Here is a 288,358-nt window from a genome sequence, read left to right on the forward strand (position 1 = left end):
GGCCCACTCTAACAGTATAGTTCCTGTATTGTAGAGAGCGAATTGCCAGCACTTTTGCTCTTGGCACTAGACAACTGTCTACACAGTTACTATTGCACTCATGTCGAAATTATTTTTTACAAAGTGTGTAGGCACCCCTTTGCGCGCCTGTTTTACATCCTTGCCGTGTGTTTCCATACAGTTAACTTTGGGACCGGGGAACACCCCATTAGATATTAAATCACTCCCCATCTCTGACTTTAACATTAATAGTTGATTGGGGGCCTGGCCTTTCACCAACACGGGGTAGATGCTCTCATTCCAGTTCGTGAAATCCATCCTTGGGCCAATGCGCACCCCATTTTCCAAATCATTCAATAAATCCCCGGTTTTAACTTTTAACAACAGAAAATCTGTGTCCCCATAGGAAACTTGAACCTCCCCCTCCCTTGGCAGTTGCACCTTACACACATTGTAAAAGAACGACAACATGAGTTTCTTGGAAATTTCAAGTACTGAACTCCCCCTCGCAATATTCTTATTCAGGAAAACATTGATCTTTTTTCTGTGTAGCAGAGTCATATTCGGGTCTATGCTCGTGAATGTTGTAAAGTTGGGGTCGGCGATAATTCGTGCAAATTCTTTGGGGCAAGTTACAACGTAAAAAGGTGATCTGTTTCGCACGCTTTCACACATTTTCCCAAAAGCTGAATTTAAAACAACTTTATACATTTCCTTTTGAACTTTACTTTTTGTCTGTGAGCGTTTACTGAAAAAGGTGTCAATAAACTTTTTCAAGTAGGGCTTCTGATCAAATCGCAGGGCCATTTATAATTGCCACACGGTAAACTATAGTGAGACATCGCCAAGGGGTACAATGATCTCATGTCAGGAAAAATAGCATTGGATTTAACACCATCAACAGAGTTCTGCCCAATTGAATCCATTAATAGGATGCGATCCCCGTGAAAAACATACCCCCCTTATAGAAATTTCAACAAAAAAGGTGCTGATCCACATGAGTGATCAGATCTATTTCCTCCCTACTAATTCTTAAAATTAAGTCCATGATAAGTTGTAGTGTTGAAAAATAATAGTCAATGCCTAGCCCGGATTCTGAATAAATCTGGTCTATATTTTTGGAGACAATGTCCAAAAGAGTTAGTACATAACCGGCCAAGTATATTCTACAATAATCCCAACTATTTTTACAACCTAACCTAACCCATTACCTTTTGGCAAATTCGTAGTCCTAGACAGTGCATTCACTACCTGTAAGCGAATTACAGAAGGCTTGAATTGAAGGAATATTTTGCTCACTTAACCGTGTACTAGACCTGTATTAATCGTACGCATAATTGACTACACAGTTCAGCGAGTCATTCACTTCACTGTCTGGAATTCGTTGTTTGAGCATAGAGAAAATATCGAAATGGTCACTTTTCTGCGCTTGAATTAGTTGACTCAGAGCCTTGGGGAAAATACTATATGAATCTAAAAAACGGATTTTATTCCAGCACTTATGCTCATTATCCACTGCCTGCCATTTGAATTATAAAAGCAATAGCTTCTCAGCAGATTTGGGGATAATAGTATAGGTAAATGAGTTATTTACCCATGGACTATCTGTCCTTCCTCCCTCCCTGTGCATACGTGGCAAAGCCAGTAAAATAAAGTTCAAATCATAATTTGAATTGTGAATGAAAACCGATATAAAAAACTGCTGGCTTACATTCACATTGCACGATTGGTGTCTTGACTTACTTGACTTAAGGCTCCTGCCGAGGGTTCGGCGTAGAGAACGACGAGACTAGGCGCCTCCAGGTTGACCTATCGCTTGCCAGGATCGCAGCTTCTTCAACCGGGATGTGGGCTTGGGTGAGGAATTCATTGGCTTTGTCTTTCCACCTAGTGGGTGGGCGGCCTCCGGGTCGTTTCTATCCGTGTAGGGTGGGGTCGAAGTCAAAAACGACCCGTGCTGGGGCGTCGCGTGGCATTCAAAGGAGGTGGCTGTACCACCAAACAGTGCGCTGGGCGAGCTGCGTCGAAAAAGGAGTTTTAGCCGTACGTGATAGGAGAGTCTGGTTGCTAACAAAGTCAGTCCAGTGAAGTCTTTCGATTCTTCGGAAATGTTTCGTCTGAGCGACATCGACGGCGCTGAGGATAGATTCGGCAGATGGCCATTTCTCCGCTCCATACAGCAAGACAGTACTGACTGACGCATTGTAGATGCGCATTTTGGTAAAGCGGCTTATGTTTGGCTTCCGCCAGATGCTGCTAAGCCTCCCAACAAGTGCTGAAGCGTTGGAAATTCGAGATTTAAGCTCTTTTGTGATCAAGCCATCATTCGACAGAATAGATCCCAGGTAAGTGAAGTCTTCAACCACATCTACTCGGTTGCTTCCGATGTTTACTTCCTTTACAGTAGAACGGGACGGGGGGGGCTCAAGGAGCATAACTTTGGTTTTCTGCCAGTTGATCTTCAGTTCAACTTTCGAGGCTTCTTCTGAAAGCACCTGGAGAGCTTTGGTCATCTTTTCGACGGTGCTCGCAACTAGCGAGCAACTCTGCGCAACTATGTCGTCGGTGAAGTCAGCATCAGAGAGTACCCGGTCTCCAAACTGAAGACCGAACTGAAGGCGATTCGTCGTGCTGGCCATAAAATGGTCTATGATGCAGTTGAAGAACTCGGGAGCGGCAGTGCAACCTTGTCGGACGCCAGTCTTCACCGAGAATGTGAAACTGCGTCTTTTATTGACTTACACACAGCTCTCCGTATCGTCATACAGCTTTTCAAAAAGTGAGCAATATTTATTGGGTAGACCCGTAGTTCTTAGTATCAGCCAAAGTGAACGGCGATCAACAGAATCGAAGGCAGCCTTAAAGTCCATGAACGCGATGTACACTTTTTGGTGGAACTCTCGCGTCTTCTCGATCAACTGGCGCATAGTAAACATTTGCTCCGTCGTCGACCTGCCGGGCATGAATCCGGCTTGCTGGACTCTTCTCTTTCTATGCAAAAAGGTGGAACACATGTCCAGGAGTGACATGGCGAAGAGTTTACCAGGAACGGAGAGAAGGGTGATCCCACAATAGTTGGAGCAGATTTGACGGCTGCCCTTACGTTTCCAGAGCGACAATATGATGCCAGAATGCCAGTCATTCGGTATGCTTTCCGTCATCCATACAGCTGAGAAGATTCACCACAGAAGCTGAGAAGCTGAGAAGAAGCCACACCACAAAAATTACTATCCCCTGAAGATATTTCCTGCCACAAGTGATAATGGTCCCTGACTTTCCCCGTCCCTCCCCTAGTCTTTTTCCCCCTAGCCCCTTTCCCGTTTGAGAAATACCCACTATCTAATGATACTATCAGCAGAGGATGGCCAGGCGATCCTCTGCTGATAGTATCATTGGATAGTGTGTGTTTCTCAAACGGGAAATAGCCCCATTTGCAGTAACAATTAATTAAGTCAATGCTTTGATCATGAAATCACTCTCATCCAACGTCTCGACTATTTCAAGAAATTGAATAGTGTAAATTATATCTCGTTGGGGCATGGACAAAAGAAACTGCGATAGTTGGATGTTATTCTATACGATTTGGAAATTGTGAATCATTCACATCCATAAACTTGGCTTCACAGTCGAAACTTATTTTATCGCTTTGCATAAGCGTATTCTGGAAATTTTTAAATCGTAAAATTGCTCGGTCACTTGAAACTGTTTCAACTGATTGGTAGCCGTGTCTTTTGTAATGTTTCATGTGATTTTGTAACTTTAATTCACTATGAAATCTAGACAGGCACATTGGGCAATAATAACATGCCCCCATCATCTTTACCCCCTCCCAGAACTCTACTAATATCCTTAATGGGATTGAAATGGCCAATTGGGTTCACTAGGCGGTGTGTACAACAACCAAACCCAGTGTTTTACCGATTCAATAGATGGTGCTCTTACAGGGAATATCACACCCTTTTTATGAGAACGCACACCCTCTTCAAATTCCGTTTCGTACTTTAGCACAGTAACGCCGATATTTAAATGGGCGTTGGCCCGTTCAAAAATATCTATCGCCCTGAGTGCTGCAGGAAATTTGTCTGCTAGACAAGAGAAATCTACTGGGGGAAAATCAGACCCTTCTTTCCGATGCACGGCCCAGTTGTCCAAATTTCTCACTTTAGCATCACCTTTCAGAGGTTTGAAGGTTAAAAAGCCGATATGAGAAAAGCGTACATAAAACATTTTTGGCCTGTTTTAAAACAGATTCGTTGGACACCCTTGCATCCTTCTAAATCGGAACTATATTTTAAAACTATAGCCCTCTCCTCATGTCCCCCTCTTAAAATAAAATCTTTTTTAAATTTACATATATTTACACTTAAATTTTCAACAAATAAAACTACGGAACCCCTCCCTTCTCATTATGATTTTCCAAATGAGTGACAACATTGTCGACCCATTGCATAAATACACTCTCGTTATTTTCCAAATGAGGATACACCACCAGCATTTCGGTGTGTACATAGTGGTCATACACCTCTCCATGACCCTCATTAAAAAAAATATTTTTAAAACAATTGAGGCTTTAATTCTGTCCCGACCCCCCACAGCTAAATCCGGTTTTCTAAAAGTGCACAAATTTTCTTTACATATTCATGAATAATATAAATGGGTGTATTAAATGGATCGCCAAATTTTGCAGTGAAAACGTCTATTGTATTCAGAATTGAATTTGTTTGCTGAAATTCCGGTAGCGACGAGAATTGTGTATCATTACCCCCTCCACGGTTATATCATCATCATCCAAACCCTCCCCCCTTGTATATCATCATCACTACCTAAACCCTCTCCACCTTGTATATCATCACTAACTAGACCCTCTCCCCTCCCTTGTATGTCACTACCTAAACCGCCTCCCAACTTTGTTCCACAATAGGGCTGGTGTGTGTACTAAAATCCCCCAGTTTGCTTAACATAGCCTCTTTGTTAGGGCTATGTAAATCCATCCAAGCCATTTCATTTTCATGATCGATTAAATTTGATTGAACAGGGACAATAGTCATTAAATCTGAGGGGGAAGGATTCTCATTTAACCCACGAGTAAAATTATCTAAAATGTGAATAGTATTCGGGCTTAACCAAGGTAAATAACCCTCTGAAGTAACAGCACTGCCTTGTTCAACTGTACTAGCGTCACCATCTAAATAATTACTATTAACATTGAAATAATGTCCCAATAAACTATCTGTCCACTCCGAGTCATAGATATTAATGTTAGCAGGTATATCATCTAAATTAATACTACCTTCATAACACTCCCACCCTTGAATATCACGAAACTTCATTGGCGCTTCAATTTGGGTCATTTCATCAATGTGACTTGTGTCTTCAGATGGGGGAGATGGTAGTGCGTATGGTACCAATGTAACCTATTAAGAAACAGCTACTTAATTTCAACGTGTATAAAACACCCTATTTTTTTAAGAAAGTCGAAAATAGGATTAATAGCGACTATATTTTCTAATCGTTTGAAACATGTGCTTAAAAAATACACACTTAGTAGTAGTAGTAGTAGTTGTAGCAGAATCAGTAGTAATGCCGCTACCTGTGTGCGCATAGTGCCATTTGGCTAGTTTTTCAGCTTTGTAATCGCGTATATTTCAAAAACGGACATGAGGTACTTATTTCTATACCTATAACAATAGTGAAACTACTTTTTCAGTTTAAAAATTGAATTTTAATACACATAAATTTGTAATATTCATTATACTTTCTTAGTTCTCTTAGCGGGACTTTTACTACTGCGCTGGTCATACCAAAATAATGAATATCCCACCATAGTTTCATCTTAACCATGCAACGTGCTTAATAGCAGCACTATTTAGCATTATAATAGCCATAAATGTGCTATAAAGGCAGCTAATGCGCCACTTACACACACACGCACACAATAAAATAGTGAAGATCATAACATGTAACATAGTTAATAGCAGCACAGTTTAACATATAATAGTCTTAAACTTGCAATGCTCATAGTTTTCTTAGCGAATTATCTAGTAGAAAGAAAAATAATAAAAGCAGCTTTGCGCTGTCTATAATGAAAATGACATTCTAGTTTCATCTTAATTTACTGAAAATGGAAAACAAATATCATATGAAAATATTTATCATAAGCACCACCATTTACCATCTCACAATTCATAGGATTTACTGTAGAAAATTTGACTGGAATAAAAAAAAATCTTTTTTCTGAGAAACCTTTCCTATTTCCCATCTCACAATTCATAGGATTTACTGTAGAAAATATGACGGGAATAAGCAGTATCTTTTTCAGCGAAACCTCTGCTATTCTAATTCATAAGGATTTTGCAAAGCCCCCTCCCAGAAAGTTCCCATTTCTCTTAAATATTTCCTTATGACATCCTCCCATCCCAACCGGGGACGATCTTTTTTTCGTTTGACCCTAGACGGTTGGATGACAAGGACAATCTTTGGCAATCTGACATCCTTCATCCACAGAACGTACACTAGCCATCTCCACCTTTCCCTCATTATGGTCCTAGAAAGCGGTTTTGAAACCTATTTTTGTAAAGCCTTCTATTTGAGTATTTAAATAAATAAAATTGAAAAAGTAAAATTCTTTTTTATGTAATAAATAAAATTTAAATAGTGTAAGTTTTATTTTTATTTCGATGCTGTAATAACTAGAAAAGAGAATATTTGTAATATAATTTGCTTTCAGTGAAGATTCAATGATACCGTAGGCTTAACACTTTTTCCAATTACGGAAGGTGGTGAATTTGTCGTGAAAGTTTTTGGGAAGAAAACAAGATTAAATAAATATTTGATATATAATGATATCAGCTGCTGAAAAACACAAACTTTCAAAATTTTATTTTACTGTAATGTAATTTTTCTTTTCAATGGTATAATAAGTATGTAAGAAAAATATTTGTAATGTAATTAATTCTCAGTAAAGCGCCAATTGCGCACTAGGTTTTGGATTTTTACAGAGAGGGGAGGAGACAGTACCCTTAATTTTATGTGTGGAATATTTTTTTCAAACTTGATTCACATATTTAATTAAAGCATTATTCGTTTTAAGATTCACATATGTACGCTTCTCCTCCGTCCCAATCTATTCAAAGCCTCACCCTTTACCCCCTACCAGAAAGCTCCCCTTTCTCTTAAATATTGCCTTATGAATCCTCCCATTCCAACTGGGGACAACCTGTTTTTTGTTTGACTCTAGACGGTTGGCCGACAAGGATAATCTTTGGAAATCTGACATCCTTTGTCTGCAGAACGTACCCTAGCCATCTCAACCTTTCTCTCATTATGGTTCTAGAAAGTGGTATTTTGAACCCCAATTTTTATAAAACCTACTGTTTGAGATACTGACAGTCCGTTAGGAGCTCAAAACAATCCGTTGGCAGTTTCCTGAGAAATATCTCGCAAATCTTTATCCATTTTTTTTTAACGTACGCGCTTCAAAACCTTACTTGACCACTATCATCAATGTAGCTTCCAATATTAGAATCTTGGTTCGCACACTTATCTTCCTATCCTTTCAGACCTTTTTTTTCAACTGTGAAGAAAAACTCACTGGACCTTGGCTATTCTACTTCTAAGTTCTTCACTGCACCTACCGTCTTTACTAATAACGCAACTCAGATAAGTGAAGCTTTCCGAGGCCTATCAAAATGAATTATATAAATGGTGATAGAACGCAACTCTGCTTAGCCCAAAATTCGTACTTATTCATTATTCTGAAAACAACTTAGTTGGTTCAATTTATAGATATGGAGTTGAAACAATTGAGACGCTTGGGAGATAGATAGCATATATATCCTCCTGACTACCGGCATAGATATAGGTATTGAAGACGCGTGATTTTTACACCACATGTGTTAAAAAAATCGCTGATTTCAAAAATGAACTTAAAAATTTTTTCACTCCCCTCCCCTCTCCAAAATCTGTTGTCCACCCCCGTGGACATCGGTTCCCAACGGAGTAAATCAGAGAGATAAGTCGACTATATAACACTTTTATTTTCATCGAGAAAAAGAAACAGGAAATTTATTTTCCATGGTTGTTTACTGGTGAAAAAAGTAAAGCAGTTTCTGTCACCAACAAGACATAGAAACACTTTGCATTCAGCACACAACTACCTTGTCTTCATTGAGCAACCAGGAAGGCGGCACCTTTTCGCGTCCTTTAGGTCGTGGTATTCGGGTAAGTGAATGGCCCCTCTAACTCTCTCAGGCGGCAATGGTCGGCGCTTTTTGAAATCACCAGCCGACGCTACTTCACAATCGTCATTTTCCTCGACATACTGCTCCGGTTTCGGCCGACAGAGAAGGTGCTCTGCAACGTGAAAACGATATAAGATGAGCTTGTTCAAGCTTGGCCTGCTATTTTCTTCATGAGCCTGCATCTCGACGAAAGCATTTGAGCATGCAGCATCAATAAAATGATGAAGTAATCTTGCGGTCCATTTACTAGTTATGGAAGTGAATCGGTAATAACTGATCATACAGTCAGCCATGTGCGCTTCGCCGATGTACCTATTGTAGTCGGCTACAGACCTTGGGCACGAGATTGTGATCTGCTGCCCCTGACTTTTGTCCCATCTTTCCGCTGTTGTCTCTTCTTCTACTGCCCTGCAATTCGAGCCTAGTGTCACAATTCTTGTATCAAACCATTCCGTGATGGCTAGCTTGCGATCTTCTCGCACAAACGCAACGCTCGACCCTCTCCCGTTCTTCTTCATTTCTTTCTCTGGCTTCAGAGGTATGGTCTCTTGCAGATCTTTTTCGCATGACTGTGCCAGTTGTATTTATCTGCATTTCGCACAGAAGGTCGAGTAGTTTTGTTGAGTTGAAAAATCGATCAAAGTAGGGGCTAGATCCGGGTGGGAGAGTTTGAGATAGCCTGAGTACGATTCCAGCTGCAAGGCCATGGCATCGCATATTTTCAGGAAGCGTAGTAGCACCCTGATAAATCTCGAAGTCAAGTATGAGGCCTTTCGGATTAGCCAAGACAAAGTTTTTGAGGCCGACGGGATTTGGCTTATTGGGTACATACTGCCTCAACGACGTTTTGCCATAAAATGGGATCATCTGCTCATCAATTGAACAATTTTTGTCCCTCGGGAAAGAAAGGCAAACGGTACGGAAAAGGTCGATAATTGACTGAACTCTCCACAACTGATTGTTCTTCTTAATGTCGTCGGAAATTTCTTCATCTACAACAAATTTCAGATTGCTTCTTAGAGTGAAGAAACGGTTTTTCCCAATATTTTCTGCTATCTGGTTTACACGGTACTGCGCCTTCCAGTACATTTCGATTTGAGGATATTTGAGATTGCCAATTAATATTAAAGCTCCCAAAAATGTCTTAAGTTCGTCAGCAGTGACATTCAAGTTCTTGTGGAATTTTTTTTTATAGGTGTAGTTTGTGGCATGTGCCGTCTCATCGAAAAAAGACTGGGGGAAGTACTGTGTGAAAAACTCTTCCGGTTTCCAATCAGAATGATCAGTAAAGATAACTTCATCTCTTACTGGACCCAAGTGAATCTCAAATCTCATGCTTTCCCTCCATTTCATCAATTTTGGTCGTTTCATAGGTCACTGTGATATTCGAGCCCGCTCGGCTAGAGGTATGTCATCTTCAAAATCAGACTCCAGTTCAGATACTTCCTCGTCGATGATACTTTCGTCGCCTGGAAGGAAGGCGCTGTTCGGATCTTCATCTTCACTTGTATCTTCAAGTTCTATATCGTGGGGCTCAAAGAGGTCATCATCACTTTCATCTGCAGAAAGGTCCTCAAAATCACTAGCGTCGATGATTGCCAGGGCATCAGACACGGTAACTACAAGAGAAAACATGGTTTTCAACTTTTGAAGGTGACCATAAGTGAAGGTTAAGAAAAGACATTAAAATAGGAAGTTCTTCTGTTCTGAGAGATAAGAGATAAGAGATATTTATTTAAAAAAAATCGCTATCACAAGCCCACAAAGGGCCGAATTCGGAGTTTGGAGTCAACAACAAATAAATGGTTACCCTGCAAATGCAAAGAACAACAACGAAATAGAGAAAACCATAATGAACATCATTTAAAAGTCAATAATTAAAACTTTAAAAAGTCAATTAAAAAATTAAAAAAAAAAACAAAAATTGGTCTAAACTTACTTAGAGCGAGACATAAATGCATTAAAAACTGGTCAAACTAAACTTAGCACAAAAAATCAATGCATTTAAATTAAAAGGGATACTAAGAAAGTGTCAGCAATTAAACTACAGTAAATCAATAAAAGAGTTAAAGACAATAAAAGCTGGTCAAGAAAGGGGGGCGAGCAAAAGAGCGCAAGAACCTGGGCAGTACCATCAGCTAATAAACAACAAAAGAGGGCAAAAAAGAAACTATTGAGGCATTTTATTCATTTTCTCTGTAATGAAGGGGATAAAAGTTCTTTCGCATCTGGAATTAACGCAGCGAATGGGGGACAAAGCAGGGATGGGCTCAGAAACAGCTCGAGGCGGCTGTATTCTGGATGGGGAGTGACGTTTGGGGAAAATACTTGCCGTCCGAGGGTTTGTTATGGCATTTTTTGCAAAACGGAGGCACAACGAAACCCTCCTTTGCTCCAGGGTTTTCAGACTAGCTTTTTTTAGGAGCAGAGAGTAAGGCACCTTGCCTTCTTTGAAAATTATTCGCAAGGCCCTTTTTTGAATTGATTCGATTTTTTCCGATTCTTCGCGACTCTTATCTTTCTTCCGATTCTTTGCGACTTCCGATTCTTCCGATTCTGTCGACTCTTATCTTTCTAACTTCAAAATGCTTGATTGAGAACCGATGTCCACGGGGGTGGAAATTGAACTATAGTCCCAAACTAGTAGATGTTGTAATGGATATAGGTGAAAAAATCTCTCCCAAAAAGAAGTTTTAACCCTTCTAAGGAAGCTTATTTTTTCCAGGCTCCACCTTTCATTCCAAGACCAATTAGGAATTTTCTTACCTCTTGTCCTCCTGCTCTTCTTCGATTTTGAACTTTCCTCCATTTCTTTAGTGCAAAAACCACTCTTCCACTACCAATAACAAGCTGAAAAAAATCACAGATGGCAAGCCAGGTACGCTGGTTCCAACTGTAGTGCGTAGATGACGTTCCAACCAATAACTATCGCGCTAAAAAAAATTAACTGTATGTCCACCCAGAGGGACAAGGGTAGTCAGGAGGATATATAATTTCTGCTGTATATTTGCACGTTAAAGGGGGTTGTGGGTTAAGTTCAACAATCAATTCTATTCCCGCCCCCTCCCTTTCCTACAGAAAATAAATTGTATGTATTAGTAACTAGTCACATATTCTCAAACCTTTCTTGATCTGTTTTTTTCCCAGGGTTTCAAATTTTTATTTTATAACTAAGATTTGCAACTAATTTTAAAGCTTTAAAAGTTGTTTACAAATGAATAGTTTTCTTCACATACACTATATGCTTCCATCGTGCTATTAATACCCGAACGGGTTGGATTAGCAACCTTGCCTAAAGTGTATTTCGTAAAAGGTATGCTTTGCCAAATTGACCTCGTTTGAACATTTTATTCTGTCTGTTGAAGGAAAAACATGAAATTAAGTCTAAATAAACTATATTATAAAAAGCGAAACTATATAAAAAATAAAAGTAAATCTTTTTTTAACGAGGAATATGAGAAATGATTTGTATCTCAATCAGGGACATTTTTTTAGATAACTCACTCATAAGATAAGTAAGTATATTTAGATAGATAATGGAACTACTATAATTATATTTTATTTATATATGATTACCCCCCTCCACATCCCTGTCAATCAACAAAGGGTTAGCGTCCCTGAAATATGAGTGGCTACTTAACTTTCGGTAAATTAAATGTAAATAATAGTACCAGTATGATCATTTTTATTTTATATATAATCAAAACTTTGCCTCCCTCTCAATCAATAATTGATTACTGGCCTCCTACCCCTCTGAATTGGGTGATAGTGAATCTAAATTTAATAATATTATGACTAGCTTAGGCAAAGAGAGTCACTGGTGACTGGTAAACGTCTTTGAGCATAATATAGTCTTTGTGCGGGGGGGGGGGGTAACCTGACTGTTTAGGTCATGGAAAGTTGTAAATAGCAACATTCTAAATAACGATATTTGACAAGGGAAGGAGGGGGGGGGGTGTTTTGTCCTGGGACATGTTTTGTAATCTTAAAGTCTATACCTATTGATTATAATAACTAAGTAATTTGTAAATGTGTTTCCATAAAACATATGTGTGATAAAAGTTATCTTTCCGACCCTATTAATTAACATAATGCAAAAAATAAAACATTACTCACCTCTTTTTTAGAATCGCAACACTTTCCTTTTCTCAGACATTTTATTTACTTAGTTTATTAAATCTACACTATTCAAAGTGATTCTGCCAATAGCTCTCACTTTATACAGAGTATTTTAAAAGGCTATGGGGTTTTTCTCCTATTTGACCTCCAATTCTAAAATCAATAATAACAATAAGGGTTGTCCCCAAGTCATGTTGACAAATCAGTTAAGTAATTATATTTTTCCCCAAGGTCTTCCCATGTTGAGAAACTAGTTAGGTTTTCCCAAAATCTTAAACTGTCCACAAACATGTTATATAACTACTGTTTTTCCCAAGGTCTCCCCTCTAAATACATTTCTGGGTTTTCCCCCCTGATCAAGAACTTGAGACTCAGGGACTATGTACTCTCTACCAAAGGCATATAGCGGCAAGGTAAATATAACCTCGCTCCCTACTAATATTGGGGATCTGGTACCTTAATGATAATCTAGCCCTTTTTTATTTAATTAGAGGAGGATGATGTTTCTTGGAGTGAATATGAACAGAAGACATGGGAGCCTTGACAATGACCTTATCATGGAAATAGTTTGTGTTACTTCTAACAGAAAACTTGGTAGCGTTAAGAGAAAATTGTTACTTCTAAGAGAAATTTGTTATCTTTGAGGATAACTTGTTGGTATTAGATTTTGTTTACTATTAACAAAAAGCTGTTACCTCCATGAGAAATTTGATCGTATTAAATAAAAATTTGTTAGTATTAAGGAAAAAAGTTGTTACTTCAAAGAGAAAATTTACTAGTGTTAAGAAAAAATTGTCACCTCTAACAGAAAACTTGGTAGCAATAACAGAAAATTGTTACTTCTAAGAGGAATTTCTTATCTTTGACGGAAAACTAGGTGGTATTAGAAAAAATTTGTTACTATTAATAAAAAGTGGTTACCACCATGAGAAATTGGATCATATTAAGTTAAAATTTATTCGTATTAAGGAAAAAAGTTGTTACTTCGAAGAGAAAATTTGTTAGTGTTGAGAAAAAGTTGCTAGTTCTAACAGAAAACTTGTCAGCATAGCCAGAAAATTGTTACTTCTAAGAGAAATTTGTTAAACTTGCTGCTATTACAAAAAAAACTGTTACTATTAAGAAAAGCTGTTACCCCCATGAGCTGCTTTTCAGCAGCTGATATCATTATATATCAAATATTTAGTTTAATCTTATTTTCTTCCCAAAACCATTCACAGCAAATTTAGTTTTACTATAAGCAAGAAAATAGTAAATGTCTCCTTCCGTAATTGTAAAAATGTAAAGCCTACCGCGTCATTGGCGAATTATATTACAAATATTCTCTTTTCCAGTTATTACAGCATTGAAATGAAAATAAAAATTACACTATTCAAATTTTGTTTATTACAAAAAAAGAATTTTACTTTTTCAATTTTATCTATTTAAATATAAATAAACTTTTAGCCTCCTTATAGCATATTAAATGTGTTCAATAGGTTGTAGCAATTAGATGTTTTTCCTTGTTCTATAAAATATTGCATTCATATCCCTACTGAAATAGTGATTTTAGCTTATTTTGGCACTGCAGGCGTGGGCGGTTCTAACAGATGACAAGCTGAACATGATTCATCTTCCATAATTTTCTTACTTCTGTTCTGAATTTTTCCATTTTTTTCTGTTTCATAGAAGTAAAACAAAATTCTCTCAAATTCTAAATTTTTCAATAGTAGAGAAAAAAAGGGTTCTCTCCAATTCTTAATTTTTCCACAGAAGAGGAAAAATCTCAACTTCTGTTCTGAATTGAATAAATGTAAATATAAAATAAAAATTTGTCATTTCTTCCATAGTTTTCTTACTTCTGTTCTGAATTTTTCCCTTTTTTTTGTATCATAGAAGTATTTCTCTTAAATTCTAAATTTTTCCATAGTAGAGAAAAAAAAGGGTTCTCTCCAATTTTTAATTTTTCCACAGAAGAGGAAGAATCTCGACTTCTATTCTGAATCGTTCCTTAGGTTATATTTTATCTACACGTCGAAACTGTTACCTGTGTAAAAATAATTGTAAATATTAAATGAAAATTTGTCCTTTCTTCCATAATTTTCTTACTTCTGTTCTGAATTTTTATATTTTTTTTGTTTCATAGAAGGAAAACAAAATTCTCTTAAATTCTAAATTTTTCCATAGTAGAGAAAAAAATGGTTCTCTCCAATTCTTAATTTTTCCACAGAAGAGGAAAAATCTCAACTTCTATTCTTAATCGCTCCTTAGGTTATATTTTATCTACACGTCTGAACTGTTACCTGTGTAAAAACAATATAGTAATAGACAATGAAATTGCAAACAAAATAAAAATGTTCTAATCTTTCAATGTCATATTCTCATTGTTCTTGACAGCAAATACATAAAAATTTTTATTACACAACTGCTGCCATCTATTCTATTATACTTATAGATGGCTGCATAATTGACTGTTCTCCCATCTATTCTGCTTCATTTATAGATGACAGCAAATATGATTTTTTTTAGATAGGTCACTATGTTAACGGATTTTAAGTTAGGTTCGTTTGGGTTCAGTAAGAGTGTGCACAGTCTCACTGAACCCAAACGTAAAAGTATTTTTAAAAGTAAGGCTATCGGGTGGTGGTGGCCAATCATAGGGTCTAATTTTTATATCATATTTGCAATCTTTTCTCGGGATAATATTTGTATTTTTTAGAATACAGTCGACGAGATCCCCTTCATACGCGCTCTCGAATTTACAGTAGGGGAGGATTTTGTCCAAAAATCACTTGTTCTATTCATATCAATGTAGAGAGGGTCGGAGACAGTGGCCATGAATGTCACATAGAAATCTTTGGGCATTGTTAAGGTTTTCAACTGCAACCCAAGAATCAAAATCAGAATTGTATCCTAGGCAACGAACAAGCAACTGTCTCTTGCCCCTGCAAGTACAGCTCTTTAATATCTTTTCAATTTGATAAATTTAACTACTGTTTCTAACTCTTTGTAGTTCATATTCATAAAAACCGCGAGGATCTCATCTTCTTTGGTGTCTCGCAGCCGTTATGTCCTGGGCTTAGTGTCTAGTATTTTGGACACTTTAAAAAGTTCAGTGCTCCATAAATAATTCCCCTTTTCAAAAATATTGGTGGTTCTATTAATTCGAACAATATCACCAACATTGAATTTTTTCTTCACATTTTTTGTTATTGTTTTTTCACTGGAATATTGCTTTAGAAAAGTATCAAATGTATTTTCACTGCAATGAACTTCCTGAGGGCTAACACCGGACAGCGATTGATGTGGTCGTTGGATATATATTTGCATGATTTTACCTAAATCATGAATAAAAGCAGCAGTATTTTTCAGCGTGCAATATCTCAAATTTAATAGACCAATCGTTCTTATCAATCGTTCAGACAATGCTCTCTTTGATCGCAATGGAATGGCATATGTATAGCGACTAAAGACACTGATTGCCACTAGAATATATTTGTAGGTTTTATTCTGACGTCGTTGTATCACTTCACGAGTTAAAAGATCTATTTGCATTATATGCAGTGGGGAAAAGGCCTTAGTTTGTCGATACTGTTTGCCGCGAAACCTGCAATTCCAATGCGGTATGTAACTTGGTTCATATTCTTGATACTCTATTGCATTTTTTAGTATGCTGTCATCTACTTCAGAGATAAATTCAAAGAGCGTTGTGGGGGAGCTTAGACTTCCCACTTCACTAATATTTTCATAGACATGTTTTAAAACTTCATCCATTTTGAACGCAAACACGTAGTGTAATGTCCACTGCCCTTTTGTACACTGGAGGGTGGTGCTTGTGACGGTGAATTGATATCAATACGTCTTTGCTTTTGTCTAACCGTCATCATTGGTGTTATAAAATCATTGCTGCTGCTGCTGCTGCTGCTGCTGCTGCTCCTGCTGCTGCTGCTGCTGCTGCTAGGAGTGCTAGTATTTTCTAAGATTTATTTAAAATTTTCTTCTTCTTTTTTTTAAATGGTGGTGGTTTTGTTAGAGGACTGGCACCTCTACTATATTCTCTTAATTTCTTTAGAATTTGCTTATTGCCAATAAGACTTTTGGGGAAGTTTGATGCATTTAGAAAGGTGTATAGATTATTGTCAAATGATAAAAGTCCATTACGATTTGTAACCATATCACTTGTTAAATCAAGTAGATTATAACTTTTTCCCTGAATTATAATTCGTTTCCCAGTGCTATCGACTTGAACTTGATAATCGTCATCACCACTACCACTTTCCAACATGGGATGTGTTAATACTCTTTTACTTTGCTCTCGATAGGTCACTGGAAATAGGTTTCCAATTGATGTTACTACGGAATTCATTTCCTTCTCCTTTGTGTGTGCTAAAGCTGCTGCAGAATCTTGAGGAGATGTTTCCTGTGTGGGGGGGGGATCTGTGACGGTAACGGCGGGTCTCTCACGAAAAGGTCTATGTTTGTCAACACGACGCAGCATCTTGAAGTAAAACTAGGTTTTCTATCATCGGCAATATTTTCATCATTAATGAATTTGCTTGGATTGTCTTCAAAGTTTTCAACTGCTGAAAGGACAAGTTCTATTGGAGTCAATTTAAAGGGTTTAGTTTCAATTTATAGGGTTGAGAAAACTGTTAACAAGTCCTGCGATTACTGGTAGTAAAAGTGTAAAAAAGCTACCGCCCGCTTGAAGGAGACGTTTTCTTTTAAAATTTTTTCCTTTGTTTTTGCAAACCAAGGCACGTAGAGTGGAACGATGCTGCTTTGTCTGTTGTCTAACAGCTTCTGGTAAGTGTACTTTGCCCTCAGTTAAATTTAAACAAAGTTCAGATATTAGATTATTAAATTCTTTGTCAACACCATGTTTGAGTATGGCCTTCCTGAGTGGGGGTTTTGAAGTGCATAGAACAGAAAATCATGTTGACAAATCAGTTAAGTAATTAGATTTTTCCCCAAGGTCTTCCCATGTTGAGAAACTAGTTAGGTTTTCCCAAAATCTTAAACTGTCCACAAACATGTTATATAACTACTGTTTTTCCCAAGGTCTCCCCTCTAAATACATTTCTGGGTTTTCCCCCGTGATCTTGAACTTGAGACTCAGGGACTATGTACTCTCTACCAAAGGCATATAGCGGCAAGGTAAATATAACCTCGCTCCCTTTTAATATTGGGGATCTGGTACCTTAATGATAATCCAGCCCTTTTTTATTTAATTAGAGGAGGATGATGTTTCTTGGAGTGAATATGAACAGAAGACATGGGAGCCTTGACAATGACCTTATCATGGAAATAGTTTGTGTTACTTCTAACAGAAAACTTGGTAGCGTTAAGAGAAAATTGTTACTTCTAAGAGAAATTTGTTATCTTTGAGGATAACTTGTTGGTATTAGATTTTGTTTACTATTAACAAAAAGCTGTTACCTCCATGAGAAATCTGGCCGTTTTAAGTAAAAATTGGTTATCATTAAGGAAAAAAGTTGTTACTTCAAGGAGAAAATTTACTAGTTTTAAGAAAAAATTGTCACCTCTAACAGAAAACTTGGTAGCATTAACAGAAAATTGTTACTTCTAAGAGGAATTTCTTATCTTTGACGGAAAACTAGGTGGTATTAGAAAAAAATTTGTTACTATTAATAAAAAGTGGTTACCACCACGAGAAATTGGATCATATTAAGTTAAAATTTATTTGTATTAAGGAAAAAAGTTGGTACTTCGAAGAGAAAATTGTTTAGTGTTGAGAAAAAGTTGCTAGTTCTAACAGAAAACTTGTCAGCATAGCCAGAAAATTGTTACTTCTAAGAGAAATTTGTTAAACTTGCTGCTATTTCAAAGAAACTGTTACTATTAAGAAAAAGTTATTACCACAATGAGAAATTTTATAGTATTAAGTAAAACTTTGTTAGTATCGCGAAAAAAGTTGTTATTTTGAAGTGAAAAGTTGCTAGTGTTAAGAAAAAGTTGCTATTTCTAACAGAAAACTCGGTAGCAATAACAGAAAATTGTTACTTCTAAGACAAATTTGTTATCCTTGATGGAAAACTTGTTACTATTAGAAAAACTTTGTACTATTAAGGAAAAAAGTTTTTACGTCGAAGAGAAATTTTTTTAGTGTCAAGAAAAAACTTACTTTTTCTAACAAGAGTCTTGTTAACAAAGCCAGAAAATTGTAAAATTGTTACTTCTAAGACAAATTTGTTATCTTTCATGGAAAACTTGCTGGTATTAGAAAAAAGTTGTTACTATTAAGAAAAAACCTATTAACTCATGAGAAATTTGATAATATTAAGAAAAGGTTTGTTAGTATTAAAGAAAAAGTTGTTACTTCTAAGAGAAAATCTGTTAGTGTTAAGATAAACTTGCTACTTCTAACAGAAACCTTATTAGCATTAAGAGAAAATTATTACTTCTAAGAGACATTTTTATCTTTGGTGGAAAACTTGCTGCTATTAGAAGAATTTTTGTTACTATTAAGAAAAAACCTGTTACCTCCATGAGAAATTTCAAAATATTAAGTAAAACTTTTCAGTATTAAAGAAAAACTTGTTACTTCGAAGAGAAAATTTGCTAGTGTTAAGAGGAACTTGTTACTTCTTACAGAAAACTTGGTAGTATTAAAAGAAGATTGTTACTTCTAGCAGACATTTGTTATCTTTGACTAAAAACTTGCTGCTATTCTCGCTTGGAACACTAACAGGGGCAACACTGAGAAGACAAACCATGACATAACTCTGCAAAAATAAGCAAAGTCACATGTTTCAAAGGGAAAAAAACTTCTAAATTGCACTTTGAAGACATCAATTGAGGTCACACAGGCAAGATAAGGTACAACACTACAAAAACATCTTGATTCGTAGGTTTCATACGAGAAACTTCCAAAATACACTCTGAAACATCAATTGAGGTAACACTGACAGAATAAACCACGATACAACAGTATACAAACATTCTGAGTCATACGGTTCAAACGATAAACTCCAAGATGCGCTTCGAAACATCAATTGAAGTAACACTGATAAGTCAAACCCGACACAACACTAGAATAATATCTTGAGTGATACGTTTCAAACGAACAAATTCAAAAATATCTTGAATCATTTGTTTCAAATGAGAAAACCTTCCAAAATGCAATTTGAAACATCAAGAGAGGTAACAGTGCCATGATAAACCATGAAACAACACTATAAAAACATCTTGAGTCACACGTTTCCTATGAAAAAAGATGCATTTTGAAACATCAAGAGAGGTAACACTGATAAGATGTAGCACGACACAAAATTATAAATAAATCATGAGTCATACGATTCGAACGAGAAAGCTTCCAAATGCACTTTGAAGCATCAACGGAGGTAACAGTGATACGAAAAACCACGACACAAAACTATAAAAATAACCTACGTCTAATAAAGTCATACGTCTCACTCAAGGCTAAAAACCCCAGGAAAATAGTGAGCAATATGTAAAAATAATAAAATATTGAAAATAATATCTTAAATTTCTCAAACGTCAGGCCATAAGCCCTAAAAAATTTTTAATATATGAAATAAATGTTAAAATATTGAAGATAATTGCTTAAATCCTTAAAAGCTTGTATATCCAGCGTCAAAGTTTCCCCGCAGTGCGCCGGACGCGTAATGCCATGGTGCCAGGATGTTTTTTGTAGAGCATCATGAATGAGATGGCTTGCGAAAAACAAGAATCAATGGGTTGAAGCATAATTTTTAACAAGACATGTCCGAAAAGAAGTCTTAGGAATGATGAATGGGGTCTCAGAGTATGCCACAGAGCAGTAATAGTGTGGCATTTTGACGTTAAATGCTTGGAGTAACACGTTCTAGCTTAAATGCTTGGAGTCAAGTTCCCAATGTTCAAAATTAAAAACAGTGTTTAATTTAGATGGATGAGCTTATATTCGGTGGGAAAAGTTGAAAATGTCCTAGAGGGGAGATAATTGGGTTATCCTACGTGGATGCCGAAGGGGCAGGCACGTAAGCTGTGATGGTGTGCAGTGCCCTATGGAGCTTCATGAATGGCTTAGCTTGCAAAAACTTGAATCACCGATTGAAGCATAATTTTTAACAAGAAATGTCTGAAAAATGTCTTAGGAATGATGAATAGGTTTTCAAAGGGTGCCAAAGAGAAGTAATATTGTGGTATTGTGGCGTGAACTGCTTGGAGTAACACGTTCTAGCAATGAAATGTCGAATTCCCGCTGTTCAAAAATGAAAAGTGTTTAATTTAGATTCATGAGTTTCTTTTCGGTGATAAAGTTGAAAGTGTCCTAGAGGGTGGGAGTGAGTGGGTGATCGCCCGTGGATGCCGGAGGGGCATGCGCGTAAAGCTGTGATGGTGTGGAGTCCTTTGTGGAGCATCAAGAATGGCTTGGCTTGCAAAAACTTGAAACACCAGATTGAAGCATAATTCTTAACAAGAAATGTCTGAAAACGCCTTAGGAATGTTGACGTGATGTCAGAGGGTGCCACAGAGCAATAGTAGTGGGATAGTTTGGCGTGAATTGGTTGGAGTATCACGCTCTAGCAAAAAAATGGTGACTTCTCTCTGTTCAAAAATATATTGTTTAATTAGATTCACCAGCCTATTTTCAGAGTGAAACGGTTGAAAATGTCTGTCTAAAACGGTTGAAATGGATGGGGAGGTGCGTAATGCCACGGTGGTGTGAGTTGCCATATGTATAGGGTTGGGATGGGTTTGGAAAACTTGAATCATCGGATTGAGGTATATCTTTTAACATAAAATGTTTCAAAAATGTCTTAGGAATGATTTTAGGGGAGTGTGGGGGCAGTCAAATAATGGTACTGTGGCATGGATTGCCTGGACTAACACGTTCTAGCAATGAAAGGTCTAGTTCCCGCTGTTCAAACATAAAAAAACAGTTTTTTATTTAGATTCATCAGCTTCTTTTTGGTAGCAAAAGTTAAAAATGTCCTAGAGGGGGGATGAGCGGGTGATTCCACGTGGATGTCGGGGGCAGGCGCTTAAAGCTGTGATGGTGTGTAGGGTTCTGTGGAGTATGATGAATGGCTTGAAACTTAATTCACCGGATTTAAGCATAATGTTTAACTTGAAATGTCTGAAAAATGTCTTAGGAATGATGAAGGGGGGTGTCAGAGGGTGCTGCAGAGCAGTTATAGTTTGATAATGTGGTGTAAATTGCCATGGGGGTATCATGTTGAGGATGGACTGCTAAAACATAAATTAATGGATTTAAAAGCATGGAATAATGAGAGTGCCAGAGGTTACCGTATGCCATCCATATTTTGCCAGGAAGGCATGCATTGCCTTTGACTAGCACAGTCTAGAGCTTAAAGATAAGGTAGCAAATATTAAAAGAATTTTTTCAGTAGAGGGTGACTTAAATCTAACATCCCAGTCAAAGAAACGATGCAGTTTCGTTAAAAAACTTTTAATTTAGCATAAATTTAACTCTAATATCAACGTGCTCTCTGGAAATGATTGCTAGGGCGGAGGGTGGGGGCGTATTGTTAGGACATTGTGAAATATTCATAAGTTTAACTCAAAGAAAACGGGATATTTTCCTTAAAAGCTATTAATATGACTAGGAAATGATTGCTAGGGGGAGGGTGGGGTGTTTTTGTCACAATGGTGTGAAATCTTACATCCCACTCAAAGAAACGATGGATTTTCGTTAAGAAGTTAATAATAGGGCTTAAATTTGCATCTAATATCAACCATACCCCCGGTATAGCAAACTAGGATCGCCAACTTTCTATGGTAAACGGTTCTTTTTGCATATATTTCGATAAGGCTTTTCTCACCTTTTTTTTGTTTGTCGTGTTTTTTTACTGTTTTTTTATGTTTTTTTTTATATTGTTTGTAAATTTGTTTGAAATAAAAAAATTTTATTTACAAAGTATATGTTTTTAAGATTTATTGTTTAGCACAACTAAGGAGTTTATATAATTTAAGCATGCATTTTCCTTTTATCGCTATAAATACATTAATAACAATCAACAATATTATTTAGTATAAACCCCTAAAAAGCGTTACTTAATGGAGAGGTGTGATTTCCGGTAAAAAATGTTTCCCGACTGCGTGCCAATTATCCGTGCCAATTATACAGATGCACGAAACATCTCATTCTAGAAAGTGAAACATAGGAATTTCTCTCACACGCAATAGATTAATTTCGGAATGTAATGAGTAGGACAAAATACTGGGACTAGCTGGCCAGTTCTTACGGTTGGAGCGCTTTCCCATTGGAAGGAAATTGACCTTTTGAATCCTAGTGAGGACAAAGAACTAAAAGAAAAAAAATGATTTGAAAGAAAGAAAAAAATAAAATGCTAAAGAAGTATTATGTGACAGGTATGTGTGTGCTGTCATTATTTAACTTACGTGCCGACATTGCGTAAGATGCACTGACCTTACATAAAGTGTGTGGGAAAAAATGCGTTGTATATTTCACATGAAAAAAAATAAAATGTCAAAAAGTACAACGTGACAGTGATGTTTGCACAATCATTAAGTGACATCACACGTTAAGTTACAAATAGGGATTCCCAATGGGTCCTGACGCAAGGTTGCATAAAATTATGTCATCCATATTAGACCTGACCGTTTAAAACGGGGTAAGTTGTGTGACGTCATTGGAGTCCAGAGGGGCGATGTCATGGGAGGTCTTTCAGCTGGAAACGGGGCTGCGTTTAAAATCCCATGTTAATTTTCCTATTGCTGTTATTAAAATCCCATGTAAATTTTCCAATGGATGTTGCAGAAATCCTATGTTAATTTCCCTGTTATTGCTACTTGTCTACCTGGGCGTGTCAGGGGAAGTCTGCCAGCCGACCGCATTGCACAGGTGCGAGAGATTAGGAGATTCACATGTAATGGGCCGCTTGAAATTCCATGTTAATTTCCTATGGATGTTGCGGAAATCTTATATTAATTTCCCTATTATTCCTGCTGGTCTATTATCCCGACCATACTCCAATTGGTAATACTAAAGCACCTGGGAATCTTTCCAGGGTGAGAATCTTGCCAGGGCATGACGTGATGTCACAGAGCTGTTGTGACGTAACAGGGCTGCGTTTAAATCTCATGTTAATTTTGCTATGTTTCGGTGATTTATTGTCCATTATGTCTAGAGTTCATTCTCACGAGACAAGGGGTAGTGCGGACCTCTATGTACCTAGAGGTATTTCTTCCCGTTCATGTTTTTCTGTTTTTTATAGAGGTACGCGGAAATGAATAGTTTAAATAGTGATATTAAGATTATTGGAGACCCCAATATATTTAGAAAAACCATTAAGGGACTGGTTTTTGGCTGATAATGAGTTTTGAGTGATTGATTGATTTATTTTGTTTTGTTGATATGATGTTCCCGGAGGAAGTACAATATATGATATTATTTTGCATTTATTTTTGAGTCTAGTGGTATTTGTGGTGTCGGTGGACAAGTGGTCTTAGTGGTCTTAGTTCGGTGGATAGTGGAAGTAGCAATTAGTTTTGTGTATATGTCTTTTTTCAATAAATCCTTCTCTCTCTTCTTATGGCTGTCAAAGAAATCCGATGTTAATTATCCTATGGATGTTGCTGAAATCCTATATTAATTTCCCTATTATTGCTACTTGTCTTTTATCCCGACCACACTCCGATTATTCATACTGAAACACATGGGACTCTTGCCAGCTGGAAACAGGGCTGTCGTGACGTTAGAGCGCTCCCAGGTAATAGCCTAATACCTACATATGTTACAAGTTAAAAAAAGTGTCCGGATCGGGATTCAAAGGTGGTGGGCTGTCGTTGGATCTTAAATGCCCCCACTACTATTGAAAAGAGCTGGAATAAGTACAGAGTATTGTTTCACATTTATCCGAAAAGTGATGGAGTTGCGAAGCTGGCTATTTAACCGCAACCACATGGACTTATTGTCATACCTATTCCATAAGAGGCCGCAAAGAAAAGGATTTATTTCACTTTTCAACACTTTTCTCTTTTATGACATCTCCAAATCACAGTATTTAAATGGTCGACCAGAGCAGGGCTCTTGTCAAAGAAACCAGGGAAATAATATTTATCACCGCTTGTCCGATATTTCAGCTTAGACTTGACCCACGACAATTTTCCAGAAGTAAAATAATTATATAAGAAATCGACACCATTTGAGTGGTCTTTTTCAGAACTAAGGTTTTTCATTAAGGATACCAACTGTGGCAGGGGGATTAAAAACACTCATAAGCAAATGAAATTCAATTTGAGGACGAAAGAGGATTATTGTGGTTATTCTCTTTTATAGAAACCTAGAAAAAAGAAAGATTTTGCAAAGTAAAGACAAAGAAAACTAAAATATTAGATAAATAAATAAAAAGGTTCTTTATATACAGAAACAGGATTTTAGGTCACAATTTCAGTTTTGGCTGGAATTCCAGTTTTTGGTACAAATTCTCTTCCTTCTTGAGCAGTAGCCTTTGAAAAACATAATGTCTTAGCTCAGGGTGCCCAACGCGTCTTTTTGGTGTGATGACTATCATCATTGACCACCGATTTTTGATGATTTTCTTGGTGAAAAACTGGTGAATTCTGGCAATTTTCTTGGTAAAAAACTGGTGATTATTATTTCGTTGTGGCGGCAAGCATGAACGGCAGGGTTGCCACCGTCAGTAGGATTTTACTAGATCTAGTCAAAAAAAAATCTAGTAAATTTAGAGGATCTAGTAAATGTCCCGAAATCTAGTAAAAACTATTAACAAGTTTATAGTAAACAAAACTTTTTTTTTATTTTCCCTGAATTCAGGGAGAAAAATTACCGTAAACATATGACAATTTACAATGTTTGCTTGTCTGTTTTACAATTTTGCTTGTCTGTCTGAGAGACCGACAAGATTGATGATCAGGAATCTATTGGAATCAAAACAAAAGCCAACCACCAAAGGTGATTAGGTGAATCTCCTCAGTTTGAAAATTTTTATTGACAAAAAAGGAGCATGTTGAGAGAAATTAAAAGTAAGTATATATATATATATATATATATATATATATATATATATATATATATATATATATATATATATATATATATATATATATATATATATATATATATATATATATATATATATATATATATATATATATATATATATATATATATATATATATATATATATATATATATATATATATATATATATATATATATATATATATATATATATATATATATATATATATATATATATATATATATATATATATATATATATATATATATATATATATATATATATATATATATATATATATATATATATATATATATATATATAAATATATATATATATATAAATATAATATATATATATATATATATATATATATATATATATATATATATATATATATATATATATATATATATATATATATATATATATATATATATATATATATTTTTGAGCATTTAGTAAAAACAGATGCGGTCTAGTAAATTTTTCCTCCCCTATTTAGTAAATTCTTCCAGGTTAAGGCGGCAACCCTGATGAGTGGTAATAGTGGCAAAAAAGTGATCTATTTCAAAAGACAGAAGCGTGTATGAGTATTATCATTTTACTTTTTAGCACAAAGGTAGGCTAGTGTCTTGGTTAGATCTAGTATCTCCATGCTCACAACCAACTAGCATAAATACTGGTAAAATTCTACTTTTGGCTAGCCTATCTTGGAAAGGGGTTAGGCTAGGAAAATGAAACTTTCAGGGATGGGTCTACAGGCTAAAGTATGTCCTGGGAAGGTATTTTGAGGTACCTACTTCCACTGCTTCTCCTTGTAGAGGATCCTGACCTTTGATAACCTTTAAAAATCTGTGTGTTATTAAAGTGAAACCTTGCAAAATAGATCTTCTGCTTAAATGAAGTAGCCAACAACAAAGTTGTTTTCAGCTTCAACACTTTGCTCAATTCCAATTTATAAGGTTTTAAAGATAGGTATGCTAATACATTTTCTAAATTTTGAGAAAAAAATGGTCAATATCTACCAAATCATATTTTTGAGTTAGGACTAAAGTGAATAGGGCCTACACCATTCAATGCCTTTTTTTATGCTGATTACAAATATAGGTAAAATTCTACTTTAGTTACTTTTGGCTATCTTGGAAAGGAGTGGGGTTAGGAAAATGAAACTTTCAGGGATGGATGTACATGCTAAGGTTTGTCCCGGGAAGGTACTTTGAAGTACCCACCTCCACTCATCCCCCCCCCTCGATCTAATGGTAAATTACTGCACATTACTATTTGTTTTTAACTCATATTTCATCCTATATTACTATCATAAATATAAATCACTGCGTCCCTTACACAACTTCTGCTTTTAACCTTGTTCATTAAAATATATTCCAACATCCTATTTAAATCATAAGACATTTAATTTTCAACAAATGCTGACTTTCTTTATGGTATATGAAACCCGGTTAGTTGTGATGTCACACTTGCCTTATCAGACACCCTTACCCTTAAGGGTAGCAGGCACATGCCAAACAACTCTGTTGATAAGACCATTTAAACTGTATTAATTAGGGAAAGGATTTCACAAGAGAGATCAGTAAAAATAACCTAATCCTTTTTAGAGGACAAATTATGTCATAGGAAGATGTTTCGGAAGCATTAATAGATAGAGTGCTAAAAACATCAGAATCGACTTCAGAGGACACGTTATATCACGGGAAGAGGTTTTTAAAATCCCCCTTCCCCCCAAACTCAAAATTTCCAAAATTTTACTTTAGAAGCTTTTAAATATTTCTAAAGCACTAATAGATAGAGCGCTACAAGTTTCAGAATTGACTTCAGAGGACACGTTATATCACGGGACGAGGGTTTTAAAATCCCCCTTCCCCCTAACTCAAAATTTTCCAAAATTTTATTTTAAAAGCTTTTTAAATATTTCTAAAGCACTAATAGATAGAGTGCTAAAAACATCAGAATCGACTTCAGAGGACACGTTATATCACGGGAAGTGGTTTTGAAAATCTCCCTTCCTCCCAAACTCAAAATTTTCCAAAATTCTACTTTTGAAGCTTTTTATATATTTCTAAAGCTCTAAGACATAGAGTGCTACAATCTTCAGAATCTACTTCAGATGTCACGTTATATCACGGGAAGAGGGATTTAAAATCCCCCTCCCCCCAAAACTCAAAATTTTACAAAATTTTACTTTATAAGCTTTTTTAAATATATCTAAATCACTAATAGATAGAGCGCTACAAGATTCAGAATCGACTTCAGAGGACACGTTATATCACGGGACGAGGTTTTTAAAATCCCCCTTCCTCCCAAACTCAAAATTTTCCAAAATTCTACTTTAGAAGCTTTTTAAATATTTCTAAAGCGCTAAGAGATAGAGTTCTACAAAATTCAGAATCAACTTCAGAGGACACGTTATATCACGGGAAGAGGTTTTTAAAACCCCCCTTCTTCCCAAACTCAAAATTTTCTAAAATTCTACTTTAGGAGCTTTTTAAATATTTCTAAAGCGCTAAAACATAGAGTGCTACGGGAAGAGGTTTTGAAAATCCTCCTTCAAGGAGGATTTTCAAAGCACTCTATGGGAAGAGGTTTTGAAAATCCTCCTTCCCCCAAACTCAAAATTTTCCAAAATTCTACTTTAGAAGTTTTTTTAAATATTTCTAAAGCGCTAAGACATAGAGCGCTAGAAATATCGGAATCAACTTCAGAGGAAAAATTATTTGATGGGAAGATGTTTTTGAAATCCCCCTTCCCCCAAACTCAAAATTTTCCAAAACTTTACTTTCGAAGCTTTTTTAAATAGTTCTAAAGCGCTAAGACATAGAGTGCTAAAAACATCAGAATCGACTTCAGAGGACACGTTATATCACGGGAAGTGGTTTTTTAAATCCCCCTACCACCCAATCTCAAAATTTTTAAAAATTATACTTTAGAAGCTTTTTAAATATTTCTAAAGCGCTAAGACATAGAGTGCTAAAAACATCAGAATCAACTTCAGAGGACACTTTATATCACGGGAAGAGGTTTTTAAAATCCCCCTTCCCCCCAATCTCAAAATTTTCTAAAATTCTACTTTAGAATCTTTTTTAAATAGGATGAACTCACTCCGCGAGACCGAAATAAACCTATCAGACTTTAATTAAGATTTCAAATTTTTTTCTGTTTCGATTAGTTATTACTCTCACGTCCCCCGTAACAAACCTATTTCCAAAATTCTATGTTATACTAGGTCTCAAACGATATCTATATTGAATCTATATAGATCTAAAAACATGATACTCACCTTCAGAGGACACCTTATATCACGGGAAGAGGTTTTGAAAATCCCCCTTCCACCCTAACTCAAAATTTTCCAAAAATATACTTTAGAAGATTTTAAAATATTTCTAACGCACTAATAGATAGAGTGCTAAAAACATCAGAATCGACGAGGATATTTACATCTGTTAAGAAGCAACTATTTCAAATGCAGGAAAAACCCATACTAAGTTGACCTATCTTTCCAATATATTCATAACCCAATTCACTGTTATCTTTGTTCAACTATTCCCGGCGTTTAACAATGAAACAATTAATTAAAGCCGCAATAGATATTACGAGTTACAGCTTCAGTCTGTAAATGACAATTATTGAGATATGTCTTGCAATTTTTGTGAAATAAATTTCTGTGGTGGTATCGTTCAATTTTTTACTGTTGAGGCAGTCTTAGAGTTGTATTATAACCATGGCATGTTATTGAGAAGCAGGAATTGCGATATTTGTGGCCAGATTTGCGTAAAATATAGAAAATTGTTCCGTTGCCAGAAGTCTAGGCTTATACCTATCCGAGGTGGCCATGAATATTCTCAGGTTAAGTGTACTTTTTCAAAATCGATCTATGACAAAACATGGATGGCTCGTTCACACCTTTCTGAGCTAGAAAATTTCCGTTTTTTGAGGATTTGGCTTCAAATACCGCCTCCAAGGGAGGATTTCATGATCAACAATGTTACTTGTTGTAAACAAACCTTTGTGGATTGGAGCCAGTTCTGCAGAGAGGTTTGTATGTACATATGTCATTCAAACTTTGCTCCTTTGGGAGGAGAAGGAGTCATTGTTGATATAGATGAAGCCCATTTTGGGAAGCTTAAAAATAATCGTGGTCAGATTGTCAAGGGTAAATGTGTATTTGGTGGAATAGAGCGAGGAACTGGTAATTCATTCATGGTTTCTGTGCCAGATAGAAGTAGTGCCGTATTGTTGGGAATTATCCAAAAGCGAATCCTGCCAGGGACAACAATTATCAGTGACTGTTGGAGGGCCTAAGATGGCCTGGCTAGCCAGGTCTATCAGCATTTACATGTCAACCACAGCATAAATTTTGTTGACCCTGCAACATGTGCTCACACACAAACCATCGAAAGACATTGGCGTAACGTTCAAGACAATATAACCCAGATATGGAAGAAGAGAAGAACATATGGAAAGATATATGGCAGAGCACTATTTAAAAAAAAAATATTAAATCTACTTGAGAAAGCACCATTTCATTAAACATATATTAGAGCATTATAACCCCAACTAATTTGTTTTTTATGGGTATTATTTACTAATAAATGTTTAAAACTTTGTAACAGGAAATTTGGCAATTTACAGTATCTAACCCCATTTGTTCTTAAAGCAATTCAAATGTTTTTGTCCAAATAGTTTAGTGTAGCAATCTTCATTCTGGAAGTTACGAGACGTTATTAAGGTGTCAATAGGGAGGGGGAGAGAGGGGGCAGAAGTAAATATTTGACTATATATTATTCGGTACTTGTGCATTATAAATAATCAACCAATATACACTAAATAAGTTAAGTTTGGTTACTGGTAATTAAATAAAATAAAATATGATTAAAATATAATAGTTTATAAAAAACTTTGGGATATATATTTTCTCCGGAGGGGGTGGGGGGTAAATCAGAGCATATATTAAATACGTAACCTAACCCAGGTACCTTTTTCCCTCCCTAAACCAAAAAAAAACACAGTTTAAATATTGTAAACGCAATAAGAAATCACGCTTTGCGATCCATTTGTCTAACAAATACCCGTTTGTCTGGTTTCCTTGTACAGTCTATAGTGGTGGGCTATTTATAATGCACAAGTACCGAATAATCTATATTCGTTTTTATTATTTTTTTGGAAACCCCTTAACATTTTGAGTTGGGTAACCACATCAAACATATTCAAATAGTTTAATCCTATAATGTTGAAAAATTTTGCTTTTCTTTTTTACATCCGCAATTTAAAATATGTAAAAAATGTTTGAACTTATATAGAAATTTTCTTTCGAGAGTGCAAAGGTTAAAGGTTAGTTGAAAGGAGATTTGATAGCGGGGGGGGGGGGGGGGGGGGGGCGGTGGAAAACAGAATGGTCGCAGTGTCCCTGCTTCTACTAATCTAAGCTGACCATTTTGTTGCAATGTTTTGCACTAGAATCATACTCTAAAATCTGGTTGATAAATTGCATGTGTAGCAAATTTGTCTGAGTTTCGTAAAAGGGGAAACAACCCCTAAAAGTAAAAGATTTTAATAAAACTCATACCATCAAATTTGTGGTTCTTGGCGAATACCCGCCGGAAAATCCCCCCGGAAAATACCTCCCCGCAGAAAATACCCCCCTCCCCACGAGAAATACCCTCACGGAAAATCCCCCCTCCCCCCCACAAAATACCCCCGTGGACAATAAGGCTTTTCACATTTAAATTTATAAACCAGAGTTTAGTGTATGGAGGGGGAATGGGGTGTATGGTTGGGGGGATTTCTAAAACTTTGAGTAACCTTTAAAAATTTGTGAGTTATAGCAACGGAACCTTGCAAAATAGATCTTCTGTTTAAATGAAGTACAACAAAATTGTTTTCAGCTTCAAAATTTTTCTCAATCCCAACTTATAAGGTTTTAAATATATGCAAATACATTTCCTAAATTTTGGAAATAAAACATTGATATGGCTTAAGATTCTACTCAAATAACTGAAATTGCATTTTCAGAACTATAGCCAGAGAAAAAGAAACTGATAACTGAAAATTAAGGTAAAATGTTGTTTTGTCAAAATTTCAATGGGTAATGGGTATTTCAAAAACATCTTCCAATGACATAAAAAACATCTTCCCGTAACATAAATTGTCCTCTAAAGTTGATTCTGATGTTTGTAGCGCTCTATGTCTTAGCGCTTTAGAAATATTTAAAAAGCTCCTAAAGTAGAATTTTAGAAAATTTTGAGTTTGGGAAGAAGGGGGGTTTTTAAAACCTCTTCCCGTGATATAACGTGTCCTCTGAAGTCGATTCTGATGTTTTTAGTACTCTATGTCTTAGCGCTTTAGAAATATTTAAAAAGCTTCTAAAGTAGAATTTTTGAAAATTTTGCGTTTGGGTTGAAGGGGGTTTTTAAAAACCTCTTCCTGAGATATAGCGTGTCCTCTGAAGTCGATTCTGATATTTTTAGCGCTCAAGTTGTCGTGATTTATGAATAATATTACAACAATAGAAAGTAAAATTTTGTAAATTTTTGAGTTAGGGGAGAAGGGGGATTTTAAAACCCTATTCCAGTGAAATAACGTGTCCTCTGAAGTTGATTCTGATGTTTTTAGTGCTCTATGTCTTAGAGCTTTAGAAATATTTAAAAAAGCTTCAAAAGTATAATTTTGGAAAATTTTGAGTTTGGGAGGAAGGGGGATTTTCAAAACAACTTCCGGTGATATAACGTGTCCTCTGAAGTCAATTCTGATGTTTTTAGCACTCTATTTATTGTAGCTTTAGAAATATATAAAAAGCTAATAAATAATAAATTTTGAAAATTTTGAGTTTTGGAGGAAGTTGGATTTTAAAAACCACTTCCCGTTATATAACGTGTCCTCTGAAGTCGATTCTGATGTTTTTAGCACTCTATGTCTTATCGCTTTAGAACTATTGAAAAAAGCTTCGAAAGTATAGTTTTTGAAAATTTTGAGTTTGGGGGAAGGGGGATTTCAAAAACATCTTCCCGTGATATAAGGTGTCCTCTGAAGTTTATTCTGATTTTGTTATCACTCTATCTATTAAAGCTTTAGAAATATTGCTAAATCTTATAAAGGATAATTTTGGTAAATTTTGTGGTACGGGGGACGGGCGATTCAAAAAACATCTTGACGTTACATAATGTGTCCTCTGAAGTCAATTCTGATATTTGTAGTGCTCTATCTATTAGTGCTTTAGAAATATTTAAAAAAGCTTCTAAAGTAAAATTTTGGAAATTTTTGAGTTTGGGGGGAAGGGGGATTTTAAAAACCTCTTCCCGTGATATAAGGTGTCCTCTGAAGTAGATTCTGATGTTTTTAGCACTCTATCTATTAAAGCTTTAGAAATATTTAGAAAGCTTCTAAAGTAGAATTTTGGAAAATTTTGAGTTAGGGGGGAAGGGGGATTCCTAAAACATCTTCCCGTAACATAATTTGTCCTCTGAAGTCAATTCTGAAATTTGTAGTGCTCTATCTATTAGTGCTTTAGAAATATTTAAAAAAGCTTCTAAAGTAAAATTTTAGAAATTTTTGAGTTTGGGGGGAAGGGGGATTTTAAAAACCTCTTCCCGTGATATAACGTGTCCTCTGAAGTCGATTCTGATGTTTTTAGCACTCTATGTCTTAGCGCTTTAGAAATATTTAAAAATCTACTAAAGAAGAATTTTTGAAAATGTTGAGATTGGGGGGAAGGGGGATTCTAAAAACCTCTTCCCGTGATATAACGTGTCCTCTGAAGTAGAGTCTCATGTTTTTAGCACTCACTTTCTTTGAGATTTATAAATATTTAAAAATCTCCAAAAGAAGAATTTTCGAAAATGTTGAGATTGGGGGGAAGGGGGATTTAAAAAACAGCTTCCCGTGATATAAAGTGTCCTCTGACGTCGATTCTGATGTTTTTAGCACTCTATGTCTTAGCGCTTTAGAAATATTTAAAAAGCTTCTAAAGTAAAATTTTTGAAATTTTTGAGATTGGGTGGAAGGGGGATTTTAAAAACCTCTTCCCGTGATATAACGTGTCCTCTGAAGTCGATTCTGATGTTTTTAGCCCTCTATCTCTTAGCGCTTTAGAAATATTTAAAAATGCTTCGAAAGTTAAATTTTGTAAAATTTTGAGTTTGGGGGGAAGGGGGATTTTAAAAACCTCTTCCCATAACATAATTTGTCCTCTGAAGTCGATTACAATGTTTGTAGCGCTCTATGTCTTAGCGCTTTAGAAATATTTAAAAAACCTTCGAAAGTAGAATTTTGGAAAATTTTGAGTTTGGGGAGAAGGAGGATTTTCAAAACCTCTTCCCTTAGAGTGCTTTGAAAATCCTCCTTGAAGGAGGATTTTAAAAACCTCTTCCCGTAGCACTCTATGTTTTAGCGCTTTAGAAATATTTAAAAAGCTCCTAAAGTAGAATTTTAGAAAATTTTGAGTTTGGGGAGAAGGGGGGTTTAAAAGCCTCTTCCCGTGATATAACGTGTCCTCTGAAGTCGATTCTGATTTTTTTAGTACTCTATGTCTTAGCGCTTTAGAAATATTTAAAAAAGCTTCTAAAGTAGAATTTTGGAAAATTTTGAGTTTGGGGGGAAGGGGGATTTTAAAACCCTCTTCCCGTGATATAACGTGTCGTCATTAATCTATTGAAACTAAAATGGTATAAAAACATTGATACAAAAATAGTAAGTTATAAAAACCACCCCACCATAAAAAAAAAATAAAAAGCTATTCACCATCTTTAACAAAAATATGATATTTAATATTTTCTGCATATTTCTTTTGCCTTTGCACTTCTGACCACTATTGCAAGTGAGTTAAGCTTTATATTATAAAAAAAATGGTCTTGAACCATCTTTTGGGGTCATCCACTCTTTGTGACAATTTCTATAGGTCAAACCATTTAGTATGTAGCCTAACTTTGCAGGGGCAGATCCAGGATTTTTTAGGGGGGGGGGGGCAGAAAATAGGTTGATCCAATAAAAAAAGATTTAGGGGGCACAAAATAGGTTGATCTGATAAACTTGCATTAGGAGCAAGTTTAATTAACACAAACATGAGTTAATTAAGTATTACACTACTTTAAACTAAGCTAGGGGGGGGGGGGCATGCCCCCCTGGGTCTGCCACTGTAACTTTGTGGTATTGCTTAGTAACTATGATAGTAATGAAGAGTAGGAAATGAGGATAAAGATACAACTTCTATATTTGTAAAATGTATATTAAACATTAAATACTAGTTCTTTTAGGTGTGTATCAAGAAAAACAGAATGAAGAGATAGAAATACATAGAAGATATTGAAAACGAGGGTTTTAAGTATAGGCAATAAAGCATTAACTAATCACTGTTTCTTTTTAAAAGTAGTATTTTAATAAACAGCATCAACTTTGAAAAAATCTCAATTTATTAATCAAAATTTTACTTTTCATAACAATGTGGTTTATCTTTCCACTTTTTCAAGTTCAATATATTGTGCTTGAATTCCAGAATTCACAATTTTATAATAAAAAGTCTATTTCTCTATTTACACTTTTGCCATATCTATTTATTACAGAGTCAATGTCTACTTCAATATTTTGGTGAACTTTTATGATGGCTAGTCCAGTCAGTCTATAGTCTTGTCAGTTTAGAGCTCTTCGTTAGTATTTCCTCTTCTATTCATCCTAAAATATTCGAATAAAGACCAAAATCATCTAAAAAATATGAACTCTAATAAATATGCATGTACAGGGTTTGTCTGGAAAGTAATAGGACTGATTTTCTTCTGCTGCCACTGTACTTTGGAGGATGTGCACACCAGCTGGATTTGGTAGAGGGCATTACTAGCTAACAAATGAGCCACTGGTCAGTTGTCTACAAGCACCTGGAGAGTCAGGACAGGCATTTTTTGCATGATGTGTTTCTGTGAGGGGTGCAAGCCAAAAATGCAACATTGGTTAGAGCAGTGGTATGTGATTCAATTCTGAGTGAAACTTGATAAATCTGTGACAGAGACATTTGGTATGATCAAGCATGCTTACCTAGATGTTGCTTTAGCAAGAAGTATTGTGTTCTGGTGGTACCAGGCCTTTTTTGAGGGTCAGGAAGAGGTTGCCAATGAAGACTGTGCCAGAAGACCTTTGATTTCAACAAACACTGACAATGTGACTTGTGTGTGCAAACTTTTGTACTCAGCCATTCATTAAGTATTTGTTCAATTGTCCAAATGTTAAATTTACCAAAATCTGTCATTCATGGCAATATGACAGTACATTTGAACATGTGCAAGGTGTGTGCAAAGATGGTCCCAAAAGTACTCACTGATGACCAGAAATTGTGGCAAGTGGAAGTGTACCAAGAAAAGTTGAACATGTGTGAAAGTTACCCTCATTTTTGAATAACATAACCGCAGGTGACAAGTCCTGGATCTTTGAGAATGATCCCAAGACAAAGAGGCAATCTTCCTGGATGCACATGTTGGTGTCTCCTTGTCCAAAATAGGCAAGAATGAGCAAATCCAAAATGAAAACTATGCTCATTGTCTTTCTGACATCAGAAGCATCATCCACCATGAATTCGTTTCTCCTGGACAAATGGTCAACACCAAGTTTTATGCGGAAGTGCTCAAAAGACTCAGTCAAAGGGTCAATTGGGTCCAACAAGACATCACAGCCAACTGGAAATTGTACCCTGGCAATGCCCTGACTCACACCACCTTTCTTGTGAACAGCTACTTGACCAAGGCCAGCATCCCAATGCTTCTACAGCCCAGATGTGGCCCTCCTAGACTTTGTTTTGTTTCCTCGCCTGAAAAGGCCAATGACAGGCAAGCATTTTGCGGCGACAGAGAGGATCCAAGGAGCATGCACTGCAGCTCTCAATGCTATTCTAAAGAATGCATACTGTGATGCCATCACAGCCAACTGGAAATTGTACCCTGGCAATGCCCTGACTCACACCACCTTTCTTGTGAACAGATACTTGACCAAGACCAGCACCCCAATGCTTCTGCAGCCACTCTACAGCCCAGGTGTGACCCTCCTGGACTTTGTTTTTGCTCCCTTGCCTTAAAAGGCCAATGAAAGGCAAGCATTTTGAGGCAACAGAGAGGATCCAAGCAGCATGCACTGCAGCTCTCAATGCTATTCTGAAAAAATGCATACTGTGATGCCTTCAATGCTGGGAAATTGTGCTGGCAGCGCTGCATTGATTCAGAAGGAGCCTATTTTGAAAGTTTTTAAAGAATTGTAAAGATAGGCTCAATAAATGTTATTAAATTGACTCAGTCCTATTACTTTCTGGACAAACCCTGTATTTATGTGCTTCAAACTAAGTATATGATTCAAATTACTCCTTAAAAAGCAAATACGCCTAATAATGTGTTTGTTATTTTTGTATTTGATAGGTATAGATTAGTGATTAAAACTCTCAGGGTTTCAAGCTGTCATAGATTTTTAATTAATTTTTTTTTTTAATCTGGAGATTTTCAGATATTCAATTCAAACGTTTAAATCTTGATATATCTGTTGAGCACAAAAATGAAAAAATTTGATTCAGACTTAGCATTAAGTAAGAGGATTGTCCTGTAAAAATTTTAATTTATAAACAACTAATCGTGGAAATATGATTGAATGGCATGTATCAAAACGAGTATAAAAATTCTCAGCGGTATATATAGGAGTTTATAAAATTTTATAGACAAATGTATGCAACTCCTATACAAAAACATATTTTCTGACTGGTTGGTATTGAGAAGGTGAGAAATTCTGAAGTAACATTGTAGTTGCATTCTGTTTTGGTGGTTAACTCAAGTTGTGTGAATTTCCACTTTTTATCAACATTTTATTAATAAATATTTGAAAAAAAATCAAAGCCATACCACTGATTCAAACTAAGAACTCAGAGACCCATATATACCAACTAGATAAAAAAAAAAAAAAAAAAAACAACACATAATTATTTGCCTTCTTTTATAAACAATTTTTCGAAAATCTGTTCTTCTTAAGTGATTATTCTAACCTTTGAAGGAGTTTTGTTACTCATATACTTAGTTTTAAGTCTATACTTATAGGAACCTTTATTAAAGTTCTAAAGACATTGGCCTTTATTTTAATGTTTTAGGATGAACAGAGGAGGTGACATGTCATATGATGCAGAGCTTTAATTAGATGAAAATAGGCACCATTTGCTCACCAAAATCCAAAACTTAAATTAATAATTTTTACACTTCTCATACATTTACTTTCTATAATACAAATCCCCTAAAAAACACCAATGTTGTAAAACCACCCCGTTTTGCATAAAAAGCAAACACAAAAAACCAAAACAGACAGCCAAAAAAAGTAATGATATCAATTATTTTGCTTCAGTGCCATAGCAAGACTCGAAAACAAATTTTTGACAGTAAAAAAACTAAGTTAGGATTTTAAATTTCCCCACCTTATTATTCCAAAATGAAGATTTTCGCCTCCCAGTTGGCTTTCGTGGTAATATGGACAGATTCCCTTGATTAAATACTTTTGCAGCAGGCATCATTAGTAAAAGCTAACAGAGACTGCAAAAAGTCACGAAAACCTTGTTTCAAACTTGTTTGTAAAAAGAAACAGTCTTAATAATTAAAAATTATTAAAATCCAATTAAAAAAAAATAGCTTGTCCCAAACCAGACCAAGCAGTCCCAACCGCAAATCCGCCACTACACCAGGGGAGGGGGCGCGCGCCCCCTGGATCCACCGCTGGACCCACCCTCCCTGTATTGGCTCTGGCTATACACAAAACTAACCAAGAAGTGACTAAGTGCTTGCTTTATAATATGCAGCAAGTATCAATACATCATATTTCCTTGTTTATTTCTTATTTTTGTCTGTTTTGAATCAGTTTTTCATCAATTATGATGTTAGCTGTTTGTATAGATCAGGGTTATATGACACGACTGTGGGAGGAGGGGTGCAGGCTAGATTGTCAAACACTCAAACAAAACCATAAAAATGGACATAAAAATAGCAATCTAAAATGTCTCTTTTTGTTATAGCATGTCTCCTTCTGCACAGCTGTTATCCTAAAACTTTACCAATGCTTACTTTGGCTATATCATTCATAAACACATAAACCCTAAAAATGTTTTAGAGTAGTTTCCACAGTTTTATAGTGTTTCCTTCTGGAGAGGGGGAATGCTCAACTGATACCCATAATACTCCTTGTTTGAAGTAGAATTGGTAAATATTTCACTGTTCATATTATTGACTTACAAATAAAGTGAACATACCAATCAATGCCTTTTTTATGTTCTTTCCAAATATAATAATCACTTTTGCTGCAAATGAATTATACCCCCACCCTTATATATATATATATATATATATATATATATATATATATATATATATATATATATATATATATATATATATATATATATATATATATATATATATATATATATATATATATATATATATATATATATATATATATATATATATATATATATATATATATATATATATATATATATATATATATATATATATATATATATATATATATATATAGTATATATTTGCACATTAGGGGTGGGAGTAAAGTCTAAACTTACCCCTCATTTGCATCAGAAACACACTTTACCCCCAGCCTAATGTGCTATATATATACCCTGAATTAGTATATATAGGGGTTGGGGTAACATTCATTTGCAGCAAAAGTAATTATTATATTTGGAAAGAGCATAAAAAAGGTATTGAGTGGTATGATCTCTTTATTTGTAAGTCAACAATTTAAAGAATGATCTTGACAATGATAAACTCAAATTAAGCATACCCAGAATCAGTTTCATGCTATTCTCTTTTTTTTAAAATATAACCCCTATCAATAATTACCTTTGTATATCAAATTTAAATCCCGTTAAACTGCCTGGTGTGCAGTTGAACAATAACCTCAAACGGAACTCTCACATTTCAATCCAAAACCTTAAAATAATTTATTGTTCTTATATAAGACCCTGTCTGGAATATGCTTGTCCTGTCTGGCACCCTGGGTTGACCAAACACCAATGTTCTAAAATTGAAAGTATTCAAAAAAGAGCAATAAAAATTATTCTGGGGACGGCCTATACTTCATACGATGAAGGTTTGGCTAGACTTGAACTTATTACATTGGAATCACTATGTCACATCCTTACCATGAACTTTGGTCACAAGTGCCTTAGTTCTGACTATCATCGACGTTTTGTCCCTCCCTTTAAAGAAAATCGCCAACCCTTCCTAATACTAGACTCAATGCTCATAGAGCTCCAAATACCCAACTGGACCTGTATCCCCAAATGATGACCATGAGGTACAAAAACTTTTTGTCCCCTATTTTGTTTCCAAGAAAAGATGGGGCTGATGAAAACAAACAATGGACCACATATATTTTTTTTTTTTTTATATTTCTTCTTGAAGTCTATCAGTAGAGGATGCAGAACAGATTGGATAATAACTATGTATGAATACTGCAACAATATCTGATCTTCAGCAAAGAAGAAAGGTAGGCACAACCTAGATGGTCTGTATTTAGTTCTGATAAGAACATAGTTTTGAGTTCTGATTATCACTTAGTTTGTACATATTTCTGCTAGTCTGTATTTGTTCAATAGCCCTATCAGAGGCAACGCTGTAGCGTTGTCTATAGTAAAGGCCATACGGCTCCAATGTTTTATTATTTATTGTTTATTATTGTTTTTTTTCCCCAGAGGCACTTCATATGGAAGGGGTTGTCGTAGAAACTTCAAAGGGGGATCATTCGATTGGAAATCGAGAGTTCTTGTGTCCTTTTTAATAGTCGAAAATGATTGGAGGGCGACTAGCCCCCCCCCCCACGCCCACAATTCCCCCACAAACATCCAATCGAAATTTTGAGATAGCCAGTTTGTTCAGCATAGTTGATTTCCAGAGAGAAAATATATTTTTGAGGGGGACACTCCCCCACAACCCTAAGAGAAAGGATTTTAAACTACACCCTGCGGGCAAACCAGGCTTTTATAGAATGCGTTATCGTAGAAAATTCAAAAAAGGCTCAATCGGTTAGAAATTAAAAGAGCTGGTGCCCTTTTTAATAATCGAAAATGATTGGAGTGTAACTAGCCCCTCCCCCCCCAGGCCCATCATTTCCCCAAACACATCCAATCAAAATTTTGAGATAGCCATTTTGTTCAGCGTAGTTGATTTCCAGATAGAAAATATATTTTTGAGGAGGGCACTCCCCCACAACCCTCGGGGCAAGGGTTTCAAGTTATCCCTGGGGCCATATAAGGTTTTTATAGAAGGTGTTGTCGTAGAAACTTCAAAAAAGACTCATTTGATTCGAAATTGAAAGATCTAGTGCCTTTTTTAATAGTTGAAAGTGATTGGAGGGCAACTATCCCCCCCCCACGCCCATTATTTCCCCAAACCCATACAATGAAAATATTAATAACGCCAATTTGTTAAGCGTTGTAGCTTTCCAAATTGACAATATGTTCTTTAGGTGGACTCCCCGCCAAGGCCCTCAGGGCAAAAGTCATATGTTATACCCTGCGGCCATCTAAGGTTTTCATAGAAGACGCTGTCGTAGAAACTTCAAAACAGGCTCATTCGATTGGAAATCGAGAGTTCTAAGGCCTTTTTTAATAGTCGAAAATGATTGGAGGGCAACTAGCCCCCCCCCCTAAGCCCCTCTTTCCCCCAAACCCATCCATTCAAAATTTTGAGATAACCATTTTACTCAGCGTAGTTGATTTTCAGAAAGAAAATATATTTTTGAGGAGGACACTCCCCCACAACCCTCAGAGCAAGGGGTTTAAGTTATGCCCTGGGCCCATATCAGGTTTTATAGAAGCTGTTGTCGTATAAACTTCAAAACAGGCTCATTCGATTGGAAATTAAAGAGCTAGTGCCCTTTTTAATTGTAAAAAGTGATTGGGCTGTAACTAGCCCCCACGCCCACCAGTTCCCCAAACATATCCAATAAAAATGTTCACATCGCCATTTTGTTCAGCATAGTTGATATCAACCGAGAACCAAAAATCTCAAGGTCGACCATCCCCCACCACCTACAGGGAAAGGGTTTTAAGATGAGCGCTGGGGGCTTAGAAGGTTTTAATAGGAGGTATTGCCGGAGGAACTTAAAAACATGCTCATTAGAGTTGAAATTCAAGGGCTAGTGCCCTTTTTAATAGTCGAAAATGATTGGAGGGCAACTCCCCCCCCCCCCCCCACTCCCATCATTTCCCCAAACACATATAGTAAAAATTTTGAGATAGCCATTTTGTTCAGCGTAGTTGATTTCCAGATAGAAAATATATTTTGAAGAGGATACTCCCCCACAACCCTCAGGGCAAGGGTTTTAAGTTATGCCCTGGAACATATAAGGTTTTTATAGAAGGCGTTGTCGTAGAAACTATAAAGCAGGTTCATTCGATTGGAAATTAAAGAGCTAGTGCCCTTTTTAATAGTCGAAAGTGATTGGAGTGTAACTAGCCCCCCCCCCCCCACGCCCATCATTTCCCCACACACAACCAATCAAAATTTTCAGATAGACATATCGTCCAGCGTAGTTGATTTTCAGATAGAAAATTTATTTTTTAGGAGGATACTCCCCCATAATCCTCAAAGCACTAATTTTAAGTTATACCCTGGGGGCAAATAAGATTTTTATAGAAGAAGTTGTCGTAGAAACTTTAAAACAGGCTCATTCGATTGGAAATTAAAGGGATAGTGCCCTTTTTAAAAGTTGAAAATAATTGGAGGGCAACTAGCCCCCCCCACGCCCATCATTCCCCCAAAAACATTCCAATCAAAATTTTGATATAGCCATTTTGTTCAGCGTAGTTGATTTCCAGATAGAAAATATGTTTTTGAGGAGAACACTCGCCCACAACCCTCAGGGCAAGGGTTTCAAGTTATGCCCTGGGGACATATAAGGTTTTTATAGAAGGCGTTGTCGTAGAAACTTCAAAACAGGCTCATTTGATTGGAAATTGAAGGGCAAGTGCCCTTTTTAATCGTTAAAAGTGATTGGAGTACAACTAGGCCCCCCCCCCCCCACGCCCATCATTCCCCCAAACACATTCAGTCAAAATTTTGTGATAGCCATTTTATTTAGCGTAGTTGATTTCCAGCTAGAAAATATATTTTGAGAAGGAAACTCCCCCACAACCCTTAGGGCAAGCGTTTTATGTTATGTCCCTGGTGCCTCTAAGGTTTTTATAGAAAGCGCTATTGTAGAAAATTCGAAAAAGGCTCAATCGACTGGAAATTAAAGAGCTAGTGCCCTTTTTAATAGTCGAAATTGACTGGAGTGTAACTAGGCCCCCACCCCCCCCCCCACGCCGATCATTTCCCCAAACACATCCAATCAAAATTTTGTTCAGCGTAGTTGATTTCCAGACAGAAAATGAATTTTTGAGGTGGAAACTCCTCAACAACCCCCAGGGCACGGGTTTGAAGTTATGCCTTGGGGAAATAAGTTTTTTATAGACGGTGTTGTCGTAGAAACTTCAATAGATGCTCAATTAATTGGAAATTCAAAGGGCTAGTGCCCTTTTTAATAGTCGAAAGTGATTGGAGTGCAACTAGCCCCCTCCCCCCGACGCCCATCATTTCCCCAAACACATCCCATCAAAATTTTGGAGACATCCATTTTATCAAAAATAGTCTTAATGTTTGAGAAGGTATCCTTTAAGAGAGACAACTCCCCCACATTCCTAGGTACGCGAGCGGTACATAGAGGCTTCCCCAGATCCTTTTTATTATATTTGAGGGAAGAGATGTTTGTCCACACTTTAGAGCTGTCTTACTTAATTGAAAATTGAAAGTTCTTGTTGACTATTTAAGATACCAAAGAGATTGGATGCCCACTAGCCCCCCCTCCTCGAAGCCCTACATGCATCAGATAAAAATTTTGAGAAAGACATTTTGTTAAAATAGTTCAAAGTTCTGATAACAAAAAAACTCCCGTGTCGACACAGCCCACCAGGGCCCGGGGGTAGGCGTTTTAAGTTATGCCCGGGGGCATAACTTATTAAGGGGGGCTTATAACTTATGGGAATGGGTTTTGTATGGGAAGAACAAATAGGAAATCTATTATAATTATCAAACTTTAATGTTGAATTATATACTCTATGGTAAGTGTACAAGTACTTTGGAACACCAATTCTTATTTAGTTCAATTCTAAACAGTGATGATGCTTTTGTGTCTGCAAGTGAAATGGTTTAAACCCCCTGGTTGAAGCTATTTTTCAATCTATGTATTAGTGTCAGTTGGTTTCCACAAGTTATGCAAGCTATCTATTGTTCATATATAAGGTTTTTATCATATAAGGTTTTTATATATAAGGTTTTATATAAGGTTTTATATAAACCTTATATATAAGGTTTTTATCAAAGAGGTAATCGTATAGACTTTGAAAAAAGCCTCATTCGATTTAAATTGAAAGTTCTAGATCTGTTTTTTTAAGTCAAGAATAATCGGACAGTAAGGACCCCCCCCCCCTTCCATGCCATAAAACCTGAAACTTTTTGCAATCCAAAACGAACAAAAATTAATTAAAAAAAAACTTTCCGAAATATATTCTTTTAAAAGAAAAGTAAAGGCCTTTTTAAACTTATACTCAGTATATACGAATAACTGTTAAAATTCAAACTCAAAACGACTAGAAATTTCTATTAAAGAATAAATGAAACCCAAAACGAACAAAAATTAAAAAAACAATCATAGCAAAAAACATACAACAAGTAATAATATAAATGAACAAATAGATCTTAAAGCGAGTAGTGCTTAGATTGAATATGAAAATCAAGCTTAAAACGAAAACTAATGTTTTGCTATAAAAGTATAAATGAAACTTAAAACGAACAGAAATTAAATAAACAATCAATGCGAACAAACATACAATGTATATTAATGTAAATGAATAAATAGATCTTAAAACGAGTGAAACTTAAAAAGAATATGCAAGTCAAGTTTGAATCGAATAAAAGTAACTACAAACAAGAGTTTGGGTATCGCCTCACTGCAGGCCTAAAACCTAATGCGTCATTAGCGCTTTACTGAAAACGAATTATGAGCTTTTAGCAATTAATATCATTATGCATCAAATATTCAGTTTAATTTGTTAGTTCTTTTCAAGATTGGTCAAGACAAATATAGTTTCACTACAACAAAATTTGGATACTCCCCCTTCTTTAACTGTAAAAACCTAAAGCCGTCTGCGTCATTGGTGCTTCACTGAAAACGAATTACTCGTATATTACAAATTTATTATTTTCCAGTTCTTACAGAATTGAAAATGAAAATAAAAATTACAATTAAAAAAAATCTTGAACTGATGGATCTTTCAACAATTAATATCATCATATATCTAATATTCAATTTGATTTTGTTTATACTTTCCAAGACTGTTCAAGACTCATATAGTTTTGCCATTTTCTTTAACTCTGTCATTTTTTCCAGCTAATCGTGTTAGTTTGTTGTGAAAACATTCTATGGCTTCTAGACATTTCTATTTCAGCAAAAAACTGCACCTCAAACTTTATGGAACATGTATTTTCTTGCATGAAACACAAAAATATAATAAAATCTTAAGTTTTAGAGTGTTCCACCACTCGCAAGCAAGTGCCATTGGTATTTTTGAATCTACATGGTCAATTTAGGGGGTGGAGAGTAAGCTAATTCTCATAGCAGCCCCATTCCGTCGTGGTATGATTCACATTTTCAACACCTGGCGTCCGGACTATCATATAATCTACCAAGCATACAACTACCACAAATCAGTATCAATAAATAAATGAAACCCAAAACAAACAAAAATTAAAATAAATATTAGAGTCAAGCTCAAATCGAGCATAAATTGATATGAGTAGGGTTCAAAACCTCTATGCTTTCTAAAAGCCAGAAAATAATTTTTACTTCACTGAAAAAAAATTCAAATGAGTTAACTGAAAAAAAATGTGCATTGTCAATTTAATATACATATGCTGATATTTATTCCCTAAAATCTTAAATTTTTGATTTCTTAAAGTTACAAAAGTGAAAACATTTCAAAGAATTGTTTTCTGTAAAGCGCCAATGACGCAGTAGGTTTTAGGCTTCTGCAGTGAGGCGATACCCAAACTCTTGTTTGTAGTTATTTTTATTTGATTCAAACTTGATTTGCATATTCTTTTTAAGTTTCACTCGTTTTAAGATTTATTTATTCATTTACATTAATATATATTGTATGTTTGTTCGCATTGATTGTATATTTAATTTCTGTTCGTTTTAAGTTTGATTTTCATATTCAATCTAAGCATTACTCGCTTTAAGATCTATTTATTCATTTATATTATCACTTGTTGTATGTTTTTGCTATGATTGCTTATTTAATTTCTGTTCGTTTTGGGTTTCATTTATTCTTTAATAGTAATTTCTGGTCGTTTTGAGTTTGAATTTTAACGGGTATTTGTATCAACTGAGCTTAAGTTTAAAATGGCCTTTACTTTTATTTGAAAAACTTATTTTTCGGAAAGTTTTTTTTTAATTAATTGAACAAAAGGTTGTGTCACTTTATTGATTGTTGTATTGCTAGATGATCAGATGCAGATAAAGTGAGTGTAACAAATGTTTGATTGGGCTTTCTTGTAAACACGAAAAGCTTTTTCTTGTATCCTTTTACAATCCAATGTGGCAAGAAAGGAGATAATTTACGCAAAGGGAAAACCTAATAATTGTAAAACTACTAAAGAAAAATTGTGGAAAATCTTGGTTTTCAGATATAAATAAACCTAAGATGGATCCAAGGGGCAAATATATTTTCCTTTTGATGCTGCAGGATTAGTGAAAATTTTACCAGCCCAGGGTTTTACAAAAGTTAAACATGGTTATAAAATTCTTTGTTTTTCGTATTTTGGTTACCATTGGGCCGAGTTGCTCCATACTGACAGTTTATTACCCCGAACTGTTGAGTTTTTTTTAGTTTTCGTCGATGTTTTGAAAAATAGAAGCACACTGTTATAAATACATATAATTTTCAATGAAACGGAAATGATGCAGTAGGTTTTTCGAACTATTACAGTTAAGGGAGGGAAAAGGGACAGTGGGACAGTAGCGAAACTCTTGTTTGTAGTAGTTTTTATTTGTTTAAGTTTGACATGAGTATTCAATTTAATTTTACTTGTTTTAAGATTTATTTATTCATCTATATCAGTATTTGTTATTTTCATATTTGAACTGATCTTTTAATTTATTGAGTGTGAATTATTATCGGAGTTATTTCTGCTAATCTTGAATTTAATATCACTCTTTACTTTTCTTTTAAAAACTCCTTTTTTCATTATTCTTTTTTCATTGAGTAAAACATTGAGTAAAATCAAAGTTCGCTTTTATATGTTGCAGAGAAGCGTAAATTCTTACTATTTTTAATAACGAAATACAACTTCAATTCATATATATCTTATGAAAATATTGCACGCCTTGAAAGTGGTGTACAGCTTTGTGGTTCGTACGAGGCGTACGTGCAATAGGTCGCAGATTAAAGGGTAGTCTAGCAATCCAGACATGGTGGCTGCACAGGCGTCGGTGAAGTTGTGGCTAGAAATTTGGCACAAACATGAGAAGTCAGGATGTGGAATAGTAAGCCAAATTAGAATTCTTACTAAACACAAGTTTAATAAAGTGCTTGACGCCAATGTACATAGCCAAAGAACCTAAGCCCGTCTCTAATTTATAGTAGAATGCTTATTTCACTTCAGAGTTCAAAGCGCCTGATGTAATTTATTGTCGAATTATGAATAATAGTTAGATTCTATGTTCTTTGATTAGTTTGATTATTTTTCAGCTTCACCGTCTCTTATTTGTCAAGCTGTTAAAAAATAAAAAAAAGTATATTCCAAAAGTTTGCCATAGCATTTGTGAGTTACATCTCTCTTTGGGAGGAGATGTTCTTCCGCCCAATTGTCCCTTTGTTCCACATGTTTTTGTTTACAAGTTACATTCCTGAGTTGTTTTAATGTGGCTTTGGTCTTTCTGATATTAAAAAAAGGGGAACCTGTAGAACAGCCTTCTTCATATATATTCCAGTAAAACTATGAAAAAAAAAGTCCAAACCTCGGCATTTGAGCAACAGAAATGGTTTTGGCACAAAATTTTCAGTAAATTCGCTTAATAACCTATAAAATTGTTCAAAATCGCCTGTGTAGAAATACCCCCTTTTTTCAGAAAAAAAGGGGGGGGGGGTCTTGAATTTCAATTTTTGCAATAATTTTTGGATTGAAAGGTTGTTCCTATTTATCCAAGTCCGGGGAGATTGAAAATGACATCGGAATCGAAAAATCCCCTTATCGAGTACCTCATGTTTGCCCTAAGCGAGGTCAAAAAAGGTAAAAACACTATTTGTGGTGATTTAATCTGAACAGCATTTCACTGAAATTTTATCTTCGCAAAATCGAACTTAAACTGACGATGCCTCTCTTTTATTCTAAACCCGATTTTGTCGATAGTCCCCCGTTCACAACCACCCCCTCTTCCCGAATTTATATTCAGCGCGCAGTGGCCGCTACCTTAACTTCAAACCCCGCACAAATATAGATTGTGCCATCTAGTGTCATCTGAAAAGCAGGTTATAAACTAAGATTAATATGCTTGCTGGTAAGAGTCGATTCTGAAAATGCTTAGACGCATTTCATCTCGCATTTGCTGACGCTATTTTTAACGGTTTCGCAAGTCGGTCAACCATCAAAGATCATGCCCATCAGAATCGAAAAAGGAAAAGAGTGCCCTACCATCATTTTCACTTCTACCGCGAAGTTTACTTGGAAGAAAGAAGACTTTCTCTCCAACTCAGACAATAAGTTGAATATCATAAAGATGATAGCTGGTAAACTTGTGGAAGCCAAGTGACAAGTACAATAAGCCAAAGATGATGCAGACGTTTTAATAGCAAAAACCGCACTCGGTTCAATTTTTAAAGTGGAGATCTGCTTGATTAGAAATAATACAAAATTGTTTGTCTTGCTGATGCAGTATACAAAACCCAAGCAAGCACTCCTTTATTTCTAGACTGGATTTTTAGGATGGAGTTCTACCTACTCTGCACATCTATTACTTGAAGAGGAAGCTACCATCAGGGGTTACAAAGTCACAGTTGGTTGACCATGTCTTTTCAGGATGTGACACTACTTCGCGATTTCACGGCGTTTGCAAAGCTTCAGTGCTTAACACCACAGCTGATGCCAGGTTTTTTGAAGCTTGTCAGATCTTTTACTGCTCTCCAGTAAACAGGTAAGAACTGATTGCGGCAGGTGACAAGGCTTCTCTACCCTTATACAGAGCTAGATTCGACGAATCCTTACCTGAAATCTGATCCAGTATGCTCATATTAAAAGTAGACAATGTGACTGGTTTTGTCCTCCCCGAATGCTGACCGCCCATGCCTGCAGCTGCAAAATACCAGTACCTGCGTTTTTGTTTTTTTTCAAGCGACAGCTCTAATAACTGAAGACTGGGGCCTAGAAACTTTCGTTAAACGGTTGTATATTCATTATGACTGATATACCCCCTGCTACTAAAAGGCTTTTCAAACTGATTCATTGCAGCTGTAAAGGTGACTGTGATAGTCTGTGACGCACTTGCAAAAGGTGTAACTTTTTAGAGCAACACTATAGTTTGTAGCTAGTGCCATAGAACAAGCTGCTTCAACGTTTCTTTGACCATTATGATCTCAATGATCAATGTGACTAACCCAAGTTTTGTGCTTTATTCAATAGCGCTTTAGTCAAAATGAAGCTTTGACTGTTTCAGAGTCATAATAATCGAAAAAGAAATTGTGATTGAAGTGTTCCTGTTTTTCTTTTCTTTTTTTTTTGCTTTAGTTTTTGCTTTTCATTCTTTTATTTTACAGTAATAACCGAATTTGTCAAACCCAGGAACGAAGTTAAAAATGACAGTCTTCCGATGTTCTCGTCGCATCCCATGGAAATGGGGTACTAGATGATGGGATATTTAAATTTGTGATGTCATTTTCAGTCTCCTGAGACTTATGATGAAGGAAACGACCTTTCAACCAACTAAAAACTGCACAAATCAAGTTTTTGATTTATCAGCATCTCTGACCTCGATTAGGGTGGAAATGGGGTATTAAATGATGGAATTTTCTAATTCTGACGTCATTTTTGGTCTCTCTGGACTCGAATTAATAGGAAATAACCGCTCAATCCAGAAAATATTTTAGATTCAAAATTTGAGATCAAATTTCATTCTTTTCCGTGAAAAAAGGGATATTTTTGCACGAACGAGGTCGAGCGATTAAGCTAATTTTTTTCAAGATTTTGGCATGAAAAGCATCTCTGTTGCTCAAATGCTGAGTCAAAATCATATTTGTTTTGTAAATATAGTTCTTGAGCTCCATCGTTCACGAAAGCCTTTGATTCTATAGCAGTATAATGTCAGGGGAGCTTTTGATTTCGTAATTTATGCACAGATTTTAGGTATGATGTGGGATCGAGTTGCGCGCTCTTCTGTTGTTCGGTCGTTGTTCGTATTACTCTTCGGTTATGGGGCAGCTAGGTGTCTAACTAGAATTGTTGCTACTAATTTATCTCTAATTTTAGAGGAAATTAGAATTGTGCCGGAATTAAATAAATCCCAACTATAATCCATATTGAAGTGTCAATAATTCAGTACAGGTTAGTGACTCTTTGGCAACAGCTTTAGCTAAAAGATTGGATTCCTTTGATTTCACGATCCTGTATACAAATTTATCACTTAATTTAGTCTTGGAACATCTAAGCGATTTAAGGTAATTTAAGGATAAAGATTTCAAAAATATTTACCCATCCTATTTAATTATGGAACCTTGTTATGGTACAGGTCAAAAAGATTACTTTTATATTCAAATACTATTATTTCTGATAATGATAAATTAGTTTTAAAATATATAATAATGTTGAGGATTTCGATTTTAAAGTAGGCTAATTAATTTCCCTTCCTAGAAAATAATATACATTCAAACATCAAATACTCAGTCTTTTACTCACAATTATTTAGGTATGCAAGAATATGCAGTAATTATACGAATTTAAGGAAACAGATGTTAAATTTTAAGCCACAAACTGATCTCGAGAGGTTTTTCCGTGAATAAAATAACTTGGCAATTCAAAATATTTAGTTTTCAATATTACGAACATTTAAGTAAATACGCAAAAAGTTATCAAATAATATTAATTTTTTTTTTCTTCTCTTTGTTTCTCTGATTTGGGTTCTTTTATGCGTATGGTAAATTGTATCCACGCCATCTTGTAGGGCTGTTAAATTATAATAGTTACCAACAACCAATAAAGTAATTCATCTTCTAACCCACCTGAGGTTTCTTGAACATAGGACTGTTCTAAAAAGTTTTGTGAGAATTCACTAGTTTTTACCTAACTAGGATACACTAATCTCCTTTTGTTTGTGTTTTTTGATGATTTCATTAATATGCATGTATTTCACAAGATTCACCTATCACAGGGATACAATTAAGAATTTATCGTAGGTGCGCCACTATGCCTGGGTCAGGTATTTAATGCGCCGAAACCCATAAAGGAGAATTGCCCACTTTGATCTAATTTATCACTTTGATTAGGCTTTTTTTCTTTTATTTCAGTCAGAAGAGACTGCTATAATTAGTTTTAGCCCTGGTGTGACCAACGAGTGTATATTTCTCTGAAGAGCCTTGATTGATGGTGATCACTTCGGAATAACTGGTTAGATGTCAGGTATTTTTATTTTGAGTTTACGATGGTTTATATTTATTAACTACGATGTTGCATGTCCATCGATCTTTCTTTCTGGTTGATTGTGTTTGGTAGTACTGTTTGTCCTAGGTGATTGGATGGGTGAGTAGGGTCAAGGCCTCGTTCAAGTGCTTGTCTTTCTGAAACACTAAACTCTTCTTCTTCTGTTTCACAGCAGGCGGGCTTTTCAGTCGATACTATTTAGCCCTTTTCCTTTTGCTTCACTCTGTGGGCTACAGAGCTACTGGCGTGGTTGTCTCTTATTTGTTAGATATTCTCAGATATCTTTCAGTAGATCTTTTGACTCAAGGAGTTCAAATATAAGGTGATAAATGTCGATTTTTATGATCTGTGTGCAGGTATAGATGGCTAGGCTCTTGGCTGATAGTGAGTTTTTTTGTTGTTTGAAGCGATTTGACTGTTTAAAATGCAAGGTATGTTGTGCAGACATCAGCATTTTACATTCAAATAGACAGTGGTCAATTGTTTCATTATTCATATTACAATACATGTAGAGATGGAACAGGGGAAATGAACCACTTTAATTGGGAAACTAGTACGAGAATGCAAGAAAATTTAGTCTATTTGTTCCAGAACGAATTCTATGATAAATTTTAAAAAATACTTATTGGGAAAGGGGGAAAAGATAGGATTATTTTTATTAAACATACTATCTGATAGTCTCCATCGATATATATCTCTAATGGGGATTAGTCTCCCTCTTGGCTGGTCGATATTTATAGCATTTTTTGCTATTTCATCAACCTGATGATTACCACTTATACCAGAGTGGCTAGGAATATACTGAAGATAAGCTCTTATGCCACTTGAAGCAAGATTATCTATAATGCTAAGGGAATGATAAGTGTCAATATCTAACTTATACTGAGGAGCTGAAGACATCAACTCAAGGCTTCATAAAGAGTCGGAAAAAACTATAATTTTTATTTGAATTGCAATCAGAGGTTGGTTTTCCTTAATGTGTTCTAATGCCATGATTATAGCATTTAACTCTGCAGACATTATAGATACATTATTATACAATCTCTCACCCATTGCAATTTTCAGGTGAGGAAGGAAAGCACCACTTGCTACCTTTTCATTCATTTTGGACCCATCAACAAAGATTTGGAAATGGTTTTTATAAGTAATTGTATTAAGTTCAGCAAATTTTTTCTAGGACGAAAGCGATGGGGGTTAAATCTTTAGTCCACTTTGAGAAATCAGTATTTATTATGGGGATTGACCAATTCCATGGAGGGGATTTGGGGAAAGTAGGTGCAATAGACTTTGCGGGTACAGGGAACTTCTTCTGAATATTGGCATACTCATCTGCAATGCCTCTATACATGGCTGGATTTCTTAACCAATTATGTAGAGTGTGTAAGCTATTTGATTCAATTTTTGTAAGATGTTTTATCAAGAGAAAGCTACGTCTCTCCCTTATTGTTGTTAATCCACTCTCCATAAGCAGAAACTTGGTGCTTGTGGGTTTCCTAAGACCAAATATGAGACGTATTATATCATTTTGTATTGTTTCAATTTTTGCATCTTGGTCTTTGCACATGCACCATAGACGATGAGCCCATAGTCAATATGGGATCTTATATGTGGTTTATAAAACTGGAGTAAGGTTTTCTCCTTACAGCCCCAGGGTGTGGAAGGAAGTCTTTTTAATATACTTGTTTTTCTATAGCATTTTTTTATTGTGTTTGAACTGTGGAGATTGAAGTTAAGTTGCTGGTCAAGCATAAGACCTAGGTAGTTAATATGACAATCTTCTGGAATAGATGTTCCATTTAGAGTTAGTCTTGTATTAACATGGTTTCGCTTTCGGTGAAATTGGATTATTTTTGACTTTGTACGTGCAATGGGTAAATCTGAATGTTGATAAAATTTTCAAATTCGAAAATTGACTTTTGCGGCTTTGACTGTGCAATCTCAAAGGTGTTGCCAGATGACCATAGTACCAGATGATCAGCATATTGTAGATTCGTGGGGGGGAGATTCATGTCCCAGAAATATATGTCAAAGAGGAGGCAGCTCAGGACTGCTCCCTGAGGAAGGCCTTTGGTTATTGTCTTTTGAGGTGATGAGGCTGAACCTATACAAACAATGGAACTTCGCAGTTCTATGAACGATTTTATAAAATATACTAGCTTGGGGGGTAGTCCAAGGTTTGAAGTTTATTTAAGAGGATTTGGTGGTTCACATTGTCATATGCCCCTTCAAAATCTAGGAAAGCTGCGACTAGGACATTATTTTTTGAGAATGATTCATTTATTGCATTTGTTAATAATATGAAAGCATCTGTTGAGTAATGGTGTTTCCTGAAACCAGTTTGAGTGTGAGGGATCATATTATTTTTTTCAACAAACCAGAGGAGTCGATAATAGATCATTTTCTCCATTATTTTCCCCATCACAGGAGCAATCATTATGGGCCTTTAAGACTCATGGTTATTTTTGGGTTTATTATTTTTTAGGATTGGTAGGAGGGACGAACATTTCCAAATATTGGGGAACGTAGATGAAGCCAAAGCATGATTATAACAATTTAGAAGTTCCTGTTTGTATGAAGCGGTCAGATTCTTTATCCATGTAGGGTGTATATTGTCATAGCTGCCGCTAGTCTTGGTCCTAATATGATGTATTGCATTATTCATTTCCTGGATTGAAAATGGACTGGTTATATACTCGGATCCTGGGCGAGGTTGGTAACTAGGGTTCATAGAAATTGGGGATGTTTTGCTGCAATTGTGTAATGTTATCTTATTAACAAAAAGAGTGGCAAATAGCTTAGCTTTTTCATTATCATTGTCATAATGGGTATTATTATGTATAAGCTCATACAGGAGTGGGTTGGGGGAAGTCTTTTCCCCACAGATGTGGCTTACAACTTTATGTATAATTGGCTCATGTGTTTCTCTGAGAGATTATTGACAAAATTATTCCAGTAGTTATACTTAGCATTTATTATAGTCCCTTTTAGATTAGATTCTGTTTGTAATTTTTGTAAATAAGTAGTAAGTGATGGTTTTTTAGTAATGTTCTCCTAGCATGCCTTGTTTGCTCTCTATTTAACTTGTCACTCATTGGCTGATACTTCTTTACCAACGTGTTTAGGAAATCTTTTCCTTTGTGTTGTCAATTGGATAGCATGATGAGCTATATTTGCGAGTAAAGAGGCCAAGATTTTAGCTTGTGTGTCTGCTGTAGCGTTTGACATGCATGAATGTTTGGTTAAACTTGTAATTTCATCATTTAGCTTATTTTGGAACATAGCCAATTTGCTTTAGTGTTGATATATTTGGAGGTATGTGATAGAGTTTCAGCAGGTTTATTTAGAGAGCAAACTATGGAAAAGTGGTCAGTACATTGACTATAAATTTTATTTATATGAATTTTATTCAAAATATTTAATGACACAATATGTAGGTCCATTGTAGAGAAACTGCCACTTTTGGGGTTGAAATATGTATTCAGGTTTGGAGGGGTAGCGACAGCTAAATCAATATTATTTGAAATTAAACGCTCAATGAACTTACCAGCTTTATTTGCTGGTTTATTTCCCAACAAAAGGCTGTGGGCATTAAAGTCTCCACAAATAATTATGTTTTTCAACATATTATGAATATTCATATAACTGAAGAAATCCATGGCATCTGTAGTTTGGCCATTAGGGTTGTAAAAGCTTATTATGTAATTTTTTGTATTATTCAGCCAAACACTGATACCAATTGCATCAATATCATTTACAAAATCATGAAAGTTGATGCCACAGAATTGTAGATTATTATTAATTAATAAAGCTACTCCACCTCCTTTTCTCTCTGATGATCTATCCTTTCTCAGGATAGTAAATCCCAGAGACTTAATTTGTTGATTTTGGGTTAAATGAGTTTCCTGGAGGCAAGCAATTTCAATGGAATTATTATTCATAAAAGATATTAGTTCATTTAGCTTATTTTCTGTAAGTGATCTTACGTTCCACTGGAGTATTGATGTGTTGTGTTGTTGATTTAATTTTCATATGACTGTATATCTATGTTCAGCTTTGTTAATAGTAGAGCAAGATCTTTTTTTTTGCTTGAATGAGCATATGATTAGGGATGTAGATTTTTGCCAATTCAGCAATGATTTTTTTTTTCTGTTGTTGTTGTATATTCATGGTCTGAACTACATTGCAGTTTAGAATGAATAAGTATATATTTGGGGTTGGTATGTTTGGTTGTGCATCCAGTTTGTCAATTAAGGGTTCAATTCAGGGTAGTGTTTCTGGTTTGTTTCTTGTTGTGAGGGGGTACCAGGCCGACCTAATCTCACTAGGCAAGGAGGCTAGCTGCCTTAATGATTCCTTTTGATAGAGATGTAAGCTGGAGGGCTTAAAGGATGGTGTTTTGTAAGGGGTACTTGATGCATTGGGAGTTTTGTTTGATTTCAATATAGGTTCTATTTGGTGTGATTGGGAAGTATTTGCTTCCATAGCTGCAAAAGGGTATGGAATGGCCTTCTCTGTTGCTATTTGGAGTGCAAGGGCTCTTGTCTTATCTGCAGGGGGTTGTGACTTATTGGTGGATTCGTATGAGCCTTCAAAATTGGCACATGTAGGCTGATTGTTGTTGTAAGTTTTCAACTCTTTTGAATGGGAGCCTTTACAATTACTTCAGTCTAAGAGAATTTCATTGCATTTATTTGTTGTGTGTTCCAGTTTTAGAAACTTCTGACACCGGATAGGCTTTTGCTTCGATTCCTTGTGTGGTTCGGTTTGCCCAAATGGGAATAACTTTTCTGGGATATTAATTTTTTCCATCAGTGTAAAAAAGAAAGATTCAATTGTTTTTAGTCAATTTGGGTTGGGTTTGCCCAGTTGGAGGACATATTCAACAGGGACTGCATTACCAGTCCTATCTGAGAGCCCTGCTTTTAAATCCTGCATTAGTATTTCTAGGGGAACATTATAAACTACTATTATTGTTGGGGATTGTTTTGGGTTCCATTTAGATGAATTAATTGGGGTATTCAGAAGAGATTTTAGATTAAGTATTATATCTGCTGATTTCTGATCTTGGACAGCTATTATCAAAGATCCATCACGGTGAATGTTAAGAGAAAACATTAATTTTGACATTTTGAAAATTGCAACCCTTATTGTAGTAATCTTTGTTATTTCAAAGGGGGTTATTAGGAGTAATTTTGAGGTAAATTTCTAAGTTTTTGGGTAGGAGAATCTTGGACAGGGGGAGGGGAAATACTTTTGATTGAGGACGTTTTTTTCCTTTTTTTGGAGCTACGAGAAAGGAACACTTGAAACCCAATATAATCTATGGTAACAATAGCTCCAACACTGATCATTGTCCTATTCTCAGAATTTGAGCTTTCATGTGAGCTTTGTGATAGAGAGCTTGACCAGCCAAGATGGGGCATAAATGGATCAATTTCATTAGTATTTAGGGTGGGATCCGGAGTTTTTTTTTTTTAGGGGGAGTTCTTTGCATTGCCTATTGAAATAAGCTTTAATCTAAGCACGAAAGGATAATGCTATGATACAAGACCGTCTGCACTCCTGGGGGGAAAACTTCGCCGTCCACAAAATAAACACCACAGTATGGCCCTGAGGATGATTTTGAGCACGATTGGTTCGGTACAGCTACTGATAAATCGAGACAATTACTCACAAGAAATTTATTTTTAAATTTCTTAAAGTGTTGCTGGTACACTAAAGTAGTGTTACACTAAAGTAGGATAACAGTTTTTATTTCTTCTTCTTCTTCACCGAATTACTTTTAGGATCGTGGTACCTTAAAACTTAAGAACCTTAAGGTTCGTGTTCTTTTGAAAGAGGGTGACTCAAGTGAGGATGTTTCTTTACGTAAAGGAATTAAGCAAGGTGTTATAGCTTCCCTGACATTTTGCATTAATAGTATCCAATGAGGAACAGGAAGTCGTACATTTTCAAACACACTGGTGCGTCACTTCTGGGTTTTGCAACTGATTTTTGAATATGTCTTGGTGAAGGTCGTTCTTAGAAAATAGTTTTTGCTGACTGTAATTAATTTAACCAGATATTGGTCTGCGATTAAATGTAAATAAATCAGCTGTTTTTTTGTTTGTTTATTGATCTGGCGTGGTTTCTATAGTAAGGCTAGTTGAAATTAGTGCAACACAATCAAATTAGGCACCTTGTCCTACCGATTGATTTTATTTTTCGAGAAACGCTAAATTTGCTTCTTGACCATGCTTAAAAAACACGATCGCGTAAGCTGGAGTCTTTGCAAACCAGAGAAATCCAAGCCGAAGCATATGGTTCATCTTTTTAATGTGACTGCCTTCTTTCGTATGTTGTGTCTGTCTCGCTTTTTGAAGATATTGAATGCCCAGCATCAGAAAGATATCAGGACAGTATTTTTGTTTTTTAAATAAATACAGTATCCGCTAAATGGGCCATCTTTTTTTTAGAAATAACCAAATTGTTGCAAAATATGGTGTTGTTGAGCCTTCTGATGAAGTTTGGGAGGCTATTTTGACCTCTGAGAAAAATTAGGGTTTTGGTTCCACGAGTGTGTTCAATTTGTAGTGTTGGTAGTAATTGTTTTTCTATGTATTGTATTATTATAATCCAGTATTTTTATTACACTTATTTCTTTTTATTTGGGTTCTGTCTTTTCTTGTAGGTTATGAGATGGATTATTAATAAAATTCATTCATTCATTCATTAATGATTTTGGCTTGATTGTACCAATCATCCTGTGGAAAAAATGTCCGGTTCTGATTTTGAAGCTTGCTTGTGTCCTTGAGCATATATAATGTACTTGCATTGTGGTATGGGTTTTATTAATTTGGTTTTGAAAGTGAATATGGCCAATTTAGTAATGAATTGATTCTTATTTCCAGGGATTATCCTTCAGATCGTACAAAACTGAGTCAATAAAATTGTTTGAAACAAAAAAGCGCTATGTTTCATTATGTGCGTCTTTTAACCTCTCTAGGTAAAGGACTTCGACGTCTTGACATCAGCGACTCCTTTTTCAACATTTGTTTGAAATATATCCTTATAGATTATACGAAAAAAGATGATCGAACTTTTTAAGTAAGTAAGTAAGTAAATTTATTGCCCGAAAATTCACTTGGAATTAAAATCAGAATCAGAATCATTTATTAACATAAAAGCTTTCGTAGTCAGGGTTTAAATCCCGACTAAATCGCGCTATTATTTACAAAGTAAACAAAGACACAAAAAAAATTAATACACATGTCACTTATTGTAGACAGAAACATAAAAAGGCACAAACGAATTGCTGAAGCGATTAGTGCGACACTTGGGCTGGGCTAGCTTTGTTGCTTTTGATCTTGTAGTTACTTTTTTTGTGAGCATTGAGGGTAATATATTTCTGTGTTTATCACTTGTCAGAAGAAACTGGCCAAATTTACAGATAAGTTGAAAACGGCGGTCGTGGAGTGACGGCAAATTTAGTTGAGACAGTGCTGATTCGTAATCGGTGTACTGACCAGACAGTATGGCCTTCACCGCTCTTTTCTGGACTGATTCGAGTACTTCGCTCATATAGGCAGTGTTCTGAACCTGTGGACCCCATACAGGGCACGCATACTCTAATATTGGGCGAATATATGTCAGGTAGGCTGTTTTCAATTGCGGCACTGAAAAACCAAATCTTCGCATCAGTAAAAGGGTACGCATGGCACAGTTCGCCTTTTTCACTACCTCTTGGACGTGGAGGCTAAACGAACAGTCAACGCTGAACGTAACACCGGGAATAACTGCCGACGATACGCTTTGGTATGGTGGAGGGGGGCACTGAAAATCCCTTTTGAGAGGGTTAAATCGAAGAATTTTGGTTTTCGTTTCGTTGATTCGGAGGCTGTTTTCAGAACACTGGTCTCTAAAGTTATCGATAAATGATTCACTGAACTGGGGAACGGTTTGAGACTTCACAATGAGGTATTTTAAGAGGGTGGAAAGGTCATCTACGAATTTGAACCGTTCGTCAAAATCGGCAAGGACGAAGTTGATCACTGCCAAGAACAACAATGCAGCGAGTTTAGTGCCTTGTGGCGCACCACACTTAAGCTCAGACCATTCCGAATCAGTATCACCCGGGTAGAGACCATATACACTCTGTAGTCGGTCGCGTAAGAAATCTATTATTAATAAGAGAATATTTCTGCAAGCTCCCATAACCTTCAGATTGTTCACTGCAGTATAATGGCGTATCAAGTCGAAGGCTTTTCTATAGTCGGCTAGGAGGAGATCTACAAGTGTGCATCCTTGGTCAAGCCATTCAACAATAAGGTGATACAGACGCACAAGATAAACAGTTGTACTACTACCTTTCAAGCACTCGTATTGGTATGGATCAAGAGAGCCCTGGACTTGTGACATAAGTTCACGATATATAAATGATTCCGCTACCTTAGAGAGGTTCGGAACTATCGAAATTGGGCGGAGTTGGTCGCAATATTTTGGGTTTTTCACTTTTGGAATGACGCGCACATAAGCTCTCTTCCAAACATTGGGGAACACTTGTTCGCGAAAACACTGGTTAATAATAGAGCTGAGTGGCTTTGCAAGAAAGATGGAGAACTCGCGTAACAACTTGACAGTGAGTTTACCAGGGTAAGACACACAGTTTATTTTCAGTTTCTGAAGTTCCTTAAAGACGGCATATTCAGATACTTCACATATCTCATCAGTCCCGGTGTCAGCAATGATACTCTCAATTTCTGAGTTTGTGATTGATGGGTATGTGGTGCATATGCCGGTGAAAAAATTGTTCACTTCAGTAGCTGATGTCAGTGTGCCGTAATCTTTGAGTAGTCTCAGGTCCTTTGGCGTTGATTTCCCTGCAAGGGTTTTGACCGAAAAGTGCCATTTGTGAGGGTCAGTGTGCAGTAATGGCGTTATTTTCTCTTTTACATACTGTCTTTGGGCTAGTCGGTTTAACTTCACAATTATGTTACGCAAACTGGCTGCAGCCGCTTGATCTCCAGCTTTGTGGAGACTACAGCGAGTTTTTATCTTCTGCTTGAGTTCGCAGGTGATCCATGGTTTGTCAGTGTCACAAACTGTAATAACTTTTATTGGAAAAAATCATGGAACTTTTCCAACAGAAGGCTGTTCAGTTTGCTGACTTTGACATTAATATCGGCCTCTGCACAAATGTCCTCAAAATCGTAAGTACCAATCCAGCGACCGAATTGAGCTATTGAAGACATTGTGATGGGTCGAATTGTGGTTTTTGTTTGTTTCGGTCGTGGGATACTTGCTTGTGCTTCCCAGAAAATTATAAAATGGTCAGAATTCTGAAGGGGACCTAGATATCGGGGAGCGTTATAAAGATCTGCCAAGTTCGTAAAGATCATGTCAAGAGTACTGCCACTTTGGTGAGTCGGAATGTTCACTACTTGTTTCATATCCAAAACGCTTGAGACCCACTGACGACTGGTCTGATTGAAATCGCCAGCAATCACAAACGCAGGGGAAGTGTACTTGTGGCGCATTCTGTCGACGAACACTTGTATGTGCTCAATAAGTTATTTTCTGTTCCCAGCGCTGTCTGGATAGTACACTGACGCAACTAATAAACAGGAGAATCTTCGTGACAGATGCGCCGGTCTGCACTCCACCCACACAATCTCATGGCTCAAATCATTGGAACTGCTTAACAGTTTTGATGGTAGGTCGTCACGTATATAAAGTCCTACGCCACCTCCGCGACGGTCAATGCCTTGGTCACGTCGAGTGTTGAGGTAGTTTCTGTAACCTTTAATCCGTGCAGTTTCCTCAGTAATGTCCCAACACTCGCTGATAATTGCAATGGGTACTTTATTTTGCTTAATTAACACCTCCAGCTCGTCCATTTTATTGTTCAAAGATCGAGCGTTACACATTAGCATATTCGTAAGTTTGTATTTTGCTGAGAATCGCTCCGGACGCAAATTTGGAGGAGTAGGTTCCGAAGCACTGCAGTTAACATTCTCTATAAGCCAGGGAACAAGTAGGGGTGGAGTATCGTGAGGAGGAGCGCAACGGATTACGACTAGGTTACTCGTCCTCGTCGGCCGGTCCTTTGTCTTTCTCCTGCGGGAGATATGCACCGGGATTCTCATTTGGCGTTTCCTTTTCCCTCCTCGTTTGCCACGGTGGGTTCGCTTATTCAAGCAGTCCGATAAGCGAGAGCACTCTGGTGGCTCTAAGTAGCGAGCTATCTCAGTGCGCACTGGTGGTTTCTTTAAGAGTCCAAATAGCCACAAGTTACAAAAGGTAGATGGTGCCACTGATAAATCTGGTGATTGAATCTTCATTAGGGCCGGTTTTTCGTATTTAATTTGCATGATGATTGCACTAAACAAAGTCAGGAACAGCAAGTCTTAGGTTACTTTCACTATCACAGCAGGAATCCCGATAAAAATAGCACTGGACTAGCTAAACTAAGAAGTCGGAGGCAGCTTTTTCAAAGCGCTCTCATCGCCATCTACATCAAGGAAACATCAGGGAAACCTCAGGAGCAAGAGATCACCGGGAGCAAGGGAAGCGTCGAGACCTGCTCGCCTGTTCCCTGCAATTTAAGGCTAATTAACCGGCAGGTACCAATACGGCACTTTCGGCAGGTTCTCTCCCCTCTTCTGCTTGATCCCAAGCGATCCACGCAGTCCACAGGACTTCACTAAATCAGAAGAAACATAAACATATACACACGCTGATTTTAACCTTTTTTTTCGCCCGAAAACCAAACTCACAAACAAGAATGGCAACGCTGCGCGCCCAAAAATCACGTAATCAGCGCGTGCGCACCAATAGACACACCTGGTTCCTAGTATATGGCTCCTCTTAACTGGAAAAAAAAATATTCACTTACTTGGAAAGTCACAATTATAAATCTGGTTTCAAAAAATATCCCAAAAAAATATCCAAATCTTATTCAAAACTAGTGAAATGACAGAATATATTTTCCTTAGTTATTACACCCATGGTTGCCAGTCCAGCGAAGTATAACAAAGGCAAAAGAAAAGAAAAGTCACACTAGGGAACATCACCAAACATATTTGATGTACATTAGCAAAACTACTGGGACAGGATGGCTAGCAACGGGTTCGCTCTTCCCTTAGCGTTTTTCAAAAAATTCTCGGCGACACGGTTAACACAGACTGTTGGATCGGATGCACCATAATTACGCATGATATAGGAGTTACTCCTCCATGGTGGAAGCCTCAGAAGGAACTTCGTGAATCGAAAAAACAGAACTTTTATTTTTGCCCACTGAGGGGACGACGGGTATTTTCAAAAAGGTGCTATATACAGTACATGTGAAAGGGCAATGGCATTATACAGCGACGCAAGATATTTACGGCAGAACCAATGTCTATTACCAATAATTGACCCATACAAGATCTGGATTTTCACTTATACGTGGCGTATAAGCAGCGTCCTAGTGGAGTGGAGGCTTCGAACGATTGGTAAACCAAAGTAAGTAATGCTCTCAGATGGTTTCACAACTGAATCGCCCAGTGGATTTCTTCTTCGCACTGCTCTGCATTGAAAAACAAGATGGCAGATTTCGACACATTAAACGACAAACCTACGTTATTGCATTCCCTATTCAACACATCAAAATTCTTCTATAGTCGATCAGCGGACCTGTTCAAATTAAGCAAGTCGTCAGCATAAGTCATCAAAGAAGCATCTGTCCCTTTTGAAACTCAAGAAGTAGCTACTTGGGCTTGTTCCGGTAGAATACTATTGGTGTACCAACTGGTAGACACTACTGAACCTTGCCTGACTCCTTTATGGACCGGTACAACAGCGTATTCCACCGGATTTGAGGGCATTTTGATTTGCGCTCTAAGGTTATTGTACATATAATATAATACTCTGACAAAGCAAAATTTAGCTCTTGTTTATACGCTTCTAGGAGGATTTGCGCGTGCACCGACGAGTAAAAAGTCCGGCTCACATCAAAAGAGCCAATAACTAGTGGATCACCCGTTGCCTCAGAATCAGACAAAATAGCAGTAAGGGTGAACAGAGCATCAGCGCAACCGAGCCCCACCATAAAACCAAACTGGTGGTTTGGCATTTGGCAACAGTGTCTAACGTTTGACAATATAAGCATTTCTAGAAGCTTGCATAAAACTGGCGACACAGTAATTGGGCGATACGAGGAGCATAGGTTAGCTGGCTTCCCTTTTTTCTGGATGGGCGTAAGTTGCCCTGTACAGAAAACATAAGGTACAAAACCGACTACGAATATTATCTGGTACACCAATGTTAACATTTCATACAAAAGACGAGTACCATTCACAAGGTGAATTGCACACAAATTGTCAGCTCCACATGATTTTTCTTTTTCAGCCTATAGGTATTTGCAGTTACATCCGAAACAGATACGGTAAAGTCCGGAAAACTCGATTTTTATAGCACAGATTCAAGTTGTTCGGTATACGGTCTAGCTACACTGGGATTCGGGGCACTAAGATCGTTCGTAAAGTAAGCTTGCCAGTCATTTGAATCATTAGGCATGGACTTAGGCGTGTTTGGGCGATCTTTCATGCGGTCTTTCCATAAACGACTTGGATCATTAATTACTCTCTTTGTATAGTCATTTTTCACATTCTTGCGGTGCTGCTTGAGAGCTTTCTCAAATTTACGTTTTGTGTTTACACGAAAACAATTCAACACACCGAATTTAGGACGGCCACTTTCCCTCCACACTGAGAACCAGAACTGAGCATTCTGATATTTTTTCACTAGCTCTTGATTCTTTGAGAACCCCCGAACTTCAGTACCTTTACGAATTTTCCTAATGGGAATAGTATCATTTTCTGCGGTTAGTAGTGCGTGGGTGATTTCAGCACAGAAGGTATTAACCTGTATTTTAGTTTCCTGGATATTCCTGTGTACGTTGGCTTGTAGTAGACTAAATGGCACGCTGATCTTCTGAAGCGTCGTGTCCAGCACTGTCCGATAAAGCGGGAAGTCGAACTTTGACCAATCTTTTATTTCATACCACTGAGAAGTACTTTTGACCTTTGGGATACACACATTAACACATGCTTCAATTGGGATGTGGTCGGTGGAATGACTTCCCGTTAGTACGCTCACTGTTTGGTGACTTTTTGCCACTCACGTTTGGTGTGCATGCCACGTGGTCTATAATGGAGACTGAACCACAAGTATGTACAAATGTGAAATCTTTGTCTTTTGGGAGCACACGATACCGACTTTCAAGTGCACTCAGGATCAGCTGGGACCCAGGAGACGAGTCGTCGACTAGATTACAGTTGTAGTATCATATTATAACGCTTTCCAGTTTGGACAACATAGTAGTCTTGAGGCACTTTGCCAGAGCTCGCACTGCTTTCGAGAATCGGTTATCCGATTCTTCGTCGCTGTAGTTTGTAGGAAGGTAGACATTGACAATCCCCAGATTCCCAACCCTTATAGCCATAAAGTTTTCAGCTGCATGAAGACTCTCAGAATCAACGACAGAACTACATACGATCGCTAGTCCACCAGAGGGCCTCCCGAGTTGACGAGACTTGGCTGATAAAAAATAAAATGTATGATTGTCCGAAAACTTGAGTAGGCTGAGGCTAGCATTTGTCACTAAATGTTCTTGGATGTAAAAAATATCGCTACGCCAACATAGTTCTTCAATTACAGGGATTCTGTAAGACACACCTCCATTCATATTCCAAGACACAATCTTAGTATTCTGTTCATTCATCGGAGCGTTTTTGTTTTCCGATTTGCTTTTTCAACTCAGGGCATTGCAATGACTGACATGTATGTTTTGTCGATTTACATGTTGCACATCCAATTGGTTCCGTGCATGGGGTACTAGCATTCGACTTATGGCCTTGGACACCACAACGTGGACAAATCTGGGGAGCGGAGCACGCCGCTCAAACGTGACCAAATTTCTGGCAATTAAAGCACCGTTTTGGGAGGTGCACAAATTCTTCCATCGGAAAATGTTCAAAATCTAGTTTTGTTGGGCTTTTCATAGCTAGATCTACATGATAATGGGAGGAAAAATACAACTAATAGGTTTGACTAGCACCACACCGCTCTGCCCTTTCACAACCTGAAACACAGGCTTTCACCGTGTCAGCATTACATGCAGTTGCGATGTTTTTGATCACGCCAATAAAAACTGGGGATTTCACCTTAGCTTCTACAGTTTGTGATTTCCGGTTGATAGAATAAGCAATGCTGTCTGCCCTGTCCTTCGTTTTAACAACAAGCCGGCATTCAGATCGGTTTCTATTCAATTCAACGTCATCGACCGATTGGTCTTCTCCGCACGTGCTCGTAAGAAATTGTTTTCGTTCTTCTGGCGTGTTAGTGGGGGGTGAGTTCTTCAGAACTACGGAATAAAGTAGTGGAGAATGTCTATCTGGGGTGGGATTAGGTTGCCTTCCGTTACTTACAGAGTTGCCGGGCGGCCATAGGAGTGGAACTTGATTGTAACGCTCGAGAAAACCCGAGAACTGCCGTCGCATTTCATTCACCGACGATATAACAGATGCACCTACTTCTGCTCCACTGGCCGGTGCTTCTTGCAGATCAAATATAATGCACTAGGGGAGTTCTATCTGTTTTTACCGCACCTTTCAAGTAGCTTAGCAATATCCACTAAATTATTCTTATCTTGCACGCATTTCGTAAATCGATCACCGGTTTTGGCCTCCTTTGTCAACAATTCTTTTGCCTTTAAAATCGAGTCTATCAAAAAATTGCACAGCTCGTTTTAAAAACATCTTCCTTCTTTATTCCGACAGCTATTGATCGCGATATATAGTTCAACACGGCATTTAGCATTATAGTTTCTCCCATGCTTGAAACCGGTTTAACCCCAATAAACAAGGGAAGTGTCAGCCCTCGTTCAACCTGATTCCCGCAGTTTAAGGGAGATTTCCGGCAGGTACAACGGCACTTGCCACGGGTTTACTGCCTTTCTTCTGCTTGTCAATTAGGGTTACATAAAAAACAGCTTGGCACACTATATATATTAATGTTCAGAAATTAGGTCGGTAGATCAGTTGACACACATGAAGGTTAATACAAATATGTCAGGATTATACGTCACTAATCCCTATTGCGAAATTTTTGTTTTCTTCACTACAACTTATTGAATTATTAATGTCCATATAATATCCAATTTTGATGTTGACACTTTGAATTCTGGAAACCTAATGAGCTTCCGATTATGTTGAGGCTTCTCAAAGTTGTCAACATTTCTTGAACAATAAACGTATAAGAAAAAATTATTTTTCCTTTTCAGATACATTATCATCAAAGATGTCCGATCAGGAGCTCCGGTCTATGGTCTTAGCATTTCGGGTGTCGGAGCTTAATATGCTATTAAGTTTTGCGGGTAAAACTAGTGCCGGAAGAAAACAGGATCTGCAGCAAAGATCCCTTGATTTAATAAAGGTGAAAAATCCAGCAATCAATGCTAAAATAAAAGAACTTTATACAACACGAAGGAACTTCGAAACTTCAACTTTAGAAGGACAAAACGCCTATAGTAAAACTCAATCGCACGGTGGTCAATCTGCAGCCAGTCAATTTCTAACTCAGACTGACGTAAAACTAAAAAAGCTTCCCTTTTATGATGTCCTGGCTGAGCTGATCAAACCAAGTGGTCTTATTCCGTCTTCTGTCGATTGTTTTCAAGAAGGGCTGATTCAATTCCGTCTCACACCCCAACAAGCTTCTGAAATTGTTTCAAATCGAGATTTAAGAAAAAGTGATTCGTATCCTGTTCAAATACAAATTCGATTTGCATTATTTGAAACCACAAGTGAACAAGATGACTGTTTTCCAAGCAATGTTAGTGTAAAAGTGAATGGAAAAGCAGTTCAACTTCCAAACCCAATTCCAACTAATAAGCCTGGTGTGGAGCCAAAGCGCCCACCAAGGCCTGTTGATATTTCACCATACTGTAACTTATCTCCCATTGGATCTAATTCTATTGCTGTTTCTTGGGCTCCAGAAATCTATAAAAATTATGTTGTAGCTGCTTATGTTGTCAGAAAGTTAAGCTCGCAAGATCTTTTGCAAAGAATGCAAAAAAAAGGTACATGGCCTATAGACTATACAAAGGGTCTTATAAAGGATAAATTAAAGGTAACTTTTGAGATATTTTCGCTGATTAATTTATTCCTTTGTTATACTTTTTTAGCTTGAGCTCGAAATTTTTCTCAATATCAAAGTAACTCCTTTTATTTCCGAACCTACGGTTGAACTAACACTGAAGGTCTAAGAAAAAAAAATAGCATGTCTAATTTTTATTGGGGAAAGCTAGCTACGCCCATGCCTCAGATTGTGATACGGGAAAGATCAGTTAAAAGTAAATATTTCTTCTTAGAATTGGATTCTTGTCGTTATAGAGAGAATATTTGCTCTTCGGTTTTTAAATTCTTGGGTGGAAGCTTCTAGTGCAGAACCCTTCCATCTCCTTTGATTGAGCCCTTGAAAGCCAGTGAAGTGATGTTTCAGTGGAATTCTGAGGTCTTATTCATTTGCTGCTTTTATTAACTCTCAAAAAACCAACAAAGAGAAAAATCTCTAAAAAAAAAACAAACAAACGAGACTGTGGCCAGTGGATAGAAAAGTAAAAAAACATAAAAAAAAAAACGCGTATTTTTCGCATTTATAAAAACAAGGCGTCTTCAGCACGAAATACAAAAAAAAAAACAAAAAACAAGATAAAACTAAAAACCAATAAAACCACCACCAAAAAAAACAAAACAAAAATGTACACTCGGCGCAAACTAATCCACGTAGGGAAAAGATGCTAAAATAGAGTTACTTCAGTGAGGACACCAGAGTAACTGAGGAAAAATAAAAAAACTGTAAATTACTTTAATTATTCAGTTGCGAAATAATCCTTTTGTTAGCTATTACTGAAGCAAATCATTTTGGTCTAACAGGTAAAATAGTCCCCTGATGATTATTTAAAATCTTTACTCCCTTATTGACAATTGATTCACTCTTTAGAAGGTTATCATAAATTGGGTCAATATTTAAATTACCCGTGTCCCTATTTATGGAAAGGTTAGCAAACATATATTTTTTAATTTCTATGGCTTCCCTGGCCCATTGGGTGTACCCCTTATCATTAGAAATAGCCAAGGCTTCATCAAATTTTACAAAATGGTCTGGTTGAAGCCAAATATGCTCTGCTAAAGCTGAAACGAAAGTTTCTGGAGGCTTGCTTAATTGTAGGGTTTTTTCTATTGAATTACGGTGTTCAATAAACCTTTCAACAAATTGTTGGTGAGTCCTACCAATATAGAACTTCCCACAAGAACACGGAATTTTATACACCCCACTTACTAAATTTCCCCGAGTTAAATCCTTACCAGAACTAAAAAAACTACTCATTGGCCTCAGCGATTGGAAACATGTATCAATACCAAATTTACGTAAAACCCGTGAAAGTTTCTCCCCCAAACCAGGTACATATGGTAATGAAATAAAGATTTTTGATACAACTAAATCTAAAGACTGAGAAACCTCAATAACCCTACTACTATGTTTGGCCCGTCTATTTTCAATTATTTTATCAATGAACTTAATTGGATAACTATTACAAAATAAAATATCCCTCAAGTATAACAATTCTGAATCCAGAAATTCCTGGGAACAGATTTTAAAGGCTCTATCCACTAGTGAAATTACAACCCCCTTTTCACCGACATAGGGTGGCAAGAATGAAAATTTAAATACCTATCATTGTGCGTAGGTTTTCTGTAAATCGAGAAAAGTAAATGGAAATCCCTTTTAATTAATAAAATATCCAGAAAAGGTAATTTATTATTATCCTCAAATTCAACTGTAAATTTAATATTATTATCAAAACTATTTAAATGCTTACAAAAAAGGTCTAAGGAGTCCAACCCATGTTTCCAAACGCAGACCACATCATCCATGAACCTACCCCAGAAGCAAGGGGAGATTCTAAAACTGTTTATAGCGGAGGTTTCAATGGAATCTATGAATAGATTTGCCAATAAAGGAGAAAGAGAAGCCCCCATAGGTAAACCAAAAATTTGTCTATAAAACTCCCCTCGAAAACCAAAATAAAAATAAAATTCATTTACCAGCATAATTAGTTTCATAATGACATTAATATCCAAACTGGCTAACGTCACATCCTGTATTAAATCAAAGGGTTTTTCTAATTTACTTTTTAAAATATCCTAGCACTTTTTTAAATCACAATTTGAATACATGGACACAACATCAAAACTACAAAGAATTGAACTCTCCTCCAACGTGAAATTGCTCAATTTATGATTAAGATCAGTCGAATTTTTTAAATATGATTTTTGTGTTACCAAAAGTGGACGTAAAGCTACCGACAACCATTTTCCTAATTTTGAAACAGGTGACAGAAAAGTTGACACAATAGGATGGACGGGGGTTCCATTCTTATAAATCTTAGGTAGACCATAGATCTTGGGTGTTGAACAACCCCTCGGATAATATTTGTTATAAAACTTTGGGGTAAAGTGAAAATTATTTTTCATTGACTCTAATTCCTTTCTTGTTGATTTTATATATTTATCTGTAGGATCAAAATCAAGTTTTTTGTGTGTAATAGTGTCCAAAATAATGGATTTCATTTGATTATTATAATCTTCAGTGTTCATAATTACGATGGTGTTTCCCTTATCGGCCCTGGTGATAGTAAGGAATTTATCCTTTTTCAAATCAGAAAGGATTTTAATGTAATTTTTTTTGTGAAATGTCTTTACCAATTACGTTCATATTAAAGGTGTTTAGTTTTCTTACGATCTCAGCTCTGAGTTCTTGAGGAGTATCAACCTTATCTATAGAAGCCATAATTCCTGATTCCACCTTTGAAATTATTTTTGAATAGGAGACTGGTGTTGGAAAACAGAACTTTGAACCTTTCAACAAAACGGCTTCCTGTTGAATATTAAGAGGCTTAGAAGACAAATTCTTAATTGCTGGACCCAGACAATGACGAGGATAAAAAACATCTGAATCTTTGAAATTCTCAAACAAAAGTTTATTAAACTTGTCAACCAAACGCACCTTGGACAAATGAAAATCAGGGCGAAAATATCTAATGGCCTCTACATGAAGGCTTATAAAAATATAATATGGAATGCGTTGTCATATTTAGTTTTAAACTTAATTTATGTCATGAGACTTATGAACTCATGACTGTTTTTGTCACATAATAACGTGGTATCTAGCTCATCGCCTTAATTTATTTTTTTATTTTGTTTCATTTTCTGTCACATTATGTGTACATATTTTAATTTATTTAGTACTCAGTGATTCCTTCCTGCAATTTTGTAAGAAAATTTGTTGATTTAATAGATTTGCATGTTTTGTAACTAAAGACAAATAATAATTGACAGAAGCGGATTATTGTTTCCCTTACTATTTACGAATGAAAGATCTTAAGCCAAACCGGCCAGCCATGACAAAAAACCAACAAAGAGAAAAATCTCTAAAAAAAAAAACAAAAACACGAGATTGTGGCCAGTGTAGCTAAAAGTAAAACAACAGAAAAAAAAAAACGCGTATATTTCGCCTTTATACAAAAAAGGCGTCTTCAGCACGAAAGACACAAAAAAAAAAAAAAAAAAAAGATAAAACTAAAAACCAAAAAAACCACAACAAAAATAAAAACAAAAAAATGTACAAACGGCGCAAACAAATCCACGTAGGGAAAAGATTCTAATATAGAGTTACTTCAGTGAGGACACCAGAGTAACTGAGGAAAAATAAAAAAAACTGTAAATTACGTTAATTATTCAGTTGCGAAATAATAATTTTGTTAGCTATTACTGAATCAAATAGTTTTGGTCTAACAGGTAAAATAGTCCCCTGGTGATTATTTAAAATCTTTACTCCCTTATTGACAATTGATTCACTCTTTAGAAGGTTATCATAAATTGGGTCAATATTTAAATTACCCGTGTCCCTATTTATGGAAAGGTTAGCAAACATATGTTTTTTAATTTCTATGGCTTCCCTGGCCCATTGGGTGTACCCCTTATCATTAGAAATAGCCAAGGCTTCATCAAATTTTACAAAATGGTCTGGTTGAAGCCAAATATGCTCTGCTAAAGCTGAAACGAAAGTTTCTGGAGGCTTGCTTAATTGTAGGGTTTTTTCTATTGAATTACGGTGTTCAATAAACCTTTCAACAAATTGTTGGTGAGTCCTACCAATATAGAACTTCCCACAAGAACACGGAATTTTATACACCCCACTTACTAAATTTCCCCGAGTTAAATCCTTACCAGAACTAAAAAAACTACCCATTGGCCTCAGCGATTGGAAACATGTATCAATACCAAATTTACGTAAAACCCGTGAAAGTTTCTCCCCCAAACCAGGTACATATGGTAATGAAATGAAGCTTTTTGATACAACTAAATCTAAAGACTGAGAAACCTCAATAACCCTACTACTATGTTTGGCCCGTCTATTTTCAATTATTTTATCAATGAACTTAATTGGATAACTTATTCGGCACCCAAGATCTATGGTCTACCTAAGATTCATAACAAATATTATCCTAGGGGTTGTTCGGCACCCAAGATCTATGGTCTACCTAAGATTCATAACAAATATTATCCTAGGGGTTGTTCGGCACCCAAGATCTATGGTCTACCTAAGATTCATAACAAATATTATCCTAGGGGTTGTTCGGCACCCAAGATCTATGGTCTACCTAAGATTCATAACAAATATTATCCTAGGGGTTGTTCGGCACCCAAGATCTATGGTCTACCTAAGATTCATAACAAATATTATCCTAGGGGTTGTTCGGCACCCAAGATCTATGGTCTACCTAAGATTCATAAGACTGGATCCCCCCTCCGCCCCATTGTGTCAACTTGTCTGTCACCTGTTTCAAAATTAGGAAAATGGTTGTCGGTAGCTTTACGTCCACTTTTGGTAACACAAAAATCATATTTAAAAAATTCGACTGATCTTACTAATAAATTGCGCAAGGTCACGCTGGAGGAAACTTCAATTCTTTGCAGTTTTGATGTTGTGTCCATGTATTCAAATTGTGATTTAAAAAGATGCGAGGATATTTCTAAAAGTAAATTAGAAAAACACTCTAATTTAGTACAGATTGTGAGGTTAGCCAGTCTGGATATTGAAGTCATTATGAGACTAATTATTCTGGTAAATGAATTTTCTTTTTATTTTGGTTTTCGAGGGGAGTTTTATAGACAAATTTTTGGTTTACCTATGGGGGCTTCTCTTTCTCCTTTATTGGCAAATCTATTCATAGATGCCATTGAAACCTCCGCTATAAATAGTTTTAGAATCTCCCCTTGCTTCTGGGGTAGGTTCATGGATGATGTGGTGTGCGTTTGGAAACATGGGTTGGACTCCTTAGACCTTTTTTGTAAGCATTTAAATAGTTTTGATAATAATATTAAATTTACAGTTGAATTTGAGGATAATAATAAATTACCTTTTCTGGATATTTTATTAATTAAAAGGGATTTCCATTTACTTTCCTCGATTTACAGAAAACCTACGCACAATGATAGGTATTTAAATTTTCATTCTTGCCACCCTATGTCGGTGAAAAGGGGGGTTGTAATTTCACTAGTGGATAGAGCCTTTAAAATCTGTTCCCAGGAATTTCTGGATTCAGAATTATTATACTTGAGGGATATTTTATTTTTTAATAGTTATAAAATTAAGTTCATTGATAAAATAATTGAAAATAGACGGACCAAACATAGTAGTAGGGTTATTGAGGTTTCTCAGTCTTTAGATTTAGTTGTATCAAAAAGCTTCATTTCATTACCATATGTACCTGGTTTGGGGGAGAAACGTTCACGGGTTTTACGTAAATTTGGTATTGATACATGTTTCCAATCGCTTAGGCCAATGGGTAGTTGTTTTAGCTCTGGTAAGGATTTAACTCGGGGAAATTGAGTAAGTGGGGTGTATAAAATTCCATGTTCTTGTGGGAAGTTCTATATTGGTAGGGCTCACCAACAATTTGTTGAAAGGCTTATTGAACACCGAAATTCAATAGAAAAAACCCTACAATTAAGCAAGCCTCCAGAAACTTTCGTTTCAGCTTTAGCAGAGCATATTTGGCTTCAACCAGACCATTTTGTAAAATTTGATGAAGCCTTGGCTATTTCTAATGATAAGGGGTACACCCAATGGGCCAGGGAAGCCATAGAAATTAAAAAACATATGTTTGCTAACCTTTCCATAAATAGGGACACGGGTAATTTAAATATTGACCCAATTTATGATAACCTTCTAAAGAGTGAATCAATTGTCAATAAGGGAGTAAAGATTTTAAATAATCACCAGGGGACTATTTTACCTGTTAGACCAAAACGATTTGCTTCAGTAATAGCTAACAAAAGGATTATTTCGCAACTGAATAATTAAAGTAATTTACAGTTTTTTTATTTTTCTTCAGTTACTCTGGTGTCCTCACTGAAGTAACTCAATATTAGCATCTTTTCCCTACGTGGATCAGTTTGCACCGATTGTACATTTTTTTTGTGTTTTTTTGGTGGTGGTTTTATTGGTGTTTAGTTTTATCTTGTTTTTTTTTTTTTTTTTGTGTATTTAGTGCTGAAGACGCCTTGTTTGTATACAGTCGAAATATCCGCGTTGTTTTGTTTCTGTTGTTTTTCTTTTATCTCCACTGGCCACAGTCTCGTTTGTTTGTTTTTTTTTATAGATTTTTCTATTTGTTTGGTTTTTTTTGTAATTGCTTGCCGGTTAGGCTTAATATATTTAATTCGTCAAATGTACGGGCAACAATTATCCGCTTATGTCAATTATTATTTGTCTTTAGTTAAAAAACATGCAAATCTATTAAATCAACAAATTTTCTTAAAAAATTGCAAGAAGGAATCAGTGAATCCGAAATCTTTTAAAATAGGTACCCATTTTGGAACTGAAAATGAAACAAAATTAAAAAATAAATTAAGCCTAATAGCTTTAAATCACGTAATTTATGGAAAAATACAGAGACGTTTTCAACTGTCTAAGGACTTAAATTCTGTTGGAAATTTTTTAAGAAATAACCTTCCATCTGATATTTTTATAAGAATTAAGGAAATGGCCATTAGATCTTTTCGCCATGATTTTCATTTGTCCAAGGTTCGTTTGGTTGACAAGTTTAATAAACTTTTGATTGAGAATTTCCAAGATTCAGATGTTTTTTATCCTCGTCATTGTCTGGGTCCAGCAATTAAGAATTTGTCTTCTAAGCCTCTTAATATTCAACAGGAAGCCGTTTTGTTGAAAGGTTCAAAGTTCTGTTTTCCAACACCAGTCTCCTATTCAAAAATAATTTCAAAGGTGGAATCAGGAATTATGGCTTCTATAGATAAGGTTGATACTCCTCAAGAACTCAGAGCTGAGATCGTAAGAAAACTAAACACCTTTAATATGAACTTCATTGGTAAAGACATTTTACAAAAAAATGACATTAAAATCCTTTCTGATTTGAAAAAGGATAAATTCTTTACTATCACCAGAGCCGATAAGCGAAACACGATCGTAATTATGAACACTGAAGATTATAATAATCAAATGAAATCCATTATTTTGAACACTATTACATACAAAAAACTTGATTTTGATCCTACAGATAAATATGTAAAATCAACAAGAAAGGAATTAGAGTTAATGAAAAATAATTTTCACATTACCCCACAGTTTTATAACAAATATTATCCTAGGGGTTGTTCGGCACCCAAGATCTATGGTCTACCTAAGATTCATAAGACTGGATCCCCCCTCCGCCCTATTGTGTCAACTTTTCTGTCAACTGTTTCAAAATTAGGAAAATGGTTGTCGGTAGCTTTACGTCCACTTTTGGTAACACAAAAATCATATTTAAAAAATTCGATTGATCTTACTAATAAATTGCGAAATTTCATGTTGGAGGAGAGTTCAATTCTGTGCAGTTTTGATGTTGTGTCCATGTATTCAAATTGTGATTTAAAAAGGTGCGAGGATATTTTAAAAAGTAAATTAGAAAAACAATTTGATTTAATACAGGATGTGACGTTAGCCAGTTTGGATATTGATGTCATTATGAAACTAATTATGCTGATAAATGAATTTTCTTTTTATTTTGGTTTTCGAGGGGAGTTTTATAGACAAATTTTTGGTTTACCTATGGGGGCTTCTCTTTCTCCTTTATTGGCAAATCTATTCATAGATGCCATTGAAACCTCCGCTATAAACAGTTTTAGAATCTCCCCTTGCTTCTGGGGTAGGTTCATGGACGATGTGGTCTACGTTTGGAAACATGGGTTGGACTCCTTAGACCTTTTTTGTAAGCATTTAAATAGTTTTGATAATAATATTAAATTTACAGTTGAATTTGAGGATAATAATACATTACCTTTTCTGGATATTTTATTAACTAAATGGGATCTCCATTTACTTTTCTCGATTTACAGAAAACCTACGCACAATGATAGGTATTTAAATTTTCATTCTTGCCACCCTTTGTCGGTGAAAAGGGGGGTTGTAATTTAACTAGTGGATAGAGTCTTTAGAATTTGTTCCCAGGAGTTTCTGGATTCAGAATTGTTATACTTGAGGGATATTTTATTTTGTAATAGTTATCCAATTAAGTTCATTGATAAAATAATTGAAAATAGACGGATCAAACATAGTAGTAGGGTTATTGAGGTTTCTCAGTCTTTAGATTTAGTTGTATCAAAAACCTTCATTTCATTACCATATGTACCTGGTTTGGGGGAGAAACTTTCACGGGTTTTACGTAAATTTGGTATTGATACATGTTTCCAATCGCTGAGGCCAATGAGTAGTTTTTTTAGTTCTGGTAAGGATTTAACTCGGGGAAATTTAGTAAGTGGGGTGTATAAAATTCCGTGTTCTTGTGGGAAGTTCTATATTGGTAGGACTCACCAACAATTTGTTGAAAGGTTTATTGAACACCGTAATTCAATAGAAAAAACCCTACAATTAAGCAAGCCTCCAGAAACTTTCGTTTCAGCTTTAGCAGAGCATATTTGGCTTCAACCAGACCATTTTGTAAAATTTGATGAAGCCTTGGCTATTTCTAATGATAAGGGGTACACCCAATGGGCCAGGGAAGCCATAGAAATTAAAAAACATATGTTTGCTAACCTTTCCATAAATAGGGACACGGGTAATTTAAATATTGACCCAATTTATGATAACCTTCTAAAGAGTGAATCAATTGTCAATAAGGGAGTAAAGATTTTAAATAATCACCAGGGGACTATTTTACCTGTTAGACCAAAACGATTTGCTTCAGTAATAGCTAACAAAAGGATTATTTCGCAACTGAATAATTAAAGTAATTTACAGTTTTTTTATTTTTCCTCAGTTACTCTGGTGTCCTCACGGAAGTAACTCTATTTTAGCATCTTTTCCCTACGTGGATTAGTTTGCGCCGATTGTACATTTTTGTTGTTTTTTTTTGGTGGTGGTTTTATTGGTTTTTAGTTTTATCTTGTTTTTTTTTTTTTTTTTTTTTTCTTTCGTTCTTAAGAAGCCTTTTTTGTATACATGCGAAATATACGCGTTTTTTTGTTTATGTTTTTTTACTTTTATCTCCACTGGCCACAGTGTCGTTTGTTTGTTTTTTTTTTTAGAGATTTTTCTCTTTGTTGGTTTTTTGTCATGGCTGGCCAGTTCGGCTTAATATCTTTAATTCGTCAATTTTACGGGCAACAATAAGCCGCTTCTGTCAATTATTATTTTTCTTTAGTTAAAAAACATGCAAATATATTAAATCAACAAATTTTCTTAAAAAATTGCAAGAAGGAATCAGTGATTCCGAAATGTTTTAAGATATGTACCCATTTTGGAACTGAAAATGAAACAAAATTAATAAATAAATTAAGCCTAATAGCTTTAAATCTCGTAATTTATGAACAAAAACAGAGACGTTTTCAACTGTCTAAGGACTTAAATTCTGTTTAAAACTTTTTAAGAAATAACCATACATCTGACATTTTTATACGAATTAATGAAATGGCCATTATATATTTTCGCCATGATTTTCATTTGTCCAAGGTTCGTTTGGTTGACAAGTTTAATAAACTTTTGTTTGAGAATTTCCAAGATTCAGGTGTTTTTTATCCTCGTCATTGTCTTGGTCCAGCAATTAAGAATTTGTCTTCTAAGCCTCTTAATATTCAAAAGGAAGCCGTTTTGTTGAAAGGTTCAAAGTTCTGTTTTCCAACACCAGTCTCCCATTCAAAAATAATTTCAAAGGTGGAATCAGGAATTATGGCTTCTATAGATAAAGTTGATACTCCTCAAGAACTCAGAGCTGAGATCGTAAGAAAACTAAACACCTTTAATATGAACTTCATTGGTAAAGACGTTTTACAAAAAAATTACATTAAAATCCTTTCTGATTTGAAAAAGGATAAATTCCTTACTATCAACAGGGCCGATAAGGGAAACACGATCGTAATTATGAACACTGAAGAGTATAATAATCAAATGAAATCCATTATTTTGAACACTATTACATACAAAAAACTTGATTTTGATCCTACAGATAAATATGTAAAATCAACAAGAAAGAATTTAGAGTTAATGAAAAATAATTTTCACATTACCCCACAGTTTTATAACAAATATTATCCTAGGGGTTGTTCGGCACCCAAGATCTATGGTCTACCTAAGATTCATAAGACTGGATCCCCCCTCCGCCCTATTGTGTCAACTTTTCTGTCACCTGTTTCAAAATTAGGAAACTGGTTGTCGGTAGCTTTACGTCCACTTGTGGTAACACAAAAATCATATTTAAAAAATTCGACTGATCTTACTAATAAATTGCGCAAGTTCACGTTGGAGGAGAGTTCAATTCTTTGCAGTTTTGATGTTGTGTCCATGTATTCAAATTGTGATTTAAAAAGGTGCGAGGATATTTTAAAAAGTAAATTTGAAAAACACTTTGATTTAATACATGATGTGACGTTAGCCAGTTTGGATATTGATGTCATTATGAAACTAATTATGCTGGTAAATGAATTTTCTTTTTATTTTGGTTTTCAAGGGGAGTTTTATAGACAAATTTTTGGTTTACCTATGGGGGCTTCTCTCTCTCCTTTATTGGCAAATCTATTCATAGATGCCATTGAAACCTCAGCTATAAACAGTTTTAGAATCTCCCCTTGCTTCTGGGGTAGGTTCATGGATGATGTGGTCTGCGTTTGGAAACATGGGTTGGACTCCTTAGACCTTTTTTGTAAGCATTTAAATAGTTTTGATAATAATATTAAATTTACAGTTGAATTTGAGGATAATAATAAATTACCTTTTCTGGATATTTTATTAATTAAAAGGGATTTCCATTTACTTTTCTCGATTTACAGAAAACCTACGCACAATGATAGGTATTTAAATTTTCATTCTTGCCACCCTATGTCGGTGAAAAGGGGGTTGTAATTTCACTAGTGGATAGAGCCTTTAAAATCTGTTCCCAGGAATTTCTGGATTCAGAATTGTTATACTTGAGGGATATTTTATTTTGTAATAGTTATCCAATTAAGTTCATTGATAAAATAATTGAAAATAGACGGGCCAAACATAGTAGTAGGGTTATTGAGGTTTCTCAGTCTTTAGATTTAGTTGAATCAAAAACCTTCATTTCATTACCATATGTACCTGGTTTGGGGGAGAAACTTTCACGGGTTTTACGTAAATTTGGTATTGATACATGTTTCCAATCGCTGAGGCCAATGAGTAGTTTTTTTAGTTCTGGTAAGGATTTAACTCGGGGAAATTTAGTAAGTGGGGTGTATAAAATTCCGTGTTCTTGTGGGAAGTTCTATATTGGTAGGACTCACCAACAATTTGTTGAAAGGTTTATTGAACACCGTAATTCAATAGAAAAAACCCTACAATTAAGCAAGCCTCCAGAAACTTTCGTTTCAGCTTTAGCAGAGCATATTTGGCTTCAACCAGACCATTTTGTAAAATTTGATGAAGCCTTGGCTATTTCTAATGATAAGGGGTACACCCAATGGGCCAGGGAAGCCATAGAAATTAAAAAAACATATGTTTGCTAACCTTTCCATAAATAGGGACACGGGTAATTTAAATATTGACCCAATTTATGATAACCTTCTAAAGAGTGAATCAATTGTCAATAAGGGAGTAAAGATTTTAAATAATCACCAGGGGACTATTTTACCTGTTAGACCAAAACGATTTGCTTCAGTAATAGCTAACAAAAGGATTATTTCGCAACTGAATAATTAAAGTAATTTACAGTTTTTTTTTATTTTTCCTCAGTTACTCTGGTGTCCTCACTGAAGTAACTCTATATTAGCATCTTTTCCCTACGTGGATTAGTTTGCGCCGATTGTACATTTTTGTTTTGTTTTTTTTGGTGGTGGTTTTATTGGTTTTTAGTTTTATCTTGTTTTTTTTTTTTTTTTGTGTCTTTAGTGCTGAATACGCCTTGTTTGTATAAAGGCGAAATATCCGCGTTGTTTTGTTTCTGTTGTTTTCCTTTTATATACACTGGCCACAGTCTCGTTTGTTTGTTTTTTTTTAGAGATTTTTCTATTTGTTTGTTTTTTGTAATGGCTGGCCGGTTCGGCTTAAGATATTTCATTTATTAACTCTCAATTAAGCACAATAGGTTATTTTTAAGTTTCACAGCTTAAAGTTAGACTATTGTCCCATCTATATCCGTAGAAGCTTTTCAAAATGAAAAAGTGTCATTTTTGGTAGCTGATTATTTAAAGCGTTTCTTATTGACGATTACACTGTAAAATTAGTTTTTATTAAAGGTCCAATTTGAAGTAATATTTTTACTAATATTAGACACTGGCACCTAGCCCTTGTAGGTGTTATCTTGAATATTAGCAAATTTAGTAAAATTTGTGGTTCGAGTTGGTCTGTTACTATTTGTAGATGACACTAGTTTTGTTAAATGAGTTGTTAGGTATAACTAAAAGTGGTCATTCATGGGACTTCAGGGGTTCGGCGCTCCCCTCCCCCAAATACTTTTTTTTTAATTTTTCGGTAATTCTTATTCAAATTATCAATTTTGAAATTATTCCCCCCCCCCCCAAGAAAAAAAAACTCTTTCGTTCGTGCCTGGCTTACTTTAATTTATAGGTGGATGAGTTTGACATTTTAATAACATTAAATAGGCTAATAGTAATTATTGAGTACCGTGTTTCGTTTGTAATTTCATTTCTTTGTGAGTTTAGTGGAATTCTACTCTACTTATTATATTTGTCTTAACAAATCTAGTCATTAGTAAGAGCTATTTAATCCTTAGGATCTATAATTACGTCCATAGGCTGCAAGTGAACAAGTTAGGTAGGTCTGCTTAGAGTAGGGTTACACGTGACTATGAAAAGAATCTTCAATATTTTTGAGATATCTTAGAAAGTATTTAGGGCTGATGTTTTAAATAAAGTAAGATGGATCTGAAGTTTCATCCTCTGTTGTCTGTAGGTGACTGAATACTGCATCGAGCTTTCTCTAAGCTATACCCTAGATCGTAAATGAAAAAGGCATCTTGTCAGTCAACACACTAGCTTTGAAATGGGGCGACGTCCCTCTCATGTATTATTTTTTTCACCACTTCATATGGAAGGGGTGGTCGTAAAACTTGGAAAAGGACTCGTTAGAACAGAAATTTAAAGTTCTAGTGTGCTTTTTACAGATTAAAATTGTATGGAGTTCACCAGCTCCCCTCCTTGCCTTTTTTGGCCCCTGGTCACCCAAAAACACCCTACAGCGTATTTTGATAAATCAAGATTTATCAAAATGCATTCTTTACAAAATTGTTGAAAAATCCAATTAATACATATGTACGTCTGACATGGCCTACATAGCCCCAGGAGCAGGAGCTATAAATTATGCAAATTATACATAATTATAATAGTTTTTATAGGCCTTGTAGGATAAAGGCGAGCGTGTTTGATCTCCGCTGTATGATTGGCTTGAAACTGTCAGGTATCGTTCCCTGGATCAAGAGGACCTGAAATTTTGTTGGAGATGGAGGGAGGACCAAGGTGTTTTGAATATAAATGTTTTTACTTTTATAACTTTAATAAATCAAATAATATTAACATTTTGATTACTGAATATCAGTATATGTATATTAAACTGAAAATGCACATTCATTTTTTTTTTCAGTAAAAGGGTAAATTATGTTCTGGCTTTGAGAAAGCATAAGGATATTGATCCCTTCTTATGTTAATTTCTGCTCGTTTTGAGTTTGACTCGGTTATTTATTGTAATTTCTGTTCGTTTTGGGTTTTATGTATTTATTGATGCTGATTATGGTAGTTTCACGCTTGGTAGATTATTTGATGTTATTTTTATCATTTTTGGTTTAATGGAGTTCTTTACTTTTCTTTGAAAAACTTATTTTGTGGAAAAAGTTTTTTTAATTAATTTCTGTTCGTTTTATTTAATAATACTTTAAATCTTTTCGTTTTTTAAAGACTGTATAGTTTGGCCTGCTATTTATATGCTGGAGAATTTTTTTTTGTAAATTTTAACAACATACACCCTTTTAAAAATCCGGACACAAATAATAGTGTTTAATTTCGTTTCATACCTCCTCTAGTTGACCTGAAATAGAAAACTTGAAACCATTCGCAAAAAAATATGTTTACTTTCTTTGATAGTTTGGGTACACTTACGCTATTTTGATTTGGTTAAATTTTAAGAGCAGAAGTAGCCCCGAAAATTTGAACATAATGCCCTCAGTCGTTCTTGGGATAGGGGAGAGAGGGGTGAAACCGTACATTTTGAGGATTTTGACCCCTAAAAAGTGTATTTCTAAAGATACGAACTTCCTTTTTACATGAATAGATAGCTCAATTATTCACTTTTCTTGGTGATTTTTTTCAATGAAATTCATCAAGTTGTTTCTGGGTGAGACCCACAAATGTGTCACCTATTCAATTGTCCAAAATCACCTCAAACAGGGGCTGACTTTGAAAACACATGGGGATTTTCTGTAAATTAATTAATTAATACTTGTGATTCTTGATTCAGATATTATTAACAGTTGATTCAGATAACATACAAGTTAAATGTTACATTAAATTTATTTTATGGGAAATTGAGCCAAATCACAGCCAAAAACAATAGCTTTGGCTGTTTGCCCAGTTCTTCCTGCTGATGCCGGTGCGGGAAGCTTCATAATAATGTCTTGAAAGTCAGTTTTTGCACAATCCTGACATTCAGGGAAGATGAACTTCCTACCAGACTTGCGCAGGTAGTTTATTTTTGCTACCCTGCCACTTATTTTTTCAATTTCACCAACATAATAAACAGCAGAGTTTTGCTTTTTTCCAACAATAAACCTCATAAGCACAAAATTTCCACAAGATAATTCTTCATCTGTCTCAAACTCACTGATACTTCCACAATGTAAAGACTCGTCATTGAGCTGTATATCTATGTCTGAAATGCTGTCTCTAGTTTTGTCTGCAATGAGTGAAACCTTTGACTTTTTTGGCGACCTTTTCTTTTTCTTAGCAAGCCTTAGCTCAGTCTCTGCTTCTAGTGCTCTTTTTTCTGGCGTTTCTGTCAGAATTCTACTTTTGCCTTTTTTACGGTTTTTGCACCGCCACACTTGCATCTTTGCCTGTGAATATGGTCTGATGCTTTCAGGAGTTACTGCCGTAGGCAAGTTTGACTGCTGTTGACCCATCATGACAGGAGATGAATCACAAAATAAACTAGGGTGAGGATCATCCATATTGGAAGTTTCTGGGGCATTCTGTTCAGCTGGATCTGGGTGGTTTGTCACCTCAGCTGGCAGAAAATCAACTTCTGTGAACACATTTGGATTTAAAGGCCAAATTCCTGCCTTCTCAAAACCAGCTGTGATGTTTTGAGGATTCAGCTTTTCCAGAAAGGGATACTTGCACAATTTTGCTATTTCATGTATTGAAATTCTCTGACCAGGGTTTAATTGCATCCAATTGTCAAATGACTCCCTGATTGCATGCTTCAATGGTGCATACACTGAAAGATCAAGGGGTTGGAGACGATGGGAGCAATGGGGAGGAAAGGTTAGGAGGTGGATGCCATTATCTTTACAGAAGGAAACTAATTCTACTGAAATATGGCTTTCATGATTGTCAAACAAGAATAAAACAGGGTTATTTTTGCTGGGTTTGACCTCTTTTAAAAAGTGTTCCATGGAACAAAGGAAATTGTCCAAAGTCATCCATCCACTGCGATGGGCTAAGCCAATGCATCCTGGTGGTCCATCTCGATACATCCTCTCTGGAGCTTTGACTTGGAAAAACAAACACTGGTAGAATTGTCTGACCAATTGCAGATACAAAGCATAGCATTGTGGTATTTTCCCCTCTTTCTGCTGACACAGTCTGTGCCACCTGTTTTGCTCTCCTTTTAGCAATCACCTTTGGGGCCTGAACAACTGTAGTACTTCTGTTTCATCACAGTTCCAAATTCGACCAGGAGGAAAATGATACTTGCAATATAACTCCTGAAGATTTCTAAAGAAGACAACAATTACAACGGCATTAAAGCCGGCAGCACGAGCCTGGCTTGTATTTTCGGATTTTCTGATAGACAAACTGGCGTTCCGCTTGATGAAACCTCTTAGCCAATCCACTCCTGCTCTCTCATTCAATTTCCAGCTTGATGGGAATTTTATCTTCAATGTTATTGCCCATCGGTAGGCTAACTTTCTTGTTGCATAGGGAGTCGGCCCATGGTTAAGTAGTGAGCATTTTTCGAGGTATGCAGCAAGCTCTTTCTCTTGTTTGGAAGTAAGAACAAACTTAGTGCTCTCCTGAACAATGTCATTGTCAAAATTCCTACCACTAGCACCACTCTGCTCGAGAATTTGCATTTTTGCCTTGTATCGTTTCACGGCATCCGCAAGGGTACTCTTCTTCAGGGAAAATTCTTCTGCGGTTGCTCGGAAAGACAACTTCCTATGAATAAATTAAATAACAGCATGCCTGACTAATTCTGGATCAGGAGGACCACTCCCTTTCGAATGTAGGTGCGAACCATCTGTAAAAGAAAATTATAATCGTCAGAACCTCAAGAGAATAACATGGGAATTAACGCAGGTCACGCCATGCTTTGAGGCATAGAATGGAAAGATGCCTGCATGCAGCGTAATGTTTAGGTTTACATTAGAATACAAAACATTAAACAAAAAAACTTTAAAAAACCACATCAATCATTTATTTATATTCATTTTAATTATGTTTCTACAAGTTGAACAAGCATTTCGGGGGGTTTCAAACCCTCTACCCCCTTGGATACAGCCTTAGACGCTACTGTTTATCTTTCTGATATAAGTAGGCATTGAATAAATGTTTATTGTTCAACATAATAGTAAATCATTTAATAATAAGTATTTTTTTTAAATATGATGGGTGAAAATGAATTGAACTGATCTGCATAGCTGTGAAGATGTACTGTAAATCTAAGCTTATATAAATCTCACATTACTCTATTTGAATGATTACTGTCTAATTATAAGTTCCAATCACATATATTATAAAACTAAACATTATAATATATAAGACAATAATCCATTGAATGTATACAATTCAGAGTATGTATTTTAAACAAGAAGGGGTGGGGGGGGTAAGGTTTATTGGTACACCTGTTAAAAAGTATTGAAGAATATTCGATTAAGATTAGCTTGAATATTTTTGCCATAAACAGTGACATGCCGAGACTATTTTAAACGCATAGACAGTCAAAAGTACACCTTAATTTTGGATAGAAATTAAAGGCTAAGCTTAGCCAAATCATAGAAAATGCTGTCCAATCTTGAACATGGGATCTTAAAGTTGGAACAAAGTATCTAAATAATAGGCAGACTTGATCTTGGACAACTTTGATTCAAGACAAAGATTGTTACACAGAGTAGTTGTGTTTAAATAGGCTAGGCTGTAAGACAAGGGATAACTTTTGTCTAAGTGTAAATGTTGAAAACAAAGTTTGATAGTCAAAGCAAATCACTTCAGTTTCTCTATAGGACGACAGGAATACAGTCAATTTCACCAATATTCTGCTTCCAGCTACATATAGTTCTATTTTCCAACTTGTAAAAGACTTCCGTCAGTACAGGGCGAAACCGGACACCACGAAAAGTGTCCGGAATCGTCCCCAAAAAAGTGTCCGGAGTTACCCCATGTTGACGCCATTTTGAAATATTTTCTTTTGTAGATAACAGCCTGATATTTACTGATGAAAATTACCATGCAAATAGCAGGGGTATACCTTGTCTGATCCTACTAACTCACGGCTCAAGAGCTACAATAACTTAGAAAATATATGACAAATACTACATATGTCAGGATTTCCAGCAAGCACATAAAAACTTCCTTACCTCTTTTCTCGGTTGTCTCTTTTCTCAAAAATTTAAAACTTGCGGCAAATGAGCGTTACATGAAGGGCATCTAGCGGGAATTTTTTGAAAGGATTAGCTCAAAAACTTTAGACGACAGGTCAAACGTACGGAGTCGCCCCCGTGCGGTATCGCCCCTCTCTCCCCTACTGTTGAGATGCCATATTAGGAATTAGCATTAACATAGTGCATTTTGATTTAATCTTAAGGCAACATTTAGCTTTTAAACATAATGGGCAAATGGGAGGGTGTGCGTGGGAGGGGGATTAGTTGCCCTCCAATCACTTTCGACTATTAAAAAGTGCATCAGCCTTTTCTGTTTTCAATCCAATGAGCCCTTTTCAAAGTTCCTACGACAACTCCTTCAATACGAAGTACCCTGGTCTAAACAATAAAAAAAAAAAAAATACATTATACCCACATCGATCTTTACTATAAAAATGTCAATCTTTTCAATCACTTTCGACAATTAAAAAGGGCACTGGGCCTTTCGATTTCCAATCAAATGAGCCCTTTTTGAGTTTCTACGACAACGCTTTCAATAAACACCTTATATGCCCCCAGGGCATAAATTAAAACCCTTACCATAAGGGCTGTGAGGGTGGTTGTCATTCTCTAAGACATAATTTCCAGAACTTTGAACTATGTTAAACAAAATGGCTATTTCAAAATTTTGATTGGATATGTTTGGGGAAAAGGTGAGTGTGAAAGGGGCGTTAATTGCTCTCTAATCACTTTCAATTATTACAAAAGGTACTAGCTCTCTCAGTTTTTATTCAGTTGTGCACATTTTAAGTTTCTACAACAAAGCTTTCAATAAAAAAAACTTTATTCGCACCCAGGGCATAACTTACAACCTTTTCCCTGGGGGCTCCGGGGGGTTTGTCATCCTTAAATACATAATTTCAAGAACTTTCAACTACGTTGAACAAAATGGCTGTCTCTAAACTTTGATTGAATGTGTTTGGGGAAATGGTGGGTGTGAGAGGGGGGCTAATTGCTCTCCACTCACTTTCGACTATTAAAAAGGGCAATTTCAATTTCCAATCAAATGAGCCCTTTTTGAAATTTCTACAACAACTTTCTATATAAACCTTATATGCCCCCAGGGCATAACTTATAACCCTTGTACTGAGGGCTCTGAGGAGGTTATCATTTTAAATGACCTGATTTCCAGAACTTTCAACTACGTTGAACAAAATGGATATCTCAAAATTTTGATTGGATGCGTTTGGGGAAATGGTGGGCTTGAGAGGGGGGTTAGTTGCTCTTCAATCACTTTCGACCATTAAAAATGTCACTAGCCCTTTCAATTTCCAATTGAATGAGCCCTTTTTGAAGTTTCTACGACAACGCTTTCTATAAATATCTTATATAATTTAATATGCCCCTAGGGCATAACTTACAACCCTTGCCTTGAGGGCTGTGGGGGGGGGATTGTCATCCTTAAAGACCTAATTTCCAAAAATATCAACTACGTTGAACAAAATTGCTATCTAAAATTTTTTGATTGGATGTGTTTGGAGAAAGGTGGGCGTGAGAAGGGGGTTAGTCGCCCTCAAATCACTTTCGACTATTAAAAAGGGCACTAGCCCTTTGAATATCCAATCAAATGAGCCCTTTTTCATGTTTCTACGACAAAGCTTTCAATAAAAACATTATATGCCCCAAGGACATAACTTATAACCCTTGCCCTGGAGACTGTGGGGGGAGTGTCCTGTTCAAAGGTGTAATTTCCAGAGCTATCAACTGCGTGGAACAAAATGGCTGTCTCAAAATTTTGATTGGATGTGTTTGGGGGAAATGGTGGGCGTGGAAAGGATGTTAGTTGCCTTTCAATCACTTTCGACTATTAAAAAGTGCACTAGCCATTTCAATTTCCAATCGAATGAACCCTTTTTGAATTTTCTACGACAACGCTTTCTATAAAAACCTTATATGCCCCCAGGGCATAAATTACAACCCTTACCCTAAGGGCTGTGAGGGTGGTTGTCATCTTCAAAGACCTAATTTCCAGAACTTTTAACTACGTAAACAAAATGGCTATCTCAAAATATTGATTGGATGAGTTAGGGAAAATGGTTGGCGTGAGAGGTGGGTTATTGGCCTTTCAATCACTTTCAATCATGAAAACGGGCACTATCCATTTCAAAGTCCGATCGAATGAGCCTTTTTTGAAGTTTTTGCAACGACGTTTTCTATAAAAACCTAAAATACTCCCAAGGCATGACTTGCATCCCTTGCCCTGAGGGCTGTGGAGAGTGTCCTCCTCAAAAACATAATTTCTATCTGGAAATCAACTACACTGAATAAACTGGTTGTCTGAAAATGTTAATGGGATATGTTAGGGGAAATAGTGGGCGTGTAAGGGATGATAGGTTCAGTCCGATGATTGTTTAGTATTGAAAAGAGAACACACAGCTCACAATTTCCAATTGAAGGAGCCCATTTTGAAGTTTCCACGATACCTCCTTCGATACGAAGTGCCCTGGTCTAAAAGAAAAAAAAAATTAATAATACATTGTGCCAACATCGTTCTTATATGCCCTCAGGGCATAACTTAAAACCCTTGCCCTGAGGGTTGTGGGGAAGTGTCCTCCTCAAAAACATAATTTCTATCTGGAAATCAACTACGCTGAACAAAATGCCCTGGTATGGAAGAAGAAAACAAAAAATAAATAATACATTGTGCCAACATCATTCTTTATTTAGGCAGCGCGATGATGAAACTATGATGAAACTTAATAGTGTAAGTCATTGTGCGAAGAGAACCCTAATGTTCGAAATAAGTTAGCTGGGAAGCTCGGGTCCCTATAGATGGGGCTAAAAAATGGCCAAAAACATTTTTCCCTAATTGGCTTGAAACTTATATCCTTAACTGTTTGGGCCAAGGAAGTCCAAATGCACAAAATACAATGTAGCTTTGTCTAAAAATTGGGGTGGAAAAAGGGCAAAATAAATTTTGTCTGAACAGTTTGAAACTTACACCCGCAAGTTTGTGGCCGAGGAGACCCTAATATACGAAAAAAACAGGATGGGAGAATGGGATCCCCTAAAAGGGATAAGATTCTCTTCCCATCGCCTTGAAAGCTATACCCGTAAGTCCTTTAACCAGGGGAACCCTAATGCCCGGGAAATTGAAAGATATTGGTTTGCCCATGAACAGGACCTGAAAACGGGAAAAAAAAGAAAATTTCCTACCGTTTTGGAATCTCCATCCGTAACTCCCAGTTTCAAGGTAACCCTAATTTATATTGTTATCAGTAGTAATAAGGAGTACTATTTCTGACGGAGCCATAGGAGAATCACTATGGCTGAAGGTTATACAGACATCACCATTACACAGACAAATTTTTAGAATGATGGCAAAATAATAGGCATTCTTTCAAGATTGGAGTCAAATGCGTGTTTAGATTTTAATCCCGTGTAAAAGCGAATTCTCGACTAATTTCTAAGACAGTATGTTTTTCTTCCGCTAACTAAATTTCAATAAACATTTTCTTTGCCAGTTTTTTTTTTTTTTTTACCCTAACTAGTTTTCTAACACAATTTTTTTTTCAGCTAACTGGATTTTAGTAAACTATCTCTTCACTAAATTTTTCTTTTGCCAATTAAATTTTAATATGCTTTGTTTTTTTTCTTCGTCCGGCTTTTTCTTCTGCTAATTAAATTTTAACATTTTTTTTGTCGTAACTAATATTTTAATGTTGTATTTTTTTCAGCTTACTAAATTTTAATAATTTTTTTTCTTCAGTAAGTTTTTTATGCTAACTAGTTTTCTAACATAACATTCTTTTTTTCTTTTTGTAACAAATATTAAACATATTTTTATTTTCTAACTAAATTTTAATGAGCATCTCTTCTACACCTAGTTTTTTTGCACCTGTTTATAAAATACTGTTATAGATTTTCATGTTAACACATGAAAATGCCTGTAAACAGACACTTGGTTTGTTCCTAAAATTCCAGTCAAGAAAGAAAAATAGTTTCCATGCATGTATGTTTTTATTAAACCGTATATTCATATACATTTTCTTTACTACTACAATTTGTTCTTAGGGCAGTAAAATACATTTCATTCAAAACAATAATGACAACAAAGTGAATATACATTTTGTTTATTTAACAAACATCTTTCTGTATCAAAAGTACAATAATCAATAAATGAATCTTTTAAATCCAACAGTTCTCATAATAGCCAGAACGAAAACAATACATATTCACAAACCGAATATTTACACAACAATTAAAAAAAAAAAAAAAAATTGCACTTTTAAAGCACACTATAGAACATCTGGATTGGATCTTTTTAAAAATGGTGTCAATTGGCAGACCCCCCCCATGCCGGAAGCAGTGGATTTTAAACCCTCCATCCGAGAGTTGTGTGGTGAAAAGACCCCCTCTCCCCCTGGGTCGGCTTTTGTGGTGCCCTTCCCCTCCAAAGTGGAATAGATTAGTCTATTTTGCTGACACAGATGTCCTCTAAATTTTACGGATTCATCTCGATCGGAAATTAAATAGTGACCAAGAGGGAATACTTTTACCCCTTCTCTACCAACTTACACCTTGTCTATTCTGGCACTTTTTTCAGTTTTGACACTGTAATTTTTATAAAATTCAATGAGCAGTTTGCCATTAATTTTGCACGAGGAATGGTGCAACTTTTCACGCACTCACGACATCCACTCATGTTGATTTTTTTATTAACGTAGCGAGTGGGCCACCCTTACACGTTTTTTGTATTTCCTAATTGTTTTGTATAAAGGTGACTTTGGGGATCTCAAACACACCTTTGGAAATAAAATCACTCTCAGTCTCTGATTTGAAGTCCGGAGCTGATTTGATTCTGATTTAAGCTAATTTGGATTCCTTCGTTGCTCTAGTTCCGAACAGACCTTTCCGCCCTAGGTTTTAAAATTCATCCAAGAGGTAACGACGTCACCGATGGCTAAATCTTCCATTAAAATATTGGTTTTAACTTTTAACAGAAGAGAATCCGTGACCTAATTGTAGCTGTCCCTCTCCAGGCCACTGAACTTCAGCGACGCTATAGAAAACATCAACATGAATTTCTTGGATGTCTTAAGGATTGAACTAACCTTGGTGTTAAAAACGACATTAATTTTTTTTTTTTCAATGTAAAATTTTATATTTCTCTGATTTTCAAAAAAAGGAGAAAGACCCCCTAGAAGTCATAGAATTTTCGTGACCTAATTGTAGCTGTCCCTCTCCAGGCCACTGAACTTCAGCGACGCTATAGAAAACATCAACATGAATTTCTTGGATGTCTTAAGGATTGAACTAACCTTGGTGTTAAAAACGACATTAATTTTTTTTTTTTTTTCAATGTAAAATTTGATATTTCTCTGATTTTCAAAAAAAGGAGAAAGACCCCCTAGAAGTCAAAGAATTTTCATGAAAATCACACCATCAGAGTCATCGTATCAAAGAACCCTACTGTAGAGGTTTCAAACTCCTATCTGAAAAAATATGGAATTTTGTAATTTTTGCCAGAAGAAAGATCACGGATGCTTGTTTATTTACTTTTTTCAGGGGTGATCGTATCGACCCAGTGGGCCTAGAACGTCGGGAGAGGGCTTATTCTAACGGAAATGAAAAGTTTAAGTGCCCGTTATAAGTGACCCAAAAATTAGAGGGCAACTAGGCCTCCTCCCTCGCCACTTTTTTCCCAAAATCGTCCGATCAAAATTTTGAGATAGCTATTTTGTTCCGTATAGTTAAAAGGCCCAATAACTATGTCCGGAGATAAAATGACCCCCCACAGCCCCTGAGGGAAGGTCTTTCTCATTGTTTGTCCAATTTGCCCATTGCTTACGTATAGTATGCATATATATTGGGAAGTATGCATACATTTTTAGGATGGGGAGGGGAGGACGAATTTTCTGCTGAGGGGATTTTGCGCTGGGAGAATTCTCCATGGAAAGGGAAGTTTCCAGGGGTTGAACTTTTCGGGGGAATTTTACACTGGGGAATCTGCCAGAATTCCTATACGAAATTTCTTTATATGTTTTGCTTTCTCTTTAGCGATTCAATTTTACGCGTGGAGATGTTAAGGGTAATTGTCCGGGGTAATTTTCTCCAGAATTGAATTGTCCAAAAGATATTTTCGTAAGGAGGGGGTTTTTTCCGTGGAGGTAGAGCCAGATATCATAGCGTTATTTAAAAAACGAGCAGAAATTAAATTAAAAAAAAATAATTTTGACTGAAGTATGGAACAAAATTAAAACTTAAAACGAACAGGGATGCATACATATTTGAGGGGGGTTGCCCCCTCCTCAACGCCTTGCTCTTTGCGCTAAAGTTTAAATTTTTTCCTAATTCTTTAAAAACGACTCCTGAAACACAAGGGTCGTTTAATTAGAACAATAAGTAACTTTTTTTAAATGGCCGAAAAACTTTAGCATGAGTAGCGAGGTGTTGAGGAGGGGGCAATCGCCCTCATACATACTCGTATATGTAATAATTTCTGTTCGTTTTAAGTTTTAATGTTGCTCCTTACTTTCAGTTGAAAAAACTTTTTTTTTTGTTTAATTACGAACATATTCGCACATTTTCTTGAAAGCAGAGTTTAAAATTAGTTCAAATATTTACCTATAGGCATTCAAAAGTGCTAAGAGTTTTTTTTTTGTTTTTTAATCTAGCTAGTTTTATAAATCTTTCAAAATTATTCTTTTACATAAGATTGACTTTTACATAAAATTTTAGTTGTATTTCCATACAATTAAATGTGTGGCCGGTTGATCCTAGAAGTGCTTCTTTTGAGTAGGCCATTGTGTTTCTAAGCTAGGACAGAGGATAAAAGGGAAAAAAGAGGGTCCAACCGTGTAGAGACACCAATATATGTTTCAGCTACGGTTTTCCGAATGAGTGGGTTCTTTTGACCAATCTGGAGGGGGAGTAGTTACTAGAATTATCGTGGAATATATTTGTTCTTTTTCTAGGTGGACCGTGATTCTGAAATAGCCTTGACATCTCTTCGTGTTTCAGTAAACTGTCCCTTAGGGAAGGTCAGAATGGCCATTCCATGTCGACCAACGACCTGTTCTCACCTTCAATGTTTCGATGCATCTTCGTTTTTACAAATGAATGAAAGGAAGCCCACTTGGGTGTGCCCTGTTTGTGACAAAGCCATTCTCTACGACAGTCTTATCATTGATGGTTATTTTACTATGGTGCTAGACTCTAGACTCTTGCCGAGTGACTGTACCGAGGTGGAAATGAAAATTGATGGCTCTTGGGAACCAAAAATAATTTGTGGTAAGTACATGAAGGCAATGTCAGTCATGAAAATGATTGATGTTAAAGAATTGTATTTATTTTTAAGCTTTTGCGCCATATAAAAAAAGGAAAAATTCATAGGTAGAATAGGCCTACTAAAACTGGTAGTAAAACATACATATTAACAAAGTGACTACGTTTGAATTTACGACTACGTTTGAATTTTTTTTATTGCCGTGAAACTCTATTTCTACAAACTGGAACAAAAAGTTAATTGGACTAATATGTGGACAAAGAAACTAAACAAGGGGGTGACATCTCTTGTCTAATGCAGTAAAATGGTCGAATATCTCGTCCTCGTTGAACCAATTCGCCTCATCTTTATTGCAGGCTATGACAAGTGCATTGTAAAGCCTTTTGTTACCATAGGTCTTGTGTAAATATACCTCTGTATGTTTCATGGTGCTGAACAATTGCGTTTGTCACAGAAATCAACAGAAGAGGAAGAATCATATCAATAATTTGAATAAGTTTGCTGAAGGAACTTGGCGGCTTTGAAATCTCGGACTCAACTTCGGAAATATTGTATAGGTGGATCGGTATCGATTCAACAAGTGAATTCGCCACTGCGGCTTGCAAAGGTAGGGCTATATTGTCGATCCCAAACTTTGGGGAGAAACTACACAAATTTTGTATTTTCTCTTTTGAAAGGCAATCCGGTGATTCTGGACTCAGCGCAGACAAAACTTTTATAAAGGTCTATGTTTTCTATGAAGGGCGCATCAACTTTGCTTATAAATGGATCAGTTGAAGAATAGAGAAGACTAACTTTGTCATCGCTGCAGTCAACGCTCCATCTCCCTTTGGAGGAGAAAACAAAGTAATCCATAAGGCTTTAAAAAGGTTTATCTCGTCTTGGTCCGTGAAAAATATTTACAGACAAAACCCAGTCAAAATTTGTCTGTTTGACAGTCCTGCAGGCGTTTCGTAGTTACTTGTATAAGCTGAAAAGTTTTCAAGTAGTCAATCTTTGAATTCTATAGCTCGCACAAAGCTTAAAGGTTCTGGCAAAGCAGTTGTTCTATCACAACCAAGCAACACAGAAATGGCATATTAAAAATTCGATCCCTTAAACCCTTGGGCTCAGCTGTAATTTCTGAATTGGTTCACTGCTGAGGAAGCAGATCAAGAAGCTTAGTGATTGGTTTCATTCCTAGTTTTATCTTGTAAACAGACTTATACCAGTAAGTTCATCTTGTGTCTTCTAGTCTCTAACTCGCGAGCCACCAGACCAAGTTCTGTTTAGCTCTTATAAATAACTCGTGGCGCGTAGAACTTCGGGTTAAAAAGACGCTAAGTGACTGCACCACTCCAAAAATTCAATAACTTGTTGGTTTCTCTTGATTGTTTGGATGAGGACCTAATTCAGCTTATAGGAGCCGCAACGGACGTAGACCGTTTGTAATAATAATAATTTATTTGTTCCCTCTGTATGCAAAAATGCACACAAGAAGAGTAAAATGAAAAAAGAAAAAACAAGACAAGAGCTACATATAGATAACAATAATATTCTCACTCAGCAAAAATGTGAAGCAAAAAGGAAAAAAAATAATTTCTCTCATAATAGAAAACAAACCCTAATTGACTTAATGCATATTTTAAAATACTATAATTCACAATACTCACACTTAAAAGATACATAATGCAAGATAACTCTAACTTGTTCCAATTGTACCGTTCAAAGGCAGGATAACAACATGGCCTCAGACAGACAAAAATAAACTCATATATAAAACCAACAGAAACTATTACCAATAATAAACGAAACAAAATGAACTCTAAAAAAAAACGAAACAAAATGCAAAATCAGGCAGTGCATGCTACTGCCTGATTTTGGCCTGTACTCCTTGAATGTACCACTTATTATCACTGACTAGCATTGACTAGCGACTGAAGAACAGACCCAGATGTCACTTCATTAAAGTTGTGCCATGCTACTATGCTGTCTTTGTGGTGGGTACTGAAACGGATCGGCCCCAATTTAGTTTGTTCCGAAGAAACAAACATGACTGGGTATCTAGCTTTTCCCTATGGTAGACTCCAAGTGGTTTGAAGCAGTCTAAATGATTCCGTAAGCAAATTCACTCAGGCGCTGGACAGGCCACTCATTTAGAAAATTTAGACAGGTTAGTTCCTATTGGGCACGCAAGTTATTTTATTCATCCCCACTCTTCTCACCGCTTCACCTATATGAAAGCTTCTGGTCGTTTGATAAAAAAAAGTTTTAGTGACGAATCCAGTAGAAGTCGAAATCGAGTGAAAATAAGGTAAAATTTGTGGATTACATTCCCTTCCCCCAACAAATAGAGTGAAATGAAGGCAGCAAGAGCTATAAGCTCATATGAAAATCGTTTTCCAATCAGCTGTGATGTTGATTGAAGGAGGAGGAATAGTCAAAGAGGGGGAGGGATAAAACTTATCCCCCCTAGTGGAAACTTGAGGGACTAAGTTTGAAGTTGTTTGTGACTCTTGATCTTTACCGCTTGGTGATATGTTTCAGTATATTACTGAAACCCCGTCAACAAAATTTGTCGCTTTAATAAACATTTTCCTCTTACAATTACTCTTAGGTCTCTAGTCTATTACAAACTAATGCATCTATGTACAATACATCCCGTTTTTTAGTAGCCAACAAATTAGAAGTGAGAATTTAAAATATGTATGTTTTGGCACCAAATAGTCAGTTTTTAGTACATTAAAGTCAAAACTAGCAATGCATTGCTACTTTTAGCTTTTTAGAAGTTTTTTTTCACATGCATTGGAGTTTATTTAATCTTTTCGCAGGATTCATTGGAGTCTATTTAGTCTATTTATTTGATTTTTCTAATCTAATTAATTTTGATTTTTGTATTTTACATATTTGTAGCTCTCCATCAGCTTTTAGATTTTAGTCGTAAAATAACCCCGTGAACAACATTTGTTGCTTTAATAAATGTTTTCAACATGGGACTATAAAAGTCTAGCGTAAAGAATGGGCGTTAGAAGGTTTTAGCCCACTGTATATTCAGAAATAATACTAATCCCACCAAAGGCTCCTTGGCGTGTAATGTAGGGGGAATACATACGAGCCGCTTACTCAGAAAAAAAAATCAGGTCACTTACTTACAGAAAGAAGACAGAAAAATATGTAAAGTGCAAAAGTTAAAATTAAGTTGATAAATTAAATAAATAAATTAAATAGACTCCAATGAATTCTGCAAAGAAGTCAAAAATTTTAAAAAAAATTTTCGAACGACCTGCACGAGCGGCACCTTTGAGCGGATTCGGGCATCATATTAGTGCAGAAGTAGTGCATTTGCTAAAGCTGATGAACATAGTTTTGAACATAAAGCAGATTGTATAAGAGAGATGGGCCACGGGTGTGTTCGTTTAAATACTTTGGAACTTAAACGGATAAACGACCAAAATAGACTTACAGACTTACAAACCAGAATATACTTATCTGGTTAGTTGTCTGTTTATTTAAAACTTGTCTGTTTACCAGTAGAACTTAAGACTTATAATACCTGACCAGGTGTAGAAAAAGAAAGTTCCAATGCTGCCAGTAGCAGAATTCCAAATGCTGCCAACACTTTAGCAGCAGAACTTGTGTTTTTGACACCTTTGCTTTGAGCAAAAAGTGTTTTTATACTTAAAATTTGCAGAAAAGTAACAAATGTAACTTGCAGTTAGAAATATCAATAGTTTTCTGAATCACAATTAACAATGTTATCTAATTCAGTAGTAAGCCATATACTAGCCATAAATAGCTTCATCCATAATTGTCTATGTACCATTTTACCAAAAGCATTGTATAATATTTACTCTGGTCTGCTAGTGGAGTATAGTACTCAAAATCTGAAGTATACTGTATATAGCTTACTGCTGTTACTTTATGGATAGAGTTGTACACTCCAATGCTGATGGTATAATAAAAATATTGCATACCCAACTGCATGCTTGATACTCATTGATCACTCTACTACAACTATAAAAAGGACCATTTGATTTTCTGGGAGAACAATATCGATTGGCAGCCTGGCAATCAGATGCATTATAAAGCTGCGATATTAGTTTTGCCCTAATCTAATCCCTAAAATAAACAGAGAATTGCTGCTACATTGTAGTGTGGCTGTTTTAGACTACTAATCTTCCACGTTCCAGCTTTCCCATTACCTACTTTAACTGTATGTACACCTTGATAGCTACCAGTCCTTCTAAGATTCTTTCAACTAAAAAATAAATAGTTTTGAGAGAATTTGGCTATTTGGGCAAGATTTGAATTATTATCCGCGGTCAGTTCAAGAGAAGTAGAGTAAGTAAAAATTTGTTCACAAGGACGAAGTATAAAAACGACTTAAAAGGAAATTTCCTCTCACATTGCGACATTTAAACGCAATGAGCTTTTAGTTTGAACAAGTTTTAAAAAGCAGTAGCGTGAGAAGAGATACATCTCTTCTTGCAGAAGAGAAGAGATACGCACATCTCACGAGAAGAGATATTTCAGAAGAGATACCTCACCTGGTAAAAAAAAGAATATAAAAAACGAAAAGAGCTCTTTTTGTTTTGTAGTTGCTCTTTTTTAGAGTATTGGTTCCTGTTGGGTCGAGTTACTTACAGTTCTTTACCAAATACCTCCCTTCGGAAAATACTCTCCGGAAAATGCCCCCACCCCGGTGAAAAATGTTTACTTTCATAATAACACCGCAGACCAGAAATATTCCCAGTAATCAAAAGGGATTAAATATCAATTTCACGTTTTTGATGCGTTTTTTAAAAAAAATTCTACCCCCCCCCCCCCCTCCTTAAAGAAATCCTCCCAAACAAAAGTCCTGGATGCAGCCTCGGGATTATGATTGAATTTCTACCTCCATCCTTCCCTCGTCTTTCCCTTATGCATTTATCTGAAGGCTCAATGAGAGTTGGGAAGTTTTGGCATTGAAATACACCCTTTGAGGTATCTCGGTCCCTCTCTAACTAGGCGAAATATTTTTAAGGTCTAAATAAATTTCACTGTGTTATGTAAAATCCTTGTTGTTTTACAGTTCCAAACATTTCCATTCAGTGGCTTTAAACCTCTACAATGCGGTTTTCTGATTGTTTTGTAGTTAGGAAGGGAGGGAGATGCTTCAAAGGGTGCAGTTTAATTCACCCTTTTAAAATTTTGAAGTTTAAAGTACATTTTAAAGTTTTTGACCTCCTGCAAAAAAAAACCCTAATAAAAGTCATGGATATGGCCCTGGGGGATTATATATCAATTTCTACAATCCCCTTAGTCTGTCTCTAACTACAAAATAATCAGAGAACCCCATTGTAGAAGTTTAAAGCCCTTATATGAAAATGCTTGGAATTATAAAACAACAGGGAATCTATCTAAGTCAATGAAATTTGTTTGGATCTTAAAAATAATTCGGCCAGCTAGGGAGGGAGGGAGATAACTCAAAGGGAGAATCTTAATATCTTAATGCCTAAATATTTACTCTCAGAAAGCCTTCAGATAAATACAAAATTATTTCTAAGGAAGAGACAAGGATAGGGTGGAGGTAGAAATGGATTTATTACCCCCAGGCCGTATGCAGGACGTTTTTTAGGGGGGAGGGGGACATAAAAAACTTAAAAAATGCATCACAAATGTGAAGTTGATATTTAATGCCTCTTGATTTCTGGGAATATTTATAGGGTTGTTATTATGAAAGAGAGGAGTACCTTTTGACCCCAACCTGAACAGAGTTTATTGCATATAGGAGGGGGAATGCCCTTTCCGCATTCCCGCCTGTGCCTTGCGGTCGTATAAACTTCGGCAAGTTGTCGCAATCACATTCACATGCAGTCATATGCACAAATATTAACAGTCGCAATGCCAAGTAGCCTTAGTCGCAGTTAGAGTCCCAAGTTGTGATATTTGCTAGTATTCCCAGTCACAAGTAGTAAGATAAGATAAAATTTGATTCATCCAGCAAAATAAAAAATAGCGCAAATATTTGCATTGGCAAATACAAGTCACAACCACTCTCACAAGTATACGCAGTTCCGTTCACAACTTGTCATAGTCAAAGTCACAAGTAGCCACACTTGCAAGTAGTCGCAAGTGGTCATTGTCGCAATTGCGACTGGATGTCATTTGAACAAGTAGGATCTTAGCTTTAATAGTACAAGCTGTAACGGTATTTGCAGTCACAGTCGTAATTGCAGAAGTAGCAGCAGTACTAATAGTAGTAGTCATAGTAGCAAGCAGGAGCAGTTGCAGTCGCGATTTATCTCATTTGTAGTTGCAAGTTGTCGCAGTCCCGTTCGCAGGTAGTCATAGTCGCTGTCACAAGTAACGATCAACCTGGAACCCAACCATCTTGGGTTGTACATTGAAAAATTGCTTGATAATATTACTGTTTGCTTCATTGCTTTATTTGATGTTTACCCTGCTTTCGAGTCTTTTTTCTGTCAGTTGAGTTTCCTGTTATTTTAACGCTTTATAATTTTACCATATGCCTTTCCAGTCAATGATTCAAAATTTATTTCTTCTCGAGAGTCAATGTTTCAGTGGAAAATTTATGGGTTATCCCCGTCTATTTATCTTATCATGCATGCAGGAGCGTTATTACTCTTTGCGGTTGAGGGAGGAGATGTTTTATCACGAAATATTTATAGAGCTTTTAGAAAACCGAAGGATATTAAAAGAATTTTAGAGATATAGTACATATTTTTCATAGAAATTAATGTTATTATTGTTTGTTTTTTTCTGCTGCACTAATAAAAAAATTAAAATTCTAAGAATAAAGTATATTTCCGTCAGTTTTCCCGCTTGGGTTTAAGCATTTAAGGAGAACCGATGATCAAAGTCGTATTGTGATGAAGCATAAAAAGTTGAAAAATCACTAAAGTCATGGGGTAAATTTCCTCTCGCCCTTCCCCCCAAATGAAAGACCTTCCTTTAAGGTGAACAAAAGGAAAGCAAATTATTCAATTGATTTATGACATGATTCAGAACAGATGATTCATTCATATATTTTTTATATTGTTTGGTTGCTTGCGTTCGATCGAGTGGGCTAAAAGACTTCAAAAGAATTAACGACCATGTCCAGTATGGCACGCAAATATGGGTCTGTAGCAAGGGTTGAATCTAACGTCAAACATCCTAATATTTTTATACAAAAAAAAGGGCTAAGTAATATAGGAGTATTCACTAGATATTTCGTTCTGTCTATTTTTTACAGTATCCAGATCTTTATTGTCAATAGTACTTTTCTTTTCTGCGTTGAATAGTAACATGCTGACATTAGCTATCTTCTATGTCTTTTTATGTCCCTCATTTAAAGTTCAAAATTAGTGAGATAATTTAACAAACTTACCTTAGAGAGACACACTCTTTTAGGAAAGCCGAATATTGGATCAACAGCAACAAACAGAGAAATATTTGATTTAGAGGATGTTGAAGAGGTTTCAGTAGTAAAAGCAGCACCAGCAACCACTGTTGGGATTGAGGTTAAGACTAAACATGTTGAAGAAGTAATTCTAATTGATTCTGATAGTGATGAGACAGCAACGCTTACCAGCAGTGGCATCTCAGTCAACCACGGTGCCAATCGACCAACTACTCCAGCACTAACACTGCCCCCCGAGTCGTCCTTGGTGCCACCGTCCTCCCCGGATATTATTGTGTTGGATTGAATGGTTATGTTTTTATCTGAATATTATTTGGTAACTATAATCCTTGACATCAAATGTAAACAAGGCTCATTTTTTTAAAGTCGTAATACTAAATGGAGTGGGCGATCGCCTCTAGAAATATTGTGGGCGCCTCTCAGGAATGGCAAGGGCGGTCATTTGGCTTCATCAGATCTAGTCAGTTGTAAAACTGACTGCTTGAATTTTCGGGTGACCAAAATCCAAGAACGGCAGTAGAATAGATTTTAGCTCAATCTGGCTAACTGAGACATCCCATATTTTTTCATATTGCTGGAATTGAAAAGCTACACATCTGCTTGGAAAATGTAATCCTAAATGAAGAGAATATAGAAAAGTTTTTTTCTACGTCAAATAGACGATTAATAGAATCTTGCTTATTTTAATGAGTTTCATTTATTATTTCGCTTCTTTTATAAAAGTCTTGTCATAGGTAATCGTTTGAAAAGTAAATATTTGTAAGAATGCTTCATATAATCAGGAAAAGCTTTGACTGAAGTTTAAGGAATGAAGCGAATCTATTTGGTCTTAACTTAAAGAAGATGAAAGTACATTATTCCCGGTTATAAGCGTTTACCACCCCCACCCCCCTCCACCCCGGCGATTACCCCCCTGAAAATACCCTCCCCGAAAATACCCCTCTCCCCCGTGGAAAATAAGGCTTTCCAAATTTGAGAATTTTATTTGAGTTTTATTTTTTTAATTTCCGTAGTGGGAAGGAATTTTGGTAATTTTGGTACTAACCGGTTTCTTCGTTAGTTTTTTTTTTCAGCTTAGCACGAGACAAGACTAAGACAAGTGACAGAATATATGGGAAATATATAATTTGGGCTATATATTTGCACATCGGGGAGGGGGGGGGGGGGTAAACGCCCGCCATCATTATTCCCAACATCCAGACGCATCACATTGGGCCCATTTTGACAAAATAATTGCTAATATCTTTTTTATGTGTGGATCATCAAATTTTTTTTTTATCAGGAAACCTGAAAAAAGAAAGAAATGAGAGTGCCATCAAGATGCTTTCCTCTTGCAGTAGTATTAGCGCAATAACATCACAAATGTAAAAACAAACAATAAATCAGGAGCACAACGAAAGCTAAGCTTGTGAGGTTCTTCTAATTAATAAAGACAACTAGAATTAGAAAAGTAATAATAAATAGAATAGAATAAACCAAATGTTTTGTTTGAATTATTTTTAAGATTGAAAATTAGGTTAGAAGTAATGTCTCGAGTTTAAATTATATACAGTCGGAGGCAAACTAAATTACATTTCATGACACAGAACAACGTCTTTTTTTTCTTTTTTTTTATGGTAACGACTAAAGTTTGATAAATTAAACAAGATCTATTCCGAATGTATACTTATCTAGCAGCTTCATACTTAAAGACAGATTTAAATCGACCAAAACGAACTAAATTCATTATGCTTAAAATAAAGCTTATTCCATAGCTTAGATGCTCTATACATAACTTCAAAAACCCTCCTATTTGAAACCAGCTGAAAAACTTCGAATATCATTCCGTTAGCGAGTATCTTGATGATAAATACCAGTCCTCGTCAAATTACATCTGTTCATACAATCTGGAAGGCAACCATTACAACTATTGTAAATTAATTTTTTTTTAATTCTGTCTTAATATATTGGACTGTTCCCAAAACGAATCCAAGCCTGCCAAGTTTTATCGACCAATTTCAATAACACGATTACTTTCTAGAGTAGTTACGAGCAGGTGCGCCTTAAAATCTCCCTCCCCAGGTTTTGAAAAGTAACCCCCCCCCCCCTACGTTTTTGTGAATTGATACCACTGCTGAGAGGTTAATCGTCTGAAAAATCCAAAATGATTTTAACTTTAATAATGTTTGTTCCTCCACAGAGAACGGTCGGTGAAAAATAAAGAGGAGTTATCGCACTTAGTTTTAAAAAAAAGCTGTCCCCTTTGGCTGATGTTCTCAAGCATGGGCGCCCATAGGCTGGATTTTAGGGGGGGGGCTTACCTGGTCTAATCGGCACTTCCAGTGCTGTATAATTGAAATCTCAAGACAAAATATCATAGGCAGCGCGACAGCGCTGCCTAAGTAAAGAGCAATGTGGGCACAATATATTGTTTTTTTTTTAGACCAGGGCACTTCTTATGGAAAGAAGTGTCATAGGAACTTCAAAAAGAGGTCATGGAGGGCAGCCAGCTCCCCCTCCCCCCCATCAATCACTTCCCCAAACACACCCAATCAAAATTTTAAGATAACCATTTTGTTCAGCGTAGTTTAAAAATCTGGAAATTATGACTTTGAGAATGACACCCCCCCCCCACATCCCTCAGAGGTTGTAAGTTATAACCTGGGGGATATAAGGGGTTTATAGAAAGGATGGTCGTATAAACCTCAGAGGGAGCTCATTTGATTGGTAATCAGAAGTTCTACTGGCGTTTTAAACAATCAAAAGTGATTGGAGGTCAACCAGCCCCCTCCCCCCCCGTACACCAATCATATCCTCTAACACATTTAATCATAATTTTTGGGATGGCCATTTTGTTCAGTGTAGTTGAAAGTTTTCCAGAAAATATGTCTTTGAGGATAACCACTTGCCCTTGCCCCCCCCCTTATTAGCACCCATATTTAGGGATATTGGGCATGTCAACCCCCCACGATTATCAAGTTGGCACATTATGATATAAGTATAAATGCCGTTTTAAAAATAGACCAAAAGGTATTGCGTTTGTGGTTACCAACAAAATATTTGAGCAATATATTAAAAACGACTGGGGGTATTAAATTAAAACTGTCGGGGTGACTACTATTACTACTTCTGCTCTTACATTTCAGATAAATAAATAGATTGTAAGTTTATCTAGGTTGTCAAAGAGCATAGATAGGATATTTAGGGAACGGTATTAAGTTTTAGTTTTTCAGGTCAACTTGGAGGTATAAAATAAAATTAAAAAAATGCTATTCGTCTCAGGATTAAAAATTGTTGAAAACGTTTCGTCCAACACATAAATAGCAATCCAAACTATGGATTCGTTATAAAAAAAAAGATATAATTTTTTTTCATGAAAATGACTATCAATAAAAAACGAACAGAAATTAATTTAAAAAAAACATTTTTAACAAAACAATTTTGTCAAGAAAAATTGAAGAGTTCCATTAAGCCAGAAATGGGCAGAAATGAAGTCAAGTAATCACCCAAGCGTAAAACTACCACAAATCACTATCAATAAATAAATGAAACTCAAAATGGACAGAAATTAGAAAAAATAGCCGAGTTAAACTCAAAACGAGCAAACATTAACATTAGTAGGGCTGATAAACCCCATGCCTTCTCAAGATTAAATAAAAAAACAAGCTTTTTTAACTGAAAGTAAGGATCGACATTAAAACTTAAAACGAACAGAAATTATTCCGGTATATGATAGGGGCTGTCCCCTCCTCAACACCTCGCTCTTTACGCTAAAGTTTTTATTGTTTAAAAAAATAGAGTTGTGGGAAAGTCAAACTTTAGCGTAAAGAGCGAGGCGTTGAGGAGGGGACAGCCTCTTTCATATACGGAATAATTTCTGTTCATTTTAAGCTTTAACGTCGGTCCTTACTTTCAGTTAAAAAAACTTGTTTTTTTAATTTAATTTTTGAACGTTTTGGAATAAATGCAGATTTTGATTTTGACTCACCGTACATGAATAATTAAAACCAAATTTGCATATTAATTTTGCTTTTATTTGGCTAAATGGCTTTCTCTAACGTTGTTTAATTTTATTTAAGAACGTTTTTATTAGTAATAAATATACGTAACTTACGAATTAACTGACGTAACGAATTTCTATATTCATATATTTTTAAGACGTATGTTAGGGGGTTCGCCCCCTAGTCAATACCTCGCTCTTTATGCTAAGGTTCGAATTTTGTTCCAAGTCTTTAAAAATGACCCTTAATCACAAAGGCCGTTAATTAGAATAAATAGCTCTTATGAAAGTACTAAAAAATCTTTGGCTTAAAGAGCGAGGTACTGACTAGTGGGCCACCACAATTATATACGTGATATTTTCTTTTCGTTTTAAGTTTTGATGTTGCTCCTTACTTTCAGTTGAAGAACTTGTTTTTTTTAGTTTAATTTCTGATCTTTTTTTGTAATAATGCTTGGAAATCCGGCGCCCCCTTCATAGCAATGTCCCTTCAGCCACGAAAACTTCCTCCGTGTAAAGATCCTCCCTCATAACCCCCGACCCATCCCCCCCACTACCAGAAAAAATCCCCCTGAAAACGTCTGTATACTTCCCAATAACCAATACTATATGTTAACATTGGGTAAAGTTTCATAACTTTCAGCCCTCCCCCCGGGGACTTTGGGGGATCAAGTCATCATAAAAGACATGGTTATCATATTTTCGACCATGTTGAACAAAATGGCTATCTAAAAGTTTTGATCGGGTGATTTTGGGGAAAAAATGAGCGTGGGAGGGGGCCTAGGTGCCCTCCATTTTTTTGGTCACTTAAAAAGGGCACTAGAACTTTTAATTTCCGTTCCAATGAGCCCTCCTATGATATTCTAGGACAGCTGGGTCGATACGATCACCCCTGGGAAAAAAAACAAATAAAAACAAACAAACAAATAAACAGGCATACGTGATCTTTCTTCTGGCAAAAAATACAAAATTCGACATTTTTCCAGACAAGAGCTTGAAACCTCTACAGTAGGGTTCTCTGATACGCTGAATCTGATGGTGTGATTTTCATTAAGGTTCTATAACTTTTAGGGGTCTTTCCCCTTTTTTCGAAAATTAGCCAAATTTTCTCAGGCGCGTAACTTTTGATGGGTAGGACTAAACTTGATGAAACTTATATATTTGAAATCAGCATTAAAATCTGATTCTTTTCATGTATCTATTGGTATCAAAATCCCTTTTTTAGAGTTTCGGTTACTGTCGCTCCTTACTTACAGTTCGTTACTACGAACTGTTTGACTAGAACATAATTTGTGGTTTACTGAAAACAAAATATTTTTAAATGTTTTCACTTTTTTGCTTAAATAAGTTAAGAACTTTTTTTACTCACTTTTTTTACTCTTTTTATTTTAAGGAATAAATATCAGTATATGTATATTAAACTTAAAATCCACGGTCATTTTTTCTTGAGAAGGCATGGGGGCTATCATCCCTATTATTGTTAATTTTTGCTCGTTTTGAGCTCTATACAGCTATTTATTATAATTTCTGTTTGTTTTGAGTTTCATTTAGTTGTTGATAGTGATTTGTGGTAGTTTTACGCTTGGAAGATTATTTGACTTTTTTTGTCCAGTTTTTGCTTAATAGAGCTCTTTACTTTTCTTTGAAAACATATTCTGTGGAAAATGTTTTTAAATTAATAAAAATATATGACACCGTCATTCAACCAGGGGGGGGCTGGCGCCCCATTGACCCCCCCCCCTCCCCTCATGGGGTCCATTATCTCAAGGGTTTGCCCCAGGGAGCAGCTAGGGCCTAATATTATTGTGTCTTCCTATCAATGATTTACCCCTTTTTTTTTTGCAGTTTACTATTTAGATGTTTGTAAATGACGTGAACCTGCACTTACCAGACACCAAGCGTATGTGAGACATATGCGACATAATTATTCGATTTCCTCCGTCGGTAGTGCAGTCTAGAGCCCCAATTCTTCCAAGATCGTTGTTTTTCGTTACAATCGGAGTTTTGAGTCTGATTATTCCTTCTTTATATTCAATCTAGTGTTTCCACGGAGTGAAAGTGCGTAACCTTGATTTTTACTTCGGTGTTCGTTTGAAATTCGAATTTTGTTTGTCCTCTTTTGGAGTATCGCACATCGGTATAGCTTCCAACTAAGACGGTTAACGAAGTTAGAATTGAAATAATTCAGTGAAGGGTTACAAAGATGATTCCGTATCCTATAGCCCTTTTCTACTCTCAAAGAATTACCAGGCTTCAAGCACCTTTCCTTCATTTCCGTAGACGATGCACTGATCTAATTAGTTTATTGCAGATTATTAATTATCTTAATGAGGTTGATTCTAGCTCTATATTCTGTATTAGTCACTATCGTTTAACACTTCCATTGCTGTATAATTGAAATCTCAAGACAAAATATCTTAGGCAGCGCAACAGCGCTGACTAAGTAGAGAACAATGTGGGCACAATATATTGTTTTGTTTTTTAGACCAGGGCACTTCTTATAGTAAGGAATGTCATAGGAACTTCAAAAAAAGCTCATGGAGGGCAACCAGCTCGCCCTCCCCCACGTCAATCACTTCCCCAAACACATGCAATCAAAATTTTGAGAAAGCCATTTTGTTCAGCGTAGTTTAAAGGTCCGGAAATTATGACTTTAAGAATGACAATCCCCCCCCCCACATTCCTCAGAGCAAGGGTTGTAAGTTATGCCCTGGAGGTCTATAAAAGGCTTATAGAAAGGATGGTCGTATAAACCTTAGAGGGGGCTCATTTGATTGGTAATCAGAAGCTCTACTGGCCTTTTTAACAGTCAAAAGTTATTGGAGGTCAACCAGCCCCCCCCCCCGTACACCAATCATTTCCCCGCACACATTCAATCATAATTTTTTAGATAGCCATTTTGTTCAGTATAGTTGAAAGTTACAGAAATTATGTCTTTGAGGATAACCACTTGACCTTGCCCCCCCTCTTATGGGCACCCATGTTTAGGGATATTGGGCATGTCAAAAGTAGTGTGCATGTATAAGATTTGACGAAAGGTTGTATAATACGAACATACAGTCTATATTATGGACCTATAAAACGACCAAACACGTTATATTTTGGAACTAGATATTCAGGGACGAGATTGTATAAAGCGACCAAACAGGTTTCTGTGCCAATACCCATTTTACTGGACCAATCAGAGACAACGAATGCAGAGGGTACTCCATATATGGTAACTGGATTATCATAGCTATAGTAATCGGATTCAATATATGGAGTGATTTTCATTGTAGGTCATATTATTAAGAAAACTGAATTCAGAGAGAGAGCAGTTTATTTTTGTAGTCTATTATTTGACACGATATTAGCAAAGAAAATGAGTGGTATGTTCAAACTATTGGAGCTTTATGCTGGAGCAGGTAGCAGGAATAATACAAAGGCGAGAGTACCAAACCTGGCAGTGGAAATTATACGAGGATGTAAACTAAGCCTTGAATGGGATGATAGGTATGCAAGATATGGGATATCTATGAGCAAATTTAAATTGGAGGAGCAATTATGCTTTGCAGCGAAATTAAATATAGTGCATATAAATAGACTTAAAGCTGCTTTAGATACACTAGTGAAATATATCAAGGAGAATAAATTGTTTCTAAATCGAAGATATTTTTTCTATAGTAGGTTAGCGTGTATTTTTAAAGTAGAAAAAGAATCCTGGCTAGTGTAAAGTTGGTTATGAGAGTGTTAGGAGTGTAAAAAATGGATAGATTTGGGAAACAGCAAATTATAGGGAATCTTGTGTTTATGGAAAAACGTTTGATTCTAGATGATGATTTTCCGGAGTTATCTCTTCAAAGGAAGATATTTTCTCAGGGAATGCTTTTCGATATAATGAAAAGTGATGCTCCATCATTAGACTATTGCATGAACCTTTTACCTCGTGGTCATAAGGCATTTACACAATTTATTGACATATTAATCACGACGAGACAAAATGATATCGTGGACTTGCTTTTAATCACACACTAGCTCTGAAATTTAAAACGATGATTTTTCATCAGAAAGATGTTGTTCGAAGAGCATTTACTCCTCTCTCTCTCTCTCTATCCCTTTCAATTTGTTGATCGTAGCTTAGTTTCATTTCGGCAGTGAGAGTGTCAACACATGATAAAAATGTTCCATACATGTCCACTATGCATGTATACACTGGGCAGCTAGTCATCATGTGAGAATTGTACAATGATTGATGAGTATGATGAAAAGTGTAGATTATGCAACCCAGGTAAATTGCATAGAGGATATGCCGTACAAATTAAAGGTTGTAATTCATGTCTTGAACAGATGTGTGACTCTCACCCTAGAGGACACCTATGCTCTAATTGTCTTTGTGACAAATTTAATCAGTGGAAGAATACATATCCAGGTATGATTGGAAAGAACCCTAAACGTGATTTTAGTTTATGACTAAGAGACTGGTATCTTCGTGGCTTTAAATTGTTTTGGGAGGAGGAACCAGGTCTACGAATCAATTGTAGGAATAACAAAAGAATTTGGTTTCTACGTCATCGTGGTGAAGACAATGGCTACTATTATTATAAGCCTACTGATTTTTATTTGGCTGTTACAGAATTTGATTCACCACTTGAGGACACTGTATATGACATTGCTTCAAATAAGCAAATTGAAACCCACGAATTTTACAAAATGAATGAACATATCATTGACTATACAAAGAGACATGATAAGAGTGAAGTTACATTATACTGTACAAAATATGACCCTTACATTGCAGGACATCAGGATCAGTATACAGTGAACTCAGATGATCTATCCGCATTAGTTGTTCTCGACAAATACCTATACGTAGTAGAAGAAAAAATCTAAAGAGTAGAAAAGTCGTTTTTATCATGTATAAACATTGTTTTTTATTCATAAACAATTTTACGTACATTTTTAAAAAATTTTATTAGTAGGGCACTATAATCAATATTAAAGACGTTTGAAAGTATATTTTCCACTAGGAAGTCGTTCAGTCGAAGAAAGTCAACATAAATGTTGAGAAATTGCTTGTAGATACAGCCATGACATCTGAACATGAAAAAGAGTTGTGCATGAAAGCCACAAGTCTTAGTAGTTAAATCCTGTACTCTCCTTTGATTTTGAGTAATAGTTTTCCCACTGCTCTCAATAAAGCTGTTGATGTGTGGAGTGTAAAATTTATATGATAGGCCAAGAGGATCAAAAAATTCGATGTTCTTCGCTGTTTGAAAGATGCATAGCCAATGACCTGTCTTCAAACTCGATGGACTGCTATTAACAATGATTAGGGTATTGTTAACAATTTTTTCAATAAAGTCGCATGGTATGCAATAGGTCTTATATTGGGACATGTATAAATCCATATTAAATACGCTGATTATTTGGTATTTGTTCATGGTGCAAGGTCTAGTAGAACACTGCCGTCGGGTGTGATTTCCCAATAGGTTTCAAATTGACTCAGTTATATTAATGTAATACTTTCAGTCAAAGCATCGGCAAATGTGCACTCTAAACGTACATTTCCCGCTCGTACTATGCTCATATCTTGAGTGCCAGACAAGTCCAAAATAATTACACCATGATTTTTTGAAAACATTGAATCGGTTATTCCATTTTCAAATAGTTGTGAATCATGATCTAGGGACTGCATGGTCAACTCATACAAAGTTTTATAGGAATTTTTATCAAATGATAAAGTGTAGAGTGGAATTCCATTCACTTTGCACATAAGGCTAGATAGACCAAAAAAATAAAAATCATGGGGGGATGCAGTACAGGATCCAACGGCACTAGCACTCTTCACAAAGGCCAAAGCGAGTTTTGATGGGATTTCTCCATTGATAAATGATGAATCAGTATAACTGCAAGCACCACTGGCCATATGACGCTGATGGGTGATCGTATGGGGAACAAAAAGTTTAATATTGTTACCATTGGCTCTTAGCTTTTCCACTGCCAATGCAAAAGAGCTCATAATCTGTTGTTTTTGAACATAAAGAATTGCTGAAGTAATAATGACATTTCAAACAGGTGATGTAGTAAGTCTTTTTCTCAAAATGATATTCGATGGAGCTAATTGTAACTTTATGTCAATCTTGACACTAGGAGGCAACCATTGGGATATATTAAATATCTCATGATTTAATTTTTCAACTAGATGATACTCCTGGGTCACTGCAGCAGTTAACTCACCGTCAGTATCAACACCTGATCTATATTCATAGCCCAGTGCCTGACCTCTCAACTCCTTATATGCCTTTGGAGTCATCATTATAAATTGTATGTAGCTTGCATAGTTGAATAATTTATTGCCAGTGCTCCCCAACGTTACATTAATGAATACATTAAATCGTTTGAATAAGTTGCGTAGAATACGGTTTTCATATGATGGGCCAGTGCCAGCACTAGAAACTGCATTTTCAGAGTTTTTATCAACCATGACATTTAAATCAGTAAAATTTGATCATAAATCAATAAAATAGTCTTTGATAACTAGCACGTGAAAGTGTATATTTCACAACAGGGTTCGCTGAAGATGGGCTTTTTCTTAGTATCCTTGACACTGACATCAACATTTTTAGCATTGAATAGATTCAATGAGGAGCTGATTGATGGATGCGATTCTTTGTGGGATAGATAGGTCATCTTAAAAGAAGGAATCCTTCTTTGATATAACAATCTTTTTCTTCTTCTTCTTTATAATGGTTTTCTTCCTTTTATTCCTCAAAGTCGTTGTTGATGTCCTTTGCTTCCCGCCAGCGTAGAGACTGATGAGTGAATGATGACCACGCACCCTTTTTAATCCCTTCCCATTATGCTGAGATTTTAATTGTTCGCCAACGGCTCTTGCTGAAGATCTAATATTTTCTTTAATATTCTCGTTGAAATTTTTACCCGATCCCCAGTCCTGTGGTGTAGAGGAAGCAAAATTTGATGTAGCAGGTTTCTGGCAAGGGGTAGTGCAGGTAAATACAGTCTAAATAGCGAGCAATCATGAATGGTGCCGAACCTTGCGGTAAATCTTAAGTAAAAGGGCTGCTTATGACCTATGTAATATGGACTCAGAACACTTGAAAAAGTATCGATGTTAGGGGAGATAAATTGGTTTCTCCAATTACTCATCTTGAACAAAAGTTGGTTAAAAACTACAAGTTATCACAGTCAAGCTTTTATATATTGGTATAGGGTCACCCAATTCACTTTTTAGTGTTAACTGACAGAGTTCCAAATACGAAGTGTTTACAGGAACATACTGAAGATGCTTTATATTATAGTGAGGAACATGTTCATGGGTTATTTTTCGTTCAAGAACACGTAGGAGAGGGACATTTGAATTACCAACTCTGGATGTTTCAACAGGAGAAGCCAGATGGGTAGTCAGCAAAAATAACATCTGTGCTTCCGGCACTTTTACCGTTGATTATATTAAGTTTAAAGCCAAGAACATTCCTTAGATTGTTATTGAAAATAACCTTTTTACTGGTAATAGGTAAACTAATGCAGATCTTCTCCTCTTTCTTTGGAGTGTTAAAAGAAAAGGCTCCTTTTTTATCAGTAGAAACTGTTTAATTAACTAATCAACATAAATCATTCATACAACTGAGTTACTTCTATGGTAATTCAACATATGGATAATCCAACCAATTGATCTTTTGAATTTTATGTTGTTGACTAACGGCTGGTGGCCAATCATGGGGTCTAATTTTCATATCACATATGCGATCTGTTCTCTGGATATCATAGGTATTTTTGAGAATACAGTCGACAAGAGCCACTTCATATGCACCATCGAATTTGAGAGTGGGAGAGAGTTTTGTCGGAAAATCACTTATTCTAAACAAGTAACAGTAGAAGGGGTCGTAGGCGTTGGACATAAATGTTACATAAAAATCATTGGGCATTGTTAATGTCTTGGACACCGATACAAGAATCAAAATCAGAGTTGTATCCTAGCCAACGAACAAGTATCTGTTTCTTTTTTCCTGTGAGTACGGCTCTTTAATATCTTTTTAATTTGATAAATTTTATTATTATTTTTAATTTTTTGTAGTTCATAGTCATAAACCGCCGAGAATCTCTTCATCATTTTTATCTCGTAGACGATATATTATGGGTTAAGTGTCTAGGATTTTTGCCGCTTTAATAAGTTCAGTGGACCACAAGTAATTGCCCTTTTCAAAAACATTAGTTGTTCTATTAATTCGAACAGTATCACCAACATTGAATTGTTTCTTTACAATCATTTTATTGGAATATTGTTTAAGGAAAGTATCAAATGTATCATGATCAGAATGATGAACTTCCGTTGGGGTTGAGTTGGACAATGATCGATGGGGTCGTTGATTATAAATCAACATGATTTTATCGAAATCATAAATTAAAGCAGCCGTATTTTTAAATGTACAATATCTTGAAATTAAACGTCGAATAATTCATATTAATTGTTCGGCCCATGCTGCCTTTACAGGACTGTTCCTATGGTGGAGCATTGTATTATATTTCATTAGTGCTTTATCGATATGTGAATTAACAAATTCACTACCCCGATCCGTTTTAAATTTTTTTTATACGAATCCTGTCCATGAATACTTTCTATTGCCCGAGCAGCTTCATAATATCTCTAGATCTGCAGTTAAATGTCATATGCACAGTGACAAAAAGCAGTGATTGCAAGTAGAATGTATTTGAACGGTTGATTTTGGCATCTCTGAATTCCAGAAAGAGTTAGTACATCTGTCAACATTATGTACAACGGTAAAAAGGTTTCCTTTTTCGGATAGCGAATTGCATAAAACCTGTGATGTCGATGCAGTCCGTTGCTCGTCTCATTTTTGGAAGTCTTGTACACTTTTAGTGTCAACGCCCTTGAGTTCCATAAGAGTTGTTTGGGAGCTAGAACGTTTCCCCTGAGCAGTTATCTTTCTCAATCCTTTAAGATCTTCTACCATTTTTAACGCAAGCACGTAGCGTAACATATGCTACCTTGGTTCGCACTAGCGGGTGGTAATGATGATGTCGAGTTAAAACCGTTACGTAGTCGTCTTTTCCTACCTGCCAGCCGTGTGCTCCTCCTCATCGTCAAATTGATGTTTCCACTAGGTGTGTATGTATTTTCCAAGATTGATTTAAAATCTTCATCTTCTTCTTCTTGTTTTAATGTTGATGATGATGACGATGGACTATATTCATTTAATTTTTTTAAAATTTCCCAATTGCTAATAAGACTTTTGGGGAAGTTGAATGTATTTAGAAAGTTTTATAGATGACTGTAAAATGATAAAAGTCCTTTACGATTTGTAACCATATCATGGATTAAATCAAGTAGATTATAACTCTTCCCTTGAATTATAATTCGTTTCCCATTGCTATCAACTTGAATATGATCTTGACCACTTTCCATGAGAAATGTCATGAGTCATTTACTTTGTTCGCGATATGAGTGGGGCATTAGATTTCCAATTTTCGATGCAATTGAATCCAAGTCCTCCTTCTTTTGTGGTGTTCCAGCAGAATCTCGTGAAGATGATTACTTTTCTGGGTCAAAACCAGAAGCAGTAAGCTTTCACCAACATGACTTGTGTTTTTTCACTTGGTAAAGCGCATTTTGAGGTGAAAGTAGTTTTTTTATCATTACTAATATTCTTATTGTCAATGAATTTACTTGGATTGTTCTCAAAGTGTTCGACGGGTGAGAGAGCGAGTTCTATTGGAGTCAATTTATAGGGTTTAGCCATCTAGAGAACACTGTTTACAAGTCCTGCAATTATTGGTAGTAAAAGTGTAAAAAAGCTACCACCCGCTTGAAGAAAATGTTTCCTTTCATAATTTTTTCCTTTCTTTTTACAAGCCAAGACACGTACAATGAAACGATGTAGCTTTGCCTGCTGCTTAACTACTTCTGGCAGTTGAACATTGCCCTCGGTTAAATTTAAGCAAAGTTCAGATATTAGATTAATGAAATCGTTGTCAATACCATGTTTGAGTATGGCTTTCCTAAGTGGGGCCTTAGGAGTGGTTAGAACTGAAAATAAATGTCTGTTTTTATGTAATTTCTTTAGTGTCATGATGGCTACTATTAGCCTTTTTTACTGCACATGAGGTGATATACTATAATTGCCCTTTCAAAAATATCTGCTTCTACACTCAAGTCCTTAGGCGTATTTTGATTAAGACCGAGTAAGATTTAACTATAGAGTTTTTGTTATCCCTGATTGCATAGTGACAGTAAACAATTGGGGGGATCGGGATATATTTGTTTATTGAGAGCTATTAGAGAACTAAAATCACTAATAACTCTGCAGATGATATAGTAGGTACAGTTTAAAGCAAGTGTTCTCATACATTTGTTCTAATCAAAGAGATTGTGTAGAACTAGAGTAACGGACATACGTTCATGATGTGAGCGAATAGTAAATAATTGTAGCATTTGCTGGGACCATTGTTCAATGGATTCAGCTAAATCATCAATAATCACCCAAGATTTTGGTTCAATAATATCGAAAACATCAAGTCCCTGTATGAATTGTATATGCACCACCCCTGAAGTAGCAATAGCTTTTATTTTATCGTATGACTCCCGCCAAACACTGTAGCAATAGTAGATTTTTTTCAGCTTTTCCATAAACATTTTATCACAATGTTTTATTATTTCAGTTAAGAGTGTCTTTTTGTCTGACATTGACGGACCACACAGAAACGATCTGAATGGTGTTTTAAATTTTTACATATTGCTGTTCACTTCAACAGCTCACCTACAACTAACTGTAAACTATAGATGTCTTATGACTAAAATTTCCCTATTACAACTCCATTCAAGAATAATAAGAAGAAGAAAAACAAAACCAATAAAGAATCATGTTTTTTTATTTTTAACATAAAAGCAGCACTTTACAAATAAAAAAAAATAGGAAAAAAAGCACTTTATATTTCATAACCACACTTAATTGAGATTTCTTAAATTTATTTACAAAAACAACATTTATTTGAAATAGGCACTAAAAAACACTTTTATTAAACAATAAATACACTTAAAATAATATCACATTTTTTTTCATTTTCAAAAAATTACAATACATTTAATAAACAAAATTTTGAATTTGAAATGGGGTCCCCCCAGGGGCGGCCACTGCGGCGGCTGAAGGCCGAGGTGGCCGAACCGGAAAGTGCGGGGGGCCGCTGCGGCGGGCCGGGGGCCAGGCCGGGAACATTAAATTACGAAGAAATAACTCTGCCTTGCATAAGCACACACATTGAACATTTATAAATTTTGATAAAAAAGAAAAAAAATATGTTTCCCAAAAACCCCCCACCCACCCTGTATTATGGATGAATTTAAGTTAATTTATTCAGACCGAGTTGTTTTCTTTACTCTATGCAATCAACTCGATCGGAAATCATGTATTGTCCGTGTGGAAGTACCTTCACACCATCCTCAAGTACATAAACTTTCTCTGATATGGCGGACATGGCGTTTTTCAATTCAATTCAATTCAATTTATTCGAATAAAAACATAACACAAACATTAATAACAATAAAGATCCTAGAAGATAACTTGTTAAGGACCAAGAGAAAGAAAAAATTAAAGTAACACTGAAAGAGAGAAAAAAAAAATTGAAGAATAAAACATGGCTAATTAGAACAAATTTGTTAAAAATGGAAATATTAAATTATACCATCAAGTTTTGTTACATTTTTATACAACTTGCAGAAACTTGCGGCTAGTTTAACACTGGAGGGAATTTTGTTCCATTGAATAATAGATTTGTAAATGGGAGATTGCTGGGCAGCACTAGAAACGCATTTAGGAATTTTAAAGGCTCTATTGGATGAACGGAGACAATGGGCTTCCGAATTATTAATATTATAATAGGTTAGGAGTTGAGGTGGAAGATTATTGTGGAAAGCAGAGTAAGCAAGCGATAAATTTAGTTTTTGTATGATTTGATCAAGTGGAGCTATGCCAAAATCTGAATACAAATCACGAGTTGGATATAGACGGGGAAGCCGAAAAACTGCTTTAATGGCGCGGTTTTGGGCAAATTTGAGTTTTTTAATGAAGGACCGTTTTGTATTTCCCCAAACTGATCCGCAATAAGAAAGGTAAGGAAAAATAAAGGAATAATAGAGGGTAACTAGGATGTCAGGAGGAAGAAAATAATTCACACGGTTAATCATAGCTACTTGTCTCAAAATTATTGCTGTTATGTAAGAAATATGATTAGAGAATGACAAGCATGAGTCAATAAATACACCAAGAAACTTGGCAACCTCCACTTGTGGGATGATGTCGGAGGAGTACCTGAGACCAAGAGCAGGTTGAATAACGTCTTTGTTGTAGGGGGTTCTGAATAACACTATTTGACTTTTTTTGCTATTAATGGTCATGTTATTCGTAAGGCACCACGCCTGGCCTCTGTTCAGAAGGACTTGGGCAGAGGTTACTGCCAATGGTAGATTGGTGCCAGTGATGAAGAAGTTGCTGTCATCAGCAAATAATACAGGATACACTGAAGGGCCCAGGTCTATAACAAGATCATTGATATACAGGAGAAATAAAATAGGGCCTAGAACGGAGCCTTACGGGACACCCCTCCAAACAGGTAAGGGATGAGAGGATACTCCACCTAGGCTCACACTCTGTACCCTTCCAGATAGATAAGAATCAAACCAAGAGAGGGGAACACCACGAATACCGTAACTATTTAATATACTTATTAAAATACTATGATCGACCATGTCAAAGGCCTTAGAAAAATCCAAAAATAAGCCCAATACAGTTTTTTTAAGGTCGAGTTGTGAGCGTATGAACTGTGTGGCGTCAATGAGAGCATGAGAAGTTGAGAATTTCGGCCTAAAGCCATATTGGTGAGGAGAAATCAAGGAAACGGAATGCTGACTGTCAAACAGAAAGGGAGACAGACGTCTGAAGATGATTCTCTCGAGCACTTTGGATATAACAGGAAGAATTGAGATTGGACGATAATTACCTATCTCAGTTGGATCGCCCTTTTTAAGAACTGGAATAACAATGGCTGACTTTAGTAAATCAGGGAAAACTCCGTGGGTTAAAGAAAGGTTGGCAATATGCTTGATGGGCTCGTAGACAAAAGGAGATATGGTCTTCAGGAGCTTATTACTTAATTCAAGACAGTCAGGAGTAAAACTATTAGGGAGAGACCCGATGATTTGAAGTACCTCATTGCTATCAGTTGGGCAGAAAAACATGGATCTAAAATTGAAGCAAGGGAATACAGCCTATGAGGAGGAGCGGGAGTCAGTATGAGGAACATTCAAAAAATAATTATTAAATGCATCAGGTGCATGTAAAGGGTCAATTAATCTACCATTTGTGTCTTTAAGGCGAATAGGTATAGACTTTGATTTTCTATTTTTTGAAAGTATATCATTAATGGTGGACCATATCTTTTTCAGATTTCCTTTGCAATTGAGAATTTTTGTATAATAATAATTTTTCTTCACTTCACGGATGAGTTTAGTGTATAAGTTTTTATAATGTTTATAATTAGATAGGTCAATATCACTACGGGTCTTACAGGCTAACTTATATAATTTGTTTTTACGATATGAGGAGACAATGAGGCTATGTGACATCCAGGGGCAAATAGGGATATTTTTTCGGTTAGGTTTACGAATAGGAAAAGTTGAATGGATAATCTCACTTAGCCTTTGCGCAAAACCATTTGTGGCAGAATTTACCTCGTGACAATTTAAGACATCGGACCAGTCAGTGGTTCTTAGGCAATCGATGAAATGGTTTATATTTGCAGAACTGTAGTTTCGAGTTGGTGTTGGGATATTAATTCTAGACCGTAGAGGTAGTGGTTGCGAAGGTAGAGACAAGTAAATAGGAAAATGGTCTGACAGATTCGAAAATATTATATTTGAGGACAGGTCATTTCCCAGGGAAGTGGATACAAAAACGTTATCAAATAATGTTGAAGTCGATCACACAGGATCGACTCTACTGGGGAGATAAATTGTGGGTAGAAGACCACTTGCTGTTACCGATTCAAAAAAAGTGTCAGATTCAATATTTTTACCAACATTAAGTAGGTTGCAATTAAAGTCCCCAAGAAGTATTGCCTTTTTATGGGGTATGTTAATAAAATTAGAAAAATCATCAAACAGATTACAATAACATGAGGTCGGAAATGGAGGAGGTTTATAAAATAAGGAGAGTATATAGGAATTTTGGCCGATAACTATGTTAACAATTATTGAATAAATACATCTGAGATTTAGTTGTGTAGAGGAAATAGATTCTCACTCTTATAGCCTTGTAAAATTTACATTCGAACGGATGTAAAGTGAGATACCACCAGAACACTTTGTCAATCTCCTGGGCATATGGATTATTTGGTAACCAGGGAGTAAAAAATCACTAGTGTCATCATTATCGGAAAGCCATGTCTCTGTTAATCCTATTACATCGAAAGGGCAGACACCATTAATTGAAATTAAATCTTTAAACTTGAGCCACTTATCCCGGGTGCTTCTGATGTTGAAACAAAGAACATTAAGGGAATTATTATTTACTAGTTTTGGCTTCACATTAGTAGCAAAATCGAAAATATCAAGGTATTTACAACTAGCATTTGTTAAGGTACCAGGGGGGCTGCTGATAGGGTTGGCATGCTGATTATCATCTATATCGGGATAATTAAAAACAATGTTATTGGAAAGGGATAAATTAGTTAAAAACGAAAAGTCACACATTAAATAGTCGTCAGGTGTTCTGATTGTGACTCAATCAGCCTATGTTGGCTTAAAACACTCTCAATTTGAATTTCTGATTCGGAAACTATGGTCTCGCCAAAGTGAGTTTTTGCCAAATTCTTCAGAATAATGCATTTCAACTGATTGGGTAACTCTAATTGGGAGATGAGCATAGAGGTAACTGTAAAGCTGGCTAATTTAAAGTACACGTGTGATTCATCGTCCAAAGCATTTGGAGAAACTGTGTGAAATCTATGGGGAGTAATTCCAGGTAGCTTTGTCGGTCTTGATGTCTTTCCTTGCGCAGGATTTTCCGAAAGGGGGTTCTTCAGGTTTTTTGTGGGGGCACTTGCTATCAAGGGGAACCATGCATTAGTTGTGTCTCGGATGAGATTATTCTGAAAACTTTCAACACTAGGGGAAGCATTGGGAACTCTTGGTGTCCTGGGGGCTGCTGGTTGCCTGGGGCTTGTTGGTGGTTCAGGGGCTGTTGGGTGCCTGAGGCCTGTTGGGGGACGGGGGACTCTTGGTGTCCTTGGGACTTGCATTGCTACAAAAGGGATTGGAAGTTGTTGCTCTTTTGCTATTCTTAGTATCTCTGCCCTTTGTTTATATTTGGGACAGCTTCTTTTATCTAGGGACTGGTGTTTGCCCTTACAATTAGTACATATTGGGTCAAATTGACAGTTTGACTCATTATGGTCCTTGCCAAGGCAAATCTTACAAATGTTGGAATCCTCTCTACAGTATTTATCTGAGTGACCAAGCTTTAGACATTTAATACACTGTAATGGCTTTTCTTTGTCAGGCTTGAAAGATTTTTGTTGGCCAAAGAGGAACACTTTGTCAATATTAAATTGTCCTTGAAGCTCAAACAACACAGTTTTAAAGTTTGAGGTTTCAGTGGTTTCGCGACCAAGGGTATGAACACTAGAGACCGGAATGCATTCACCTTTTCCATTCATCAATGCTTCCATCAGGTCCGAGTTTAGAAATGATTTAGGGATATTGTAGAGCGCTATCTTTGTTTTTATTGGGCTTGGGGACCACAGGTGGGCTGTGACAACAACATTTTCAACACTTTTTAGCTCCATTACCTTTTTCACTGATGTGGGACCGTTCAAAAGGATATCTAGGGATCCTGATCTGTTTATATTCATATTAAAGTTGCAATGAATGGTCTTGAAGAGGGAAACTCGCAACTTTGGTAGATCATGGTTGGTAAACAAGCAATTATCAGATTGGGGAACTAGTTGAATAATTACCGGGGAATCAGCTGGATTTCTTGAAGAGTTGTTCGTGGTATCGGTTAGATGTATTATTGCTGAATCTGGTGGACTTTTTGTTCTCTGTCTTCTACGCTTAGCCGAGTTTACTATCTTAAAGCCTTCTTCATCTTTTTTAGTATCAGTTGTTGAGGGGGATGGACATTGGGTGGTATCCATGTTTAGGGTATGAATACTCTTCAGAGAGGTCGCTGGTACATTCGCAGCTTTAGGGGGGTTCTAGCAAGGGCTTTTGAAGATGGTTGAAATGGTGACTTACTCATATCCCTATGAGGAGGTTGTTTTGGAGGCTCCTTTTTTCCAAACATTTGAGCTATTCAAACTCACAAATTCGAACACTAATTAGAAATTGTTTCTCAATAAATTCAAAATAATCAACAATAACGTGAAAAGTACCAGTAATCTGGTTTAGTGTTTACTAATCAGTTGCCAAAAATTTAAATATTCACTATTTTAACAAAGTTAAATAGATTAATGGGTCACCTTAAGTCAAAGTATCCACAAGTCTTATCCAAGAGAGGAATTATTCACGTTTTGTTCACAGGTTAGGTTGCAAAATTGCTGGTATCCAGATTATAAATAATTCACAAGAGAAGTCTTATCAAAAACATGAATTAATCACGTTTTTGTACACAGGTTAGGTTGCGAAATTACAGGAATCACAGGAGAAGTGTCTCCTCTGAACTCTCTATCAAGACTCACTCTAACTCCACTCTAACTGTATAGTTTTTAAATTTTAAAGAGCGAATCGCCATGACTCTCACTCTTGGAACTAAACTACGTTCCTCACAGTTTCTATAAACACTCATATTGAATTAATTTTTTACAACGTGTTTAGGCACCTCCTTGGAAACTTGTTTGATATCCTTGTTGTGTTTTTCTACACAGAATACCTTCGGCCCAGGAAACACGCCACTGGATATAAGATCGCTTCCCGTTTCAGATTTTAGCATTAATAATTGATTTGGGGCCTGGTGTTTCGCTAGCTCTGGATTGAGGGATTCATTCCAGTTGGTGTAGTCCATCCGAGAGCTAATCTACTCTCCATTTTCCAAATCATTCAAACAAATTTTTTTTTTAACTTTTAACAGGAGTGAATCAGTGCCTCCATAATACACTTGAACTTGTTCCTCAATCGGTAATTGGACCTTGCATACATTGTAATAAAATGACAACATGAGTTTTTTTTTGAAATTTCCGTTATTGCACTCCCGCCTGCAATATTTTAATTTAAAATAACGTTTTTTTTCTTGTACATGTAGATGTAGGAGCACCATATTAGAGTCTATGATTGTGAAAGATGTTAAGCTCGGGTCGGCGATGATTCGAGCATAATCTTTGGGATTGGTTACAATGTCACAGCGACTTCTGTTTCGTACGCTTTCGCACATTTTACCGAAGGCTGAGTTCAAAATGAGTTTATAGATTTCTTTTTCAACCTTTGTTTTCGCCGGTGAACGTTTACTGACAAAAGTGTCAATAAACGTGATCATGTAAGGCTTTGATCAAATTGGAGGGCTCTGTATCTTTGTGACTTTGAAAACATTGGACACCATCCATCGCAATAGCACATGATGAACAACGATATTCTGTTTCGGGTTTAGGTCAGCAAGAAGTTTTTGCGTTGAAGCCACCTAATCAAAGCTCCCATCCTCTACCAAATATAAATTTTATGGGCTCAGAGAGTCCCTACACACTTGTTTATATACGAAAGGTAAAACAAAGTGTTTTACCCAGCCTTGGATTTCTTTGGGTATTTTAGTGAGCGTTTCATAGCAATATAGCTACACCCCATTCTCCTCAACGGAGGCAATTCTGGGGTAATTCGAAGTAAAAGGTTCGTTAAGCCATTTGCATTCGCCACACGGCAAACAGTAGTGAGACATCGCCGACGGATAAAGGGAATTCATATCCAAAAAAACTGCATCTGACTTTTCATCGGTGTGCTGTCTGGTCGGATCAGTTTTCATGATACGAGTCAATACAGCATTAGCCGAGTAGAGTTTACAGTAAACCTAGTAATTTTTACATCCTTCCGTTACCAAAATCCTCTGGACAAATTTATAGTCGGCAGTGGTGCATTGACTATCCGTAAGGGAATTGTGAAATGCTGCGATAGGCCGCATTGACACCTCATTTAGCCTCAAGCCGGATTTGTAGCAATCATATGCATCTCTGCCCTAACACGTTAATAATCATGCATTTCGTCATCTGGAAAGTGCTGCTCATGGAGGGTGGAACTACCGAAATTGTAACTTTTCTGTACCTCAATCAATTGACTTAAAGACTTAGGGAAAAAACTGAAAGAGTCTAAAAAACGGATTTTATTCAGGCACGTTTTACCCTTTTCTACTCTATTCCACAGGAACTCTAGCATCGGCAGCTTCTCCGGTGATTTAGATATGATATTATAAAAAAAAGAACCATCTACCCGTGCGTTATCTACATCTCCCCACTTGGCCATGTGGGCCAACGCCGGCAAAATAAACTTTAAATCATAATTGGAATTGTTTAAAAAACCGGTACGAAATATTGCTGACTGACGTTTATATTGTACGATTGATGTGCAACCCCTCTAAAGTTACTCCCTCCCGATGAAATTTCCTGCCATAAATGATCATGATCGATCACCGTCCCTGTTCCCCTAGTACAATAATCAAGTTCTGCCGTATAAACCCAGTATATTTTGCGATTTTCAATCCCCAATCTGTCATCTGATGATATAATCAAAGAAAAATGTGTGTAACTTGGGCGATACATTAAATGAATTGCTGTTTTAATCGCAATGGCAAATGCTGTGCATACGCAGGCTTCACCCCCCAGTAAGTTAACTAGAATCAGCACTTGCATGGTATTGCTAAAGTCTCTTTGCGCTTGAGCGAAAGAGACCCCTATGGCTTCATGTATTTTAACACGATTTGGATTTGACGAATCGTATACGTCTGTGAGTTTGGCCTCGCAGTCCAAAGCGATCTTGTTGCTCTGTAGAAGTGAGTTTTGGAAATTCTTATTACGCAAGATCTCTGTATATCCGCTAACCGTTTCCACAGCCTGATATTCATGACGTTTACAGTGTTTTATGTGATATTTTAGCTTTAAATTACTATGAAATCTGAACAGGCATGTCGGACAATAGTAGCATACACACCCCTTGTACTTTCCCCCAAAACCCTACTAGTGTCCGTAGTTGGATAGAAATGCCCTAATGCATAAGGCTCCGAAGGAGTCATGTATAGTAGCTAGGCCCAATTCTTTACTGATTCAACGAATTGAACTCACATTGGAAACATAACATCCTTTTTATCATAACACTGACCCTTCTTAAATTATATTTCATACTATAACACCGTAACACCAATCTTTCAATGTTCTTTATCCCGGTCAAAATATCTATCCCTTTTAGTGTTACGGGAAATTGACCGTTTAAACAATTGAAATCTACTTTAGGAAACTTTGACCAATCCTCATTAGCTGCTACTTCATCCAACTTTTTCTTAGAAGTATTAACATGCAGGGGGCTAAAGGCCGCAATCCAAAATGCATACTTGAAACACTGTAGCCTCGCATCGAAACAGATTCGTTGTATTCCTCTACAACCTACTACATCTGAATGATATTTTAAAACTATAGAACCCTCCCCCTCCCCACCACCTCTTAAAATAAATTTTTTTTTAATTTACAGATATTAACGTTTACATTTCCTACGATTAAAAAAACTGACCCGCTACCCCCCTCATTACAATTGTCCAGTTTAGTTACGATGCTGTTGAATCAATCCAAAAACAACTCATAATTTGCCAAATGTAGGCGAATTGCTAACATCTCTTTATGCAAATATATTGAATAAGGTTCGCTCGCATTTTCATTTAAATAATATATTTTTAATGCTATTGACGCTTTTAAACTGTCCCTCCCTCCCCACACCCCCATCTGTTGTTCAAGAAGGGCTCGAATCTTGTTAACGTAGGAATGAATAATAGCCAGGGGTATGTTACTATACCCGCTGACATTAAAGAATTAAAGGGGTCACCGAAAGTGGTGATGTATATATTAGTATGGTGCAACGCAGAGTTAGACAATAAAAAATCTGGTAGTGTATTTACTGATGACGTTAATGTTTCACTATCATCACTACTGCTCTGATCGACCTCAATAGTGGGGGTGGGGGTTGCATAAAATCTCCCGATTCAATAGCATCACCGCCAGTCTGTTCAAGTGTAAGCGTAGGCGGGCGGCGTAGTCTGAAATCCCCCAATTTAATAAGTATACCTAACAGCGTATTTGGGGATATCTGATCTAGCCAGCCAGCATTGTCATTTGAGACATTTTTATTATGCACATTAGCATGTGAACCCGGTTTAGATGCAGTTGGGGGGGGGGGTATCACTTAAATATTCCTTCATAAACCTATTTTTCCATTCTCGGTCCTCATTCATGTTTATGTCACAAACTAGGTCCTCTAGGCTAGCTATATCCCCAAAACAATTATTTAAGAAGTTGCGTTGCCATTCTAAATCATTATCAACTATCCTGAAAATCCACCGGTAGTGATATTAGTGGTGCATACTCTTTGACAAAAAAATTTTCCTTAAGCTGATGGAAGAGGTGATATTTCATCAATGTTAATCTATAAAAACAGGATTTATTTTCCATGTGGAATATCCACTATTTTGTAAAGTCAAAACAATTAATTATTAATCAGCTCTATGGTCATTTATGTAAAATAGAAAAGGATATTTTGTTGTCCCTCTCCACCCCTCCTCTTTTTTTTACAAGTATGCCATGACTTAATATATAGAGTTGTATGCTTTTTTCAATTATGAAAGACACGATTTAATACTTACGAGGTTAAATTTCATTTGCTCAATCTCGTAAATCATATAAAAAGAATGAATTTTGCTAGTCCTAGGAGGAGCATAACCTATCTATATTTTAAATATGATATGCATAAAAAATAACACAATTTTCCATATTAGTTCCCACAGATTTTTTTTCAGAATATTAATAATCCTCACCCCCGTCCTCAATACCAAACCCCACCCCACACATTAAAGATATTCTGCATTTTTTAAGGATACGCATTGCTCATAAATCAATTATTAATCTCAAATAAGCGATATTTCTGCAAACCGATACTTCTTCTTACATTTTATGTTATAGTAATCGTCTATTCTCATTGCGAAATTGTGAATGCATTATAAACGTTAATGAAAAAAAGGGGATTATTAATGATTTTCATTTATGTAGAATAGAAATAGGGTTTTTTGCACTCTCTCCACCCCTCCTCTTTCTCCCCGCCGCAATTACTCCATTACCTAATATACGTAACTATCTGATAAATGCACTTAGAACAAGAATTGTAGGTAACTCGTCAGAAATATCCTGGGTATGAGATGGCGCTGCATAGGTGATTAGACTCCTCCTGGAAATGTTCATTGATCTAATTAGGTCCACATCATGCGTGCTAGATCTGCCACCAACCTCTAGTCGTTTTTTCTCGGGGTGACTTTGACCAACAATTTCCATGAATAAAAATTAATTTTCATTTTTTTTTTTGGCAGGTAAGTTCGATAGATAGGGGCTAGTAATCTATTTTTCATCATGCAGGATAAAAGAAAAATGTATGCTTTTTCAAGTAGGAAAAAACACAATTAAAACTTATAGGTATAAATTATTTCCGTCATAATTTCAAATCTGCTTGAACTCGTAAAAAAGAAACATGACTAGAACGTGAATAAATGTTCCTTGAGCTGATGGTAAAGGCGATAGTTCATCAATGTTAATCTATAAAAACAGGATTTATTTTCCATGTGGAATATCTACTATTTTGTAATGTCAAAACAATTAATTATTATTCAGCTCTATGGTCATTTATGTAAAATAGAAAAGGATATACGTAACTATCTTATAAAGGCACTTACGTCAGGAATTGTAGGTAACTCTTCAGAAATTTCCTGCCTATGACATGGTGGTGCATAGGTGATTACACTTCTGCCCCTTTTCATTGATCTAATTAGTTCCACATCATGCGTGCTAGACCCACCATCAAGCTTTGGTCGTTTTTGCTCAGGATGACTTTGACCATCAAATTCCTTGAATAAAAATTAATTTTCAGTTTTTCGTTAGGGAAGTCCCTCAAATAGGGCTTGTAATCACTTTTTCCTCATGCAGGATAAAAGAAAAAAATGTATGCTTTTTCAACTAGAAGAAAACACAAATATAACTTATGGGGATAAATTATTTCGACCATAATTTCAAATCTGCCTAAACTCGTAAAAAAGAAACATGACCCCGCTAAGACGAAGAAGAAAAAGTTTAAGGTATCAGTTAATAACACGAATACGATGTAACATAAAAAATAACAAAATTTGTGAGATAATCTCTCACTAAACAAGATAAAAGAAAAAATGTATACTTTTTTTCAATTATGAGAGAGAAACGATTTAAAACTTATGGGGTTAAATTCCATTTGCTCAAGCTCATATAAAAAGAAAGAATTTTGCTAGTCCGAGATGGACCCTAACCTATCTCTATTTCAAATACGATGCATACAAAATAACACAATTTTGACTATTAGTTTCGTTAGATTTTTGTTCAGAATATTTATAATCCTCAGCCCCCTCCACAATACTAAAGCCCCCTCCACCCCAAGACGCTAAAGATATTCTGCATTTTTAAAGACACGCATTGCTCATTAATAATTTTTAACCTCAAATAAGCAATATTTTTGCAAAGCACTTAAGACGCATTTTACCCAAATTGCCTGTATATCTGAACTGCTGTTACAAGGCATATGAGTTTTGCGATAGATATGTAGTCGACTGTCAATCAGAAAACCCATATTGCAGATAATTAAAGTTAGTTATAAAGGAAAAAATTTTCGTTTTTTTATAAAACAAGAATAAAAATATTCACTTTCCAAAAATCTCTTGAAGCTATCCATCTGAATACTAATAATTAAACAATAAAGGCTATCTATTCGAGTTGTTTTTTCAAACTGATACAGAAAGAGTTATTGCACCTTAATTTATACGAAAAACAAGATCATCTTAGCCACCACTCGAAACTAATAAATTTACAGAAAGACCATTAGACCTGTGAGCGTGTTATGCCATGGTCTTCAGTTTTGACAACTGAACCTAGACAAGCCTGTCCGTTGAGTCATATCCACGACGCGGTAATTGATGCAGGTATGTGGTAAGTCATGCACCGTTGAAACTGCACTGTATATTAAGTACCCTCTGTATTCGTTTTCTCTGATTGGTCCAGTAAAATGGGTGTTGACACAGAAACCTGTTTGGTCGCTTTATACGATCTCGTCCTAAATAGTCCCAAAATATAACGTGTTTGGTCGTTTTATAGGTCCATAATATAGAGTGTATGGTCGTATTATACAACCTGTCGTCAAATCTTATACATGCACACTGTCCAACCCCCACAATATACAATTGGCCCATCATACTGTATAACCAAATGCTACTTTAAAACTAAATCAAAAGGCATTGTGTTTGCGTTTGCCAATAATACACTTCAGCAATATATCGAGAACGACTGGGGGTATTAAGTTGAAGTTTTTGGGGCAACTTCTATTACTACTTTACATTTTAAATAAGTGCATAGATTGTAAGTTTATCTAGGTTGTCAAAGAGCATAGATAGGATATTTTGGGAATGATATTAAGTTTTAGTTTTTCAGGTCAACTTGAGGAGGTATAAGATAACATTAAAGAATACTATTCGTCTCAGGATTAAAAATTTTTGAAAAAGTTTCTTCCAACATACAAATAGCAAGCCAAACTATGGATTCTTATAGAAAAAAAACGAAAAGATATAAAATATTATTTTTTTCATGAAAATGACTACATGTACTTACCAAACACCAAGCGTATGTGTTAGACATCTGTGACATTATGATTCGATTTCCTCCGTCGGTAGTGCAGCCTAGAGCCCCAATACTTCCAAGATCGTTGTTTTTTATTACGGTTGGATTTTTGTGTCTGATTATTCCTTCTTTATATTCAATCTAGTGTTTCCGCGTAGTGAAAGTTTGTAACCTTGATTTTTACTTTGGTGTTCGTTTGCAATTAGAATTTTGTTTTTCCTCTTTTGGAGTATCGCACATCGGTATAGCTTCCAACTAATACGGTTAACGAAGTTAGAATTGATATAATTCAGTGAAGGGTTACAAAGATGATTCCTTATCCTGAAGCCCTTTTGTACTCTCAAAGAATTACCAGGCTTCAAGCACCTTTCCTTCAATTCCGTAGACGATGCACTAATCTATTTAATTTATTTCAGATTATTAATTACCTTAATGAGGTTAATTCTAGCTCTATATTTTATACTAGTCATTATCGTTGAACTTATAGGCTTTGTTTAAACTTTATGCCAAAAACCTAAAAAAGCTGGAACATATTCATTTATGTACAGTCTAACTGCAGTGCGGAGTAACCTCCCATTTGTGGTTGCTGAAGTCGTTATTGTTGATCCATTTAAAAACCGTCTTGTGGATAGTAAAATTTATTTAAAACAATTACATTGTCTATAGTTAGTCTAATTATTATCTACTTGTTAAATTATATTTATATCCTAATCTGAGTGAATTTGGACCCTTAACTACGGTAGTTGACCGGACTAACGTCAAGTCAACCCTCGTTCTTACTGTAGTTGTGACTAGGTCTGAGCGTTGAAAGCTTGATCATTTACCAGTAAGGCAATTATCAGTTTGTCAGTTTAAATTTTAAAAGGAATTGAACCGTAATCCTTTTTAAATACTATAAGACCACCTTTGTCAAAAAATTTAAAATACATAAGCAAAATTCCCGACATCAATAATTAGCTTTGCCCTGATACTGCTCAGTGACAGGAGTTACGAAAATTCCACTACAGTTCAAGGGTAGAGCCATCAGAGAAGTTTATGGCTGCTGAAGCTAAAGCGCAGAGAGTAAGTGCAGAGGGTAAAACGCTTCAATTGTTATAGTCAACTTAAGACCAAGGTAGAAATGGATTTTATACTATTGGCTAAGTTCGTCTGTAAACATAACATATTACGTCATAACGTAGATTAATATCTGCGAGGACCATAGGGCCAAAGGCCCAAGCGGTTGAAGGGGGTGACAAGAAGCTTCGATCCCTTATGGGTTTACAGGGGTTCGAGTCCTGGTGTCACTGGTTGTTTGATTAGAAACAGGGGTCAACTGTGTGACTTTGTAATCCCAGCCAGAATGGATCCAGCTCTAAATGGATACCTGGAAAAATTTGGAGGAAAACGCAGGAAATGTCGGATGCTTTGCCCCAACCAGGTAGTGCACTCCCGGCCGAAGGCAGAAAATCTGGAGATCAGGACTTGCACTACGCAGACCATTGGTCAGTATACAAAAAAGTTTAAAGAAAGACTAAAAGCTGGCAAAGCAGGCTTTTTTCCTTGGCTAGTTATTATTATAGTTCGTCTTGTTCTTTTTTTTTTATTACTTCTTTTTTGCGTTTTGCATTTGTGCATGAGAACTAAGTATTAACCGAAAAAAAATCAAACTAAAATTCAATAAGAAATCCTTTATGTCGATGAAGGAAAGTATTAGCAGTTTGATTTGCTTAAGGTGTGGCCTATTGGTTTTAGTAAGTAATTAGTGATGGGGTCTTCAGCACTTTGCATCAGAATTTTTGCACTAATTTTCAAGAATTGAATGAGCCCCTTTGTCTGCAAGGATAAAATAAATAGTACTGTCTGAAGTTATTTAAAATTTATTAGAGTTGTTATGCTATGAGTATGAAGCTCCATTGGCAAAGACAAAATGAGCTACATTTCTCCTTGGTTGCATGTACATAATCTCAATGAAATGTCAACCCCATCATTTTCAATATAAAAGAATGTATTCTCTTATAAAGGTACAATCAGGTGCTTTACACTTCACATAGTTTGTCGCATTTGCCTGGTTTAAAATGTAAGGTCTTTGGACTTAGCAAACACCGAAAAAATAAAACCTGAAAATTGCTTGAAATAACGATATATGCTATGTGTAGTATTCTGTTCCTGTCTCTGTTTCAAACACATGTAGTTTTATTGTCCTTATATTTATATTCAAACAAGTCAAACATTTACTACAAATCAAACTTTTAGATGAATTATCATGAGAGTAGTAAGGGTGTGCACAGTATCACAAGTGATTGCGTAATATGACTTACCAGGGTCAGTCACCTATTACTACGAACGGTACATGCCTTACCAGACGGGTTTCTGAGGTAACACCCATTTTTAACAGTTTCAATTGCACAAGGAGACAGGTTTCTGGTGGTTTTAGAATTTGAGAGTTGATAAAGTGAAATTATGTCACTATTCTAGGTTTTTTTAAACCGGTATTTCCTATAACTTAATAAAGGGTTAAGGTTATTAGCGATTACGAGCGAGGATAGTACGAATTGCTTGTGAAAAACCCGGATGAATTAGTTGAAAATAAAGTTTTAAGAAGAAATGTCTGAAAAGTAACGATAGAATGACATTGTGACTTGACCTCGCTTTACCTCTCCGATGTGGTCTGTATAATACACAAGTAACGTTTGAAAAGTATTGTCAATTTAAAAAGAAAGGGCTGAACAGTGTTTTGAGGGAGATGGGTTGCATGGAGGGTTGAGGTGCACGCGGGTTCAGTTACAGGGGGGAGACAGTTACACGGGGGGTTTAGTTAAATTGGGTTGAGTTGCACGAGGGTTCAGTTAAAAGGGGGTATAGTTACACAGGGGTTTAGTTAAATTGGGTCGAGTTACACGAGGATTCAGTAGCAGGAGGGTTCAGTTACATGGGGATTCAGTTGTACAGGGTTTCGGTTATACAGGGGTTCAGTTACATGGAGGGTTCAGTTGCACGAGGGGGGATTTGCGAATTGGGGGAGATGGGATGATAGTGTACTGTATAATACACAAGTGATGTTTTGGAGAGTATTGTCAATTTAAAATAGTTTAGAAATAAAAAAAAATTTAACAAGAAATGGTTGAAAAGTGTTTTGAGGGAGATGGGATTGCATGGAGGGTTGAGTTGCACGAGGGTTCAGTTAAAGGGGGTACAGTTACACGGGGGTTTAGTTAAATCGGGTTGAGTTGCACGAGGGTTCAGTAGCAAGAGAGTTCAGTAGCACGGGGGTTCAGTTGTTCAGGGTTTCGGTTATACAGGGGTTCAGTTACATGGAGGGTTCAGTTGCACGAGGGTTCAGTTAAAGGGGGTATAGTTACACAGGGGTTTAGTTAAATTGGGTCGAGTTGCACGAGGGTTCAGTAGCACGAGGGTTCAGTAGAACGGGGGTTCAGTTGTACAGGGTTTTGGTTATACAGGGGTTCAGTTACATGGGGGGTTCAGTTGCACGGGGGTTGAGTTAAATGGGGCTTGAGTTCCACGAGAGTAGTGCTTTGTCGTAGTTTAGCTTGTCACAGTATTTAGTGAAAATAATGCTAAAAAGGGGGAAATTAAGTTTTGAGGGGGGTGTAAAAATGGTACTTTTTTAATATCCCGGTAAACATACGACTAGAAAAGCTTCAGGAGAAATAGACTATTGTTTCTTTCTGAACTAATCAATATTCCTCGACAAATATTTTTTTTTATTTTTACTGTATGGCTATTATTCAAAACATTGCATTGTCTATGCCACATCAAACTAGCGAATAATTATGGTGTCTTTTTAGTTTTTCAATTTTTTTTAATTTTAATTAATAAAATAAAAATATGATTAATTTTTGATTTGGCTAAGCTCTATTTTGACTACTTTATATGACGTGAGGGGGGTGGGGCCAAGGAGTCAGTTAAAATAAAGCGAGGAAGGGGGAAATTAAGTTTTGCGGGAGGTGTAAAAATGCTACTTATTTAATACCCCCGTAAACATTTGACTTGAAATGCTTCAGGAGAAATAGACTATTGCTTCTTTCTGAACTGTCTGGGGAGTGGGTGGGGGCAAGTATTTAGTGAAAATAATGCTAAAAAGGGGGAAATTGAGTTTTGAGGGGGGTGTAAAAAGGGTACTTATTTAATATCCCGGTAAACATACGACTAGAAATGCTTCAGGAGAAATAGACTATTGCTTCTTTCTGAACTAATCAATATTCCTTGACAAATATTTTTTTTTATTTTTACTGTATTGCTATTATTCAAAACATTGCATTGTCTATGACACATCAAACTAGCGAATAATTTTGGTGGCTTTTTAGGTTTTCAATTTTTTTTATTTTTAATTAATAAAATAAAAAATTTTTGATTTTTAGTTTTGGCTATGCTCTTTTTTGACTACTTTATTTGATGTGAGGGGGGTGGGGGCAAGTATTCAGTTAAAATAAAGCTAGGAAGGGGGAAATTAAGTTTTGAAGGGGGGGGTGTAAAAATGCTACTTATTTAATAACCCGGTAAACATTTGACTTGAAATGCTTCAGGAGAAATAGACTATTGCTTCTTAATGAACTGTCTGGGGAGTGGGTGGGGGCAAGTATTTAGTGAAAATAATGCTAAAAAGGGGGAAATTAAGTTTTGAGGGGGGTGTAAAAATGGTACTTATTTAATATCGCGGTAAACATACGACTAGAAATGCTTGAGGAGAAATAGACTATTGCTTCGTTCTGAACTAATCGTAATTCCTTGACAAATATTCTTTTATTTTTACTTTATTGCTATTTGTCTTCACGATTACATGAATATACAGTGTATTTTCACGACTACAAGCCTGAGGCATGAATATACAGTCTGTTTTGACGATTACATTGCAAAAAGTGAGCAATCCTCTTATATTATATACCTATAGAGTGAACAAACACGTTTTGAGAGTATAATTGAGATTATATGACGCAGCCAGATGGGTTTTTGAAGCAATTTCATCATAACATGTTTTTTTTTTGTTTTTTTTTTGGCAATTGACATTTTTTCTGATAACAAGTACCATTAATTGCGATCGTAGCTCTATGTTGGCTCATTTTATATACTTCAGCTTGTCTATTCATTTGTGTTAAATAAAAATCTTGAATCTGGAAAATGAAAAAATAAGTATTTAAACAAAATGTACGATGCTGCTAATTAAAGAAACATTTGACTTGAAATTCTTCAGGAGAAATAGACTATTGCTTCTTTCTGAACTGTCTGGGGAGTGGGTGGGGGCAAGTATTTAGTGAAAATAATGCTAAAAAGGGGGAAATTAAGTTTTGAGGGGGGGTGTAAAAATGGTACTTATTTAATATCCCGGTAAACACATTACTAGAAATGCTTGAGGAGAAATAGACTATTGCTTCGTTCTGAACTAATCGCAAATATTCTTTTATTTTTACTTTATTGCTATTAGTCTTCACGATTACATGAATCTTTTTAGGTGTTCAATTTTTTTTTCAGTGTAATTAATAACATAAAAAAATGATGAAATTTAGATTTGGCTAATATATTTTTCTACTACTTGATCGAAAGGGCTGGGGGTCCCCGCCCGTATTTCGTTAAAATAAAGCTCTTCAGGGCTAAAGTAGGCTTTGAGGGAGTGTTAAAAACGATACCTATTTAATGCCCCTTTGAACATTTCACTTTACTTGCTTCCGTAGAAAGATACTATGGCTTCTTTCTGAACTGTCGGGGGAGGGGGTGGGGGTAAGTATTTTGTGAAAATAAAGCAAAAAAGGGGGAAAATAGAAGCTGTTTCCAAAAGATTTAGGATTCATTAATATTTTTCAACTTTATTTATTTTTTCTTTTTGTACATATCTTAAAATGTCAAAATATACTTATGGTTCTAACAATTGTTCTCTATGATTGGTCAGAGACAGGATGTTGCTTTCCCACTGGAGGTTTTATGACTCCTCCCCACAATGAATTCAGATTGTTTTAGGACTCATCTCACTACCCATAACTCCATTCAACCTTGAGCGAAGGTATAAAAGTTTGATGAAGTATTTCTCTACTTAACAACTAAATTAATAGCCTCCAAGATGATCGGACTGTATGACACAGAATTTATCGGATTGAACAAATCATCTTTTGGTGTAATATTTGAATGTGCTTTTTTATTTTTGTCTATGGATCTCGACGAAATTGACTGTTACCATTGGATAGTGAACTATAATCTGTTTGAGTATGAGAAAAGCTTGTGGGGTACTACTTTACGTTATATGAATAGACTGGGATTCTATGATAGAGCGATTACACCACTTATTAATAATGGTCAGGAACTGAGAAATGTTCAGGAGGAACTCAGTGAAATTTGCAGCTTTTTCGGGGTTGAAGCACTCTGCGTAAAGGGCAATGTACCTACAGATAAAGTTTTAATTCAAAAGTGTACCCTAGGATTCCACTTTTCAATCTAGAAGAGTTTAAGTGTCCTAAATTTGAAGGGGGTTATCACCGTCCTGAAGACGAGGTTAGGTTCTTTGCACAGTCGGTACCTAAGGACAAACTTGATCAGTTTAAATCCATAAGACATGGTAAAAAAAACAAACGATTATATATCATGGGATCCTAGTTTCTGGTTTTTCAAGTTTTAATTATAAGTACCATTTTTATTAAAATATGTGTTTTTTTGTTTTTTTTTTGTTTTTTTTTCTCAAAAAAAAAATCTGTTAATACGTTTAAGCAATAAATATCTTTAAGCCTAACCCGTCTTTATTCTTTAGAATAGTTTTATTTATTTCTTTAAATTATGAAGACATTGCAAGTAAGAAAAAACGACTTTCTTGAATTCGCTTCCTGGACACAATACAGATAATTAATTCAAGAAATCATAATAAAATCGCAAGTAAGAAATAAAGTCTTTATTGTTTTCACCTATTGGATACACAATACTGAAATTTCATTCAAGAAATTATGAAGGAATTGTAAATAGGTAACACACTCATTCTTGAAGTCACCTCTTGTATGCACAATGCAGAAACTTCATTTAAGAAATTATCAAAACTTTTAAGTAAGTAGCAAATTCTTTCTTGAATTCGCCTCCTGGATAAATAAAAAAGACATTTCGTTCAAGAAATTATGACAAAATTCTAAGTAAGTAACAAACTCTTTCTTGAAGTTACCTCATGGATACACAATGCAGAAATTTCATTTAAGAAATTATCAAAAATTGTAAGTAAGTAGCAAATTCTTTCTTGAATTTGCCTCCTGGGTAAATAAAAAAGACATTTCATTCAAGAAGTTATGACACAATTTTGAGTAAGTAACAAACTCTTTCTTGATGTTACCTCATGGATACACAATGCAGAAATTTCATTTAAGAAATTATGAAAGAATTGTAAGCAGGTAACAAACTCTTTCCTGAAGTCACCTCGTGGATACACAATGCAGAAATTTCATTAAAGAAATTATGAAAAAATTGTAAGTAAGTAGCAAATTCTTTCTTGAGATCACCTGCTGGATAAACAAAAAGACATTTCGTTCAAGAAATTATGACAAAATTCCAAGTAAGTAACAAACTCATTATTGTTTTCACGACTTAGATACACGATGTAGAAATTTGATTCAAGAAATTATGAAAAAATTCTCAGTAAGTAACAATTTCTTTCTTGAAGTCAACTCTTGGATACACAATACGGAAATTTCATTCAATAAATTATGAAAAAATTGTAAGCAAGTAACAAACTCTTTCCTGAAGTCACCACTTGGATACACAATGCAGAAACTTCATTTGAGAAATTATCAAAAATTGTAAGTAAGTAGCAAATTCTTTCTTGAATTCGCCTCTTGGATAAACAAAAAAAGTCATTAACAAACTCTTTCTTGAATACACCTCGTGGATACACAATGCAGAAATTTCATTAAAGAAATTATTAGAAAATTGTAAGTAAGTAGCAAATTCTTTCTTGAATTCACCTGCTTGATAAACAAAAAGACATTTCGTTCAAGAAATTATGACAAAATTCTAAATAAGTAACAAACTCTTTATTGTTTTCACGACTTAAATACACGATGTAGAAATTTAATTCAAGAAATTATAAAAAAAAGGAAAGTAAGTAACAAATTCTTTATTGATTTCACCTCTTGGATACAAAAAAAAGACATTTCATTCAAGAAATTATGACAAAATTCTAAGTAAGTAAAAAACTCATTCTTGAATTCGCCGTTTACATGCACAATACAGAAATTTCATTCTATGGGACCTCTACACGTGATTAAACACGTTTTGAAACTACATGCTTTGTGCTTGCCTTTCCTTGGCACCTTTCCAAACGAGCGGGGATTCCCCACTGGTTCCTACACATTGCAAAAAGTGGCCAGTACGAAAACTCCACTTTTTCAACCAGACTGGTTTTTTAGACAACACCCATTGTCAGGTTGACTGAGTGGTTAAGGCGCTAGACTTAGGATCTGGTCCCCATATGGGGTCGTGGGTTCGAGTCCCACACCTGACAATTTCCTCCAAAAGTCGACAGGAATGCCCCCCCTCCAGCGCATTCTCGGATATGTTGAATAAAATATGCAAAGTCGACATAGCTTTATTTCATTTTTTTAAATTTCTGTATTGTGCATGTAAACGGCGAATTCAAGAATGAGTTTTTTACTTACTTAGAATTTTGTCATAATTTCTTGAATGAAATGTCTTTTTTTTGTATCCAAGAGGTGAAATCAATAAAGAGCTTGTTACTTTCCTTTTTTTATAATTTCTCGAATTAAATTTCTACATCGTGTATCTAAGCCGTTAAAACAATAAAGAGTTTGTTATTTACTTGGAATTTTCTCATAATTTCTTGTACGAAATGTATTTTTGTTTATCCAGCAGGTGAATTCAAGAAAGAATTTGCTACTTACTTACAATTTTCTAATAATTTCTTTAATGAAATTTCTGCATTGTGTATCCACGAGGTGTATTCAAGAAAGAGTTTGTTAATGACTTTTTTTGTTTATCCAAGAGGCGAATTCAAGAAAGAATTTGCTACTTACTTACAATTTTTGATAATTTCTTAAATGAAGTTTCTGCATTGTGTATCCAAGAGGTGACTTCAGGAAAGGGTTTGTTACTTGCTTACAATTTTTTCATAATTTATTGAATGAAATTTCCGTATTGTGTATCAAAGAGTTTACTTTAAGAAAGAAATTGTTACTTACTGAGAATTTTTTCATAATTTCTTGAATTAAATTTATACATCGTGTATCTAAGTCGTGAAAACAATAATGAGTTTGTTACTTACTTGGAATTTTGTCATAATTTCTTGAACGAAATGTCTTTGTTTATCCAGCAGGTGAATTCAAGAAAGAATTTGCTACTTACTTACAATTTTTTCATAATTTCTTTCATGAAATTTCTGCATTGTATATCCACGAGGTGACTTCATGAAAGAGTTTTGTTACTTGCTCACAATTCTTTCAGAATTTCTTAAATGAAATTTCAGCATTATGTATCCATGAGTTAACTTCAAGAAAGAGTTTGTTACTTACTTAGAATTTTGTCATAATTTTTTGAATGAAATGTCTTTTTTATTTATCCAGGAGGTGAATTCAAGAAAGAATTTGCTACTTACTTACAATTTTTGATAATTTCTTAAATGAAATTTCTGCATTGTGTATCCATGAGGTAACTTCAAGAAAGAGTTTTTTACTTACTTAGAATTTTGTCATAATTTCTTGAATGAAATGTCTTTTTTATTTATCCAGTAGGCGAATTCAAGAAAGAATTTGCTACTTACTTACAATTTTTGATAATTTCTTAAATGAAATTTCTGCATTGTGCATACAAGAGGTGACTTCAAGTATGAGTGTGTTACCTATTTACAATTCCTTCATAATTTCTTGAATGAAATTTCAGTATTGTGTATCCAATAGGTGAAAACAATAAAGACTTTATTACTTACTTGCGATTTTATTATGATTTCTTGAATTAAATATCTGTACTGTGTCCAGGAAGCGAATTCAAGAAAGCCATTGTTACTTACTTACAATTTCTTCAAAATTTAAAGAAATGAATAAAACTATTCTAAAGAATAAAGACGGGTTAGGCTTAAAGATATTTATTGCTTAAACGTATTAACAGATTTTTTTTGGAGAAAAAAAAACAAAAAAAACACATATTTACATAAAAATGGTACTTAGAGTTCACACCTAAACATCCAAAAACGATGATCCCATGATATAGAATAGTTTTTTTTTTTACAATGTCTTATGGATTTATCACGATCAGGTATGTCCTTAGGTATCCACTGCGCGAAGAACCTAACCTCGTCTTCAGGACGGTGATAACCCCCTTCAAATTTAGGACACTTAAACTCTTCTAGATTGAAAAGTGGAATCATAAGGTCACACTTTTGAATTAAAACTTTATCTGTAGGTACATTACCCTTTACGTAGAGTGCTTCAACCTCGAAAAAGCTGCAAATTTCACTGACTTCCTCCTGAACATTTCTCAGTTCCTGACCAGTATTATTAAGTGGTGTAATAGCTCTATCATAGAATCCCAGTCTGTTTATATAACGTAATTTAGTACTCCACAAGCTTTTATCATACTCAAACAGATTATAGTTCACTATCCAATGATAACAGTCAATTTCTTCGAGATCCATAGACAATAATAAAAAATCACATTCAAATATAACACCACAAGATGATTTTTTTAATCCGATAAATTCTGTGTCATACAGTCCTATCATCTTGGAGGCTATTAATGTAGTTGTTAAGTAGAGAAATACTTCATCAAACTTGTATACCTTCGCTCAAGGTTGAATGGAGTTATGGGTAGTGAGATGAGTCCTAAAACCATCTGAATTCATTGTGGGGAGGAGTCATAAAACCTCCAGTGGGAAAAACCACATCGTGTCTCTGACCAATCATAGAGTAAAATTGTTAGAACCATAAGCATATTTTGACATTTTAAGATATGTACAAAACGAAAAAAATAAATAAAGTTGAAAAATGTTAATGAATCCTAAATCTTTTGGAAACAGCTTCTATTTCCCCCCTGTTTAGCATTATTTTCACTAAATCCTTGCGCCCGCCCCCGCCCCCGCCAGGTCAGAAAGAAGCAATAGTCTATTTCTCCTGAAGCATTTCAAGTCAAATGTTTACCGGGGTATTAAATAAGTAGCATTTTTACACATCTCTCAAAATTTAATTTCCCCCCTCCTAGCTTTATTTTAACTGAATACTTGCCCCCACCCCCCTCACTTCATATAAAGTAGTCAAAATAGAGCTTAGCCAAATCTAAACTTAATCATTTTTTATGTTATTAATTACACTGAAAAAAAATTGAACACCTAAAAAGATTCATGTAATCGTGAAGACTAATAGCAATAAAGTAAAAATAAAAGAATATTTGTCAAGGAATTGTGATTAGTTCAGAACGAAGCAATAGTCTATTTCTCCTCAAGCATTTCTAGTCGTATGTTTACCGGGATATTAAATAAGTACCATTTTTACACCCCCTCAAAACTTAATTTCCCCCTTTTTAGCATTATTTTCACTAAATACTTGCCCCCACCCACTCCCCAGACAGTTCAGAAAGAAGCAATAGTCTATTTCTCCTGAAGTATTTCAAGTCAAATGTTTCTTTAATTAGCAGTATCGTACATTTTGTTTAAATACTTATTTTTTCATTTTCCAGATTCAATATTTTTATTTAAAACAAATTAATAGACAAGCTTAAGTATATAAAACGAGCAAACATAGAGCTACGATCGAAATTAATGGTAATTGTTATAAGAAAAAAATTTCAATTGCCAAAAAAAAAACAAAAAAAAAACAAAAAAAAAACATGTTATGATGAAAGTGCTTCAAAAACCCATCTGGCTGCGTCATATAATCTCAATTATGCTCTCAAAACGTGTTTGTTCACTCTATAGGTATATAATATAAAAGGATTGCTCGCTTTTTGCAATGTAATCGTCAAACCAGACTGTATATTCATGCCTCAGGCTTGTAGTCGTGAAAATACACTATATTCATGTAATCGTGAAGACTAATAGCAATAAAGTAAAAATAAAAGAATATTTTTCAAGGAATTGCGATTAGTTCAGAATGAAGCAATAGTCTATTTCTCCTCAAGCATTTCTAGTCGTGTTTTTACCGGGATATTAAATAAGTACCATTTTTACACCCCCTCAAAACTTAATTTCCCCTTTTTAGCATTATTTTCACTAAATACTTGCCCCCACCCACTCCCCAGACAGTTCAGAAAGAAGCAATAGTCTATTTCTCCTGAAGCATTTCAAGTCAAATGTTTAACGGGGTATTAAATAATTAGAATTTTTACACCCCCCCCCCCTCAAAACTTAATTTCCCCCTTCCTAGCTTTATTTTAACTGAATACTTGCCCCCACCCCCCTCACTTCATATAAAGTAGTCAGAATAGAGCTTAGCCAAATCTAAATTTCATCATTTTTTATGTTATTAATTACACTGAAAAAAAATCGAACACCTATAAAGCCACGATAATTATTCGCTAGTTTGATGTGGCATAGACAATGCAATGTTTTGAATAATAGCAATACAGTAAAAAAAAAAAAAATATTTGTCAAGGAATATTGATTAGTTCAGAAAGAAGCAATAGTCTATTTCTCCTGAAGCATTTCTAGTCGTATGTTTACCGGGATATTAAATAAGTACCATTTTTACACCCCCCTCAAAACCTAATTTCCCCCTTTTTAGAATTATTTTCACTAAATACTTGCCCCCACCCACTCCCCAGACAGTTCAGAAAGAAGCAATAGTCTATTTCTCCTGAAGCATTTCAAGTCAAATGTTTACGGGGGTATTAAATAAGTAGCATTTTTACACCTCCCGCAAAACTTAATTTCCCCCTTCCTAGCTTTATTTTAACTGTATACTTGGCCCACCCCCTCACTTCATATAAAGTAGTAAAAATAGAGCTTAGACAAATCTAAATTTCATAATTTTTTTATGTTATTAATTACACTGAAAAAAAAATTGAACACCTAAAAAGCCACGATAATTATTCACTAGTTTGATGTGGCATAGACAATGCAATGTTTTGAATAATGGCAATACAGTAAAAATAAAAAATATATGTCAAGGAATATTGATTAGTTCAGAAAGAAGCAATAGTCTATTTCTCCTGAAGCATTTCTAGTCGTATGTTTACCGGGATATTAAATAAGTACCATTTTTACACCCCCTCAAAACTTAATTTCCCCCTTTTTAGCATTATTTTCACTAAATACTGTGACAAGCTAAACCACGAAAAAGCACTACTCTCGTGGAACTCAAGCCCCATTTAACTCAACCCCCGGGCAACTGAACCCCCCATGTAACTGAACCCCTGTATAACCGAAACCCTGTACAACTGAAACCCCGTGCTACTGAACCCTCGTACTACTGAACCCCTCGTGCAACTCGACCCATTTTAACTAAACACCTGTGTAACTATACCCCCTTTAACTGAACCCTCGTGCAACTGAACCCTCCATGTAACTGAACCCCTGTATAACCGAAACCCTGTACAACTGAACCCCCGTGCTACTGAACTCTCATGCTACTGAACCCTCGTGCAACTCAACCCAATTTAACTAAACCCCCGTGTAACTGAACCCTCGTGCAACTCAACCCTCCATGCAATCCCATCTCCCTCAAAACACTTTTCAACCATTTCTTGTTAAATTTTTTTTTTATTTCTAAACTATTTTAAATTGACAATACTCTCCAAAACATCACTTGTGTATTATACAGTACACTATCATCCCATCTCCTCCAATTCGCAAATCCCCCCTCGTATAACTGAACCCTCCATGTAACTGAAACCCTGTATAACCGAAACCCTGTACAACTGAATCCCCATGTTACTGAACCCTCGTGCTACTGAACCCTCGTGCAACTCGACCCAATTTAACTAAACCCCCGTGTAACTGTACCCCCTTTAACTGAACCCTCGTGCAACTCAACCCAATTTAACTAACCCCCCGTGTAACTGTACCCCCTTTAACTGAACCCTCGTGCAACTCAACCCTCCATGCAACCCATCTCCCTCAAAACCCTTTTCAGCCATTTCTTTTTAAATTGACAATACTTTTCAAACGTTACTTGTGTATTATACAGACCACATCGGAGAGGTAAAGCGAGGTCAAGTCACAATGTCATTCTATCGTTACTCTTCAGACATTTCTTCTTAAAACTTTATTTTCAACTAATTCATCCGGGTTTTTCATAAGCAATTCGTACTATCCTCGCTCGTAATCGCTAATCACCTTAACCCATTATTAAGTTATAGGAAATACCGGTTTAGAAAAAACTAGAATAGTGTCATAATTTCACTTAATCAACTCTCAAATTCTAGACCCACCAGAAACCTGTCTCCTTGTGCAATTGAAACTGTTAAAAATGGGTGTTACCTCAGAAACCCGTCTGGTAAGGCATGTACCGTTCGTAGTAATAGGTGACTGACCCTGGTAAGTCATATTACGCAATCACTTGTGATACTGTGCACACCCTTACTCTTCACCCTTAAAATCTAAATTTCATAATTTTTTTATGTTATTAATTACACTGAAAAAAATTGAACACCTAAAAAGCCACGATAATTATTCGCTAGTTTGATGTGGCATAGGCAATGCAATGTTTTGAATAGTAGCAATGCAGTAAAAATTAAAAAAATATTTTTCAAGGAATATTGATTAGTTCAGAAAGAAGAAATAGTCTATTTCTCCTGAAGCATTTCTAATCGTATGTTTACCGGGATATTAAATAAGTACCATTTTTACACCCCCCTCAAAACTTAATTTCCCCCTTTTTAGCATTATTTTCACTAAATACTTGCCCCCACCCACTCCCCAGACAGTTCAGAAAGAAGCAATAGTCTATTTCTCCTGAAGCATTTCAAGTCAAATGTTTACCGGGGTATTAAATAAGTAGCATTTTTACACCGCCCGCAAAACTTAATTTCCCCCTTCCTAGCTTTATTTTAACTGTATACTTGCCCCCACCCCCCGCACTTCATATAAAGTAGTCAAAATAGAGCTTTGTCAAATCTAAATTTCATCATTTTTTATTTTATTAATTACAATGAAAAAAAAATTGAACACCTAAAAAGCCGCGATAATTATTCGCTAGTTTGATGTGGCATAGACAATGCAATGTTTTGAATAATAGAAATACAGTAAAAATAAAAAAAAATGTTTGTCAAGGAATATTGATTAGTTCAGAAAGAAGCAATAGTCTATTTCTCCTGAAGCATTTCTAGTCGTATTTTTACCGGGATATTAAATAAGTACCATTTTTACACCCCCCTCAACACTTAATTTCCCCCTTTTTAGCATTATTTTCACTAAATACTGTGACAAGCTAAACCACGACAAAGCACTACTCTCGTGGATCTCAAGCCCCATTTAACTCAACCCTTATGCAACTGAACCCTCCATGTAACTGAACCCCTGTATAACCGAAACCCTGTACAACTGAAGCCCCATGTTACTGAACCCTCGTGATACTGAACCCCTCGGGAATCTAGAACCAATTTAACTAAACACCCTTGCAAATATACCCCCTTTAACTGAACCCTCCTGTAACTGAACCCTCGATGTAACTGAACCCCTGTCTAACCAAAACCCTGTACACCTGAAGCCCCGTGCAACTGAACTCTCATGCTACTGAACGCTCGTGCAACTCAACCCAATTTAACTAAACCCCCGTGTAACTGTACCCCCTTTAACTGAACCCTCGTGCAACTCAACCCTCCATGCACTCCCATCTCCCTCAAAACACTTTTCAACCATTTCTTGTTAAATTTTTTTTTATTTCTAAACTATTTTAAATTGACAATACTCTCCAAAACATCACTTGTGTATTATACAGTACACTATCATCCCATCTCCCCCAATTCGCAAATCCTCCCTCGTGCAACTGAACCCTCCATGTAACTGAACCCCTGTATAACCGAAACCCTGTACAACTGAATCCCCATGTTACTGAACCCTCGTGCTACTGAACCCTCGTGCAACTCGACCCAATTTAACTACACCCCCGTGTAACTATACCCCCTTTAACTGAACCCTCGTGCAACTCCACCCAATTTAACTAAACCCCCGTGTAACTCTACCCCCTTTAATCGAACCCTCGTGCAACTCAACCCTCCATGCAACCCATCCCCCTCAAAACACTTTTCAGCCATTTCTTTTTAAATTGACAATACTTTTTAAACGTTACTTATGTATCATATAGACCACATCGGAGAGGTAAAGCGAGGTCAAGTCACAATGTCATTCTATCGTTACTTTTCAGACATTTCTTCTTAAAACTTTATTTTCAACTAATTTATCCGGGTTTTTCCCAAGCAATTCGTACTATCCTCGCTCGTAATCGCTAATAACCTTAACCCTTTATTAAGTTATAGGAAATACCGGTTTAGAAAAACCTAGAATAGTGACATAATTTCACTTAATCAACTCTCAAATTCTATACCCACCAGAAACCTGTCTCCTTGTGCAATTGAAACTGTTGAAAATGGGTGTTACCTCAGAAACCCGTCTGGTAAGGCATGTACCGTTCGTAGTAATAGGTGACTGACCCTGGTAAGTCATATTACGCAATCACTTGTGATACTGTGCACACCCTTACTACTCATGAGCCACTACCTGTATTTACTTTCTATGTTGCCATTGTTGGTATTTTGGTCATAAGTTGGACAGCTGTTTTTTAGCAAGTGTAGGCTTTTTCATGAATAAAAATGCAATAATTTTTTTTTAATTTATTAAACTTTTCAAATAATTCATCTCTTGTTCTGATGTTCTTGATATGGGTCGTATTTTGCCAGTTTGGACCCCTTGACGCTGTGATTTTCTTTTTTCTCACCTGTTTAGACGAAATACAGTAACTGTGCATAAACAAGTAAGAGAAATGTTTCCCTTATTTTTTTTTCTTTTTCCAGGACTTGTTTTCCACGGTCTCAACCGCGTTACAAGGAAACAACTGTGTGAAATTTAAGTGAGAAAGTGACTTTCTACTGTTTTGATATAAGTTTTGATAAAAAAATAAATGTAAAACCTTAATATTTATGGAGGAAATTCATCGATGAGTTACATTGTTGATATGTATCTCAAAGCTTTTCAGAAACTTGATCTCGGCCATACAAGATAAGGTCCCCTTTACCCCGGATCAAAGGTACCCTAATACATATAAAATTAAAGACTTGACCAACGAATCATCTTCACTCGAAAGTGGGCCCGAACGTTCAGGATTCAATGCCACTAGCCTTAGAGGGTATGGGTCGAAGCCCAAATATTATGTGTGTTAATTTCTGTTGGTTTCGAGTTTTACCTGATAATTCATTTCAATTTATGCCCTTCTATGTTGTATTTATTCTTTCATAGTAATTTATGTTTGATTAAGGTTTTACTTATCATATTACTTCCATGCACATTCTCCCAAACCCAATATACCAGCATTTAGCAAATCCAAAGGCAATTGGTCCCTGTTTTGGGAGGGATTAAAGCAAGTAGATTTTTACTTCATCTCAACTAATTCTGATATTAATTTCATTGAGACCAACCTGAAAACTGTTACAGGCAACTAATTACACAATACCCATGACTAAGTTGAATTTATACAAAGGTTCAAAGAGACCCAAGATATGGTGGAATGAGGAGTATAGGGCCGCAGTTCTGGCAAATAGGAAGGCTCGTAAAATGTTTCAGAAAAACCCATCACCATCTACAGCAATCTGTTATAAACAGACATGTGCCAAAGTAAAACTGGTATCTAAGAAAGCTAAATGGTTATCATGGTCCAATATCAGGTCAAGTATTATTTTAGAGCCCTAATTTCAAAGATTTGCTGGTTTATCAGTCAACTCAAGTCTGTGTAACCTTATTTGGACAAGCTTAAAGTTCCCAGATGCTTGGAAGATTGCCCGTGTAAATCCAGTTTTAGAACCTCTAACCCATCTAGTGACCCCAAGTCTAATAGACATATCTTTGTTCTACTTGCCTTCAGCAAAGCCCTTAAAAGGCTGATTCTATAAAGAATTGAATGGTTTTCTGAAATTAATAATCTCTTTCCAAATGAACAAACAGGCTTCAGAAAAAGACATAACTCTGTAGACAACATTATCAGGATTGAAATTGAAATGTGTAACTCTCTTAAAAGCAGACATTTCACAGTGGCTGCCCTGTTTAATTGGTCAGATGCCTATGGCAATGTAATTTGCGATAAACTGCTGGAAATTTTAATTAACCTTGACTTTCCTTACTCTTTCATCAGTCTTATGAAGTCCTTTTTAACTGATAGAAGTTTTTATGTTCAAGCAAATGAGACAAAAGTAGAGACTAATCCCTTTACCAGAGCTCTTTCTCAAGGAGTAATCTTAAGTCTTTTTCTGTTCAACTTGTATGTTTCGGAACTTTAAGTATCTCATACAATTTTTGGCCTTTATGCAGATGATTTGATTATTTGGAAGTCTAGAAAGGATATTGTTTTTCTTCAAAGCCTTATCCAACAGGATATAAGTTTACTTCAGAGATTCTCCTCAGTTTTTGGCTTTCCAATTTCAATATGTAAAACCAAAGCCATCATATTTACTAATCCCAGTCCACTTAAAATTCTCTTTAGTGGGATCCCATATTGCAATTCAGTGAAGCTACTTGGCCTAAGGATATATTCTAAAATAATATGGTATGAATATATTAATTCTTTGAAATCTCTGATCATTCAGAAACTTATCGTTTTAAAGAGACTTGCTGGAAGGAGATTTTCACACTAAACTTATCTGGGATTTCTACAAATTATGTATCCGTCCTAATCTAGAATACTGGATCCAATTTTTTCCAATGGTCGCCCATCCACGTTTAAGACCTTTGAATCTTCATAAAATTCTGCTACTTGAATAGCCTTGGGACTGCACCAGCACACTCCGCTGTCTAAATTAAATCTGTTGTCTGGATTGGTGTCCCCAAGTAAAAAGCATCCTGTCAAAGAAATAAATATTCCCCGAGGATTCAGGCCTATGGTAACAAGCACGTTGTATATAAACATTCTTTTGCTCTGAAGTCGGTTGGCCCCAATACCCATTCATCTTGCAGTCAGTTTCAACAGGAGGTCCTAAATTGGAATCAATATTCCTCTTAGGCAAATCTCTTTACTGAAACCTCGTCTTGGGAAATGAGCCCACCAATTTGTCAAGCACAACTTATTCAGATAAATAAAAACCTGATTCTCAATTATGAACTCCAGACTCTTTTTGCTGATCAGATTACAAAGCTGTACCCTAATCATAGAAAATTTAATCAGATGCATCTGCACGGGATTCAATAGCTGTAGCAGGAGCATGTATCCCATCCCTGGACCTTAACCTTTATTCTCCCCTTTCATTGGGATCCTCCATTTTGTCTGCCGAATCATGTGCTTCACCTGGCCCTAGATGTCTTTATAAATTATTGCGTAGAAGCTGAAAATATCCTTTGCCTTTCTGAATCCAAATTGGCAATACTTTTGCTCATATATATTAATATAATTGCCGATGTTAAGACTAATATAATATCAGAAGACAGATTCTGAACCTTCAGGCCAAAGGCAGCCAAATATATTTTCAACGCGTTCTGAGTTATAAGGATATCAAATATAATGATACTGCGTACTTTTACTAGCAACCAAGGCCCCAACCCAAGCCCTACCTTTGACCTCGGTACAAGAGACACTATTATGCATATATCTTAATTTAGTAACAGTAAATTGATTTCAGCACCCTTCCATACTAGACTGCATACTGTGCTATATTACTGACTGAAATCAGGTGCCCTTCATCTCAACAGTTTGTTATTCAATTGGAAGTTACACCATTCCTGTCTAGGCCTTGTCTGCTTCTCAGCAGGCAAAATAATCCAGCATGTCTTATTTGATTGCCAGCCCCAGTCTGAGGAGACTATTACTCTCAAGTGTATCTGCTCCATGGCTAAAACACCAGCTACTTTCAATCCTGAATTCTACCTGGCTCCGCATTATGATAGAAAGATATTTAAGGTGACCATAATATCCTAAAGAACAGATGAATCAATTAGTTATTACTAAGTTATGAAGAAGACAAGAGAAAATATGTCGGTTTATTAGTAGAGTTCTACAGTGCAAAAAAAAGCGAAAGTAAGTAGGGAGAGCCGTATTGCTATCTGCCGGCCTATAGGCCTTAAACTGCTGAGGACAGGTAGCTCAAATACTCACACGTCCCAAAATCCATCATCAGAAATAATGGATTTCATAGTGAGAACCTGTTATATGCTTGAAAGGAGTTTATTTTTATTTCCAGGTGCTGTTTTTCAGAAGACGAAGAAAGATGGCTGACCATTTGAAGATACTATTTGGAGAGGAGTGTATGGTAGTTCGTATACTCTTATACAAATTTTGGAACTGGAACAGGGATGGAATGACCGAGGGAATGACAAATTACGACTTGTGAAGTTAAATAGATATTAATAGTGAATAATCTCGATAGATGTATAAAAGCATATAAGATCTGTAAAGGGGATGTTTGATTTGCTGTGGGGCGCTTCAAATAAATTATCTAATTATGTTTCAAGAATTAAAGAGAACTACTGCAAGTGAGAGAATAAGCTCCTTAATTAAATCTTGTGAAATTTTCGGGGGACCCAGACCTCCATCCCCTTTATATACGCCACTACCTATTCTGTCTGAAAGCTATTATTCCCATTTTCTGGTCAGAATTCAATATTAATAGACTTCTACAAAGTTACTTAGCACGCTAGCTCACTTAGCACACCAAAATAAACAAATCACTGCAAAAATAAGACTAAATACAGACAGACCGGTGGCGCGCCACCACACCGATGTTCTGGCGGCAAACCAGTGCGCTGCAAAATTTTCTCCATGCTGGCGCGGGTCCACGTGCCGCTGATAAATCGGCAGAGCCTCAGAGTCTACATCTAGTAATGTGAATTAACAAAAAATTTTAAAAAAGCATATTGAAGTATTCTCACTTAGTAGCTGGTATGTTAAGATGACTTATATGATTCTGGACTCCTTTGAATGTCAGCAGATGCATGGCAACAGGCAAAGTCAATATTTATCAAATTATTGGTTTTCAAGTGAAAATGTGCATTCCTTTCCAGTAAATTTTACTTCATAAAACTTGGATTAATTGAAATTTTTTATTAATTTAAATACAACTATTGTAATTGCTTTGCTTAATAGATATTGGTGTATCTGGTATACTAAATTTTTTTGCCGTCAAAATGTCTTTTGACGATTGGTCAAAACCAAAAGGCGATTTATTCTCGCCTTTATTCGCAATATTTGCCTGTATGGGCGCCAAGGCCGCCCATAAAGAAGAATAAAATAGAGCATTTTATAATTTTAAATAAGGCAACACAACAGCAACACTTTAAGAAATTTACAAATAAATTTTTTGTGAATTATTGTCTCGATTTATCAGTAGTTGTACCGAACCAATCGTGCTCAAAATCCTCCTCAGGGCCATACTGTGGGGTTTGTTTTGTGAATGGTGAAGTTTTCTCCACAGTAGGGTGCAGACGGTCTGGTATCATAGTACTATTATTTCTTGTTTAGCTTAAAGCTTATTCCAATAGGCAATATAAAGAACTCCCCCCCCCCAAAAAAGTCCCTCCGGATCCTACCCTAAATACTAATAAAATTGATCCATTTTTGCCCCATCTTGGCTGGTCAAGCTCTCTATCACAAAGCTCACATGAAAGCTCAAATTCTAAGAATAGGACAATGATCAGTGTTGGAGCTAATGTCTCTATAGATGATAATGGCTTTCAAGAGGTCCTTTCTCGGAGCTCCAAAAAAAGGAAAAAAATGTCCCCAATCAAAAGTATTTCCCCTCCCCCTGTCCAAGATTCTCCTTTCCAAAACTTAGGAATTTACCTCAAAATTTCTCCTAATACCCCCTTTGAACTAACAAAGATTACTACAATAAGGGTTGCAATTTTCAAAATGTTAAAATCAATGTTTTCTCTTAACATTCACCATGATGGATCTTTGCTAATAGCTGTCCATGATCAGAAATCAGCAGATATAATACTTAATCTAAAATCTCTTCTGAATACCCCAATTAATTCATCTAAATGGAACCCAAAACAATCTCCAACAAAAATAGTAGTATATATTGTTCCCCTAGAAATACCAATTCAAGAGTTAAAAGATGGGCTCTCAGATAGGGCTGGTAACACAATCCCTGTAGAAGATGTCACTCAACTGGGTAAACCCAACTCTAATGGATTAAAAACAAGTAGATCTTTCTTATTTACACTGAAGGAAAAAATTAATATCCCAGAAAAGTTATTCCTATTTGGACAAATCAAACCGTACAAGGAATACAAGCCAAAGCCTATCCAGTGTCAGAAGTGTCTGAAACTGGGACACACAACAAATAAATGCAATGAAATTCGCCTTGCCTGTAGTAATTGCAAAGACTCCCATCCTAAAGAGTTGACAACTTGCAACTACACTCAGCCTACATGTATCAATTGTAAAGGCCCACATGAATCCACTAATAAATCACAATGCCTTCCCTATAAGAAAAGACCACTAACACTCTATATAGCAACAGAGAAGGCCATTCCATGCCGTTTTGCAGCTATGGAAGCAAATGCTGCCCAATCACACCAAATAAAACCTATATTAAAATCAGACAAAACTCCCAACTCAAAGATTCCCAATCCATCAAGTACCCCTTACAAAACACCATCCTTTAAGCCCCCTAGCTCACATCTCTATCAAAACGAATCACCAAGCCAACAAGCCTCCTTGCCTAGTGAGATGAGGCTGGCCTGGCACCCCTTCCCAACAAGAAACAAACCAGAAATACTACCAGGAATTAATCCCTTAATTGACAAACTGGATGCTCAACCAAACATGCAAACCCCAAATATATGCTTATTCATTATAAACTGCAATTCAGTTCAGGCCATGAATATACAACAACAACAGAAAACAAAAATCATTGCTGAATTGGCAAAAATATACACCTCTAATCATATGCTCATTCAAGCAAAAAAAGATCTTGCTCTACTATTAACTAAGCTGGACATTGATACAAAGTCATATGAAAATTAAATTAACAAAACAACACATATCAATACTCCAGTGGAACGTAAGATCACTTCAGAAACTAAGCTAAATGAACTTATATCTTTTATGAATAATAATTCCATTGAAATTGCTTGCCTCCAGGAAACTCATTTAAACCAAAATCAACAAATTAAGTCTCTGGGATATGCTATCCTGAGAAAGGATATATCATCAGAGAGAAAAGGAGGTGGAGTAGCCTTAATAATTAATAATAATCTAAAATTCTGTGGCATCAAGTTTCCAGATTTTGTAAATGATGTTGATGCAATTGGTATCAGTGTTTGGCTGAATAATACAAAAACTTACATAATAAGCTTTTGCAACTCTACTGGCCAAACTACAGATGCCATGGATGTCTTCAGTTATATAAATATTCATAATATGTTGAAAAATATAATTATTTGTGGAGACTTTAATGCCCACGGCCTTTTGTGGGGGAATAAACCAGCGAATAAAGCTGGTATGTAATATGCTTTTCATTTCAAACGCAACAGCTGACACACTAGCTGAAATCTTGGCATCTTTACTAATAAATACAGCTAATCATGCTATCCCCAGGACAACGCCCAGGAAAATCTTCCCTAAACATATTCCCAAAGCATGGTGGACAAATGAGTGCCAAAATAAATGGAGAACAAAAAAAGCACCTAGGAGAACATTCCTAAAAAAAATATCACCTACTACATATTTAAAAAAATTACAAGCAGAATCTAATCTAAAAAGGACAATAGTAAATGCCAAATATAACTACTGGAATAATTTTGCAAATAATCTCTCCAGAGAAATACATGAGCCAATTATACTTAAAGTTATAAGCCACATCTGTGGGAAAAAGACTTCCCCCAACCCACTCCTGTATGAGATTATACATAATAATACCCATTATGACAATTATAATGAAAAAGCTAAGCTATTTGCCACTCTTTTTGTTAATAAGATAACATCAAACAATTGCAGCAAAACATCCCCAATTTCTATGAACCCTAGTTACCAACCTCGCCCAGGATCCGAGTATATAACCAGTCCATTTTCAATCCAGGAAATAAATAATGTAATACATCATATTATGACCAAGACTAGCGGCAGCTATGACAATATACACCCTACATGGATAAAGAATCTCACCCCTTCATACAAACAGGAACTTCTAAATTGTTATAATCATGCTTTGGCTTCATCTACGTTCCCCAATATCTGGAAATGTTCGTCCCTCCTACCAATCCTAAAGAAAAATAAACCCAAAGATAACCCTGAGTCCTATAGGCCCATAATGATTACTCTCGTGATGGGGAAAATAATGGAGAAAATGATCTAATACCGACTCCTCTGGTTTGTTGAAAAAAATAAAATGATACCTCACACTCAAACTGGATTCAGGAAACACCACTCCGCAACAGATGCTTTCATTTTGTTAACAAATGCAATGAATAAATAATTCTAAAAAAATAATGTTCTATTTGTAGCTTTCCTGTATTTTGAAGGGGCATATAACAATTTGAACTATCAAACCTTTCTTACTAAACTTGCAAACCTTGGACTACCCCCCACGCTAGCATCCTTTATAAAATCGTTCATAGAAGTACGATGTTTCATTGTTTGTTTTGGTTCAGCCTCTTCACCCCAAAAGACAATAACCAAAGGCCTACCTCAGGGAGCAGTCCTCAGTTGCCTCCTTTTTGCCCTATATCTCTGGGACATGAACCTCCCCCACACGAATCTACAATATGCTGATGATCTGGTACTATGGTCATCTGGCAACACCTTTGAGATAGCACAGTCAAATCTGCAAAAGTCACTTTTCCAATTTGAAAAATTCTCTCAACATTCAGATTTACCCATTGCACCTACCAAGTCAAAAATAATCCAATTTCACCGAAAGTGAAACCATGTTAATGCAAAACTAACTCTAAATGGAACAACTATTTCAGAAGATAATCATATTAATTACCTAGGTCTCATGCTTGACCAAAAACTTAACTTCCACCTCCACATTTCAAACACAATAAAAAAATGCTATAGAAAAGCAAATATACTAAAAAGACTTCTTTCCACACCCTGGGTCTGTAAGGAGAAAATCTTACTCCAGTTTTATAAATCACATATAAGACCCCATATTGACAATGGGCTCATTGTTTATGCTGCATGTGCAAAGAACCAGATGAAAAAAATTGAAACAGCACAAAATGATATAACGCGTCTCATATTTGGTCTTAGAAACCCACAAGCTCCAAGTTTTTGCTTATGGAGAGTGGATTAACAACAATAAGGGAGAGACGTACCTTTCTCTTGACAAAACATCTTACAAAAATTGAATCAAATAGCTCACACACCCTACATAATTGGTTAAGAAATCCAGCCATGTATAGAGGCATTGCAGATGAGTATGCAAATATTCAGAAGAAGTTCCCCGTACCGGCAAAGTCTATTGCACCTACTTTCCCCCACTCCCCTCCATGGAATTGGTCAATTCCCATAATAAATACTGATTTCTCAAAGTGGAATAAAGATTTAACCCCCATTGCTTTTGTCCAGAAAAAATTTGCTGAACTTAATACAATTACCTATAAAAACCACTTCCAAATATTTTTTTATGGGTCAAAAATGAATGAGAAGGTAGCAAGTGGTGCTTTCCTGCCTCACCTGAAAATTGCAATGGGTGAGAGATTATATAATAATTTATCTATAATATCTGCTGAGTTAAATGCGATAATCATGGCATTAGAACACCTTAAGGAAAACCAACCTTTGATTGCAAATTCATATAATATTATAGTATATTCCGACTCTTTATCAAGTCTTGAGTTGCTGGCCTCAGCTCCTCAGTATAAGTTGGACATTGACACTTATCATTGTCCCAGTATTATGGATAATCTTGTTTCAAGTGGCATAAGAACTTATTTTCAGTACATTCCTAGCCACTCTGGTATAAGTTGTAATCATCAAGTTGATGAAATAGCAAAAAATGCTATAAATATTGACCAGCCAAGTGGGAGACCAAGCCTGATTAGAGATATTTACCGATGGAGACTATCAGATATTAATTTTAATAAGATTAATCCTATCCTTTCCCCCTTTCCCAATAAGTATTTTTCTAAAATTTATCATAGAATTCGTTCTGGAACAAATGGACTAAATTTTCTTACATTCTCGTATAAGTTTCCTAATTCAAGTGGTTCAGTTCCCCTGTCCCCTCTTTGCAGGCATTGTAATATGAATAATGAAACAATTGACCATTGCCTATTTGAATGTAATTTGCTGACGTCTGCACAACAAACCTTGCTTTGTAAACTGCTAAAATGCTTCAAACACCACAAAATCTCACTATCAGCCAAGAGCCTAGCCAACTATACCTGCACACAGAGCATAGAAATCGACATCTATCATCTTAAATTTGAACTCCTAGAGTCGAAAGATCTACTGAAAGATATCTGAAAATATCCAATAAATATGAGGCAATCAAGCCAGTAGCTCTGTAGCCCACAGAGTGAATCAAAAGGAAAAGGGCTAAATAGCATTACTGAAAAGCCCGCCTGCTGTTAAATAGAAGAAGAAGATACCCAGATGCAAAAAAAATGAAACAATACAAAATGATATAATACGTCTCATATTTGGTCTTGGGAAACCCACAAGCACCACGTTTCTGCTTATGGAGAGTGGATTAACAACAATAAGGGAGTTACGTAACTTTATCTTGACAAAACATCTTACAAAAATTGAATCAAATAGCTCAAAAACCCTACATAATTGGTTAAGAAATCCAGCCATGTATAGAGGCATTGCAGATGAGTATGCCAATATTCAGAAGAAGTTCTCTGTACCGGCAAAGCTTATTGCACCTACTTTCCCCCAATCCCCTACATGGAATTGGTCAATTACCATAATAAATACTGATTTCTCAAAGTGAAATAAAGATTTAACCCCCATTGCTTTTGTCCAGAAAAAATTTGCTGAACTTAATACAATTACTTATAAAAACCACTTTCAAATATTTGTTGATGGGTCAAAAATGAATGAGAAGGTAGCAAGTGGTGCTTTCCTTCCTCACCTGAAAATTGCAATGGGTGAGAGATTGTATAATAATGTATCTATAATGTCTGCTGAGTTAAATGCCATAATCATGGCATACAAACACTTTATGGAAAATCAACCGTTCAGTTGATGGTTTTGGTTTGATCTGTAATGTTCTTACAAAAATTTGTCAGTTTGTTTCTAACCCCATCTCACACATAACTAACCTCTCTCTTTCTTCTGGTGTTTTTCCTCATTTATTTAAGGTTGCTAATGTTGTACCTTTGTTTAAAAAAGGTTATTCATCGCTAATTTCAAATTATAGACCTATTTCTCTCCTTCCTGTAATTTCTAAGGTTTTTGAAAAAGTAGTGTATTGTAGACTCTCTTCATTTGTATTTAGTACTAATACGACTGCAGGTAATTCTCTCATAACTAACCATCAGTATGGCTTTCGTCCCAGTTTTTCTACCTTGCATGCACTTGCAGATGCAACAGAGTCTGTGCGTGTTAACCTTGACAAGGGCTTGTGGGTTTTGGGTCTATCTCTTGACTTTTCAAAGGCATTTGATATGGTTGTTCACTCTGTTCTTTTGTCTAATTTATCTTCATTTGGAGTGCATGGAGTCCCACTTGAATGGTTTAGGTCTTATCTCTCAGGGAGATCTCAGTATGTTTCGGTTAATGGTACCTCTTCCTCTTCTTTGCCTATTGTGAAAGGTGCCCCACAGGGCTCTGTGCTTGGACCTCTTTTGTTTTTAATTTATATTAATGATCTTGTTGATGGTCTTCATCCCCTTGTGCACCCTATTATTTTTGCTGATGACAGTAACTTTCTCATTGCTGCAGTGGACCTAACATCTGCCACGTCCCTAACTCAAGGTCTTTTTGATAAAGTAACAGATTGGTTCTGGTCAAATAGTATGACTCTCAAAAGCCAAAAAAGTGCCATTGTGCACTTTAGGGCCCCTTATAGTATGAGAGACGTAAGAGAACCAACTATCCTGACTTATGGGAATGATATTATACCGCAAGCTACTATAGTGAAATTTCTTGGTGTGTATCTTGACTGTTTTCTTTCTTTTAAACCACATATAACTCATACCCGTTCCCTTTCCTACGCCAATCTTCAATGTTATACAGGGTTAACTCATTTCTTCCCCCAGATTTTATGCTTTCTCTTTATTATGCTTTTTTTTTTCCTTACCTTTCCTATTGCTGTTCTGTCTGGGGTAGTACTAATAAATCTCTTCTCTGCTCACTTCAAAGAGCCCAAAATAGGGCAGTGAAGGCTACTTTTCTTCTACCTCGTTTTTACCCTTCCTCTGATCTTTATAATGATACTGGAATAGCTCCGATGGATCGTATTGTGGGTAAAAGTTACCTTTATTTAGCACATTCTGCTTTTCTAGGTACACTTCCACCATCTCTGCAGCAGTTTTTCTTTCTGTCAGGCTCAGGTAGGTACTCTTCTTTTTTACGTAGCTCTTATCGCAGGTTCATTTTTACCTAAGCAAACATCGACAGCATGTCAGAGGTCTCCTGTTTATCAATCTATTTTACTATGGAACTCCATCCCTCCTGATGTCCCTCTATCTCTTTCTGCAAAGGCAGTTTCTCACTGGGTATTTCCAGTATAGTATTTCCCCCCTTTTTTTCTTCTTTTTTTTTGCATTATATCCAAATTTATATGTCTTTTTTTCATTCAATATATTTTTCTGATTTTTTTTTTTTTTTTTTTTAATTTAATTCTAATTTCCAATCTACTCTTCGTTTATATATTATTTTTTTTTCAGTTTTTTTTGAATTTTCCTGTTAATTCTCCTATTTTAATAAATTTCTCTTGATCCATTTTTTTTTTTTTTTTTTTTTTTCTGTTTTTTTTATGTGCTTTATAATATTGTCTTATTTGTTTTGTTGGCCCTTTACAAGCTGAGCTTCTTGGGCGTGTATAAACTTTAAGTTTGTAATTGTTTTTTTTTTTTTAGTATTAATAAATTAATTGATTGATTGCTAATTCAAAAAATATTATAGTCTACTCCAACTCTTTATCAAGCCTTGAGTTGCTGGCCTCAGCTCCTCAGTAAAAGTTGGACATTTGACACTTATCATTGTCTTAGTATTATAGATAATCTTGCTTCAAGTGGCATAAGAGCTTATCTTCAGTGTATTCCTAGCCACTCTGGTATAAGTGGTAATCATCAGGTTGATGAAATAGCAAAAAATGCTATAAATATTGACCAGCCAAGTGGGAGACCAATCCCCATTATAGATATTTACTAATGGAGACTATCAGATATTACATTTAATAAGAATAATCCTATCCTTTCCCCCTTTCCCAATAAGTATTTTTCTAAAATTGATCATAGAATTCGTTCTTGAACAAATGGACTAAACTTTCTTGCCTTCTCGTACTAGTTTCCTAATTCAAGTGGTTCAGTTCCCCTGTCCCCTCTTTGCAGGTATTGTAATATGAATAATGAAACAATTGACCTCTGCCTATTTGAATGTAATATGCTGACGTCTGCACAACATACCTTGCTTTGTAAATTGTTAAAATGCTTCAAACACCACAAAATCTCACTATCAGCCAAGAGCCTAGCCAACTTCTTCTTCTTTCTTCTTCAACTATACCTGCACACAGAGCATAGAAATCGGCATCTATCATCTTATATTTGAACTCCTTGAGTCGAAAGATCTACTGAAAGATATCTGAAAATATCTAATAAATAGGAAGCACTGAAGCCAGTAGCTCTGTGGCCCACAGAGTGAAGCAAAAGGAAAAGGGCTAAATAGTATTACTGAAAAGCCCGCCTGCTGTGAAATAGAAGAAGAAAAAGAATTAATGCGTGAGTTTTTTTTTTTTTTGTACCTTTGGAATAAAAGAAATTGTGGATAAGTAAGCTTAGTCAACTATACATATTCTTAGCATAGGCTATAGGCATATCTGCCAAACCTGAAAAACGGTAAATATCTACCAAATCATTATTGACACGCATAAAGTGAATATACCACTCAATGCCTTTTTTTATGCTGATTACAAATATATCCTAATAATCATTTCTATCAGAAATGAATTTCAGCCCCCCCCCCTATATTGACCAATTCAGGGTATATTTTTATACATTAGGGGGGGGGGGCAAATTTAGTTGCTCTGGTAACTTGTAGGTAATTTTTAAATTTACCCCCCCCCCTAATGTAGAAATATATACCCTGAATTAGCATATATAGCGGGGGGGCTGAAATTCATTTCCGATAGAAATGATTATTATATTTGTAATCAGCATAAAAAAAGGCATTGAGTGGTATATTCACTTTATGCGTCAATAATCAGTAATGCGTCAGTAAGTCAATAATATGATTTGGTAGATATTTACCTGAAAAACTTGCAAGGTAATATGGAATCCATCAAGTATTAACACCTAAATAGGTGTTTTGACTTTTAATAAATATAGACCTCTGGCTGTACAGTTTTATTTTAGTGGCCACTATCCATTTCAAAGGTTCTAAAGACCTTGACAATATCAATATGGGTGTAAATAACTAGGCTATTGAAACATCAGAATTTGTAGCCTACTCCTGTCTTGCCAGCCTAGCTTCATTAAGGCACTACCCCATAAACTTGGACATTGCACAACTTGGACAGTTATTTAGGTTAAGATGTAGCAGTAGCCCCAGACCTCAGGTATGGTTAAATTTTACCAAATCATATTATTGACTTCTTCTTCTTCTAATTCACAGCAGGTGGGCTATTCAGTTAATACTATTTAGCCCTTTTCTTTTTGCTTCACTCTGTGGGCTACAGAGCTACTGGCTTGGTCCTCTCTTATTTATTAGATATTGTCAGATATCTTTCAGTAGATCTTTTGACTCAAGGAGTTGAAATATAAGATGATAGGTATCGATTTCTGTGCTCTGTGTGCATGTATAGTTGGCTAGGCTCTTGGCTGATAGTGAGATTTTGTGGTGTTTGAAGCATTTTAACAGTTTACAAAGCAAGGTATGTTGTGCAGACGTCAGCATATTACATTCAAATAGGCAATGGTCAATTGTTTCATTATTCATATTACAATGCCTGCAAAGAGAGGACAGGGGATTTGAACCAAGAATTAGAAGACTTATATGAGAATGCAAGGAAATTTAGTCCATTTGTTCCAGAACAAATTCTATGATAAATTTTAGAAAGATTCTTATTGGGAAAGGGGGAAAAGATAGGATTAATCTTATTAAAATTAATATCTGATAGCCTCCATCGGTAAATATCTCTAATTGGGATTGGTCTCCCACTTGGCTGGTCAATATTTATAGCATTTTTTGCTATTTCATCAACCTGATGATTACCACTTATTCCAGAGTGGCTAGGAATGTACTGAAAATAAGTTATTATGCCACTTGAAGCAAGATTATCAATAATACTGAGACAATGATAAGTGTCAATCTCCAACTTATATTGAGGAGCTGAGGCCAGCAACTCAAGGCTTGATAGAGAGTCGGAATATATGATAATATTATTTGAACTTGCAATCAAAGGTTGGTTTTCCTTAAGATGTTCTAATGCCATGATTATGGCATTTAACTCAGCAGACATTATAGATAAATTATTATATAATCTCTTGCCCATTGCAATTTTCAGGTGAGGAAGGAAAACACCACTTGCAACCTTCTCATTCATTTTTGACCCATCAGAAAATATTTGGAAGTGATTTTTATAGGTAATAGTATTAAGTTCTGCAAATTTTTTCTGGACAAAAGCAATGGGGGTTAAATCTTTATTCCACTTTGAGAAATCAGTATTTATTATGGGACTTGACCATTCCATGGGGGGGATCGGGGGAAAGTAGGTGCAATAGACTTTGCTGGTATGGGGAACTTCTTCTGAATATTGGCATACTTATCTGCAATGCCTCTATACATAGCTGGATTTCTTAACCAATTATGTAGTGTGTGTGAGCTATTTGATTAAATTTTTGTAAGATGTTTTGTCAAGAGAAAGCTACGTCTCTCCCTTATTGTTGTTAATCCACTCTCCATAAGCAGAAACTTGGTGCTTGTGGGTTTCTTAAAACAAGATATGAGATATATTATATCATATAGTATTGTTTCAATTGTTTGTATCTGGGTCTTTGCACATGCACCATAGACGATGAGCCCATAGTCAATATGGGGTCTTATATGTGATTTATAAAACTGGAGTAAGGATTTCTCCTTATAGCCCCAGGGTGTGGAAAGAAATCTTTTCAGTATATTTGTTTCTCTATAGCATTTTTTTATTCTGTTTGAAATGTGGAGGTGGAAATTAAGTTTTTGGTCAAACAATAGACCTAGGTAATTATCATGATTATCTTCTGGAATAGCTGTTTTATTTAGAGTTAGTTTTGCATTAGCATGGTTTCGCTTTCAGTGAAATTTGATTATTTTTGACTTAGTGGGTGCAATGGGTAAATCTGAATGTTGAGAGAATTTTTCAAACTGGAAAAGAGACTTTTGCAGATTTGACTGTGCTATCTGAAAGGTGTTGCCAGATGACCATAGCACCAGATCATCAGCATATTGTAGATTCGTGTGGGGTAGGCTCATGTCCCACAGATATAGGGCAAATAGGAGGCGACTGAGGACTGCTCCCTGAGGTAGGCCTTTGGTTATTGTCTTTTGGGGTGAAGAGGCTGAACCAACACAAACACTGAAACTTTGCACTTCTATGAACGATTTAATAAAAGATACTAGCTTAGGGGGTACTCCAAGATTTGCAAGTTTTTTAAAAGGATTTGGTGGTTCACATTGTCATATGCCCCTTTAAAATCTAGGAAAGCTGCAACTAGGACATTATATTTTGAGAAAGATTCATTGATTGTATTTGTTAGCAGAATGAAAGTATCTGTTGAGGAGTGGTGTTTCCTGATTCCAGTTTGAGTGTGAGGGATCATATTATTTTTCCCAACAAACCAGAGGAGTCTGTGATAGATCATTTTCTCCATTATTTTCCCCAGCACAGGAGTAATCATTGTGGGCCTATAAGACTCAGGGTTATCTTTGGGTTTATTTTTCTTTAGGATTGGTAGGAGGGACAAACATTTCCATATATTGGGGAACATAGAAGATGTCTAAGCGTGATTATAACAATTTAGCAGTTCTTGTTTGTATGAAGGTGTGAGATTCTTTATCCATGTAGGGTGTAAATTGTCATAGCTGCTGCTAGTTTTGGTCCTAATATGATGTATTGCATTATTCAATTCCTGGATTGAGAATGGATTAGTTATGTACTCGGATCCTGGGCGTGGTTGGTAACTTGGGTTCATAGGAATTGGGGACAGTTTGCTTTGATTATTTGGTGCTAGCTTATTAACAAAAAGAGTTGCAAATAGGTTAGCTTTTTCATTATCATTGTCATAATGGGTATTATAATGGGTATAAGCTCATACAGGAGTGGGTTGGGGGAAGTCTTTTTCCCACAGATGTGGCTTATAACTTTGTGTATAATTGGCTCATGTGTTTCTCTGGAGAGATTATTTGCAAAATTATTCCAGTATTTATATTTAGCATCTATCATAGTCCTTTTTAGATTAGATTCTGCTTGTAATTTTTTTAAATATGTAGTAGGTGATGGTTTTTTTATGAATTCTGTCCTAGCTGCCTTTTTTATCCTCCATTTATTTAGGCACTCATTTGTCCACCATGCTTTAGGAATTTGTTTAGGGAAAGTTTTCTTAGGTGTTGTCTTGGGGATAGCATGATTAGCTGTATTTATTAGTAAAGATGTCAAGGTTTCAGCATGTGTGTCTACTGTTGTGTTTGAAATGCATGAAATTTGGGTGAAACTTGTAATTTCATCATTTAGCTTATTTTGGAACATAGACCAAGTTGCTTTAGTGTTGATATATTTGGAGGTATGAGATAGAGTTTCAGCAGGTTTATTTAGGGAGCAAACTATAGCCTATCCAAATTTCACTTTAAATTAACTCTATGGACTAACAAATGGTTATCTTTACCTTTAAAACCAATACTGCACTTCAACTGACCCCAGTGTCTGAAGAAATCCTAAAAATCTTTGGTAACAACAACACAATCAATCAAGTTGAACACCTTACCATCATGTGAATAACTCATGTGAATAACTGTGTGTAAAATTCACAACTGGTTTCACACCTGTGTCACAACTGTGTGTAAACAACTGTTTGTCACAACTGTGTGTAAAATTCACAACTCTATCAGTTATACAGGTACATATACCACTCTGGCCAAGTGTATTGTGAATTTTTGTTGGGGGAGGGGGTATTTTTTCAGGGGGTTTTACAACAAAAATTCAAACAAACCACATCAAAAATTTGTTTTTAGGCATTTTTGTTATGTTTTTGAACTTCAAACTTTTCAAAAGACATGTGCTATCTTGTCACTGCATCAAGGTTGAAATAGAGTCTTGCCTCAAATGATGTCAAAAGGCCAGACTTGGAATATGCTGTAGCAAATGAAATTGAAACCCTGCCATCTTGGATATAACAAAACAATTATTTGAAAGACTGGCTTACTGTTTTTTCGAAGACACCCCAATATCTTGCTTCCTCCACCTGAACCCACTAGCCAAGCCATAGCAAGTGGCTTAAACAAAGTAGTTCTTTCAAAGTTTTTGATAATCTACTTGATATCTATGTTAGGCATAAATTCCAAGTGGATATGGAATATTGATGAGACTGGCATCCCTATGGTTTTAAAATTGCAAAAAACAGTGACAAAAACAGGAGTTAAACAGGTGCAACAAAATGTTTCTGCTGAGCATGGAGAAAATATGACTCTGGTTGGCTTCATCAATGCAATTTGCAGACATATCCCACCAGTAAGATTTTCCTGCAAAAAAATTTTCAAGCCTGAGATTGTACAAAGAAGTTCTCCTAGCTCCCATGGGCAACCATTGGGCTGGGTGATTGGAAAGACCTTTTTGTTGGCTTTAGAACACCTTTGGAAGCATTATCAGTCTTCTAAGGACAATCCTCACCTCCTTTTGCTTGATAATCATGATAGTAACCTTTCCCCAAGATGTATTTCTTTCTGAAAGGAAAACAGTATTGCTCTTCTAACTTTTCCACCACACTGTTCTTATTGACTTCAACTCTTAGATATTGGTGTTCTTGGTCTTTTCAAGAGTAGTCTGAAGGTAAAGTCTATTGAATAGCTCTGATTAAATTCTCAAAAAAGGGTGTCTATTCCCCAGTTGGCTGAGCTTTGTCGTATATCCTAGCAAACTTGCTTCTTCTTTCAAAAAGGCTGAAATGTGACAAAAATGTGTTAAGTGAGATGGATTTCCTCATATTGAAAGTGACAGAACACTTTATTCAAAATCAAGCAAGTTCAAATCAGGCAAATTCAAAAGCCTTGGAACATGATAAAATACATAATTTTGGGGTCAATGCTAATATATCGACTCCTGGGGTGATCAACTGATGCCAGTCCACCTCCCAGGCCATCAACCATAATCCCCATTGTAAGTTTACCAGAAAACCCCCACAAATGATTGGACATATCCCTCATACAGGACGTGTTCATGCAAGCTCTTATAAGTATTGCAAAACTGGAAGAACCAGGATACTCAATAACACACCAGAAAAGGATGAAATTGAGGCAAAAAAGCATAGAAAATAAGAAAAAAAAACTAAGGAAACACCCATAGTTAATCTCAAGCTTCATGATCAGTGAATCTAAACTATCCCCAAGGGTGGGGTTGGTTCAGACACTTTGACCAAGAGTATGAATGCAGATTTTGAGGAAATTTGAAGTAAAAAAAACTCAAACAATTCTTATTCTGAAAAGCATCTGCAGAACATTAATTTTCTGTTTTAGACTCATAAACAGATATGATGTTTGCAATTGCCCAATTTTGTCCAGTTCAACTCCAACCTCCCCAACAAGAAAAATGGAGAAGATTAACTAAATTTATGAAGTAGTAAGGATGTACAAGGTAGATTTCACAAAACAGCAAGGAACTTCCAGGAAGCAGAGAAAGAGTAAAATACTCACTGGTACCTCAGGGAAAAAAGCCCTGTTTAGGGGCATATTGCATCACTAACCCCCACCCCTGATGAATAGACATATAGCAAAGATTATGTACTGCCATCTAGCCAACTAGCAAACACTACCATTTTACAATAGTAAATACTAATCAAGTTGCAAAGAAATGAGTAGTGATATTGAAAATATAATGACAGTATGTGCAGTGGATTATACATTTATCTATCAGGGGGAGGGGGGATCAGTGAAGCAACATACCTTTAGGAATGAGATAAGTATTTTTGACTGTTTTAAAGTGGTTTCACATTTTTTTTTAGGATAGATTTTTTTTAGTCAAAAATTTTGGCATATTGGCTGTAGGCTATATCAGTCTTAATCAGACGGGGGAGAGGGCTGGGATAAAATTCCAAAGGCAACAATTATCATGTCTAGAAAGAGCATCGAAATCTTTTTTTTTTTTTTTTATGAAAAAATACCCCCTCCCCCCACCAAAAATCCACAATACACTTGGCCAGAGTGGTATATGTACCTGTATAACTGATGGAGTTGTGAATTTTACACACAGTTGTGACAGTTGTGACACAGGTGTGAAACCAGTTGTGAATTTTACACACAGTTGTAGGAAAAATGGAGAATATGCCTGGTTGAAATACTGTATTTTCACTTAATGCCCAGCAAATAGGGATATATGGTATCCTACCATTGTTATGTCTAGATGGTCTGAAGTTGGGAAGTAAAACACCCATGGTAATAGATTGCCATGATTTTGTAGGTATAATAATCTAGTTATAACCAGTACAGTATTTGGCTATAAAATGGCCCATAAGTTATTCACATGATGGTAAGGTGTTCAACTTGATTGATTGTGTTGTTGTTACCAAAGATTTTTAGGATTTCTTCAGACACTGGGGTCAGTTGAAGTGCAGTATTGGTTTTAAAGGTAAAGATAACCATTTGTTAGTCCATAGAGTTAATTTAAAGTGAAATTTGGATAGGATTACTATCTTGTGCATAGTTCTGAGGTTTATGGACTCCAGGATGAGAATTTAAGAGGAACTTTCCAGTAACAGTTGAATACAAAACTAAATATTTTAGATTTGGTACTGCAGGAGATGGATGAACTAGTTTAGGAAAATAATTCATGAAGTAGCAGAATTTGTCTTAGTGAGGTTGAGAAATGAGAGAAAGTAGTCAGTCTAAACTTCTCCCAGTTAAAGATGGGAATGGTAACTCAATTAACAACAAGGAAAGTGTTAAAGAGAGATGGAGAGAACGTTCTGAAAATTTTTCAAACCATGATAAACTCTTCAGAAATGAAATAGAAAAGAATTTTTAATTTTTTGACTATTTGGGTGTGAAAGAAGATTTGTTGGGTGAGTAGGAATTACAGACAGTATGAATAGCATTGAAAACAATAAGGCTATGATAGTAGAGTAAGTATTTTTGAAGTATGGTGGTTGCAAAGCATGGGTGTCAATCCATTGAAATAGGGGGGGGGGGGTAAATGTAATTTTGAAAATCTAAAAGTAGGCAATTCGTTTTTTTGTTTTCTCTCTGTGAAAATGCCAAAAAAGTATCTTTAGATGGAAACACAAAAAAAGATTTTTTTTATTTGTCTAATCTAGGAAGGGAGGGGGATCCCCTAGCCACCTTGGCTCTCTGATAGCTGATGTAAAGCTTTAGTGAGTCATATCCTTGTTTGATATACCAGGCACAGTACAGTAAAGTGGTTAGTGCTATGTACAAAAATAATATTGGTATATTTAAGTTACAAAGTGAGGTTAAATGTTGCTTTGGCATGGATTCAGCAGCTAAGCAAAGTAATGTCCTATCCCTGTTTTTATGGTTTATTTTGATTGATTTGCAAGAACATTATATGAAATGAAGAACCAAAACTCTCTTAGATTAAGAATATGCAGAAGATTTGAGTTAATTGGACATGGACATTTTAACACTTGAGGGTAGAAATTAAAATATGTGAAGACTGTATATGTTTTGGTTGTATTATATATTTCTCTATTTTGATACTGAAATTTTGTAATATTTCCCCAAAAAATCCCTAAATTTTTGAAAATTACTACTAAATTTCAAAGTTCTAGTGTTGAAGAACTTTAAAACTCAGCATATTTTAGAACCTTTCTGTAGAGGTCTGAAGCTCTCTATCTGCAAAATATGGCAGTTGTATTTTTACCTAGGAATGATGGTCATGAATGTTATGCACATATTTTTATTTTCAGGATTGATTGTATCAATTTGGTAGTTGTGGAATGTTATAAAATGGTTAATTTGAATCTAACTTTGAAAATTATAGAACTACTACTACTAACAACTCACTGCAGCACCAAGCTGCCTGAGGCCAACACTGCTAGGCGTGCTCCTCCCCAACTCCAATCTATTTAAAGCCAACCTCTTTACGCCCTCCCAAAAACTTGCCGTTTCACTTAAATATTTCATCACAACATCCTCCCACCCCATTTGTGGATGACCTGCTTTTCATTTTACCCTAGACGGTTGACCAACAAGGACTGTGTTCGGCAATCTGTCATCACATCTTTTTTTCCAGCTTATTCTTTGAAATATGGTCAGTCAGTTGGGTACCCAAAACAAGCCGTGGACAATTTCTCTGGATAACATATAGTACATCCTCCTCCATCTTTTGGATTGCCCATGCTTCAGAACCATACTTAACCACTTTCATCACTGTAGCTTCCAATTTTCTAATCTTGGCTCACAGACTTATCTTTCTATTCATCTAAACTTTTTTCAACTGTGGAAAAACATCCTGGGCCTTGGCTATTCTACTTTAACATCTTCACTGCGCCTTCTGTCTTTACTAATAATACTAACTAGGTAAGTGAAGCTGTCCACTTAATTGATCTTGTTTTTACCCAAATCACCTCTTCACCTTCATTTATTCCTTGTCTTTGGAACTTAGTCTTCTTAACATTTTTTTCAAACCTATTCTTGCACCCTGAAGTCTCTATATTTCTAAAAGTTCATTCATTTTGCTAAAATTTTCATTTAGGATGCTTAAATCATCAGCATAATCTATTCTAGGGAAGTTTTACTTTGCCAATTGATTCCATATTTTTTCCATTGCCTTTGCTATGCTCTTTAGGACAGAGTCCATCACAATGATCCATATAAATGGGGATAGGAAGCAAACCAATTAACTTCTGATTTAGTACAAAATCAGCTACTAATCTCATTTCCTACCTTAAATGCATTAATGTTATTCTTGTGCATACCCCTAGTCACTTTAATGTATTTATCTAGTAAACCATACAAGAATTGGACCTTTGTTAAAGTGGTTTGATGACTCAGGCACTTCCCAATTATTAATTTAAGAGTGAACATTTGGTTGACACATCTTCTTCTCCTCTTCCTAAACAATATTGTTCTTATCTTAACCTTTATGTACAGCTTCTTTAAGTCCAAAAAGTACAAACAACCTAAGTAATTTGCTTCCTACAGAAAACTACCTAATGCCTCTGTAATTACCACACTCACTCTTGTCACCTTTCTTGTAGAGAGATTTTATTAGAGTTTTCTTAAAATCGCTAGGTACCTCCCATTTTTCAAAAACATATTCATAATATTTAGTAATATATCTCAGACTTCATAACCACCATATTTAAAAAAAAACTCAATTACCACACTACCAGTACCTGAGGTCTTATTATTTTTTAATCCTTTTTTTATTGTGACTAATTCTTCCTCACAAAATAAATTTTCCTTTACCTTAATTCGCACTTTGGAGCGAAATAAGGTCCGTCCTGGATCTGTTCTGCTCCACGTCAATGATGGTAATTTGGAACGTCACTGTGTTATGGGCCCAGTGATGTTGCATTAGTTGGCAGCTGAGAGGGATAGACTATCCTACCTACATTTTCATGGCTTGTTGTTCCATTCTTTGTCAAGTCTTGACTTAAAGGAGGCTCTAGTGGATGCAATCACATTTTTGTCTTGAAGGTTGTTCAAGTTGTTGGAAATGCACTTGGTAAAAAAGTTTTGGCGCATTCTGATCTTTGCTCTTTGCTTTGCTAGCTTCTACAAGTGTCCTTTAGTGTTGTGTTGGCCAATATGTTTTGTGAGGAGGGTGTAGTTTGGTTGACTATTATATTTGTAGGTCAGCATCAGATCACATCTGTGACGTTTCTAGACCAGCGTTGGTAGTTTTAGGTGCTCCAGTCTCTTATCATACACCATATTTTGCAGACCAGTGATGCATTTGGTGGCATGTCTTTGAACTCCTTCAGTTATTCTGTTGTCATGCTTGTAGGAGGGGAGGTCAGACAGGCTCCAAAATCCAAGAACAGCCTAACAGTAGCCTTGTAAAGTCTCAGGAACACAGTACGGGAGTGGCTGGTGATAGTGCATTTCAGCAGGCATAGACTTGAGTTAGCTTTTGACTCCGCTAATTGCCAATGCCCTTGGAACTTCAGCTGCTCATCAACAAGTACTCCCAAGTCTTATTCTTCATGACTGGTTTGTAGCTGAATATCAGACTGCGACTTCTGGTCATGCATTGTATACTGGTGGTGAGGATTGTCATGGCCAAAATAGAAGACACTGCATTTATTGATGTTGAACTCAAGCAGCCATTTGCTGGTCCAGTTCTGGATTCTCTGGAGGTCTAATTGCAGGCTTTGTTGAACGGCTGGTCCGAAAAGCTTGGAGTCATTGGCGTATAAGTGTGATGTTATTTGTGGCTTCCTTTGTCATATCATTTATGTAAATGAGGAAGAGGGTGGGGCCTAGGATAGTACCCTGAGGAACTCCACTGACAACGTCACATGGTTTGGAGAATACTTTATCACCATTATTGGTGAAAAGTTGGACCTGCTGCTCTTGGTCTTTCAGGAAATTCATCACCCATTCTACTACATCAGTGTGGATGCCAACTGCCGATAATTTGGCTTTAAGGTGTCTGTGGGGCACCTTGTTGAACGCTTTGGCGAGGTCAAGCAAAATGAGGTCAACAGGTACTCTTCTCTCCAGAAGTTCAGTGATGATATTGTAAGTTTAAAGTAAGTTGGTCTTCACTGGCTTTCCCGAAAGGAAGCCATGCTGGTCTGGTTACAGTATGCTGTTGGACAGAAGATGTGTCAGAATTTTGGTGTTAACAATGCGTTCCAGGGTTTTTGCTACAGCCAAGGCTAAGCTGATCAGCTGATAATTCTCTGCAATTGTCTTTCACCTTTCTTGAATATTGGTGTAATGTGAGAGCTCTTCTAATCCAAAGGCACAGTCTTTGAGTTGAGGGACTTCTGAAATATTTCACATAGTGGAGTTGAGATCTCATTAGCCAGTTCTTTTAGGAGCCTTGGGTGGATGTTATCCGGCCCTGCTGACTTGTTAACATCTAGCACTTTAAGTTGCTTCACCCAGAGAAATCATGATAGGTGGAATAAGGTTTGGTACACCATATGCTGGACTGTTGAGAGGACCATCAGCTTCATTGGTAAACACTGATGCAAATTGCTTATTGAGTAACTCAGAAATTTCTAGCAGGTCAGTAACTTCCGTGCCATCTGATTTCTTCAGCTTCTTTATTGAACGTCTACTATGATCTTTACTAGATATGTAGTTTCAGAACCTTTTGGGGTTTCTCTTTTGTAGCTTATTTCGAACCTTTGCAAACTTCTCATAGTGATCATCTTTCCCCATTTTGCGGTACTTGTTCCAGTATTGGCTTCTTTGGTTTAGTTCTCTACGTATCTGAGAGGTCATGTGTGGGAGTTTCTTGGGCTTTGGCACGAGTTTGGTAGATGTGTACTTTTTCTGGATCATTGTAAGCTCCTCTTGGAAACTGACCCATTGTTGATATACCTCCCCTTGAAGCAAAGACCCTCAGTCCATGCCACTCAACTCTCCTTTGATTGCTGCATAGTCGGTGTAAGTCTTCTTGATATAATCGTTTGTTATCTTGTGGAAGGCTAAATTGACCTCAATGACAAGGTGGTGACTTTTGCCTAAAGGGGGGTGGTAACTTATGCTTTGTAGCTGTTCTTTATTTCTAAGGAATACCAAATCAAGGAGGGTTGGTCTCTGGAAAAGTTGATGCCTGATTGGCTTTTTCAACTATCTGAGGCAGGATCAGACCAAGAGGGCACTCAGAGAAAGGGTTAGAGAAGGTTCTTTCCAGCTGGACAGGGTCAAATGGGAAGCCTTCTTTCCAGTGAAGGGTGGGGAAGTTGAAGTCGCCAGCTATCAGTAAATTCCCTTTGAAGCGCGCAGTTGAGTTAAAAAACATACTTGTAATTACTCTTTCTGTTTCGAGTTGGTCTGGGGCAGAGGGGCTCCTATATATGCAGCCTATTCGAGTTACCACCGTGTTGTTGTGGTCAGTGAGATCAAACCATATAGCTGCCACATAATGTGAATCGCAGGATATACTAACTAGTTGGGCACTGTAGGACACTTTGACAAGTGCCTATCTACCACGTCTATGTTTTGGTGACTGTAAATTCGAGATAACACAATATCCAGGGAACTTAATATGGGATTCAGCCAACTTAATACTACTAGACTTTGGTTAAACTTCAGTCAGAAGAACCAGATCATAATTTTTTGAGTAAACAACTGTTTTTTGCTCATTCAGTTTGCTACTAAGCTGGTCAATATTAGTAATAAGAGCAGAAAAGGTTGGACTTACTCTTTGTTGTGTTTCTTACTTTGATGGTTGGTCTGGCAGTTGGGCTTGTCCATATGGTCGTTTAGTGAGGCAAAGGTTGTTGCAGCCATTGACGAGTTTGCAGTCAAAAAACTTTCAGAGTTTGTTTCAGATTTGGATAAATCAGCACTAGAAACAGTTGATTGTCTTTCAGTAGAAATAACACTGATATTTACACTATGTACACTGTCTAATTTTCTGGGCTCTACATCTGCATCGGGGCTGGCCTGGTAGGCGGACCATTTTTGTCACGATTTCGAAGTCACGTATGCCAAGGTTTTGTTCGCCTGCAGCGGTGCGTTCTTTCAGTTTTTCGACAAGCATCTTGTACTTATCACGGTCCTGCTTTGAGCGGTTATGGCGGAACTGGATATCCTCCTTTCTAGTAAATGATATTTCAATAATTTGCTTTTTGATTTGGAAGGAGGACACAGTGATCAACAGCGGCGGAGGAGTGTTAGGTGCCATGGTTCTGTCACTCTGACCATTTAAACGGCGAGCATTACTCAAGGGGCCACATGCGATTCCATAGTTGCTCAACAGGAAGTTTCGGACAGTACTGGCATCATCTTTTGTGCTGGATATTGGAATTCCATAGGCAACTAACTTGTTCTTACACATGTCGTGATCTTTTCCGGCACGGATTATTTCACGTACTTATGTCTCAAGGGACTCATGGAGGTTTACAATCAGAGCCTGTACCTTTGCCTGAACGATCTGTTTAGTTTCGGCAGCGCTACACTTGGATGATAAAGCTGCCTCAACGCTGTTCACCTTGTCCTTGATAGCACTAAGTTCTGCTCTAAGTGCGGTCTCAGATTGTACAATCGTGTTTGAAAGACTTGCCTGGAGGCTTGACATAGCTTGGGAGATCACCTGTGTAATAGCTTGGATAGGTGCTGTGGAATGCATAGGAGTTGTGACTGCAGGAACAGCCACCTTAGACTGTGGACATGTCCATTTGAAACCACTTATATTCTCCATTTTATTTAGCAGAGCATACTCATTGTCAGATATGTTTAGGCATACACAACACATCCATTTGTCACAATCGTCGCAGTTAAGCGCACTTTTTTTATCAGTTTTTATCAAGGTCAAGGCTACAGAGCAGGCACTTGCCCAAATTCTTTTTTGGGCTTTCTCTCGGGTGCTTAGCACTGCGTGGTGGCGTCATCTCCGGATAAATTTTATTCTGTGGTTTTTGGCTGGATTTTCAAATTTGTTGACAAGAAAAATATATTGGCAACTGCGCAGCAGCAACAGCGACAAAGAAAATTCAAAATATGGGAACGTTGAAATCACGGGGGAATTGAAACTTATATTTCACCAGTTAGAAATCACATAAACAGAATAAAACACCGAGGTGTAAAACTGTAATATAACACTTTTTGGTCTATTAATTAGGAAAATAACACACTAGATTTGGAAAAATTTCTGTGGACACTCAATTTGAGGCCATAATCCACAATTCAAATTTCACAATATCACATGGGTTAGTTGATCAACATTGACTGTAGTATCACTGTCCAGCATATTATCAAAATGTTCTGCTCGCCTCGCCTCTCTATCCTGTTTTGCTCTTTCCTTATCATGAATTGTGGCCTTGTTCATGGGCGCCCATAATGGGGGGGGGGGCAAGGGGGCGGTTGTCCCCCTGGCTGAATGAAGGTTTCATACAATTGTATTAATTTAAAAAACTTTTTCCACAGAACAAGTTTTCAAAAAAAAGTAAAGAGCTCTATTAAGCCAAAAGTGGGCAGAAATTAAGTAAAATAATCTTCCAAGCGTAAAACTACCACAGATCACTATCAACATTTAAATGAAACTTAAGACGAACAGAAATTATTATAAATTGCAGAGTCGATTTCAAAACGAGCAAAAATTAACATTACTAGGGCTGACGAGCCCTATGCCTTCTCAAAACCAGAACATAACTTAGGTTTTACTGGGAAAAAAAAATGACCATGGATTGTCAGTTTAATTTACCTATACTGATATTTATTTCTTAAAATAAAAAATGGGTAAAGAAAGTAAAAAAGTTTTTTAATTATTTAAGTAAAAAAAAGTGAAACCATTTCATACATATTTTGTTTTCAGCAAAGCGCAAATTATGTTTGGTCTTGAGAAGGCTTGGGGCTCGTCAGCCCTACTAATGTTAATTTTTGCTCTTTTCGAGTTTGACTCGGCTAGTTATTCGAATTTCTGTTCATTTTGAGTTTCATTTATTTATTGATAGTCATTTGTGGTAGTTTTATGCTTGGATGATTACTTGACTTCATTTCTGCCCATTTTTGGATAATGGAGCTCTTTACTTTTCCTTTAAAAGCTTGTTTTGTGGAAAAAGGTTTTTTTAGATGAATTTCTGTTTGTTTTTTATTGAAAAAGTCATTTTCATGAAAAAAAAATATTTTATATCTTTTCGTTTTTTTTCTATACAAATCCATAGTTTGGCATAATTTTGGGGGTTTACATGCCCAATATTCCTAAAGACATAGTTGCTGGACCTTTCTACAATGCTGAACAAAATAGTTGTCTAAAAATTTTGACCAGATATGATTGGGAAATAAATCGGCTTAAGAGACGGGCTGATTGCCTTCCAATCACTTTTTACTCTTAGAAATGATCCTAGAACTTTTAATTTTGGATCGAATTAGCTTCTTTAAATGTTTCAGTAATATTTATAGCTATTATAGAGTGGTGCTGCCTATGATATTGCTTATATGCCTTTTTGAAAACCATGCATGTATACAGTTTTTTCGTTTAATTGGAACGCCTCCTAAAAACTTCCTAAAGTTTCACCTTAATACTCTAAGCGTCCTTAAGTTACAGTAACTGTAGTTGTAGTATTAAAAGTATACACATAGTGCTTTCTGGCTAGTTCAAAATCCCCCACAACTTACTCTTATATATTTAATTTAATAATATAAATTGTCCTTGGGATATTGCTTTGTCACCTTTTTGAAAGTTCACTTGCTCATAGTTTGTTTTGATTAAGTTCATATTCTCTTTGGGCTATTGGCTACAAAATATCTGTCTCACAATTTTGATCGCATGTGTTTGAGGAAAAGAGGATATCAGGGAGAGGGATGGGAGGGGGGGTTCTATTTTTGCTCCATCACACTTGACTTTTAAAATGGAACTAGATGTATGTATTTCCAATAAAGTAAGCCACTTCTAAAGTTCACAAGACCACCTCTTAATAAGAACCTTACATCCCCCAGGGGTATAACCTAAAACCCTTATCCTCATATTTTGGGGGGTTGTGTCAATCCAAAAGGCCGTGTTATGAGATCTTTGGACTATTTTTGAACAAATGGCTATCTTAGATTTTTTATCGGATGCATTGGGGGAAAATATAACGTGCGGGTGGGGTTTAGCTGCCCTCCGATAAATTTGACTCTTAAAAATGGCTCTTAAACTTTCGATTTCCAATTCAGTGGGCCCCATTCAAAGTGCATACCCCATTTACATAGGAACCTTAAATGGCCTTGAGGTATATCTTACAACCTTCACCCTGAGAACCTTGAGGGGATTCTCACCCTCAAAGACGAAATTTCGGTACTTTTAAACTACGTCAAACAAAATAACCATCTTGAGATTTTGACTGCAAGTGTTTGGGGAAATGATGGGCATAGGGGGGGGGGGGGGGTGCCCTCCAATCACTTTTGACTATTAAATAAGGTACTATTCCTTTCAGTTACCAACTGACTGAACACTTTTTGAAGTTTCTGCGACAACAAGAGCACTATAACTTCTGATTACCAATCCAATGAGCCCTCTTCAAAGTTTATACAACCACCATTTCTATAAAAAAAAAAAAAAAATTATATGCCCCAGGGTGTAATTTACAACCCTTGACCTGAGGGCTGTATGGGGGGGGGGTTATCCTCAAAGACATAATTTCTGGAACTTTAAACTACACTGAAAAAACTGGATATATCAAAAATTATTATTAAATATGTGTGGGGAGATAATTGGTGCATCAGGAGGGGACTGGTTGACCTCCAATCATTTTCGACTGTTAAAAAGGCCAGTAGAACTTCTGATTACCAATCGAATGAGTCCCCTTCCTATAAAAAAAACCTTATATCCCCACACGGCATAATTTATAGCCCTTGCTATGAGGGTTGTGGGGGGGGGGGTCATGCTCAAAATCATAATTTCCGGACCTTAAAACTATACTGAACAAAATGGCTATCTCAAAATTTTGATTGGATGTGTTTGGGGAAGTGATTGACGTAGGAGAGGGGGAGATGACTACCCTCCATGAGCTCTTTTGGAGTTCCTATGACATTTCTTTCTATAAGAAGTGCCCTGGTCTAAAAAAAAACAATATATTGTGCCCACATCGCTCTTTACTTAGGCAGCGCTATCGCGCTGCCCATGATATTTTGTCTTGAGATTTCAATTATACAGCACTGGAAGTGTTGATTACACCAGGTAAGCCCCCCCCCCTAAAATTCAGTCTATGGGCACCCATGGCCTTGTTCCTATCTTTAACTGGGATAGGTCCTGATTGACTATTCCCTGTCAATTTATTAACATCCCAGTACAATATTTTGCTATTATGCTGTCTGGATGCACTTTCCAGATCCTCAGCAACTTTATCCATGGCCTCCACTTTACACCTCCTTAGTTCAGATTTTAATGCTTTCTCTAGTTTCTTTACATTCCTCTTATTTTCATATGATCTGTGCCTCCAATAACTCTTATACAAGCCCCTCCTCCTAATTATTAAATATAAAGTATTTTCACTAATATTCTTTGCTGTTTCTAACTTTCTTCCCTAAGACAACACCAGTGACTTCACAAATTATTTTCCTAAAGTTATTTCATCCATTTTCTACATTAACAAATTTCAGGCTATCCAGGTTAGTATTCAACTGTTCCTGGAAAGTTTCTCTCAAATTCTCTGGAGGTAAGTTACCCTTCTTAATTATTAACTTTAGATTAAGCCTAGACACTTGTAGATGGTAATATTTACTTTTAACATCTATAAATTATAGGGCCTTTTTTAAATAACAAAAGAGACCTCTCCACAGCAAGTGACAGTTTTTGTTAGTCTGTGACATAAAACAACAACTTTAGTGTGAAGGAGACCAAAATGCTATCAATTGTAAATTTTGAGATAGCCAATCAATATCAAAATACCGAAAAAATTAATGTAAGTAACAGCAAAGGCCGCACTCCCATTTCATCATGTCAGGACAAGAAGGTATACAAAAATGAGAACTATGAAGACAGTTATTTGAATAAATCCGAAACATATATTATTACTACTTTCCAATACCTGCTATCAGCAAAGAACATAAAACTCAATGGAAAGCATCAAATAAGGTGCTCTGAAAATCCATTTTAAATAGGGTATGACTAAACATAAAATTCTACAAAATTAAAAGAGCTTTATCATCATGACCCTAAGCAAGTTTGGATATGATAGGTTAAATAAAGCAAAGGTCTTGACAATCTTTTATTTAAGTACTGGCTTTTTTGGCAGCCAGCCTAATGCATCTAAATGAACACTAAATAAAGGATACCTAATCCTTTTTAATTTGTTTAAACAGCTTCAGTGGAACTTGTTCACAGTAAAAAAAATATGGAGTCTATGGAAAATGAATTATTATTATATGTTCTTTTCCCAGTAAAACTAATTGTTGCACATGGTGGTGTTTTTTCACGAAAATTTAGGGGTGGGGGAAAACGTACTTTTCAATATCAAGGGGAGGGCAAATTTGTTGTTTTATTCCATGAAAATACTGAAAAAAAAGGCATTTTTCAATGAAAATTATCCCCAAAAGAGCTATTTTCAAAATCTAGGGGAGAGGGCAAAAAACTATGGCAGCAGAGGCCTTCCTGTCCCTCGTCCTCCCCCCATTGAGCTACAGGACATAGTGTAACACATCATTTTATAGGTGTGCGCCAGATATTTTTCTCATTTAATTTAATTTGCGTTTAATGATGGCTCTTTCACACCAAAATTGTCATGGGTTTGGTGAAATGGTAAATCAAGGGGCACAAAATTGGATTGGCCTTTGTATAACTTGATGTGTTTAACTTGTTTTCCTCAACTCACCAACTTTTTTCATTTATCAGTTTAATACATATAAAGCCCAGTTTAATAAAGCCCAGTCCATTTTGCAGCTTTCATTTTAACTAATAGGCCAATCATAGATTCTTGATATAAAAAAAAAATCCTTCTTGAAAGCTAATTTTAAAAAAGTATATAAACTACGGTATTCATTATTTTTACCAGCCCATGTGACTGACAGACTATATCAAAGCAAAGCCTCTTATGAAATTAGTCCATCATAGGGGCTATTTTCTCCAAGAAGTGCAAAAGCAATACAGAGGATTGACAGGATTCCTGAAACTGTAAGAATATATCTCCAGGCAGACTTTGTCTTACAGCAAGGAACTTTCAGGAAGCAGAGGACAAGTAAGATACTCAGAAAAGAATCCCTAGAAGCTACTGCTCAGGCTAGGAAAGAAAAGCATTACGAAGTGTGAAGGCAATTAACCCCCCCCTCTCCCCCCCCCACCAAAAAAAGGCTGATCAATACACTGAATAGAAGCAGAAGTGATAAACAAATTGAACTGCTTGACGAACCAGATTATTCAGTTCATCTGCATGAAAATGATATTGAAGACACATGGGGTGGTTTGAGCTGACCCTACTGGACCACAAATCCATAGGCCTAGGATTGGTAGAGCCGGTGACCCTCCATCTGAAAATGATTGCCACGAAACGATCAGAAACTGCCTCGGCTGCTTTACCCCCTTCTGAATATCGACCCCTTCCTGCCCATGGACGGAGGTCTCACTATGTTGGAGAAATCATGAAAAATCCCAGCAGACGCGTTTGAAGGTCAGTTTTATACTGAAAAGCAGAGAAAAGTTTTTGTTCTCTGACCTGTGAAATAATGTAGAAATAGATATGGAGGACATTGTCATCAAGTTTTCATTTATGCTAACTGCTGGGGGAATAGGTCAATCACTTCAAGGACTCGTTTTTGAATGCAATTTGTCTTAGCATCATATAAGGTAGAACTCATCATGCTAAAGTTCCAAAACTCATTCTTCAAATGTTTTGCTTGATACATGTTTCCTATATGCTCCTGTAAAAACTTGAATATAAGCTTTGCTCTTCAAAGTCTTCCCACACCTGTTTCACCCCATAGATGGGGCAAAAGTGGACAGTAAACATGGGTCTACATTCATAAACATCCAACTTGTTTGAATGTGTTTAAAATCTAAAGTTCTCGTAGGTCGTTCAAGAGTTTTCCAGCTTCCAAATGGTATAAAGTAAGTTGTTTTTGAGGTTCAATCCTAGCTGAGGTTCTAAAGGTAAAAATTGTCCAGTTTTGCCCCCTTCTCATTGAATCAATTTCAAATATGAATTAGAACATGCCTTGTTATTAGTAATTTTTCTGGGGTGTGATAACTTTATGTCTAGTTGTACCTGGTTATCTTTAAATTTTATTTCTGGATATACCATATTTGCACTGCTGTGAAGTAAAATTATTATGTCATTGGAAACAAAAAAGTGGAAAGATCAACTTGTGCTTCTAATTTAATGTACCAATCATCTTAAAAAAATCTTGAATAAAATATACAGTTTCGTTTTTAGAATTGTAGTTACTTTTAAGTATGTAAAATTTGCTTCAATTTATGATGTTTTCTTGTTTTAAATTGGACTTTAAAACGCATTTAGCCTGTTTGGTGTTGAATGTCCCTCTTTCTTTTTAATTTCTCCTTTTTTAGGAATATCCTTCAGAAAGTACTGAGTGGAATCATTAAAATACTTTAGGACAGAAAAATAACATAAAATCAATTGACTTTTCGTCTAAATGGCTCATTTCAAGGTTCTTCTAACTTCTCAAGACAGAAGACTTTTACGCCTTGATATCAAGAGTTCCTTTTTTAAAAATTAATATGACATGTGCCCAACTGAGTATATAAAGGAAATTGTCTTACATTTATGAACTCCTGAAAACATTGGCAGTTCCCAAATTTGTATGTAGTCCTTAAGTGTTTAGGTAATGCAAATTAAAACTATGTTTTTATTTCAGATATACTGTCATCAGAGATGTCAGATCAGGAGCTCCGAACTATGGTCTTAGCATTTCGAGTGTCAGAGCTCACTATGCTTTTAAATTTTGCTGGTAAAAATAAAGCTGGAAGAAAACAAGATTTACAGCAAAGAGCCGTTGATTTAATAAAAATGAAAAATCCAGCAATTAATACTAAAATAAAAGAACTATATAGGGCAGTTGGCCAAAGTCTTGGGATGCCTAATGTTGACCCATCTACAATACCTATGCCTTCGGCTCCACCTCCAAGTTATCAGCAGCAGCAAGGTACACCAATAAGACTGATCCCTGACCCTGTTCAGTCGGCTGCCCAAAAAGCAGTTGAAAGATCGACATTAAGAGGACAAAACCCCTATACTACAACTCAGTCGTATGGGGGTCAATCAGCAACCAGAGGATATCCAATTCAAACTGATGTAAAACTTAAAAAACTTCCTTTTTATGACGTCCTGGCTGAGTTGATCAAACCAAGTAGTCTTATCCCATCTCCTGTTAATCGTTTTCAAGAAGCACAGTTTCAATTCCACCTCCCACCACAACAAGCTTCTGAAATTGCTTCAAATCGCGATATAAAAAAAACTGATCCTTATCCTGTCCAAGTACAAATTCGGTTTGCATTACTTGAAACCACAAGTGAACAAGATGACTGTTTTCCTAGCAATGTTAGTGTAAAAGTAAATGGAAAAGCAGTTCAACTTCCTAACCCAATCCCAACTAATAAACCTGGTGTAGAGCCAAAGCGGCCACCAAGACCTGTTAATATATCATTGTATTGTAAATTAGCTCCCATTGTAGCTAATGTCATTGCTGTTTCTTGGACTGCAGAAATCAGTAAAAATTATATTTTAGCTGCTTATGTTGTTAGAAAGTTAAGCTCACAAGATCTTCTGCAGAGGATGAAGAAAAAAGGCACCAGGCCTATAGACTATACAAGAGGTCTTATAAAGGATAAGTTGAAGGTACCTTTCAGGCTTGTCTTTTCATTGGATGAATTATTCTTTACTATACTAGCTAGCTTGGGTGGGGTCACAGGAATAATTCCTTGTTTTCTGGAATAATTCCTTGTCGTTTAACTAATAGTTTAGGTGATGCTAATTTTTCTTGGGAAAAGCTAGCTATGGCTATGTCCTAGATTCTGGTTGGCAGAAGATCAATTAAGAGAAAATCTTTTTTAGAGCTTTTTTCTGTTATTACATAACTTAAAAGTGGATATTTGTACTTAAGTTTATAAAGTCTAGGTTTAATGGCAGAACCCTTATCTCTGTTTGGTGTGAGGCCTTTAAAGCCAATTAAGGGATTTTCAGCATAATCCGAATTATTATTACCTCTTTTTATTAGCTTTTGATTTATATTGTAGCATGGTAATGTGAAATTTTACAGTTTAGAGTTATACTTTTGTCCCATCTTTATCTGTGTAAGCTGTTGAAAATTAAAAAAGTTCTATAAAATCAACAATAATAATTTTGTTAAATGAATTTTTTGATGTAAGCAAAATATTTTGCTTATAAGTGATAGATTGTGGAGGGTGACATATTTTACTTAAATTATAATAAACATACCTGGGTGACTTTCTAGGTATCTTCTAATCATCAGTTGTGGTTAGATAAGGTTGATTTTGCGGTTTTTCTATCACGCATAAATATTTGGTTAGATATCTGGGTGTTATTCTGGATGAAATTTCGCTGATTTTATACCTTTAATATTTAGCTTCAAAAATTACAAGCAATGTTGGAATTGTAAGAAAATTTAAATTATCTTTTCCAAATTTAATGTTTTTTTTCACTTTATTTATTGTTGTTTCTGTTTTTTTTCATTATTTTTGGCTTTTTCTGGTATTCTACTGTACTTGTTTTAAAAAATCTAAATTTATGGTCGTTATTGAGAACTAATTATGGAAAAATTAATTTTTTACTGCTGTTGCGTCGTTTTGGCCTTTTATCAGACGCTTATCTATGTTTGATATACTACGTCGTGGGGGCCGTGCACGCTTTAGTGGTATGTTAGACTGGGTGCTAAAAATATCTCTAAGTAATCCAACTAGCTTGTTCTTTTTAGACCCTCAAATGTAAATTCTTTTTAAGGGGTAAAGCGAGGAAAGGGGGATTTTCACGTCCCTCATAATAAAAGCCCAAGGCATAATTTTTCTTTTGTCATATAAACAAATTGTAATGGAAAAGGGGATAAAAAGAGCAACACTCAACCTTTAACTATTAAAAGCAATAATTTAAGTCAGCCATTCATAAAGCAGCTGTTGAAAATTAAAGATATTAAATTAATTAATTTTACATTTCTTTGGCTTTTCCGTGTCCTCTGGATGCACGAAGACATTTTTCTCTAATATATTTCAGCTAAATGGGGAAAATTGAAAATTGTTTTTATGGGTTATTTGAGGTAACCTATCCCCAAATTTTTGGGGTTATTTTTGGCAGCCAAAATAGAGTAGGAGGGAGGAGGAGTATTTTACCTTCCAATGGTTGTAGGCAACTTACTATTGCAAAAAGCTTCTATTAAGGTATTTACCACATTGTGAATGGAAAAAGTATCTTATCAGTCAACGCACTAGTGATGAATTAGTGAAGAGCAAATTGCTTCCCTTGTATCATTTTTTTCTACCTCTTTGTATGGAAGGTCCAATCGCAGAAGCTTGGTAAGGGTCTTCTTCAACTAGAAAAATGAAAGTTCTATTGCCCGTTTTAAGGGTTGAAAGGGTTTGGAGGGCAACCAACCCCTCTCTGGCCCCCTTTGTGCACTGGTATGGTATCAACCTAACATGGTATGAAGATCACTAGACTGATTTTTCATCGGGACGGGGCAGGGTATGGAATTTCCTTACAATATAGTTATTTTATTCCTAGGTGGACAGTGATTCTGAGATAGCCTTGACTTCTCTACGTGTTTCGTTAAACTGTCCCTTAGGGAAGATGAGGATGTCAATTCCATGTCGACCAACGACCTGTTCTCATCTTCAATGTTTTGATGCATCTTTGTTTCTACAAATGAATGAAAGGAAACCCACTTGGGTGTGCCCTGTTTGTGACAAAGCCATCCTCTACGACACTCTTATCATTGATGAATATTTTACTATGGTATTGGACTCTAGACTCCTGCCAAGTGATTGTACTGAAATCGAAATGAAAATAGATAGTTCTTGGGAGCCTAAAATGATCAGTGGTAAGTAAATGAAAGAAGTAACTATCATATAAGTGACTTGGGTCCAAGAATTGCTTGAATTGAAAATATCCTTATGAAAAACAGATTAAGCTAATAACTTCTTGTAATTTTGAAAAGGTAGGATTAAAAAAAAAAAATAAATCTGTTATTGTGGAGGGAGATCAGTGTCAGAATTATCCCTCTAAATATGAATTTTGTGAAAAGCCTCTGATGGGTGTATGAAGAATTTAATTTTTGTGGAAGTCAGTCTATTTTTCCTTTGAAAGTATGTTCCTTTGGAATGGGAGTAGAATTGCTGATATGAAAAGGGCATGTACCCTTTCAGGAATATAGTATTAGTCTATTGACTTTATTCATTTATGACTGCTGGAAATGGGTTTTTAATCCTTGTGGTTTTTTAAATATATCTTAAGCTGTAGTCATTCCGATTGCAATGCTGATATTTGAAAAGAATTATATTTGTCTCACAATAATGACGTTTACAGTAGTTGTCAAATGTGAATCTGAACTAATCTGTGTAAATGGTTTTATATATTATAAAGTTAAAAAGAGAAAATGAAATTAACCCTCACCTTTTTGCTGTTTAATTCAGAAAAAATACGTAAATAAAGTAATTAATGTTTATTCCAGTTTTCACGTAATGTATCATTGATCAAAAAGACAATATAATGCCAAAATATCCTAGCCAGAAAAACTTTAGGTCTTAAAAAAATATAGACATAACGACTTTAAAACCCAAATAGCCAAAATCATTACGGGGATTTTCAGGCCAGATAAATAAAAAAACATTCTCCGTCTTTTCTATCAATGATAGAAATCTTATTAAATGTTTCCTATCAAGGGCTTTAAAGCCTTTACTCAAATTTGTCCCAGTAAGGTAGATATAGATTGTATGTTTTACATTGAATTTTAGATCATACTTGGGACATCTGCTTTTGCTTATGAGTTTTTACTTATCTATTATGAGTTTTGCCTTAAGTACTTTGCCTTAAGACTCGGTCTTCGATGAACCTATGTTAGGAGAGGAAAATTGAACTCTTTTAAATAAATTTATTTATGATTTTAGTTAAAAATTTGATTTTTTGAATAAGTCTGTTTCCACTTTTTACTGTGTTCACTATTGAATATTTAGCCGAAATATTTGAATAGATTGTGCAGCTTCTTTATTCACTGTCTTAGAAAATTCCTCATTATCTTCTCTTTTTTGTGTGATGGAAAGGCAGTGTGGTCTTCGTCATTATTTAGATTATGTAGTAGATCACGACACTGTAAATTTAATTTGATAAATCATGATGGGGAGTGGAACTACTAAGTAAGGCTTTTCTTGCTAAATTAAAACTCGACAAGAAATATCAAATCTAAATGCTGGACCTTTCATAATTTGGGATCCATTTAATCAGAATTTGTTCGCAATAGACATCTACCAAGCATCCAGATTTAAACAAAGCTATATTTTAGCTGGTCTGAACTTGGCAAAGGTTTGTCTGTCAAAGTACTCTCAAGAAAATTCTGATTGAATTGTATCCTCAATCTTGTTGTGTTTTAACGCTCAAATCTGATTGCAAGTACTAGCCTGTATTGGAACAAGATGAATCTTGGTTTTGATAAAAATCTGTTTGTGAATGGGCTTTCAAAGTACCAAGGATAGTAAAAATGAAATGCCTTAAAAATTAGGAAAATTCAGGAACTCAATTTTTAGTGTAAAAACCTCATTATACAGTTATGTAGCTTTAACAATTAATAGGCACCAAGTTTTCAAATAGAAAAAATGTGTGAAAAATCAGCGGAATACTTGTAAATTTTTAGTGTAAATATTTAGTGGAGCTTTAGAAAGTATAAATTTCCTGACTGCTGTAGCAAAAGACAAGCGCTGCCATTAATTGGTAGTAAATGGGGTAAAAAAAATAATGACTGAATGATTAGAATTATGTAAGTATATAACCCTAACAGAGTGTGTGTGTGTGTGTGTGTGTGTGTGTGTCTGTGTGTGTGTGTTACTGTTTGTGTCTGTTTGTGTGTTTCTGTGTATGTGTATCTGTGTGTGTGTTTTTCTGTGTGTTTGTGTGTGTGTTTTTTTCGGTGTGTGTGTTTTTCACACTGGCTTTGTCTCTGTCTCTGTGTGTCACACTGTCTGTGTGTGTGTCTGTCTGTGTGTGTGTCTGTATGTGTGTGTGTCTGTCTGTGTGTGTGTGTGTCTGTCTGTCTGTGTGTGTTTGTTTGTCTGAGTGTGTGTCTGTCTGTATGTTTGTCTGTCTGTGTGTGTGTGTGTGTGTCTGTATGTGTGTGTATGTGTATGTGTGTCTGTCTTTCTGTGTGTGGATCTGTTCTGTGTGTGGTTCTGTGTGTTTTTCTGTGTGTGTGTGTTTTTTTTTTCTGTGTGTGTGTTTTTAACACTGGTTTTGTCTGTGTCTCTTGTGTGTCTGTCTGTCTCTTTTTTAGTCTGTGTTTGTGTCTCTCTGTCTGTGTGTCTGTCTGTGTGTGTGTTTGTCTGTCTGTGTGTCTGTCTGTCTGTGTGTCTGTCTGTGTGTGTGTCTGTCTGTCTGTCTGTCTGTCTGTGTGTGTGTCTGTCTGTGTGTGTGTCTGTCTGTGTGTGTGTGTCTGTGTGTGTGTGTGTGTCTGTCTGTGTATGTGTCTGTCTGTGTTTGTGTGTGTCTGTGTGTGTGTGTGTGTGTGTGTGTGTGTCCATCTGTCTGTCTGTCTGTCTGTGTGTATGTCTGTTTGTGTGTGTGTGTGTCTGTCTGTGTGTGCGTGTGTGTGTCTTTCTTTGTGTGGTTCTGTCTGTGTGTCTGTCTTTCTGTTTGTCTTTCTGTCTGTCTGTGTGTCTGTATTTCTGTTTGTCTGTGTGTGTGTGTGTCTGTCTGTCTATGTGTCTGTCTGTCTGTCTGTCTGTCTGTCTGTCTGTGTGTCTGTCTGTGTGTCTGTCTGTGTGTCTGTCTGTCTGTGTGTGTGTCTGTGTGTGTGTGTTTGTCTGTCTCCTTTGTGTGTGTCTGTGTGTGTTTCAGCTTGTTTCAAATAGGAATTGAAAAGGGATATATACATCATTGAATAGCTAAAAATCTATGCTATGTATTAAAGTGTTTCTTATTAAAATCATTAGTTTATTGTTAAAATCTTCTTTGAAAAACCAATATCACTTTTATTACTTAATTTTTATAATTTAAAGCGCAAGTACTGAATTCATTTCTCGCTTAAGACACCAGGAGCGAAAACACAAGCTGACTTGACGCATTTAAATGTTATTGTCTATTAAAATATCAACTGATTAATTTGTGGTGAACCATGCCCCTAGGCTTTAAGACTACCTTGTTGTGTAAACAGGAAAATCATTGTCAAACTACCGAATTATTTTCCGCTATTTTTTGACAGCTCAATGTGGTAACAACTCTAAAACTCAGCCCAAAGCAAACATTTTTCATAATTTTGTAATGCCAAAGAAAAACCGTAGAAAATCCTAGTTTGAATAGTATGAATACAGGCATGAATAAGTACGTATGTATGAATGTAGTAGGTATGAATGGACCTAAGACGGATCCAGGATATGAAAATGTTTTCATTTTGATGCCCTTGGCTGCTATAGGTCGACAGAAGAATAATTTATTTAATTTTGCATATTCATTTTTTGCTTGCGTTTGCTGGTTAAACGTTATGAAAACTTTCAACAGAACTTACAACTGTCCATCGTGGCTCGCAAATGTGAATCAGTGTGCCTTTTTCGTTACTTCTTTCCAAGTGCCAGATTCATAGGGCAATTGAACTAAAGATAGCTCAGAGAGAATTATTTTTTTCAGCAAAGCCGAATGTTTCATCGACAGCCAATAAGGGAGAAGTGTTTGATTTAGATGATATTGATGAAGTTTTAGTAGTAAAACAAACACAACCAACAACTGCAGAAACTGAAGTTAAGCCAAAAGAAGTTGAGGAAGTAATTCTAATTGATTCTGATAGTGATGAGCCTGTAACACGTTCCACAAATGCCACCTCGGCCACCCAAGGTGCCAGTCAGAACAATATGTCAGTGCCACCACTGCCCCCTCAGCCCCCCATGGTGCGACCGCCATCACCGGATATTATTGAGTTGGATTGATCACTTATTTTGGCTGAATAATGTTTGGTAATTATATTTTTTTATGTTTTTTTTTTCTATAGCTTTATATTGGCTAGGATGACTCAAGTGTAAACCAAACTTATTGTTTTGGAGTCATATACTGAACGGACTAAGTGGTTGTCTCTAGAAATATTAGCGGTGCATATTGGCACTGATTACAGCAGTCATTTGATTTAGAGAAATCCACTCACTTGTTAGACACCCGATCAAAGTTGAATCCCTCTGAGTAAAATCGATTCAAATGAATCATCCGTACGAAGTGCTTTAAACTTCTGCCTAATATTTGGTGATTTCAATTCGTCAAAGAAAAATCCTTCTAACCCCATTCCACCCTCTTTTAAAAATCTTTCGTGTATGCATTACGTTTATATCTGTATGTTTCTTGCGTTTTCTTTTCATTTTTTTTACATTTATAATGATTTATTTAATCTTACTTCTAATCTTGTGTCGTTTATAACAGAGTTGTCGCAGGTAATCGTTTGAAAAAATTATATTAATGTGCAAATACATCAGGAGTCTAGAGTTTGACAGAAGGCTTGTGTTAATAGGAAAGGCTGGAATACAATTTAACGGGAAAGTCTATTCTAGGTGATTTTAACTTGTAACAGAGGAAAGCACAGTGTTTCCAAAATCCAGACACTTCTATATTTGTTCCGTTTTGACACACGCGCAAACAAACAAAAAAAAAACATGTTGGAGAACGATTTGCCTATCTCTGGAGGTTTCTGGCTGTCAGTAAATTTTTTCTCCACTGATCATATGAGTACGAATTATTGACAAAGGATGGCATTAAAGAGATCATTTTGTGATTTTGCAGTCACATAAATGAGTCAAATTTCTCCCGATTGGCACGTAGATAATTTCAATGAATTATCAGCTGCGCCATTTTCTTGTTCAAATGACATATTCTAAAAGATACAACCAGGTTCTTCATTCCTTCCATATATTTCTCTGAGACAAATATGTCTGCTTAGAAATCTTAAATTTAGTTGGGCCGTTTCTAATTTGTATTTGGCTGTTCATCACGTGTGGGTCATATCTTAGCCAGCTCTTTGTAACAAAATATTACCTTTTTCATACACCTTATTGCTTTAATTTTGATTTTTAAAAGTTTATTAAGCTTTTATAATAATTAATTTAAAAAAACTTTTCAACAAAATAAGTTGTTTTTTTTAAGTAAAGAACTCCCATTAAACCAAAATGAACAAAAATAAAATCAAATAATCTACCAAGAATACAACTACCACAAATCAGTATCAATAAATAAATGAAACCCAAAACAAACAAAATTAAAATAAATAAGAGTCATACTCAAAACGAGAAGAAATTAATATGAGTAGGGTTCTAAACCCCAAGCTTTCTAAAAGTCAGAATGTAATTTGTACTTGACTGAAAAAAATTCAAATGAACTTGCTGAAAAAAATTTGCATTGTCAGTTTAATATACATATGCTGATATTTATTCCTTAAAATCTTAATTGATTTTTGATTTCTTAAAGTTAGAAAAGTAAAAAAATTTAAAAGAATTTTTTCAGTAAAGTAAAAATTATATTCTGGCTTTTAGAAAGCTTGGGGTTTAGAACCCCACTCATATTAATTTCTGCTCGTTTTGACTTTGACTCTTTTTTTATTTTAATTTCTGTTTTTTTTGGGTTTCGTTTATTTATTGATACTGATTTGTGGTAGTTGTATATTTTGTAGATTATTTGATTCTATGTTTGTTCATCTTGGTTTAATGGAGTTCTATACTTTTTTTTAAAAACTTATTTTGTTGAAAAAGTTTGTTTTAATTAATTTCTGTTCGTTTTATATTGACATAGTCTTTTTCAGGGGGGACTGAAAAAGACTGAGCCTCTTCTAAAGTTAAACAACCATTCCTTCCATGATAACCTTAAATACCCCCTGGGCATAGCTTACTCTTGCCCCTAATCTATGGGGATTGTTTCAAGCCCAAAGGCCTTGTTATGTGGTATTTAGACCATTTTGAATTGAATGGCTATCTCAAAATTTCTACTAGATGCATTTCGGGAAAATACGACGTGTGGGTGTGGGGGGGGGGGGGGGTTGCTGCCCTCCAATTACTTTGACTCTTAAAAAGAACACTAGAGCGTCTTATTACCAATCCAACGAGCCCCCTCCGAAGTTTATATGACCTTGCTTTCTATAAAAATCTTATATGTCCCCAGGGCATAATTTGCAACCTTTACCCTAAGGGCTGGAGGTTTTGTTATTCTCTAAGACATAATTTTCAGACCGTTCTGATATGCTGAACAAAATGGCTCTCTAAAATTTTTGATAGGAAGTGTTTGGAGAAATGATGGGCGTGAGGGGGCATTTACCCTCTAATCACCTTTTACTAATAAAAAAGGCACTAATCTTTTTAATTTCCAATCGAATGAACCCTTTTTGAAGCTTCTACCACAAAAATTTCTATAAGAATCTTATATGCCCCCAGGGCATAACTTACAACCTTAGCCCTGAGGGCTTTGGGGGGGGGGTGTCATCCTCAAAGACCTAATTTACAGAACTTTCAACTACGTTCAAGAAAATGGCTATCTCAAAATTTTGATTGGATGTGTTTGGGCAAAGGTTGAGCGTGAGAGGATGTTAATTACCCTCCAATCTCTTTCTACTACTAAAAAGGGCACTAGCTCAATTTCCAATTAAATGAACCTCTTTTGAAGTTTCTACGCAAACGCTATCTATGAAAAAACCTTATATGCCCCCAGGGCATAACTTAAAACCTTTGCCCTGGGAGTTCTGGGGGTTTGTCATCATCAAATACATAATTTCCAGAACTTTCAACTACGTTGAACAAAATGGCTATCTCTAAACTTTGATTGAATATGTTTGGGGAAATGATGGGCGTGAGAGGTAGGTCAGTTGCTCTCCATTCACTTTCGACTATTAAAAACGGCACTAGCCCTTTCAATTTCCAATCAAATGAGCCCTTTTTGAATTTTCTACCACCAAACTTTCTATAAAAACTGTATATTCCCCCAGGGCATAACTTACAACCCTTGCCCTAAGGGCTTTGGGGGGGGGGGGGTCATCCTCAAAAACATAATTTCCAGAACTTTCAGCTACATTGAGAAAAATGGCTATCTCAAAATTTTCATGACTGTCTCATGATTGTATGTGTTTGGGAAAATGGTGGGTGTGAGAGAGGGTTGGTTGCCTCCCAATCATTTTCAACTATTAAAAAGGGCACTAGCCATTTCAATTTCCAATTGAATGAGCCCTTTTTGAAGTTTCTACGACAACGCTTTCTATAAGGACCTTATGTGCCCCCAGGGCATAACTTAAAACCCTCCCCCTGAGGGCTGGGGGGGTTGTCATCCTCAAAGACCTAATTTCCAAACTTTCAACTACGTTGAACAAAATGGCTATCTAAGAATATCGATTGGATGTGTTTGGGGAAAGGTGGGCGTGAGACGGGGATTAGTTGCCCTCCAATCACTTTAGACTGTTAAAAGGGGCACTAGCCCTTTGAATTTCTATTCAAATGAGCCCTTTTTTCAGGTTTCAACGACAAAGCTTTCAATAAAAACCTTATATGCCCCCAGGGCATAACTTCTAACCCTTGCCCTGAAGACTCTGGGGGGAGTGTCCTGCTCAAAGATATAATTTCCAGAACTTTCAACTGTGTTGAAGAAAATGGCTATCTAAAAATTTTGATTTGATGTGTTTTGGGGAAATGGTGGGCGTGGAAGGGGTGTTAGGGCTGTAGGGGGGGGGGGGGGGGGTTGTCATCCTCAAAGACCTAATTTCTAGAACTTTCAACTATGTTGAACAAAATAGCCATATCAAAATTTTGATTGGATGTTTTTGGGGAAAAGGTGGGCGCGAGAGGGGGGTTAGTTGCCCTCCAAACAATTTCGACTATTAAAAAGGGCACTAGTCCTGTGAATTTCCAATCGGTTGAGCCCTTTTTGAAGTTTCTACGACAAAGCTTCCTATAAAAACTTTATATGTTCCCAGGGCATAACTTTACAACCCTTGCCCTGAGGGCTGTGGGGGGAGTGTCCTCCTGAAAATATAATTTCTATCTTGAAATCAACTACGTTGAACAAAATGGCCATCTCAAAATATTGATTGGATGTGTTTGGGGAAATAGTGGGTGTGGAAGGGGTGCTAGCTGCCTTCCAATCACTTTTGACTATTAAAAAGGGCACTAGACATTCCAATTTCCAATCGAATGAGCCCTTTTCGAAATTTCTACGACAACTCCTTCGATACGAAGTACCCTGGTCTAAAGGGGAAAAAAATAATAAATAGTACATTGTGTCAACATCGTTCTTTACTTAGGCAGCGCTTATTTTTTCTTGTCTATTATTGTTGACATGAGTCGTCTTTTTTCAGCTCTAGCCTTTTGACCCTAGGGATGTTTTCTGCTTATGTCTCTAAACAAACTAAACTAACACTGTATGTAAAAACTAATGCGTAAAATAGGGGGTAAAACAAATACTTTCTCTTATTTTGTTTCCTTTTTTTTCAGGATTTGCTTTCTACAGTTCTTAATGGATGATGTTGAACAATTATGTGAATTTTATTTGAAACAATGATTTTTATTAGTGCAGTGATACATAATTTTGATAAATAAATAAATTTATAACTTTGACAGGTTTGGAGATAATTCGTCGGCGGGTAGTCTTGGAGTTCCGCCTAAATTGAATCTTAGCTGTCCAAAATATGAAAAAACCTTTTCATAAAACTGTTTTTTAAGCCAGAGATGTTTAGAGATGAACCGTCTCAAAATTTTGATTGGAAATGCTTGGAAAATTATGGGCTAAATAGGAAGGCTGCTTGTCCTCTAATCACTTTTGACTCTTAAAAGGGGCACTAGAACTTATAACTACCAATCAAATTAGCTCCTTTAAAATATCAATGATATTACTAACTATGATAGAGCAGCACTGCCTATGATATTGCTTATATGCCCTTTTAATACCTACATGCATATATTTTTTCGTTTAACTGAAACTACCCCTAAACGGTCCTTAAAAATTTCAATTTAACGTCCTTAGTGTCATTAGTTCCATTAACCGTCGAAGTAGTATTAAAAGTATTCACATAGTACCTTTTGTCTAATTCAAAATCCGCCGCAGCTTACCCTGAAAGGTCTAACTTAATAATGTAAGCCGTTATTGTGATATTGCTCTGTCACCCTTTTGAGAATCTACATGATCATACTTCGTTTTGATTTAGTTCAACATCCGCCTAAATATTCCTTGAATGCTTCACCTTAATACCCATAGCTTGTGTAGCAGCAATAGTTGTAGTTGCAATATGGGCATAGCACCTTTGGTTTTACCTTCCCCTTTAAAAACTCCCTGAAAATTTTATTTTCATACCCTTAAGTATAGTTGTAATAGTAGTCTCAGTAGTAGCATTATTACTCAACTTAATACAATTAGACATTGCTACGACATTGTCGATATGTCTTTTTGATAACCTGCATATTCATACACTTCTTGGAATTTTCATCTTAATGCTCTTAGCCTTACTAGTAGTTGCAATAGAAGTAGTAGTTGGAGCAATAGTAATAGTAGTAGTAGTAGTGGTAAATGTAGCAGTGGTAGAAGTGTTAGTAGTACTGCCGTTTGGTCAATTGATCTTCCCCTTTAAGCATTCTCTGAGAGTTCCGATTTAATACACAAATCAATTTTTAAGATAAGCTCTTTTGACAATCTAAATACATATATTGTCTTTTGTTAGTTCGAATTTGCCATCAATATTCTCTCAAATTTTACCTTCATAGACTTAACCTTAATAGTACTAGTATCAACGTAGCTGCGGTGGTAGCAGGAGAAGTAGTTGCAGTACATCTTGCATATACATCTTGACTTTTGAACATAGGTCAGTTGAACATCCCTTTCTTGATGCCCCAGGAGTTTCACCTTGACGAGGCAAGCCGTTCCAAAAATATTGCTGATGTGCTCTTTTGACGCCCTTTTCATCTCAACACTCTAAGCCTTATAAGTTGTCCCAATTGAAGTTGTAGTTGGAATAGTTTAGTAGCAGTAGTAGTATTAGTAAAAGTAGCAATGATATTAGTGCTAGTAGTGACATTCATATATTAAATTTTGGTCAATTGATATTCTCCTTCAAGTATTCTCTGAAAGTTCCAACTTAATGCCAAGATTCATTCTTGAGATACGCCCTTTTGACAATCTGCATGCAAAAGTGTTTTTTTATTTATTTCAAATTCGCCCTCGATATTCTGTCAAATTTTTACTTTCGTACGCGTAGCCTTAATTGTAATAGTATCATAGTAGTAATGGTAGTAGTAGAAACAATAGTAGCAGGTACATTTTGCCTTTTGGTTAGCTGAACATCCTACTCATGATGCCCCAGAAGTTTTCTCTTGATACGATAACCCGTTCCAAAAATTTTGCTGATACCCCCGTAGCAGTAATCTGTATGAACATAGTATGTTTTGATTTAGTTCAACTTTCCCCTTTACGTTTCATCGGATGTTTATTTCAATATCTTCAGCCTTAGTAGTACTCACTACAGAAGTAGTAATTTTAATGACAGTAGTGTTAGTAGTAGCAGTTTTGGTCAGGGGCGCCACTAAGGGGGGATGGGGAGACTCCCCCCCCCGTAAAGGTCCTCAGAAAGGACTTTTGTTGGGTGAAGCCCAAGAAAAGTCGCTATCTTTTGGCGCAAAGTGAAGCTTCTGAAAGGGATTTCGCCGGGCGCAGGCCGGCGAAACTTACTACTTCATGTGCGCGAAGTCGACAAAATCCTATTGGCCCCCTAAAAAACGACTAGTCGAGCGGACCCTACAAAACTTGGTATTTTGTCGGTCTAATGTAATGTCATAAAAGACTTTCGTCGGGCGAAGAACAACAAAATTTACTGCTTCATCTGCGTAAAGTTGACAAAAACCAATTGCCCCCCCCCCCTAGAAAACGACTTGTTGAGCTGAGCCCTACGAAACCTGATATATATTCGGTCCAATATAATGTCATGAAAGACTTCAATCGAGCGAAGGACTGCGAAAATTTACTGCTTGATCTGCGTGAAGTCAACAAAAACTTAATATTTTGTCGGTTCATTACTGTGTCATAAAAGACTTCTGTCGGACAAAGACGACAAAATTGACTGCTCCATCTGCGCGAAGTTGACAGAAACCAACTTGCCACTTAGAAAACGACTTGTCGGGTGGAGCCTTGCAGAATTTGATATTTTTCAATGTGTTCTAGTGGCTCTACTGAGAAAAAAACTTGTTGGGAAATATTGTTATTTCATTCCAAAATATTGAAAACAGCTGACATATTTTGCTAATACATGAGCCCATAGAATTGCAAGGTTAAGTAAAGTAAGTCTTGATTTTGCTTTTATACTTGAGTTTTTCTCTACAATACATGAAAGTTTTCCGCAACTAGTAAACATTATTTTAACACCTAAAAAACGATGTAAAAAATGTCGGCTGCCATCGGTACCTACCCAAATTCGTCGGTACATTTTCGACGTCCACCCTCCCAAAGATAAAAGGCTAGTGACGCCCCTGGTTGTGGTAGCAGTGGTAGTTGTAGTAGTAGGAGCAGCGTGCAAATATTGCCTATTTGGTCATCTCCCTGATCATTTCCTGAAAGTTCCAAATTAATATACTCAGTCGTTCCTGAGTTACCCCCTTTTGACAACCCATAGACACATAACGTGTGTTTATTCGGTTCAACACTCCCCTCAACATTCCCTGAAAGACTCACCTGAATGCTCTTTGCATTTTGGGAAAGCAGAGGTCAAACATGCATACCTTTCTCAATATCATATAGTATACTTAAACAATGAAAAAAATTGCCTAACTTACTGCCCTTGCCCTGAGGACTGAGGAGAGGGTTGAAATCCCCAAACGCATTGTTATTGAACCTTTCAACAATCCTGAAAAAGTAGATGTCTCAAAATTTTATTTGGATGTTTGTTTTGGGAAATGATGAGCGTGGGGAGGGTGGTGGTTGCCCTCAAATCATTTTTGACATTTTAAAGGGCACTATAAGTTCTAATTCCAAATCAAATGAGCCCCATCCGAAGTTTATATGACCATCCATTCCATAAACCCTTATATGGATACGTTTGAGTATCTCGGACTTCGATATGGGTATTCTATCAAAGCTACTAAAAATCTAGTTATTGTGGCACTTAAAGAAAAACTGGAAAACTTACGTTAAATTAGCACGAGCTAAAGGTCAATTCGGCAAAATTACACTCGGTCGTCTCTGTAACGCCATGTTCGCACCACATGTCTTTTTTTAACCTCTTTATGGAATTGTTTTAGTAAAACCGAACGTAACCGAATTTGTTCAAATTTTTTTCGGTTTTGCAAATATTTATTGGGAATTCCCATATGGTTCAGAAACTCTTATGTCTCGCAGAGATACCATATTTTTCAGATAAGTAAGAAAAAGAATGAGTTGTGTACCCGTTTCAAAAGTCGAAACAGAACAGTCCACGACTTTCCATTGGCTAGTTTTGTTCAGTAAAATCGTGATTTTGATTTCGTTGTTTTTCACTCTTCCATAGTTATCGCAGTTTAATTTTGTTTTGATGTGTGATTTTTCGTTGTTTTTCTTTCGTTTTTATAACTCCTTCGAAAATTTACACTGTATTTGTATGAAGGGTTGAAATTAAATTATTATATGTCCTCAGAACATAACTTATAACCCTTACCTTAGGGCTCTGGGGAGTTGTGTCAACCTAAGAGGCATTGTTTTGGATTCTGTGGACTATTTTGAACAAAATGACTATCTCATAATTTCAATCAGATGCGTTTGGTGAAAGGAGGGGTAGGTGGGGCGGGGATTAGTTGCCCTCCATCACTTTTTACTCTTAAAAGGGAGCTAGAACTTCCAATTTTCAACCAAATTAGCCTTTCCTAAAGTTCACACGACCATTCCTTCCATAAAAAATGTACATGCCCTTGGGGGCATAATTAACAATCCTTGCCCCCAGACTCGGGGGATTTTGTCAACCCTAAAGGCCTCTTTATGTGATCTTGGGATTATTTTTGAACAAATGGCAATTTAAAATTTTTATTGGATGTATTTTCTATTAAAAAGGAAATTAACCCTTTCCATTTTCGGTTGAATGAGCCCCTTTAAAAGTTTCTACGACAACTCCTTCTTTACGAAGTACCCTGATTAAGGAAAAAAAATAATAAATTATACATTTTGCCGACATCGTTCTTAACTTAGGCAGCACCATTGCGCTGCCTATGATTTTCTCTAAAAAGTTTTGATTTCCTTGATAGCTACTGCAGTACTTCTAAATTCAGTTATCCAAAAACTTGGATCAGCAAATTAAGAATATGGCTGATGCTGTGGTAGTGGTTATTCATTGTATTCATGTTAAAGGAGGGGCCCCGAGGACTACTGAAGTGCCCTCTTTATGCTATGTAAACGAAACTAAACAAATTACGAATCGTACGGCAATGTCCTTATAACCAACCAACCCATCTCTAAGAGGTGAAAAACTCTCTTTGGTGTCTTTGTTAGCACGTCACTTCAGAACACTATACTTGGTGGTTGGTCGTTAAGAGAAAACCTTTAGCATAACTGAACCGGTACTCTTGTCTATATTAACAAAACTGGCTAAATCTAAAGAGCCACACCTCCAGATCTTTGCCGTTGTAGAAGGTACCTCAATAGCAAAGGAGTACCCTCCTTCAACAAGATCGCATCAATTTTCCCAGAACCTATAACCTAGGCAAGAAGAAAAAGCATAGACAGTTGAAAAGGGTACGAAACTTACTATTAGGGCCGTATTTTCACTCATCAATGTGCTAAGATCTTACATCTTTTGTCAGAAAACGCTTAAAAGTGAAATCTTTGAACTGAGATCTTACATCTTTTGTAGTTTTTATGCAAACGATAATCTTTGCAGAAAGATGTAAGATCTTAGTGCTAAAAAACGGCCCTATTGATTCTTTTGCTAACAAAATAGAACGGAACCGAAAAAAAAGACAAATACATGATCCCTCTGGGGCCGTCTCTTCCCTACAGTACGACCAATAGTCGCAATTCTTAGCCATGTAGACTTGAGAATCGATGTACTATCGATTGAAGCTGAATCTTATCCGACCACGTAGTTTTATAACCGTCTGATTCTCCTCGATGTAGTCTAGTTGACGAGTCTAGTCGAATTTTATACTTGTCTTAATTAGCAGCTGTTCCCTCCGAGACATGACATATTAGTAAGGAAAAAGAAGAAAAGAGCTTAGGGGGACCTACATGACCGAATTTACCAATAGGCCTTCCGGGTTCGGGCCTAGGGGCTAACAGTACTAGGGGGCGCGATAAATTATCACTGAGTGATTTCTCCTTAACTAAAACAGGACTGATGGTATATATCGTCAAAGTGCCAGGTGCACTCCGCCGCCACGCTGCCTATTCACAGAAAAGTGATTTAAAACAACACAGGAATTCCTTGGCCACTTGTAAATTGTTAGATGTCTCCCAAGATTGGCAGCTGAGAGTTCAGTATCACCTGTCTCTTTCATTACTTTTGGCCCATCAGTTGCGTTCTGTTCAGTGCATCCACTATCCTCAAATTTTCGTGGGTTTCCTCCAAAAATTTTCAAAAACGAAGCGGTGAAAACGCTTGGGCCTAGATGTGTCAAAACTTTAAATTCGGCTCTGGGGACCTAATAAGGAACAAAAGACTTTTGATTAATAGCTAGAGCCTGGGATAAAACAAGGAATTTAGAGGGGGCCAATATTAAGTTATAAAAAAGGACATTTATCTGATTATTAGGGCCAGATGCCCAGCAAAGAAAACAACACAGAAAACGAGCGACGCTAAATGTGGCGAGCGACACATTTTTGGTCCCTTCGGCAATAGACTACGCTTACCATGGATCTTTTCTCCTGAGCTAGTGGCTAATGGCAAAACTGACAATGACGGGGCTGCCAACTTATAGACTTTCACGGTTTTTGCATTTCTTTTACCTCATTACACTCTTTCCCTCGACAGACGGGAATTACGCTCTTCTTGCCAATTTTTTAAGCTAAAATCACTCCCTTTTGCAGTGTTTTGGGCAACGATTATAGAAAAAGTTCTAACGAAAGAAAAAACTTCAAATGAAACTATTTGAGTCCAAAAAATACCACTGCTAGCCTGTATTATCTCTGTATCTTTGCTTGTACCTTCCCCATTCCTCCGGTAGTCTTTCCAGCACTTTCAGTCATTTAAGAAGAAGTGGGTCAAAGTAAAAGAACAGGTATAAACATGGAAAGTGGAAATTCAATAAGAGAAGTCAAAAGATGTTCGGCGCTACCATTCTTTTTGAAAATGTAAATGCGAATATCCAGTAAGATGATAAAGAAGCAGCGACTAGAATAAGCCTTTTCAAAGTCTACTGTCGAACTAATAAAAGTCTGCAAAGACTGTAGGTCTATACATCATTTTAAAGTGTTAATGTCCCATCTCGGCTTGTGATAGCCATTTTATCTGAAATAAAAATTTTACCAGTCAGGGCCCCAAGAATTTATTTTTGATGGGGTCCATACTATCAAAATGATAGAAAAAGGTTCACTGTGAAAATACGGGGTGAAATTTTAGTTTAGGGACTTCTTGCTATCTTGGAAAATAGTTGAGTTAGGTGAATTACTCTTTCAGAAATAAATCCAGGGCCAAAAATACAATCTGGGAAGGTATTGATGATTCACTATATCTACCCTCGTTTTACTCCTTGGGCTTAGAGGATTGCATACATGACACGTTTTGCAGACGATCAAAGCCAAGCATATTCTCCTCAGGTTTGAACCTGTATTAATTGCAATAAAAAATGTATGGAGACAAAACTTTATCTAAATATTTTATGAAGTTAACTTAAGGGTCTAAGCGATCAAAATGAACACATGCACATTTTCTAGCAGAGTATTACCTTTTAGCTATAAAAAGAATGAGAATTATTATATAACTCATTATTTAGAGATTCATTTAAGTAGAGAGCCCTTCTGATTTCATTTTAAATACATTCGAAAAATTTAAGAGCAATGTTTTTAATGATCGCAGGATAATTTGTAATTATTTCTAAATAACATAAGAGTTATCAGAACAGTGAGAGGGGCTGAGTAATTTTTTTTTTTGCACTCTTTTTGAGCAGCGATCTCTCTTTTTGGGCCTTGATTTCCATTCTTTTGAAGTGTCGGCTGTCGGCAACCTAGCTCACAGTTTCAAACTGTCATTAAAGGGCTAGGCACATGTAGCTGATTTCGGGAACTGATTTCAGCATCAGTGGACAAACGAAAGCGGTAAGAAACATTTGGTTGAAAGAAACATTTATTGCGCAAAATTTTCAAAACAAAAAATCATGGACACAAATAGTCAACTGGAGTCTATTAATAGTTACTTGATTAATCTTAGCTTAGTTCTCAATTTAATTCTCAAGCTCAGTAGTCGGGTCTTTCACCACAAATACCTCTGGCTGACTATTTATTTGTATCCCTATTTTTTGGTGATGATCATGATGAAAATCAGCGCTGATTTTGTAAATCTGTTGAAAAATTTTCAACCTCAAATCGACGCCGATTTCCTTTAAAATCGGCGCTGATTTGGAAATCAGCTACATGAGCAAGTTCTTGCTATTCCTATCTTGGTTGGACAGGACTGGAATTATTCCTTAATAAAACGTAAAAATATTTAAAGAAAACACGCGATTCGAGAACTTGTCCTAATTTTTGCGGAATCATTCCATTAAAAAACAGGCCTTACGTGTGCCCAGCCTTGAAGTGAGAATAGGCAATTCTCCAAACTGTAAATATAAATTACCTTCCAAAGTTTCTTATCTTCCCAGTACTGGTGTGGTGAGAACAGGGTTTTTAAAATTGTAGAGTTTTTTTTAGTTATCTGGATGATCTTGTTAATGTTGTTCATTTACTGTCATGTTGTTGGATTCTGTAAGTCTTTTCTTACAGACCTCATGTTGTTTTTCCTGGATATCAGTTTAGCCTACTTTTAAAAACCAATTGACGAGGTGGTTTACAGTATTAGTTCAGAGTTTTATTCACCAATAAATACAGATTGAAAATACAATACTCTTATTCCTTGCTCACAGTTTCTAATCTGAATAGGCCTAATTATCTTCTCTGAAAATCAAATTTATAATAACAATTTTTTTAAATTTATCCCAACATATTATACAGCAATTGGTGACAGGAATATATAATATTGCATAATAACTTTGTTCAATGAGCATTTCCTATGTCTGACTATTAGCAGATTTGTTGGTAAATATTTACCAAATCATATTATTGAGTTAGGCCTACAAATAAGGTAAATATACCATTTGAAGCCTTTTTTATGCTCTTTTCAAATATAACTATCATTTTTGTCAGAAATGAATTTTAGCCCCCACCCCTATATATATACCAATTCAGGGTATATATTTACACATTAGGGGGGGGGGGGGAAAGTTTAAACTTACCTCTCATTTACATCAGAAATAAAATTACCCCCATCCCCCTAATGTGCAAATATATACTCTGAACTGGTAATAGCCTAATAGGGGTGGGGGCTTAGATATTTACCAATATGTCACCTCTTGATAAATTTAAAAATAGGTAGTGCTGTACAAGCTAAAGTATTTGAATTAATGCCCTGCTTGTTCAGAAAAGAAAGGCAAATCTAACTGAAAAAATTAAGTTTCTAGGTGGTATAATAGAGTAATTAGAGTAGTTTAAATGTCAAAAAGTGATGAAAGTGGCTGACTATTGGTAGTCTTACCCTATTTGTATTACAATTTCACTTCAGTCTTTAGAGTTTTAATTCTGGAGGAAAATTGGTAAGACTGGCTGTAATATTTCAGTTTTGGAAAAAGCTGCAGATTAGCTACCCCTGCAGTAGGTCTATAGGTCTCAGAGATACTGCCAAATAGTACCCATTTGGACCCCACAGCAAGAAGTGAGCTGTTTATATCCTGCTTATACTTTATAATATATGTGCAACCTTAGAGTTCAGTTGACAGAATAATATACAGCAATAAATCAGTTTTCTCTTATTAGGGGTACCTAGTTTTGTTGGGGGTACCTTGTTATGTTTCCCAGTTTTGTTGGTTGAAGAACTTGGGCAAAAATTCTGTCAAACAAGGGTGTCAGTGCAAAGTGCAGAGGCGAATTCTCATACAGATGTTTAACCTTAGGTCAGTGCCCAAACACATATACCCATTGGTGGTAAATTTTGTAGTGTGCTACATAATTTAGCTTAGATGAAAGTAAATTTATCACTTGATGCCTTTTTTTGTGCTCTTTCATAATTCAATAATTGCTTCTGAGGGAAATTACATTTTGAGGCCTTAAGGGGGCCCCACCCCAAAAGATAAAACAGTCCATAGCCTAGTAACCAAAAGTTTAAAAAAGCATTTCTAAATTTTTAAAAAGAACCTGAGTTAAATTTCTTGGTGGCTCTATATTTTAGCTAAGATGATAGTGAAAATGTCATTTGATGCCTTTTTATGCTCTTTTATAATTCAATAATTGATTCTGGGGCTAGTTGTATCTTGAGCCCTTAAAGGGGCCCCAAAGGTTATTTCATTTTTTAACCACACAAAGAAGTTATAAACACTAGTTAAGTTATTGAAGAGTGGTTAAAAACATGGCACTAGCTTATAAATAAGTTGTTCAGAGTAATATATTCCAAAAATGATTATTTATATCAATTGAAACCTCATTTATTAGGCAACTCAAATATAAAAGTTTTCTTACTGTTTCAAGTTTTCCAAATGCTGTCAACAAAAATAGTGCTGAATTTTGGGATTCAAAACTTTGCTGTCAACAATTCATGGTATATTCCAATTCAGGGTATATATTTGCACATTAGGGGGCTGGTCAAATTTCATGGTAACTTTGCAGTATTGTATGCCATATAATTTAATTAGGATGAAAGTGAAAACATCATTTGATGATTTTTTTATGCTCTTTCATGATTCATATAAAATACTTCAGGGCCCCTTAAAGGGCTCAAGATGCAATTACCCCCATAAGCAATTATTGAATTATGAAAGAACACAAAAAAATGCATCAAATGACATTTTTACTTTCATCTTAGCTAAATTATAGTGCCACCTAGAAATTCACCAAACCTGAAACCCCTCAAAAATGACATCATTTTTAAGGGGTTTCTAGCTCTATCAGAAAAATTATGCCAAGTTGTTTTCAAAATAACATTTTACCCTTAACTCTAAGGAAAATAATTATTAGCATTCTTGAATCAGCTGCAAATGGCAATTTTCCCTCATTAGCCAGTTTTTCTAGAAATATGTTTGCACTTTTGGTTACTATAGGGCTGTTTTGAACTCTTTAAGGGCTCATGGTGTAATTTACCCCAGAAGTGATTATTAAACTATGAAAGAACATAAAGACAGGCATCAAGTAATATGTCCACTTTCATCCTAGCCTAATCATGTTGTGAACTGCAAATCTATGTTGTTAATCTCCACTTTGAAGTAGGAGTAGGCTACCACATAATGAAATGCAGATTGCCAAATAAAGATATAAAAAATTAATGAAGATTATCAGATAGAGAGATAACCTCTTTTTTTGGTGGTCTTCACATAGAAATGTAATCTCACTATTTGACAGACTACATCAATTTTATATCTCTCTGTTTGGTGAACTCCCTTTCATCAGCTGGTACTTGTAAATTTAAGTAAATAGCACCAAAGACCACATTGCCTTTCCATCATAAACAACAAGTAGAACAATAGGGAAAATTTTTATATAAGACAGTGGAATGCAACTTTAAATGAATATTTTGACCCTATATCCAAGGGCTGTCCTCAGCAAAACAAATATAAAAGAACTCACATTAAAATTCAATTGTTAAAACAAAAAAAAAATTCAAAACAGCCCTAGCATCATTACTTCAAGTAAAATGAATTGAGTAATTATGAATTCCAGAATTCATAATTCTGGAATTATGGGGAAAATGAACTTAGGGGCTTTCTAGATCACCTTAATACATATTAACAAAATCTACAATTTAGCTTAGAAATTGAAATTGTAAATAAATTACTGTTTCTGGATGTATTAATTATTTGTGGCATTGATAAACTAGATTTTACAATTTTCTGAAAACCCACACAAAACAACAGATATCTACATTTTAAATCTAATCAACCCCCACAAGTTAAAAGAACTGTTGTTACTGATCTTGCCCTAGACATTTGCTCTGAATCTCACATCACAGATGAACTAAATTTTATTAGACATACTTTTTGGAAATGGTTATCCTATTGTCTTTATTAACAATACAATTAACCAAAGATTGACACTCCTGTAAAATCAAGGTTCTTTTACCATGTGCAGCTCCTGCCAAGCCCTCAAATATAATTTACCTTCCATATATTCCAAAGGTCACTACAAGTTTAAAAAAAGTTTGCACATAAAATAATTTTATGTAGTATTTACCAATAATTGTAAAATCATGAATCTCCTAAACTCTGGTAAAGATATAATCCCAGTTACTTGCCAAAGAGGATCTTATCAAATACCATACGACTGCAACTTTTATGTTGGTAGAACCCATCAAAATTTAGGAAAATGTCTACAACAACACAAAGATAACATAACTAAAGCTTTAAATTCTGATAGTACAAATATTTCTTTTGATTCTGCTTTAAGCAGTCATATTTTTGATAATCCTAGCCATAAAATATTTTTTGAAGAGACTCCCCTTATTAGCAATGATTTAGACATAAAATAGGTTGTTTGAGAGGCAATCTAAATTAGAATAAAAATAAATAGTAATACTTCTTCAAATAGGGATTTGGAGGAATATTTGCTCAATGCCTTATATACAAATTTAATTATAAATGATTTAACTAATTATATTAAAAAAAAAAAAACAGCAAACAATTCCACTCAACCTGTTACGGATAGACCTTGTAGGCTGGCTGCCAAACCGGCAAGATTAGCTTTAAGACCTTGTCTGTAAGTGTTTCTTATTCCATTTGAATGAATTGTATTTTTTCATTTCGCTTGATGTACCAGTCCTGGTTGAACTTCTTTGTAGTAATGGTGCTAGGGTTGTTTTGAATTTTTTTTTTTTTAGTTTTAACAATTGAATTTTAATGTGAGTTCTTTTATAATTTTTTTCTGCATTTGTTTTGCTGAGGACAGCTTTTGGATATAGAGTCTAAATATTCATTTAAAGTTGCCTTCCACTGTCTTATATAAAAAAATTCCCTATTGTTCTACTTGTTGTTTATAAATTTTAGTGAAAGCTTAAAAAAATTGTCAATTCCTGACTACTAGCACCTTTGAGCTGGGACAAAGATAGGGTTTTGAGTTTAAGGGGGGGAGGGAATAAAGAATGTGCAAACAAGTTTGTCCAGTGTGCTGACAAATGTGGACACATCAGCTAGGTTAAGACACCTGATGCTCCAAGGCCTCAGCACTGCATGTAGACATTTTGGAACTTTAGGGGAACTTCTGTAAATTTCTTGTTTGCTTGGTTTTTTATCAGACTGTAACTGCAAGTTCAGGTCCATCTTTTGGTTTGTGAACTGATTTTTTTTTCTAGTCTTGGCTTTTGAACTAAATAATAAAGAGCGCCATTTTTTGTCTGGGCAGAAGGTCAGTGTCTGCCATGTATCAAGTTCAAAACTGTATTTTCATGGCTTAAATAATTTTCTCTTACTTTTTAATCAAATTTAAACCCATCTGGCCTTTTTAAAATTACTGTAGTCACAGAGTCAGTTACATTTTCATTCTTTAAGTTACATAGTTGATTTTTCTGTCTTTTTAATCTTAATTAGGTCAGATTTGCTCTAACTAGACTGCAGAATCATAGAAGGGGATTTAAAACACTGAAATAAAAAAAAAAATAATCAAATTTCTGATCTAACTGTCTGGTCAAAGAAAATGTCACAATATGTTCATTCAAAAGGTTTAGATGGTACCTGGACCGGTTACCATTTATTATAGTTAAAAATATACATCCTATTGGTCAGAATATACAAAAAGAAAACATCAGCCCAGGCTCTGGAAGTCAAGATTCTGGGAGGTGAAGATTTGCTTTTAATTATCTTGATCTAATCACTAAGACCAAGAAAGGATTGAGATAAAAGCAAAATGAGCATTAACTGCTCTTGGATTTTTTGCAGTACAACTGCAACTTAATGAACTTTTGAGTCCTTGAAGCTCAGCCATTTTCTGAATCTTAATAATCTAATATATTTTTTATAATCTCTTTCTAACCTGATTCTATGTGAAAAAAAAAAAATCAAAAATTCTCTCACCCTTTAAAAAAAAACCTTATAGGAATCATTTCAATCATTGAAGTAATTGAGTATAATAACTACTTTTGTATCCCTATTTCATTTTATAATGAATATGTTCCATTTCTTTCTTCTGTTTTTATTTATTTTCAAGCAGTTTCTTTTTCTTTCATCATTATTTTTGAGTTCTCACTGGTTCAGTTGTTTTTGCTACCTTAAGATTCAGATGGTGTGTATTTTTTGAAAGTTTCCGCTGGTCCTGATCATATTTTTTTTTTTTTTTTTTTTTTTTTTTTTAATGGGTAATAATTGTATTGGGGATAGACTGAGAGACCTAGAGTCTAACCCTTTTTATTTTTCCCATATTCCAGAGTCAGGATAAATTTGTTGGAAATGAAATAAATGATGGTGGATTAATTAATTTTCCAAAATGTAAATATAAATTACCTTCCAAAGTTTCTGATCTTCCCAGTACTGGTGTGGTGAGAACATGATTTTTAAATTGTAGAGTTTTTTTTAGTTCTCTGGATGATCTTGTTGATGTAGTTCATTTACTATCATGTCATGTTGTTGGATTCTGTAAGTCTTTTCTTACAGACCTCATTATGTCTTTCCTGGATATCAGTTTACTTTTAAAAACCAATTGACAAGGTGGTTTAGCAGTATTAGTTCAGAGCTTTATTCACCAATAAATACAGATTGAAAATACAATACTCTTATTCCCCCCTGAAAGGCTCCATGTCCAGGGATACAAGGGGATAAAAAAATACAATATAAGCAACAACCAAAAGAAGAGAACAGAAGGTATCTCTTTTACCTTCTAGGGCAATATAATGGTGACTGATATTAGTCTTGGAAAAAAAAGATTCCTTGTCTAAACTCCATGATTTTTTGCATCAACCTTATTTTCAAAATAAAGGTGTTATCTTTTGGGAGATTTCAAAAATGACCTAGAATGTTTTAAATGAATAATCTGTTGATTTATTGTCTTGTTGCTTTTCTTCTTATCTGCTTCCTACTTGCCTGATACCTACAAGAATTTCATCTTGTTCTGCTTCTCTCATTGATAGTATTTTTATATCTTTACCAGTTCAAGTAAACTTTGCTGTTCTAAGTGATATATCAGATCATTTTCTTCTGATTTCAGATTTGGTTTTTACTTATAAAAATACCATAGGTAACTAACGAACGTCAAGTACGGTTAATAAATAAAATAACATTAAAGCATCTGAATGAAAGCCTTGTTCTGTTGGAATGGCAAGAGGTTATATCCACAGAAGATACAGATATGACAACTGATACTTTTCTAAGAAAATTGAAATGCTGCCTTGATTCTAGCTGCCCATTTCTTATAAATAAAATTTGCAGAGAAAAATTCCTATAAGGCTGTGGATATCCTGGAATTTTAATATCAGTAAATAAAAAAAATCATTTATTTCAAAAGCAGTTAAAGAATCTAAATGATTATAATATAAAAAATTCAAATAAATTAACCACAGGATTTTCGAAACAAAGGTATTATAAAGAGTCTTTTGAAAAGGCTCAAAATTCTCCTTGTAAAACATAGTCTTTAACTCATTCTTTTATAACAAAAAGAAAGAAATTTTAAGTTTGCTGAAGTTAATAGTTTGGAGGATGGATCAACTACTAATAAATTGGAGGAAGTGGCTGATATTTTAATACATATTTTGCTAATATAGGAGAGAAGATTGCTTCACCAGTAACAAACCAGTTTGATTCACGCAATAATAAACATTTTTATTATGTACCTTCCATCTCCTCAAAGTTCTTCAATTTTTATTGAGCCTATTCCTCAGTTTGAAATAACAAAATAAGTTTGTGATCTAAATCCAGGTAATTCAGGAGGAACAGGCTGGTCTAGTTCTGTAATTGTTAAAGAAACATTGTTTGCAGTAATTTTACCATTACAGCATATAATTAATATTTCATTCAAAACTGGAGTTTTCCCATCTGCTTTTAAAGAAGCAAGGATAAATCCACCCCACAAAGGTGACTCTCCTGGAAACCAATCCAATTACAGCTTTTTCAAAAATACTTGAGAAGGCAATTTATAAAAAGTTTTATGATTTTCTTAAATTGTCTAATTTCTTCAAAAAAATTTTAATTTGGTTTTAGGTCTGGAAACAATACTGAACACACTATCCTTGCTCTTATCCATTATATTCATGAATACTTAGATAGAGGACAAACCCAAGTAACAATATATTTAGATGTTAAAAAAGCATTCAATACAATATCCCAGTGTATTCTTTTTTGTAAATTGGATAATTTTGGTGTGTGCAGACCAGCATTGGATCTAGTTAAATCTTATCTGAATAATAGAGAGCAACAAATAGATGGAGGCAATCTCCTCTTTCCCCCTGCTCCTCAATCTTCGAAGGTTGGGGTACATCAGGACTCTCTCCTAGGGTTCTCTACTTTTTCTAATTTATATAAATGATCTTCACTGCACTTTGGTAATCCCATGTCTCAAAACACATTTTGCTGATGATATGGCAATTTCACTTTCTGAGAAGAATGACGAGGAGTTGGTTGCAAAATGGATACTGCATATTCTAATGTTCTTGATTAGTGTTTATCAAATTTTGTTGCTTTAAGTTTGTCAAAAAAGGTCAAATACTTGCCCTCGCATTACCCGAGTTACTTCTTCAAAATATATATTATCAATATCTCGGGTGGAAACGATAAAGTACCTTGGACTTGTGATTGACAAAAGCTTATCTTTTAAAACGCACATTCAAAAAATACACTTAAAGATTCCAAGCTGTGTTGCTTTAATGCAAAGGTTGAAGCATTATTTGCCCTACTCTGCTTTACGAAGCATTTATTTTGCTCCTATTCAGTCTAATATTAATTATTGTTCTCTAGTATGCTTATCAAACAGTTCGTGGTAACGAACTGTAAGTAAGGAGCAACCCGGCTCAATGGTAACCGAAACTGTAGAAAACGGAATTTTGATACCAATAGATACATAAAAAAAATAAGATTTTAATGCTGATTTCAAATATATAAGTTTCATCAAGTTTAGTTCTACCTATCAAAAGTTACGCTTCTGAGAAAATTTGGATGATTTTTGATAAAAGGGGGAAAGACCCCCTAAAAGTTATAGAACCTTAATGAAAATCACACTATCATATTCAGCGAATCAGAGAACCCTACTGCAGAGGTTTCAAGCTCCTATCTATAAAAATGTGGAATTTTTTGCCAGAAGAAAGATCACGGATGTGTGTTTATTTGTTTTTTGTTTGTTTTTTTTTCCCAGGGGTGATCGTTTCGATCCAGTGGTCTTAGAATATCGTGGGAGGGCTCATTCTAACGGAAATTAAAAGTTTTAGTGCCATTTTTAAGTGACCAAAAAACGGAGAGCAACTAGGCCCCCTCCCACACTCATTTTTTTACCAAAGTCACCCGATCAAAATTTTGAGATAGCCATTTTGTTCTTCATGGTCGAAAATATGATAACTATGTCTTTTAGGATGACTTAATCCCCCGAAGTCCCCTGGGGGAGGGCTGAAAATTATGAACTTTACCCAATGTTAACATATAGTACTGATTATTGGGAAGTATACAGACGTTTTCAGGGGGGATTTTCTTCTGGTAGTGGGGTGGGGGGGAGTGGGTCGAGGGTTACGTGGGAGGATATTTCCATGCAGGAAGTTTTCACGGGGGAAAGGACATTGCTATGAACGGGGCGCCGGGTTTCCCAGCATTATTAAAAAAAAGATCAGAAATTATATTTATATATAAAAAAATAAGTTTTTCAACTGAAAGTAAGGAGCAACATCAAAACTTAAAACGACAGAAAACATTACGTATATGATTGGGTTCACCCCCTAGTCAATACCTCGCTCTTTAAGCCAAAGATTATTTAGTACTTTCATAACAGATATTTATTCTTATTAACGGCCTTTATTATTAAGGGGTGATTTTTTAAGAGTTTGAACTAAATTCGAACTTTAGCTTAAAGAGAAAGGTATTGACTAGGGGGCGAACCCTCTAATATATGAATTGAAAACATATGAACATAGAAGTTCGTTACGTAAGTTAATTAATATTTATTACTAATAAAAACGTTCGTAAATAAAATTAAACATGTTTCGAGAAAGCCATTTAACCAAATAAAAGTAAAATTAATATTCAAATTTTGTTTTAATTATTCATGTACGTTGAGCCAAAATCAAAACCTTTATTAATTCAAAAGAGTTCAAAAATTAAATAAAAAAAAGTTTTTTTTACCTGAAAGTAAGGAATGACATTGATACTTAAAACAAACAGAAATTATTCCATATATGAAATGGCTGTCACCTCCTCAACCCCTCACTCTCTACGCTAAAGTTTGACTTTTTCACAACTCAATTTTTTTTTAAATAATGAAAAACTTTAGCGTAAAGAGCGAGGCGTTGAGGGGGGGACAGCCACATTCATATACGGAATAATTTCTGTTCGTTTTAAGTTTTAATGTCGTTCCTTACTTTCAGTTAAAAAACTTGTTTTTTTTTAATTTAATCTACATTTAAAAGCCATATTAAACCAATACAGATTTTACAAAATAAAGCCCTAAGAATCCTGAAACTTTTTATTTCATTGCCTATTGTACTTCCAAATAAGTCTTCTACATTATCTTTATGTACCTATCTAGATATACTTCCAGTTTCTCAACAATTTTCTTTTGATGTAATTCTTTTTCAATTTAATTATGACATTAAGAAATTACCGCCATATTACCTCAATCAAAGTTTGTTCTACATTGACAAGTATAGTGCTGAGAGGTCTAAATTTGCTTTGTTTGTGTTGATAGCCTGGTGCTGGGATGCTCACAAGGATCTTATCGATAGTTTTACTTCTATCCAATTAATAAAAAGGAATCTTGAATTTAATTTAGTTCAAAATTATTGTTAATTTAGCCTCTATTTAATAAGATAAAGTAATTTGTATGGTTTGTTGCTCTGGTTGAATGTGGGCCTTTTGGCTATCTTCTAGTATTAATTTATTTTTAATAGTATTGACATTTTGATGTTTTTTTATGAATACTGGGCTAGCTGCTACTTTCACATTACTGTTGTGCTATTGTATCTTTGCTGTCGTGTTTATCTTTATACTGTAGTGTTATTTTGTCTTTGTTTATGCCTAGTTTTTTTTAGCTTGTCTCCCCATGGGTTTATGTAAAAAAAATACATGTATATGTAAATAATAAAATTATTGAATTTGACCTTCACTCTTATAGTGCAATTACTAGTGTTATAACTGTCAAAATTGGCCACGATAAAATTGAATATTTTACCGTTATTGGTATTTTACCTATTTTACATACTTTATTTATTTTACCCGTATCTTACACATTTTACTGACATATTTTATGACACCTTGCAACTTTCACAGCCCAAAAGCGCGAAGGGGCTGGCAGAAACAAGTTTGGATATGACTTTGTTTTGTGTAGAGCTGTGATCCCTGGTTTGAAAAGCCGTCTGTCTGACTTCAATCTCTTGTTATCAAGACGATAAAGTGTATTATAGTACAGGTAGTTATAATTTTAAAATGGTGAAATATCAGTTGAAATAAAATTATGTTAGTATGTGAGCTGCTAAAGACAGAAAGGGCTACAAGCAGGATTGATATATGACAAACAAGAAAAGAATAATAAGAGGTACATATGTATTATCCCGACCTCACTCAAGAAGTGAAGTTAGAAAACAATTCTTACTTCATAATATGCTGAATAATTGTAGCTAACACATTTTGCATGCATTCCAGCTATACTTTACCCCCTCCCTCTAATGTGCACATATATAGCCTAAATTATGTATTTTTCATCTATTCTTTCAATGTGCTTCTCTTGTTTCAACCCATATGTCCTTAAATTAAATCAACTGTGACGAAACAAAAGCTGGAAAAACAAGTTACGGGTGGCAGAATGTATTGAAAATTTATAATTTGGGCTTTATATTGTCACATCAGGTGGCTGGGGGGTTAGTATAGTTGGGCTGCATGCCCAATGCCAGAGGTTAAGTATAAAATTAAATGGCCGAGAAGAACGAGGGTAAGGTCAGTCAGTGAACAGAAATTAAGCAAAAATGACTGAACATATATTTCGTCAAGGTGTTCCGCCTGGCCGTCTTTAGTGCTAAAAAAAAAAAGAAGGAAAACTAACATTTTAAAGCAAATCTAGCAGATCAGAGGAAAGACTGAATCAAACAAACCAACCCAAAATAAATGAAAGATTATTTACCAATTAGATTGGGCAAGAATTATCTGCTTAATGATTGACTTAACTTGTCTACTGACCTAATTTTTATTAAAAGTGGGGTCAGATGATCTTAATTTTTAACTCAAGAAAAATGTTATTTGAAGCCTTTAATTTTAAGTTATTGTAAATTGGGTTTATAGGAATATCTCCAGTATCTCTATTTAAAGCAATGCCTCAATTTATGGATTTTTTAATTTCAACTGCCTTCTTAAAAGAATGTTGGAAGTCATTTGCTTCGGATATTAAAGTTGCCTCAACAAAAATAATTAAATGATCTGGATTTTCAACAATGTGGAGGGCCAAAGTAGAATTAGAATCCTCATTTTTGTTTTAAATTTCACCTTTTAGAGAAATCTTGTGCTCATGCCGTCGTTTCCATTTGCCCCTCATCCGGAAAATACTCCCCGAAGAAAACACCCCTCCCTCCATTTTCACCCTGGATAATTCCAGATCTTTATTAGAAGGGAGATTGGAATTTCTACTCTCCTGTTTAAGTCAGATGCATACGTATAGCATTGCCTATAGTAAAGACCCATAAGGGTTCAATGTATTAATATTTGTTCATTTATAAGGGGTCGTTGAATAAGCTTTGGAGGGAACTCAGTCTATTGGAAATCGAAAATTCCAGTACCCTTTTCTATGATTTAGCCTGATTTTCAACCGTTTGTTACTGAATGAGTTGTTACTGATTACATTGTCTTTGAGAAATTCTTATTCTAGTATAACGGCCCTTGTGTTTCAGTAGTTGTTTTGAAAGAATCTTCAAACAAATACAGAATTAGCTCTAAGGGAGAGACGAGGGGAGGGTAGAGGTAGAAATTCATATAAGATTCTCAGGGCTGTGTCCAGGACTTTTTTTTTTAGGGGGCATCAGAACAGGCCCAGTTACCTGAATCAGAATCTAAGTCTGAAGGAGTGGAGATAGATTTGCCAGCAGATCCTGTTGAAGACAGTCTTAATGACTGTGAAAGTGTCTGAATGTTCTGCTATTATGATCCAGTACTTAGTTAATCAAAGTCATCAAAGAGTTACAAACCACTTTTTTACTTGTATTTGGTGCTTTTATAAAATAAATGAAACATGTAGGCAATATAATATGAAAAATGTGGCCGAATACGGCTATTTAAACATGTAAGGCTGTTAAGGTAACATTCCTTAGGTTTAAATGTTAAATAAATTGCTAGTATGATATTACTCCCAAATAATGGTCATTTTTTTCAAAATGCACATCCCAAATCAGGCACTATCCAAGTGCTGGGGTATTAATCCTAGGCACAAGATGAAAAACCACCAAAGGGATATAACTAGACTATTAATTAAATTGATGAGACTCTAGATGAAAGAGCAATGCCTTTTTTTAAGCCCAAGAAAATCAGAATCATTAAAAAACTTCAATAAAACCTGAAAGTGATGCTTTAAAAGAAATTCTCAATTGGTCTTGTAGCTACAGGGCAACCCTAAAGCACTCATTTTACCCTGTATTTCCTAGGGAGTACCTTATTTTTACCTTGTTTTACCAAAATTACCTATTTTACTTACTGATTTTATATTTTACTGTAATCTTACAACAGTAGCAATTATACAATGTATAAAGCCATGCATTTTCAAGAAAACCTGACAGTTTGGCACATTGATTCATGATAGAGAAAAAGTCTAACAGTAGAAAACTCACATGTGTTTTTGGATTCTTGCATATTCAACATCAAATTTAAATACTTCCAGCTGCAAGTAATGAAGCCAAGGCTCTGATAATGTTTGTTTTTGCTCATACCATCTCTGCAATTTAGGCGAGTTAGATTAGACTTATTTAATGCATTTAGAATTATTAAAGGTGTTGATAATTTAGCTTTTATTGAGTTTTATGCATTGTGTAGACCCAGCTTGAAAGGGCTTCATCAAAACGCCATGCGTTTGAACTAAGCATAAAAGATAATTCAGTAACTCCAAGTGGGATTGTGCAAAAATCACATATATAGCAAACATTTTGTGTAGCACCCCCCTTTTTTTTGAAAAATAGCTCATTTTCGACAGGAGCAGATAGCAACCCTGGTTGTAGTTAGCATAAGGGGGATTTTTCAAAATTCTTGACAAAATTTTTGACGAATTCTAGGGCTTTTTGCTGCTTGAAATAGCCTAGTTGTGGGGAATGAAGCGTTGAGAAATGTTTCCAGAGCCTAAACTATGTTTAGGCTCAGCAAGTAGGATGTCAGGGTTAGGGACAAAGAAAAGAGCTTATGAGGGAGAAAAGACCCCAAACCCTGTCACACCACTGAAATAGCCTAACCTAGTATACCCAGCCTATCCTCGTCCTGGCATTTTGACGCTTCTGGAAGTTCTCAATTATATCCATTATGTGACAGTATTTAGCTAGTTATCTTTGCCATAAAGGCATACATTCGCCCACAATCGCTCGAGACCACTGGTCAGTTTTAGCTATCATCACAGACTATTATTCAGAAAAGCCGGCTGTATGTTGGCCAATAATATCATTAACCGCCCATTCATGAAATTTTGAAATTTTTCTTAAAATTTAGCACCACAGAATGCAAAAGCTCCATCATAAAAGTAAACCCAGAAGAGATAAAGCAGTTCACAAATCCGGAAATCAGATTAATAAACGAGAATCCACGACATACTATGACTGAGAATCCAAAACATTATTCTCATATGGTTATTAGTCCAGACTCCAGAGTTGAAGAGTGAATGAATAAAATTCAAAATTATTTTACTTGTCCACTGTGTTCCAAAGTTAACCTGGCTTAAAATTACGCAGTTGTTTACTGGCCAAATTCCAATATTCTATAATAGTCCTCTGTATTATCTAAATGGACATTAGAATGATGACATTGCTTTTTGCTTTCATCAGAAGCTGCAATATAATTGTTCAGTAAGATCTCCTGGTGTTTTTTCAAAATTTTAAATCAGAGAATTCAAGTTGCTCTGTATATTTTGCAACTCCCATTAGGTATGCCTCTATAAATTGTAACATCTAGGCAGCTAGTTCTAGGTTTGCTGAGTATTTGGCTGCTTAATCTGAAGTTGTTTTTTTTAATTAGAATTACTGTATTTCTTATTTTGAACCAACTATTGACAAGAAATAAGTGCAGAAAATGCAATAAAAAATAAGAAAAATCTTGCACATTGCCCATGGCTATATCTGGCCCTATTAGAGGAAGCTAAAATTCCGTTGTTATGGTAGTAATCATTATATTCAGAAACAGGACTAAATGAGGAGTTAAATGCTCTTGATTTTAGACGCCTTATTGTTTTTGTATATCATAGGCAGGGCAATAGTGCTGCCTAAGTAAAGATCGATGTTGGCACACTGTATTATTTATTTTTTGTTTTCTTGGTTTCTTAGTCTTTGACCAGGGCACTTCGTATCGAAGCAGTTGTCCTAGAAACTTCGAAAAGGGCTCATTCAATTGTAAATTGGAGTGGTTTGTACCTATTTTACTAGTCTAAAGTGATTGGAAGGCAACTAACACCCCTTCCACGCCCACCATTTCCCCAAACATATCCAATCAAAATTTTGAGATGGCCATTTTGTTCAGCGTAGTTGAACGAGCAGAAATTAACATGAGTAGGGCTCAAAACCCCTATGCCTCCCCAAGGCCAGAACATAATCTGCACTTTACTGAAAAAAATATAAACGTTTTTACTTGTATAACTTTAATAAATCAAATAATATTAACATTTTGATTAATAAATATCAGTATATATATATTAAACTGGCAATGCACATTCATTTGTATTTTTTTCAGTAAAGTGCAAATTATGTTCTGGCCTTGGGAAGGCATTGGGGAAGGGGGTTTTGAGACCTGCTCATGTTAATTTCTGCTCGTTTTGAGTTTGACTGGATTATTTATTGTAATTTTTGTTCGTTTTGGGTTTGATTTATTTATCGATGCTGATTTCTGGTAGTTTCACGCTTGGTAGATTATTTGATTTTATTTTTGCTCATTTTTGGTTTAATGGAGTTCTTTACTTTTCTAAACTTATTTTGTGGAAAAGGTTTTTTTTTAATAATTTACTTAGAAGGCAGGTTCAGTTCATTGTTGTTGACTACAGACATTTTTTGAATAATGTAGTTTCTTGTCTGGTAAGAAAATATCTGATGACGGATTCTAAATAACTGAGCCACACCAAAATCTGGAATATTTCAGATTGAAAAATATTGGTCATGTGTTTTAAATAATTATAAATGCTGACAGCTCAAGATTCTTTTTTATGAAAGATTTCAAAAAGTATTGCCCACAAACTCTGTGTGATGGATAAACTTTGTCTTGATTTTTGAATGTGTACAAAGCTCTACTATAATCAAATATCTCAATCATTTTGTTGAAAAGGGTTTACCTTTTTTCTTCAGTGTAATTAACGCTGACATTTGTAAATTTCTGCTTATTTATGTTTTGGAAAAAATGAATTATTTAGGCGAATTCTACTTCCAGTGTTTCATACAAAAATAACATTAGAAAAATCATTATCCAACTGTGTAAAAACATAATTACATTTTATTCCAATAACCAAAACTCTTGTATAAAATTTTCTAAACAGTTAAATTGTATTTCCCCTCAATAAAATACAGAAAAAAAATATGGGGAAAGTGCAAGTTATGGCAAATATTGAATTTGATTAACTCACTACAAAAAGGTCTGACCAAACCCTTGAACTCAAAAAGTTTTAATTTTGTTCTTAAATAAATTATTGCTTTGAAATTGTTGTAAGTTTTTTTTTTTTTTTTTTTTATTCTAGAAAAGTCATGGGCTTGCTAGAAGAAAAGTTGAAATCTTATCAAGATTTCCCTAAAGAAGGAATACTTTTTAGGTATGTTTATTAGAAATTATGTTTGGTTGATCGTTTATCTCAGAGATCCTCTATAAAGGATTATATTTGATGTATGTTATGCCAATTGATTGATCATAATTCCCCGGCAATGCAATAAAGGATGCCTGAAGTGACTAGATGATGTAGTGTCACATCAGGAATTATAAATGTTGCCTTGTATCTATGGGAGATCAAAACATATTTAAACACCTTAATATTTGTATATAAAAATATAAAATTTTGATAGTTATTATTCATGATTGTTATCATTATTTATTTAGTATGGATTCATCCATGAACTTTATTTCTACCTTTGGTTTGCTTAATTGTTTTAGAGAACAGCACAGGGGCTGCTTTTGCTCCTTTTGTATTTGCAACATGTTACTTGCAGTAGATATTCACAAGCGTTCATACCAATCTTATAGGGCCGAAAAGCCTAAATTTTAGTGTATGGGAGAAGGGGGGGGGGGTATAAGGGGAGAAATCACCCTATCATCTGCCCTGTGTGTAGCCTGCTCTCTGGAAGACAAAATACGGAATAATTGCTTCTAGTGTTTTGACAGGGTTGTCACGAATTAGTTCTTAAAATGTGTTCCAAAGTCAGCTGAAAAGTATGCATGTAATTTTCTCGTTTTGAAATAAATACTTGTTTTCTCCTAAGTCTGATCTCTATCTGTGCTATTCCATTTGATCCAAAGAAAATGCGAGATTTTATGAGAGATGATTGATTGATGAGGAGCTATTTTCTAAGACAAAAAAAATAATACTATCTAGCACTGCCCAATAAAATGATAAAATTAATTCTAAGAATCTGCAAAAGAATAGTAGCTCTATACATTGTTTTATCTCGTTTTTTACTTTTGCTTTACAAAGGGCCAGATATAAAAGAACTATTTTTGCTAAAATATCAAAAAGATATATTTTTGTACACTTACAGAAACTAAACATGTTCCGTATATTGATACAGCCTCAAAAAAACTTCAATCAATTGAAGTAGTTCAAAATTAAATGAGTCATTAAAAAAAATTGTAGGCCTAAAAAATTGAGGTCAATTTTCAGAATGTTTCTGGCTAAATCCAATGTCCAATCAAAATAGAAATTTGAATATATCCTAAACTAGACTTGAGCTTGTTGTGAGTGTTTCTGGTTACTCATGGCAATGCTTTTCTTGCATTGATGGCATTAACTTTGAATTGAAATTAAAGGTTCTCTCAATAGCCATTAGTTTCTCATACTCTTTTATTTAATTTTTATCCAACTTGTGATGATTAAATTGCCATTAAATCTTGCTTGAGCTTATATTCAATAACTAAACAAAGTGCAATCATGCCTCTATACCTTAAACTACTCTTAAAAACCTTTTAGAGTGGAAAATTAAAAGAAAATCAAGGCTAGTAACACTGCTCATACGCTTAATTTTTAATTCTGATTTATTGGAATATTTGTATATCTGTCTCTACTTGTACGATTTTCCAAAATCTTCCCCACTTTATACAGCCCCCCTTGCCCGCCAACCTTTAATACTGCTATAATCGACAGAAGACTAGAGTAGAAAATACAAAGGTTCGAAACCTTACAAACTCAATATTTGACTTTTAAACATTTTGATAGTCCTTTTAAAAATCAGTTGAAATAGATAGAGGTTTCTATAGTTTTCAGCCCCTACCCTCCTTAGTCCTAGCTTCATGCTAGTAGTTACAACAGAAACAATTTAAGGGCGATTGGATGCATTATGCATCCATTAACTGCCCAACAGGAAATTTTTAACAGTTTGAAAATTTTCACCCTTATTTTCCTACTTCCTCTTAATATTACCTTTATTGAAAAAAGTACACTTATTATTTAGAGTCAGATAATTTTTCTCTTCGTTTGATACGCCATTTGCCGTATCTACAGGTTTTTAATGTTGATCCCCTACCTATTTGATTCCCCCACTCCTATCATAAGGGCCTCATGGGGTTAATTGCTGTTTACCTGGACCTCAATTTTTTTTTTTTACCTGAACTTGAACCGAAAAATCGATTTTACTATTTTGTGGTACACCAAAACACTTATTTTGAAAGTTATCTGGAACTCCAGATTAACCCCGAGGCAATGCCCTGAGATACCCCACCCCCTCCCGTTCTTCGCTAAAGTTGAAAGTGATTGCATAAACTCTTAATCTGTATGATTTTTTGTTCGAATTCTAAACAATAGTCATTTTTAACTTATTGTTTGAAGTACATTCAAATAAGATAACATTCCAAGGGGATAGAAAAGAGGGAGGGGTTGTTTTTTACAATTATAATTGCTAGTTTTCATTTACCATTATCATTAGTTTTTTGGTATGGTAAAAATATAGGTAGGAGGAGAGGAGTGCACCATAAGACCATCTGCATTTTAAGAGGACCTACAGATGCGTGTTTTTAAAAATTTGATTTTAAAATAAATTCCAAAAAAACAAGTTTTTTAAAGAAAAGTAAACAGTTATATTAAAGCTTAAGACAAGCGGAAATACAGTACTATAATAATTCAAATTTAAAACGACAAGAAATTACTATCAAAGAATAAATGAAAGCCAAAAATGAATAGAAGTTGAAATAAATAATCACATTAAATATAAAGATGATAGATTAAACCGTAAAACGATCATGGGCTTGAGTAGGAAGAATACTCTACTATGCATTTATTTTTCATTACAATTTCTTGTTCTTAGAAAATATGCTCTTGGTCAAGTTAGTATTCTTAATATTCTTTTAACTGTATAAAGTTAACGTCAATTAATTACTTTGATGCTAAAACCTTAAAAAAATGTAAAAAAAAAATGAGTTAATCAGATTTGCTTCTGAAGGGTATATTCATCATAATCTTGTCACTGCTCTGTATTTGAACACCAACCTTCAATTTTTGAAAGAGGCTGGAAGCTGGAATTCATCTCTTTTGATTTTTATGGATTCTGCATAATCACGTCAAGTTTTTTTTTGTAGGTGTTTAGTGTCCCGAAGCAACTTTTTGGGAAGCCAAACTTGCAGTATTTTGATGTGTTATTCTTATGTTGAACTAATTGTGTTGATTTTTTTTTTTAATTTAGGGATGTATTCTCCTGGTTCAAAGATCCTGATTGTTTACGTGAATTATCAAAAAAGTTTTCGGAAGCTGTTAAGGCAAAGGGCTGGGACAAAGTAGACATAGTTGTTGGCTTAGAATCTCGAGGATTTTTATTTGGACCCATCCTAGCTTTAGAATTTGGCGCCGGATTTGTTCCAGTTAGAAAGCCGGGAAAGCTTCCCGGTGAATTGGAATCTGTATCATATGTTTTAGAATATAGAAGTGTAAGCTGCTTTTGTACTCAAATCTCTTTTAGCTAGTCCTGTTATATTCAATGTAGAATATATACAAATATGAATCATATGATAAAGAGGAACTCTAATGAAGCCATCTACTACGCCTGCTCGCAGCATTTATCAGCTTGTTGTGTTAGCAATTTTAGATAGTCTTTAAGTGAGATTTGTCTTTTCTGTCTTGGTCCAATAAAACTAAATGGCATATTTCTCATTTTTAGACTTAAAGGGGGTGTATATCAAGTTTTAAGAGAAGAACAGTGTGGTCTTGGAAGGGTAAAGGACATTTCGACCAAATTTTCACTTTTAGATTAAAAATTGAGAAGCGCCTGAGTCATCAAACCTCTTTAGTCCTCAGTTTTATTGATTATGAGCGAGTGTTTAATCCAGCTGACAGAAGAACTTTAGCGAAGGTCCTATCCTTGTATGACGTACAAGATAAATGCATCAAAGTGATTAGTGCATTTGAGCATACGAGAATAACATTAGTGCATACGAGACAATGTTGCAATAATGCAATTAATAAATACATAGTGCAAATAACAATAGTACAATTAGTGCATACGAGAATAACATTGCTGCAGTTAAGGTAGGAAATGAGGTTAGTACGTGGTTTCGTGTTAAACCAGAGGTTAAGCCGGGTTGCGTTCTATCCCCATTTATGTGGATTATTTTGATGGACTTTGTCCTAAATGGCACAGCAAAGGCAATGGGAGAACAGGCAATTAATTGACAAAGTAAAACTCTCCTAGACTTGAGTATACTGATGATCTAAGCTTCCTAGGTGAAAATATTTGCAAAATAAGTGAATTTTTAGAAGTTTAGAGAATTCAACGTGCAAGAATAGCTTTTGAAAATTTAATTTTGAGAAGAATAAGTTGTTAAGACTAGGAATAAGTGATGATGAAGACGTGATGCTGGGTAACGAAAAGATGGATCAAGTGGACAGCTTCATTTACCTAGGCAGTATTATTAGTAAAGGCGGTAGGTGCAGTGAAGATGTTAAAAGTAGAATAACAAAGACCCCGATTTTTTTTTACAGTTAAAAAAAAGTTTGGAAAAATAGTAAGATAAGTAAGATAATAAGATAAGTGAGAATAGTAAGATAAGTCTGTGAACCAAGGTTAGAATATTGGAATCTACAGTGATGACAGTGGCCACGTAATGTTCTGAAGCATGGGCGCTCCGAAAAACGGAAGAGGATTTGCTAGATATTTTCCTGAGAAATTGCCTGCGGATTACTTTGGGTACCCGAATGAATGGCCGTAAGCTGTACGAAAAATGCTATTCAATCCCGCTTTCTAGGGCTATAATGAGAGAAAGGATGAGATCGCTGTGACACGTTCTGCGGATGAGGGATGACAGATTACCGAAGATTGCCCTTGTTAGCCAACTGAAAATCAGGTCGTCCCTGGATGCGGTGGGAGGATGTTGTAAGGAAAGATTTAAGGGAAATAGGAACTTCTTTGGAGGGTATAAAGAGGGAGGCTTTGAATAGATTGGGATGTAAGAGGAGCGTGTGTAGCTGTGTTGGCTTCAGGCGGATTGGTGCTGCAGTGAGTTGTTAGTAGTTGTAGTAGTATGTAATAATTTTGCATCCCAAACTCCTGGATAAAATATCGTGAAAAGTCTAAAATTATAGCAGCGTGAATATATTATCTTAGCACCAAATCGCTTTCGACCAACGAACCTCCGTACACTCCTCCTCCACTCCACCCTGTTCAGACCTTTCCCCTTTACTCCCTTCTAAGAAGTTCCAACTTTCTTTGGATCTTTACCATGGCATCTTTCCATTTTTCATTGGAGCATGTCCTTCTTATCGTCGTCCCCAACTGGATTCCAAAAGCACAATTTTTAGTAATATTTTGACCTTCATCTTTAAAAATGGGCCCAATTAATCTTCTTTCATTATAACTCTATAAAGGGGATCGAACCACACCTGTTGCACAGCTTAATGTTTGGGATATGGTCTTTCAGATGAGTACTCAAAATTATCTCTAGACAATGCACCTTATTCGTTTTTGATTACTACTCATTCTTGTTGGTCAAAATTGCTCATCTCTAATAGGGAGAAAGAAGAAGATACAACCAAAGTCTATTCTTAGTGATCTTTTTCGAGTCTCATCAATAAGAGGTTCATACTGTATGTTCCTTTGTTAAAGAATCTTGGAAATTGAGTATAAACATCTTCTTGTACCCAATGTTACCCACCTAGCTAACCTAATCAATATTTCGCTTTGCCAATTGAAAGAGATTCAGGAAGATTTCTGGTATCTAGGTAGCATGAAAAGAGAGTGCACAGATGCCGTGGAATCTCTCCAGGCTACATCCCTCTGGTGCTGGATCAAAAGCTATTTAACCCGAACCATTAACCAGAGAAGTATAGCCCACAAAAACGTAAAGGTGCAGATTAGTTACCAGTGTAGTGTAGGATGCAGAAGCCCTGCCAATAGAACCAGGATATGCAGTAAGAAGTGATTTGTTTATATCCTACTTCTGCTGGACAGTATCTGTGCAACCCTATAGCCCAATTGACTGAATAATATACATTAAAAAATAATTTGTTTTTATCAAGGGTAGCTAATACATATCATTTGATTCAGAATTCAGTCTTCTATCTGAATATGAGAATCATTTCCTCTGAAAATTAATTTAAGAAATTTCTGGAATTTCCAGATTCTGGAATTTCAAAAACCTAGTTTTGGTTTAATTTTCAGTTCACTTTGGATTCAGGGTTTAGGCCGCCTCGCCTATAACCCCAAATCCTTCGTTTCCCGGAAAGCTTGATTTATAGAATGCAGAGAGGAATTTTCAGAGAAAATTGTTGTTATGTTTGGACACAGCATTGAAAGGCATGTTTATTTTCTAGCTACCTCACCATCGTTCTATATTCCAAATTACATGCTTATTTCCGAACTCATGGTAAAGGCCCTACTGGAAGCGGGTAGTTTTCGTGACCAAAAAAAAGAAGGATTCTGGAATATTCACGTATATATCATAGTTTCGAATCCCTACAAATTTGATACTTGTAGACTCGCCAGGTAGTCCCCATCAAATTCCTGTAATTGAAATCGCATTTCAACGAAATAATAAAAAAAATAATATTTCTGAAAAACCTAGAGGTACCGTATCAATACCTTTTTATCCTTCCCATTTTTGGTTGTCACTGGACTTGCATGGTCGGTGAGCAGAGCAAGAACACTAATACGACCAAGAGCCAATGGTCCTGTCAGAATTTTCAGAGTCTTTAGGGGAAATCACTTTCTATCCTTCAATGCAGAATAGATTCCAGATCAAAAATTAGTTTTGCTCTGCGGTTAATAGTTCTTCAATAAGCTGCTCTATCACAATCACTAATGATTGAAAGTATATCCTTTCCATCACATTGTCCTATCTCTCCCAATGACAGTTGTAAACTCTAAAACCAGCTTTACAACCTGTATATTGTCACATTAAGAAATCGACCAAAATCAAGTTTACACTGCTATTTTCCTCTTTCTACAAAAGTGTGCTGATTTCACGTCTTTGGGGAGTATTTTATCATATAAACAAACCAATGTTGACCAACAAGATGGTGGTTTCTGTGCAGTGTTGAAATTCGGGTGGGAAAAATAAGAGAAAATCAGGTGCAATAAGGAGAGTTTTCCTCTAAAAGATATAGCATACGGTCCTGGGTCTTTAGGAGCGCCCATGTTTCATTGCCATACCTAACCACTGGTTCTAATCTCCTAATATTAGTTCTAAGTACTATTCTGCTATTCTTCTAAGAAAAGTTCCTGCAAAAAAAAAAAAACACACAAAAAAGTACCTCAGCTATTCAATAATTTACTTTGTCACTGCATAAGGATAACGCTGTTATCGGTAAGGATAACGATACCTAGATAAATGAAGCGATCGGCTCTGTCAGGTATCATTGTTTCATCCTCATATACTGCTAATGCAAGTGACTTAGTCTTCTAAAATCAATTTTCAAATCTATTCTCGTATTTTTGATAATTTTCTGAAAACACGATTTCTTGAAAAACTGGAAAACCTAGACCATGTGCTATGTAATTGCATGAGGTATTCTCTTTATATATGCAAATTAAAAACTTGCACGTGGTTTACTTTATACCAGAACGTTGCATTAGTGGTCAGCCTTGTTTCTCTTATTCTTCTAATGTGTACTCTGGAAAACTGTGGAAGATCTCCTTCACCTAACCTAGCACGGTACACATCCTTTAATAAGACCAGGCAAGACCGAAGCATCTAGCCTCAGGGATTAACCTTGTGGCTGGAATACCTGATGTAATGATTACACCAATTGAACGCAGGGCGTCCTAATCAGAAAGAACGTTGGCCAAAGTCTGGGATATATTCTGATCTTAAGCGCAATATAACGAGCTGTCTGTAGTCAGGGTCTGATTTAAAGCTTTGACAGTCCTAGGCGCAAGCGTTTTTGCTGCTCCATTTTTGCGAGATTTTCGAGGAAATACCAAAAAATTCGGAGATAGTGGAAGTACTGAACAGATCGCAACTGATTAGCCAAAAATAATGAAAGAGAGAGGTGATACCGAACTCTCAGTTGCCATTCTTGGGAGACATCTGACAGTTTTTAAGTGACCACGAAATTCCTATGTTGTTTTATGTTGTTTTTACTTTTCTGTGAATAGGCAGCACGGCGGAGGATTGAATATGGCACTTAGACGATAAATCACATCAGTCCCGTTTTTTGTTAAGAAAAAAAGTCACTCAGTGTTAATTTATTGCGCCCCCCCCCCCCCTAGGCCCGGGCCTATTGGTAAATCCAGGCCTGTCTGTAGTGCATTATAACTAACAAACTGTATTTGCTTCTTTTTTTTTTGAAATATTGTAGTGTCGTCGGTTTTTCAATTTGCTGCTGTATCGTTAACGCAATTAGAAAAAGGAATTCTTTTTAACATATGTGTATAAGCCCAAGTGCTCTTTTGCCTGCAACTTTTTCCCCATACGTGTAGGAAAAAGGGCATTGTCTGTCTGGACGACATTTTGGGACCTTAGGATATTCACCTGTGAGATGTTGGTATTCTCCAATAGGGCAAATTTTAAGATCTCCATATTGGAGATAAAGAAGGGCATTTCTTCCCCAATCTTAATTTCCGCGGGGTTTCTCCTATCGTAACCCCCATTCACCAATACTACCATTTTCAAACAGGGAGCTGTAAGAAAAGTGTGGTTAAATCCTATTTTCTATGGCTATAATGAGGAAAAGGTTGAAATGGCTAGAATAAGTTCTGGAATGAAGGATGACTGATTGCCAAAGATGGTCCTTGTCGGCCAACCATCTTGGGCCAATCGAAAAACAGGTCGTCCCCTAATGGGATGGGAGGGTGTTGTAATGAAAGATTTTAAGGAAATAGGATCTTCTTGGGAGGATGTAAAGAAGGAGGTTGTGAGTAGATTGGGATGGAGGAGGAGCGTGCATAGCTGCGTTGGCCCCAGGCGGCTTAGTACTGCAGTTAGTTGTCAGTAGTAGTAGTGTTCTCCAATAAGGATAATCTTCACAACTGATTGTGGACCATCAACTGCAATAATATGGAAGTAATGTTTAAACTGGTTCCATGGCACCAAATTGGCTGTTCTACTTTTCGTTACGGTAGTTATGTCATGGGCAAAATGGATGACCCATTCAAATACGTTGACGACCTATCTGCGCTTGACAGTGATAAAACCAAAGCTATGCCCCATTCTTACCAAGCTATTTTTAACATTCTTACCATGATCTTTAAGCAGAATAAAAACAGAATGGATTTCAAATAGTTTCCAGATCAACAAAAGCCTCAGATTCATATTATGGAAAATCTAAATGATAAATGTGGAAACTGATAAAAACTTGTTGGTTACAAGTCTGCTTTTGACTCTTCAAAGATTAAAACCCTTAGAGAGCGCTACCTGTTCTGTTGATGATAGGTTCCGGGTAATTTCTTCTTGCTAGCTCCAAGCTCTGACATCTTCTACACCCTGCTCCAAAGTCATTACTTAAAACCCGGAAGAAGAATGAGTTAGTGCCAGTATCTTGAAGAACTAACCGGTTTAAAAATTTATTTGTGTTGTTTTTTTTGCTAGTGCCTTTAGTAAAATATCATAGGACTAATAAGCTTGTGGATGATTCTAGAAAAAAGATTCAGGTTGGATATTCTAAAATTGTGACAAATAGGGAAAAAATTTAACGGACAGCTCTACGTTATTATTCTGCTAAATTGCCAGGATGTTAGGCGCCTGTGCTCGTATTACTTTCGATATCTTAAGTTCCTTTTTTATTTGCCTACACGTACTCGGGACCGAAAACTGATTCATAATTATAGCGCATCTGATGTGACAAATAAGCTTGAGTTACTTCACGTTAAGTTACTAAAGTCAGCCCCTGGCAAGCTCGGGCCGCACCACGGGCTCATCCGTCTTTTCGTTCTTTTGTAGTTTTTTTAGTTCTGTATTGGTCTTTTTTCCTTTCTTTTTTCTTTTCTTTTTTCTTTGTACTCTGCTTTTCTCCTGTGTTTATTAGGGGGTTATATATAAATTATTATTATTATTATTTTTGTAAAAGAGACAGCGCCATTTAGTTCGGGAGTTTTTTTTTTATTATTATTAAATACTACGAAAACTGTTTCGAAATAAATGATTCTGATCCTTCTGAGAGAGAGAGTAGTTTTTTGATGCTTTAATGCATTGGGATACAATGCATTAAATAATTAATTACACGATCTGTATGGGTATTTGAAGAAAAAAAGAAGTTCTGATGGGATATAGGGCTCAAGGATAATAGAAATACCTGATTATTATTGTCATTTCAGGACACCTTTGAAATTCAAAAGGATAGTATATTACCTGGACAAAAAGTCTTAATAGTTGATGATCTGTTGGCTACTGGAGGTAATCAAGTTTTGATAGAAATACCATATTATGATAAGTGACTTTATAAAGTGTGCTTTTGTTTTATGCTCCTTCTCTTTTAAGCACAATCAGTGCTCCCATTGACAAATGTAAAATAATTCCAAATTGTAGATTATAACTTAAAATAAAACTTTTAAAAACAAATGATCTTTAAAAAGTTCTCTACACATGTAAAATAGCCATTGTATTTTTTAATTTGAGATTATTTGAAAGATTGGGATTAGTAACTCACCCGTCGGGCGTTGTTGGATAATTAATATCCAGAAAATGGGAATAATGTGAACAGAATCAACTGACAAGTGTTCATGTGTTTCTAATTTAATTGAGCGCAATAAGTATTAAGAGCCTTGGGGGGGAGGGGCAACGGATATTATACCTAAAACCTTCGTAAGACTGTACTCAACAACCTCCTAAAGCTTCTTGGCTATCGGATGAATAGTGTAGTAATGCATACAGGACAGACCTACATTCGAATTTATATACATAGATTAATAACCTGGGAGAGGGCGGGATAAGTTTTCACCGTTGAAAAAGGAAATAAGTTATTATTTTTGGATATTTTGAGTCACCTTGTGAATAATGGATTTTCAGTATTTCATAAACCCCCAAATAACTACCATTTCTACCGTTTACGTCAAATCAAAATCCAGATTAAAATAGGGTAATTATTTCAGGGATTTGAAATAACTTCACAAAAATACATGGACAATGAAATATTTTTCATTAAAGATATTTTTAATTGTGGAAGGGTATCCTGAATAAATAACTAAAAGTGAACCTATGATTGCAGAAGGAGGTGAAATAGCTATAATAAAAAAAAAAAAAAAAAAAAAAAAAAAAAAAAAAAAAAAAAATACATGTCTCTAGCACCCGTTCCTTGTATTACAAAAGTTTAAGGGGAGAATTAAAAAACATATTTTAAAATTAGCTTTTAAAAATGTATGGAATCTTTACTGAATGCTCGAAATTATGTATTATGTCCATCAATAGAAGAAGGTAGGAGATGGAGCTCACCTGGGTTAGAATCTCACCTTCGGCCCTTCACTTATATAGATTGAAAGCTCTTGCACGACTAACTTCAACAGGGGGTAACATGTCTACCTTTCTCTAGAATCTATCTATGAAGTCATTGTTGTAGATATGCTATTTGTGTCATTTAGAGCCCTTGCCTCGGGGACTACACGTGTCATGTTTCCCCTGGAAGCATATTATTTATACTTTTAAACTATTCTGATTGAATCTATTGTCTTGAAATTAGGATTCGATGTCGTAGGGGATTATCTGAGGGCATGTGGGTTGTCAGGCTGCCCTCTTATTGGTTTCTCTAAATGGGTATCTGGAGAAATCTGGGGAAGGTAAACAGGAAGGGTGTGGGGTCAGCTCTAAATGGGTACCTGGAGAAATCCTGGGAAGGTAAAAAGAAAGAGTGTGCGAAAGCACAGGATGGTTAGCCCCCAACATTGCACTTCCTGGCTGAAGGGCCAAGAAACAGAAATCAGTACCGCCGGTAGGGACTGTAAAGTCCAATGCCTTATACTTTACCTTTTTTTTAGCTTATTAATTTCTATCCTTCAATTTACACTAGGATCCAAAATTTGCGAGAAAATTATCCCTTCCCCAACTTTGTACAACCGTCTATTCTGCACGATGAGGCTAAACAAGAAGCAAAAAAACATGGGAGACGTGTTGCTTTTTACAAAACGTTGTCGCCTTGACTATGAAAAAGATATTATCAAGCCATTGGTCCGCCTCCAGACTAACCGTCAATTGCTGTCATAATTAAGTATATATATATTTTTTTTTAGGTAGTCTAAAGGCCTCGTGTGAGTTAGTGCAACGACTGCAAGGAGAAGTTGTAGGATCGGTTGTTGCTATAGAGCTGGAAGATCTCAAAGGCAGAGAAAAAATACCAACCGAAGTACATTGTCTATTCAAGTTCTGAGCATAATTTGTAATAAATTATTGACTTTTAGGATCTATATTTTTTTACATGGGTCAAAATTGAGCCGCTAATGGTAATGATAGTATGCCGCTCGTCTTTGAAATGCGTATCATAGGCAGCGCAATATCGCTGCCTAAGTAAAGAGCGATGTGGACACAATATATTTTTTTTTTTTTTTTTGGTTTTAGACTAGGACACTTCGTATTGAAGAAGTTATCGTAGAAACTTCGAAAAAGGCTCATTCGATTGTAAATTGAAAGGGCTAGTGCCCTTTTTAGTAGTCAAATGTGATTGGAGGGCCACTAACACCCCTCCCCACCATTTCCCCAAACACGTCCAATCAAAATTTTGAGATAGCTGTTTTGTTCAGCGTAGTTAAAAGGTCAGGAAATTATGTCTTTGAGGATGACAACCCCTCCCCCACTGCCCTTAGGGTTTTAAGTTATGCCCTGGGGGCATATAAGATATATATAGAAATATGATCGTATAAACTATGGAGGGGGCTCATTGGATTGGTAATCAGAAGTTCTAGTGCCCTTAAGATTCAGAATGATCGGAGGGTGGATGCCCCCCCCCCCCAACACCTCGTATTTTGCCGAAATGGATCTGATAGAAATTTTAAGATGGCCATTAGTTGTCTTAGAAACTTCGAAAAGGGCACATTCGATTGGAAATTGAAAGGGTTAGTGTCCTTTTTAATAGTCGAAAGTGATTGGAGGGCAAATAACCCTCCCACACCCACCATTTCCCCAAATACATCCTATCAAAATTTTTGGATGGCCATTTTGTTCAACGTAATTGAAAGGTCCAGAAATTGTGTCTTTGAGGACGACACCCCCTCCCCCCCCACAGGCGTCAGGGTTGTAAGTTATGCGCTGGGGGCATATAAGGTTTATATAGAAAGGGTGATCGTATAAACTTCGGAAGGTCTCATTGGATTGGTAATTAGAATTCCTAGTGTCCTTTTTACGATTCAGAGTGATTGGAGGCTTGATCCCCCCCCCCACACCTTGAGCTTTCCCGAAATTCATCTGATAGAAATTTGAGATGGTCATTTGTTGTCATTGAAATTTCGAAAAAGTTTCGTTCGATTGGAAACTTAAAGGGCTAGTGCCCTTCTTATTAGTCATAAGTGATTGGAGGGCAACAAGCCCCCCCCCCCTCCCCCACGCCCATCAATTCCCAAAGCACGTCTAATCAAAATTTTGAATAACCATTTTGTTCAGTGTAGTTAGACAAAATTTCTGCTGGGGTTTTTTCAACGGGGAAATTTTCTATGGGGAGGGAAGTTTCCAGGGAGTGAACTTTTCAGGGGAAATTATACACTGGGGGCATTTGCCAGAATTCTTATACAACATTCTTTATATATTTCTTGTTTTCTCTTTTCCGTCTCAATTTTGCACGCGGAGTGGTTAAGGGTAATTGTCCAAGTTAAATTTTCACCGGGATTGAATTGTCTAGAGGATATTTCCGTGTGAAGGGGGTTTCTCCGTGGAGGTTGGGCCATATTTGCTGGCATTATTTAAAAAACGATATGATATTTAAAAAAAAACAAGTTTTTTCATCTGAAAGTAAGGAGCAACATTAAAACTTAAAACGAACAGAAATTATTACGTATATAAAGGGGGTTGCCCCCTCCACAACACCTCGCTCTTTACGCTAAAGTTTGAATTATGTCCCAATTCTTCACAAGGGCCGTTTAATTAGAACAATAAGACGCTTTTTTAAAAGTACTAAAAACCTTTAGCGTAAAGAGTGAGGTAGTGAAGAGGGGGCAACCCACTTTATATACGTAATAATTCCTGTTCGTTTAAGTTTTAATGTTGCTCCTTACTTTCAGTTGAAAAAACTTGTTCTTTTTATTTAATAGTTTAAAGCTCGAAATGAAGAGTTCTGGCCTAGTTTATTTAAATTTACTTTAACTTTAGAAGAATGGCTTTTGAGTCTACAACGGGAAAATGAACGCAAAATAGATATTTTGTTAATAGCAGTTTTGCATATATGATAAAAAGGCACAAAAACATTTAAGTTCTCTGATAAAAAAAAACTTTGACAAAAAAAGCTATTAAACTATCTTATACAATTAAAATATCTTAGAATGGCTTTTGAGTCTTTCTTTAAATGTCAACCTGCAGCAACGTAACCCCCTCCCCCCCCCCCCGCCACGTCGTATTTTGTTGAAACTTTTAAGTACAAGGGTATTAAGGTGAAACGTTTATAGAACCTTTAGGAGAAGTTTCAATTAACGAAAAAATTGTATGCGTGCAGGTTTTTAAAAAAGCATTTAAGTAATATCATAGGTAGCACCGCTTTATAATTACTAGAAATATCATTGTAACTTGTAAAGGAGCTAATTCGTTTCAAAATTAAAAGGTTTAGTTGCCTTTTTAAGAGTAAAAAGAGATTGGAAGGCAAGAAGCCTTTCTCTCAAGCCCATTGATTTTCCAAACGTATCCAGTTAAAATTTTGAGACAACCATTTGGTTAAGCATAATAGAACGGTCCAGCAACTATGCCTTTAGGGATAATGGGCATGTCTACCTCCCAAAGTTTGGGATTGCAATTGGTCCATTATGCTTTCAAAGTAAATCAAAAGGCATTGTATTTATGGTTGTCAATAAGACACCTCAGCAATATATCAAGAACAACTGGGGGATTAAGTTGTAACTTTTAAGTATAAAATAAAAAAAAAAAATGTTTGTGTCAGGATTAAAAATTGTAGAAAAGGTTTCTCCAGCATATAAATATCAACCCAACAATGGATTCTTATAGAAAAAAAAACTGAAAGAAAAAAAAATTTCATGAAAAAGTCAAAAATAAAGTCAAATAATCTTCCAAGCGTAAAACTACCACAAACCACTATCAATAAATAAATGAAACTCAAAACGTACAGAAATTATAATAAAAAACGATCAGAAATTAATTAAAAAAAACTTTCCACAAAACAAGTTTTTCAAAGAAAAGTAAAGAGCTCTATTTAGCCAAAACTGAGCACAAATAAAGTCAAATAATCTTCCAAGCGTAAAACTACCACAAACAACAATGAATAGGTAATTGACAGTAAAAAAGAATAGAGATAACAATAAATAATTCAGTAAAACCCAAAACGAGCAAAAATTAGCACTATTAGGGTTTATAACCCCTGTATCTTCGCAACACCATATCACTATTTGTGCTTTACTGAAAACGAAAAACACTTGGAATGTTTTCACTTTTTTTACTTTCATAAATAAAAATTATCAAAACTTTAAGGAATAAATATCAGTATTTGTCAATTAAACTGACAATCCACGGTTGTGTGTTTTTTTGTTGTTGTTTTTTTTTCAGTAAAGCGCGAATTATGTTCTGGTCCTGAGAAGGCATGGAGGTTATCAGCCCTATTCATGTTAATTTCTGCTCGTTTTGAGTTTGACTCGGCTATTTTTTGTAATTTCTGTTCGTTTTTGGTTTCATTTATTTATTGATAGTGATTTTTGGTACTTTTACGCTTAGAAGATTATTTGACTTTCTTTCTGCTCATTTTCGGCTAAATAGTGGTCTTTACTTTTCTTTGAAAGACATGTTTTGTGGAAAAAGTGTTTTAAATTAATAACCATATAAATCGGTTGAGTGTCCTTTTGGAAGGAACATAAGATCCCCTTCTTGGAGCTATCGTTCCTAAAGTGCTCCACATTACAACTCTTCGCCACATGAACCTTAACATTTGAACCACATAAATATTTCCAACGACTCACTTGATAATCGAGTCTGATCGTTACGAACCTGTTGATATTCCGAGCAAGCATAAAATAGCAAGGTTAGGTGACGTTTTAGCTTCGATGAATCAATACTTAGCCAAAATATAACTTGAACTTTGGGTCCAGTATTTCAGTAACAGATGAATTCTTATTTTCATTTAAGAAATTTCTACTTTGCTATTATTCATTAAAACTGGACACAATAAAGTTTCAAGTTCTTTATTTATTTAACTTTAACTTAAAGGTAATGTTTTTTAAGGTTAATTACATCATCTTGTATATAAAGATGCAGTTTTTGACAAAAAGGTCATTATGCTTTAATAATATGTTATTTTCAAAAAGTATGTATATATAAGAAACAGCTTTCAAATATGGCCTTAAACATCTCTCTATGATGTTTCAGTGCCCCACTAGTGGGAGACTTGCTCAAGATCGGGGACTGAAATGCTTCTGAATGGGATTCCAATGGTGCACTTTTCGTTTCGACCTGACATCATTTTCGAGGGGTTTTAGGCTATTTTCGAAATTTCCATAAATTAGTCTACCCAATAAATCTTACCTTTTAATTAATCGAGATAATAGTTGCCATTTGTAAATCAGCTTCATATAGCGTTTAGCGATTCTTCCTTATTTCGAAAGTTTCTTCCATAACGCATTTTTAAATTTTCAGTTATAGTTGGCTAGGATTCGTTCTTTATTCGTTCTTTATAGGTTCGTTCTTTACTAGCTTCTCTCTCTTGTCCTCCGCTACTGATAAAATGCTCAGTTAATCATGTAATAATTTAGTTCTTCTGATGGCAAAGCATTTTGTCAAATAACAAACGGTTTCTTCTTTTCTGTTCATAGATCTGCCAAGACCAAAATTTTATATAATAACACTTTATTTGATTGCATTAATATTTGAAATAAACAAACTAAATTAAAGTAAATATACACTCTAAGGTTATAAAGAATACAATCAATTAAGGATAAATTCAATAAAATAAAACGCCATATTCTCAATAAGAGATTCTTGATTGAATAATCCTACCAAACTGTTCAATTATTAACCGCTATTAATTTACAAATAATGAATAGAATTATTTATGAAGGTGCACTCTATCACGCTATCTTTCTAAATTGCTTCGCCACCTCTGGATGTGGCCATTCATTTCATTTCTATGATGAAGATAACAGAGATGCTACCTACTAAAAAAAACAATGTTGCCATTGATTAATTACATGTTTCAGCCATAATGAATCCTGTAATTCAGAAGATCGCAGCCCGAACTGTCAGTAAGATAATTGAGGGGTTATTTGCTGAACTTCCACATAAAATAATAGATTGGGCGGTCGGAGGCCAGAGACATCTCTCTAAACATATCCTCGCGTCGTCTCCCTCCGCTTGCTTTGCTCCCTAGGGTCAGTAGCTTGGCCCTGGCAAATAACGGACTCGCGGTCCTCAACATTCGTATGCTTGAAACCATGATGTCACATTTCCTGTTGTTTTGTAGTATTTATTCATGCTCATGGTTCCAAAATTGTTCTGCGTATATTTTTACGTTTCTACCTTGAATAGTTTAGCTATAAGCAGAAGAAAGGCAGACAAAAGAGCGATTTTATCTTTCTATATGACATTATGTTTTAATATTATGTTAATTTCAAAATGTATGATATATAAACAGCTTTCAAATTTGCCCTTAAACATCCATGTATGATGTTTCAGTGCCCAATAGTGGGACACTTACTCAAGATCGGGGACTGCAATGCTTCTGAATGGTGATTCCAATGGTGGAATTTTCGTCTAAACCTGACATCATTTTCGGAGGGTTTTAGGCTATTCAAGTGTATGTCTGTCTGTTCAGTGATCTGCAGTTAACTATTATATATATATAAGCTGAAAACGCGATACATATTTAATTGCATCCATGGAAACCCCGGAGGATTCAGAAATCCGAAAAAATGAGTGGCAGCCAAAAAGCTTAAGTGGATGAATGATAAAATTATAAATATTATAGAAACTAATTGTTTTTTTTGTTGTTTTTTTTTAGGCGGAGATGAGGAGCACCATAGAGAGTAGAGGCTTATGTAAAAAAAAAGTATTATATTGAAAATAATAGCAATTTATAGGACAAATTGTAAAAATATAGAGATTTCGGGAGGGGGCACTGCCCAAATTCATTATAAGCAATGCAAAATAAGTCAAGAGTTGGGGGTTTATTGTGAGAATTGTTTGGACTTCCGAGAACCAGTCTAAAACACTAAAATTAGGAGAGAGGAAAAGAGTCAACTTCTGTGATGTCTAGCATACTTATTGGGGAGAGAACTGTATCAATATAATAGGATCCTTTTTTCCACAGATTTTCTACATATGGGGCATTCGCTCATCCTATCGCCACACATTTGACATGCTCCGTGTCCACATAAAAATATCATATTCTTCAGTCTGTCCAGACAAACAGGACACATCGTCTGGAAAAAAACAAACAAATTGATAAGATATCTGATACATACGGTCTACTTATACATACTAAGGAAGAAACATATGAAATTAAGGAATCATTTGGTATGCGTCCCCATAATAAATACTGATTTCTCAAAGTGGAATAAAGATTTAACCCCCATTGCTTTTGTCCAGAAAAAATTTGCTGAAATTAATACAATTACTTATAAAAACCATTTCCAAATCTTTGTTGACGGGTCCAAAATGAATTAGAAGGTAGCAAGTGGTGCTTTCCTTCCTCACCTCAACATTGCAATGGGTGAGAGATTGCATAATAATGTATCTATAATGTCTGCAGAGTTAAATACCATAATCATGGCATTAGAGCACCTTATGAATAACAAACCTTTCATTGCTAATTCAAATAATAATATAGTTTATGCTGACTCTTTGTCAAGCCTTGAGTTGCTGTCTTCAGGTCCTCAGTATAAGTTGGATATTGACACTTATCATTGTCTTAGTATTATAGATAATCTTGCTTCAAGTGGCATACGAACTTATCTTCAGAATATTCCTAGGCACTCTGGTATAAGTGGTAATCATCAGGTTGATGAAATAGCAAAAAAAGCTATAAATATTGACCAGCCAAGTGGGAGACCAATCCCCATTAGAGATATTTACCAATGGAGACTATCAGATATTATGTTTAATAAGAATAATCCTAATCTTTCCCCCTTTCCCAATAAGTATTTTTCTAAAATTTATCATAGAATTCGTTCTGGAACAAATGGACTAAATTTTCTTGCATTCTCGTACCAGTTTCCTAATTCAAGTGGTTCAGTTCCCCTCCCCCCTCTTTGCAGGTATTGTAATATGAATAATGAAACAATTGACCACTGCCTATTTGAATGTAATATGCTGACGTCTGCACAACATACCTTGCTTTGTAAACTGTTCAAATGCTTCAAACACCACAAAATCTCACTATCAGCCAAGAGCCTAACCAACTATACCTGCATACAGAGCATACAAATCGACATCTATCATCTTATATTTGAACTCCTTGAGTCGAAAGATCTACTGAAAGATATCTGAAAATATCTAATAAATAAGAGGCAACCAAGCCAGTAGCTCTGTAGCCCACAGAGTGAAGCAAAAGGAAAAGGGTTAAATAGTAACTACTGAAAAGCCCGCCTGCTGTGAAATAGAAGAAGCAGATGCGTTTATGAAACTTTACCTACTCATTTTATCAGGAAAACTTTTTACGTTCAATTTAGTCAAACTGAGGCTCGGAAATGTAAAAAAAAAAAAATTATCTTTTTTGCCAAAATGTTTCACTTTGTCCAGGATAGTTTAGGGCGATTTCCCCTGATATACGATAAGATAATCTACACCCTAGCTGGTAGAACCTAGCGTATGTACCAAGCAGGCAGCCGACTAACAAAGCTTTTTTAGCCTGCAATACATTCCGTATGATTTTGTTTGAACATGTCTAATATTCCGAAAATGTATCCTTCCGTATCGTCTTAAACATTGTTAGTACGCATATCTGTTTTGAGGTAGGCGGCAGATTTTCAAAAAAATAATAATAGGCAAGTAATATGGAAGACATAAGAAATAGAGAAAAAACCTTGAGAATCCGGCGCGGGAGGGGGGGGTCGATCCAGAAATATCATGTTGTTTTTTCTTGGTAAAACTGTGACATGCTTATTAAATTCAGCTATGTTCAAAGCAAACTTTGAACATTCGGAGCTACAAAAACATCACGAAGCATGCCAAATCTTTTTTTCAGGGGTTTCAGATTTTGTTGACGATAAAATGACAGTTCTCTTTCTTTTCTTTTAATTCGTTTGGTTCTCGTTCCGTATACAATCTGTAACTCCATAATTTATCTCAAAATATCACCAGCAATTCACCGTTTAAATCCATCAGTGCTCCTTGTTGGTATTAGCTTTTTGTCTGCCGCCTTTTTCCTGCGTAATATTGCCCATCTTAACGGTACAGAAGAGACAGTATAAAATTGAATTTAAAAAACTTAAATTTGAATTGAAAACGAAGAGGAAGTAGGGCTCACCTGTTCTTTAATATCTTGCAGTTGTTGTTGCAGTTTCACAAATTCCGGATTATTTACATCACGGCAGCCATTATTCATCAAAACTTGACGAACCTCTCCAGCGGAAGACAGTGGCATACTTTGCATAGAATTCGGTGGAATACGGCTCAGATTTGAAAGATTACAACGAGGCTCCGGAGAAGCCACTGAAAAAGAAAAAAAATGGATCAAGAACCTTGCGTGGCATAGAAATAGGCCACTTTTTCCTTATTAGACTACTAAGCATTACTTATTTAACTTTTTTTTCTCTACTCAGGCCAATAGGAAATGACCTTAGCAGTGATTTTTTCAAACTTATTACTTCCCAGGCATTAAGTGAAAAACGACAAAAAAACTGAGAAAACTTAGTTCACTGATGAGCTTAAAGTCTGTTTATATAATTACAAGAGTAAGACCTAAGACCTTAGTAGTTCAAAGCATGAGGTACCGCAGAGAAGATTGACTGATATCTTGAATTTGTTGACTGATTATTTGAAGTTGTTCTGAGGGAACTTACACAACCATATATATTTTAAAGTATTAGGACAAAATTGGGAGTTTTCAATGAAAAAGACCTCATTATGCAGTTGTTGGTTACAGCGGGTAACAAATAAGAAGAAAAAGAAAAGTGTATGGAAAATCAGCCGTAAGTAAGGTTGATACGGCACCAAATAGCTTAAGAAAGTGTAGCTTTCCTTTGAAGTAGTAGTTGTCTTTGGGGAATCCACAATTTGTTAATGTTTGAATTTGCATGGATAAAACGCGTCGCCATGCTTAATTCATTGGTTTTGCTTATTTATTTTCAATGTGACAACACTGACAAAAATGGAGTACTGCTCTAAAAAACTCATAATATTAAAACAATTAATACAAAAATCGTGGATATCCGAGATAAATAGACCTAATATGGGTCCACAAGATAACAATGTGTCCGTTTTAATGTCCTTGGTACTCTAAGGAGAGACGCAATACCAATGTAATGGAGCCACTACAGGCTACATTTTACTGATAATGCGTCTTCCTTAAGGATAAAAAAAAAACGGGCCTAGTATGGTATTTTAACCTTCTTATATGCTCATGTTGTTTCGATTAGCTATGGTCACGATCAGGTCCGCGCTATGACCTTATGGGACCCTAAAATGATTAAATTAGCCTACATGGCGCAGACGTCATCCTCGACCAGACCTTTCTTGAGCTTTTTTTCTTTCTTGAACTTACTGCATTTAAGCGACATTTACATGGCTAGAAGTAATGTTAATAGGAGTTCTTCTTTAAAATAGAGTTTTCAATTACAAGACCACACATTTGGAACCTTTATTTTTATCAGGTTTTGACCCTTACACACTTCTCAACTTTAAGTCAAAGTTTTATTTTTGTTAAATAGATCATTCATAAATATGAAAATTGTAATCATTTAACTCATTATTAAATAAATTAATCAGAAGTAAATTAGCAGGCCCTGAAGTTGGGTGTGGGCTGTCTTTAAAACAGGACAAGAAGGTCCAATTCCCAACGATAATTTTTTTTGAAGCAACATAAGTTATTCTTAATGTAATTTATTCTTATAAATAAAAATAAATAAGATATATAAGATCAAATGACGAATAACTACTGCTACAAACAACTAACTGCAGCACCAAGCCGCCTGAAGCTAACACAGCTAAACACGCTCCTACTGTATCCCAATCTATTTAAAGCCCACCTCTTTACGCCCTCCCGAGATTTCCCTTAAATCCTCCCTTGCGATCTCTTCCTACCCAACTCGGCAACGACCTACTTTCCGTTTGGCCCTAGATGGTTGGCCCAAAAGGACGATCTTGGGCAATCTGTCATCCTTCATTTGCAGATCGAATCTTAGCCATCTCAACCTTTCTCTTATTATAGCCTTAGAAAAAGGGATATAACCACATTTTCCCACAGGTTACCGTTTAAAATATGGTGAGTCAGAGTCAGGTGGGTACCCAAAATAATCTGTAGGTAGTTCCTCTTGAAAACATCTAAGAAATTCTACGTCTTTCGGAACGCCGACATTTCAGAACCGCACTTCCCCGTTTTTATCACGGTAGCATCCAAATATTCTAATCTTGGTTCGAAGACTTATTTTCCTATTCTTCCAAACTTTTTTCAACTGTGAAAAAACACCCTGGGCCTTGGCTATTAAAATTTTAGCATATTCAATGCATCCACCAGCTTTACTAATAGTACTACCTAGGTAAGCGAACCTATCTACTTGAACTATCTCACCTTCACTTGTTCCCAGTCTAAGCGACTTCTTGACATTAATTCTGCTATTCTTGTACCCCGAGTTCTCTTAAAATGTCTAAAAAATCATTTATTTTGCAAACATTTTCATCTAGGACGTTTAAATCATCAGCACAATCTTAGTCTAGGAGAGTTTTACTTTCCTATTTGATTCCATACCCTCCCATAGCCTTTGCCGCGTTCCTTAGGAAAAACTCCGTCAAGATTATCCATATAAATGGGATAGAGCGAACCCTGCTTAACTCCTGATTCAATACGAAACCAGCTACTAACCTCCTTTCCTACCTGAACCCCAGCAATGTTATTCTCGTACACAGCATTTATCTTGTATACCAAACAAGAATGGGACTTTTGCTAAAGCTCTTTTATCGGCTGAATCAAACCCTTTCTTGTAACCTATAAAGCTAAGGACTAAAGAAGTCTGAGGAATCAGGCACTTCTCAATTATTAATCTAAAAGTAAAAATTTGGTCGACACATCCTCTGCGCTTTCTAAAACCACACTGTTCTTCTCTTAACACTTTATGTAGTTTCCTTTCATAGCAATTGCAAATAAAAATTTCTTTTAAAGAGATAGTTTTATTTTCAAAATACTTCTCACAAGCAAAAATTGCCGAATTTGCATTTTTAGCCTTTTTTAATTTTTAGTATATCAATTTTGACAAGAAAGATACTTTTTGGGGAGGGGGCAGGTGAATTAGTGAGAAAATCATAGTAGCAGTAGCAAGCAATTCAATATCGGGATGTAAATTTGAACCATTCATCTCGCAATTACCTTCTCGAACTTGATTCAACCCGAGACCGAATCTTCTGTGGTTGTTGATTTTTTGAAACAAAAAAGATATTATGTTAAATACATACAAATAAGCTTAAAAAGTTGAAGAATTTTTAAAGAAAAACTAGACTGATTTATTTTTTTATTTCTGCTCCTTTTCTAGTTTATTTGGATTTTCAGATGTTCTTATATAGTAGATTAATACTATCAATGGAAGCTTCAGTGGCGTCAATTCACGAAAATGGGGTGAGGGGCAAAATTGTTTATTTAAATACAGGAAGGGGGGATTTGTCGTTTTTTTAAATTTTTAGAAGGAAATACAAAAAAAGTATATTTACAATAAAAACATCTTCCAAAAAATTATTTTAAAAATAATTAGGGGAGGGGGAGGGCAAAATATCTAGGGAGCACATGAGCCCCCTTCCCCCAAATGGAAGAAACTGGGACGGTTTCATTTCAAATGCATTACCAATTAGATGTTAGTTCACTTTCAGCGGAATATAAAGCTGAAAAAAGTATATGATAAACCGAATTTTTATGGAGAGGAGAATTACCTGGCTCAGGTGCATTTAGTGACACCAGTATAGATTTGTCAATTGGCATTCTACATTGAACACATTTTTTCATGATGGAGGAACAGCTTTGGCAAGCACACATATGACCACATGGACGGAAAAGCACAGAAGCCTTCTTGTCGGAGCACACTACACATTCTTCTATCTAAAAGGAAAACAAACAAATTAAGACACATCGGTGATCTTTGTCTTGAACAGCGAGGAAAGTCTATTGGCTTGAAAAACAAGGAAAGTGGCTGAAACCACGATACTCTGCATCGAAAGCATTTTTTTTTTCGTATTTGTTCCACTGTTAGCGGGGTACTGGAACATAATAGAGACATGTTTATTTGTTCATTTTAAAGGAAATTGCTATGCTGTATTGCCTTTTGGAATTAACAAAAAACAATTTTTTGCGAAAAACTGCATTTTTGTAAGCAAGATGTAGGAAGAATGAGAATTATCCTAAATATGAACTAAACTTTAGCGTAAAAAGAGAAAATTCTAGCGTACATTTTTGTGAATACATAACCCTTGAAAATACAGAAGAAACTGACATAATTTATGTTGCTCAGTTTTTGGTCAGCTATACTTTTCTATCCTACTGTTTATGTTGCATATAGGCTGTTTATAATGCCAGCATTCAGTGTTATGAAGCTATCGCTCCTTACTAGAACTAGCTAAAGAGCAAAATATGCTTTTATTATCTTAACTTTAATTACTATGTGCCATAATTTGTTCTTTACTAGGTTTCAGCTATATCTGATGAAAATTAAATAGGCCCCATTTATAATGAACTATATAGATCCTTCATGTAATACAAGGTTGCTAGCTACCGCTGCAACCCAGATCCAATTAATATAATTCTATAGACGTGCTGTTTTAATGTTAAAAATAACACATTCTATATAACTAATTGCTATGTAATAAAGTTCGGTCATAACTATAATTTTCGTAAAAAAATTTATTATATTAAAAAAAATGAATAAAAAAGTCAATAGATGTGGCAATTTCCTTTAAAATGAGCCATTAAACAGCTTACTACGATGGTCCAGTGCTCCGCTACCTGAGGAAAAAAAGATGTTGTCTATGCAGAATGTCGTGGTTGCATTCACTTTTAATATTTTTCAAGCCAATATATTTTCCTCTTTATTAAGGCCAAGGAAACGTAAGTGTCTTGTGAAAGTGTTTCTGGCATTGTGGTTCTAATAGTGTACTTTGTACTGTTTTGATCTGACTCTATTTTCAGGACTTATGAGTTGTTATATTTCTTAGTTTTTGACGTGATCGTCTCTTACTAGGTTAGTTACCGCTGCAATCCGGACTATAAACCACAGGAAAAAGCCTAAGGCTTTATCTCATTTTGGATTATCAAAAGACGAACCATGGGAGTAAAGCAGGCAATTCCATCAAATATGGTGTCATACCAAAGAGAAGCAACCTTAAGAAAAATTGTGTTCTATTATTTTGTCAAATACTAAGAGTTGGCCGCATCATCATGCATCAAATGTGTAGTTTTTAGTGTAAAATTAGTTTTACTCTAAAAATTATTTCTGCTTACTTATGAAAGCAACTAGATGTAGTAATTTCCTTTTAAATGAGTCATTAAATATCTTTTTATCATGTTCTTATAGCCCGCTAGCGCTGGTGAAAAACAAAACGAAAAAAACGGGAGACACATCAGTACTACAAATGCCAAAAAGTTATTTTCTTTGTTTTCAAGGTGGGGGAATCAAGGACAAATTATTACTATTGAAAAAAAATATATCCGTCTTAGTTCAAAAGTTAATTTTCTTGCTGTGGGCCAAATTTTTATGTCACTACTTAGAAAGGAGCAAAGGGAAAAATATCTTTTTTTGCTGACGGGGCGAGGGGACCGCCTCGTATCTTAAGCTTTTATCAACTTCAGTCCAACTTCGATTCGGAACTGCACAAAAATCACACTTTGTGGCCCCAGGTAAAAAGGACAACAGAGGTTAGACACTTACCACTTTCTTGCAATAAGCCGAAATCGGTAGACTAAGGATAAAAGGGCAGAGCGAAAGTCTTGCTCTCATGGCACAATGCACAAAGACGAATTTAAGAGGAGAATAAAAAAAACGATTTGATTGCTTGGCTAGGGAACACCTCTGGCAAATCAATGTATACAAACCTGAGGCTAACCTCTTTTGACCTTTTGATCTGGGTCCATAATAGGTCTTATTTAACCAATCATAGTGGCAAAATTGCGACTTTCAATTGGCACAATTTTTTTTTCTGAAAATTGACATGCCATACTAACATTTTCTTCTGTGAAAGAACTACCTAGATAGATCTTGACCTTGGGGAATTTTTTTTCCCCTACCGGTGCCCTTAATATATTTTCTGAAATCTCTGTCAACTGAAATTAGAGACCAAATAACCAGAAAAAAACCTGTCAAAATAAGTTTTACAGTTAGACAAGGGAAAGTGAATATCAACCATATCATTACTATTCTTAAATGTTCTAATCTGGGTTAATTTTGCATTGTATTTGATCTCCTAATTGTATCAATTTTTAATGCAGCAATTGCTTAATTAATTAGCTGCATTGCAGGTCAATTGATATAGGCTGACAGCAAATTTCAATTGAACTTTGAGAGTGATCTTAGCAAGATATCCAACTAAATATATTGTTATTTTGGACTTAATTTTTTAGTAAAGTATTTTTTTTTTCCTTTGTATGGTTTGGGGGCACCTATTCACAAACTGACTCGGCAAAAATAAATGAATGTCAGCACAGCTAAATCTAGAAAATTTACACAAAAAGGTTATTTCCTTGTGCAAATCAGGGTAATTTTCCTGTACAAGGTTTTCGACCATGCTGATTCCAATGGTGCAGTTAGTTTTCGTTTCGATCAGACGCCAGTTTCAAAGAATTCTAGCTTTTTTTTTTAAATCACCATAGTTTTTTTTTTGTTATAAATTTTTATTATTAAGGCGAGAGGAAAAAATAGTTACCATTCCTGAACCACTGTCAGATTGAAATTGTTTCCTCATTAGGCAGTTTTTTTCAAAGCGCACTTTTTAACTTTTGATTACTATAGGCAGTAGTTCGCCTTTTCCTAGGTTGCGTCCCTGAAAATTCCCCGTTGTTCTTCTTGATTCCATGGGCGTACACAGCTTCTTGTCTAGGGGGGGGGGGCGATTATGTGATGAAGGGCAGGGGGGGTAGCTGATATTGTCAGTTCACAAAACCTTACATTACCAGCAAGTTCTATTATACCTATGAAATTTTTATATAAATCTTTATAAGTAGTCACCAAAAGTCATCAATAGGCTTCAGCATTAATCTTCTTGGATTAGAGCTAAATATTTCCAAGGCACTATTGATAATTGCTTCTTATTTGACTTTTGTTCTGTCATTTCGGCTGTTTATTTCCAACTTTTTCAACCATCTACCTTTTATCAACTGCTTTTTTAGCCATCTACCTTTTTTTAACCTTCTACTTTTTAAACCATTCAGCCATATCTAGTGTAAATTTGAAGTTCAAGGGGGGGGGGACCACAAAAACGAATCCGAAACTTGAACTCATGTTTCACTTTAGTTTCATTCAACATAAGCAATGATCGAACCACCCATAGTCTTAATGTTTTCAGCTTCAAGGTAATTTGACAAATTTATCACAAAATTAATTTAGTGGTACATCCATCCCAAACCATTGAAGGTGCTTCACTGAAGATGAACCACCTTATTATGACCAAATGTACTTTTTAAATCCCGATGAAGCTTTTAAAGAGTGCCTTGCACATTCTTTAAATTGTGAGATCTATCCTAACCCAGCGGATCTTTTAAAAGAAAAATTGGGAGACACAAACAACTATGCCAGGTTACATGAAAATGTAGTAAGTGGAGGATGATGTAAATCGAAGTGCTGCTTCACTAGGACAACAGCGTCCAAGCAAGCAGCTCATTTTCACTGTGCCAGATGGTGTCGATTATAGAAAGTTCAACCCTCCTACACAGAATGATGTATGCACTGTTCTTACTTTTAAATATAATTTACTATGGGACATGATCATCTCTTACTATTATCATATATGGTTCTAATAAAAGTATGACGACATTTATTATCTAGTTACTGGTATATGAAAATGAAGTTCTCTGTAAAAATATTGATTTTATTTTAATATTTTTGTTAATTACAAAAGCACGTAGATGTGACAAATTCCTGGTGTTAATAACGTAAGCTACTACAGTGTTACAGAAAAATGCAGTTTTCCGTAGAAAATTGATTTTATTTTAAAAATTATTTTTTTAGAGTTGTTATCCATTAAACAACTCTAGGATTTTACAGTGCCAAGCTATCTGAGGCGGAAAAGAAAGAAAAAAGACAAAAAAAGATGCTGTATATGCAGAATATCGTGGTTACAGCCACTTTTCTTGATTTTCAAGCCAATGTATTCCCCTTGTTTTTCAAGCCAAGGGACGGTAAGTTCTCTATATAGGGGCTTCGGACAAGGCGGTTCTAATACCGTACTTCTTGTTTTGACTCGATTTTTAGGAGTTATGGGTTATTATATTTCTTAGTATTGGACATGATCATCTCTTACTAGGTTCCTAGCTACCACTCTGATTGTGATTGTGGAAATTTTAATCCTATGCAAGAATTTACTTTTGTAGAATCTAAGGTTTATTTACCAGGGTTGAATCCTTTCCTAGTATGGCCTTTGATTTGTTTTTGTTTTGATGAAGTGATTATCGTTAAACAACAAGTGACGAACAACAAGTGATAAACAATAAAGTAAACGAGATACGAAAAGGGTTTGAGAAGTCAGTGGGTGTTGGTATTTTGTCAGTGTTGGTAGCTTGGCTTAGATGTGAGTACAGTACAGATGGGAGTACAGTACAGATGAGTACAGTACAGATGGGAATTTTTTTTTTTTTAATACCTTTAATTCTTATTTCAGTAACAAAGATTGAAGCAAATATTATACTTTTATTATTAGTTATAAATCTCTTTTCAGATGTCTCTCAAAAATGAAATAATAAAACTAAAACTCTAATTCTTTTAATAAATAAAACCTTTGCTCTTTTCTAACCCTTGTGTTGTGTTCATTTTATATTCAAATCTCAGGAACAGGTTCTAGCACTATTTCTTGCACTTCTTTTATTTATTTATTTTTATATATGTATTAACCGGCAGACTTTGACGTCTGCTCTAAATCTAGCTAATTCTCCAGAGTTTGTTTGAACCGGTTACAGCTATGAAGACGAATATAAAAAAAGCTTTAGCCTGAGTGAGAAGCAAAGCTGGCATACGCCTTTTTTAGGATAGTATAGAATGATGTAATTTTCACTTGTTGATAGATAGTCTATCATCCATCCATCTTAGGGCAGAACTAAGGTTATAGAACTTTATAGATTTTAGTCATAGAACTTAAGGGATGATCGTGATTTTTGGGTTGACTCATGACGGAAAATGTCGACTGGACTTGTACGCAAAAGGGAGTGAGATTTCAAATGAGCTTATAAAAAGCTTCCAACGATATTCTAGTTTCTCATTAGCGCCAAAGAATTGTTCACCGTCTTCATCAGTGTCCTTAAAAGCATTGTCTATGACACTATTAACTACCCTAACACAAGTGTTTGAAGCTTCGTCTCTACCTAGTAGCTACAGAAAAGCTGAATTCATTAGTATGTTCCTTCAGTAGATTGATTAAAAAAAAGAAGTTTTTTTCTGATAAAAATAAAGACTGAAGTTGCAGCTTAAAACTAATAAAAATTACTGCTTCGCTGTTTTCGCAACATATATCTGAAGGACTATTTAAAATAAACTGTTTCGTGACATACCCTGTATTTCAAGATTCTGGAAAACTAGCGCTTTACATAACATTGATCTTGCATGATTTTTTGAGAATTGAATTTTATAGTAGAACTTGTCGATATCGTAGCCGGTAAAAGGCTACAGCGAGCATTAAAACTTGATCTTTTATTTTTTGCAGTCAAAAGATACAAGTGTTACATCGTATTGCATATGAAGATGCTGTTTTTGTCAAAAATCACATTTTATTTTAAAACTAACTTTTGTTACTTACAAAAGGTACTAAATAGCACTTTTCCTTAAATTGATCCCTCAATCATCTCTCTATGTATTTATAAGGGAAAACATGAAAAAAGAAGCAAAACAAAAAAGGACATATCCTTGCTTCCCACGCAAAAAAAAAGGATTTTTCTTCTTACTTAAGATAGGGTGCTGTAATTCTACCACACGGGGTATTCGGCTATGGAGAATCCAATGGCGCAGTATTCGATGCAACGTACTTTTTAATGGGTTTCAGGCATTTTTTCAAATTTGCATATATGTGTCTTCGCAATAAACTTGAGCTATTAAGATTAATCGAAATATGAATTACCATTCCTGAATCAGCTTCAACTGGCAATTCTTCCTCACTTGAAAATTATTTTTTTCAAAGAGCGATTTCAAAATTTTCGGTTACTATAGGCTTGGAAACCCTGCTATAGTGTAAAACTGGTTTCATAATAACAGGAGAGCCCTTAAGTCTGCCTGCCGCATATGAGACAGAATTGCAAAAGAACTGAAGTTTAACGGATTTAAAGAAAATATAACAGATGGGTAATTTAGATTACTATTTTGATAATTGTTTTAGATTACTAATGCATTAACTAATCATTATGAGAACCGTACCAAAATAATAAATGGGTAGACTCCCGCGAGGAAAGATCTTGCTGGCTTTTCTGCATTGAAATACCTTGAGAAAAAAAAAAAAATAACAGTATATTTAGCTAAATGACACCCCAGCATATGCAGCGCCCACAACCCTTGTCACCATAACAACACCAAGGTGAGCAGATAAACAGCCACCATAAGTTTGACTTAAGAATATATGGTCGGAACTTGGGCCAGATATGGAAAGCTCTTGAAAAAAAGCTTCGGAAAACGGTGATGGTAACACGACATAAAAAGTACATCAAGCTCATAAAAGCTTCCGCTGTCCGTAATCTATTATAAACTAATACATCTATGACTGAAACGCACAATGGTACTTTTTCATAGCTTGCGTTCCATTTCATTGTAACCTGAGAAAGAGGATGGCCCCCTTCTTCTTACCGATTGAATCTTCTGCTATCTGTAATCTATTATAAACTAATACATCTATGACTGAAACACACAATGGCATTTTTTCATAGCTTGCGCCCCATTTCATTGTAACCTGAGAAAAAGGATGGCCCTCTCCTTCTTACCGATTGAAGCTTCCGCTATCTGTAATCTATTATAAACTAATACATCTATGACTGAAACGCACAATGGCACTTTTTCATAGCTTGCGTTCCATTTCATTGTAAACTGAGAAAGAGGATGGCCCCCTCCTTCTTACCAATTGAAGCTTCCTCTTCAATTGGTAATTGAAGCGGAATCGCTTCAATTCCCTCAAGGTTCTGTTCTTGGGCCGCCTCTATTTCTGATTTATGTTAATGACCTTATAGTGGCGGTTACGAGACAGAAACCTACAGTCTGCTGTCGGCTATGTCATCCTGAAATTTTTAATGATCAACAGTCAAAATCGCCTTCACAGGATGAGGACACTCTCGTCGCATTCGCAGATGACAGTACCCTTGGTACTGTAGTAAGAAAGGAGCCAGAGATGCATCCCAACCTAGTGGACCTTTTTGATAGAGTTATACTTTGGTTTGATGCTAACTGCCTGGCCCTAAATGTTGCTAAGTCGAGTTTTCTAAGATTTTCACGTATTTCTCAGGCTTGCCCTCAGTTATCTGAAATCCATCTGTCTAGGGGTTCTCTTAGTAGACCTAAGGATCGGTATGTCCGATTTCTAGGTATTCTTCTGGATGTATTCTTCTAGGTATTCTTTTAAGAATCATATTGGTCTAATTAAAATGAAGATCTCCAGGAGTCTTGGAATTTTGAGGAAGCTTAAACATATCTTTCCTGGATCGATTCTAAGAATTATGTTTCATTGCTTAGTCCAGTCTTACGTCTCTTATTGCCCTACGATAACGATATGGATGTCAACTTTTTCTTCTCTTTTGAAACCACTGTCTAAGATATATGATAAAGCAAGAATCCTTATACAGGAAACAAATTATTCTGCACCTAAGCCTTTACTTGATTTGCAGTCGCTTTACATTTTGTCGTGTGCGTCTTTCACTTTTCTTCAACTCCATGGGGATGTTCCTGTGGTCCTAAGAGCTACTCCATCTTTCGTCACTGATCAGTCTACGTATCATCTTCGTAATTCAAGCAACATTAGTCACATTACCATTCCATTTACTCCATCAGTGAGGTCAGATTTTAATCCGCTGACCGCATGTCATATGGTATGGAATACCCTACCTGAATCAGCTCGAAAATGTCACTCGTTTGGTACCTTCAGAAGAACTGTAAAAGATATTTTAATGTCAAGATGAATTATGTTTAATATAGTTTTTTTTTTCTTTTTTAAAGTTGTTTATAGTAATATTATTATTATTATGTTAAGATCTTTTGGGTTTTTTTTTTTTTTTATGTTATGATGGGGTGGACGTCTCTGGGTCGAGTTGGATATTTTGTTATGAGTGGTGTTTACCATATGTGCAGCATCTCGCCTGGCTTGGTTTCGTCAGATTTTGAGTGGTGGGCGACAGTTTGTCATCAGTATTAGTGATATTTAGGTATGTTTTTTTCTTTTTTTCTCTCTGCTTTTCCAGGCCATGGAGCCCTGCGGGGGGAATATGTTGTAACGTTTTTTTTCCTTTCTTTTCTTTATTGTGTTTAATTATATGTGGAAGGTTTTTTTCCTTTTTTTTGTGTTCGTTTATTGTTTAATAAAATGAACTCTGAACTCTGAACTCTGCTATCTGTAAACTATTATAAACTAATACATCTATGACTGAAACGCACAATGGCACTTTTTCATAGCTTGCGTCCCATTTCATTGTGACCTGAGAAAGAGGATGGCCCTCTCCTTCTTACCGATTGTAGCTTCTGTAAAATTCAAGTTTAATTTGGTGTAAATATGATAATTTTCATAGTTTATAATACTACGTAATCCAGCATCTATCGCAGTGGCCAAAATGTTCCACTTCTTGTGCATGATGGTTATCAAACAGTTCGTGGTAACGAACTGTAAGTAAGGAGCGACCCAGCTCAATGGTAACCGAAACTCTAAAAAACGGAATTTTGATACCAATAGATACATCAAAAGAATCAAATTTTAATTGTGATTTCAAATATATAAGTTATATAAGTTTGATCTTACCAATCAAAAGTTACGTGCCAGAGAGAATTTGGATGATTTTGGCAAAAAGGGGGAAGGACCCCCTAAAAATTATAGAACCTTAATGAAAATCACACCATCATATTCCGCGTACCATAAAACTCTACTGTAGAGGTTTCAAGCTCCTATCTACAAAAATGTGGAATTTTCCATTTTTTGCCAGAAGAAAGATCACGGATGCGTGTTTATTTATTTTTTTGTTTTTTTTTCTTCTTTTTCCCAGGGGTGATCGTATCGACCCAGTGGTCCTAGAATATCGTGGGAGGGCTTATTGGAACGGAAATTAAAAGTTCTAGCGTCCTTCTGCAGTGACCAAAAAAATGAAGTGCAACGAGGCTCCCTCGAATGCTCATTTTCTTCCCAGTGACCCGATCGAAATTTTGAGAGCGATTTTGTTCAGCATGTTCGAAAATATTATAACTATGTTTTAGGATGACTTAATCCCTTGAAGCCCCCAGGGGGAGGGCTGAAAGTTATGAACTTTACCCGTTGTTAACATATAGCATTGGTTATTGGGAAGTATACAGACGTTTTCAGGGGGAATTTTTTCTGGTAGTGGGGGTGGGGGTGGGTCGGGGGTTATATGGGAGGATCTTTTCATGAAGGAAGTTTTCATGTGGGAAGGGACATTGCTATGAAGGGGGCGCCAGATTTCCCAGCATTATTTAAAAAAAAAATCAGAAATTAAATAAAAAAAAAGAAGTTTTTCAACTAAAAGTAAGGAGCAACATCAAAACTTAGAACGAACAAAAAAAATTAGCTATATGATTGGGTTCACCTTCTAGTCAATTCCTCGCTCTTTAAGCCAAAGATTTTTTAGTACTTTCATAAGAGCTTTTTATTCTAATTAATGGCCTTTGTGATTAAGCGGTCATTTTTAAAGAATTGGAACAAAATTCGAACTTTAGCTTAAAGAGCAAGGTATTGACTAGGGGGCATACCCCCTAATATACGTATTAAAAAAATATGAATATAGAAGTTCGTTACGTAAGTTAATTCGTAAGTTACGTATATTTATTATTAATAAAAACGTTCATAAATAAAATTCAACAAGTTTCGTGAAAGCCATTTAACCAAAAAAAAGTAAAATTAATATACAAATTTTGTTTTAATTATTCATGCACGGTGACCAAAATCAAAACCTGCATTAATTCAAAAACGTTCACAAATGAAATAAAAAAAAAAATTTTTTAACTGAAAGTAAGGAACGACGTTAAAACTTAAAACGAACAGAAATTATTCCGTATATGAAAGAGGCTGTCCCCTCCTCAACGCCTCGCTCTTTACGCTAAAGTTTGACTTTCTCACATCTCAATTTTTTTTAAACAATAAAATTTTGTTTTAATTGCAAATTTTTTTAATTAACTTTAACGAAAATCCCACCATCAGATTCAGCTTATCAAAGAACATTATTAAAGAAGCTTCAAACTCCTATCTGCAAAAATCTGGAATTTTGCATTTTTAATTAACTTTAACGAAAATTACACCATCACATTCAACTTATCAGAGAACCCTATTAAAGAAGTTTCACGCTCTTATCTGCAAAAAGGTGGAAATTTGCATTTTTTGCTCGAAGAAAGATCACGATGCGTGTTTTATTTTTCAGGGGTGATCGTTTCGACCCAGTGGTCATAGAATATTGTGAGAGCGCTCATTCGAACGGAAATTAAAAGTTCTAGTGCCCTTTTTAAGTGACCAAAAAACTGGAGGGTAGCTAGACCCCCTCCCACGCTCTTTTTTTTTACCAAAGTCACTTGATTGAAATTTTTAGATAGCCATTTGGTTCAGCCTACTCGAAAAATGTAAAAACTATGTCTCTAAGGATGACTTAACCCCCCACAGTCCAAACTGGAAGGGCTGCAAGTTTCGAACTTTGCCCATTGTTTACATATAGTACAGGTTATTGCGAAGTATACAGATATTTTCCGGGGGGAAATTTTATGGTAGAGGGGGGGGGGGCTGGGGTTTGGGGTTTACATGGGAAGATCTTTCCATAGAAGAATTTTTCATGGGGAAGGGAATTTTTCATGAAAGGGGGTGCCGGATTTCCCAGCATTATTTAAAAAACGATCAGAAATTAAATTTAAAAAAAAATGTTTCTTCAACTGAAAGTAAGGAAGAGCATGAAAAGCTTTACTAACAGAAATTATTGCATATTGCATATATTAGGGGGTTCTCCCTGTCGTCAATACCTCGCTCTTTACGCTAAAGTTTTTCTTAGTACTTTCAAAAGAGATCGTACACTGAGATCGGTCTGGGTACAATGTATTATTATTATTATTTTTATTTTTTTTAGACCAGGGCACTTCGTATCAAAGGAGATGTCGTAGGAACTTTGAAAATGGCTCATTTTCTTCAAAATAGAAAGGACTAATTTCCTTTTTAATGGTCGAAAGTGATTCGAGGGCAACTAGTCCCCCCCGGGGCTTTTTATTATGAAATCAGAATGAAATTTTTTTTTTAATTTTATAGTTTATTTATTGTGATAATTACAGAACTTATTGCAAATTTAAAGTGATAAATTTGTACCCCCCGCAAATTTGAACCCAATTTGAACCCCCTCCCCCCCCCCCGAAATTTTTGACCGAGTCGAAAATAAGTCGAAAATTAGTAAAACCTAGGTAAAAATCAGTAAAATTAGTCAAAAACTGAGTAAAAAACGATCAGCAATTAAATGTAAAACAAGTTTTTTTTTAACTTTCGTCAGAGATATTTATTCTAATTAACGGCCTTTGTGATTAAGGAGTAATTCTTAAAGAATTGGAACACGATTTGAACTTAACTTAAAGAGCGAGGTATTGACTAGGGGGGAACCCCATCACATAATTTATAAAAATATATGAATATAAAAGTTCGTTACGTCACTTAATTTGTAAATTATGTCATAACCAAATTTGGAGATAGACATTTAGCAAAAGAAAACTGAAATTTTTATGCAAATTTTTTTTACTTATTCAATGACGGTGAGCCAAAATAAAAGCTGCACTAAATAAAAAACGATCAGAAATTAAATAAAAAAAACAAGTTTTTTAAACTGAAAGTAAGGAGCGACATCAAAGTTTAAAACGAACAAAAATTATTCCGTATATGAAAGGGGCTGTCCCCTCCTCAGCGCCTCGCTCTTTACGCTAAAGTTTTTTTTTGTTTAAAAAATAAAGTTTTGTAATGGGACAGATTCTCAAAAAATATACATCAAAATTCTCCAATTAAAGTTACCCCAATAAAGTAACATCACCCAAGAATATGAATCCGAAAATTCTAGTAACCTACAAATCAAACAAATATCAAGCGTTCAATTTAAAAATACTGAAATAAACGTAGTTAATTAAACAAAAAATCTTTCCCACAGAAAATGTAATAAGTAAATCCGACCCCCCATCTCCAAAGTATTCAATAAATATTAGCCTGACCAACTCTTATACGACAGGTGACTAACACCTGTGTTGAAATAATAAGAGCTCGAAAATACCAAATAAACAAGAGAGTAAGATTTACAATACAAAAAAGTAGTCACTCGAGATGCAAAATATATTTGCTTAAGCTATTTGCATTGTTCTGGAGAATAAATTTAAAACCAGGTGTTTTAATGAAATTAAATTTTATTATCATTTACAAATTTTCAAATAAATAAAATATAAGTCTTCTTAAAATTAAGCGACACCCTGCTGGGAAAATCTTACAATATAAAACTTTGATCGTTCGAAAACATTCCAAAGTGATATCTTAAAAGTCATAAATTAAGCAACACCTGCTAGCAGAATATTGCAGTGTAGAATTTTTAATTGTTAGAAAAATTCCAGAGTGACATCTTAAAAGTCATAAACTTGAATTAAACCCAAGCAGCCCATTGGTGCAAGCCTGCCCAATAGTGATGTAGGGCAAATAATGCAACCAATAAGAGTTGTAAAATATGCTTTTAGCGACGCCTAAACGTAATCTCCGGCAAAATCGCAGAGGATAGATAGTTAGGACTTAGCAATTTTGCGCCAGTCTATTTTCAGTCTATTTTCAGTCTATTGTCAGTCTTCTACAGCCTTAGTTTGAGTTCAGTTTGAGTCTTACACCATGATTGTGTTGTAATAAACTTTTGAAGTGTACAAACTTTGAATCATCTCCTGTGTTGTTAATTTGTTGATATAACAAAGAACTCTACGACTATTATGTAAGTACAATAAATTAATCATTACTTTATTTTACTCTCTTGTGTTAATATTTCTCAAGCTCGACAGTCCTTGTGGCTCCACTCGCTCCTAAGGGAAACTGAAACTCATCAATCTGATTTCGAATCAGTATGGCCGTTAATACAAGCTCCCTACATGTACTCCTGGATTAAGCTCCCCACTCTAGAAGTTCAGCCTCCACTCAGGTAAGCCACCCGCGGACCGCTAACCAAGAGCTTAACTAAATTTCCCATTGGATAAATTAATCGGAAATTCTCAAAAAAAGATATAAGAATTAGTCGTTTCGAAAACCCTCCCATTAGAATTAGCCTTGACTAACCAAACTCCGCTGTCCATCATTTTCAAAAGAAAACCCCCCCCATTAGAATTGGCGCGGTCGGTTTAAAGGAGCAAAAACACAAGGACAACATTGAAAACAAAAAAAAGGAAAAATCGTTGAGAAATATTACCCACAGGAAATATTTTTTCTTTCTCTTTGCATGCTTTAAAGTGTAATATTGTTTGCATATTTTCAAGTGCAAAATTTTTTTTTTAGGCCTAAATCCTCTGGAAATAGTACAAAATAGAGGACACGTAATTAAAAAATATAAATTTTAAATAGTATCAAACAATTAAAAACCCGTACCGAATTTTAACCCAAAAAAAAAAAAACAAATATGTCGTTGGATCAAAACGAACAATTATTAAAGCAAAAACTCATCGACAAAAAAGTTGAAATATCAAAATCACTACCCCCATATAACGGAGACTCAGATGTAGATGAATTTATTATCCAATTAAATCAATTTGTAGAGGTAACTCAAACAGACTTAAAATCATTAGTAGGGATGTTGTTAATGAGACTTCAGGGACAAGCACTAACATTTCTAAAACAGATAGAAAATACGATAGGGGAAGATAAAAATCTTCCTATAAACACAATAGAAAAATTGCTAAAAGCGTTCCAAGAAAGATTTGTTGAAACTAGTTCAACACACAAATTGAAGCATGGTACGGTATGTTTTGACGAAACACAAAATGTTAGGGAATACCTACACAAGGTAATCGTATCCATTGAAGCAAAATATGGAAAAGAATCGGGCCCTTTATACGATAAAATCGTACTTAATGCTTTCATGCAAGGATTAAGCCCCAAACTGTACAGAATGTTGATATCAAAAAATGTACAAACATTAGAACTAGCAGTTCAGGAAGTAGAGATAATGATTGAAATTGACTCAATTGTGGCAAACCACAATAAGTCAAGAATAAATAACGTAGAAATTTCATCTCCGGGACGATCACGAGCAATTTCCCCAAATTTCTTTCCAAGAGACAACTCACCCAAACCAAACCAAAATAGATCTCCAACCCCTACGAGACAAAGAATGGTACGTTTTGTACCCACGAACACGACAAAAAACGCACAGAACCCTCCAATTATATGCTATGCATGTAATAAACAAGGACATATTGCCAGGGAATGCCGTACTAGAAATAACTTCACACCAACAACCCCTAATTTTAATAACCGTTTGTACGGGAGAACAAACTCAAATGCCAACGGGTCAGGAAACTATAGAAATAACCCCCCACGTCTCCCATCGCTCCGCAACTCGTACCAACAAGGATTTGTACACACGAATCCTTCCCAATATACGAATCCCCAAACCTATACAAATCCTTCCCCCAACCGACAAAATAATTATCGGTTCCCCAACCCAAATACGCGACAGAACACGTACCAATTTAATTCACGAACGGTGTACCCAACCAGATTCAACAGGAATACAACTGATAACAAAGGATATTTTTTTCCGACGGGAAATGAGAGAAATTTTTCGTCAATACAAAGTGAACAAATGCCACGAGCCGTCGGCACAAGAAACTTTAACCCACGCAATAATACGTGGCAAACAAGACAATCAAATGTCAATCAAGTTGGAAAATCACTAGCATGTGAAATTCCCACCGAACCCCACTGTCAAACCACTACTTATCAAGTAAGCGCACAGGGAAACGAATTAGGCCCCCAAGAAAATTATCCGGGACCCTGGAGGCCAGTATTTTTTATAAGTCCTACCCAGAAATTGTACCTTCTTTTAGTGATAACAATGATATACTACCTATATTGAATAATTTAAGTGTTGCAAGTATTAACTTCAAAGCGTTAATAGATTCAGGTGCATCTGTCAACATAATAAATTCGAATATATTTAATAGACTCCCAATATATATTAAGCGACGGAAAAATTTCGATATTCCCAGTTTAACTAGTGTTACAGGTCATAGGCTGGAGGCTATAGGCTCCATATGCCTAGATGTGATGAAAGATAATAGGATCTTTCCTACAAACTTCATAATCTGCAAAAATTTCCCATATGAAGCGATAATTGGTGCTAATTTTTTAAAATATAATATGGTGTTTTTAGATATAGCAAATAACTGACTCGTGTATCCACACGACCCTATTCTCCAACGCGTGGAGAGAGGAGAAGCAACAGTGAATAGAATCAAAACCTTTGTACCCCATGTCACTTCATTTCCCCCCATTTTTGGTCCCGTGGGAAATCAAACGATCAAACGGATCGAAAATCGAAATCAAGTGACCAGACGAGAAGGAGAATCAAACAGCAAGTGGATCGAGTCAGTAAAAGTAAAAATAGGAAAAATGCAGGAGTATAGACAAAAAGAGATAAAGAAAATAGCTGAATTGTGGAATGAAATAATAAATCCAAACACTGTTGTAAGGGGAAAGGACTTGGAATCACCCTTACAATCAACCCCGAAAGCGGAAGACCTGACACAAGCAAGCGCCAATCTAAATTTAGTAGAAAATAACACGGAAGAAAAATATTATGGGTTCGCAGTACGTAAAACAAAAATCCCCCCAAATACCATGCAACAAGTGCAAATCTCTCAAATGGCCACCCCTGTAAATGACAATTCCGAAATTTGGTTCGCATCCCCGTGTAAAGAAATTCCAGAAAATCTGTTTTGTGAAGAACAGATCATTTCATACGAAAAAGGCGAAGGTTTTATTTGGTTAACTAACACACATGAAAACGATATGATTACATTGAAAAAAGGGACATGTCTTGTGGAAATACGGGTTATTTCTGAGCATGAGCTAAACAAATGGAGAGACTCCAGGGAAAGCTTAGTTAATAACATTGGAAATAACAATCCAAAGAATAGGTACCCCCTAACAAAACCCCAATTTTTTGAAAAATTTAAATTAGATCATATACAAGATACGCAATTAAAGGAAAAGTTATGTGAATTACTTTGGAACTTTAGAGATATTTTTTCTACGTGTGAGGAAGACATCGGGTTGATACCATTTTATCAACACTCTATCCAAACCAGAGGGTTACCCGTAGCTAAACAGCCGTATCGCATCCCCTATCCCTACAAAAGCTGGTTAAAAATAAAATCCGCAAGTTAGAAAGAAATAATATAATACGGCCGAGTATAAGCCCGTATTCAGCCCCCGTTATACTAGTACCAAGAAAGAACAAGGACCTTAGGCTTGTAGTAGATTATAGAGCATTAAATAAGCAAGTAGTAAGTGACAAATTTCCCCTGCCCCGAATTGATGAAATCCTAGATTCCATTTCAACCAAAAACAAAATTTTTACATCCCTTGACCTCACGCAGGGTTATCACCAGGTTAAGATAGCAGATGATGACGTTTATAAAACGGCTTTTTCAACGACGGAATGTGGTTCTTATGAATATTTGAGAGTACCCTTTGGACTCAAAACCAGTTCAAGTGCATTATGTAGACCCCTGTTACACTTATTACGAGGCATAGAAAATATTATCCATTTTGTGGATGATGTTATTTGTGTGGGAGAAACACCAGAGGACCATTTGAACACATTAATCAAAGTTTTTGAAAAATTCAGAGAGGGTGATTAGAAATGTAGACCGGAAAAAATAAATTTGTTACAATCCGAAATAAAATTCTTAGGAATGACAGTGACCCAAGGTCAAATATCACCGGACCCTGAGAAGATAAAATGTGTAGAGAATCTTAAGCCACCAAAAACTATGAAACAGTTAAGAGGCATTATTGGTTTAACCAGTTATTTTAGAAAATTCATACGCAACTACGCCCAAATCGCAAAACCCCTAAGAGATCTAACCAAAGGGAATTCCCAAAATGTTACCTGGCCTCAGGAAGCGCAAACTTCTTTGGACACTCTCAAGAAAGCTCTTACCTCTGAACCAATATTAGCGTTACCAGACTTTGAAAAAGGTACATTCGTGGTTACCACCGATGCTTCAGCTCTAGGTATCGGTGCAATCCTTTCCCAAATAATCCCCGTGGAAAACAACCCCGATCCCCAACAGGACCCCCCTCAATATACAGAGAAAGTCAGATGCTATTCAAGCAGAACTCTAACCCAGGGCGAAAGTAGTTATTAAGCAACGCCATTGGAATTACTATCTATAATTTACCATTTAGATAAACTCAGGAATTATTTAGTAGAACGAAAATTTAAGTTACGCTCGGACCAAAAAAGCTAACAGTACCTAAGTAAATTTAAGAATCCAACCGGAATTTTAGCACGATGGATAATGAAAATCCAGGATCTGGATTACGAATTTGAACACGTGACCGGTAGGCAGAATGCCCCTTGTGATTACCTAAGTAGATACCCTGAGAGTAACTCCTCAGATAATGAAACTAAACAGATAAATGCCATTAATCCCATTAAACAAAAACAAAAAAAGAATAAACCAAAAATCCCCATAGAAGAAGAAGGACTACGAGTAAGTCCCTTATCCCTTGCCAATATTAAAAGAAACCTCGTTAAGGATGAAATGTGTTTAACTCTCATTAATTACTTTGTGAATTCTGATAATCTCCCTGATAAGTTCAGAGCCCTAATACAGGACATAGATAATATTTATTACGACTTTGACGAGGAAATTCTTTGCAGGATAGTAACAGGCGAAACGAATAGAAATCAAACCTTAGTAATCCCAGTGCTCTCCCAAAACTTAATAATACCTGCCTTCGAGTACTTCCATTCGGAAATAGGTGGACACTTAGGAATAACCAAGACGTTTCACAAGTTAAAACAATACTTTTATGTTCTGTCGTCATTAACAAAACTTAAGGATTTTATAAATACATGTGAAGCTTGAAACTTAAGAAAAAATCCACAAACGTACCCAAATCCCCCCTGGGGAAGAGTGCCAGTAGCAAGGTTCCATTTCGACATCGTTTCATTTGACCTTTTCGGTACAAGTGGAGGATTACCTGTTTCTAATAGAGGTCATACTTGCATCCTCTCAGTAATAGACCATTTTACCGGCTTCACTTTTGCCAAAGCATTGAAAAATCAAGGCGCATATACCACAAGAAAAGCCTTAGCAAAAATATTTTTAGAATTTTGCGTTCCTCAACGCGTCATTAGTGACAATGGATCCAACTTTGTTTCTAAAGTAACTAAGGATCTGATGAGTTTCCTTAAAATAGAAAAACTAATAACCTCTCCCTACCACCCACAAGCTAATGAAAAAATCTAAAATAGGCACAAAATATTTTACAACATTTTGAGCATTTATTCAAAGGACAATCGGAGCGATTGGGATCAATATCTACCTTACTTGACTAATGTAATTAATACGGCATACTCGGAAACGACTAAAGAAAGTCCATTTTTTCTTTTATTCGGACGCGACTTTAAAATACCTAATCAAGAAATCATAGAATAAAGACAGTATTACAATAGCACAGATGACTATAAACAATATTTTATAAATAAGATGAGAAGAACATATAAAATAGTTAGACAAGAGTTAGAAAAATGTAAATTGAATCAAGAGTTGAAGAATCAATCCAAAATAAAAGGGAATATAAATTTTAAGGTAGGCGACCGTGTCTATCTGAAAAATGAAGCTAAATTGGAAGGCAAAAAACTTTCTAATAAATATTCAGGACCCTACAGAATAATCAAAAAATATGACAACGATTTTACTTTCAAAATGATAAATCCAGAAAACGGAAGAACATACAAAGCACATGTAAGCCGTATGAAAAGTGCCAAATACCCCGTTAAGTGGGCACCCGAACCCTCATCTTCAAATTCATCAAACGCGGAAAATCAATTTCCTAAATCCAGGCTATCCGAACTAAAACCCTTTAATTTCAAACAAATCTATTTTGAAAACAATAGCGACGAGGAAGATTTTGAAGAATTTTTGGCCATGAAAAATCTAGTCATCTCCAAGAGAAAACCCCTAATACCCCTACCTGTAAGAACCCCAAAAAGCCCAGAGAGTTCATCCACAGAAAACTCAGAGCAAGAATTGGATTATACACTGTCGCCAAAAACCCAATTTTTCCCCGATAGAATTTCAACCCCGTGTCCCCCCAAAATATTTCCTGATGACATGGTATCCCCAGCAACCCCAATAGAAAGACCCCTGTCGCTACAGGAGGAACTAAACAGAGCCGTGGAAACCCCAGGTATAAAAAGGAGGAAGACTCCCCCTAGGGATACAAATACCAAAAACCTGAGAGAGGCTATGGACATTATTAATTATCCGATAAAAACAAGGCAAAGTACTTTGCCGTGGACACAGGAACGCACTGAAGATGAAAACTTGGGACAGTATCATCACATAACGGTATCTAAAGTAAAACCCAAAGAATCTCACTCCTGGAAACAGACCATGCTACGAAATACACCACACCCCCGGGAAGAGATGGCATTCAAGCAGTGGAGACATTCCCCAAAGGTATTTGACTCCTCCCAGAGTTCTCAAGAATCATTTAACTCCCCCGAGACAGGACCTCAGCGTGAGGAAATGGAAAATAAGCCCTCAACCTCTAGAGCAGATGAGATATATGAAGCAAGGGAAGGAGATACCCCTCAATCGCAAAGGACCGCCCCCGAAAGCCCAAATAATGAATCTTCAGATACTAGCTCTTCGGAGTCCGATGATGAATCAGATCCCGACTACCCCCAGAACGCACTAAAACAACAAACGGCTTCTGCCGCGGCCCATGCGAAAACCGCACAATTTAAAGGTCAAAAATACCTACTAAAACAGTATAAGAAGTTTGATCTGATCTCTATGGGAAAATCAAAAAAGAATAAAAAACAAGAAGGCGAACAGGAAATTGCCACGAAATCTGGCAGAATTAGCAAGATACCGGAAAAATGTAAATATTTATAGTAACAAGTATCCCCCACAAAAAAAAAAAAATTTTATAAGGCAATACTAAATCATAATGAGCATTTAAAAAAAAAAAAAAAAAAAAAAAAAAAAAAACAACCTATAACCAGAATATATGGGCGACTTTTATTGTGATGCCCATAAACGGAAGCAATAATTCAAGATTTAATTTGTCCATAAAAGATAAACCCCGACCTGTAGAATGGCCCCTAATATATACGAAGAACACTAATTTTTCACGCCCCCCCCCCCTCCGAAAGGAACAGGCCCCGGGCCCTCCCGTTCATGACCAAACAAAACTGGATAAACTGTTTCAAATAAGATAAAAACTCCTCGAGGACTCGGCACAATTAGTAGCAGAAAGAGTAAAAATCGAGAAAACGATAGAAGCCACATTTAAATCCCTTAGCGAGGTGAAGGCCTCCCAAGAAAGAATGAACAAAAGAATAAATGAGATTTTAGTAGCTAAACAAATGGATAAGTTGATTGAAACACAGTTTATTGAAATTAAAGAACAGACCGCCAAGATCCAAAACGAAATGGAATCAATAAGTGACGCCACGCTTTTCAAAGGATATAATTATCCCGACCAGATCCTAAAATTGCAAGTATTATACGATAAAATGCAGGAAATTGGTAAAAACGTACAAGATTATAGAAACAGTACTGTTCTGTCCGCGACGATGGCAATACAAGAAGCCCTGCCACCCCAGCGAACAAAGGTCCTAGATTTACAGCATAAATACGACCACTTAAAAGCACAGAAAGAAATATTACATCTTCAACGGGACAGCTTAGAAAAACAATTAAAGGAGAACCATGCCAAAATTACCGAAGAACTTCAAAAACAGAGAGATTTCTGCTCAAACCTAGAAAAAATGGTTGCAACATATTTTACTGTTGAAATTGACCTACCCCTCAGTCCCCATTTTGAGAATCTTCTTACTAACAGCTACAACGAAGGACCATCCCAACCCACATATTTTGTAATTCCAAATCAAGCTCGTCACCACCCCATGAGACCTCAAGCGGAAACTAATCAACAGAGTCCTCCAATAGACAATAATACACATGCGAGGACCCGGTACTCTGACGCCCAAGAGAATATTATTACGGACCAAAATTCCTCAGAAGTGCCTGCGCCACAAGGAACACCCACAACCCCACCATTGCCAGAAGGCACAGAAAACTAATGGATATTAGACGCGCGAATTAATTGAACTCAAAAAAAATAAGGTAAAAATTCTTTTTCGTCAAAATCCCCCTCTAATACATCTAAGTGATTACATTTTATAGGACTTGACGTTTAGATAAAAGAGATTAGTAAGTAGCACAATGTTCGAGTTAAAACTATTTAAAATAGATTATTTTGTTTTTACTAGATAGAACACATTTTTTACTTAAAAAAATAAATAGATAAGCAACGACGGATTACACGTTCAACGGCAAAAAAAAAAATGCAAGAGATAGCCATCCTTATATTACTAAGGAATAGTTAAACAGCATTTCGGATACCCCCCCCCCAGAGTAGGTCAACTTGACGATCACCCGGGCGCGCTTATTGGGGAGATTTTCGTCAGGGCCCGAGTATCAAATCCGTGTCCTAGGGGAGGCCGTCTATCAATCCATAAACCCAGTCCACTAAATTCCAAAAAAATTACTTTTAATTCAAAAAAAAGTATTCGGATCGGCGCTTCAGTAGATTCTGTATCTTCTCAAAATCAAGTTTGTAGAATATTTATTTTTAATCATCATGCCTATGACATAATCAAATACGGAACTCCAAAATATACAAAACTTAATCAAAAAAAAAGATGACCGGAAATAACCACAACCCAAACTTACCGTAAAGGCTATGAAATACCAAACAACTTAAAATATTAAGTCAAAAAAGTATACACGCGAGTTATTATTGTATTAATAACCCAGCTAAGAAACAATTAGGAAAACAGGTAATTAGCTGCAACATAATAAGCAAGCTTATCATGGTTACTAGATAGTTAAAAGTGTACATATATATATATATATATATATATGTAAGAGAGTAACAATACAAGGCATGATTTACCTGCAAATAACCATACGATAATTAACCAAATTGTAGATATAGGACCGCTGTCAATCTAAATAACAGAAGCAGGCCTCAGTCATTATATGAACTAAAAATTCTGCAAAAAATTAAACAATCGAAAATAATTCAAACAAACAATAATGGTAAATTGATAGACTCGCTTACATGTTCCTCCGAACAAAACCACAAACTCCAATGCATTCCAAAAAATTACAAAAGCCAAAACGGCGAAATTTGGCCATCCACAGCCTTACCCCCGTGTGTTTTCGCTTGTTTTACCTCAAAAAATGTACGTACCACAAGTTAATACAAAAAATTTATTTACCCTAACGTGCACCATGCGTACTAGTCGGCCTCCACTTCAACCCAAAAATTAAGACATACGATAACTTTCCCTTAAACATGAGTACAAATGTTAACTGTTGTATACACAGACTTACTGATCACTTAGAACAACATAGGCAGTCCTTAATCTTCCCTCAAATCATATATTAAGTTCAAAGAATTCAAAAACAAATTTACAGACCTTTGAAAGGAAAAATGACTTTGTGATGCTTCAAGAAAAAGGATGCTAATTTACCTCAAATGTCAATAATCGCGTGTACAATTCAATTGACCCCATGTAAAGCATCAGCATGATAATTTGAAACAATAATCAAAGCCCGTAATTTTCAAACGTAGTTCAAACCACTAAGATTTATGACAGTATATTCGAATCACACAATCATAACGCCCTCGAGTTAAATCACCTTCACTTTTCACCTCTTCATTAATAACAAAAATATTTGACACGTGTGATATCGTTTATTCAGAGTTAATTGCAAACCTACGATTTATAATATTTTCTCATAAAAACTAATAATTTTATAACCACACCAAAATGTGTCTAAATTATCAATAGCCCCGCATCAGAAAAAAAAAATTAGGCCTTATAAATATGAGGAAAAAAAAAAAATATAGCTTGCTATCAAAAATTTATATATATAATATATCCTTAAATATATATTTATCCGTGTATTGTTAATATAGTGGTGTGGCATAAAAACAGATTAGTAAAATAATACACAGTTCCGTTCCGAAACCTAAACGAATAAAGGAAATTAGTTGCGAGAAAATTGACGCAAAACGAAAATTATAGTAACCTTAAAAATCGTAAAAACTAGTTTGCAAGAAAAATGTAAAAATAAGTCCTATATAAAAACTCTATAAAACGTAAAAATAAGTCAAAATTGCAGAACTTAAAATATTAATTTTGACGCAGACATTTCAACTTACAGAAATGCGATATAATCCTTAATAGGAGATATATCCACAAGTACGGGTAAAAACACCAAGGCCGTGTAATCCGTGAGTCACAAAAAACAAGCCCAATAAATATGTAAAAAAAAAAACCCTAAAAGGAAAAAGTATTTTTGGTGGCCCAGCCTATATTTGTACTCTAGCCTATTCGGTTAAATGAATTTTTTGGATGGCATAATTAAATATTAATTCACATATCCTCTAAGTCAAGAGCGACAAACGTTAAAGAAAAACCTTCCATGAAGCCGAAGTATGTGAAATTATTACCAAAATTCCAAAATATCGTACAGATATTTACGAGAATACGAGAATAATATAACCACCAAAAACCGTAAAAATTTGCAAGATCCAGTTCAACCAATTTTACTTTAAATCGAATTAAAGCATACAAATGAACCGCGCAATTAGAGTAAAATCAAACTAACATAGGTCTGTCGAAATACTCTAATAACCAAAATAATTCAGACGTAAGGAATTACAAAAAATAACCAATTAACGCGAAAGGAAGAAAATCCTTCCAAAAACTGACGAGTAGTCATAAATACTCATATCACAAGATAGTATTTAATAATTTCTACTAACCTCATAAGCCAGTTGCGACCACAGGTCCCAGTTAATCCTTAATTTCCCCAATAAATAATATGACATGGTAAATCACATACTATTCACAAAATTTAAGCCTTGTAAAAAGCACGGTATTTAAGAATTCAAAAAAAATGTGCACTCACTAGTGAGCATGCGCGTAACTAAAATTGATAGAATAAAACAAACATTTATACGAAGCATGAATAACTGAAAAGTAATTTCTAAGGCAATTAAGTGAAAGCAGAAGCCATAAAATAGACTACAACACCTGTGAGGTAATTTAGCCCTTTGTTCGAACGTACACTTCGAACACCCTAAATTAACAAAGATAAATTATCAAACTTTCTCCCTGAATCAAGCTCTTACAGAAGGGTAACCTACTAAAGGTTATGGAGATATGTTCCAATCAAAATTTATGAGCCCTCCCCCCCCTTCAGTTGTGCGGCATCTTAGTGGCATCAAAATATAGCATCAACGAATATATTTTAATTTTCATTTGAGAATTATAAAGAATTAAGTTCATATCGCTTATGACAAGCTACGAAACTTTTAAGTAATACCGCGCTGAATAATAAATATATCTACCACGTGGCGTTAACCCCGCCACAGGAGAGGGATGATTTGACACCTTGAAAGTAAAGTTACACTTCAACTCACTTAACTCCCATTTATACAAAGCCGATAAAAGTAATACTTTAGTCGCGTCACGGCTAAATAAAATACAAAAATAAATGAAAAGAAAAAAAAGTTACAGACTACTATCTGAATTTTGAATAAATTAAAAAATAAGTCTATATTTTCAAAAAAAAGGGCCTTAACGAAATTAATTGAAACTATGGATATTTAAAAAAAAAAAGATTGTTTAAAAGGAAAAATTTACCTCGTTAATCATAGATTACTTAAGAAAAATTTTGCTATAAATAAGGGTTCAACAATTATAAAAATCGAATGCCACAGCGAGTCCTAATAGAAACTTTAGAGTTCCCTCAAACCGATCGACAGATATAGCACTAATTGAAATATGCTAACCTGTAATATAATACAATCCTTTCCTTAACGATTCAAACTCGAAAACCCACACAGACCATTTAAAAGATACTTTTGGCAAAAAAACCCAGTTTTAATACCAAATTTAATTCTTACGGTAAAAAAAAAAAAAAAAAATTTTCTTTTATTTAAAAAAAAAACACTTGAAAAAAGCGAAGCATACTTTTAGCCGAAGAATCAGTAGTAACATCCCTCGCACTTCGAATGTAACAATTTTTTTTTTCTCTTTCGGCAATTAATAAAAGCTCAAAATACATGGCAATTCTAATTCATAAAAGAAAATAAAATAGTCAGCGGACAACCCCATGAAGTGCTCTAGAAGTGGAATAAGAGCGATAATTCAAATGTCTATATAGTATACGATAATGAAGATGGATCAACCCCCAACCATGGGAGGTTAGAGCCAAGGAAAATTATCCTACCTAACCCTCACAATTATAGAAAATGTGATAACACAAGGGACCATACGAGAATATGGAACAAATATGGACAAAAAGTCCGATGCGTGGGGAGTGCGTTGACGCGGTGCAGGGACTCGAGTAGTTAATTTTGTGTTCGGGCGCCGTGCCGAAGTATTTCTTACGAAGAACAACTCAGACAGGACTAGGAATCAAAGGATAGCAATAGAAGTTAAATACAATAAATCAGAAAAGCCAAGCAAACAGCACATATTACAATTAACCATCAAATTGATAGCACTAAGCGACGCGCCGTGTAGCCAACTATTTAATTATCTTAATTATTTCATAATCATTATTATGCCTTAAAATACTATAACCATTTTGAAAATAAATTACTAATAAGTAATCTCTCACTTAATTATACATTTTATATACGAGCACTTTTACAAAACTTTACTTTAATACCTTCAACCTCTGTTTAAGGTAATCATCTAAAAAAGCAACCATACGTTATGTTGATTATATCAACATAAAATCTAGTAGAATAGTCAAAAAAACGTAACCATGATAAGATACCCGAGCCATCGAAAATTAAACAATCGTGGACGGGAGAATAGAATCTCATGGAACCTGAAGAGAAGACATAGCTTAGACAATATTAATACTCCATTAAGGGACTGGGGACATATTGACAATTTAATGAAAGAAGATGAACTTATTGAAGCAGTAGAAAATCTCGACTGTCCAAAACTAAATTATCTACTAAAATCTCAAAAAACTATGTTGGAACCAAGAATAATCATTAGATTAACGGCAAGCCTAGTGTTTTATAATTTTAGTGCACGTGAGCTAACAAGAACACTAGAACACACTAGACGAAGTGCCAATCTGGCCTTCCGAATCTTAGTACAACACATCCCAGCAACAAAGTATAGCTCGTTGGCTAAATATATTGCCGACAATATTTGGTACGGTCAAGATGATAATAATATAACTACAATTTGGCCCATTAAGTTTCTCTCCATATTAATAGACCAAGGACATATGTTAGAAGAGTGAAAGCTTTCTTAAAATCTTATACGTCAATTGTGTAAATAATACATATCTAAATCCGATAAACCCTTCAATGGGATCCGCAATTTTCCAGGTTACCCCAAGAGATTATAAAGACATAAAGAAAATAACCCTGAATTTCTTCCAAGAAGATGAAAATTTTGGGAGAAAAATAGTCCCTGGGTTAGACTTAATCGTGCGTGAGCAATTATGCTGTTGCCAGTCGCACGTAAATTTAAGTTTCTCTGTAGTAAAGATAATAAATGACCCATTGTCTTTATCTCAGCTGTGCCGGAAGGTCATTCGTCAGAATATGCGAAGGAATGACATAACCGCTACTCTCGAAGGCCTGCACCTCCCAAACCAACTTTTAGTGTATTTAATGTACCTAAGCATACCTGAAAACGGTAAAAATGACATAATATTTGAACTTCAATTTCTCAGCCCAAATGTTTCTTCGTGAGAGGATTATCAACTTCTAAATATGCCTAGATATCCGAACTCAAAGGCGGCACTGCCGGATGATGCACCCATATTGAAATTAAAACCCAACCCCAGTGGGAGAAACTGTGTATATAGATAATCTTATTAAAATGAATGATAAAACAACCCTATAATATTACCTGAAGTGTTATAACCATGAAAATCGATTAATATCAAAAAAGTGCATTATAAACCAGTATTGTGTTAATAATCTATGGAACTGCGAATTAGTGTAAATATCACAAGGTCTAAATACATTATCAATATATTGACAAGAAGGTAGTTTCTCGAGAACCTTTATACTTTTAAATCTAAAAAGCGACCGCAAGGTCGTTAAACTAGAGTATGGAACTTTAGGAATGATACTATGTTCGAACACACAAATAGCCAGGTCCAAGGTGGCACTGGTAAAAAAGTAGTTCAACTTCAACCTAAAGTTGCCTTGTTTTCCATTCAAAGTAAATATTCATTATTGGTTAACATGGAGCTTTAAGTAAGTTATGGTCAAACGAATTAGTACCCGATGTATTGAGGAAATGCCGGTGAAAAGGTATTTTGACTTCGACCTAGAGTGTACCATAATCATAACCAATCTTGAAAAAAAAATTATAAATTAAACAAATATCAACGGAAACCGCCTTTTATTTCAAAATAATGGCCAAGGCGATTATTGACACGGAGTTCATATTCATTTAAACATGCCAAAGAAAATGTCATATACTCCGCGGCAATGTTTATTGTGGATAAATCAGGGGAAAAAGTCTTTGCGAAAAAATGGGACGTCAAGTACGACTTAAAGGGATACAACATAGGATCATATATCTTCGGATTACGTCTAGCAAATACTCCCGAATATAGACCAACAAGAGGAAAATTAGGAATAAAATGTAACGCCCGAAAGGGCAAGTACTTTTATTTGGTTCAACATGAAATAAAAAAATTGCAAAAACAATATAAAATTTGATACTGGTACGTTAAGGGTCCTTGTCAGACAGATTTATTGCTCCTTGACAAGTGTAGAAAGCAGAAGTTAGTTTACAAAATTTAAGCGAACAAAAGTTGTGTAAAGTATCAAGTTAAGCAAGACCCGCTACAGTAAGCAAGATATTATAAGAAGTACCTATATAACCCTAAAATTTTAATGTACAACAAAATGAAAAATAAAATGATATTTAAGAGAATAAAAGCCTACGAAGCAAAATCCAAAGTAATCAAAAAATCAAAAAAAACTGTGCCAACCGAAATAAGTTAACCAACCTATTACGTGGAAGGAAAAATTCTTACGCGAAAGAATTAAAATACCTATCCCCCTAGCTTAAGAATCAACAGTGCGATGACCATAAGCAATGTAACAAATTAAACGACAACAAGTTTCAATATCACCTTGTTTCCTTCTGACCACAAAGATTATTATAAGATAGTAAAGATATAATATCAAACCAGTATCTTGTCCCCCCCCCGAAAAAAAAAAGAAAGAACAAATAATAAAAAATCTGAGTCCTCATTCAATAATCAATCTAAGAAGTCTTTCTGTATAATGTCTAATGAAATATGAATTACAGAAACAGCAGAAAGGATTTGGATAACAAATGTCATAACAATCTTCATTTCCCAAACTGTAGCCCAAGACATCGTAAAGCATGGAATAATCTTTAAACATGAAAACTCATTACTTGCAATCCACAATGCCTTGAAAATGTTTATGAAACTAGATCCTAAACCGTTTGAGACCCTGTTTCAACAGGTAATGAGACTGGATAAAAACACCAATGAATTAAAGGATTCCATATTCCAATTTTTAAAATCAGATAAAAGCTTGCAGACCACGAAAGACATGCACCATAAGGAAAATAAAGGAAATCTACCCCCCATTCTTCCCAAACTAAAGTCGAAATTCATAGTGGACGATTTCGACAAGAAAATGGCAGAAATCGACAAAGCTCTAGGAACTAACAATATAGGAAACAGGAGAAAAAGAGAATTAAGCAGTATTGACGGATCTATAAACGAATATGCCACAACAAAGTATACTGCCAATTCCCTCCTAACAACTTCTAAGAAAAGTAAACTCTATGATGGAAATTATTCCATGCTAAACGAAATACCAAGCCTATGGACTTTTCTCAAAGAATTGTGGCAGAATCATGCCGAACAAAACATTACGAAACGGATAATATCAAAACTCACAAAGGAAATGGATTACAAGCAAATTATTAACCTAAAGGAATTAAAATTCTCAAATACACAACAAGGTGATAAGAATAAAAAGCCTACTGAAAGAAAAAGAAAAGCCACCGAAACAACCACGCCTACATATGGGACTCCAGTAAGAGATATACAATCTTCAATGTCGGAAACTACGACAAGCACAGCCCCAGAAATAACCGTACTTGGCAACGAGTCACCTAGAAATTTGACTACAATAACTTATTTAAGACCCACGATACTTACAAAATGGACGTGGTCAACTGGACCCATGTTTTACCGCACCCAGTCGATTGGAGTATTTACTATAGGCTTTAGAGCAAGACTCCCGGTAAGGCATACCGAAATGCAAACGATAATGGTACAAGCGAATCAACCAATCGAAAAGAAAGACAAAACTAAAACGGAGGAAGAAGACGATTACCCACACAAGAGATGTTGGACAATAGACGGTAAACGTACGTGTGCTAGATTAGCAATGGACGATGAGCCAGCAAAGGAAAATATTGAACCATTACCTGGGCCAAACGAGAAAAACGCTCTAAGAGTATCAATTCACCAATCTTTTCTAATATTATATAGACAGAGACTGCAAGCACTATTTGAATTATTCAATGCAGAAATACAAAAGTTGAAACAAAGTACCACGAGAATCTTCGAAGTATTTTTTCGAAAAAGCAAATACCGCAGATCAGCTAGTCTAATACCTATCGTGGGAGAATTAGCCTCACGCCTATTCGGACTTTCAACTGAAGAAGACCTAAATATCCTAAGGGAAAACGTATGAAAACTAAATAACGCCATGAACGTAACCTTACATGTCCAAAAAATACAAGCCAGTATAGCCAATTACCAAAGAGACAAAATTGAAGCAATTTCAAATAAAATATAAAAAACAGTAAGCGTAATGAATTATTTAGAAAATGAAGTGGATCGTGTGATTACCGACTCAAGCCTCACCATGGTTTCACCAGACATAGTGACAATGTCATTACTTAACCTGGCAACTGACGTTAGCAAATTTGAATTTGCATTGTTTGCACTCACTGGAGGAACCTTGTCGTATGACCGAGTGGATCCTTCGAACCTAAAGAATATCTTGGATGAAATAAAAACACATTTAACGTTCGGACTACATTTACCAACAGAACCGGAAGTAGCAAACTTATTCCACTATTACACCAAGCTGAAGGTTCACATCACAGAAATAAACGAACAATTATTTGCAGTAATAACAATCCCGTTAATAAATCAACAATCAATATATGACTTATATAAAATTTCCACGTTTCCAGCCAATATAGGCACAACTAATTCGTTCATGACTATCACACCCGAAGCGGAATACTTACTAGTCGATTAAGATAGGAGAAAATATGCCTTAGGCAACCCAAGAGACTTTAAGGAATATACAGCATTCAAAAACTTGGTGTGTCAACTGACATTGCCCATTTTCAATACAAAACCTGGATCATATATGTTAGATATATTTTTAAAGGAAACTCAACAAGAGGAAATTCCAAACTCATGCGAAGCATTAGTAGGCAGTACCAAGAGAGAAATATTTATTCACCTTAGAAATGATCTGTGGCTGTTTTCTGTTCCAAAAGAAAGAGTTGGGACTATCTCATGTTATAATAACACAGAAAGAATCGACCCAATATATAGAGCTGAGCTTCTATTGCAAGACGTTGTAACATTATCAATAACACAATGATGCAGACTGTTGACTTAATAAGCCACGGTACACACACCTCTCAAAACAACAAGCACCAACAACATAAGTCCAAAGATCAACATCTACAAACCAGTTAATCTATCGTACACAATTCCTAATATTGATAAGGAAGAAGTAAGAGCCACAATATGGTCAAAAATAGAGAATATCAAGGGAACCTTACCACTAACAAAAATAAAAGAAGCCTTAGACTCCCAAATTCCCCTATTTACCAATGAAGATCAAAGGCTGACGTATGTAGAAAGTAGATACGGACTATTTTCGACAAATTTTTGTTGGTATACCCTCTTGGCGATAGGATTCGTATTTATAATCTCGTATTCTATACGAACCGCATTGAACCTAAATTACGGAAGAGTGTTGAGAATAACACGTAGAAAACGAGAAAAGTCAGATCACATCGAGCAGAGTGAGATGCAAAACCTAAACCCAGAACTCCCTGATAACCCTTAAGATAAAAAAAAAAGGAAAAAGTAAGGGAGGACGTGATCGAGCGAATGAGAATAGAGGTCCTCATTCGTGCCATGTCCAATCCCAAATTTTCACTTAATTTTTGTGCAAGTCCATACAGCTGCAAAAGATATATTTCTTAAGCGGTATGAACACGCATAGACAATAAAGATTTGTAAATGTATAGTAAATCAAGACCTCTCATATAAACCATATTGCCTACCTCGCAAATAGTAGTATGATAGAAAGGTAAATGTTAAAGTAGATGAGCACTGAATAATATTTCAAAAATGTGTTAAATGTTGAATACGCGCCAGATGCACATATATACGTATATACCCATAGCCACCAATCTTGAAAATTTTATAGTGTTATTTTTTTTAACATAATCATTTTTGTGATGATTACCTTACTTATATGGTAATAATCTAATGATTGCGGCAACATGCATGAAAGCATGGAATCTGCCCTTATTTTTTTACGTTGTGTTTAACTGTACCTGTACTAAATCGATGTTATTAATACCACTAATCATGACTATTATTTCAAAAAATTGTCCACGCAGAACATTATGAAAACCGTATATTGTTGTTATATATGTTTTAACCTATGTAATTATAAAGAGCATATGATTCTGCCCTGATATTTATATTCTAGGAAGCAGAGTAACCAGTGCAAATTAATTATTGGTGTACCAGTAAGCAACACGGATACAACCCAGTAGCATCTACTCTCATCATTCGTCAACCACCGATAACTACTCACCAAGAAAGTCCCTGAAGACAATATCCTGATGACATTCCAAGTCACCCAAGCCTAGTACCAGGTAACATCATCTCAAGCAATATTGGCAAACCAAGAACCCCACATATACGTATATACATCTGGATTAATAATTACCTAGAAAATCACCTCGACCGCAACGTCGTAAAACTACGTAGAGACCGTCGATCACTATCCTTAGACGGCAGTGGCCTTAAGATTTAATGTTTGAAACACCAAGAATAACCCTAGAGTCAGTCCCTCAAAGAATATATGTTTTAAGCCCCATATCAGAGACAATATGTTAACCATGATCAAAAGTTTAAGTTTTGACTCTATCCAATCATTATTAGATGTCGCAAAACCAAACCATCCTCCATGAGAAGAAGAACCAAACATGATCAATTTAATGGGAAATATAAACTGTACGTGCTTAAATTTTTCCCAGAACGAAGTGTTCAGAGAAGAGAACCAACCAGTTACTATCGTTTTAATCTCCATATTAAGCCCTCAATGATTGTTTATAATTTAACCGGAAATCAAAGACAATGCGTCGAGCCAAGGCCCTTAGATCAAACTTTGATCCTGACATAGATAACAGTAAATGTTGTAACACAGCCTATAGTGCAAATGAAAAATGGACTAAACGTGGACAATTTACGGGAAATACAGACTGTACGAGTATTAGATTTTCCGAGGATAAAAAGTGTCAAGAAGAGATACCCAGCCCAGCGATCAAGATACCCATTTCATGTAATTATTTCAAAGGGTTACGTACCTAAGATACAATTCAACAAATCTATGACATCAACCCCTCGTATACGATGTGACAAACCACGCACGGACAGTTTTATGCGTGTAGTCGTACTTGTGAAAAACATAAACACTTATCCCTAGGAACAAGTGCCAAAAAGCGAAACGCCAAGAAGACAAACCACAAACAATTAGCCAACAAAGTAATTAACTGAATGGAAGCCTAAAGTAAGAGTGACAACTTATGTGAGTATTTTAGACACGTAGAATGATGAAGTAAGTGTGAAACCTTATGTATCTAACTTGTAACTTTAATGAATATTGAAAAGCTTATCACAAAACAGATGAAAACCAATGCAAGCTACCTTATCCAAGTGTTGCAATCAGACATTAAACTTATAATCTATTAATGTGTCAAACTTTTTCTCGCAAATTATTTTAATTTTAGTGTGTTAAAAATTTAGATGTAGTTAGATGTTTTAGACGTAGTTAGATGTTTTTGAAGTCAAACACCCATCGTACCAATATAGCGTCAGGTGGAAGTATAAACTAGCATTAGAAGTAGCAAATATCTACCACGTTAAATAACCAAGTAATTACATAAGCAGAACTTAACTAGTTGAAGCGATGTAAGAGTATTAGCAGGTCAGGTGAAGGAATTTTAATATTAGGTGAAGGGATAATGATATAAACGTGCCTATGTAATGTTAGGTGGAGGTATACATTAGCATTAGAAGTAGCAAACATGTACCACGTTAAATAATAAATCAATTATTAATGCCGAACTTAGATTAATTAAAACCAAGTGGAAGTATTAGCATATCAGGTGAAGGAATAAAAATTTAATCGTGTGATTATAGTGCCAGGTGATAGTATAGTCGAGTATTAGAAAGACAAAATGTACCATTATCAGTGATAAGATAATCATGTCAGGTGAAGGTAAACTTAGTGTTAGGTGGATGAAATAATAATTACTATATAATCACATAACCTAACGCAGAAACTCTTTGACCCCTTCGCCAAATCAAGTGAGTAGGACATAGACTTTAAAAGTGATGTTGTTACATATATAGCCTAGTAGAGCAATCAGGCGTATAAAAAAAAATATATGAATAGTATCAAAGTACTAATTCAAGTAATTAGTACAAAATAAATTATTTTGAAAAAAAAAATAAAAATCAAATTTGAAATTGTGGGGAGAGAATACAACGATGAGGACATCGTTAAAAATGGGATGGATGATATGTAATGGGATCAGATTCTCAAAAAATATACATCAAAATTCCCCAATTAAAGTTACCCCAGTAAAATAACATCACCCAAGAATGTGAATCCAAAAATTCTAGTAACCTACAAATCAAACAAATATCAAACGTTCAATTTAAAATACTGAAATAAACGTAGCTAATTAAACAAAAAATCTTTCCCACAGAAAATGTAACAAGTAAACTCGACTCCCCGTCTCCAAAGTATTCAATAAATACTAGCTTGATCAAATCTTGTACGACAGGTGACTAACACCTGTGTTCGAATAATAAGCGCTCGAAAATACCAAACTGTCAAGGGAGTAAGATTTACAATACAAAAAATAGTAGTCACTCGAGATGAGAAATATATTGTATCAAGATAGCCGATTTTTTCTCGATTAAAAGCTTAAAACGAGTTGAATCAAGGAATATAATCTTTTCTACCACTTATCAACTTAAAAACAAATAAAATTTGCGTCTTATGAAATTCATGCGAACCCCTGCTGTAGAAATACTGTAACACAGAATTTTATTCGTTTGAAAAATTCCAGAGCGATAGCTTAAAAGTCATAAATTAAGCGACACCCTGCTAGCAAAATATTGCAGTGTAGAATTTTTAGTTGCTAGAAAAATTCCAGAATGATATCTTAAAAGTCATAAACTTTAATTAAACCCAAATAGCCCATTGGTGCAAACCTGTCCAATAGTAATGTAGGAGAAATAGTGCAGCCAGTAGGGACTGAAAAAATATACTTTTAGCAACGCCTAAACGTAACCCCCGGCAAAATCGCAGAGGATAGATAGTTAGGACTTACCAAATTTGAGTGTAGTCTATTTTGAGTTTTAGTTGAGTCTTAGTTTGAGTCTATTTTGAGTCTTACACCAGTCTTCTAGCAGTTTTTTTTATCAGTCTTTTACCATGATTGTGTTGTAATAAACTTTTGAAGTGTACAAACTCTGAGTGATTTCGTCTCAGTACAATTTGTTATTTTGTTGATACAACCAAGAACTCTGCGACTATTATGTAAGTAATAATAAATGCATTATTGCTCTATTTCATTCTCTTGCGTTGATATTTCTCAAGTTCGTTAGTCATTGTGGCTCCACTCGCTCCTAAGGGAAACTGAGACTTATAAATCTGATTTCAACTTAGCATGGCCGTTAATATAAGCTCCCTACATGTACTCCTAGATTAAGCTCCCCACTCTAGAAGTTCAGCCTCCACTCAGGTAACCCACTCGCGGACCGCTAACCTAGAGCTTAACTAAATTTCCCATTGAATAAATTAATCGGAAGTTCCCCATTGGGAAATCTCCAAAAAAGATATAAGAATTAGTCGTTTTAAAACCTCCCCATTAGTATAAACTTTCATTATAGAAGTGGCTCCCTTTTCAAATTAATAAAACCCCCCCATTAGAAAAGTTGAAGTTTAGTTTAGTAATAGTTAAGAGTTTAGATTTTTATCTTAGATTCTTAGCTTAGAGTTTTAGTTTAGTTTAGTTTTAGTTAAGAGTTTAGAGTTCTTTAGCATAGAGTCTTAGCTTACAGTTGTTGTTAGAGTTCTAGTTTAGTTTAGTTATAGTTAAGAGTTTAGAGTTTTTAGCTTAGATTCTTAGCTTAGAGTTTTAGTTTAGTTTAATTTTATTTAAGAGTTTAGAGTTTTACCATAGAGTCTTATATTAGGTTTTTTTAGAGTTCTAGTTTAGTTTAGTTTTAGTTAAGAGTTTAGAGTTTTTAGCTTAGAGTCTTAGTTTAGAGTTTTTTTTGTTGCAGTTCTAGTTTAGTTTAGAGTTTTAGCTTAGACTTGGAATTTTGATTAGAGTTCTAGTTTAGTTTTAGTTAAGAGTTTAGAGTTTTAGCTTATAGTCTTATCTTAGAGTTTTTTTTAGATTTATATTTTAGTTTAGTTTTAGTTAAGAGTTTTGAGTTTTATCTTATAGTATTTGATTATAGTTTTTTTTAGATTCATATTTTATATTATTTATAGTTAAGAGTTTTAAGTTTTACAATATAGAATTATCTTATAGATTTAGTTACGTTTAGTTTTAATTAAGAGTATAGAATTTTAGCTTAGAGTCTCAGAAAAGAGTTTTTGTTAGAGTTCTAGTTTAGTTTAGTTTTAGTTAAGAGTTTAGAGTTTTTTTCTTAGAGTCTTAGAGTAGTTTTTGTCGAAGTTTTAGTTTAGTTTAGTTTTAGTTTAGAGTTAAACTCTTAACTAAACTCTTAACAAAATCTAAACTAAACTAGAAGTCTAAAAAAACCCTAAGATAAGACTATATTGTAAAACTCTAAACTCTTAAATAAAATTAAACTTAAATAGAGCTCTAGGCTAAGACTCTATTCTAAAAAAACTCTAAACTCTTAACTATAACTAAACTAAACTAGAACTCTAACAAAAAACTCTAAGCTAAGACTCTATGCTAAAAAACTCCAAACTCTTAACTAAAACTAAACTAAACTAAAACTCTAATATAATACTATAATATAAAACTATAAACTATTAACTATTAATAAACTAAACTTAAACTTTATAAAAAACTCTAAGATAATACTCTAAGCTAAAACTCTAAACTCTTAACTATTACTAAACTAAACTTCAACTTTATCAAAAACTCTAAGCTAAGACTCTAAGCTAAAACTCTAAACTCTTAACTATACCTATGATGATATATAACTTAGAAAAAAAAAATTATTAGAAAAATATATAAAAAATCTATACTATAGAATAAAACTAAACTAAACTAGAACACAAACAAAACTCGTATAAAATACTCTAGTATAAAATTATATCCACATAACTAAAACTAAAATGGAAAAGAGATCTATCGGTATTAACTATCAAATACTCTCTGGTAAAACACCAAACTCTTAACTAAAACTAAAAGAAACGGGAACTCTCACAACATCTATCTGCTAAGACTCTAATCTAAAAACTCCAAACTCTTAATTAAAACTAAACTAAAATGAAACTTTAACCTAAGTCTCTAAGGTAAAACTCCAAACTCTTAACTATATCTAAACTAAACTAGAACTCTAACAAAAACTCTAAGCTAAGACTCTAAGCTAAAACTCTAAACTCCTAACTATTACTAAACTAAACTATAAACTAAACTAAACAAAAACTATAAGCTAAGACTCTAAGCTAAAACTCTAAACTATTAACTAAAACTAAACTAGACTAAAACTTCAACAAAAACTCTAAGCTAAGACTCTAAGCTAAATACTCTAAACTCTTAACTAAAACTAAAACAAACTAGAACTCTTACAAAAACTCTAAGCTACGACTCTAAGCTAAAAACTCTAAACTCTTAACTAAAACTAAACTAAACTAGAATTCTAACTGAAACTCTAAACTAAGACTCTAAGGTAAAACACCAAACTCTTAACTAAAACTAAACTAAACTAGAACTCTAACAAAAACTCTAAGCTAAGCCTCTAAGCTAAAAAACTCTAAACACTAAACTAAAACTAAACTAAACTAAAACTCTATGCTAAGTCTCTAATGTAAAACTCCGAACTCTTAAATATATGTAAAATAAACTAGAACTCAAAACTAAACTAAACTATAACTCTAACAAAAACTCTAAGATAAGACTGTAATATAAAAACTCTAAACTCTTAAATAAAACTAAACTATAACTATAAAAAAAACTCTAAGCTAAGACTCTAAGATAAAAAACTCTAAACTCTAAACTAAAAGTAAAATAGACTAGAACTCTAACTGAAACTCAACGGTAAAACATCAAATTCTTAACTGAAATTAAACTAAACTTCAACTCAAACAAAAACTCTAAGCTAAGTCTCTAAGGTAAAACTCTAAACAATTAACTAAAACTAAACTAAACTAGAACTTCAACAAAAACTATAAGCTAAAAACTATAAACTCTTAACTAAAACTTAACCAAACTATAAATTTAAGTAAAACTCTAAGCTATGACTCCAAGCTAAAACTCTAAATTCTGAACTTTAACTAAAACTAAACCAAACTATAACTTTAACTAAAACTCTAAGCTAATACTATATGGTAAACTCTTAACTAAAACTAAACTAAACTATAACTCTAACTGAAACTCAAATTTAAAAAATCAAACTCTTAAATAAAATTAAACTAAACTTTAACTTAAACAAAAAAAACCCTCTAAACTCTTAACCAAAACTAAACTAAACTTCAACTCTAACAAAAACTCTAAGCTAATACTCTAAGCTAAAACTCTAAACTAAAAATAACTAAACTAGAAATTCAACATAAAATCTAAGCTAAGACTCTAAGTTAAAAACACTAAACTCTTAATTAAAACTAAAATAAAGTAGAACTCTAACAAATACTCTAAGCTGAGACTATAAGCTAAAACTCTAAACTCTTAATTAAAACTAAACTAAACTATAACTATAAGCTAAGACTCTAATGTAAAACACCAAACTCTTAAATAAAAATAAACTAAACTAGAACTATAACTGAAACTCAAAGTTAAAACATCAAACTCTTAACTAAAATTAAACTAAACTAAAACTCTAAAAAAAACTCTAAGCTAAGAATCTAAACTAAAACTCGAAACTCTTAACTAAGACTTAAGTCAAACTAAAACTTTAAGTAAAGCTCTAAGCTTTGACTCTAAGCTAAAACTCTAAATTCTTAACTGTAACTAAAATAAACTACAACTCTAGCTAAAATCCTAAGCTAAGACTCTAAGGTAAAACTCTAAACTCTTAACTAAAACTAAACTAAACTAGAACTCTAACAAAAACTCTGAGCTAAGACTCTAAGCTAAAACTCGAAACTCTTAACTAAAACTTAACCAAACTAAGCTAAGTTAAGCTAAGCAAACTAAACTAAACTAAACTAAGCTAAAAACTCTAAACTCTTAACTAAAAGTAAAATAAAATAGAACTATAAATTAAAATCATCGGTAAAACATAAATTTAATAAAAAAAATGAAACTAAACTACAACATTAAAAAAAACTCTAAGCTAAGACTCTAAGCTAAAACTCGAAACTCTTAACTAAAACTTAACCAAACTGCAACTTTAAGTAACTTTATAAGTTATGACTCTAAGCTAAAACTCTAAATTCTGAACTCTAACTAAACTTAACTAAACTAGAACTCTGTATAAAACTCTAAGCTACGACTCTAAGCTAAAAACTCTAAACTCTTAACTAAAACTAAACTAAACTAGAACTCTAACAAAAACTCTAAGATAAGACTCTAATATAAAAAAAACTCTAAACTTTCAACTAAAACTAAACAAAACTAAAACCTTAATCTAATACTATAAGCTAAAAAATCTAAACTCTTAACTAAAACTAATCTAAACTAGAACTCTAATTGAAAATCAAATGTTAAACATCTAATTCTTAACTAAAATTAAACTAAACTTCAAATCTAACAAAAACTCTAAGCTAAGACTCTAAGGTAAAAATCTAAAATAAAAAATAAAACTAAAAAAAACAAAAAATATACGTAAAAATATAAGATATGAATCTAATATAAAAATAAAAATTTTTAAATGTAACTAAACTAAACTAAAATAGAACTCTGAATAAAACTCTAAGCCACGACTCTAAGCTAAAAACTCTAAACTCTTATCTAAAACTTAACTAAACAAGAACTCTAACAAAAACTTTAAGCTAAGACTCTAAGATAAAAAAAACTTTTAACTTTTAACTAAAAATAAACAAAACTAAAACCTTAAGCTAAGACTATAATCTAAAAAAAAAAAAATATTAACTAAAAATAAACTATACTAGAAATCTAGCAAAAACTCTAAGCTAAGATTATGATCTAAAAAAAAACCTCTAGAATCTTAAATAAAACTAAACAAGACTGAAACTTTAAGCTATGTCTCTAAGGTAAAACTTCAAACTCTTACCTATAACTAAGATTTGGGTGAAAAGGATGGGTACTTCAATTTGTAAAATGGGTTTAGGACGGTCACTAAGAAAAGAACTTGTTCTGACATGGCTTTTGAAAAGTATTGCTTGGTGTTGGGCATTCAAAAAGCTGTAAAGTAAAGTTGTTGGTGAAAAGGATGGGAACTTCAACTTGTAAAATGGGTTTAGGATGGACATTATGAAAAGAACTTGTTCTGAAATGCCCTTTGAAAAGTATTGCTCTGTGTTGGAGCATTCAAAAAGCTGTAAAGTAAAGTTGTGGGTGTAAAGGATGGGTACTTCAATTTGTAAAATGTGTTTAGAAGGGACATTAAGAAAAGAACTTGTTCTGAAATGGCTTTGAAAAGTATTGCTTGGTGTTGGAGCATTCAAAAATCAGTATAGTAAAGTTATGGGTGTAAGGGATGGGTACTTCAACTTGTAAAATGGGTTTAGCATGGACATTAAGAAAATAACTTGTTCTGAAAAGATATAATAAAGCCATAAAAAGTATTAAAAATGGGCGCTCCGGGGCGTTGGGGGCGCTGGGGGGCCTTGGGGGGGCTGCGGGTGGCCCTTTCGGGCCGGATGGCCCTTTGGGAGCCCTGTGGACCTTTGGGGACTGGGGGAGGGCCTTTGGGGGCCTGGGGAGGGCCTGTGAGGGTCGTGGGAGGGCTTTTAGGGGTCTGGGGGCACTGGAGGGCTGATTGGTCCGTGGGGCGCCCGGTGGACCTTTGGGGACGGGGGGAGGGTCGGTGGAGGCCTTTTGAGAGCCTAGTGGTCGTTTGGGAACCCGGTGGGCTTTTTGGGGTCCGGGGAGGGCTTTTGGAGGTCTGGGGATGGCCTTTGGGAGTCGGGGGCCCTTTGGGAGCTTGGGGGACCTTTGAGTACCGGGGGCTTCCTTCGGGGTTGGGGTAGGGGGATTGGAACCCTTGAGGGTTGGGGTAGGGGGATTGGAACCCTTGGGGGTGGGGTTAGGGGACCTCACGACGCTGCTAAAATACAACTTGTGTATTATAACGACCACAGAGTTTCACCCTCAAATCCTCTTCTAAAATCATCTTTTAAATCATCTTTTAAAATGTCTCTAACTGTTTCGCCGAAATAATTCCATAAAATGACTGAAACGATTTCGCCCAAATAATCCCTAAACGTAATTTCAGCGTGTTCCTTTTGTTTGACATCCTTGCGCTGACACATTTCAAATTACTATGAAACCTGATTCCCGCGCTCAATCTATTAATTGCTGAGATGTAAACATTCGCTTGGATAAAGTTCTCTTTAGAAACAATAAATTAATTCCCTGTTGTGTTAAACCAATTCCATTTAGAAACAACAAATTAATTCCCCTTTCATGTCAATCAATCAATCATGACATCATCTGTCATGTGTGATCTAAACTTTGCCTCGGAAACATTCTCTTTGGAAATACATCAAAGACATTAATTAACTTGAAATCATCTGTCAGACATTAATTAACCTTGCCCGGAAACAATTTGATTAATGACTCAATAATCCATGAAAGTGAGAAAGTTTCTGTTTTTCCATTCTCACTGACAAAATCCATAAACCAGACATAAATGTGAGAAAGTTCCTGTTTTTTCATTCTCACAGACAAAAACCATAAAAATATCCATAAAAGTGACAAAATTCATGTTTTTCAAGTGAGAAAAATACTGTTTTTTCATTCTCACTGACAACAAACAGACATAAATTATGTAAAAAAAGTTGTAGGTGGCAGCAGGGGTGGGTGACACGAGCTCATGAGGCCTCTCTACTGTTAGTTACGTAAGTTAATTTGTAAAGACATCCATTTAGCAAAAGAAAAGTAAAATTTTTATGCAAATAAAAGCTGCATTAACTAAAAAACGATCAGAAATTAAATAAAAAAAAACAAGTTTTTTAAACTGAAAGTAAGGAGCGACATTAAAAATTAAAACGAAAAGAAATTATTACGTATATGAATGGGGCTGTCCCCTCTTCAACGCCTCTCTCTTTACTATAAAGTTTTACTCGTTCACAAAAATTTTTTTTTTAAAAAAATAAAAAAATTTAGCTTCAATAGCCAGGCGTTGAGGTGGGGACAGCCCTTTTCAAATACGGAATAAATTTTGTTCGTTTTAAGTTTTAATGTCGCTCCTTACTTTCAGTTTAAAAAACTTGTTTTTTTTATTTAATAAATGAAAGACACAAATAACATAAACTTTGATCAGCGATCATCATAAAACACTTAAATGAAACACTACATTAACCTAATAATAGTACTTAATACTTCGAAAAACGGTCATTGAAAAAAAAAACATTTAACACTTGGAAAAAATACTTAAATGAAACATTAAATTTACTTTATGCTGGGATTTTTTTTTTATTAAAAAAAATTTCCAGATAAATCGCTATTCTTCTGTAAATTTTTATTGGCCATATACCTAGAAAGAATTGTTTTCTGACTTCAAACTATCCAAATACTTTACCCCCCTCCCCCTATGTGCAAATATATAGCCCAAATTATATATTTACCATGTATTCTGTCACTTGTCTTTGTCTTGTCTCGCGCTAAGCTGAAAATACTAACGAATAAACCGGTTTTGTTCTCGAGTTTTACACAGCGTAAACTTGAATGAGTTGCCCATAATAAACAAGTTTCAAAACTCCTTCCCTCTACAGACGTTAAAAAAAAACTCAAATAAAACTCTCAAATTTGAAAAGCCTTCTTTACCGGGAGGTAAAGTATTTGGACAGTTTGAAGTCAGAAAACAATTCTTTCTAAGTATATGGCTACTAAAAAATTACAGAAGAATAGCGAGGTATATGAAAATTTTGCTAACTAAAAAAAAAAAAAAAAAAAAAAAAAAAAAAAAAAAAAAAAAAAATCCCAGCATAAAGCAAATCTAATTTTTCATTTAAGTGGGGTTTTTTTCCAAGTGTTAAGTGTGTTTTTTTTCAATGACAGTTTTTTTAAGTATTAATTACTATTATTAGGTTAATGTAGTGTTTCATTTAAGTGATTTATGATGATCACTGATCAGAGTTTATTTTATTTGTGCCTTTCATTTATGTTCATTTATTTTCATTTATAGCCGTATGTTTGGCTTTAAAATACACTTATTTATCTATCTATCTAATATGCCGAATAATTGTACCAAACACATTTTGCATGTAGATCTGCTATATCCCGCCCCTAAGGTTCAAATCTATAGCCCAAATTTATTTCTAAAATAACGAAGAAACTAACCAAAAAATCGTGTATTCTCGAATTTTACACAGCGTAAACTTGAATGTGTGGCGCATAATACACAAGTACCAAAATTCCCTCCCCCTAAAGAAATTTAAAAAAATAAAATAAAATTCTCAAATTTGGAAATCCTTATTTTCCACTGGTGTTATTTTCCGGGGGGTATTTTCCGGAGGGGGGGGTAATCGTCGGGAGAGAGGGGTAAACGCCAGCCATTTTCAAAACTATATATGAAGCAGACACGTGTGCAGGGATGGTTTCTCGGGGGGAGGGGGATAATAGAACACGATTCATATTTGGTAATTTGAATAAGCTGTGCCTGGCAACTTGAGAAAAAATTAAGGATTTTGGAGAGGGGCGAGGTTACTCTTTTGTGTTTGTCTCTGATATGTCTTATTGTTAAATAATATCTTTTCAAACATTGAGATTTTCGTTAGCGAATCTCTTGATATTGTTCAATTCTTGGGGGGGGGGGGGCTTGGAAATCCCAGAAATATTAAATATTCCCAAATTTTCGGGTAATTCTTATTCAAAATAACAAATAATTTTTTTTGTTTACTATTACTCCCCCAAAATAAATTCCCGCATAGCTGCCTTGTCCAAACAGTAGGTAGAACGCCGATAAGAGTTTAGGTAAAAAATTTACATATTAGCCAAACAAAAAGTATACAAGGCACATAATGCCTTTATATTATTTGTCCCTGGTGTAATTGCAACAAATTCTTTTTCTGATTCACTTATTGAGTACCATGAATGACATTAAAGAATACCCAAAAGGAAAATGATGGAAGGATTATGAATCAAACAAAGCAGTGTGATTCCTAAACATTGACGGATCTAACCGCACACTACTCATAAACGCGTGCATATAAACTATGTTTAAGTCGAATTCACCAAACATGGGCTGAAAAAAAAATGGAAAAAATGTCACGGAATATAGTAATTAATTTCAACAGCCATTGTTTTTAACTTTCTTTTAGTTGAATTTACGGTAATTTTAACAAGGCTGTACCCAGGAGAGGTACGAGGTTTGACCCCCCCCCCCCGATTTTTTTTCTGACTCGTAAAAGGTAACGAGCATGCATATAAATGAATTTTTTATCCGTAAAAAAAAAACAATTGTAAAACCCCCTCCAAAAATACCTAACACACCCTTGAAAGCCCTTTGAATTTTAAAGATTCGTGTTTACAATTCTTGTTGCTTGATAATTTATAAATTAGAATCATAATGAAATGCAATTACAAAAGCTGTTAAAACTTTTGATTAAGACAATGATGAAGTTGAGAATTTTTTATTTACGCATGCTAATTAAGTTCCGAATGTTTTGGCTTCTCTGCCGTAAGGCTTTGTCAACACGACAAAATAGAAAAAGAAAAGAAATTAGAATAAACATTTTAGCAAATGCTAGAAAATAATATCTTATTTCGTTATTATATTTAAGAAAATAATGGGTAAATTTCCTTTCTTGTAACAATATTGTTGTTTTGGATTGCAGGTTTTATTTATAGATTTATAGTAGGCAAAAAAAGGATAAAAGAATGCTGCGTTAAGACTCTTTAGTCCAAACCAGCAACGCTGGTCTCGTGGCTCTTCAGTCAGGAAGTGCAATGGGGGGGGGGCATAGACCATGGTTGAAACAAAAAAAAAGAATATATGTTTTATAAACTACACTCCTTTTTTAAAATATATGTTTATATTATGACCAATTTTTAAATTCAGAAGTTTAAACATCATATCCTCAATTAAATATTAAAGGGATAATGTTAAGTGAAAAATTTGTTTTAATTTTTACATGTTTTTTATTGGAACTATCGGTATTTATTGATTGTTTTCACTTCACTTGTTATTTCTTATATTTAACAGTTATATATAAAATTAAGGTATTTTTCTATTTTTGTGGGTTTTATTAAGAAAAAGGCCTATCTTTGCCAGCCTTAGCCTTAGCTAATTGAAACAGTATACAATTTAATAATTTGAATTACTTACTTTAATTAGGATATGATTAGCATTTGTACTAGGCACTTTGGTACTATTCTACTTCACCTCCTTTTCTGAACTAAACACTATAAGAAAATTCATTACTTTTGTCTCATAGCCACCACGCTCGAGATCTTGTGTCGCAAACATGAGACAATAACCGGTTTTCAGAGTCTTTATACAAGACAATAGTAGTTTCGGCTCGGTGGGAAACTACATTGTAGCTATATTTTGATTAAATATTTAGTTGGTATTTTGGTTGAGTTAGATTAGGTTAGGTTAGTTTAGCTTACGCATTTGATATAATGCGGTCTGGGCGGCCCCCCTTCAATAATTCTTTGTTGTAGTTTTCATAATTTTTTTGATAGGGTACTATATTTCCATCCTATTTTAATTTATTTGATTAGCGTTAACCAAATTTTACTTCTCGACAGAACTTGAGTGTGGTGGCTATAAGACACAAGTACCGTACCGAAAATTATTATCTTTTTTTACATTTAAACACTCCTACTTATAAGGTTTTTAGAATCACTTGAGCTCTACGACACCCCCCCCCCCCCATACTGAAGCCCTATTCTGCATCCCAAAATTTGCAGTTTATTTCAAATTGTTATATTGAATCAAATGACGGTAAATACAAGTGGAAAAAATTATGCAAACCAGCTGAATCAGTAAACTTCTTAGATATGGCCAAAAGCTATATCTAGAAATTAAGGGGGGAATGAATTTTGATGTTTTCCATTACTTAGATAGGTAGGATGTCAAAACACCACTCCATGCGTCTTTTTATGTTCGTTCCAAATATTAGCCCTTAAATGGACCTTTAAAGTGACGCCTTTTTCTTTATTATTTGTTAGTAAAAAAAAAGAAAAAGAAAAATCTGTGATCTAATTTAAACCATTCATAAAAACTTTTTCATTTTAGTAATAAAAGTACATTACTTTTCTTATCCCTGCCCCCTGGTGGATAAATATACAATCTTCTATAAATATTCACACTATATCAAACAGTTCGTGGTAACGAACTGTAAGTAAGGAGCGACCCGGCTCAATGGTAACCAAAACTCTAAAAAACGGAATTTCGATACCAATAGATATATCAAAAGAATCAGATTTTAATTCTGATTTCAAATATATAAGTTTCATCAAGTTTTACCCATCAAAAGTTACGCGCCTGAGAAAATTTGGCTGATTTTCTAAAAAAAGGCGGAAAGACACCCTAAAAGTTATAGAACTTTAATGAAAATCCCACCATCATATTCAGCTTATCAGAGAACCCTACTTTAAAGGTTTCAAGCTCTTATCTACAAAAATGTGGAATTTTCCATTTTTTGCCAGAAGAAAGATCACGGATGCGTGTTTATTTGTTTTTTTGTTTTTTTTTTTTCTTTTTCCCAGGTGTGATCATATCGAACTAGTGGTCCTAAAATATCACGGGAGGGCTCATTGAAACAGAAATTAAAAGTTTTAGAGCCCTTTTTAAGTGACCAACAAAATAGAGGGCAACTAGGCCCCCTCCCACACTCATTTTTTTCGCAAAATCACCCGATCAAAATTTTGAGATAGCAATTTTGTTCAACAGGGTCGAAAGTATTATAACTATGTCTTTTAGGATGACTTAATCCCTCGAAACACCCCAGGAGGAGGGTTGAAAGTTATGAAGTTTACCCAATGTTAAAGTATAGTATTAATTATTGGGACCCGGCTCAATGGTAACCGAAACTCTAGAAAAAGGTAAGAATTGGATTTTAATGCTGATTTCAAATATATAAGTTTCATCAAGTTTAATCCATCAAAAGTTACGCGCCAGAGAAAATTTGGCTGATTTTCGAAAAAAGGTGGAAAGACCCCCTGAAAGTTATAGAACCTTAATGAAAATCATACCATCACATTCCGCATATCAGAAAACTCTACTGTAGAGGTTCAAGCTTCTATCTACGAAAATGTGGAATTTTTCATTTTTTGCTAGAAGAAAGATCACGGGTGCGTATTTATTTTTTTTCCCCCAGGGGTGATCGTATCGACCCAGTGGTCCTAGAATATCGTGGGAGGGCTCATTGGAATTGAAATTAAAAGTTCTAGTGCCATTTTTAAGTGACCAAAAAAAGGAAGGCAACTAGGCCCCCTCCCACGCTCATTGTTTTCCCAAAGTCACCTGATGAAAATATTGAGATAGTCATTTTGTTCAGCATGTTCGAAAATATTATAAGTATATCTTTTAGGGGGACTTAATCCTCCGAAGTTCCCGGGAGGATGGCTGAAAGTTATTAACTTTACCCAATGTTAACATATAGTATTGGTTATTGGGAAGTATACAGTACAGACGTTTTCAGGGGAGATTTATCCTGGTAGTGAGGGGGGGGGTAGGGCAGGGACGTACGCAGGGAAGGGGCCTCCGGGCCCGGCCCCCCCCCCCCGAAATCTCACGATTTTTTTCATTTTCCCAAAAATTTCTGATTTTTCTCACAGAATAATGGGTTTGAAGGATTTGGCCCCCCCCAAAACAAATTGGGCCCCCCCCCCCGAAACAAATTGCCCCCCCCCCGAAACAAATTCCTGCGTACGTGCCTGGGGTCGGTTGTTATGTAGGAGGATCTTTCCATGAAGGAAGTTTTCATGGGAGAAGGGACATTGCTATGAAAGGGACGCCGGACATCCCAGCATTATTTAAAAAAGATCAGAAATTAAATATAAAAAACAAGTCTTTCAACTGCAACAGCAGAAACATCAAAACTTTAAACGAACAAAAAATATTACATATATGATTGGGTTCACCCCTTAGTCAATACCTAACTCTTTAAGCCAGAGATTTTTTAGTACTTTCATAAGAGCTATTTATTCTAATTAACGGCCTTTGTGATTAAGCGATCAGTTTTAAAGAATTGGAACAAAATTAGAACTTTCGCTTAAAGAGCAAGGTATTGACTAGGGGTGAACCCCCTAATATACTTATTAAAAATATATGAATATAGAAGTTCGTTACGTAAGTTAATTCGTAAGCTACGTATATTTATTACTAATAA

At 35.5% G+C, this 288,358-nt stretch overlaps 5 protein-coding genes, 1 long non-coding RNA gene and 1 pseudogene across 21 annotated transcripts; 3 read left to right on the forward strand and 4 right to left on the reverse strand.

The window, feature by feature from the left end:
* Positions 1-9,614: 9,614 nt before the first annotated feature.
* On the reverse strand, positions 9,615-11,222 carry LOC148946070 (uncharacterized). The gene is made up of 2 exons (XR_016142501.1): positions 11,007-11,222; positions 9,615-9,859 (listed from the first exon to the last, which is right to left on the reverse strand). It is a non-coding gene; the product is annotated as an uncharacterized LOC148946070 (long non-coding RNA).
* A 14,639-nt stretch (positions 11,223-25,861) lies between these two features.
* LOC148946071 (E3 SUMO-protein ligase PIAS2-like) lies at positions 25,862-148,517 on the forward strand. 7 transcript variants are annotated; one of them, XM_089098056.1, is made up of 5 exons: positions 25,862-25,923; positions 66,398-67,245; positions 92,488-92,803; positions 100,173-100,471; positions 145,004-145,168. In XM_089098056.1, exons 2-4 carry the CDS (start codon positions 66,415-66,417, stop codon positions 100,466-100,468), a joined length of 1,443 nt encoding a protein of 480 aa, XP_088954182.1. In that variant the 5' UTR covers positions 25,862-25,923; positions 66,398-66,414; the 3' UTR covers positions 100,469-100,471; positions 145,004-145,168. The 7 variants fall into 7 exon arrangements, with proteins under 7 accessions (XP_088954182.1, XP_088954181.1, XP_088954184.1 ...); XM_089098055.1 differs by having other exon boundaries at positions 25,891-25,958; XM_089098058.1 differs by lacking the exon at positions 25,862-25,923 and adding an exon at positions 39,769-39,853 and having other exon boundaries at positions 145,004-145,169.
* LOC148946072 (uncharacterized) lies at positions 63,797-64,837 on the reverse strand (annotated as a pseudogene).
* Positions 82,220-83,404, reverse strand: LOC148946073 (uncharacterized). The gene has a single exon (XM_089098199.1). The coding sequence runs from the start codon at positions 83,402-83,404 to the stop codon at positions 82,220-82,222; it is 1,185 nt and encodes a 394-aa protein (XP_088954325.1).
* Positions 148,518-157,895: 9,378 nt separating the features above from the next.
* Positions 157,896-190,840, forward strand: LOC148946074 (E3 SUMO-protein ligase PIAS1-like). Of its 4 annotated transcripts, none has more exons than XM_089098061.1 (5): positions 157,896-158,030; positions 178,924-179,903; positions 181,800-182,115; positions 185,904-186,226; positions 190,718-190,840. In XM_089098061.1, exons 1-4 carry the CDS (start codon positions 158,027-158,029, stop codon positions 186,197-186,199), a joined length of 1,596 nt encoding a protein of 531 aa, XP_088954187.1. In that variant the 5' UTR covers positions 157,896-158,026; the 3' UTR covers positions 186,200-186,226; positions 190,718-190,840. The 4 variants fall into 4 exon arrangements, with proteins under 4 accessions (XP_088954187.1, XP_088954190.1, XP_088954189.1 ...); XM_089098064.1 differs by lacking the exon at positions 157,896-158,030 and adding an exon at positions 158,059-158,080; XM_089098063.1 differs by lacking the exon at positions 157,896-158,030 and adding an exon at positions 166,661-167,028.
* A 7,707-nt stretch (positions 190,841-198,547) lies between these two features.
* Positions 198,548-227,742, forward strand: LOC148946075 (adenine phosphoribosyltransferase-like). Of its 7 annotated transcripts, none has more exons than XM_089098069.1 (5): positions 198,548-198,572; positions 215,463-215,534; positions 218,605-218,845; positions 225,664-225,742; positions 227,569-227,742. In XM_089098069.1, the coding sequence occupies exons 2-5, from the start codon at positions 215,470-215,472 to the stop codon at positions 227,703-227,705; spliced, it is 522 nt and encodes a 173-aa protein (XP_088954195.1). In that variant the 5' UTR covers positions 198,548-198,572; positions 215,463-215,469; the 3' UTR covers positions 227,706-227,742. The 7 variants fall into 7 exon arrangements, with proteins under 7 accessions (XP_088954195.1, XP_088954193.1, XP_088954191.1 ...); XM_089098067.1 differs by lacking the exon at positions 198,548-198,572 and adding an exon at positions 198,774-198,857; XM_089098065.1 differs by lacking the exon at positions 198,548-198,572 and adding an exon at positions 198,851-198,981.
* A 4,589-nt stretch (positions 227,743-232,331) lies between these two features.
* Positions 232,332-241,602, reverse strand: LOC148946076 (E3 ubiquitin-protein ligase MIB1-like). The gene is made up of 4 exons (XM_089097595.1): positions 241,534-241,602; positions 239,546-239,711; positions 235,938-236,122; positions 232,332-233,892 (listed from the first exon to the last, which is right to left on the reverse strand). Exons 1-4 carry the CDS (start codon positions 241,600-241,602, stop codon positions 233,752-233,754), a joined length of 561 nt encoding a protein of 186 aa, XP_088953721.1. The 3' UTR covers positions 232,332-233,751.
* Between the last annotated feature and the right edge of the window lie 46,756 nt (positions 241,603-288,358).

Source organism: Artemia sp. Qi Xiang Cuo, chromosome 12 (assembly GCF_049724085.1).
Source record: "Artemia sp. Qi Xiang Cuo chromosome 12, ASM4972408v1, whole genome shotgun sequence".
NCBI classification, from domain to species: Eukaryota; Metazoa; Arthropoda; class Branchiopoda; order Anostraca; family Artemiidae; genus Artemia; species Artemia sp. Qi Xiang Cuo.

Excerpts from the sequence above, each read along its gene's own strand:
- LOC148946074 (XM_089098061.1), top strand. Across the intron at positions 179,904-181,799 it reads TTATAAAGGATAAGTTGAAG|GTGGACAGTGATTCTGAGAT; the intron begins GTACCTTTCAGG and ends TTTTATTCCTAG. Across the intron at positions 182,116-185,903 it reads GGAGCCTAAAATGATCAGTG|CAAAGCCGAATGTTTCATCG; the intron begins GTAAGTAAATGA and ends TATTTTTTTCAG.
- LOC148946075 (XM_089098069.1), top strand. The coding sequence starts at position 215,470 with ATGGGCTTGCTAGAAGAAAAGTTGAAATCTTATCAAGATTTCCCTAAA. Across the intron at positions 215,535-218,604 it reads AAAGAAGGAATACTTTTTAG|GGATGTATTCTCCTGGTTCA; the intron begins GTATGTTTATTA and ends TTTTTAATTTAG. Across the intron at positions 225,743-227,568 it reads TGATCTGTTGGCTACTGGAG|GTAGTCTAAAGGCCTCGTGT; the intron begins GTAATCAAGTTT and ends ATTTTTTTTTAG.
- LOC148946071 (XM_089098056.1), top strand. The coding sequence starts at position 66,415 with ATGTCCGATCAGGAGCTCCGGTCTATGGTCTTAGCATTTCGGGTGTCG. Across the intron at positions 67,246-92,487 it reads TTATAAAGGATAAATTAAAG|GTGGACCGTGATTCTGAAAT; the intron begins GTAACTTTTGAG and ends TTCTTTTTCTAG. Across the intron at positions 92,804-100,172 it reads GGAACCAAAAATAATTTGTG|GAAAGCCGAATATTGGATCA; the intron begins GTAAGTACATGA and ends ACACTCTTTTAG.
- LOC148946073 (XM_089098199.1), bottom strand. The coding sequence starts at position 83,404 with ATGTATCGAGATGGACCACCAGGATGCATTGGCTTAGCCCATCGCAGT.
- LOC148946076 (XM_089097595.1), bottom strand. The coding sequence starts at position 241,602 with ATGAGAGCAAGACTTTCGCTCTGCCCTTTTATCCTTAGTCTACCGATT. Across the intron at positions 239,712-241,533 it reads CGGCTTATTGCAAGAAAGTG|ATAGAAGAATGTGTAGTGTG; the intron begins GTAAGTGTCTAA and ends TTTTCCTTTTAG. Across the intron at positions 236,123-239,545 it reads ACTAAATGCACCTGAGCCAG|TGGCTTCTCCGGAGCCTCGT; the intron begins GTAATTCTCCTC and ends TTTCTTTTTCAG.